The sequence below is a fragment of the Jaculus jaculus genome, chromosome 3, assembly GCF_020740685.1.
Source record: "Jaculus jaculus isolate mJacJac1 chromosome 3, mJacJac1.mat.Y.cur, whole genome shotgun sequence".
In the NCBI taxonomy this organism is placed as follows: domain Eukaryota; kingdom Metazoa; phylum Chordata; class Mammalia; order Rodentia; family Dipodidae; genus Jaculus; species Jaculus jaculus.
The window spans coordinates 82,647,238-82,897,652 of record NC_059104.1 but is presented as its reverse complement, the minus strand read 5'-3'; the positions used below and the strand labels follow the sequence as shown (position 1 = coordinate 82,897,652).

Sequence of the window (250,415 nt, the reverse complement as noted above, 5' to 3'; positions counted from 1 at the left end):
TAATGCTGTTATTGTTAAAATTAACCTACAAGAAAGGGATAAAAAGTTAGCTCAAAAAGCTTTCCCAGTTGGATCTGCTATACATATATTGTTAAAGAGTCCTTTCAAGCAGACGGTATTTTAAGATAAAGGGCTGGTGAGTTGATGTGGGAGAAGAGAGGCTAGAAGCTGGCTTCTATGGGGCAAGAGGACCTTGGAACATGCCTCCCAGAGAGAGGTCACATTTAGAGGGAATTTTCTCTTGGAAAGAGGTTCTGAGCACCTCTCAGAATAGTACTTAATCAGCTCCAACTGCCTTTTCAGGAAAGGCCCTCTACTCCTAGCCATTAGGGTCTCATGGCCTCCCCAGGCTATAGCCTAGAGAAATGAATTCTGTTCTGCACTGCAGAGTCCCCTGCTGGCCACATAGTGGTAGTGAAACTCAACCAACTACAGAAAAATCAAAAGATGCTGGGGGGAAAACCTGAGAAGGAAACACACCCTGGCCTGTCAGCCTTTTCTAGTCTTTCCTACTCACTAGTGGAAACCTGCGACCACTATGTTCTGAGGGCTCTTTCAGAGCACCTGCTGAGTGCCGGAGACAGATGGGAAGACTCCTGTGTTTTCCCCAAGACATTCAGAGTTTGGCACCGAGAACCTTCCCAGAAAAGGTGCTGTATGAGGCTAGTCTGAGTTCCAGCCTAAATGAAGTCTTACTACAGGGGACTCTGGCATATCCCTAGTCCTGTAGGTATAGTTGGGGACTGCTTTTGGCTGCCCAAGGTCCAGAACCAGCCTCCTGTCACCTGGACGACCTGAGTACAGAGGAGAGTGAAAAGTCCTATCAGCGTCAAGGCCCCAATAGAGCTAATGCTCCACCAGGCTCAGAAACAGCTGCATTCCACCGTACACCTCTACAGTTGCTGAACTGACCCAGAGCCCAGAGAATTTCCCAAAGCCAGGAGCCATCGAAGGTCACCCCTCTACACCTGATGCTCCCTCACACAAGCTCAGGAGGAAAGCAGATGGCCTATAGGCCTCACTAGCTCTCGTTATTGGCAGGAGCTCCAAGTCAAGAAACATGACCCACCCTGGTCCCCCAGGCCCTGTATCACTATAACCCTAGCTGCCCAGGAGTAGACAGAGGACAGCCCTCTGTCTGTGGTCTTGGAGAGGTCCAGCCTCAATGACTGATTGGCTAGGGAGAGTGGGAGTCTGTCACCCTGGTAGGATACAAATGGGGAGGAGGCAAGAGTAGAGGAGGAAAGGTGTACAGACATATATAGCAGTCAGGTGATGCATGTTAAAGATAATTCCAAGAGCCTCACTTCCCCATGAATAAGAAGAGATGTGGGCAAAAGCCAAAAGAGAAAAGGGAAGCTGGAACTGAGAGGTAATGTTTGAATGAGGCACTAAGGGTCATAAAAAGGACCAGGAGCAAGCCAAAAGAAAAGCCCTGGGTTCTAGCTGAGGAAACTAGTAATTTAAGCTATAAAATTATAGTTTTAGGAAAGTCATAGTTTTAAAAACAGTCAACATGGTTACTTGATTCCTTTTGTCACTACTCTATTTTCAGGGTAGGACCAAAGGCAATGACTTGTCACACAGAGCCAGGATTTAGGGTTTGGTTCATCAGGCATGTGTGAAATTCATTCGTTAAGCATACACTTCCTGCACTGTGCTACACTAAATATACAGGATGAAAAATTTCAGTTCCAGGTATGCTCTCTTTTTGGCCAGTGCATGTTTGCACGGTATACATATACATGTGCATGAAAGTTTGTATGGGCAGTCATTTACACTCACATGTTTGTACATGCATGCATGTGTGCATGTAGAGACCAGAGATCAAAGTTGTGTGTCTTCCTCAATTGTTCTTCACCATATATATATTAGTGTTTCAAGGTAGGGCCTCACTCTAGCCCAGGCTGACCTGGAATTCACTATGTAGTCTCAGGGTGGCCTTGAATTCACAGTGATCCTCCTACCTCTGCCTCCTGAGTGCTGAAATTAAAGGCATGCACCACCATGCCTGGCTTACCTTATATTTTTTGAGGCAGGGTCTTCTTGCACTGAACCTAGTGCTCCTGGATTTGGCTAACCTAACAAACTAACCTGCCAAAAGCCCCAGGCATCTTCCTGTCTCTGCCTCCCCAATGCTGGGATTACGGCATGCGCTACCATGCCCAACATGTACATGAGTACTGGGGATACAAACTCAGGTCCTCATGCTTGTGTGGCAAGCCCTTTATTCACTCATCCATCTTCCATACCCCCAGCTCCACCCTCTTAATGCATGTGATGCAGTGAGAAAGAAAGGTGGCCCGCAAGAGAAGCAAAGGTTGGTGGAAGTGTAATTCAAACAGCTTCCCACAGGATACAGCACGGAGGTAGGGAAGACTAGGATCAAGAATGGTAGCCACAGGAGTGGGAGGACCAAGAGTCCACAGATGTCTGCGAGATGGAAGAGTGACTGGAGCGGAAGGCTAAAAGTACTTTGAAGGCACTGAAAACCAGGCATGAGGTAGGCCACTGACTGCTGGGGAGGAGCTCCACATGACACCACTGCCCAGGGTGCACCTGTGGGCTGGAAAGGCAAAGGGATGAAGGTCATTGCAGCAGGAGGTCAAGGCCAGGGAGCAGGCCTGTCAGAATGCTCCATGTGACTAGAGGAAAAGCTCAGTAGGCCACAAGGTAGAAAAGAAGATTCAGAGACAGGTCCAAGTTCTCAGGAAGTGAGAAAACTGCCTGTGGTATGGTAAAGAACAGCCGAGGCATGTTTAGATTCGTGTGGCCACAGTGGAAGGTGAAATTTGTTAAAAGGCAAAACGTCAGGTAACAGAATGAGCTGGGCCTTCCATGGCTTTAATGATCCTCCTGACCCACATATCACAGAGTGTGATCTTGCTTGCATATAAAAGAAATATTTTCACAGCAACGGGTAGGTATCAGTTTAACCCTTCAACCACACACCACAGCCTAACCAACAAGAGACAGAAAATTAACCATCATATGTAGCTAGCTTGCATCATAGTGAGAAGTGAGACTGAGGAGTCTGTGTTAACCAACTGTCATTGTGACAAAATGCCCAATACACTCATTTAAAGGACAAAATGGATTGTGTGTCACGGTTTGGAGGTTTCCGTGATGGTTTCTTGGCCTGTTCCTTTGCAGCGCTGTGACATGTTGTACATCATAGTGAGAATGGGTGGTGAAGCAAAGCTGCTCACTCTGTCTTGGGGCCCAACATCCCCTTCGCTAGGCCCACCTTCCTAAGGCTCCTCCACTTCCCATTAGTACCAAGGCTTGAAAAGCAAGTCTTTAAAAGAAATGGATTCTTCAAGGATATTCAAGGTCTCTGCCACAGCAGGAACCAGCGGCAAGGGTTGGGCTGGGGAAAAGGCAGTGAGAAGAGCCAAAAGAGAGGCAATAGGTTAAAAAGGATATGAGGGCAAAAGAGCTAGGGACAGAGGAAAGGTATGGCATCACAGCCACTGACCAAGTGTCATAGTGTAAGCAATTTAGCTCAGCATAGCTGACATCAAGCACACGAGGTTATTTCGATGCCAAAAATAACCTAGGATTTAAGACAGAATGTGGAGTTCTGAAAACAAGAGGGGTTTCTGAGCTGCCTAGGTTCTTCAGGTTAAGCTCTCTGGCTGCTACAGCCTTGATTCTTGGAACACCAGTGGCCTTTCCTCTTTGTTGGGAGTACTGGTGAGGGGCCTGGACTTAAGCTCAGCAAGTGAGGTGTGGGGCTTGAAGCTACTTGTGAGTTGCAAGCCTGCTGCTGCCCCTTTCAATGCCCTGCTGCGGTAGTCTGTGCTGGTCAACGAATTCAGCAAACATGCTGTGGATCTTGTAATTCACAAGCGCATAGTGGAGATACTGTAGAAAGGGCACAGACAGCGGAACACATTCCAGTACAGCAAGTGCAGGCACAGTGCAAACACAGACTGCCTGGAGACGAGGTGGGAGTTCAGTCAGTCCTGTTCAGTTTCCTCGTGGGTAAATGATCTTCTCTGGGACAACCTGGACCACCGTCAGTTGAGTCTTGAGAATTTCCCACCAGCATGTAGGAACTGTCTAGCACGGCTGGCATTGTGATCCAGCTAGGGCCTTTTCTTGCTGCCTGAGCCCTCCGGAGTCTGCCGCCTAGTGGCCATAGGTTCCAACTACAGCTCGGATTCCACCAGAGGGAGGAAAGCAGGCCTTCTTGATACCTTGAAACCACACCTAAGCACTATCCTTTCCTTCGCTGTGTGTCCACCTGTGCCTGTGAATTAGAAACCACGAAAATGTCAAAGTCAACAAACAACAACGCTTAACAAGAACGTCTGAAGAACCAGTCTCTGGGCGGCGGGCAGGCTGGGAGTGTCACTCTCACAGCCAAAGGCAATAGGAGCTGCTGACCATAAATACATTTGCCTTTTCCCTTCCCTTCCCTCTGGTTTATTTTCCGTTACCTCCAGCCTGGACAGCAGTATTCGAAGGACCTAGTTGAGCAGGACCAGCTTGCTGACTTGAGAAAATAGCCCAGTAGGGCTATGAAAGACCACCCCAGGCTCTCCAACAAGCCATACATGCTATTCTTTCATTTTCTTTCTTCCTTTCTTTATCTGTCTCTCTCTCTTTCTATCTTTTATTTTTCTTTCTTTTAAGACAAGGTCTCAATACCTCATGCTGGCCTTGAATTCTTTTCTGTGTAGCCAAGGATGACTTTGAATTCCTGATCCTCCTGCCCAGGCTCAGGACTGCTGGGATTAGAGGCATTTGCACCATGCCCCAGCAATCTGTGATGTTCTATGGGGCGAGGGCTCCTAAGAAAAGCCACAGGCAGCTGATGTCTGTGCTCCTCCAGCAGAGACCAGGGGCCCAGAGACTCTAAAAGCTTCCTTTCCTCACCTCTTTCTTATAAAGGGATGAATCCCGAAGAGGCATAGATTAGCGTAGTCAGTAAGAAAAGAGAGGAGGTTTGAGCAAGTCATACTTTAGTTGCTGTCAAAAGCCAAACAGGAAATCCAAGGAAAACAAAACCTGTATCACTAGATTTTGGCTTCACTTGCCACATTGAATAGGTGTTCCCTAATTGCTGTTTTCCCTGTTTGGTTACGTGTGGACACCACCAAGCAGCTGGAATTAGAAGTTCCCAACAGGCTTTCTGACCTTGACATTACATAGCTTGAAGGAAAAGCCAGAAAACTCCTTGAAGACTTGCTTCTTTCCTCATAGCAATACCTTGACGGTAACATCTCCCCTTTCATTTCTCTGTTCTTAGAATTTTAAATTTGCATTTATCAAAATTTCATGAGTAGGCTGGAGACATTGCTCAGTGGTTAAGGCATTTTCCTGCAAAGCCTAATGCCTGAAAAGTGTCCCATGTGTCTGCAGCTCATTTGTAAAAGCCAGAGGTCCTGGTATACCCTACCTATCTCTCTCCTATCTGTCTCTCTCTGCTTGCAAATAAATTTACAAAACATTGTTTTTTAAAATGTCATGAGCTCTACACTAGTGATCTGGTTTCAGCATAACTGAGCTGTGCCCTGGGAGTTCCCTCCTGTGCTTTCAGTCTCATTCTTCTTCAGTGGCTCCATCATCCCCAGACAGGGATGAATCCTGAGCTTCCTTATGAACACACAATGAGCTGCTTTTTCTTCTCAGGTCATTCATGCCAGTTTCTTCTACAGTTTAGGCTCCAATCCCTTCCTTGTCATGTACACTTGGAAAACCTAAATTCATCCTTCAAGTTTCTGCTTAGCATAAGTGTCCTAGGAAAATATCACTAAAAAGGATTTCGCATGTCTCTACTCTCCTGGCATGTTTTCCTATACTTTGGGATTTTGCAGGAAACTCAGTCATTCCTGCTACCTTGAGATCCAAATACGTAACAGATGCAGGCTCCTCTCTGAATGCCCAGAATGTACAAGTAGCATCATCTGAACTTACAGGTCCCCCCATGTTGGGTAACAGGTGAATGAATGAGTGTAGGATACATAGATAGATGGGTGAGGTTAGGTTTAAAGGTCTCCAGATGAACCTATAAAAGGTGGGGCAGATGGACAGAGTTTTGGTACACAACTTTAAGAAAGATTTCCCAAGGTCGTCTTTTCTCATTCTTCAAATCCATTTGCTCCTATAAAAATTACATATCCTTGGTTTCGTGCCTTCAAGACCCTTGGTGTGTGGGGTGGAGCAGGATAGCAAAGATGTGAGTTTATACTGCAGTATCAAGAACTAATACTTATCCTACTTCATTTAACACTTAAAATTCCAAGGTCTAGGGCTGGAGAGATGGCTTAGTGGTTAAGCGCTTGCCTGTGAAGCCTAGGGACCCCGGTTCGAGGCTCGGTTCCCCAGGTCCCACGTTAGCCAGATGCACAAGGGGGCGTACGCATCTGGAGTTCGTTTGCAGAGGCTGGAAGCCCTGGCGTGCCCATGCTCTCTCTCTCCCTCTACCTGTCTTTCTCTCTGTGTCTGTCGCTCTCAAATAAATAAATAAATAAATAAATAAATAAATAAATAAATAAATAAATAAAAAATTACAAGGTCTAGAGATGTGGCTCAATAATAATAGGACATTTGCCTAGCATGTGCCAGACCCTGAATTTGATCCTTAACACTACAAAATAAATACAAATATATAAAATTTGGAAAAAAAAACTCGTATTGCCTTATCCCTGGTGAATTAGACTTGTAAAATGTCGTCTTCTCTACCAGGGAGGATATTTGTAAGGCAACTGGCAAACTCTGGTGCTCCTTGAATACTGGAGGTTTATTTTGTACTGTGCTAAAACAATGCTATATTCAAAGCTAAAGACAACCCTTGGTGGCCCCTGTCACTATTAGAGATCCCAGATGCCTCAGAAATCTCTGAAAACCTTCTTTGGAATCTGCAGAGGAAGTCTAAAGATTTTGGGCAAGTGATAAATGTAGCAGAGAGATAAGAAAAAAAGGAGGAAGGAAGCAAGAAAAGAAAGGGAGGAAGAAAGATGCTTTGAGGACTGTTCCTTGCAACCTGACTCTTCTCAGGCTTGTGCCCAGTCCATGAGCAGAAAATCTTTACAGGATATGCAGGTTCCGAGGGAAACAAGAAGCCAGTGGGGAAGTCTAGGAGAGGAAGCGCTGTTTCCGAAGATAAGCCATGGCCTATAAACCCAGAGACAGTGCTTGTTTGAGCACAAGCTAAGACAAAGAATGCCAAAGGATGCTCAGATCATAAAAAAAATATTGTGGACAAGCATAAATGGGGACCCAGACACTGGGGTCTTTCCTGTTGTCACTGCTGATGCCACAAAGAGGGACCCTTGAGTTTTATAGATGTGTAAGTCTCCTCCTCCCCATTTTTCCTTAAATATCTAACATTTCATTGGATTATATCTAATGTCATTGGAACCTAAATTAATCTCAATTCCTCACATAGTTGTATAAGCATAAAGGATTCATATAATAGTTTCCATTCCAGCTCTCCTAGAAATATTTTCCGCTGTCCAAGGTTGGTGTAAGTCTCTATGCACCCACAGCCCCAGGCCCGTGTTGTAAAATGAAATGCTCTGTGATTGGCTAATTACTTATGCAAAGTCCTTCATCCATGCAAGGCAGAAAGTAGCTGGTACAGTGTCTAACACATGATACCTTTAACAACCTAGACAGACATCCAGTAAATGTTGAATTGAATCAAATAGCTAGTCCTGTTGAATTAGAATAAATATGTATATTGTGCCTGCTGTGTATCAAGTGCTTCTCTAAGCCTTTCACTGTTTCAACTTGGTCTATTTTCACAATGACCCTGTGAGGTATGCACCAGCATTTTATAGATAAGAGAACCAAGACAGAGAGATGGAGTTCTTGGCCAAGAGCACCTTGGAAATACAAGACAAAGGCAGACTTTGAGCTTAGGCAGACTGGCCATAGAGGCCACATTCTCAAAAAGAGAAAAAGAAGAAATCTACTTTCTCAGCTTGTAAAAATTTTCAGTTCCACAAACACTCCTCCCACCAAATGTACCATACAGCACGACAAGTAAGCCATAAGGAATACACAGAGATACACTGTGTTACCCCAGGTTAGGCCACTCTGAAACCATGGCCCACTAAGGTATTATACTATAGCAGCCTCAAACATGAGAAAGCACATGCCTTACAGCAAAAAGAAAAAGTCCCTTTGGGAAAGTGCAATGAAGATCTCTCATGTATTCAGACTTCCTCCATGGTTTACAAACTTCTGTTCTTTCCAAGGTTAGGCTTAAATTTCCTTTGTTCATAACAGATGAAGAAAAAAATACAATGAAAAGAATACAGTTTAAGCATCTCTAATTTTCTAAAATCAAAGCTCAAATCTAAAAAATTTTTTAAAAAATAACCTTAACAATCTCTCAAATCCAAAATTTTTTGAGAGATGAGCAATATCCCAAATCCACAGCTCAAGCATAAAACTAGGCTTCCTGCACAAAATTATTTCAACTAGTATGTAAAATCCTTTTAAGTTATGTGTGTAAGATATAGATAAAACATAAAAATGACTCTTTTAAAAAAATTTTAGAGGTAAGGTCTCACTCTAATCCAGGCTGACCTGGAACTCACTCTGTAGTTCCAGACTGGCCTCAAATTAAAGGCATGAGACACCATGCCCAGCACATAAGACAATTCTGTGTGTGTTACCTTATTTTGTTTTGATTTGCATGCACATGAGATATCTCCAAAGTGATAATACCATGTTAGAAATGCAAACGTACATTGTAATTGATATGGAGATCCTGAATAGGTTTTACATGTTTAAATTTTATTTATTTATTTGAGAGAGCAAGAGAGAAAAAGGCAGAGAGAGAGAGAGAGAATGGGCACACCAGGGCCTCCAGCCATTGCAAATGAACTGCAGACATATGTGCCAGCTTGTGCATCTGGCTTACATGCGTCCTGGGGAATTGAACCAAGGTCCTTTGGCTTTGCAGGCAAATGCCTTAACTGTTAAGCCATCTCTCCAGCCCAGGTTTTGCATTTTTATACCATCTTCTGTGCAGGTTCCCTCAGGAGCTACATCAAAAGCACTGTGGTGTCCAGTTTTGGAGAGACAGATCTGCCCACAACAATTGCAGGATCCAAGTCATGAACACAAGTGAAAAGCTACAGTGTACATCTAAATAGCTATAAATAAAGTAGCAAATAACATGTCCTATCTTGAAAAATCTTTATAATATGATTTGAAAACCAGTGAAAATCTATGGTTCTTATAGTACTGAAAATGAGGAATTTAACAAAAATAAATTAATTCTTAATATTGAAGATTTGATTTATCTCCACTACCCCAACCCAGTGCTGAGGATCCAACCCATGCTAAGCAAATATCATAGCTTCAGCCCCTTAATATTTCTTTTAATGTACGAATAGCACTAATAAGGGTTATGGAAGAATAAAGTAAAACAAAAATAAATTATTACAAGAATATTTAATCTTCATGAGCACATTTTAACCAAATAATCAATCATATTATTATAATCAGTAGTCTTCACAATTTTATTTTTATTGACAGTACTTAAGAGAAAATGGGGCTAGAGAGATGGATCAGCCATTAAGGCACTGGCATGTGAAACCTGAGAACCCAAGTCTGATTCCCCAGCACCCACATAAGTCAGATGCATAAGGTGACAAATGCATTTGGAATTCGTTTGCACTAGCTAGAGGCCCTGGCTCACCCATCCTGTCTCTCTAGCTGCTTCCCTCTCTCTCCCTCCCCCTCCCTCCTTTTAATCACTCAAATAAATAAAGAAAAAGAAAAAGAAAATATTAGTATATTCAAAATATGCACATTATCAATATATTTTATTAATATTTAAATTAAAGTACATATTAAAAGAGGGAAATCATTACTGATGGAATTTCAGGATTATTTTTCTTCTAAAATATTCAAACTTATTTATGAAGATTAAAAGATAAAGTACAAATTATATAGATCACATTTTAACTCACAAACTCAATTTAATTTTAAAAATTGAAATCATTTAATTTTTTGAAAATTTAAATTTTTCTTTTTTGCAACAGAAAAGGTTTTTCTGAATTCTAATATCTAACTTTAAATATAAAGAAATGCAATTATCACACTTGATCCATGCGATGACTCTGCCTCCATGAGTACAAACGTAAGAACAATATAAATTGATCAGCATTGGTAAACCTTCCTCAGGCACCACGTGCAATGGCGCACCCGTTGCTGTTGCAAGGACAGTGATAACACGTAAGTCCCCAGCATGCATTGGGCACTGAGGGAGTAGGCACACCTGGAAAGTTTGACTTTCTCTCGCAAGTTTCTTGCTTTCCTGCCATCGGCAATGAAAGAGTTGAAAAACTAGTGAATTCATTTCTCCTCCTGTTTGAGATAAATGCTTCCTCCACTTCCATCTTCTCTCTCCTTTGCTTGTAGTTGTGGGGTCGCTAAAGCCCAAACAAGATGTCAACTCAGGCTGGGAAGTGGCTTCCCTGGGACTCACAAGAACACATAGGGATGGGTAAGGAAAATTGGAAATTTTTCCTTTTCTTTTCTTTCTTGATACTTTCAGTCTTACTCTTGCTTTCCTCTTTTAATTCAGGGGAAATTTTCTAATTTTCTAATAAGGAAGACTCTCAGGCTTATTTATTTTGATTTACAATAAATTATAATCAGGGTGTGTAAGTTACAGCAGTCAGATTCCCTTTAGAAATCCTCTCCACTTCACCATGCATGGAACACAGGACACAACATCTTATTTTCTTAACTTTTTACTGACAACCTCCATACATAGCCACACAAAATGTGCCCTGATCATAACACCTTCCCACAACCCTGCTTTGCTCCAGCTACTCAACACCTCCACTGAATCCATTCTTCTTTCCAACTAGTCTCTTTTCTATTTTGATGTCATTCTTTTTTTTTTCTTCCTCTCATATTTTCAGGTCTTGTGTAGGTAGAGACAGTCACTGTAGGGTCATAAACATCAACAGGGAGGAGGCTTCCAGTTCAGTTTTTGAAGTTTTCAATATAGTACAGCCAATGCCTGTGCTGTCTTCATCAATAGAACACTACAATGTGCTATAACTTAAGTCTGGTGGGCAACCACGAACCTTAGCAATAGTCTCTACTATTTTGTGAGCATCAGGGGTTTCCCTGACCAATAACTCACTGGGAAGTAACAGACCATGGACACTGAATGTTTTCTGAAACAATCCATGGTTTCTAGGTGTAGTGTTGTCTATGCCTACAGGGTGCTTCTGAACAAATTCTCTTTCTTTTGGCATATTTTTGTAAAATTTATTTATTTAAATGTGTGTGTGCATATGCCATGGCCTGTCGCACCAAACAAACCTCAGATGTTTGCACCCTTTATTGCACCTGGCTTTATGCAGGTAGTTTTGGAATTGAACCTGAGCAGATAGGCTTTGCATGCAAGTGCCTTTTTCCATTGAGCAATCTTCCCAGCCCTTCGTCATTCATTTGTTCATACATTCATACATTCATACATACATACATACATACATACATACATACATACATACATACACACACTAGCAAAGAAGTAGGTTTCCATATGGTTAATTCATAATATGCTTAATTTTTACCAACCCTCCTCCTTCCTTCTCTCCTTTATTTCCTACATGACCCCATTTATAACATCCTGGAATCAGCATTCTGCCACTCTACTTACACATCTACTGTACCCTCCCCTCTCCTCCCTTCATCATGGACTATTTCTAGCTTTCTGGCCTCTATTACTGACTGCTCCAATTCACATATAAATGTAAAAATTTGAAGCTAGGATTCACATATGAGTCAGAACATGTGGCATTTGACTTTTTGAGCCTGGGTTACCTCACTAAGTATAATCTTTTCCAGATCCATTCATTTTTCTGCAAATTTCATAATTTCATTTTTCTTTACAACTGAATAAAATGCCATTGTGTATTTATGCCACATTTTCATTATCCATTCATAAGTTGATGGGCATGTAGTCTGGTTCCATTTCCTACCTATTGAGAATAGAGCAGTAATAAGTATTGATGAGAATGTATCTCAGTAGTAAACTGTAGAGTCTTTAGACCATATGGTAGATCTATTTTTTGCTGTCTCGGGAACCTCCATACTGATTTCCATAATAGCTGTGCAAGTTTACATTCCCAACAATGGAGAAGGGTTCCATTTTCCCCACACTCTTGCCAGCATTAGTTATCATTGGACTTCTTGAGGAAAGCCATTCTGAACAGTTTAAGATGAAATCTCAAAAGTATTTTTTAACTTGCATTTTCCTGATGACTAAGGAAGTTGAACATTAAAAAAAAAATATTCATTGGCCATTTGTATTTCTTTCTTTTGAGAACAATATTCAGTTCTATAGCTCATTTAAAAGATATTTTATTTGTTTATTTGAGAAAAAGAGAGTAAGAGGCAGATATAGAGAAAGAGAATGGGCATGCCAGGGCCTCTAGCCCCTGTAAACACCAGATGCATGTGCCCTCTTGTGCATCTGGCTTATGTGGGTCCTGGGGAATTGAACTAGGGTCCTTGGGCTTCACAGGCAAGCTCCTTAACCATTAAGCCATTTCCCCATCCCTGTAGCTCATTTTTGATTGGGTGTTTAATAGCTTATTATTTCGTTTTCTGAGTTCTTTGTATATCCAATATATTAATCCTCTACCAGATTTATAGTGGGTAAAGATTTTCTCCCGTTCTGTACACTTTTTCTGCTCTATTCACAGTGTCCTTTCCTATACAATAGCTTTTTAATTTTATGAAGTCCTAGGAACATGGGATGTCTTTACATTTCCTAGTGTATCTTCAATTTCTCTCAGGTGTTTATTGTTTCACTGTAGAGGTCTTTCACTTCCTTGGTTAAGTTTATTCCAAGATGTTTTGTTATCTTTTTTGAGGCAATTATGAATGGAATTTTCCCCAGTATCATACTCAGCATGATATATATAGAAAGGTAACTGATTTTTCTATGTCATTTTGTATCCTGCTATTTTGCTGAAAATGTTTATCAGCTAGAAAATCTTTCTGGTAGGACTGGGAATGTGCTAGCTTGCAAAGCCTACTGGCCTAGGCTTACTTCCTTAATACCCAAGAAAAACCAGATACACAAAGTGGCACATACATCTGGAGTTCATTTACAGGGGCAAGAGGCCCTGATATGCCCATGTTTTCTCTTTCTTTCTCCCTGTCTTGCTTTTATTCTTTTATCACAAATAAATAAATAGTTTAAAGAACTAAAAATGTGTTTTCTAGTAGTCTTTATGATCTCTTTTGTATAATATGTCATATGCAAATAAAGATCATATGACTTGTTTCCCTATTTGTGTGCTTTTCTTGTATCCCTCCTCCCCATCTTATTGCTACAGCTAAGATTTCCAGTACTATACTACATAAGAGAGAAGAAAGTGGACACTCTTGTCTTGTTCCTGATTTTAGTGAAAATGTTTCATTTCCCCCATTTAATATAATGTTGGCTATAGGCTTGTCATCTATAGCCTTTATTGTGTTGAGATAAGTTCTTGCTATTCTCAGTTTCTTCGGGACTTTTCTCATGGAGATTTTGAAAAATACCTTTTCTGCATCTATTGACATGGTCATGTGACTTTTTGCTCTTGAGTCAATTTATATGATGTGTTACATTTATTGATTTGCATATTTTGAGCTATCCCTGCAGGTCTGGAATAAAACCCACTGATCTGGGTGAAGGATCTTTTTGAAGTGTTCCTATATTCTGTTTGCAAGTATTTTGTTGAGAATTTTTGCATCTATGTTCATGAGGGAGATTTGTCTGTATTTGTCTTTTTTGTTTTGTCTTTATCTAGTTTTATTGGGGTAAAGATGGCTTCATAAAAGTAATATGAAAATGTTCCTTTCTTTTCTGTGTTAATGAATAGTTTGAGAAGCTTTGGTGTTAGTTCCTCTTTGAAGGTCTGGCAAACTTCACCAATGAATCCATCTGGTCCTGGACTGTTTTCAGTTGGAAGATTTTTTTTTAATGACTTCTTTGATCTCATTGCTTGTTATAGGTCTGTTTGAATGATGTATTTCATCTGGGTTTAATTTTGGTAGGTCATATGTATTTAGAAACTCATCCATTTCACATAAGATTTTCCAATTTAGTAGAGTATATGGTTTTAAAACTATTTTATTTTTTTATTTACATGAGAGAGAAAGAATGGGTGTGCAAAGGACTCCAGCTATTGCAAACCAACCCCAGATACATGTGCCACCATGTGGATTTGGTTTACATGGGTACTGGAGAACAGCAACTGGGTTCTTGGGCTTCATAGGCAAGCACCTTAACTACTAAGTAATCTCTCCATCCTGACCATCGTGGTTTGATTCAGGTATCCCCCATAAATTTATGTATTCTCAATGCTAGATTCCCAGCTGATAGAGGTTTGGGAATTAACGCCTCCTGGAGGCAGTGTTATTGTTGTGGTCAGGCTCATGGGTGTCATAGCCAGTGTCCTCTTGCCAGTGTTGTCCACCTGATGTTGGCCAGAAGGTGATATCCACCCTCTACTCATGCCATCATTTCCCCCACCATCATGGAGCTTCCCCTGGAGACTGTAAGCCAAAACAAACTTTTTTCCCCCCACAAGCTGCTTTTGGTCATGTAATTTCTGCCAGCAATGTGAACCTGACTGCAACACTGAGTATGTTTTAAAGTAGGCCCTTATGATATTTTATTTCATTGGTATTTGTTGTAATAGTTTCCTTATCATCTCTAATTTTATTAATTTGGGATTCTTTTTCTTCTAGTGAGTTTTGATAGGGGTTACCGGTTCTTTTTTAACTTTTTATGGGTAGCTTCCATAAGTATAGACAATAAACCATGATAATTCTGACCTCCACCCCCATTATCTCCTTCTCAAATCCATCTTCCATTGAATTCCTTCTTTTCTGGAAGGGGGGGGTTTGACCTTTTTTTTTATTTGACAGAGAGAGAGAATGGGCACACCAGGGCCTCCAGCCACTGCAAATGAACTCCAGACGCACGTGCCCCCTTGTGCATCTGGCGTATGTGGCTCCTGGGCCCTTTGGCTTTGCAGGACAGCACATTACCCACTAAGCCATCCATTCAGCCCCTAAACTTTTATTTTATCAACAACTCCCATAATTATAAACAGTAAACAATGATAATTCCTTCCCCTCCCCCCACCCCCCTCACAAATCCAATCTCCATCATATCCCTTCCCCATCTCAGTTAGTCTATCTTTATTTTGCTGTCATCATCTTTTCATCTTATGATGGTCTTGTGTAGGTAGTACCAGGCATTGTGAGGTCATGGATATCCAGGCCATTTTGTGCCTGGAAGACTACATTGTAAGCAGACCTACCCTTCCTCTAGCTCTTACATTCTTTCCATTCCCTTTTCCACAACAGACCCTGAGCCTTGGAGAGTGTTTCAGTGATGAACACTCCTCTGTCACTTCTTCTTAGCACTATGGTGCCTTGCGAGTCATCCCAAAGTCACTATCAGCTGAAAAGAGAATCTTCTTTAACTCAGAAGTGAAAATAACATTAATATATGAGTAGAACATCAAGAGAAGTGCTTACTGTGCAGTTTGGTGAGCATAATACATGCATTTAGCCAGACACCAACAGGTGTTACAGCCCTGGGACTCATGACCTTCCATATCATAGGTTTTCAGTGCCCTCCCATGGACCAGGCCTCCAGTCCAGTTTGCGAGCAGTTAGTTTCCTCCCAACAGATATGTCACTATTGCACCAATTAGCTCATTTGGCCTGGCTAGCCAAACTTAAGACTTGCAGTGTCCACTGTTGTTTATCTCTACTGATGACGTCTTTCTCCCATATGGCTGCATGCAGTATAGCTTTTGTTAGCTTTCTGTCAGCTGGTCTACAGGGAGGAGGTTTTCAGCTCAGCTCCAGCTTGATTTCTCAGTGATCTTGCAGCACAAGCATGTGGAGTCTTCAGCAATCAGGTCTTACCATCTAATCCTAGTGGGAAACCAAGAGCCTTGGCAATGGCCTTTAAAGTTTTGGGGCTATCAGGGACCTCCCTGGTCATAATTCACTGGAAGGTATCCCATTTCTGGCACTGAAAATTTTCTAGTAACAATCTATGGGTATGGTATTATCCAAAAATGTAGGTTTTTCATATGGTTTAATTCATACCCTCTTGAACTTTAATTAACCCTCTCCCAGCCTTCTTTTGCTTAGTCTCTTCTCCTGAACTTACTTAGGTCATTCCAGCCCCAGTAATCTGTCCATATATTTACATATATTCATTGTCATCCCCTTAAGTCCTCCCTTCTACTCCTTGCCTTATAGCCCTTTTCTAGTTTACTGGCCTCTGCTACTGATTTTTACCCCAATTCACATAAAAGTCTAAACATTTGTAGCTAGGATCCAATATGAGAGAGAACAAGTAGCATTTGGCTTTCTGGGCCTGGGTTACCTCACTAAGTATAATACTTTCCAGATCCATCTATTCCCCTGCAAGTTTAATAATTTCACTGTTCTTTACTGCTGAATAGAACTTCACTGTATAAATATACTGTATCTTCATTATCCACTCATCATTTGAGGGACACCTAGGCTGGTTCCATTTCCTAGCTATTGTACATAGAGCAGCAATAACCATGGTGGTGCAAGTATCCCTAAGGTAGTGATGAGTCCCTAGGATATATGCCTAGGAGTGGTGTAGCTGAATCATATGGTAAGTCTATTTTGGCTGTATCAGGAACCTCCTCACTGATTTCCAAAAAGGCTGTATTACATTGTGTTCCCACCAACAGTGTAGAAGTGTTCCTCTTTTGCTGCAACCTGTCCAGTATTTATTGTCATTTGTTTGGGATTTGAGATGAAATCTCAAAGTAGTTTTAATTTGCATTTCCCTTATGGCTGAAGATGTATAACATTTTTAAGTTGTTTATAAGCAATCTGTATTTGTTATTTTGAGAATTCCCTATTTAATTCCATAGTTTGTTTGTTTGTTTGTTTATTTTAGAGAGAGAGAGAATGGGCATGCCAGGGATTCCAGCCACTGCAAACGAACTCCAGATGTATGTGCCACCTTGTGCATCTGGCTTACGTGGGTCCTGGGGAATTGAACCAAGGTCCTTTTGCTTTGCAAGCAAGTGCCTAACTGCAAGCCATCTCTCCAGCCTGATAACCCATTTTTAATTGGGTTGTTTGATTTCTTATCATTTATTTTTTTGAGTTATTTGTATATCCTGGATATTAATCCTCTATCAGATATATAATTGGCAAAGATTTTCTCGCATTCTGTGGGTTGCCTCTTTGCTCTATTCACAGTGTCCTTTGCTATACAAAAGTTTTTAATTTCATGCAGTCCTAGTGGTTCATTAGTGGTTTTATTTCCTGAGCCACTAGGGTTATAGTCAGAAAGTCATCGCCTATGCCAATACATTGAAGGGTTTCCCCTACTTTTTCTTCTAGCAGTTTCAGAGTTTCAGATCTGATATTAAACGTCTTTAACTTGATTCTTGTGCATGGAGGGAGATAAGGATCTACTTTCATCCTTCTTCATAGAGATACCCAGTTTTCCCAGCACCATTTGTTAGAGGCTGTCTTTTCTCCAATGAATATTTTTGGCATGTTTGTCAAAAATCAGATGGCAAAATCAAACGGCAATGGTACCATAAAATTCTACTTCCTAAAAGGCAGACCAAATGGCTGAACCTTCACCAGTCCCTTACAGGGAACACCTGAACCACAAGACACCGGAGAGGGTATGATGAAGACTAAACTTAATCTTCTACATCTTCTCTCCCTCCCTCTCCTTCTCCTTCTCCCTCTCCCTCTCCCCCCACCCCCATCTTCTCTCTAATTCTTGTATATTAGTTATATTTTTCCTCCTTCTCTCAGTGGGCACTGACCTGTAACTCCCAGTACCAGCATGTGGCCATCAGCCACAATGAGCTTTTGATCAGAGAGACCTACAAGGTTTCATAAAAGACAGACAGATTTCTGTCAGAGTACTTGATGACCCACCAAAGGTTAGTGGTAAGACCCTACTGCTGAAGACACCTTATGTGGTTGACATGTGAAATGGAATGGCATGGCTGGAAGTTGGAAGAGATTCAGGCCCCAGACAGTCAGAGTGTCTAATGCCAGAAGGTGCTACATGGGCGACTGGGGGAAAATGGCCAATATCTGTCCAAGCAACTCATGATCTAACCTACTTAGCAACAAATAATCTGTTGTGATGCCCACACAAGTGCAATAGTGGCACGCAGCCATGGTGGGGAACCAACTGCTCTTGATTTGGCTAACTGATCTCCTCAGTGGTACTGGACCCATAGCTGGAGCTGGGAAACAAGTCAAAACCATATCCAAACATAAACCCACTCTCCATTATCAAGCTACCATCAATCATGAGCTCAAGAGGGCCTACACCTATTAAATTCTCTAAAAATTAGTAACGATTATCTCATTGGTCCTGGTGCTAACTTATTCTCCATTGGAGAATCTGCTTCTCTTTTTCAGATAGATGTAGAACCTAAGGAGAGAGCCACCCCATCATACCTCAAAAGGGCCCCGACTGAAACTAAGAAAAATTGGCAAAACAAGCAAGGGTGCTGTTTTCCTGGTGAACTGGATACCAGCACAAGGGGGAAGGAGATCAACACAGAGAAAAATCAACTCCTACCAAATCAGAGAGCCAGAGACCCAGAGAACCCCAACACCTCATCACTGAAGCAACCAAAAATGAAACCAACATGGCTCAGGGAAATTTTGTGGAAGAGGGGGTGGAAATAATGTCAGAGCCACATGTTGGGTCATGATATGCAGAGACATTTATGTTCCCCATAACTGTGGGCTAACTCCACAATGCATGACCCATATACCTCAACAAGGAAGGGCCATGGGGAGGGGTAGGTCATGGATGAGCCTAATAATGGTACCAAATTGATTGTATTTGTTGAATACAAAACTAATTTCCCAAAAAGATACACAAAAAAATAAAGAAGTAAAAAAAAAACATCAGATGGCTATAGCTTCCCAGACTTAAAGTTTGGTCCTCTATTCTGTTGCATTGGTCAATGAGTTACTTGTGTGCCAGTACCATGCTGCTTTTGTTACTATGGCTCTCTAATATAGCTTAAAATCAGGTATGGCAATACCACCAGACTTAATTCTCTCACTAAGATTGTTTTGGAGCTAGGCGTGGTAGTGCACACCTTGAATCCCAGCCCTTAGGAGGCTGAGGTAAGAGAATCACTGTGAGTTCCAGGCCATCCTGAGACCATATAGTGAATTCCATGTCAGTCTGGGCTAGAGTGAGAACCTACCTTGAAAAACCAAAAATAATTGTTTTGGCAATTCAAGGTTTTTTGTGTTTCCAAATGAATTTTGGATTTTTTTCTATTTCCATGAAGTATAATGTTGGAATCTTGATGGGGAATCAATTAAATGTGTACATTACTTTTGGTAAAATTGACCTTTTCACAATGTTGATTTTTCCAATCTAAGAACATAGGATGTCTTTCCATTTCTTAGCATCTTCTGCTATTTCTCACTTGAGTGTTTTAAAGTTCTCATTGTAAAGATCCTTCACTTCCTTGGTTAGGTTTATTCCATGGCACTTTATTTTTTAAAGGCAATTGTGAGTGGGAGAGATTCCCTGATTTCATCATCTGTATGTTTTTGGGAAGACTCCGGATTTCTCTGTTTATTTTGTATCCTGCTACGTTACTGAAAGTGTTTTTTAGCTGTAACAGTTTTCTAATATTATCTTTAGGCTCCCTTGTGTATAGAATCATATCATCTGCAAATAATGATAATTCTATCTGTTCCGTTCCAATTTGTATCCCTTTTATGTATATCTCTTGCCTTATTGCTATAGATAAGACTTCCAGTATTATATTAAATAAAACTGGGGACAGTAGACACCATTGTATTTTTCCTGAATTTAGTGGAAAAGCTTCAAATTTTTCCTTATTTAGTATTATGTTCACTGTAGGTTTGTCATAAATAGCTTTTATTGTGTTAGATATGGTCCTTATAGTCCCAGTTTCCTTAGGACTTTTACCATGAAGGGATGTTAGATTTTGTCAAATGCCTTTTCTGCATCTGTTGCAATGATCATGTGATTTTTGCCTTTCAATCCATTTATATGGTGTATTGCATTTATTGATTTGCATATGTTGAACCATCCCTGCATCTCTGGGATAAAACCTACTTGGTTGGAATAAATCAACTTTTCGATATATTCTTGTATTCTGCTTGCCAGTATTTTGTTGAGAATTTTTCCAGCTGTGTTCATGAAGAAGATTGGCCTGTAATTTTCTTTTTTATAAAAAAATATTACTTATATCAGAGAAAGAGAGAGAGAACTAGAGAGTGATAAAGAGAGATAGAGAGAGAAAGAATTGGTACACCAGGGCCTCCAGCCATTGCAATCAAACTATTCAAGTGCACCATTTTATTATTATATTATGTAGAACAAGGAAAAAAATTTCAATCATATGTTTACATGTGCCTTTACATGTTTGTGTCACCTTGTGCATCTGGCTTACATCAGACCTTGTCAAACACGAGTCCTTAGGCATTGCAGGCAAGCACCTTAACCGCTAAAGCCATCTCTCCAGGACTAATTTTCTTTTTATCATTCTGTCTTTATTTGATTTTGGTATCAGGGTAATGCTGGCTTCATAGGAGGATTTTGGTAGTAGTCCTTCTTTTTCTATTTTACAGGAAAGGTTGAGAAGCATTGGTATTAGTTCTTTTGTGAAGGTCTGGTAAAATCCACCTGTGAATCCATCTGGGCCTGAACATTTTTTAGCTGGGAGATTTTTTTTATAACAGTTTTGATCTTCATGATTGTTATAGGTCTGTTTAAGTGGTTTATCTCATTTTGTTTTAGTTTTGGTAGGCCATATAAATCCAGGAAATCATCTATTTCTTTCAGATTCTCAAACTAAGTGGAGTATATGTTCTATTTTTTAAAGAATTTTTTGTTTATTTTTACTTATTTATTTGAGAGTGACAGACACTGAGAAAGAGGCAGAGAGAGGGAGAGAGAGAAAGAATGGGCACACCAGGGCCTCCAGCCATGGCAAACAAACTCCAGATGCATGTGCCCCTTGTGCATCTGGCTAACGTGGGTCCTGGGGAATCGAGCCTCGAACCGGGTCCTTAGACTTCACAGGCAAGCGTTTAACCACTAAGCCATATCTCCAGCCCAAGTATATGTTCTTAAACCATGTCCTCATTATTTTCGGAATTTAGTTTCTGTTGTAATGGTTCCTTTTTAATCTCTAATTTTATTTATTTTTTACCTTCTCTCTTTCTTTCAGTCAGATTTGCTATCAATATTGTCTATCCTTTCATTGATTCTTTATATGATCCATTATACTTTCAAAGATCAAGCTCTTTTTCAGTTTTCTTTATATTATTTTTTGTTTGCTCTTTAATTAATTTCTGCCTTGATCATAAGTATTTCTTTCCAGTATCAATTTTAAGAATGTGCATTCTGCATCATTTGGATGGAATATTCTGGAAATACCTGTTAGGTCCATTTGTTCTATGATATTATTTAACCCAGATGCTTCTTCATTTTTTTGTCAGGATGGTCTATCAATTGGTATGAGTAACAAGTTACCCAACACTATTGTGCTTTGGTTAATCTGTGACTTTACATATCGTAATGTTAGTTTAATGAAATTTGCTGCACCTATATGTTTGTTGCATATGTATCTCAGAAAGTAATTATAGAATAAGCATAAAGTTTTCAATGAAATAACATATTAAATATTTTCAACAAAATCTTAGAATAAAATTTCCCAATATTAAGGAAGTAGAAGACAATACAGATAAATGTAAATTTAGAACACAAAACAGACAGGACCAGAAAAGGAACTCTCTTCATCATATTATCAGTAAACTTATAAATATACCAATTAAACAAAAAATATTGAAAGCAATAAAAGAGAAATATCTAGTTACCTATAATTGTAAGCCTACCATAATAACAACAGATTTCTCAACAGAAATTTTAAAAGGTAAAAGAGCTTGGAATGATGTATTTTAAGCTCTGGAAGACAATAATTTCCAATTCAGGTTACTAGATTCAGCAAAGCTCTGTAATAATTGAAGGAGGAACAAAAACTTTACATGATAAAAACAGAGTACATGAATGACCAGTTACCTAGCTCTACAGAAAATTTGTGAATAAATAGTTTGAAATGAAGAGAAGTACAGACATGAGACCACTAGAAAGAATATACCATGTATGAATAATAGTTAATGCAAAAGAGGACTAGAAAGACATGACACACTACAAAATCAACAAAAATGACAGGAATTGATAAACAACTCTCAATAATAATTCTGAATATCAATGGTCTCAATTCACCAATCAAAAGACAAAGACTAGCAGAAGGAAGTTAAAGGAAGGATCCTTCTGTTTGTTGCCTCCAAGAAACTTAACTCTCCAGAAAAGACAGATGCTACTTTTGGGTAAATAGATAGAAAATGGTATTTCATAGAAGTAGGCCCAGAACACAAGCTGGTCTTGCTGTTCTAATATCTAGTCAGATAGAATTTAAACCAACATTAGTTAGAAGAGATAAAGATCATTTTATACTGATTAAAAGAACAATTCAATATAAACAGTTGCAATGTTCCTTCTACTTCCTTGGCCCTTCCTCCTCCTACTCCTCCTCCTCTTCTTCTTTTTCTTTTTCTTATTTGATCAAGTAGCTAGCCATTGCATTTTACCTTCAACTTAACTTAGAGTTCTACTGGAATTTCCTCTTCCTTAAGGGTTACCTCTCTTTTCCAAGGTGCATAATTATGACACATAATTTTATGCTAGGTTTTGGAAAAATAGATCAACTATTTTCCTGTCAACATGTTCCTTCCCCACCTCTCTCCTTAGCCCAATGACAAGATATTTAGAACATTGTGCTTCTCTCTGCTCCTCTTTACTCAAAAGTGACCTTGACAAAACTTTTCCTTCTGCACTGTGTTCTAATTGCTCAATTCTGAAACGGTGTTAGAGTTTCCTTTACAGACTCTACAGTCTATACATCTACTTTTAGGGATCATTATTTTGTGCCTGCTGTGTCTTTCCAGGCAACCTACCGTTAAAGTATAAGATTTCTGGGTAGAGTCATTGGTTGTTAGGTTACATGATTGTTCCTGCTTTCCACTGTTGAAAATTATAAAGTCCATCTTATTGCTTCTCATTTATATATAACTTGTTCTTTCCATCTAGAAATTCAAAGAATTATTTTCACTTTAACTTTGAAAACCTAATTTTACAAAAAAGTGTCTTAAAATAGATTGGCCAATAGAATAGAATAAAGGGTTCAAAAATAAACTCATACAACTATGGTCACCTAATTTTTACAAGGGCATCTAAAGTATAAATTTGAACAAAGAGCCTATTCAACAAGCAGTGTTGACAAAACTGGGCATCTCCCCAGAATGAGAGTAGATTCACATTTCTCACCCTTCACAGAGATCAATTCAAAATGGATCAATGACCCTAATGTAAAAACAGAAACACTGAAACTACTGGAGAATACAGGGAATGCTATAAGTTATAAGTATAGGTAGGAACTTTCTGAATAGGACTCTAATAGCACAGGAAATAGACCCAATAATCAAAATGGGACTATATGAGATTGAAAAAGCAAAAGAAACTATAGGAGAGTGAACAGAAAGCCTACAAAAATGGGAGAAATATTTTTTGCCAGTTCTTCCTTAGAGGAGGAGTTGATATCTATAATATATAAAGAACTGCAAAAAATAAGCATTTATATATGGAAACAAGGGGGTCATAAAGCTGACAGGATATGAAACGAGATAGCAGATCAAGAGCAGAGAACAAAAGGTAATAAGAAGAGATAGGGTAAAGGAAAAATGTAGCATGAAAGCAGAAAAAAGGCTATGGTGAGAGAAGGAGGGTGCGGAGAAGTAAAGTTTTTTATTTAAAGCAAAATTTGGGCTGGGCATGGTGGCACACACCTTTAATTCCAGCACTCAGGAGGCAGAGGTAGGAAGGAAGATTGCTGTGAGTTCAAGCAACCCTGAGACTACACAGTGAATTCCAGATCAGCCTGGGTTACAGTGAGACATTACCCTAAAAAATTGTTTGAAAAGTGTCATAATGAAAACAAAAAAATGTACCAACTATCATCTAGTATTTAAAAATCATGGGCAATACTCTAAACAATTTTTATTAGGTATTGACATATTAACATGTAAACAACATATGTTGGTACCATCTTTCCCTCCTCCCTGCCCCTTTTCTGAAGAGATCTTCCTCACTGGGGATACAGCTCAACCCCATGAGGATTGTGGGTCATGCATTATGGGGGCAGCAGTCAGTTATGGGGAAGAAGTAATGTCTGTGCAAAATATCCTGACTTGTGGCTCTAACAATATCTTCTCCTCTTCTGCAAAATTCCCTGAGCCATGTTGGGTGCATTTTAAGTCTATTTCAGTGATGGGCACTTAGGAGCCTCTGGATCTCTGGTTTGGTAGGTATTGAATGTCCTCAGTGTCTACCTCCTTCACCTTTGTGCTTATATGAGATTCACTAAGAAAGCAACACTCTTGCTCATTTTCCCAACTCCATGGTTTCAGCTGGGGCCCAGCTGGAGTGAGCTGGGTGGTTTATTTCCTTAGGTCCAGCTCCCATCTAAAAAACAGAAGCAGATTCTCCAATGGAGAATGAAGTCAGCAAAGTTAAATGGAATAGCCATTAGTAATTTAGAGAGAATTTAAAGGGTGTAGACCCTCTTATAGCTCAAGATTACTGGGAGCATGACAATGGAAAGCTGAATCATCTGGATAGGATTCTGACTTGTTTCCCAGTCCCAGAAATGGCCTCCTTTCCGCTGAGTGGATTTGTTAGCCAGTCCAAGAGCAGTTGGTTACCCACCATGACTGTGTGCCACTATTGCACTTGTGTGAGCATCGTGTCAGGTTGTTTGCTTCTGAGTCACTTAGACTTTGAGTTGCTTGGACAGATGTTGGCCACTTTCCCCCTGTAGCTTATGTAGCACCTTCTAGCACTAGGTGGGCTAATTATCTGGGGACTTGCTCTCTTCTGGATTCCAACCAGGTCTCTCCATGGTCTGTGCCAACAGCCTATGGTGTCTTCACCAGTAGGGTCTTACTGTTAACCTCTGGTGGGTAATCAAGTGCTTTGGCAGACGTCTGTCTTGTTTGTTTTGGGAGATCTAGTAGGTCTCTCTGATCAACAGCTCATTGTGGATGTAAACCACATCCTGGTATAGGTAATTATAGGCCAGTGCCATGGGAAAAGAAAAAGAGAAGAAAGAGAAACAGGAGAAATTTAAATTTAGACCTCATCTCACCCTCTCCAGGGATCTTCTATTCAGGTGCTCCCCCTAAGGCCTTCTTGAAGGTTCCACTTTTTAGTCTAACTTCTAGGATATTGGATTTTATGGCACCAGTTCAATTGGATTCAGTTTTGTGTTCTCCTCCCAATCCTTCCCCTTCACCCAAACCCTATTCTTCCCCCCATTGTCAAACCCTTTAGATGCCATTCAGGTATGTCAGCAGATCAGGCTGGTCCTGGTTAGGAACCACAGATGCATGGGATCATGCGATGGTTTTCTTTCTTTGATTTTGTGAGTTCACTTAGAATGCTCTGTTCCAAGTTCAACCATTTTTCTACACATTTAATTGTGTTATTTTTTTTTCTTACTGCTGAGTAGAATTCCACTGTGTAAATATACCATGTCTTGGTTATCCATTCATCCAGTGATGCACACCTGGGTTGATTCTACTTCTTAGTGATTACGAAATGAGCAGCTATAAACATGGTTGAGCAAATCTCTCTGAACTGAGATGTAGAGTTTTGATGGTAAATGCCCAGTAAGGGAATAACAAACCCTGTTATTCCTAACCAACTTTTAAATGTATTTTTATTTATATATTTACAAGGAAAGAGAGAGAGAGAGAGAATGAGAATGAGAATGAGAATGAGAATGGGTGTGCCAGGGCCTCTAGCCACTGCAAACAAACTCCAGGCAAATGTGCCACTTTGTGCATCCATCTTTACATGGGTCCTGAGGAATAAATCCTAGATCATCAGTCTTTGCAGGCATGTGCCTTAACCTCCATGCCATCTCTCCAGCCCCAAATAATTTTTATGTATTAATACATTTTTCCTTACACAACAACATTTGCAGGTAAACACTGCTATTATTTCCATTTTGCAGATGAGAAAACTGAGATTTAGACATTAAGTACATGATTCAGTTTCAAACATCTCATAAATAATGGAGTTCATGTTCATAATAGTCTGGAATAGTCCATGTCCAGGATTAAGCAGTTAGCCACTTGCCACACACACTTATTTAGTAATTGAATATGACTGGATCAAATTGACTGGTATTTTTCAATATCTATACTAATGACCTGTAAGCTGTGTGAGGGCAGAGAATGAGTTTGGGGGGATTTTTGTTTTGTTTTGTTTTTTTGAGGTAGGGTTTCATTCTAGCCCAGGCTAACCTGGAATTCACTCTGTATTCTCAGAGTGGCCTCAAACTCATGGCAATCTTCCTACCTCTGCCTCCAAAGTGCTGGGATTAAAGGGCATACCACCACACCTGGAAGGATTGTTTATTAAGCTCACAAAGTAATTGATTTGGGGCTGGAGAGATTGATTAGTAGTCAAGGCACTTGTCTGTGAACCCTAAGGATCCAGGTTTGATTCACCACTACCTATGTAAGCCAAATGTACAAGGTGGCACATGCATCTGAGGTTTATTTGCAGTGGCTGGAGGGCCTGGAGTTCTCTCTCTCTCTCTCTCTCTGTCCTTCCCTCCCTCTTTCTCTCTCTCCCTAAAATAAATAAGCAAAATGTTTTTAAAAGTAATGGATTTTGTTATGGCAGAAAATATCTCATTTGCTATGGTGACTCCATTACCTATTTTAGTACCAGGCACATGGTAGATGAGCATTATGTACTAGTTTTTATGAAATGAATTGCATAAGTTCTGACTTTCAAATGCATTCTGAAATAATAGCAAGCAATCTAGGGAGTTCTCCATGACCTTTCCTTCTACTGGCCCATGAGTATTTCAATTAGAAAATAGCTCAAGGCCTATACAATTTCCTCAACACCCACCTGCCTTTACAGGGTCACACCCAAACAATTCAGTATGCCAGTACACTTTTTTAAAGATTTTTATTTTTATTTACTTGACAGAGAAAGAGGGAAAGAGAGAGAATGGGTACGCCAGGGCCTCTGGCCACTGCAAACAAACTCCAGATGCTTGCGCCCCCTGGTGCATCTGGCTAACGTGGGTCCTGGGGAATCAAACCTGTGTCCTTTGGCTTTGCAGGCAAATGCCTTAACAGCTAAGCCATCCCTCCAGCCCAAATACACCTTTCTTTAATGTTTCACAATCAGACAAAACCAAACCAAAGTAAACAAAATTCTATTTTCACAACAGTTTTGGCATCACATGTTTGATTCTCTTCCACATAAAGTTGTCCAACTCTGTAAATACTAAGTAGGATTTCCACAATTTAGTTGTTCATTCTCTCTGTCTACCATGTATAACATCAGATCCCTCTTGCTGTACCTAAGTCTCAGAAGATGGCATTCCAGATTGTAGGCTGACCACACACTATTGACCAACAAATTAGAAATCAGGGATTCCCAGGTACCCCTTTCTTCAATTTCACAATTTGGAAGAATGGTTCGTAGAACTGAGGGCAAGTCTGTTTAGTATTACCTATTTTTACCCAGAGATCTTAAAAGATAAAAATGAATATCCAAAAGGAATGAGACCATGTTAGGAGATGTGGAGAATCCCAGATTCTTTGTGGAATGCCACAAGAGGGAACATTCAATGCTATCTAAGGGTAGGAGGGTTTGGGCTTGTGAGGCCCTTCCAGGTACAGGAAAAAGAAATGTTCATTCCATTGTGAGAGTCAAGCATCTTTCAAACCACCTGCTGTGTAGTTTCTCATTCACTGTTTATTCATCTTTGCTTAAAACATTTCACTTTAATTAGTAAAGATTTACTTTTATGACAACACCACACAAATTTTAGAATGTAAGCAAAATAGCATCTGGCCTCAGTTTAGCTCTTCACATAAGTCTTTGCCTGCTGCTTGTAACATTCTTGTTAAGATAGCAAAAGACAGAAATTCACAAGACCCAAAGTTTAAGAGTCAGGGGTACAAAGCTAATACCCGTCAACTCTCCCTCTGTGGCTCTGGCATCTCCATCCACAAGTGGTCATCTGGAAATTTGAATGACCCTTGACAGAGGGGCACATTGGCTCCAGAGGGGGAAAGCATCAAGGCAACGCATAAAGATATTCAGCTGGTGGACCAAACTAGGTGAAGAACCACTGGACACTGTGACTTGAGCTCAGTATATAATTGTTAGGAACCTATTATGCACCTGGTGTAATCAGAAGAGGATTCATCCCATCCAAGAATACAGACAGTGCGTTCAGGTAATCAACACAGTGGGGATACTGAGCATTGTTTGGTTATCCATGGATGTTCTGGGGGTGGAGGTGGGAGGACAGATTACAGAAATAAAACAAAGAGTATGTCACCTGAAAGGTTCTGGGGAACAGCAGAGCACTAACCTGGCAATGATGCAAATAGAATGCCAGGAGAGAGGTGAGGAGGGAGGGAGGGAAAGGGAGAGACTGGAAAAGAAAAAAAAGGGTAGGAAGGAGGGAGAGAGAGAAAATATGCAAAAAGATGGGAGCCGGGGAAATTGCTCAGTGGTTAAAGTCACTTGCTTGTAAAGTCCACCAGCCTGGATTCAATTTCCCAGCCACCAACCAAAAGCTGAACACAAAAACTGATAGAAGTGTCGAGTATTCTGTTTGCAGTGGCAAGAGACCCTAGAATGCCCATATTCACACAAACACACATATGTGCAAACAAGTAAATAAATAAATGGAACAAATATGACAAAAGATGTCTGTAAGAAAATGAAAGATAATACAATGAGGGCAGGAAAAAAAACAAAAATTACAGAAAAAAAAGCAAAGCAAGTAAACTTGAAGAATAAGCATGGAAAGGTTTTTTGTTGTTGTTGTTGTTTGTTTGTTTTTTCAGAGCAATGAGGAAAAGATGCTAGGGTCAGAAGATTGAGAATATGAGTGTTCTGTCAGCACAAGGGTGTTCATGAGGGGCAACCAAAACTCCTGACAGTAGAGTGGCACTCCAAATGGCACCTGAGGTACAAATATCACTATAGAGAGGAAGAAAACATGACCACAAGGCAAGCACCCTACCCACTGAGCAATCTCCTCAGTCCCCCTTCTAATTTTTCTCAAGAGAAAATCCAAAGTTTTTGGTGCTGCCTCGAAGGCCCCTTCTGTGATAATTTTGCTTCCTCTCCATCTCGCCCATCTGTCACTCTCTGCAGTCCAATTACAGCCCTTTTCAGGTCCTCCTGAGCCACAGCCTAACCTGGCCTCCCTCTCTCTTCAGAGATAAGCCTCTCCTACACCACACTTCTTGCCTTGACCCAGCTGAACACTCATTGCCTAACCCCCTCCTGCATCATTGTTCTGGGAGCCTTCTCCTTCCCTCATGCCCCACCCATCCTGTTTCCTCACAGTACATATGTAGTTCTATAGCATCCTAACCTCCTGTGCCTTTCCTTTTCTTTAAGATTATTTCTTTACACCACTTCTGTAATGATGCCTTCCACTCTCTTGATTTTTGATGGCCTGCCTTCACCAGGAAAGATTCTATCAGCTCTACCAGGAAAGATTCTATCCCTTGGCATTATCATTTGCATGTAGCAATAGCTTAACATACGTTTAATTAAAAAAAAAATCTAAAGACAACTTTCTATCACACAAGTGATAACACTGAAATTGTAAGAAATTATAAAGGAATACACAAGACATAAACCTAATTGCAAGGTAAGTACATTGAAAATCACTATATTAAGTGATTAAAATATAATGGCTTTTAAGCCTGGTGTGTTGGTGCACACCTTTAATCCCAACACTCAGGAGGCAAAAGTAAGAGGATTGCTGTGAGTTCGAGGCCACACTGAGACCTCATAGTGAATTCCAGATCAGCCTGAGCTAGAGTGAGACCCTGCCTCAAAAAACAACAACAACAAAAAGTTACCAAAAAAATGTGACTTTTAGAAGGCAATTTCAATGATTATACAGGAACATGTAAAATTTTCAGATAATCAAAACATCAGGGCTGGAGAGATGGCTTAGCGGTTAAGTGCTTGCCTGTGAAGCCCAGGTTCAAGGCTCAGTTCCCCAGGATCTACGTTAGCCAGATGCACAAGGGGGCACACGCATCTGGGGTTCGTTTGCAGGGGCTGGAGGCCCTGGCGTGCCCATTTTCTGTAGCTATCTACCTCTTTCTCTGTCTGTCACTTTCAAATAAAGAAATAAATAAAGGTAAACAAAAAAAATTTTAAAAAATCAGTACTTCAAATTTTGCTTTCTACCTTTTCCTCAATAAAAGCATGAAAGGAACCCTAACTTGCTAGCAGCAGTTATTCTCAATGATAGAACTGTGAGTCATATTTCTTTCTTTCTTTATATTTTCCAAATCTCATATGCATATATATTCAATATATATTCAAATTATATATATACATATATATAAGTAGTTTTAACTCAAAATGTTGTGAAGAATAGATGTATTAATACATAAAATATGTCCTGAGTATTGCACAACATACAGTAAGTGATTAATAAATACTAGCTGATTGATAATTTCTTTGTTATCTATTATAGAAAACAAAATACAGTTAATATCACTATTACCACCATGATTTAACCTGCCTTCTTTATGGCTAATCCCTTATTTCTGGTCCATTTTGTTTTCTTCATCCTCAGATTACCTTCCCTCATAAAGGCCAAATTGCCATAGTGGTTTCAGGCTTGCCATCCCTACAGGGTACTGCACAGGTGAGAAGTCCTCAGTATCACTTTGATTGGACCAGCTTAGGACACATGACACTTCTGAGTCAATCATGGGTGCTGGAGGAGGCTGTGCTCTCCCCCACTCCCAACATTTGCAGTTAGATCTGCAGGAGCAATTAGCTAATCAGCTTCTGGAAAAACAAGCAGAGATCCAAAACTGGTGGAAATGAACTCAGGAAGCAGGGTATTTGATTGATACTTTCACTACAAACATTTCAAATAAAATACTGCTTAAATAACTTGAGTAGGTGGATTGCCTTGAGTTCAAGGTCACCCTGAGACTACATAGTGAATTCCAGATCAGCCTAGGCTGGGAGACTCTACCTTGGGGGGGGGGGAAGAAAAATAAAAGATACTATGAAGCAGTGAAAATTGTATTAGGGCAAAAAATTCAGAAGGCCTGAGTTCAAATTCCCCCTGTCTTAGGCCATCTATAAGATGCTGAGTCAAATCATTATAGATGTCCCCTGAATGTGACATTGTTTTTAAGCAGTAGAAGGCATAATTTATTTTATTTTTTATTGACAGCTTTCATAATTATAGACAATAATCTATGGTAATTCCCTCCCCTCCACTTTGCCTTTGCAAATCCACTCTCCATCATATCCCCTCCCCCTCTCAATCAGTCTCCCTTCTATTTTTATGTCATCTTTTCCTCCTATTATGATGGTCTTGTGCAGGTAGTTTCAGGCACCATGAGGTCATGGATATCCAGGCCATTTTGTGTCTGGAAGAGTGCATTAAATGGAATCCTACACTTCCTTTGACTCTAACATTATTTCCACCACCTCTTCCGCAATGGACCCTGAGCCTTGGAAGTTGTGATAGAGATATTTCAGTGTTGAGCACTCCTCTGTCACTAATCACTAGAGTTTATGACTTCCCCCATCATAGGTTTTTAATAATAGGCATGTATCTCCTTCCATGGATCAGGCCTTCAATTCAATTAGAGAATGGATGATTTCCCCCATAACAGGCAAGCCACTATTGCATTGGCTTATTTGGTCTGGCTGGCCAAATTTAAGGCTTTCAGTGTCCACTGTTGTTTATCTCCACTAGTGATTTCTCACTCTCCCATGGAACTTCATGCAGCATATATTTTCCAGCTTTCTGTCAGCTGTTTTACATAGAGGAGCTTTTCAGCTCAGCAACAGCAACATTTCTCATAGGGTCTTACTATGTATTCCTGGTAGGAAACCAAGAGCCTTGGCAATGGCCTGTAATATTTTGGGGACATCAGTACCTCCCTGGCCAACAACTCACTGGAAGATATCCCATCTCTGGCACTGAACATTTTCTAGTAACAATCTATGGCTTCTGGGCCTGACATTGTCCAAAAAAGTAATTTCCGTATGACTTATTCATACCTTCTTAGATATTGATTAGCTCTCGCCCACCTTTCCTTAACTCAATCTCTTCTCCTCACTTCACTTAGGCCTTTCCACCCCCACTAATCTGTTCTACTTACATATATACAATCCATCTTCTTAAGTCCCTCCTTCCTCCCTTTCTATTCCCTATATGGCAGGATTTTTATCAGCTCAGGTTTCCTGAAGTGTGCTGGTTGTGTCCCCATCCTGAGGGTGCCTGGGTGCATTTGCTCTGTCAAATCCCTGGAATGGGATGGGGAGGGAAAGGCAAGAGCATGTGCAAGAATGGAAGAACATTTGACATTTGACCTTAGCTAATGTTTGTTTGGGATGGGCTACTTGTGGAGGGGAAGAAGGACCAGGCTCTTGGACACAAGTAAACCTGTCACTCAGCCTGCACAGACAGTCCTTCATTTAAGTAAATGGGTCAAGACCTACTTTGAGTCAAGTCTACAGAAAGGGAACATGGGGAAATCATTCCATTAACTTAGGTAGCTAGACAACCAGAATACATTTGGTTTCAAAATGCTACTGAACTTCTGAATAGTCCATGTGATAATTATGCTCAGCTGTCAGTAACTTCTAACCCATTGCCTTGGGTTTTGTATTCTACCCACATCTTTTATCTTCCTTTCACCAGTAGCCCAGATCCCTAACACTTACCACACTGTGTTTTAGTTGAGCTTTCCTAGTCTGTTTAAGTTCCTTCAAAGCAAGGACTGTCCTGGACCAGACTCTAATACCTGGAGAGTTCTTTACATATACAGTAGTTAGTTGAGGCTGAGGGTGTGGCTCAGTGGTTAAGCTGTTCTTAGCATGTAAGAGGCCCTGGGTCTTTATCCCTCATCACACACAAGAATAAATAAACAAAAAGAACCAATCACACCATATGGGAAAAGTCCTTAATTCAGGGGAGAACTTTTTATCTTAAAAGGTAGACACATAGTAATTGAATAAACCAATTAATTATGAAATAGAATATGGTCATTTGAGAAAAAGCAAAAGATCTGCCTTAAGGAAAATACTTTGTGGTCTCCAGGAATTCCTGCAGAAACAAATTACAACTCCAAATAAGGGTATTTCTTTCAGATCAACTCAATTTTCCCACCTGCTTCAAGGAAACCTACCCAGGAAGATTTCTTAGTGTCAGGCTGGGGAGAGCTGCCACCCTCATACTGAGTTCTGTGCTTTCTCATCTGCACTTGATTTTAAACAAGGATAACTGACTACTAGAAATACTGTCAAAGGAGTAAAAAGATACAAGTATAACTAGTCATGCCAAAGTTTGAGCAAGTTATTCTGTCTGATATTTTTTCAGTGGTTCACTTTATTTTATAGATTGTACAGTATTATATTTTATGGTACAGTATGGCACCATATGGCATAAATAGTCTTTTATCATATTGAAATATATTTTCCACGTGTTGCCTCCTCCACTTGATGGTGAGCTAGTTGAAGGCTGGGTAGGGCTTGGAGTATGCAACACAATAGTTGCTAATACTCATAGAGAAACTAAAGAGAAAAAGTGACTTAGGAATTAGCCCACAGGCTCTAGGTACATGCACCAGTGGCATTTCACTGTGTCTTCCTTTGACATGGATAACATTGCTCTTTATTATTCTTAGTAATGTGGAACCTCATAATTTAGATGTACAGAAAAACCACGAACCTCAATGGCCTTGTGCAAATTTTTGTGTATTTGACTTTGTATTTGTTTGGAGGGATTACTTTTTTAAAGCATGAATAGGTAAATTGAATACCAAGTAGTCCAAGTTGCACAAAATGCCTTCCTTTGCAGTAGCTTGCCCAAGACCCAAGAAAAGCAGACCTTACAAATATAAGGAAATTCTCCAGTGCAGAATGTGGTGAAGAGGACAACCAAAGAATGAAACCGGATAGGCGAGAGGCAGTGACCTGAACAAAGGGGGTATATATCATCATTTCCCTGCAGATTGTCTCCAGAATGGTCAAACCCAAATAAAGCTGGACGTTTTCGGAAAATTGAGATGTCCTTTTAAAAATGATCTCTCTAGTTATCATTGGGGCAGCTTGCTCCTCTAGGGTCGTTAACCTTCTGCCCTCCTTCCCTAACCCTGGGGTCCCAGGGGTATCTGTCTAAGAGTCTAGCTTCCAGAGGGGGTCAGTGTTCCTCTCTTAAGAGCCCCCAGAGCAAATGACTGAACAGATTAGGACGGATTAGACAGATAACAACTCAGACCTTTTTACAAGCACATTTTTCACTCGACACTCAAATTCCCTTCTGTTCCCCACAGTCTCACACAACCCAACGACTGGATAGTATTACTGAAATATCTCTGCGCCAGCCGAATGCGTGGAACTGTGCAAAGCCAGATGTTCTTGTAACCCTGTTTTACTGAGTTATTTATATCCATATAATATTTGACATTTCCTGTGTTGTTAAAGAGTTGGGGGCCCTTGACGTATTTTTAAGAGAACAGTGCCGACTTTTCATTTTTTTTCTTTGATGCCCAGCACCAGGAATAAGTGTTATGGAAAGGGTTGTATTAAACAGATGCTCTGATACCTAAAGTGTACCTTATTTTAATGCCTTTCATCTTATGTGATCTTCAAGAATAGAAGGACGTTGGAGTCATCTAGACAGAGCATGTGAATAAAGCCCATCAGGCAATAATGACACATGCCCATTGCCTCAAATAAGCCAGCCAGTACACAAAGAAAATATTTTTAATAAATACTGGAAATATAACCCACATTTCTAGGGCTAAACTTTATGGAGGTTTGATATGTGAAGTATACCATCCCTTTGAACTTGATAGATATGGAAAGGGCTAGTTAAAATTTTTTCAGGCTTAGTAAAATATTAGCTGGCAGATTTTTCTGGTTAAATGAAATAATGGAAACTTTATAGAGTTGAAAGTATTTGGTGGATCCCAAGGGGTAAAAATATTTAAACAGTACGTGAAAGTCGATCTCTGAGACAGCAATCATTCTGTTTTCTTTGTTGTAAAGATCCATTCATGAAATATTCATTTTTAATTTTTGAGATTTTCAATTGCTTAAAAAAAATCCCCTCCCCCCCTTTATTGGATGTAGCAAAAAGGAGAGGTCCTGATTCAGAGCCAATTCCTGGTATACCTGGCCATCCTATGCTGACCATTCTTCACTGAAAAACAGAAGAAAGAACATATTGATTCACATCTCTTTGGTCTTCAGAGTTGCCTTATAAAAACTCCCTGTTAGAGGTCTGGGTTTTTGTTGCTATTGTTTGTTTGGTTTTGGTTTTGGTCTTGGTTTTTGGAGGTAGGGTTTCATGCTAGCCCAGACTGACCTAGAATTTACTAGGTAGTCTCAGGCTGGCCTTGAACTTACAGCAATATTCCTACCTCAGCCCCCTTAAGTGCTGGGATTAATGTTATATGCCGCCGCATCTGGCTGTTTTGTTTTTACAATGATCTTCCTTGGCTAACAGGAGAGGATGTGTGACAAGGATGTCTACATGTCATTGTGCAGAAAAGTTTCCAGAATATTGTCTTCTACTCTGTGTCTTACTCGGCCCCTCCCCTCTCTGAAGCTGAGGGCTACCTGAAAAGTCAATCCTGCTTACCAATGTAAGACATTAAGAAACCATAGCCTGTTGGGGCCCATCTGAGCTAAGTAGCCCATTTCAAAGTGGTCCAATCTCTTGTAAATCTTCTAAGCATTGACAAATCTTAAATAATGTTCAAATAATGAATCTTCTTGAAGCAGATGGGAGAAAACAGCCCTCCAGGCACCAACTTTCTCATTAGTGTTCTACATCTCTCAGTCTTCTCTAGACTGCTCACCTATAGGTACAAAGGATCTTTTACTACATCCTAAAACTTTGATGTTTTAATATTCTCACTGATTTTTATTCAACTCTACTGTTTCTTAGATTTTCCCAGTCAACATATCTTCCATTTTTTTCTCCTTCCAAATTTGTTTCCGAACTTTCAACATGATGCCATGGACAAACTCTAGAAATTTCTAGAAAATCTGCCTAAATAAAGTACTACATGCATGCCAGTTGATTAACAGTCCAAAATACCAGGAGTTTATTCATAATAAATGGATGTTCAATTCTAATCAGAGCATACTGGAAGGGATGGGATTCCCCTTACAGCCTCCTTGTTGTGGTCATACCATATTGAAAGGGTAGAATTCTACTGACCATCTCCTTGTGCTATTTGACTTAAAACTCACACTTCCAATACAGTCTCATGGCTCCATTTCCTTTCACTTCTTCTCTGTCTTGTGGGTGGGGTAGAGAATTGGTTATCCTGAGATAGAGTCTCATTCTGCAGTTCAGACTAGCCTCCAACTCAATATCTTCCTGCTTCCACTTCCCAAATACTAGGATTTCAAGTGTTCAACACCATACCTGGCTTGGCATTTCCTTTTCAGAAATTCTGAAGCCTGAATTTAAGTACTTACTGCAATTTTCTCTTTTACCATGCTGCCTTTGCTAGAACAGGATTATGTTCAAGAGCTACCTCCTCCAGAAAGTCACTTTCATTCTTCAATGATTTCAGTTGATTCATGTGCCTATTGCCTAAAACCTATGAAACAAACATCCCAGGAAAGTGATTTGGGGTTGGGAATGATCATTTTACATGAAGGTCCTCATCATCATAAATACCATTAACCTAGAAACTTATGTAAGAAAATTTGGTTCACGGATATGTATAAAGCAAGACAAACCATCAGTACCCTGTGGGAATCAAACTAGCAACAAAACCTCACTTCTGCGTTAGTAACAGTAAAAACATAATGTCCAGTCAGACAATGGAAAAAGGAATGGCATTCATTCCAAAGGTGTTGGGAAATCTCTCTTCAGAACATTACAGAGCCTATCACAAGACAAAAGGTGAACAAGACTAGCTGGGCAAAGAGACTAGCACTGTGCCTGTCATTTAATAAGCATTCTATAAATTACAGCTAGAATCACCACCAGAGACAGATAGAGTTTCACCTTCAAATAAAGAAATGAAGGTGCAGAGAAGGGAACATTCATTGCCTTCTGCTAAGCCCAAACCTATCTCTTAGCTTTTGCCTCTAATCCTTACCCTCAAAGGAATGCCATCTCAGCGCAGTTAGAGAGGCCACTTTTCAACTCCCATCATAAGAGCACAACAGTCAGAAACACTTAAAAAACCAACATCCAGTTGCCAGATGTTCCATACATCTGGCGCAACCTATAAAACTATTCTCTACCACCACTACCTCCTTTCTAACTCCAAAGAGATGGGGGAGGAGGCATATGAAGTCTCTGATGTAATGAAAGGAGATATTGACATATTCATCTTTGTGACTTTTTCTTTTTTTGCTGACTCCCATCCTCAGCTTTCAGAGGCATCATGTGGTCCTAAGAAAACTTATGCCTACACTAAAGGGTTAAAAGAAAAAAAAAGGTTTTAACTTTTTTTTTTTTTTTTAAGCATTAGCCCAAGTTCCTGGGAATGAGATAGGGAATTTACAAGTGTGCCACAGTGCTTAATGTGTATACCAGAGGACAAATGAGGAGAATTAAAAGAAAGGACTATGATAATAGGCCCTGACCTAGACTGTCATAATAATTGTAACCCAGGATAGGGGAGGGAACAATACTATAGGTGCCCTTGCTGGATCCTGATGGCTCTTGGGGACTTAGATGATAGAAGTAAACCTGAGGGGATAAAGAAGAGAGGCAAGGGTCTACACAGATAGTCATGCACCAACTACAGCTAAGAACATTAAGGACTGGAGACCACATACTCTAATCAAGGGGTGCATTACCAGCTGGCTCCTCTTTTAGGTAAGAATTATCTGTCCTGCAAAAATTTTCTATCTTCTCCATTAGAAGACACCTGACTAGTCTGCAGGATTTTGCTTAGTTCCACTGGGGGCCCTATTTCATGAGCATTCTAGGATATGACACAGCACCCTAGAATGGATTGGCTACTCTTCCCCTGACCAAACAGTGATGGGCTACAAAGCAATGTTCAGGCACTGGTCTTCAGTTGTTTACAATGGGATTTCTCAGCCCAAGCACTAGTGACATCAGGGTCTACTTAATTCTCAGTTGTTCGGGGCTGTCCTTTGCATTTGAAGATGATAGCAGAATTCCTGGGCTCTCCCAGGCATACCACCTCCTAGTGTGACAGTCAAACCATGGAGAACAGACCTTAGTTGAGACTTCTTGGCCTTCTACACCATTAGGAAAGCTTCCTTTCTTACACTGAAGTTGTACCTACCTTAGTACCCTAGCAGATATGTACACACATGAGCAAGCACACACGCACACACACACAGCACTTTTATACATGTGGTACAAACCAACAGGAGCAAAACCATTTCTTTTCTTGAAGGTAAAATAAATTAAGTATTTAACTGAGAAGGCAAAATGGAAGGCAGAAGAAAGGAAGCCAGATCACCATTGCATGAGTGGTGAAACACTGCGAAGAGGAATGAGGCTGATTCAGAATTGAAAACCAATGACATTTTCTGTGGAAGTGAAAATTTCTTGAACATATACTTAGTCATCAGTGTCATCTGTGAATGAGTTATGTAATAATTATTAAATATATCTTAGTAAGCTCAACCATTTATCAGCTATATAATGCTAAAAAATATTAGTTTTCAAAAATGTTTTTCTTCATATGGAAAATGAGGCTATAATGACTTTTTTTTTTTTAATTTTAAAGAGAGAGGGAGAGAGAGAATTGGCACTCCAGAGCCTCAGCCAATGGAATGGAACTCCAGATGCTTGTTCCACCTAATGGGCACATGCAACCTTGAGCCTGCCTCACCTTTGTGCATTTGGCTTATGTGGGATCTGTAGAGTCAAGCATGGGTCCCTAAACCTCTAGAGCAAGCATCTTAATAGCTAAGCCCTCTCTCCAGCTCAATAATAACATATTTCATAAGACTGCATGCGGATTGAAGGGCCTGGGCCATCCCAGAGCTTAGTATAGGGCTTGACACATGACTGTCTCCTAGTACAGTTGACCAATATTGCCATCTTCAGTAGGTTAGAGTAGTGAACAAACAAACGACAGTAACAGCAACACATTGCACAGTGTGTTTTGAAGCTTTGGCTTGATTGTCACACAGTTAGGTGGTGCACACAGTGGTTGTCACAGCCCTTTAACTCAGTAATCAAGAGCTGAGGCTCACACTTAGTACCTGTCAGCCCAGGTAGCCAGGTCCACCTCTCCCTTCCCCAATCCCCCTTGCTTTCTCTTCAGGCTGACTCTAGGCAGGATCTCAGCTTACTGTGAGAGTTGTCTTTCACCAAACCCACTTCATAGCATGCTTAATCAAATATGCTCTGTCAGCTAAGATAATTCCAATGGACTCAAATGGCTTGAATGAGGAGGAATTTTATTTACTCCTACAACTGGACATGGAGAAGTTGAATAGGCTCAAAGAACATACAGCCAGGACATTAGCTATGTTTCACTAAGACCTTTCCATCTACCTCCCTCTAGGAACTAGTCTGGCTGTCAGGGTAGATCCTTTGTGATCATAGCAAAGCCATCAGAGTCCACTGAGGGGGAAGGCAGGAGAGAAGGACTACTTCCTCTTCCTCTTCCAAGTGATGAGGAAGCTGTGTCTTCTTTGTCTAAGCCAAGTCAGAGCAGTGATTAAACCTATAAAGTTAATAAAAAAAAATGTAGCAAACACCTATGGGGTCTTTACTTTCAACAAAATAAGATCACATAGTAACTCCTGAATCAAATATTTGCAGGAATAATGGACTTGGTCTTTTTCATGGCCAAATCTTATTCATGCCTGGAGCTGAGACTGGCTCTAATGTCCTGGAGAAGCAAATGACATAGGGAGGGGGCATACACCAGGCCAAGTTTGAACAGAGATGGTGAACCCTGTCAGTGGGCAACCATAAAACCCTGTAGATGTGCTGGACTTGGAAGCTTCTTATTAGGTCTAGAGATGTAGCTCTGTGGTAGAGCACTCATGAGCATGTGTAAGGCTCTGGGTTCTATGAGTTCTCCTCATTAAGGTCATCATCCAGCTTTTGGATGATTCAATTAATCATTGGAAGATAAGAGTTGTAGGTGGTTGGACAGAATGCTCAATAAGGAAATAATGTCCATGATGAGTGCTGAGAGGGCTGCAGGAATTGTACATACTAGAAGAAGTCCTCGAGGAACTGATCAAAACCAGGAGACACACTTCTGAATGATGAAAGGCAAGAAGAACAAAATGCAGATGAAAATTCCATGCTGTTGCATTCCAAGCCTGCAAGCATCCCACCACCCACATCAACATCGCTCCTGTCATTTCATTTGCTCTGTGTAATGAAAGCAACTCAACACCATCAGCTCATTATTTGACATGTTTCAGGTAAGTTGGCTGGTCCTCATTTCATGAGGTTTCTCTTGTGAAACATCATAAATCTGTTGTATTCAAATGTTGGTTTTGCTTTTTGTTTCCAGAGCTTAGCCTCAGCAGATCCACAGATCATTCCTCAGAGTGGCCTCAAGATGTCCCCTGAGAGCAGATCTGAAGAGGCAAGGAAGCCTTGCTCATAGCCTTGAAGTGGCTTCTAGGAAGTGCTTTCTTCCTGTGCTTGGAGCTTCTGTGCAGTCCCGTGATTAAAGCTTCTTCCCTGCGATCCTGGTAGATGGGGAGAGGGAATTCAGTGGGACCCAGCAGTGGAATGAGTTCTTCCTGATCAGGAAGGAATTGGGGCTGGAGAGATGGCTTAGAGGTTAAGTGCTTGCCTGTGAAGCCTAAGGACCCCAGTTCGAGGCTCAACTCCCCAGGACCCATGTTAGCCAGATGTATAAGGGGGCGCACCCATCTGGAGTTCATCTGCAGTGGCTGGAGGCCCTGGCATGCCCATTCTCTCTCTCTCTCTCTCTCTCTCTCTCTCTCTCTCTCTCTCTCTCCCTCTCTCTCTCTACCTGCCTCTTTCTCTGTCTGTCACTTGCAAATAAATAAATAAATAAAAATAATAAACAAAAAAGTTTTTTTTTAAAAAAAAAAAAAAGAAGGAATTGGGCTGGAGAGAGGGCTTAGCACTTAAGGCACTTGCCTGCAAGGCTTAAGGACCCAACTTCAATTCCCCGGTACCCATATAAACTAGATGCACATAGGGGCTCTAGCATCTGGAGTTAGTTTGCACTGACTAGAGGCCTTGGCATGCCCATTCTCTCTTTCTCTGTCTCAAATAAAATAAAGTAATTTTTTTTAAGTGAATGAAACAGAAGGTAGAGAAATATAGAATGAATGAGTGCACTTTACTTCCTTATTGGGTTCAACTCCCTTCCCAGATCCCACAGCCATGGGCAACTACAAGACCCCCACAGATCTTCCCAAATTCTTGCAAGGCACCAGCACTACAACACTACATGAAGCCAGTTGCTCTGCACCAGATTCTAGCAAGTGCCACCAAGCAATCGCCTGATTCACAAGATAGTCCTGAGACCTAAGATCACTAAGAGGAAAAGAACAGAAGCCTGAGAAGATTGACCCTATCATGGAACTAGGTGATAATCCAACCCAAGTGACAAGCGAGTGCCCATTTAGTCACAGCCACCTTCTCCTGCCCGAGTCAGCAATGTCACTAGCACTTCTGCAGGCACAGGCACTAGAAGATCAGGCACAAGTTGAGATCTCCATGAGATCTCTAGAGTTGGAGGTCAGGGCAAAACCACAACAAGAAGAAGCAACAAAGAGGCCCTGCACTTGTGAAATTCTCCCAGTCGCACTATGGCAGCAGTGTGTGTACCTGCGGGCAGGTCCTGGGCCCTGGGCCCAGAAGTACATCTCAGGAAGGGTGGCCAACAGGACATGTCCTCTGCCTGTCTGAGCAGAGGCTCCTCCATGCTCCTTCACATGTGCACACTAAGTTATGTGAACCAAAGCCTTCTGTTTCTGTTTATTTGTCTTGCCTTGTGTTGTTTTATTAACCAGAAACTTGAAAAGGAGGCTGTCTTTGTTGTGTTGCCATTTGGCAGGGGACTAGAGGTTACAGTAGCAAGCAAAGCCTAAACATTTTTTTTAATCTTGATGAAAGTTCCTTCCAGAGAGAAAAACTATATCCAATTCCCTGTCTCCCATTGAATCTCTGAAGGACTTCCCACACCTTACCTTCAAATAACAGAATTCTAGCCAATGAAAATGGGAAAGCATAAATTTTTGCACGTAAAATGGAAACTCAGAGGGTGCAGACAGGCTTGTATCAACAGAGTATTTTTAGCCATGGGGGATATTTAAATCAAGTTTTAAGGAATGGTTCTCTTCACATGGACCCAGGATGTGCCTTTTAGAACCTTGCCATTCATGGCTAGCTCACCCTAACTTCAGCAAGAGATCATATCCCCAGTTTTAGTATTATAATTGAACTTATTTATTTAAGAAAGAAAGAAGGAGAGAGACTTGCATGGGCATACAAGGGCCTCTTGCTGTTACAAATAAATTCCAAAAAAAAATAAATAAATAATAAATAAATAAATAAATTCCAGATGCATGCACCACTTTGTGCATCTGGCTTTACATGGGTACTGGGGAACCAAAATCAGGTTGGCAGGCTTTGCCAAACAAGCACCTTGAATGGCAAAGCCATCTCACCAGCCCATATCCTTATTTAAAAGTCTAGAGAGGAGCTGGAGAGATGACTCAGCAGTAAGGTGCTTTCCTGCAAAGCCTTACAATCATTTATCTACTATCCATGTAGAGCCAGATGCACAAAGTGATGCAAGTGATGCACACAACTGAAGTCAAAATGCACAGGCTGGAGGCTCTGCTGTCTCTTTTTCTCTGCCTGTCTCCTTTCTCTTTCTACTTGCAAATAAATTTTTAAAAAATGTAAAAACTGGAGAAACTGAGGCCAGAAGGAGATCAAATGACTTGCATGCATTGAGAGGCAGAGGTGAATGTTCAGACAGGAACAACCTCTTGGTCAGCATGGAACTTAGGGCAAAGGCATGGACCTTCATCCTTCCTGTTTTCATTTTCCCATATTTGCTCATTGGCTCCCTCAAACTTAAACATTGCCTTTTCATTGTGTATTGTTTCTGTCTTTCTCCATCCCTAAGTGTAAAGGAAAAACATTAAGTGCAGAAAGGGTTCACTTCAAGGAATTACACCCTCCTTCCCAGGTCCTCACTGAAGGGTTTTCAAACAGTGGTGACTAATGGGCCCTGGTCAGGGCTCAGTCATCTCCTGCCCTGCCCTGAGCTAGCAGAGGAGATGAACACCACAGCTCAATTTTCTCCCTATTTCCCTCGGCTGTCATGGGTGGCTAAGTCTCAACGATCAAGCTGTGGCAGTTAGCAGCAGGAAATGGAATTGGAGAAGACAGGTTCAAACCTACCCACCATGGAGAGCCCAGGGTGCTTTGAGCTCTTCCAGGTCCCAAGGCTCTCAGCTGTGTTTGTTTGTGAGCAAGTCTGCTCAGGGCTTAACTGCTAGTGAGCCTGTCAGTACTGCCAACCTGTGTTGTCCTAGCATTTTCAAGGAGCAAAGAGCAGCCCAAGCTTTCTGCAAAACTAGCAGGGTAAAGTAATACACAAACTCTGGCCTGAATCAGAACATGGAGTCTCAGCCGTGCTTCTAAACATCTAGAAAGCTCTGAATACAAATAGCTTTGTATACTCCACAGTTTTCACCAGTTCTGCCTCACCCTAGGTCCCATACACCTGGTGGTGGGAACACCGTTCTCCAGACCCTGGTACACCAGCCCTGACATGCTGCCTTGGATCAGACACTGCACATGTATGGAAGCTGTAGAAATGGCATCATAGCACCAAAAAGAAGAACATTTGGAATCAATAGAGGCAAACTTTTCCTACTATCATGCAAGAGTAATGACAATGCAAAGGTTTTATTTGTATTATTTAAGTTTAAATAAGTAAAGAAGATGGCTTATTGGCTGAACAAGATGAATTCTTAAGGCCCAGCACAACTCACCTCTCTCCTTACCATGTGGGTACAGACGTGGGCATGTGTGCCTGTGAACCAAAAGCTTTCTTTTATTAATAGTTCCAGAGCACTGCTCACTTATCATGCTGCCTAGCTCTGTGTAAAAGTGAGTCAGCAATCAATCACACATAACTCGGTTTTTCTGGTAAGTGGCTATTTCTTCAGTTTTCCCTCATATGTAGGCAGATTTTGACATACACAATTCAGACTTTTCAGTGGAAGTTTTTCTGGTGGTGCTCACTCTGGCAGATGTAGCCGCTGAATACTGGAGAGTTTGTTGTGACCATGTTTCACTAAGTGAACTATATGGAACATTCAAACTTAAAATCTATTTACATAGTCAATATTAATAATAAAGTTCTAGGCACTAGACTGAATGCTTCTAACTATAATGTAATTTGATCTTTGATAGGTCCCTTGAGATAGTGATTATTACCTATTCTCACCTTAGTGAGAATAGAGGCCTGGAAATTTTGGTAACTGGCTGGGGCCCTGCAGTCAGTGTATAGTGGGGACATACTAGAAATCAGAGTGTTTGCTCAAAGTGGGAACCTCAGCCTCATAGTACATTGCTTCACTGGACTTTCTTCTGGGGTTCGTTTAATGGAGTTGCTACTCTATTAACAGCACTGTTTGTGAATCCCATTTTGAACACTTACTATGCACTCAAATTTCTATATTTTATAATTTTTATCTTATTTATTTATTTATTTGAGAGAGAGTGAAAGAAAGAAAGAAAGAAAGAAAGAAAGAAAGAAAGAAAGAAAGAAAGATCATGCCAGGGCCTCTAGTCACCACAAATGAACTCTAGATGCATGTACTTCCTTGTGCATTTGGCTTATGTGGGTACTGGGAAATCAAGCCTGGGTCCTTAGGCTTCTTAGGCAAGTACTTTAACTGCTGAGCCATATCTGCAGCTCCATTTTTTATTTATTAATGAACTTCATTATATGACTATATTGCAAATTTTTCATGTTCCCATTAGGTTATACTCTCATGTTCCTCTTCCTCCACCCATTCCATTGAGGGAGCTCTTCAGTGGGGTTATTGGGGTTCAACGTGGGGTCATGAATTTACCAGTCAATTTCTGTGGAGGGGAATGTCTCAGAATAAACCTTCCCACCCTGTGAATCTTACATGCTTTTTGCTCCCTCTTCAACAATGCTCCTGAGCCTATGAGGGTATGAAATCTTTCTTTTTCAAGAAGTTTTCTAGTGAAAAGCAATAGTACAGGACTGGAGATTCAGCTCACTGGTAGAATGCTTGCCTAGTATGCATGAAGCCCTGGTTTTGATCCCCAGCACTGCATAAAACGAGGCATAGTGATGCAGGCCTATAATCCCAGCAATTAGGAGGAGGATTCAGGAGTACCAAAAGAAAAGTTCAGAGTCATTCTCAGCAACCTAGCGCAAACCTAGCACAATTGAGACCATTTGGACTACATGCAATCCTGCCTCAAAAAAAAAAAAAAAAAAAAAAAAAACAGTGTACAGTGTAATCAAAATATAGGCACAAATAAATGTCTATGCAGGTTCACCATTGCATAATTGTTCATGTCTCACTATAGACACATAGTACCCTTAATCTCTTAATAATCCAGAAAAAAATTCTGTGTGTGCAAGTGTGTAATGTGAGCTCATGTGTGCCACAGTGCATGTGGAAGTCAGAGGACAACCTCAGGTGTTGATCTTTGTATTCTGCCTAGTTTGAGGCAGGCACTCTTGCTGTTCATGATTGTATTCACCAGGCTAGCTGACTCATGAGTTTCTGGGATTCTTTTGTCTCTGCCTTCCACCTCACCATAAGAATACTAGAAATACATGGGTTCAAAGTATCCAAATTCAAGTTCTCACATTTGTGTGGCAAACACTTTACCCACTGTACCATCTCCCCATCCAGAAAAATTATTATGCTCATAGTTTGCATGCCAGTGCTGAAATATTTGTGCTATGCTAAATTTTGATAACTAAAGCTCAGCTTTACTACTACTGACAAAATTAAGCAATACAAAAGTAAGCAAAATATCATGATACAACAGCATTGTACTTACTTTAAAAATTACTCCAATTTTTGTTTCTACATATGTCCAAGGTATTTATTCTTTTCTATTTTATCCACAGATTCAACACAATCTAATCACAAATTCATTAGTCTTTTAAACATATCAACAAGATCGTTTAATATTTATAGGAAGTGGAGCTGGAGGCATGGCTCATTGGTAGAGTATTTCCTAACATGTATAATTTCCAGAACTACAGAAAATTAAATAAATATATAAATGAAGGAATAAATAAATACATAAATAAAAAGTTGACATGGAAAAGCAAAGACTGCAATATAATTGTAACAATTTTGTCAACAAACACCATTAGAGAACGCACATTGTCAATCACACAATGATTCTTTTGAATCCTTTGGCTTTGCAGGCAAGTGCCTTAACCACTAAGCAATTTCTCCAATAATTTTGAGATTACTAGTTACTAAAGTCAAGACCCAGGTTCCTGGCCTGGTGTTGCATGCCTATAATATGATCTACTCAGGAGGATGAGGCAGAAAGATCACAATATCCAGTCCAGTCTGGCTATGGAGTGAGTTCAAGGCCACCCTGGGCAATTTATTGAGGAGCAGTCTCAAAATTAAAAGTAACAGTGGGAATATAGCTCAGTGATAAGTACTTGGTAGTATACATGAAGCCCTGGGTGGAATTCCCAGTATCCCCCCCCCAAAAAAAAATCAATTTTGGGCTGTAGAGATGGCTTAGCAGTTAAGGTGCTTGCCTGTGAAGCCTAAAGTCCCATGTTCAATTCTCCAGGGCCCACATAAGCCAGACACACAAAATGAAGAAATCATGAAAGCATGCAAAGTTGCATATGCGCACGAAGTGGTGCACGCATCTGGAGTTCATTGGCAGCGGCTGGAGGCCCTGGCATGCCCATCCCCCCTCTCTCTTTCTCTCTCATAAAAACAAAATTACAAAAAAGTCAATTTTCATGGTGGTATTGGCAAAAGATAAACATATAGGTCAGTGTAACTGAGAAGGAAACCCACAAGTAGATCCCACACACAAATGAGTTAACAATGTGCAAATGTGATTCAATGGAAAAAATGGTCTTTTCAATAATGGTGTTAGACCTCACCAGAGCCCAAGCTGAAACCATAGAGTAATTGGGGAAATGAGCAGAGTGCTTCTTTCTTGGTGAGCCTGGTACCAGCACAAGGGTGAAAGAGATAGACACAGAGAACACTCAACTCCTACCACACCAGACATCCAGAGATACAGACCCAAGACCTCATAACTGATGTAGACCTAAAACAAACCCAACATGGCTCAGGGAAATTTGTAGAAGAGGGGGCTGAAAGATTGTTAGAGCCATGAGTTGGGACATTATACAGAGAAACATTGCCTCATTCCCATAGTGATGTTAACCCCCACAATGTATGACCCACAATCCCTAGGGAGGCAGGTCCCTTAAGGGGAGGATAGGGAGGAGGCTAACAATGGTACCAACATGGCTGTTTACACACTGGGTATGTACATAACTAATAAATAAAAATATATATTGTCAAAAAATGTACAAAGAAAATAAACTGGTTCATCAGGAAATATATATTTAAAACAAGATAGAGCAGTAACAGTATGATTAAAGAATTAAAAGTCTTAGGACAGTTGGAAATGCAATAGCAAGGGCCACAGGAAAAATTCTACTTTTATGATATTTGTATAAATTATCATTGGATTATATAATACATTGTATAATACAAAAAATTTCCTTTTAACTAAAAGCTAGACATATTTTTTTATAATCTTTTTCACTAAACATTTAAAATTATTACCAATCCTTTAGAAATTTTACCAAAACAGTTAAGTGATAAGAACATTTTCCAAATGATTAAATGAACTACTTACCATGGTACATAAATGAGAAATTAAAATAATATGCTAATATTACTCATAATTAAGGCAAAAATCATAAATAAACTACTAGCTAATTGAATCTCAGAATATCTGAAAAAGTGTTATATGTCATATTCAAGTGAGTATCTTTTAGCCGTCCACTCAATTTAGTCCTACTTGTACAAAATTCTAGTGTTTAAGAGTATCTTTTTTTATTTTTTAAGGGCATTTACACCAGAAAAATAAATAACTGCTCATAATTTTTTGCTTTCTTCAACTTTTATACTATCTTGTCATGTCCTTTTGTCTGTGCTATTTATAGATAATAATTGCCTATTATTCAAATTGTGCTTCCTGTCTAGCCAATGTATCTTTGCATTTTGGTTCTGTGCAAGCATGTATTTATCCTTTATTTACATCCCTTATGACATAACATGATTTATGTGAGTTGATCCTGTTCTTTGCTTGCCAAATGTCTTGAATCTGACAGCTTATGTACATTTGCCAAATTGAAGGAAGATTTTTCTTATTGTTTCTTAATTTTTGTCATTAAACCAATTTTTTCCTCTACTCTTGGATTGTTGAGGTATAAATGTACAACCTTTGTTAATGTTTCATAGGTCCTTGAAGTTCTGTTTCTAATCCTATATAACTTTCTAATATTACAGTTGAATAAATTCTATTGCTTTGTTTCTAAATTCACTAGTATTATTCTCTGTTTTTCAGCTCTACCTTTGACCACATCAATACAATGGTACACTTATTTTGGTACAAAATTTCTCAGTTTTCTACTTCATTACAGTACATTTTTAAAATATATTCCATAATTTGATTTGATTTAATAAATTATTTGACTGCTCTTAAAATATAGTGGTGTGAGAACACTTAGATGCCTATATCAAACAATTAACTAGTAAACCATCATACAACTTAACACTTGATATAAGACTAATTTTAAAGAATGATCAAAGAATTAACTTTAAAACTTAGCACTATTGAACTTTTAGAAGAAAGCATAGAAAAATGTCTACATGATTCTGGCCATAATAAAGCCTTGGATATGACAACAATAGAAGGATCCTAATTTTTTAACAATATACATCACCCCTTATTGAAATTTAAGTTTTGCTCTGAAAGATGCTATTAAGAAAATCAAAAGTTAAGCCACAAAATGGTAGAGAATAATTGTAAGCCTAAATCTGGTAAGGGGACTCTTTCTCATGCATAGTTCTTAAAACCCTTAAAGCTCAAAACTAAAATACTGTACAGAAGATTTGAACCAACATCAGAGGAGCTACATGGGTAGTAAAAACACAAGTGGAGAGATGGTCCATGTTCTTATTCAATTAGGGAAATACTAACTAAAACCAAGGGCTGGTGAGTTTAGGAGTAAATGGAACTGTCAATCTACAGATTGGAATACAAAATGACATAGAAAATTCCTATAAATTTAAATATTCACTTGACATAAAGCCTAGACATTCTGCTTCATAAGTGTTTCCTCCTAGCAAATTGAAAAGTAGCATACTACCAAAAATTGTATGCAAACATTTGCCATTTTATTAATGATCACCCCAAACTACCAATAGTCTAGATGTCCTTCAGTAGGTGAATGGAAAAATAATACTTGCATATCATATAAGTAGTGGCCTAGTATTCAGCAATGAAAGTGAATAAGTTATTTATTCACTTTACAATATTGTATATCTCAATATATCTCATACAGATGTAATGAAGTAAAAGAAGGCAGACCCCAAAGGCTACATAGTGTATGATTCCATTTATATGACATTGTAAAATGGGCAAAACTATCAATATGAAAAATAAACCAATGGCTTCCAGAGATTGAAGGTCGAATAAAGAGCAGTATGAAAGAATATGGGATTGGATATGAAAGAACTATTTTACAGTACTACAGTGGCTATGCAAAATTGTGAAAACCTGTAGAACCATATACCACAGAAAGCAAATTTTTCTGTGTATATAAACCAAGATTTTAGGTAAACCCAGGACTGGATGGATACTATGAAAATGTGGTATAACTGTGTTATAAATGAATGAAATAAACTGAAAGATGCAGGAACAAGGAGACAAGATGGTTGAAGTAATTTTGGAAAACAGATAACTGTCCCACTCCTGTAAAACTAACAGCTACAGAGCTGTGTACAAACATGGTGCTCCCAGGGGTTGCATTTGTCCCTCCCAAAGGTATAAATTAGTAATTTTGAAACTAATTTACAGGTGGGCTAAGGATGAACACAAAACCAAACCAAATACATTATAGATAATATGTGCTCGGTAGTGGGCTGCAAATAAACAAAGGAAAAATTTCAGAATTATCTTATAAGAGAAGGCTGGCATGGAACATCTCTGGACTCATTTTCAACATAGGAATATGCAGGTTGAAATGTGCTGAGTTATGCATCCTCCCCAGATTCTAACACACAGTGAGCCAATATTTGGAGCCAGACTCTTTTAGGAGATAACTAAGGATGCAAGAAATCTTTAGGCAGACCACAGAGTCCTTAGATGAACAGGAAGAAGCATTTGGAATGCAAATGCCCAAAGCAAGGCCATGTGAGAAGCTGGTAAAATGAAACCTGAGGAGAAGCTAATCCCATCAGCACCTGATTCCTGAATTTCTGACTATAAGCAACAAATTTCTGCTACTTAAGCCACAGGGTGTGACATTTTGCTGTGACTTGCCTCATCAATACAAATATACACGAACATTTATGTTAGCATATGTATGCATCATTCCTCAGAAGCAGTGACACAGTGGTTTGCCTAATTCCCAAAGCTAAATGCTATTCTCTGATAAAAAGAGTCCAGGATTCATGAGGAAACAGCTGAGTCCAGGAATGGAGGAGTGAGAACATGAGATGCTCACTGGGCTCTTCAAAGTGCTAGGGAGTAAAGAGGAGCTGAAAGAAAGGCATTCAGAAAGGATGAGGGTAAGTCTAAAAGATGCAGAGCCAGGTATGGTGGTGCACTCAGGAGAGAGGCTGGGGCAGAAGGACCTCAAGTTCCAAGCCAGCCTGAGTTATACAGTGAAACCCTGTGGGATGACTGAGGAACCTTATAGACAAAGTTGGCCAACGACATCCATTCATTAAATGTGATGTAGGGTTCTAATTGGGCCCAGGAACACAATGCTGACATTCTAGACTTGCCAGTGAAGTCTCTGTTGAGTGCAGTTTCATTGACAGCACCAAACTAATTCGGAGTCCGGGCACCATGTTCAAGCTATCAACACTGGAATAGGGGAAGCTGGGCAGAGGGTGCATGTGTATCCTCTGTCCTACCTGCAAAACTCTTGCTCCTGGGGTGAAAGAAAGGAAACAGTTGGCAACATTATTTTCTTTTTATTTGTTAACAGTAGAAGTCATATTTATTTATTAAAAGTTTTAAAATATTTTGTTTATTTCCAAACAAAGAGAGAGAATGGGGATTGCAGGCCCTCTTGCCACTGCATGTACTACTTTATGCATCTAGCTTTATTGGGAACTGGAGAATAAAACTTATAATGGCAGACTTTGCAAGCAAGGGCCTTTAACAGCTGAGCCTTCTCTCCAGTCCAACACTAGAGCATGTGACATGTGACAGGAATGATGATAAGCAAAGAGTCAGCATAGTTATTGAAATCTCCCTCCTTACCATCATTTAAGGGAGTGAGAAAGTTCACTGATGGCACAGGATACAGTGACAGCAACTGGACCAGGATATAGAAGAGCAAAACTCCAACAAGCAGAGAGAGTTCTTGCAGGGCCCTACTGCTTTCCATACACGTTTCCCATATTATAATTGTTCCAATATGGATTTCCCTCACAATGCTCAGTTGTTTTAAGAATGGCTACAACAATTATCATGTCTCTTAATGAAATAACACAGGTAAATTTTGCATGGAAAAAATAATTGATATTTCTTATTCTGTTCATATGGAAATTGGGCACAGAAGACATTAAACACTACAAAAAAGTCATTACCCATAAGATAATAAAGTCATACTTTCTACCTGCATCCATCTCTTTCTCTGAAGCTATGCTGTGTTTTTATACTACCATGGGGGTCAATAGCACTGGAATCAAATTTCCCCTAAAGATAAATGTGAAAAGCAGAAAAGGTTCATTTTCTTTTTCAAAAGCATCGCTTATTTATAAAATGTTAAACATGATTAACCATGGGATTTATATAATTGTTTCCCTGTCCATCAAAATGTCCTTTAACTTAAAGGCAGGCAATTTAATGGTAGGTTTTCACCAGCATATCAGTTTCATCAATTAGTGTCAGCCACTTGCCCAAGAAATGCACACACATTTATGCTAAATGTGTGTGTGCATGTGTGTTAAAACAAGTACCTGTGTTGTATTTCTCTTGTTTCATGCTGTGTGAAAATGCCTTCTCTCCTCCCCAGCTTCAAGCTACACCATGGGTGAGTCTTGTTGGCCTTAACTCTTCCTAGAAAAGTTAGAGGGAGCTGAGACAAGAGGGCCTGAGAGTCAGCCCTGTGTTCCCTCCATCCCAGTCCCCAGTGCACTAGGGCAGGAAATGCCAGCCTCCACAGGAAAGCCTGCTGTGGTGAGATTTCCCGATTTACTTTATAAATGCATGAGCACCAGATACAGAGATAAGCCAAAGATTGCTAAGTGCTTATCGTCTGCAGGCTGCTGGGCCCCACAACCAGGCCCTTTCTATTCTAGAAATGCAAGCCAAACTTAAGTTTGGTTTCAAATCAAAAGGACTGCCCAACTGATCATCACCCAACCTTGCCAGTCCTTGGGTGCTAGTCCTTGCACATCCAACCAATGTGCAGGGTTTTCACCAGGAGCTATATCTATCCCTTCCTGAGCAAAATGAGAGCTCCTCACCTCCTCCACCATTGCCCATTGGAATTAACTAGTATGGGGTATATAAAAAAGGCTGGCTTCCCAAGCATGGAGTCAAAGCCATGGTATACACGTGACCCTTGCCTCTGCTGGCCTATGAGGTTTTCTCTGCCCCCTGGCTGGAGCCACTTAGATAAAACACTTGACAGAATAAAAAGAATCAATACCGCAAAAGGACAGGACAGCTGGCAGAGGTAGTGGGCTGAGTTAACAACTGCCAAGCTGCAGGTGCTCCACTTAAGCCAGGCCTGAACAGGAGGAGGAGTGAGAGCCTGAGCTTTTACGTACTTGCAAAGAGTATGAGGGCTGGAGAGATGGCTTTAGTTGTTAAGGCACTTGCCTGCAAAGCCAAAGGATCCAGGTTTGATTCCCAAGGGCCCACATAAGCCAGATGTACAAGGTAACACATGTAATTGGAGTTAGTTTGCAATGGCTGGAGACCCTGGGGCACCCATTCTCTCTATCTCTATCTTCCTCTTGTCTTTAAAATAAATCAATAAAAATATTTTCTTTAGAAGAGTATGAGAACTTCAATGTCTAGTCTAGCCTTGTCCTTTCCTTCCAGTCACTTTTTTGTGCAGAAGAACCACTGCAAGCCATCTCCCCAAGAAACAGCATATAGGCTGGGTAGAGTGAAATCTTGCAGCCCTCTTTTTATCTCCACATTCCCCGTTGCTTTGAAGCAATTGTACTTTCAGAGTCAAATCATTCTTCTTTGTGTTACAAGTTAAACTTTTAAAAAGAAAAATCAGAATTTGGATTAAAAAAATCTATGTCCCCCTTTCCCTCAACCAATAATCTAGGAGACACCTTAGTTCACAAAAATTTGATTTAAAAACATACACCAAGAAAATGAAAGCATGCTCCCCAAGCTTGATCTCTTATCTAGGGAAAGCAGGTTCCCCCAGAGCGATTCTCAAGGCTGAGAGTCCCCAGTGTTTATTGTGTTAAGTGAGGCACATTGCTTTGTGTTCAGCTGTGACATGGACTAAAGTAATTCTGAAAGACCATGCTTTCTTTGGGACCCACTGTCCCCTGTCTCTCAAAGTTGAAAGTCCCTGAAATGACAACAATGGCACATCAGATCAGTGTTGGATCAGACACAGCATCTTTCCATCTGGAAGCGGAAAGCATTTGGCCTAGTGGATCTCAGTTGTGAAAAGACTCTCCTCAGGCATTAGTGTCAGAGGTACCATACATATTCTCTCATGTGCTACCCACTCCTACCAACCCGATTAACATAGCCTCCATGTTAAATTCAACTGGCATTGGTTCAGCTTGATCCATGCATTTCATTTAAATTAGAGTCAGGAAGGAAGGATGGTGTAGAGAATATGGCACCTATGCTTTGGAGTGCTATGCTGTCATCATTAGTGACCAAGGTCAGTATACTTTGCAGTGCTGTGGCAAGGGCCCCAAAGGCTTTGATAGCTGTTGTATTTTCAATATATATAATCATTTTTCTCCCTCAGAGTTGCAATGGATGAGCCACTTGTCTCACTCTATGCAATTACGTTTTGAATCCTTTAAAGTTGCTAACAACTCCTCGACAGTGGTGAATGTACCCTATAAGAGGTCCCGAACCTACTGCTTTGTTGAAAATTTTTTTCTTTTGCTTCCTTTTCAGAGTTGATAGGGTCACACTGATGGAACAAAGATAACAGAGTCTTTGCAATCTTTTGCCTTCTCAGAGATCGCAAAGCTATATTGCTGTGGTCCTTTCCAGTGACTGCCCCCTCATTGTGTACATGAATGAAAGGATCAACAGCTCAATCAGAAAAAGCCTTTTTATCTCCAATTACCTTGGAGTTACTGCAGAAGATGAACTCCACACGCTTAAATAGAGCCAGGCATCAAGAATGCCTCCCACCAACCTGATATATATATACCAACCTGATATATATATATATATCCAAAGATGAAACTAGAAGAATGCTCCATGGAATTGTGAAAATTTAAACCAGAACAGGTTTCATGGATTATTTAATAAGACAAAATTAAGTAGTTGAAATCCACAAAGAAAGAAACTTGAGGAAAAAAAAAAAAACTTGCTAAGGAAGTTAAAGGAACGAGAATGAAATTGATAAAATCTTTGGGCTGAGTTTCTCCTTGCCTGAGTGCACAGCCTCCAGTAATCCTAACTGTTCATCCTCAACCCTGGGAAACTACACATGTTCGATTTCTATGTGGGGGGAAGAAGGGAAGTATGCTACCTTTCATGCTGCATCTTTTGGAAGTAGATCAATTGTCCTGGCAGCTCCCAATGCTGCCAGTCCTCTTAAGAGGACTTCTTCTTTTCTACTGAGAATATTATCAAGGTATGTCTGTGTGTGTGTGTATGCATGTGTTAGTACATGCCAACCAAAGTTCCACAAGGTCACATATATCCTAGAATGCAAAGTGACCTTGGTCCCATCACTCTTTCCATGGACTTGCTCTAGTCGTTACCTCTATTTCCTGGATTTATCTTCCTCTCCAGATTTCCCATTCCTTCTCAGCCCCTGAAATATCCAGGAGTTCAATCTACATTTGCAGCTGGCTAAGGCCACAAAGGCCATAAACAGAAAGAGATAAGGAGGGTGTCTTTTTGTTGGCTAGATATTTAAATCTGAAATTGTTTGTTTGAAGAGCAGATAGTGACTTCCCTTCTTCCCCATCATTAAAAGAGAAGAAGGATAGAAAATCCACATAGGAGGTGAAAATTAATGCGGCTTTGAATTTTATTTGAGGTGGAAAGAACCCCAAAGATGGAACACATATGGCAAATAAAAACCATGTGGGCATATAATATATATAAATATTGATTGTGACAGCAGGTCCTAAAAGAGACCCAGAGAATTATATCCTGAGCTTGGAGTGGGCAGGTAGGGCTCCCAGAGAGCATCTCACAATGCTCCCCATCCGTTGCCCCAGAGAGGGGGCGTCTTCCAGATGTACATCCATCTCTGAAGTCTTATCTGAAAAGGACACCATATACAACTCATTCTCAGTGCACTGTTTGTTCATCTGACTTTATATACCACTGAGGTTTGATGGTTTGCTCATCCTTTGAGATATGTCTCCACTCTAACTCATGGCAAAAAGATATGTGGCCAGGTCATATGTACAAAGGTTTTCATACAAGGCTTAGGACAGAGCTACCTTCATGAGCTTGGAAATGGGACCTTCTGAGGCCCCCTGGTTAAACTGTCTGTGTACAAAGGAAATGAATGGCCCTAATTCCAAGTAAATCTACCTATACAGTGGAAAATGAATCAGAAACACTTAGATAGAACATTCTTGTTATTTTTTGTTTATTTGTTTTGTTTTTTGAGGTAGGTTTCATTCTAACCCAGGCTGACTGGGAATTCCCTGTGTAGTCTCAGGGCGGCCTCAAACTCACAACAATCTACCTCCCTCTGCCTCCCAAATGCTGTAATTAAAGGTGTGTGCCACCATGCCTGGCTTCCTGTTACTTTTTCCTTAGCACCAATGTAGTTTGATATTTTTCTTCATTCTTCTCTTTTGTTATTGATGAGAAAGGAGTAGGTAGATTGCTGCAGACTTCTGTGCCCAGTGATATCAACATGGATCCTGTGCACTCATCCATGAACAGAATGAGTTCAACAATTACCTTCAGAGAGATCACAAGATAATGCGGAAACAGATATCAACAAGTTAGTTCTACAAATAAGGATAACCTCACAAGTGTGAAAACATAAAGAAGGGGTTTCTTAGAGTCTAGTAGGAAGTCACAAAGGAATCCCTTAGTAATGCCTTCCAAAAGAGAGACAGAGAGCAAGAGAGCTTGTGGTTGGGGCATGGTGGCATAGGTCTGTAATCTCAGTTACTTAAAAGGGTGAGGCAGAAGGCTGTCAAGTATAAGGCCAGCATGGGCTACAGAATGAGTTCAAGGCCTCTCCGGCACCTTAGTGAGACTCTATATCAAAATTAAAAGAAAAAGCATGGGGATGTACTTGCCTATTACTAGGTCCATCCCCAGCATGAACATAGCCAATAGTAGGTAACAAATAGGAGGGTGAGACAGACCAAGGATGACCAGTCATTTGACAATTTGCTTGGTTCTAACTTCCTCTAATATGGCTGAAGTCCTCCATTTCAAATCTTCTTCTTCTTCTTCTTAAAGACAGCCTGTCTTCTAAACGTGACACATAGAGCTAGGGCTAAGTGCTTGCTACCATGACATGAGGACCTGAGTTCAAATTTATAGGTGGGTTCTGTTGAATGCTTGTATGTAATCCCTGGGAATGGGGACAATGGAAGGCTTGAGACAGAAATAGGATTTCTGGGGCTTGCAGGCTACCTAGTCTAGCCCAATCAGTGAACTCTATGTTCAATGAAAGATACTGTCACAAAAGATAAAGTGAAAACAACCTGATGCAGACTTCTGGCCTCCACACACACAAACACACGCACACAAGGGCACACATAAACATGTACAACACACATAAACACACACAGGCAAAATGAAAGTGTGACATAAGTGGAAACAGTAACTTTATATGATACATATGATACCATTTGAAATAGCATATTTATCCCTTTAGAAGGGACAGCATCTCCCCAAGAATCCCAAGAGTAGAATACCAGGGGCACTGGCTCTGTCCTTTGCTCTCTCACCTCCTCTTCTCCTCAGCAGGGCCTTGTTTTCCTAAGCCATGGTCAGGAATGTGCAGGGAGGGGCAGCCTGGTCGCCAGCAAGGAGCCCCCACAGCAGCCTCAGCCAGCCCCAGTCATGGTCCCCAAGCTGGCCTTTCACCTCCAAGCTCTCTGGGCTGCTCTTATTAAGTCGCAAAATGTTTCAATATGTGGAACTCTGGGGGAGGGGCAGGAGAGGGAAAATCGGGACATTGTTGAGAAGGAAATAATGAATAACCCTGCCGAATGTACCCCCCACGTGGGCAGATCTGGGTGATAAGTGTGCCGGCCCCAACCCCTTGAAACTGAGTCCTGGCAATTGCCTTTTGGTCAGAAATTTCCAGAGCCAGTTAGGGAAGGAAGAAGGGATGGGGGGGGGGTTGAGGGAGGAGCAGATACTCAAGCAATTTTGTAAAAGGGACTATAGCCAATGCAGTCAGGATTCTGGGTACTCTAAAACAGAGGGTGATTAAGCACAGAGTGGCAGGATGTGAAGTTATGGCATTGTTTTCCCCAGGTGTCACACTCCCACCTCTGCCCTCCTGTCACCCCTGCCCACCTCCCAAATTAAAATCCTTCCAGGACCCTCTAGTCTGGTCCCTCACAGTGATCCAACAGGCCTGATGGACAAGTCCCCATGGAGAGGAGAGTGCTAGGGTGTGACAGCTGGCTGCCCAACAGAGAACACACAGGTAACTGGGCAGCAGTACCAGGCTGTTGAAGGGAGCAGGGGCAAAGGGTTAGTCAAAGGCAGCGTGTGCCCATGGCCTTGAAATCTGAGCCCTGCTCAAGATCAGTCACCAAGGGTAAGTGAAGAAATGAGCAACATTTTAAATCCATTCTTGATATTTGTTTACTTAACACAAATATGAGGACCCCAAAGCTACTTCTTAGCAAGAGTCTTTTGGAATGCTTCAGTTTTAAAATTAAAACTAACTTTAATAGAGGCACCTCTATGACAGCTGTACTTCACCTGGCTTTAAAAAAAACTGACCAGAATGTGTATTCCTGAGAATATCCAAAAGGGGGGAAGAGTAACCTGTAAGTGAAAAATCAAGAACTTGCAAAGTGAAGTAATGAGGGCTTTTCTAATATCAAGTCCAGAGCGTGATTATTTGCATAGCAATAATTTGAAACTTTCCCAGAATAAGTGCTCAGCTTAAATTCAGATGTCCTGTCTCCTCTTGTCTTCACACAGCTTTGTGGTTTTCAGTATTCCTTGAGGTTTCTTGGTTATATAGGGAAGTCTGTGGAAAAGCAGATGAGGGCACATGGGTGACTGTCCTCTTAGAACAATTCATCAGACAGCAGTTGAGGTATTGATAAGAAAACGGAAATCAAATTACCAGAGGGGAAAAGCAAGAGGAAGAGGGAGTGGGACCCACAGAGCCGGAGGAGGCGGCAGAGGAGAGCTGGCGGTCGCCTCGCACACACTCCAGGGGCTCCCGGGCGCTCAGGATGCGCAGGGGCTGAGGCCGCCAGTCTGTCCGCGCAGCAAAGTAAAGCTAAACTGTAAGCAGGCTTAATTCTTCACTGCCAAGGTCCCAAGAGGTGGGACACCGTACCACAGCAACAGCTGGGGCATCCTGGAGCTGCCTGAGTTCCGATCCCCGGGGGCTTGGCTGGGAAGGCGGTTTAGGTGAGTGTCCTTTAGCTTCTGCGTTGCAGGCTGTGCAGGGTCCGCCGCCCCCTCGGGGCTCCGCTGCAGGCCCTGACGGTGCGTGGAAGACGCGAGGACTGACAGAACCTCTTCTTGCGCTACTTCATTTTCCTCTCTCTGTCTTTGGATTCTCTCTTTTCTCACAAATAGCATCCCGGCTTTCAGAGAGAGAGAAATAGCTAGCTCCCGGATTGAGAGCAGCGGAGGAAATTTATGAACCCGGGAAGCATACTTTGTCCTCAAATTCGTATGTATGCATGAGGGGTGGTGTGTGTGTGTGTGTGTGTGTGTGTGTGTGTGTGTGTGTGTGTGTGTGTTTGGTTTCAGGAGGCAAAAAAGCTGGAATTTGTTAGTGGGGAGAAAAGTGCTTTATGAGAAACACATTGGCTGCTGGAGAAGCGGTTTTGCTGCCACGTTAAAGACAACCGGTTTAAGAGAAGGAAGGAAAGGGAAAGAGAGCCGCCAGACTTGGCCATAGCAGAGGAAGTAACCGATCACAGAGGCACCTGACAGCCTAAACTAAAGTGGCCCAGATCTTCCCCACTAAGAAACCATCTCCTTTGCCACTGGAAATGAATACTGTCCACAAACCTGTTTTCTTTCAAGAGCGAGGGGAGGAAAGGGTGTGATGGCTCACACCTTTAATCCCTGTGTTTGGAAGGCTGATGTAGGAGAATCACTGTGACTTCCAGCTCAGCCTGGCTAGAGTGAGAGCCTTACTCAAAAATGAAAACAAGAACAAACAAACTGAAGCAGGAGGGGTTGGTTCCTGGGAAAGGGGCCTTCACCGACCTCAGACCCTTGAATTAACCTTCCTGGTTAAAATAGCCCTCCATAATATGGAAAGATGCAGCTGGCCTGGAGTAGTGGTGGCTTGTGGGTGGTGGCAGAGGCAAAGGGAAGGTCTCTGCCCTGACTGAGGGAGGTGGTGATCCACTGTCCTGTCCTGGCACTTCTCTCTCCTCTGGTCTGGACGTGCTCCTCATAGTCACAGGGATAAAACTAGCCAGAGGGTAAGAGGGTTGTAGGGAAGATACCTAAAGGTGTGACCTGGTTCTGTCACCAGCCCTCATTGTGAAACCTCATGGGCAGAGCCACAAGATGGCCAACAGTGCAAATCTGACTCTCCAACTCAGGCAGTCTTCCCCACTTGCATCACCTCGTCCTCACCCTTCCTCCACTTTGAGTGACTGAGTTTCTCCCTCCTAGGTTGGTTCTTGAGCCTTCAGGATCCTTTCTCACTGACACAGGATGTTTCAGACAGTCCCTGACACATCATCTTATGTCAAGGTAAGACAAGATAGCATCTCTCAACAGGTATTGACCCTCCGTCTCTGGCCAGGCCTTGCTTCTGTTCCTCCTTTCCCCTGGAAAAGGCTGGATGGAAGGAAGGAAGACCTCTGAGTATCCTAGAATCAGGAATACACTCTTCCCAGACTGAGAGTGGGTGACCCTAGTAAAGGCTGTGAAGGAAGACTGACCCAGCTTCCAAGGCACAGCACACTCTGCGCATTTGGCATAGAGTGGTTGCCCTGTCTCAAGAGTATGTGCATGTAAGTGAATGTATATGATGTATGTGTGTGTGCACACTTGTGTGCCTGTACGTGCAGGTATGGTATATGTGGCTGGGTGCAAATGTGTGGGCACTGTATGTTTCTCCAATGGGTTGGACACCGGCTTAGCCCTCAAGCCCTCCTTTCTCAGCCCCTCCTGTCTTTCCATTGTGCAGATTGCTAGCTATATTTGACAGCATGTTGAAGGGGTTGTTTTTCCCTTTCCACAACAGTTCCTAAGAATGTAAACAAACTGGGGCTAGGACATCTGGGTTACACGTTTTGTGAAAATTCTCTGGTGGGGTGGGGCCAAATGTATCAGGGGCTCTGGGTAGATCCCCAGAAAAGACACCTCACTAGGGCTGATACAAGGCAAAATGATTCATTCCTGGGTGGCACAAGAGTCAGTTTTAGGGTCAGGTTGCATCTGCATCCTGAAACTCCGCCCCTAAAGGAGGCACTCAACTGAGAACCCTTCCTTCAGTTTCCCAAAAGAGAAGGCAGGGCATGGGGCCGTCTGCCCACAGTTCAATGAAGCCCGCTTCTCTAAAGAGTGCTACACATAAGGCCAACACCTCCCCTCATAAATTTCTGGACAGTGGGAGCATCCTCTCTGGCAACCTGCAGTCAGAAGCAGAGTCTGGTCTTAAGGGAGGCCCAGTCCTGGAGTCTTAGCCCAGGAAGGGTGATTACAATGATGTCTGAGAAAGAATGAATAGTAAAGCCATGTGTTGATAACCAGCCATTCCAGGGATAGATGGTTGGCTGTCAGGAGGTGCTTTGGACCATACTGTAAGATCAAACTAAAGAAGGTACCCATCAGTGACCTCCAGTTTTCTTGAGATGTAGCCTCTTCTATCCCCACCATGCAACACAGGAGCCAATCCCTAGGTCACACTCCAGCTTTGGAGTGATTGTAAATGGGCCAGAATGGCTGAAGCCTCTTTCCCACTCACACACCAGGACTTAGAATTTCAGTGTGATGACCCTCAAAGGGCAAGTGGAAGCCCAGAGGCTTGACCCAGGCTAAAGGTCAGGAAGAAAGCAAGCTGTACTAGGACAGGAGCAAACCTGCCTTGGGTGGGGAAGGTGGCTATCTTAGAGCTGTGGGCTGCCATAGGAGCTGCTCAACACAGGAACTCTTTTTGAGGGGAAAAATGGATTTTTCAGCAGCCACAAAGTTTGTATTGTTGCACAAAGGGGTGCATTGATGGTGGCAAGAGGTCTGTGGGGCAGAGACAATCTTAGGTCTGTTCAGCAGGCTCCCTTTGCCTGCCATTCGCCAGAGGGGTACAAACTGCCAAGCCCCTGCAGTTCCCAGTCAGGCACCAAGTTGGGATTGTTGACAAACACCACACCATAGACTCAGGTGCTTGTGCCCCAGGAGCCTGGAACTGAGCCTGGTCCTAAGGGATTAGAATGTTCTCTGCACCCAGTCTCTCTCGATGCAATTTGAGTTCTAAGCATACACAGAGTGCTCAAGTAGTTTCCCATAGGGGAGAGCTTTAGACCTGGATAGGGCTAAGAGCCAGGGGAAAGGAGAGAGGAATGAAGGTGGTTCTTCCAGAACCTGGTGTATATAACTGTGGTGATATTGACAGCTACCTTTCAGAAAGCCCCTGCCCTTGCCAGGCCCTGTTCTGAGCCCAGGAGCTGTATTTCTGCTACATTGTTAATAAGGATCCTATAAGGTAGTCTTTCTTTTCTTTCTTTTTTTCTTTTTTTTGTAATTGAAAAGCTGAAGTACTGGGAGATTAATGTGATAGAGCATGTGAGAGGGAAAGTCAAGATGCAGATAATAGGGACAGCTCGTGATGACCACCAACACTCACCAACAGCTCTTTGAAATGAGTACTATTCTAAAACTCTTACACAGATAGGGACACTGAAGCTCAGAGAAGTTGAGAAACTTGCTCAAGGCCACAGAGCTATTAGGTGCAAAGTGACTTAAACCAAGGGAGCCAGAACGATAAAGTACAGCATTCAGGTTATGGAAGTGGATGGTGGAAGGACCAGGAGACCCACTGGAAAAACCCTTCCCAAGAGCAATGCCTATAGAAGTTTCTTCCTGGGCTGGGAGCACATCCCAGAAAGTTATTTCTAAATCCATGTAGAGTCCTTCTTTTTCCTTTACCATTCTCCTTGATTCTGCTCTCCCATTTACCATGCAGATTTCAGATATGTCCCTTGCTGCTTGCTGGGGAAGAAGCCACTCCGCACCCCACCTCCAGATCAAGGAAGGATGCTAGGTCCAGACCCCAATCACAGCCCATAAGTGCCCAGCACACTGCAGGCACTGATGGTCCTTACTTGAAGATTGTTTGAGACTACGGAGAGGGAGAGGAGGGGTTGGCTGAGAATACCAAGGCTGAATCCCCTCCCGACCTCCAATCTCGGCGCCGCCACTGGGTGAGGGTCGCGACACCTGGCTGGTCTCCACCTCTTGTTAGCCTGAGCTCCCTGGTCAACCTCGGACTCCCTCGGGGTTTCTTTGTCGACGCCGCGTGGTCTGGGGGTCCTGGCCTCGGATCGCTGGGACGCAGCGCTCACAGACCCTCCTGGGCAGTCTCTCCCCTCACCCCCTCTCCTCTGCAGCCACCGCGGCCTCCCACGTAGCGTTTGGAACCCGCTTGGCGCTAAGGCAAAAAAACGATCGTGGGGAGCGGGCAAGGCCAGCAGAGGCTTTAAATCTTCCTTCAATCTGTGAGTGGATGAAGTCTGAGAAACAAATTCAAAGCAGGCGCGCCTGCAGAGCCTTCCTGCAGCATATTCCCCGGCATTCAAGCGCATCCAGGGGCGGCTCGGGCTGCCTTGTTTGGCTAAGGTCAGACGAGACTCGAGTTCTCCAATAAAAATAAATCTCAAATTAATTATGGCCTCGAGCGAGAGGCCAGACACTTGAAGCTGCAGTTGTGCAGTCTGGAGTTCTGGCGCTTGCCCATCCACTCCTCCCCCTCCTCTCTCTCCTGCCCCACCCCCAAAGGGCCAGCTCGGTACCAGTACAGCTGGACCAGCCTGTGAGGGAGGAGAGAGAGGAGGCAGGGGAAAGAGGCTTTGCCAGGCCTGGCATCTTTAGAAGTGTCAAGTGACCGACTGAGCTTTCCCTGGTCCAGAGGCACCCAATCTGGGATTAAGCCCCTTTGGCGGGTCCTCCCATCCAGATTCAGGCTGGAACCAGAGAAGCCCCAGGAAGCCCGCCTCTGGAAAGTTTTGACCGGGTCAAAGGGTCTGACACTGAGCCTAGCCTAGACGTGTTTTGCCCGCCATAACCCTCCTGGGGGAAAGAAGACTTCCTCATCTTTGTGAATGTTGTCAAGGGCAGATGGTGCTGAGCAAGTCGGCTCATCAACATTTCAATGAAAATGCATCAGATACCAATCTTAATGTTCGCCCACGTGTGCATTCCTATATACCTCAGAAAGCGGTTTGGTTGTTGGAGTACATTTTTTTTTCCCATTTGGTAGATTTGTTTATTTGTTTGTTTGTTTGGCCTGGTTTCTTTGGCTGTGAACTTCCCTTAACTTAAAAGCCATTTGGCTGGCAGAATGGGCGCTGACAGTACCCATACCAAACCCTGGTCCCCAGCCCTGCCCAGTCTGGGAAATGGTGAAGCTGGTCCCTGACGAGCCAAGAAAGAGAGGGAGCCAATGTGTGGGTAGGGGCTGCCATTCCTAAGCTAGGCTGGTAGAGAGAGGAGAGGGGGGAAGAAGGAAGGGGAAGAGAGCAGGAGAGAGAAGCCAGTGAGGAGACAGAGAGAGGGGAGGAGAACTAGGGAGGGAGACCCCCTCCCAACACAAGACAGTTTTCATTTGTAGCAGGCCTCACCGCAGGCTCTCTATCAATTTGTCTCAATGCAAACATTCAAAATATTCTCTTTGGCTGCTCGTGAAAACAATGTGAGCTGCCAGGATCAAACCATCTTTCCAGATGTCTGGTGGTAACCACATTAAACAGGGCAGACTTGTTTACTGTTGTGTTTGGTTAGGGCTGCCCCCCCCCCTTCGGGATTTAAAAAAGAACCAGCAGCAATAGAGTAGAACACCAAACCCAAAGTTATGTAAGTGGGCAAAACGGCCGGCCAGAGGCATCAGCGCACCCACAGGTCATTCCCTGGGAGATCTGCTCAGAATTGGGGAGTCTTGGTCTGAGTGGAGACCCCCTCCCCCGTGAATGGACAGTAGCTCCTGATGGAGGCGCTGGTCATAAATAGCAAAAGACTGTGGCACTGGTGCCAATCCATGAGTCACAGCAGGGCAATGATGTCTTATGTGTGTGTGCACAGGGTGGTGCCTATGCCAGCCACCCCCCCATCTCCAAAATTAAGAAATTGCCATAGTCTTGGTTTTGCAGGCAGAAACAGAAAGTGCTATTCAGTTCCCCGGTTCAGGCTTGAAGAAAAGCTTTCATTTTGATCTGGTTTCATGTAGAACCCTTCCAGTGGGAGCCAGAGTTGGACTCGGTGGAGATGGGGTGTGTACTTGGGCTGTTCTAGTGACTACTGGTCACTGCACTGAAGAGGAATGTCATTTGACAGGCCAACAGAAGTTGGAGGGTGGAGGGCGCCATGTGTGGGGTGGCTAGTAACAGTCTCTGTGACAGCGCAGCTCTGGAAAGGGGGTCTCTTCATGGCCAAGTTGAGTCTTTTCTGGCTGAAAGAGAAGCAGTGTTGCTGGGGTGCACCCTCCTGAACGTCCTGTTGTCGTTTGAAGGTCGGTAGAGTCTGGGTTGAAAAGGAAACAATTTGGGGTTTGAAAGGATGTAATTCATTCTTCCTTTCCCTTTAACCTCTTTCCTCTCTGGAAAGCATGTGGAAATGCTGAAGGGAAGAGCGAAAGGGTGCAGCCCGGCTGCGGACAGGAAAGGGTTAAACCTGATTTCTTTTAATTGAACTCCAGAACTGGTGGCCTCAGGCAAGGGAGGGGGGGGGACTGACCCCGCTAGCGGTAACCAGATGTGGCGGTCCCAGGGGAGCCCCGGAGCAGACCCCTGGATTGAGAAGCAGACAGGAGGGGGGGAGTCGGCCCGGCCCCCATCCCAACCCCCACAAGCCCACAGAGTCTCTGTTGCTGGCAAGCTGCACCGCCACTCCAGGTCTGGTCATGTTCAGACCCGTGTCTGTATTCGAACCCAAAATTGGAACTGAATTGATGAGACTAATTTACAGAGAGGGAGGGAGGGGTTGGGAGGGAGGCGAGCGAGCTCTTGAGCTCAATTGCTCCTGAATAAAGAATTAATAAGTCGTCTTTTTCGTCGCTGTGGACACCTTTTTGAATTTTTGTCCTTTCCAATTTATTCGGATCTGCTCCAACTTTTTCCCCTTCTTCCACGGGAGGACTCTTAAATAAAAGTGAGAAAGTCCCAAGCGTGTTTGGAGAGCGTGAACAAGGTAACCTGTTTTGGAGTTGCGGGGGTGGGAGGCAAGCCGAGAGCGCCGCGCGGGGACCCCAGAGACTTCCCCAACTAAGATCCACGGCCCAGCAGGGGGCCAGCGCCCGGCGGGCGAAGCGGGTCTGGATGCTTGCTGGGTGAGCGCTACTGACAGTCGGGAGCGCAGACCCTAGGGTCTCACTCGGTAAAAGTGAAGCTCTGTGCTGCGACCCGGGAACCCACTGAACATTGTGTCGCAGTGTCATATCCTTGGGGGCCAGGGTGGAATTGGAATGACCATTCGCTTTGGAGCTAAGGCTAGGGCCGTCAGGTTCGGATAAGCGCCAAGAGTTTTTAACCCTAGAAGATTGGAAGAGGTAGCCTAAGGTGCCACGGGTCGCAGCGTTTCCAGGGTGCCCAGAACGAGAAACTAAGGGGCGCCAACGCGAGGGCGCCCCTCGCCTAACAATGCGCCAGAGGTCCCGCTCCAGACGGCACAGGTCTGTCTAAGCCAAAATCCGCGTGGAGCCTGTGGGCAGCTCAGCCCATCTCCGCAGCAAGGGCCCGAGTGGGAAAATGATTCTCGGATGCATTTGTTTTTTCGGATGCATTTTTAATAGTAGCTTTGCAGTGGTCTGCGTCCTCGGCAGTCAGCGCCAGGTTATCCCCAGTCCTAGCAACCCCTCCTGCGATCCTCCCATCCCCTCAAAGTTTGACTCCGGCTGGAAAAAGCATTAATGAACATATCTGTGGGAAGAAACGGAAAGTGAATGAGTCAGGAGGGCCACCTTCGGCCAGCGGCCCCGGGAAAAAGGAAAGAGGCCAAAGGCTTTTGGCTTTGGATTTGGGGGGAAGGTGATAGGGGGAGCGTTGCAGACTGCGGGAATCAGGGTGAGGACGCTGGGCGTGGACCCCGTCATTGTTCCCAACAAGCTCTTATCTCCCAGGAGCAAGTATCCTGTGAGCGCAGCTCATGAATGCATCTGGGCACCTCCGCTTATATTTATATAGCGTGTGATGCGAAAAGCAGGACTAGGAGAGGAAGAGGGGGTGTGGGGGAGGGAAGACAAGAGAGCCTAGGAGAGAGAAGAGTGAGGAGCGCGCGAGACGAGAGAGAGAGAGAGAGAGAGAGAGAGAGAGAGAGAGAGAGAGAGAGAGAGAGAGATAGGACTTCCTCCCCGATCGCAAAGTGAAGTCACTTCCCAAAATTAGCTGAAAAAAGTTTCATCCGGTTAACTGTCTCTTTTTCGATCCGCTACAACAACAAACGTGCATCGGGGAGCGCGGGCAGGGCGCTCGCAGGGGGCACTCGGGGAGGGCCCAGGGCTCCCGGGAGGCCGCGCCGGGCTCATCTGAAGGGGTTGCGAAGTCAGGCTGTAACCGGGTCAATGTGTGGAATATTGGGGGGCTCGCCCGCAGACTTGGCCAAATGGACGGGACTATTAAGGTAAGCTGCTGGGCAGTGGACGCGGGCGGTGGGGCCGGGCCGTGCGGGCGTGAGGGCGGGCAGGGCGCGGGCGGCGGGGTCCCGGAAGACGTGGCCGCCCGATCTCCCTTCCTTCCGCGCCCCGGCTTCGCGCAGCCTCCTCCGGCTGTCTCTCGGGTGGCGAGTCCTCCTTTCCGGGGAGGCCAGGCAGCCTCCCCGCCGAGGGCTCTTTCCCGGGGGCCCTCTCGCCAGTGCGCCGGGGCCAGGGAAACCTGGGGACTGCGGGCGCCGAGCAGAGTCAAGGGCAGAAGGCCACGGAGTCTGCGCCTCCCACCCGGCACCCCGGGCGCCCGGCCCGGGCGCAGGGCACTGGTCTGGCGGCCGCCCGCCCTCCGCTGGCGCCTGAGGCCGAAAGCTGCTGAGGCAGGGGCAGCATCCGCCGCCGGCTGGGGTTCCTGCCCCGTGGGGCCCGGGACGAGTGAGGGGATTAGCTGCGGGTGGGTAGCGGTGCCAGGGAGTGTGTCTGCCCTTTCCAGATGGAAGCCCCTGTTTACATGCCAGAGGCGATGGCTCCGGAGCTAACGGGCCTGAGTGGCTGCTTCCACCGCTGGGCATCTCCTTTCCCGACCCCAGTCCGGGCCGCCCTCCCGCAGCACCCTAGCTCCTGCGCGCTCTGGCCTGGGCCAGGCATAGCAATGGGCCCCAGGAGCTGTCTCTCCGCGAGGGTCCCGGGAACTTCCGAGCCATTCCCATGCTGTGGTGTGTTCTGAGCTATGGCTGGGGCTGGTCTTGCCAATCCCACCCCAGGCCACACTGCCCCACTGAAGGTTAGGTTGCAGTGCAGTCCAGGGGCCAGTCAGGTTCCGGCGGCATGCTTTGGAAGGGCTGACTATCTGGGACCTCTGAGAGGGGGAAGTGGAGACAAGAGAAGAGGAGAGGGGCACCCCCAACGTGATTGGCCTTAGAGGACCTAGAAGAATGAATGGGACCAGACATTAGATTGGAGACTGCCTTACACCAAGCAGGATTTGGTCTGGAAAAACTATCAGGCTGGTGAGGTGGGGACTGGCAAAGCAAACGTTCCCCATAACCCGAAGAAATCTACTCCCTGCACAAGGTTGAGTGAGAGGAGGCTATGATGCTGGATTTAAAGAATTCAAGAGATTTTTATCATCTGGGTGGGGTCATCCCCCCTGAAAGCATGAAATATGCTGACTTAGGAAAAAAGCACCAACTGAAGGAACTTGATAATGCAGAGATGAGATAACTGATTGCAGTGGGTTAAAAGGAGTCTTTAAGAGTCACGGGTTCCTCAAACTTGACATGAGTGGGCGAGAGAAGACGACTGTAGAGACCTGGGAGTGGGGGTCACTGGGCCTTTTCACGCCTGTTTCTCTGCTTCCTGTTGGTTGTTCATTCAAGTGTCGACATCCATAGGTTCAGTAACCAGATGCCCCCTTCTGGAAACTTCTCCCCTAATCTGTAAAAATTCTCCTTGTCCCAAGACCCCTTTCTGACTCAGAAGGGTGGTAAGATGGCTTCAGGGGTTTGATGTGGACACCCAACTAAGAAGTGAAGTAATGTGTGCAGTGCTCAGACCTCTAAGCACAGGCCCTGAGCTGGGAGGAAGCTGCGGTCTGTGTACCCAGGATGTGCTAACCTCCCTGATGAGTACACCGGGATGGGCACGTCAAGCAGTGAGAGCAGCCTTAGATCAGGGACCCGGCGTTTCATGCTAATGATGAGAGTAAGGGATCTTTTAGGATGGGTGGTGAAAGCCCATGAGTCCCTTTAAAGCATTCCAGTGAGCATCTTGTCTTGCACCTGGGTGACCTGGCTCCACAGTCACTCACAGGGTAGTGGCTTTTCAAGATATCTTCAGCTCACCCAAAATCTGAAGCATTGAATCTTTAGTGTTTACTTTGATATTTTTACCTATGTAGAAGTAGCAGGTTACCATTCACATGGGATCTGTAGATTTTGGAGTTTCCAGACTCAACTTCCACAATGGTTCAACATGTGTTTGGAGTAGACACTGAATTGGAAGAGAGGTCAACTAACTTCTGGTCTTGCTGTATGAATGTTACAATCTGTTAAACCTATTTGAGCTTCATAATCTTTAGACAAATAAAAAAGTGGGACTGCGTTACCTCTACAGTAGTGTTTCCAGCTTTCTATGCCTGGATTATGTTCACATACTAGAACACATACCTGCATATTCATTATATCCTGTCCCATACTGGGAGATGTCTGAAGACACTATAGACCAGATCTAATTTGTGTTCACAGACCAGCAATGTGCATTCCCAGTTTGAAGGCCTAGAAAAATCAGCTTTGAGTGATTCTGGATTGTGATTTTATCTTCTTGCTTATTTCTTCCTCCATCAGAAAATGTGTCTATATTTGAAAATGCTTATGGGTCTCAATGATCAGAATGTGTTTGGTCTAGTATGCCAGAGACGTCTGGATTTCTTTACAAGAATCCCTTATTTTGTACATAATTCATGAAACTATTTGAGATTATAAATTCCTAGTCACATTGCCCTTTAGTTGGTTCTTTTCTCTTTTCCAAGACTGTCTCCTGGAGGCGTGATGTGGGGAGGAGCAATATTGCTGCTCTTCTTTTGCTACACACAAGTTAACCTGCTATATTAAATAACACTGCGCCCCACCCCTGCTCCCCACAGTGATAGTATCAGTGTAGAAGAACACGTGACACTGCTTGCTGCTTGAAGATATGACCTGGTTTCAAACTCTGCATCTTAGTTCTAGGTAGGCTTCAGTTGAATCCAATTCATTTTATTTGTGAAAGCTTCGGTGCAAAGTGTACCCTCAAAGATGGAGATTTAAAGAAGATGTAAACATGACCCTTGAAACTAGGGAGTAAGAGAAGGCACAGAGAACTTGGAGTAATAAAATCTAGTTCATTCTCAGTTTTATATTTCTTTGCCATGTGCCTCAGAGCAAGGCTCGCACCACCTTAGATCCGTTTCCTCATCTATAGAGGAGAGTCAATGCACATCTTTGCTGTAAGTCACACTAAGCATGAAATTTAATCTGATTCATAAGCTGAATACACAGTAGTTGAACTTTTCCCTTGGGTCAGAGATGGTGGATATCTTTTTTGGTCAGTATGTTAGGATGCAAGCCTAGATTCACCATCACACATATCTCATTAAGTCAATAAATATTTGTGATGGGTTTCTTGTGTTCAAAGACTCTTGGTTATGTATAGAAGATTAAATATCCATTAAAACTCTCTAGGGAAGGTGGTGTGTAGTGCAGAGTGTAAATAGAGATTATTTTCAGTATCAGTGCATCTTTTGAGAAACCTTAGAGCATGTTTAGGTGCAGAAAAAGATGAGCTATACCAGGCAGGTTAGGGAGAACACTGGTCAAAATTGAACAGATCAGAGGTCATCTGTTTTCATGTTGTGCCTTGGAAAAGTATAGTACCATACAAGTAAATGAGAGAAGAGAGAAAGAGAAAAGAAAGGTTGGAGTTATAGCTGGGCTTGGGAAACCAGAGGCAAGTTCTATGCTAAACCTTCAAGTAGTTGAAAACACTACTGCCATGACAGGGACCTTTGCAGAGGTCTGGGGGAGAACCAGTCAAGAGAGAAATGCATTCTAGCAGACTTTCATCCTTCAGGGGATGCCAGTCCCCACAGCCCCTTCTCTGTATTACCAAGAGTCACAAGAACTCCAGGCCGGCTAGACGGCCACCTTATCTGTCCTCGGTGACTATACAGATTGCCCTCTGAAGAGAACTTCCCAATGGTGAATGCTGTTTTGTGTGTGAGTTTTTTTTTTTTCCACGTCTGTTTCTATTACTACTATAAGTTAGCAACTTTAGAGACTTAGAAAGTATATAGCCTGATATTGTCATGTTATACTGGGAAAACTGAAGTCCTGGGATTAAACGAAATGTCCAAGGTCACACAGTTAACTTCTTACAGAGAAAGACTTCAGGGGTCCTAATGGAGGAGGCCATGTTATTTTTATTATACCATAAAGACATCATTTTCTTTTGTAAGAGTATTGTAAATTATAGAATCCTGAAGGCTGTGTGTGTGTGTGTGTGTGTGTGTGTGTGTGTCTTGCTTTAAAATAGAAATCATGGAGAATATGGTACCTTGAATTAAAGAAATTTCTGTCATTTTGTGAAAAATACACTATTGTTATCTTGAATTATTTTTATACTTACAAAACACAAATTCCAAGATTTTAGATAGGATTTTTACACAACTGTTTTCCAAAATAAATCCTCTTTTAATGTAGGTAATTAGTGTCCATTGCCAGAAAACCATTCAAAATATAATATTTTACTTAAATAACAAATAACCATCTTAATCTTTGATGCATAAAGTTTACTATACTGAATTCTTTTTTAACTCATAATAATTGCATGTTTGGACTTGTAAATAAAACACTTACAGATGTCACAAGACTCATCTTATAGATCCATTGCTGATAATATGAATCAAAGAGGACTTTAACAACAATCCCATTAAATAAGATTTAGATTTTCAATGTCTCCTTCTGTTTGGGGTTAAAAAGCTAAGCAGGCATTGTTTTCAACAAGGGATAGCTTTAAACCAAGCCTCTTTTTTCCATAAATGTTACCATTAGTCAATATGCTTCCCAGAAGAAAGAGAGAGAGAGAGAGGGCAGGGGGAGGTGGGGAGAGAGAAGGAGGAAAAAGAGGAGGAGGAGGGGGGAGAGGAGGGGAAGGAAGGAAAGAAGGAAAGGAAACTACCTTAGGAAAATGCTTACATAGGTGAACTACTAGGTAAAAATTCCTCTCCTACCTCAAACTACATAAAATATCCCCAAACAGAAGTCTCATTCAATCTAAACCCTGATATATGAGCTTTCATGTAATGGGCCAACTATCTTGACTTAGAATGAAAAGCCTATTATTTTCTTTCATTTTAGAAAAGAAACTGCATAATATCAGAGTTTTGTTTTTGTTTTTTTTTTTAATTTTTTTGAGATAGGGTCTTACTCTAGCCCAGGCTGACCTGGATGGAATTCACTATGTAGTCTCAGGGTGGCCTTGAACTCACAGTGATCCTCTTACCTCTGCGTCCTGAGTGCTGGGATTAAAGGCATGTGCCATCATGCCCGGCTCAGAGTTTCTTTTAATAGCATGTTTTTTGGGAAGATTTCAAGTAAAACAATCTTTTTAAGTCATCTTTTGCTTTTTGTATATATTTATTAATTTTTTTATAGTCCCATGTATCCTATGCTGGCTTTGAACCTATCATGTGCCCATGAATGGCCTGGAACTTGTAACCCACCTGCCTTCACCTCTAGAGTGCTGGCATTATAGGCCTGCTCTGATAGCTTTATTTATTTATTTGTAATTTCAAAGATATGCAGATTTTTTTCCTCTGGAAAAGACTACACACTATCTCATTTTTTTGTTGTTTTCATGTCTATAGTGTTAATGCCATTCATGTTTCATTGCATCAGTATGATGGTATTACTAAGTGATGTCACTTTTCACATAGCATAACCCGTGTAGTGACTTGATAGACTCATCATTAGTACCCATACACTTTGAGCAACTTTTCCAGACGTAATTGATGGTGTCACTTTCTACCCCCACAGTCATGCTAGGACCAATATCTTTGAAATATGGTAGAATAAAACAATCTAAGGAATAACCCTTTACTGTGTAAAGTGAGATGGCCTCATGGGCACTGCCAATCCCAGCCTTGTGGGCATCATAAACTGACCAACTGTATTAATGCAAGTACTCATTGTTACTCAAAGCCAGAACCAGGTTCTGTGAAGACAGAACATTGGTGGTAATAGGGCTTTCTGGGCCCCCAATCAGAGAATAAGCTAGCCATGTATGCCCCACAGAGAAGGGGTGTTATGATAGCTCTGAGAAAAGAAAGAGTAATCTGTTTTGAACATAGAAAGACCTTATGATAATAATCACCTTTAACTTACTGTTTGCAAAGCACTTTCACATGCTGTCTTGTCTCTTACCCTTGAACAGCCCTATGGAAGGTCATACCATCATATCTCCATTTTATAGGGAAGAAATGAAAGTTCAAGGAGGTGAGACAATTTGCCCAAGCTTATAAGGTGGCAAAGCTGGGTTTCAAGACCATTCATTGTGATGAAAGAATTCCTGCCTCTTCTATACACACCAGCCACGTTGCCTCTTAGCATACATGAGTATGGAAGTTGGCCTTGAGGTATGGACAGGACTTGCATAAATAGATGCAGCCAAGGGCTTGTGGTGGGGAGTGCCTATGATGGAGAGGGTGAGACTGGAAAGATTCAATGGAAGTAGATTATAGAGGATGTTAAGTAGAACAAGGATTTTTGTTCTTACAAAATACACAGAAAAGGGAGAAAAAAAAAGTTAATAGAATGATGTTCTGCATAGCTGTATAAATCTTGCAGGAACTGCTTGCTTCCTACTATCATCCTTCTTAGTCAATTGAGGTGGGAGTAACTCCATCAACTTACTAGAAGCGATGCCAGAAGCCAGTAGCCATCAGAACCAGACAACCAGTGATAGAAGAACCAAGAAGACAGAAAGGGCTGAAAGAAGCTATCTTAATGCACTGAGAGATGGAAGAGAAGTTCCATTTCTCTGGGTCTCACAAAAATGTGATCATCTATGGAGAATGGAGCACATGCCTGCATTCTAAGTACTAGGGTGGAGAAAGGTGGATCCCATGTTCATGGACAGACTGGGATACACAGTGATTTCAAGCCCAACCTAAGAGTATAGAAAGACCTTGATTCAAAATCCAAAGGCCAGGGATTTGGCTCAGTGATAGAACACTTACCTACCGTGATGTCCCAGGTCCTGTATTTGATTCCCAGCACTGCAAGCAAGCACATTTTAAAAAGCTGATTATCCTTTTTGTTTCTTTTCCAGTGTTCTGGGGACCCTTGAAGTGAGCTGTCTTTTGAATTGGGAGTTCTAGCCTGGGTGAAAACTTTAGCTTCTTTTGAGAATGAGTCAGCAAACAGTAACAGAGAAGGGTAAGAAGGAAGGTTGTTTCCCTGAAACTAAGATCAATCTTCTATGGAAATTCAGAGAGGTGTGAAATTCTCTCATGAGGTGCTTGGGCCCATCACCTCAGTTAGTAATGCTGACATTCCTTTGAACAAACCAAAGGCTTCCCTCCCTCATGCCCATAAGGTTGGAGACTAAGGAATAATGCATTTTCAGATAATTCCAGTCAAGTTTACAACAGCTTTGAAATTGCTCAGATTATCAGTCTTTAAGATATTTCTCATCTTTAGAGAGCAATGTATTTGCTCTTTCACTTATAATGAAAATCTCAGAGTACAAAAATTTTAAAACCATCTCAAGAGGATGCAGACTTGAACATTGAAATGCTTTCCCAAAAGCATACCCAGAGCTTTCTGTCCAAGATCATGAAAGACCTTATGTCACATCTCAGTGCACACACTCAAGAGGCCTGAATTGCAGGTGCCAGGGAATTTTAACCCTCAATTTCTAGACATGTGTGGGTTTCACATGTTTAGTGTTTGTAAAATATCAGTTTTGTTCATTCTGAGTATGTGAGTGTTCATGGAGCTTAGTCTGAGTTGATCAACTTTGCAATAGTATTTATGCACCAAAAACATAAGAACAAATGGATTAATACTAGAAAGTTATTCAGCTTGTAAATGGTCTTTATGTGAATGCTATTCTAGTCTATAAACAGCATCCATTTAAATTGAAATTTATGTGTCTGCAGAATCATTTTGTTTTTGTCATTTACCACATCATTCATACTCAGCTATTTATTCATTCATCCAAGTTGAATAGCACTACCAGGCATGGTGTTCCATAAAGTGTCCACATCGATGAATGAGAAAAAGATGACTATTCTCTCTTTCAGACTTCTAGAGAGTAGAAGTTTCTCTGCTTAGGCACATTTGCCAAAAGGTGACAGAATTGTTGAGCTTTGATTGTTCCTTCATATTAGGTGGTAATTTAAGTCCTTTATGTGGACAGTTTTGGAAAGCCAGAGTTTAAGCCAAAGAGATTTCTTTTCTCCTTTTCACAACTCATTTTATTTTATTTATCAGCTAATATGGAGAAAAATATAAGTAAAGTGGAAAGATAGCGCTGAGGATATAGCTCAGTGGTAGAGCCCATGCCTAGCATGCTCAAAGACCTTTGTTTGTTCCCCAGCACAGCAAACAAGAAAAATGAAGAGGTAAATGTATCTTATACAGCGACCACTCACAGATTAGTAAGAAAAAAAAAGACTACTTGATAGAAAATAGACAAAAATGCTATGAATAGGCCATGCTAGGAAAAAATAAAAATAAACAGTAAATGTATGAAAAGAATCTACAAAATTCCTACATTTGTGACCAAGGAGGGCTGCAAAGATAGCAACAACTTAATAATATGCCCTGTTGAAAGGGCAAGGAGAACCTCACAGCATTGCCCTCCTGATAGGAATATAACTGAATTCCACCTTTCCAGAGCACATCAGTTTGAACAGTTAGATATTTATTTTAAATCTTATAATAATTTTAATTATAAGTGCACAGATATATCCATTCAGAAACAAAAGGTACATTTACAAGATGTTTAGGATAGTATTTTTGTTATGGCAAAATTGGAAAATTTCTAAATTCTCAATCAATAGAAGGTTATATAAATAATTGAGGAAGAGTCATATAAGAGAATACCATGCCAATATTAAGTGCAATGAAATAATTCTCATATACGCTGATTTAGAAAGCCCTCAAAAATGTTTTATAACATGAAAAAAGAGAATTCCAAAATATACAAAAAAATTAAACACATGTATGATTATTTTGTATAGGCAATTTCTAAATAAAGGAGTTAAAAGCAGTTGCCTCTGGACATGGAAAAGTAGAATTTTCCCTTTCATAGGATAAATTTATAGAATGTTTTTTTCTCTATTCATTGTTATATTATAATTTTATTTATTCAAAATTGTGTAAAAAGGTGAAAGTTTTATTAGAAGCAGACTTGTAGAAATTATTTTTAATCTAAATTATGAGTCCTAGTGACTTTGGATCCCCTTTTGTACAGTAGCCCAACTGAGAATTTGCACACTTCATTTCTAGCTTGAGCTCTACCTCAATCTGTAGGACTTGGGGCAACTTCTTCACTGCTCATGTACTTCTCCTGTTAAATGTTCCCATATAAAGTGAAGGTATTATAGCAAATTTTTCTCCCATATTCCATGTTCATTCTGGGCAGTTTTGCATTCTTGTGTCTTATTCTGGGGTGTTGATGACTGAACTCCCCAACATTCTGTCTTGTGTGGTTTGGCTTTTTTACAGTCTCAGAGCTAACTGTTGTGCTATGAGGTCACTAGGCCAGCTCTTGGCCAAGGCTCTTAGGAGGTGCTTAGTGAGTTTCTGGGATCGATTGTCCTAATTAGCAAGTGGCACTGCAGCTGTGTCCATTCCTGCACAATGATGCAAAGTAAACACAGGCCCTGACAACGCTAGGGTCTTAGACTCCTTTCCAAAATTTGGTCTTGTTTAAACCACAAATTGCATTCAGCTCTAAGTGCTTTCTCCAGGACTTTAAAAATAAATATTTTATTTATTTATTTATTTGAGAGACATACAGAGGAAGAGGTAGAGAGAAAGAGAGAATGGGCCCACCAGGGCCTCTAGCCACTGCAAACAACCTCCAGTTACATGCTCCCCTTGTGCATCGGGCTTACGTGGGTCCTAGGGAGTTGAACCCAGGTCCTTAGGTTTCTCAGGTAAACGCCTTAACGGCTAAGCCATTTCCCCAGCCCTCTCCCGGACTTTTTAAAAAGTCCTGTTTAATTGAAGGGAAATTAAATTTGTCTGGTTTTGATTCATTTATACTAAACTCTTAAGAAAACAGTATTTTGAGGACTTATTTGATGTCTAAGAAGAAGGTTGAGCCTCTTAATGGATTTTCTGAAAGGCTTTTTTTCTGCTTCTTATAACAGGAAGTGGTGCTGTGCTATGGACAAACATAGTCAGACCCAGAAGGCCCCAATTCAGTGTGAAATTGTATCACCTGCCATGTGCATGGGGTCCAGTAGCCCAAGCTAAGGCCTATGTTCCCTTAGCCCTCACCTTAGAGTAAGAGCATCACTCACCTTCTATCTAAAGGGAAATAAGAGTCAGGGAGAGCAACCACAGTGTCAAAAGAAAGGAGCAAGTTATTAACTGACTTTGGTATCTACTACCTGGCCTCTAAGACATACTCACATTTGAGCCTTGGACCAGATCTGTGGTATATGTACAGTTCCCATTGTGGAGCAGTTGTGTAATTTTTAAGAGGTTATTCATTCAAGCAGAAAGTGAAAAAGCAGTCATCTGAACCCAATCCTGTTAACGTCCAAAGCTCATGGGGCCTGGCCACAGTGAAAAATCACCCAGATGACATACACATTTTAGGTCCCAAACCTACCAACCTCTCCTCATCCTTTGGGCAGTACTAAGAATTGATCTAGGGCATTGACCATGCTAGTCAAAAACTGTACCACTGAGTTATGGTCCCAGCACTTAGAACTTATTGTTTGAGCTAGAATCTTGTTAAGCTATCCAGGGTGGCCTTGAACTCACTGTGTAGCTTTGGCAGGAAAATCTTGAACTTAACAATCCTCTACCAATTGGCCTCTACCCATCTTTTAAGAACAACGTGGACTATGTTGCTTGTAGTAACCATGGCCCTAAGGGCTCAGTCTGTACTGGTCAGATTCATTAAATTGCTTAGTAGTCTTACCACCCTTACTGAGGAGGTCTAAGCCCCGTGTGTCCAGGAAAAAGCCTGCCTGGCTTTGTTAGCAGGTGTACTGGCAGACCAGCAAGAAGCTGAAACTGACAGCTCCATTTCACCACAGAGAGCCACAGAGGTGATTAAAAATAAGTTCTATAAATCAACAGAGGAAGGCAGATTCTTTGATAATGCATTCTTTTCTACTTCCCTCCTTTTTGCTTTTCTCACTCTAACTCTTGCTCTCCTTTTCATTTTTTTCACTCATATGGTCACAAAACTACACACAAACTATAAAAAAATACCAGTCTTGGGAGGTTATGAGAAGCACAAAGAAGGGAGTGTTCTGCAGGTTACAGGGAAACCATAGAGCAAGGCTGACCTCAGGCTCCTGTTTCTCTTGAGCAGCATTTCTTGTTATTTCAAGGCAGAGTGACTTATAACTGCATCCAAAGCCACCTCACATCAGTTCCTTTTATCAGCCCAAGTGAGACTTCCTGTGGACTGGCCCAGCTTCCTGATGTATTTCCTTTTTCCTTAGGCAGAACAAAGAAAACCGTAGCTCCAAGGATCCTCGGGAGCAAACATAATTTAGCACTAAAGAGCCTATTATTTTAAACTTTTCATTCTCCCTGTAGAAAACTAAGTGCCTGCCTTCACATTTTTTCCACAGCATTCTGTCAGCATGTGATAAACCCCATGTGTGACTATCAGAGATCACTGAGTTACTTGAACTCATCCCAATCGTAGTTTTATTTCATTCAAAAAGAGAAAATTAACCTGTTCACATTGACACCTGGTCCTATACACATGAGTGCTGTCACAAACACCATAGAACACCTTTCTATCTAGGTGCTCTATCTGTTTTTAATCTGTTAATCTGTTTTACCATAACTCAGAATCAGAATCAAGATCACAAGCAAAACAAAAAAATCCTCTTCAACCTATCTGTGTTTGGCATTCTAGTGCTAGAACGCAGAGCTATGGATATAGAAGTTTCAAAATGTACCCAAAAGGTCACCAAAACTAGTGAAGAAATTCTGGAAATTAGGATGAGGTTGTTTCTTCTTTTGCCTGTAGCATTCCTGGTCACTCCTTCCAACTTGGTCTCCCTATTCTACACATTGCCACTGAAAGGCCTTTAGGTCTGACCTGGAAAACAAGGGCACACTATTAACACAGCTGCTTGTATGTCTTTCATGTCTCCCAAAGCAGCTATCACATCTCCTTAACTTAATGCTCAGCCTCAGGTAACCAGGTTTGGTGATGTCAGAGGAAGATAGAATGACTGCATGGATATGCATGGAATGAAATCTTTCTTTTCCTGTCACTATTTTCTGTCACTGGCCATAGACCTACCTTCTAGAACTATTAAGAAGTAAATGGCTAATGGGCAGAAATGGTAGCTAGGCTTCAAAATGTGACACCTGAAAAGATGAGAATTGGGTAAGAGCCCTTCCAGCAGAACTTCAGGATTCATTCATATTCCCAAAGGTCATAGTCCACAATGGGGATGTTTCCCAATGCAAAGATACCCATGCTTATAGAACCCACAAGTACTTTGGTTCTTGCTCCTTTTTCCTGACAATTGTCACAATTCACTTGAAGAGTTGAAGAGGTTTGACATGTTACATAGGTGCCACTTGGGCAGCTAAGCAATTGTGTTACTAAAGTAGGTTTTCTGTTTTCTAATGGCCACTAGTTGGAACAGGAAAAAATAAAACTGAATTCTATCCCAGTTGCAAAGAGCATCTCTAAGAGGATAATTCATCATGATTAATTTCTACTGCATTCTCCTAGCCCAGTCCTCAGAATTCCCAGTTCTAGAGGAAATAGGTTCCCAGGCTATTCTCAAAGAGGAAAACAATTCAGAAATTCCCTGGCACGAGAAACATGTGTGCCAATGGGCATGGGCATCTGGTGTGCTCAACCCCGGGTGTCTGGCTTTGATGATGCTTTGGGGAAAGAGTAGAATAACTACACAGATATGTACTGGCACTGTATTCTGCCACTAGCCCTGGATCCAGGTCTGTGACTATTGGGAATACTAGAAAAAAAGGGTGTCTGAATTGTGTTATGAAACTCCCTTCAACCCTGACACCATTATCTGTGGAGAATTAGACAGACCTGATCTTGGGTTTCACCATAATAAGGCACAATGGGTCAAAGGGTACAAGTAACCTCACTCAAAGCAGGTCTCTGATACAATATAAGATGTCCCTCAAAGGTTAGGAACTAGAGGGGCAACTATGTTTTCTATTAAAAGAAGAAGCTGAGCATGGTGGCGCACACCTTTAATTCCAGCACTTGAGAGGCAGAGGTAGGAGGATCGCCATGAGTTCGAGGCCACCCTGGGACTTCGTAGTGAATTCCAGGTCAGCCTGGGCTGGAGTGAGACTCTACCTCAAAAAAAAACTAAGAAAAATAAGGGGGGAGGAGAACAACCAGCTGACACTTCAAGAAATGGACATGCAGTTTTCCCAAGGTGCTTTGAAGACATACCTACAGTGTAGATTTGTTGCTCTGAATGTCTGTGCTACTGCTAGTGGAGATTGGTGGATCACTATAGGCTTCTTGCATCTGCAGTGTGGTAATTAATTACCCTGGACATCTTTCCCTGCCTTTCTTGATTTGCCCATAGAAAGTTCTGTAGATCAGCTCTGAACATGCAGCAGGTCCTGGCTTTAGTTCACTGGAATTAGTCATTTTCTTCCCATCAGTGTAGACTGGGTATGACCCAGACTCTTCTCTTCCCATAGCACCCTTTAAATTTTTTTTTTAAACTTTATGTATGTGTATTTCATGGGAAATTTCACACGCCTGTTTCTGATTCATTTCCAATTAAAGGCTTAGAAGACTGGTTTTGTAACAACTCTTTGATGATTCCAGTTCTTGTTGGTTCATCTTTTCATTCCTTCTAAATGTCCATAGAAGTTTAATAAGTGCTGTACAGACATTTGCATGTCTAATTGTTAAAAATAATTGGAAACAGGAGCAGATGCTTTATTATGTGCACAATACAAGCACACTTACTAGGGAAAAGCAGAGAGAAGTGCCTCAAAGAAGGTTAACTGTGGACAAGTAAGGGCTATCACTAAAGGAGGATGCCCATCATTAGGTTTTCTAGGTTCTGAGCTCCGATTTTCTAGCTGGGGGAAGTGCTGAAAGAAACACAAGTTCTTCCTACTGTAGTCCGCTAGAAGCCACAGTCAGTGACCAGCTTCATTTGAGAGGGAACAGGTTGATTGTCCTTTTCACGACACTTAGAGTTCTTTCAGTTTCCTTCTGGGTGGAGGGGGTAAATTGTCTGTAATCACCTCACCACAAGTGTTATTCTTCAGCTCTTCCTCATGATTGATAGAATTTATGGTGATCCTGTCTGGTTACACTATTTAGGTACACTGCTTGCCTAGCCTTCCTGAACATTTTCATATGCTGCATATCATCCATCCAAAGTACTAATGTGGGCCTCGGGTTTGGGTCATCCAAGTTCTGTGACTGGTCTTGCCTTAGGCATATTCTTTCTTAACCTCAGGTTCTCCACCCATACAAAGGATTAAGACTACAGTTCACTCCTCTTCTCCTCTGGATCTGTAACCAATCTCTAATACTGAGTTGCTTTGAGTTTCTTGAAGAAAAGCATGAATTAATAACCACAACTTGACTAACTAGTTTGTGGGTCTTTGTTGTCAATGCATGCATGCAGCACTCAGATTTTGAACCTTAGTAGGACTTTTAAACCAATGATTTTATACATGCATCTGTCTTTACTGTGAGGGGCAAGCTAGTGATATTCTGCCAAATGATTCAATATGAGGAATATTGTGTGCTGTAAGGTGTTTTATGCGTAAGGAAGATGAAATGAAAATGTTCGTTTTGATTTTGAACCTTAGTAGGACTTTTAAACCAATGATTTTATACATGCATCTGTCTTTACTGTGAGGGGCAAGCTAGTGATATTCTGCCAAATGATTCAATATGAGGAATATTGTGTGCTGTAAGGTGTTTTATGCGTAAGGAAGATGAAATGAAAATGTTCGTGAAGCTAGAATTGCTGGGGCTTTTTGAAAGATACTGAATTTGTGGCAGAGTGATTCCATGAAATCAAACACCTTAAAGTTTGAAAATCTAGATTTGATTTCACCTTTTTTTAAAAATTTTTTATTTATTTATTTATTTAAGAGCGACAGACACAGAGAGAAAGACAGGTAGAGGGAGAGAGAGAGAATGGGCGCGCCAGGGCTTCCAGCCTCTGCAAACGAACTCCAGACGCATGCGCCCCCTTGTGCATCTGGCTAATGTGGGACCTGGGGAACCGAGCCTCGAACCGGGGTCCTTAGGCTTCACAGGCAAGCGCTTAACTGCTAAGCCATCTCTCCAGCCCTGATTTCACTTTTTTTAACTGTGTGATCCTAGGGCCAGATAGTAGCTTCTCTAATTTCGGTAAAATAAGAATAATGATGGCAATAACAAAAAGTAATATTAAGTTATCTACCTGTCTTACTAATTGTCAGATGCAAAGGAAGTGAGGAAAAAAGTGGTATTTCATGATTGTAAGCTGGATGTGGTGGTACACACCCGTAACCAGTCCCAGCACTGAGGAAGCACAGGCAAGAGGACTGGGGATTCTAGGACAGGTTGAGCTACCTAGAGAGTCCCTGTCTCAAAACAAAACAAAACAAACAAACAAACAAAGAACAAAACAAATAAGCAATAACAGCAAAAACAGAATAAGGGAAAAGTGTTTCATTATTGAAAGGAGCTGTGCAAATGCTATTGCTGTCTTAGTTGTCCTTATCCTGGGCAGTGTTGAATAGAATAGATAATAAATGTTGTTTAAATTAAATTTGACAAGTTGATTTTTTTTGGCAATAAGACTTTCAAAGCTGCTTGCATTTGGTTAAACTCGTCAATCAGGTACTTGTTCATATCTCTTTGGCCATACAGACTCCATCTCTACAGATCAACATCCTTTATTCCTCCTTTCCTCCCTTGTATCCGGCCATTGTTCTGGTTGTGAAACTCCCATCCCAATCAATGGGATTTTTACGTAAAAAGCAAAAAAATGATGGCAGGATATGACTGCAGAGTCAGGAATTCCAGGCTTGTGTTGCTGATAAAGAAACTTATGTCAAACAAACAACAAAAAAAAAAAATTCAGAGAAGCAGTCTCCTGTCCACCCTTATGCCCTTCTGCATTATGGAGGTTTACATTTGACTTTAAAGAGCCAAGAAAGAGAATTTTAGATCACGAAACACACCACCTTTCTGAACATTCTCTTGTGAACAGTCTGGAAACCCCATTTTCTGACAGCCTCACTCACTCACCTAGGGTACCTCTTCTGCTGTTTTTTTTTTTTTTTTTTTTTTTTCTTCCTATGTCCTTCTGTCTTTTCTCCATAGCTTGAAATACAGGCCTGTGCCAGAAGCCGATAAGTTTGTAGGGAACCTTATAGGCTAACATTTCAGTCTGTCTACTCTCTGCTTTACCATCCCCTTCTGGAAAGAAAACTGACTACGCTGGTCAGTGGATGTGAATTGGTTGAGTTATGATGGTCTGTCTTTAGCACTGGTGCTAACTAGCTTAACTGTCCAGCATGAAGAAGGGCAATTCAATAGAAAAATAGAGATGGTCATCTGTCAGTGCTGATGTTAGGATCAACGGTGGCCCAATGAACCCAAACAAGGTAAACTCTGGTTTTGTCCTCACTATGGATTATCAGTATTTGTCCTTTGGGTAACATAAGCCAACAATTATGATGTGACCCAAAGTGATGCCAAGAAGAAGAATATAGCCCTTATTCTTCCTGCACTGAAGTAACCTAGGTATGGAGAGATTTATTTCAAGCCAGCAGAACTGAGATTTCAAAGAGCATGGAACTGGACATTGAGCTGCTGTGATATCTGTCATTATTAGAGACCACAGTCTAGCAAGACCGGGCCCATTGCATCAAGCTCCATGATACCAAATGCAGTTTTTAATTAAAAATAATCCCCAAGACACAGCTGCTATGTTGAAATCAAACCCTATATTTTCCCCAAACAAAATATGAGTCAAGGTAAAGAGATCACAGAGCATATCAAATATATGTTTCAAATTATGAAGGCCATCACACACCATAGAACCAAAGGCATACACACATGAGATTCATTTGTCAACAGCAGCTGGTTTTGTAAATTTGATTGTAGGAAGGGTCTGGACAACTGCATTGTGCTTCATCTTTACTGTGCCCTGTGCTTTGCTCAGATATTTACAAATATAAAAATAGCTAACTTGACACCTTCTGATCTTTACAAATAACTAATTTTGGGGGTTTTAGTTTGATTTGGGTAAAGGGAATACATTTGTTACTCTTGTGTTGCTATGATAAAATACTTAACAGAAGCATTTTATCGGAGGAAAGATTTAGGCTCATGGTTTCAAAGGCTCTCCGTCCATCATGGCAGAGAAGGAATGGTGAAATTCCTGTCACTGGCACTTGAGGTGGAGACTACTTGCCTCAGAGTAGCCTGGGAAGTAGAAAGAACATGCCAAAACAGGAACAGGGATTTTGCCTTCAAAGGTCCATGCCTCAAGTGACCTGCTTCCTCCAGCCAGGCCACACTCCCTAAGGGTGTGCAAGCCTCTCACAACACCACCATCAGCTAGGGAACAAGCAATCAAAACATAAGCCTGTGGGTGACATGTCATAGTCAACAAATAACAGGGAACAATAGTATTTTCTTGGACTATGAAGCATGCTTCTTCTGAGGTATTCAATGGAAAAGACGCTTCCTTGGAGATATGGCTGCATTTAAAAAGAACAGATCAGAGAGATTTCATCAGTTGTCTCAACTTTTTTGACCCTGTCTTATAGGCCAAAGAAAGTGGAAAGATAAAAAATTGTCTATCAGAGTTTCCCCATGGAAAGAAAATTTCCTGTTCTGCACTGTCAACATGGAATCATAGTCAAGCTATGCAAATGGCTATTGAACAGGTGAAATGTTGCTAGGAAAAAGAGAAAGAAAAAAAAATTGGACAGCGTTTTCCTATGTAGCCCAGCCTTGATCAGTGACAATCTCCTGCCTCAGCCGCCAGAGTGTTGAGATTACAAGTGTGTGCTATTACATCCAGTTTGAGGAAGCAATTTTAAATCAATTTAATTTCATTTTAATTAGTCTAAATTTAAAGACTTTTAAAAACTAGTGGCTACCATCTTAGATAGTATAAATCTATATAACTATGGTCATGCACATTATTTTAAATCTGAAGTAAGTCAGAAGGATATACAGATATGTATTATTTTTATCAAAACCAGCAAAACATTTGCTGTTGATACTAATGCTTCCAATATTTTTTTTCTTCCCTTTTTTTGTTTTTCTAAGATAGACTCATGTAACCCAGGTGGGCCTTAAACACTATGTAGTAAGGATGATTATGGGTTCCTAATCCTCTTGCCTCTACCTCCCAAGTGTTGGGGCCATAGAGTTGAGCCCCTATGCCCAGGTATTTCTGTTGCTGCCATGATTGTCATTAAAGCAAAGTAAAGTGAGAAGTCAGTGCTCACTGTCATCATTTATTACCCATGCTAGGCGCTAGAGGTTAAGGTGATTCTCTAGTCTTCCTTTATCCCAAAATCTATGCTGACTATTAAGAAATTAATACTTGTTTAAAAGCCCTTCTTTAAAATGGAGTCATTAGAAGAACTTCATCCAAGGGATATTTATAAATCTTGACTGAATGTATATAGGACTTGTCAAAGAAAGATATGGGATTCTGATGCATAGCCTCTTGTTGAAAAATACCCGTGGCCAAAGAGAAGCCCTATACAACATGGGGGCTTCAGTTTCCCCATTTGTTAAATACCAGCACCATGCTAAAAATTTTAAGGTCATTTTCAGCTCTGTTGCTTTATGATTTATTTCACCATGAAAATATAATTTCCTACCACATAGGGTTCTGTACTGTTAACAGATGGTTTGCTTTTTTAGGTCCCAGATCTCTATAACTCCTTGTAAGAAAATTTCTCCTTAAAGTCTAAATTATGAACAAAGAAACTTAATTAAGCAAATAACTAGCTGAATGGTTTAGAAAACTGTTTTTCTCCAGTGTATGTTCCCTCAATTTGCATTATTTTGTGGCACTTCAGTTCTGAAGATCTATATTCTTGATATCCTAAGAAATAAAACCATTTATCTCTTGGTTTCATGTCTCACACATGAACTATGGGATTGTATAATACACTGTACCTATTATGCCTTTGGAATTACCATGGGAATAAAATACTCCATCCTTATTCAGGGATGTGACATATAATAAGTAGACCTCCAATGGCTTTTTCATTGGAAGTTTTCAGGTACACATCACTGTGAAGGTCAGTCTTATGTTTGCCACTGAATCTATGGCATGAATTTGTGCGTTGAATTGTTTAAAACTGAAGTGGTAGACTCATCCAGGAAGATGAAGCGTAACTCTACTTCACAGTTTCTAGCGTAGTAGGCTGCAGTGGACTCTCCAACCAGGCAGAGTAAAATGCATGCCTGCTCACAGGCCCCAGACATAGTCTTTAATAGTCTCATCCTGGTAAGACCATTTATGATGTGCTCTACAGTTCTGCAACCTGTACATTCTCAGCAAAACTTCCCTTCATATTGAGCATTCCACCGTGCTTCTTTTTGGACTGCATGCTACATACCATGAAGATTACGTACAGAATGTTACTCTGTGGATAAAGCAATTCAGTTACTCCTGTCATCTTACTTTTAGGACCTAGATGTTGGTTTGTAATGCATGCCCTGAGTGCTTTTGAGGCCAGACAATGAATTATAAGTCCTTAGTACCTGACACATATTCGTGTATTAACTGGGTGGTTTTCATGTGCCAAAGGCTGGGGTATAGTACTAAAAGTAGACAGATATAGTTCCTACTTGAGTAGAAGTTGGTCAAGCTACACAAATGGGTATTTAGTCCAAAGAGTTCTGGGTGAAAAGGGAACTATGGAGTGCCACAGAGAGTCTAACAGAGGGACCTAATAGTCTCAGAGGTCAAAGGCTTCCCTAAGGAAGTGACATTCAGATTGAACCCTGAAGGATAAGCAGGAGTAAATATGTGTGAGACATAAGTCTTTGCTAGTGCATGGATGAATGAAACTGTTGCTTCACTCCATGGCCACTCCATGGTCTTGCTAAATTAGGTATCAGAAGCTTAGTCATTGCAACCATGGTCCTTCCAGCATTATCTGTGCTACCATAAGCCATTTTCTTAGCCATTTTCTTCTTTGATAAAGGAAAGTGGAGTGTAATGAAGACTACCATGACAAGATAATTACCTGTGATGGTATTTTCAGACTGTTTCACTGAGAACACACAGTGAATGTCCCTTTAGCATGCAATGCCTCTAGAAACTTCAAAGTGACTTGGGAAGGCTTACTTCTACCCAGCTTCAGCTTTCTGTTACCCCCTCAGCCCAGCCAGAGCTCTGGAACATGCACTCACTGCCTTTGACACAAACCACTGACTCTCCCGGAGCTCTTCAGCCTTTGGTTTCCTCAACTGCAGATCAGGGAGATCCTGCCAATGATAACCTTACCTCGAAGTGATGTTGTAATGAGGATGGCAATAAAAGCATTCTGCAAGATCAAAAAACAAAAGCCTTCTGAACAAGTATGCAGTCTCTATCTTGTGTTTGCTAAAATTTCAGAGGAAACTCTGCTCTCAGACTAGAGAGGTGAGGAGTGGATTGACGTTCCAAGTCTTTTCTGGAATTGCTGAGCTCTTTCCCTCCTTATTACTCAAAAACAATTTTGGCAGAGGGATCAGTAGTGCCACTAATGATTATTATGATGACAAGGAGGTCTGTAGAATATGGTGCCGAATATGTCAAAGCATTTAGCACTTCACTTCCATCACAGCCCCATGGAATTCATCTATTACTACACATTTCCATTTTCCCAGTAAGAGCAACAGAAGCAGATAAAACTCAAGTGACTTCCCAAAAGGGTTGCAGCAGTAGCATCTGATTAATACCAAAGTCTTTGCTCACAACATAATGTGAAATAGTTTGAGCTTTTCAGAATAAGAGCTCAAGGTTGGTATGTGACTAAACATATACAATTAATTATTTCTGCTTTGGAATACATGAGTGTTAACATTAGCAAGTGTAGTTTTGCAATTTCTTTGACCTTCTGATGTAAAACGTGGCTCTACCCCTTTTCCTAACTATGGTTCTACTTACTTTTAAGGGAGTGGGGGGGATATATTTTCATATTTGTCCAAATATAAAATATCTTGCTTAAAAAGTACTCAAGAGGCTGAGGGAAGACAATTGCTGTGAGTCCAAGCCCAGCGTGAGAGTTCCAAGTCAGCCTGAAATAACGCACGACCCTACCTCAAAGAAACCAAAACAAATTTTAAAAAACTTTTTAAGTAGTTAAATCCACAGAAGACTGAAGTTGAGATGTGACATCATAAGAGGTCATTCTGAAGGGTTACTTTACCTCTCTTGTCTCCTGTCCCACCATATTCTGTTGCATGATCTAGAGAGAAAATAGCATTCCTACCTTCTTGCTGCGAGACAATAAGCTTTGACTACGTCACTTTTATCTCCCCCTGGGGAATCTGAGCGATGACCTGATTGAATTCCACCCATAAAGGTCATGCTTTGAATTCAAGGCAGAGGAAAAAAATGAAGAAAACATTTTGCACTGATACTGCTTGTGTCCTGTGCACAGGAGAGTCCCTCCTCACTGTACTGTGTTCTACTGATAAGGATAATGTGCAAGGCAAGTGGCACATTTCCAGGACAAAGGAAATTTTCTGGCTCACTGTTTAGTGGAAGCCACTCTCCACTCTGGACAGCAGAACAGGTTGGAGCAAAGAATACTCATGGGTGAAGAGTCGGGTTCGGCTAGGGGCACAGTGGCACTGAAAGACCCCTGTAGCTACATGAGAGCATGTCATCTGGGGAGTGTTTGCTTGGTGGGCAGGCAGAAAGGGGACACTGCAGCTGATAGCATACACAGGGTTTGGGGAACTGGGCTGTTAGGAATGGAGGCACTTAGCAGGAGAGTCAAATCAGATTCCTACAATGCAGCCCATTTAGGAATCATGACCAAGGCACTAGGAGATTTAGCGAAGTTGATCTGGTTTTGAGTTTAAATTCAAGACCTCTTCTCTCCCCACCCCCTCAAAGTCAAAATGTCAGAAAGTGCCTGGTTTCCCTTTATGGAGTGCAAAATAAACAGATCCTCAACAGCAGGAGAGAGGCCCACTTCCCCAGCCCATGGTGCGAGAGCTGGGGTGGGGGTTGTGGGGAGCAGCAGTTATTCTTCTGTCTGGGTAGTACTTGGCATAGACTTTCATTTTCTCCAACCTCTTTTCTAGAAGCCCGTGGGAGAAATACAGAAATAAGAGAAAAGCCGTTCTTGGGGGAGGGGGGCGGTGGCAGGGTTCTTGCCAGACTTCAAAGGAGATGCATTTTTGAGTCTGGATAGCTTGGGAGTGCAATTCCAAAACTAAAAAGCCTAGGGTGTGGTGTTGAACCCACCATCCTGCCAAGGAGGATGCCTGGTCTGGGCTCCAGGTTCTGCTCTCCCAGCCCAAGAGAATGCCCAGCCCTGGGCATCTATGGGTCAGCTGCGGTTAGCCTAGCCACAGGGCCCTGCATTCCTTCTGGTCTTTGCTGGGTTTGGGTGGGTGTGACCACGAGTTTACTCTGGAGAAAATGGAGACAAAGAGTCTAAATTGGGCAGGATCTTGAATCTAATGACTTGTTTACCATCGCGTGCTTTTTCCAGGGCAGGGAGGAGAAAGAGGACAGGGAGAGCACTCACTGTGGGCATGGGCACACTTGTTTTTCATCCTAACGAGGTAGGACAGCACTCTCCTAGAAGCCAGCAGGCAGAGCAAAGTGGCCCACTGTGTAATTTTCCAAGGTGGGGAAGAAGCAGCCACAGCAATTCCTGCCTCTGCCAATGGTTTGACTTCCGGGAAACAAACCTCACATGAAAGACTGTTTCCTCCCACTTTAGCTTACAGCCACCAGAAGACTACCCTCTTTACCCCTGCTCTAAGGGTAACCCAACCCAGAGGACCCACTGAGGTCCTATACACCTATGATGTGGCTAAGGAACAGGTCCCTAGACCAGAGAAAGGAGAGTGGAAAGGCCCAGACGGACTTTCTGATGGAAGAACAGATGAACAGTGGTCCAAAAATGTAAACTCTCTGGCTGGAGAGATGGCTTAGCAATTAAGACGCTTGCCTTCAAAGCCAAAGGACCCAGGTTCGATTCCCCAGGACCCACGTAAGCCAGAGGCACAAAGGGGCACATGTGTCTGGAATTCATTTGTAGCAGCTGGAGGCCCTGGCATGCCCATTCTGTCCCTCTCCCTCCTTCACACACTCTCTCTCTCAAATGAATAAAATAATAATAATAAAGAAAACACTCATTTAATGTTTGCTAAGTGTAAGGTAGTCATGAAAAGGGAGGCAGAGAAGTACTGCAAAACGTGAGGGCAGTTCTGGAGTCTGAATGTCCAGTAGCTAAGATCTGTGGCTCTTCCAGGGCACTTACATTTAAGACTACAGGCTTTACTCTGAGTGGGGTGGACTGCAAGGAAGTCAGTGTGCAAGTGCTGGGCGGAGTGGACTGCATGGAAGGGAATGTGTACATGCTGGGCAGAGTGGACTTCATGGAAGGGAATGTGCATATGTTGGGCAGTACAAGGAAGGCAGTATGCATGTGCTGGGCAAAGTGGACTGCAGAGAAGGCAGTGTGTAAGTGCTGCGCAACTAATGAACATTTCTTTCAGTTTATTCCAACTAATATTATGATGGGTATATTACAATGCCCATCTTCTGAAAAAGAAACTGAGTCTTAAAGAGGTCAAATGGATTGTTCATGGCCATTCAGCTATTAAGGGTGTCATTTTCCATCTCCTTTGCACTCAATCTCAACAGGTTAACAAAGTGGGGCAGCAGTACCCATGTGTGCCTGTTGCTTCTGGAACTCATGAGGGGCTGTCCTAGAATGCATTCTGTTATCTCTCCCAAGTAGTTTTAGTTGGGTGTGGATGATTAGAAGTTGAACTACAAAAGAATCAGGTCTAGTTCATGAGAGGAGGAGCCCAACTGCATCTGCTTATTGTCCAAAAGTCCTCCAGATGTTTCCACAGGAACCTCTGAGCTGGTGCTAGGGATGGTGATGGCATGCTCCCAGGAGCCCCAGAACCCTCCTGGCAGGGAAGTTCCCAGACGATGGGATCCTCAGAAACTTGCATTTGCAATGCAGGGGATCCCAAATTAAAGTTAGCACTGGGCACAATATGCACCTTGTACATTGTACAATACATGTGCCAAGACAGAAGATTGCATTTGCTTTGTACTTTGAAGGTTTATCGTGTCTGTGCATTCATTCAGAGTCAGAGAGCAGGCAGGGCAGCTAGTAGGACTAGGCAGAATGGCTGACTGACGCGGTAGAGTTTTGCTTTCAATCTAGTTCCTGCCATCCATTGGTATGTCTGTTCTGAGCAAATCCTTCAAATTGCTTTCAAAAGCTCCTCAAGCTGTGAGACTCAGGGAACAGGAATAATTCTCTGGAATGTTTTGAGGTGCCCATAAGAGTTTAGCAATACAACCCTACTTGAGCACCATGTCCTATCCCTCTCTTCTGATGACCAGTGGGAAGACCAGGTCTGTGCAGGAGGAGGAAGTGGCAAGATTCCCACTCATTTCCTGCACCTGGGGGCAAGAACCAAGGCCATTATTCTGAAGACTTTTGTTTAGGGTTTTTGTTTGCTTTGTTTTAACCTTCTGGAGGTTAAAAAAAAAAAAAAAAAACTTTCCATATTTTTTTCAAATTTCAATTGTTCCTCTCTATTGCCTGTCCAGCTCACTGCCTTACATCTGGTGACTCACCAAATAAATCTCAGTAAATGGCAACAGGTTGAATTTATATATTTATTTATTTATCCATACCCAGCACCCCAGAGCTGGAGACTCAGTGAGACCAGCTCAACAGCTAAGGGTCGACTCAGTGGAAAATCCAGAAGTGCAGATGTAGATCCAAATTGGGCTGAAAAACCTCCTGAGATCAGGCTTTCTGGGACTTCCTGCTTTTAGCCTAAGCAGTATATTCAACATAAACGAACTTTCGGTATTTTGAAACTTCCGTTTCTGATCTCAGAACCTGGAAGTAGAGAGCTGTTGTGAACATTTCCACAAATTTTGTCATGGTTATTCTGGAGGCCAAGTTGAACCTGGTAATTATGGAGCCTTGGAACTCACTACAACCACAGCAGCCTGCCTGGGTTGCTGACTGGAGGGAGAGAAACACTTTGGAAAAGAGGCCTGGCCTTGGACATGGGAGGGACAGTGCTCAGTTCAAGTCCTCAGAATCTTAGTTCCCTCATCAGTTGGATAAAGAATAGACTGGCTGATGCATGATGCTGTGAGAGCCAAGTGTTCTCTGTCTATGTGTGTGCATATCTATATTGTGTAATTATACATACATATGTGTGCAGAGCTATACTAAATATAAATGAAAGCATATATGTATATTTTTAAATTATCAACAGCTTGAATACATTCTGTTAGAAGTTTCTGGCAGCCAGCTTCTGATAGATGTGGCATTTGGAAACTGCTGTAATCTATCTAATTGACTGCCAAATGGTGTTGCACACAAAGACAGTGAGGCCTTCCTCCATGTTCAGAGCTCTCAGGTGGGAGAGACAGAGGAGCATCGTTTGTGACAAGTGAAAAGATAACTTTTGGGAAGTTGACTTACATTCATCATGCCTGTATTTGCCCTCGTCTCCAGGGAGTAAAGCTGGGTGAGCAGGTGTGTTGGAAAGGCAGGGACTCTAACAGGACACCAGCCACAAGCTAAAACCAGCAAGAGCTGTACAGAGTAAGAAAGAAAGGAAGAGACAGAGTCAGATATGAGGAAGTGAAGTTCCCTGAAATCCTAACCCAACCTGCTGAGACCACTCTCTTACCTACTCTAGGCATGTAAAACTTCTTTGCTTTGCTGATATTGGCCATGTTTTTTTAGTTCATTAAATGTGTTGTTTATTTTTTTAAGATATGTTTTAATAATGATTTCCAAAATACTCTCCCATGCTTCTGCAAAATTTGTTTACAAAAAATTTGTTTACAATTTGAAAAATTAACAAAACCACAAAAGGAAAATGCAATAACAACTAGAGTCCTGCAACCCAGATAATAACCTATTAATATTTTGGTGTATTTCCTTCCAATCTCTTTAATGCAAATATATAGATTTAAATATCTCATTTTAACATAGTCAGAATCATACTGTTTTGAAGTCTATCCTTATTCTCTTTATATTAAATTATGGGCATTTTCCTATATCACTACATATTTTACATCAATACTTCTAGTGGATTAGCAGTAAACTGTTAAGTAAATAGGTCAAGTTTTTTTGTTTGTTTTTTGGCTTTGTTTTTCTTTTGTACTGGTAGAGGTGGAACCTTTTGCATGCAAACTACACACCCATGTGGCCCTTAGGGCAATATGTGTTGTCTTCGTTACTCCCAGCTTCTAGACCTGAGGTGAGATGTTGCAGCAGAGCTAAACTTTGTTATTTCTCATTTTAATACTCAGTATATGCCTTAGAAACAGCCACATGAAATTCTAAAAAGGTAATGCTATAGAAGTCACAAAGACCCCTTGAGTCATAAAATCAGAAAACTTGGGGGAGGCAGGCCAGGTCTTTGCTCACCTCCTTGGGCCTCCTAATGCAGCCCAGATGGAAGCGAGGCTAAGCACAGTGCAGGCCAGGGAGACCTGATTTGATAGCACAAAGACACTGCAGCTCAGAACTGCCTGCTACCAGGAGGCCTCTTTGCATAGCCTACTTGATTTCCACATGCTGTTTGGAAAGCAACTCTTAATAACAGAAAACTTGCCTCTTTGCCTTTCCTTGTCAGACCCTGCTCAGTGACTCCTGCACAACTCACATCTCAGGGCAGCTGTCTGCCACTCTCCTGCCCCTCCCAGCAACAGGGTCAGCAGGCTCCTTGTCAGAAGCAGGCCAGACCTCTCCGCCTTCTCTGTGTGTGGCAGAGGTTGGAAGGTAGTTTTCTGAGAGTTCTTTGTCTGGTAAGTCATCCGGCAGGACCTCGGTGCAGCAGAAGCCCCCTCGGGTCTCCTTGCCCACCCCCCACACCACCAGGAAAGTTGGGTAGAAGCAACCATGCTTCTCCTCCAGCTCCCATATAACTTGTAGCATTCAACTACCCGAGAGGCTGGAAGTTCCTGGTAGTGTCTGCAGAATCTGGGTCACTGTGAGCCAGGGCTAACGTTGTGAGGGAATTTCTCAACACTGGCAATGCTCTGGGCTCACCCTAACGGATGCCTCACAGAGCCTGTCAGTAGTCAAACCTTTGTTCATGCCTTCTTCCTCAGTACATTCATCCAAGCATCCATCCATTCATTCAGCTGATTTGTACCTAGAACCTTTTATTTTTGGGCCATGCTACAACACAGGGCCAACCAAGGTCTCTGCCCTCATGGAAGATAAAAAGAACAAAAAGAGCAGCAACTGGAAAGAAAGACTCTATGGCAGGGACCACAAGGGAAATGCCTGTCAAGTTATCAGAGACCCTCAACATCCTTTACTTTATGTTTGAAACTGCCACCAGCTTCCAGCAAGGTCCAGGAGCACAGTTCAGCCTCTGAGCTGCAGGGAAACCATCTCTTTATACCAAGATCAGTTCAGGGCAGCAAAGCATGCCAGGATCCAGGACTCAGAAACCCCTCCCCATAGACCCTTGTGGTCAAGGGGTTCTTAAATGAGCTCAAACACTTAGGGGCTGGGATCTGTTTACTCTAAGCACACTGGGATTTCCTGTTTCTAAGAAAATGTGTTTAGATGCTCAGCTGTATCAGCCAAACAACATGTTGATGCAAGTGAAGCTGAAACTTGCCAGCTCCAGGTTTTGTGGAGAAAGGCATTTAGGTGACTTTCCAAATGCTGACTTCTAGGCTAGATGACTCAGGCCAGGAGGTCTCACTATCCTTTTACTCCTGCCTAAGGAACAGAATCCCTCCCCCAATTGACTTTCTAAAGCCCCTCTGAGTGGTTTTGGAGTCAGAGCTTCCTTCATTCTGTATTAGGTATAGGCATGTCAGGCTGAGTTATGGTAGGATGCGCTGAGAGATCCGTTTCCTATAATCTCCATCACTAGCACCTATGTGCCTAAAACCTCACCAAGAGCTTTCTCCTTTGAACATCTAGGAGGCTTGTATTGAAACACAAGAAGGTTAGTCACTTTCCCTGTTGATGTGACAAAACCCCTAATAGAAATATGAAGGAGAAAGGGTTTATTTTGGTTTAGAACTCTCAGGATACAGTCCTGGAGGCAGCAGTCTGAAGCAGCTAATCACACTCAGTCCACAGTCAGGAAGCAGAGAGTGGTGAATGCTGGTGCTCATCTCACTTTCTCTATTTTATTCAGTCTGGAGTCATGTAATGGTGCTAACCAGAGCTAGGGTGGGTCTTCCCACTCTAATTCACCTAATCTAGAAACTCCCTCAGAGACATGCCCAGAGGTTTACTTCCATGGTGATTCTAAATGACAAGCAAGTTGATCATCAAAATTAGCTATCACACACAAGGGGGCCCTGACATAACTATGCATACAACCATGGTGTTTAATATCTGAGCTAAGCCTAGCAAGGTCCTAGGAATATGATAAAGCTGGTAAATTGGAATGGTGTGGAGGAGGGGAAGGAGAGAAGGAAGACAAGGTGCTGACCTGGGCCAAGGAGTATTCTTCTAAGAGGCCTGGCCCATAGGAGGGGGAAGTGAAGAGGAAGATGCTAAGATGGAGAGCAAAGTGGCCTGGTGTCTGTTCACACCAGTAATACACCTGATTACTCTGCAGGGGTCTGTCCCTACTTAGCTGTTTCTGTCTTACCTGCTGCCTGGGCAGTAGTGCTCTATACACAGATAAGTATGCTTAGGCTCCAGGAAAGGTAGCCCTTTCGTCCATGGAGTATTCTGCCATTAAAAAAAAAACAAACTTCAGGTCTGGGGAATGGCTCAGAGGTTAAGGCACCTGCCTACAAAACCTAACAACTGGGGTTCAATTCCCCACTACCCATATATTGCCAGATGCACAAAATAACACATGTGTCTGGAGTTCATTTGTAGTGGCTGGAGGCCCTTGCATGCCCATTCTGTCTGTCTCAGTCTCTTCTCTCTATGTATGTTTGCTTGCAAATGAATAAATATATAAAATTATTTTAAAAAGATTTCCAGAAATTTGTAGGGATTCCACAAGAATGTACAATTCTAAATTATCTGAGATTTACTTCATAGTGAAAGTGATAAACTTTGAAATACTGCCTCTTAATATTGCTAGCATTGGAGCTCATCTGCTGCAGTGCACAGCCCTTGAGAAGTCCCATAGCTGGGGCTGAGGGATGGATGTCAGCATGCAAATGAGCAATGCTGAAGAAACATTGATCACTCTCCAATTTGTGTGCTCACTCCATATCAAGCACTGGGATCCATGGAGAGGTCTGGGTGGCTCATAAACAGTGAATATATGTGTTTCATAATTCTTGAGGTTGAGAGTCCAAGATTAGGGTGCCAGCATAATCTGGTTCTGGTGAGGTTCCTGCCCTCTGCCAGCTATGAACTTCTGACGTCTCCCTTTATCTTCACATGCTGTCTCTCTGAGATCCATTGTGGTAGTAACCCATTTATGACCAAAGAACTCATCCTAAAAGAAACCACCCCCAAGAACTGAAGGTTAGGATTTAACATGAATTTTAGTCTTAGAGGGACACAAATATCTTGTCCAAACCAGCAAGGCACATACAACAACAGTGGGATGATGACAAAGAACAGAGCAAGTGGGGCTCGGGCAGCAAAAGGAGACCCAGACAAAAGTAACTCAGAGGAAAAGAAAGACCCCTGTGGGCTTGGACTCATGTGGGTAGGCTTCATGGAGGAGGCAGTGGGTGTCTACATCTGCAGGTCATGAATCAAGGCTTTTGCCAACTTGGCAACCCAGGAGGCTGGGAAGCAGGAACATATGGACTATGGAGAGAGAGAGACAGAAAGAGATCAGAAATTGGAACAAAAGTCTGCTTTTTGGGTGGGATATGTATGCTGAGCTCCAGGAGGTGGTCATGTGGGCATGAGCAGGTAAAAAGGAGAGGCTCAAGAATTCCTTCTTTGAGATTCCAGAACAGACCAGTAGATCCCATTGGTTCTTCATTACCACCATCATCAAACATTGACTGAGCACCTGTTGTTTCCAGGCAGTGGGCAGCGTTGGCCATGGCTTTTGTGCATGAGGCTCGCTCCCTATCTATGCTGAGTTTATTCTCTGAAGAAAATGAGCACACATGTTAAAATAGTGAGCATTTTCATAATAGTGTTGCAAAACATCGCATGAGCCAATGGAAGGAATGAAAGACTATCCTGGGCTGGAGGGGGTGTGGGCAAGAAGTGAGGATGGCCTCCCAGAGGAGGCGTCCACACCATGGGTATGGCAAATTATGTGGAATTTACCAAACAGGTGCCCTAGCAAGTGGAATCAGAAACCATAGGAGCAAGAACCTGGAAAAGGTGTGACAGTTGGGGAGAGTGACCTAAGCTTGGAGCACCTGGTGGGGACACAGGAAGACATGTGGCAGCTTGACCCCAAAGAACCTCTTATACCATACTCTAGAGAATTTGTACTTTCTGTTATCTGTGCAGGAAAATTGGTATATGGTTTTGTAAGAGTATGAAAACCAGCATTCTATTCAATTAAGTTAACGAAGCACTTATAGGGCACCTATTGCATTCACTGGTTAAGTAGTTGTATGGCGCATGCAAAGAAAAACCTATCCCAAGCCTTCATGAGCTTTTCAATAACCTTGGGAGATAGGAGTGCTGAGAAAGGGTGAGAAGGGATTAAGTCTATGGCTCCATGGATGGGTGAAATGCTTGCCACATTGTGTTAAGCATGAGGACATGAGATCAGATCCCTAGCATCCACCTAAAAACTGAACATGCTGGGCTTAGCGGATAAAGCGTTTGCCTTAAAAGCCAGAGAATCCTGTTTCGACTCTCAACTCTCCCAGACCCACATAAACCACATGTACAAGGGGACACATTCTTCTGGTGTTCGTTTACACTGCTGGAGGCCCAGGCGAGCCCATTCTCAATCTCTCTCTCTCTCCTTGCCTCTCTCTCTCTCCTTCTTTCTCCCTCTCAAATAAATAAATAAAATCATTTTTTAGTAAACAGCATGCTAGCACATGCCTGTCATCCCATGGCTGAGGGGGTGGAGATAAGAGAATTCCTAAGTCTCATTGGGTAGCTAATGTAGCGAAATGTCTGAGCTCTATGTTCAGTCTGAGAGCCTGTTTCAAAAAATAAGGTGGAGGGGCTAGAGAAATGGCATAGTGGTTAAAACACTTGCCTGTGAAGCCTGAGGACCCAAATTCGATTCCCCAGTACCCACATAAGTCAGATGCACAAGGTGGTTCATGCATCTGGAGTTCCTTTGCAGTGGCTAGAAGCCCTGGCACATCCATTTTCGCTCTCTTTCTCTCTCTCCCTCTGCCTCTTTTTCTCTCACTCTCAAATAAATAAATTAATTAAATATTAAAAAAAATAAGGTAGAGAATGATAGTATCAACCTCTGGGCTCTACATACATATGTGCACATATGTGTATGTACAGCCATCTAACAAGTATACACATACACATATTCAAAAACTAAAGAAAGAGTGAGGTTGGCTGGAAAGATGGCTCAGCAGTTAAGAGTACTTTCCACACTAGCATGAGAGTTCAACTCATTCTCCAGCACCCTTTCAAACAGTAGGTGTGGCCCTGCATGCCTATAACCCTGGTCTTGTGGGGAGTTGCTACTAGAGAACTGCTGGCATTTGTGAACTGCAAGCACATACAGACACACACACACACACACACACACACACACACACACACATAGTGAGGATAAATATGAGGACAGACAGTCAACATAACATTGGAACCTGTGCGTGGCTCTAAAAGAGGCACAAATAATGGTTTCTGGAAGTAGGACTGGTTTGTTTAGCCCTCTGAGGTTAAAGCAGGCCTGATTAGAGATTCCCCTGCCCTTTCTGCTCTCTTTTCTTTCCTTGAAAACATTACCACTACTCTTCCCAATGGTAAGAGCTACCGAGGCGAGAACAGCTATGGGGCTTGAGTCAGAAAGCTAGTGAATGAAAGGTACCACACACAGGCTTGCCAGCCCCGCCTACTGACAGTCCTCCATCCCCTGCCTGGGGAATTACACTAGGCCAGCTCTAGGTGTTCTCCTGCTCAGATAAAAACTATAATTAACTACCACAGATGCCAAGCCATGTGGGAGCAGGAGGAAAGACCTACCTGAACGTGAATAATATTTTTCTGGGTTCAGTTTATTTCTGGTTTCTGTTCTTACTCAAGTCTGTGTTCAGCTTAATACTCTTGGTTGCATATGCAAAATGACTCAGTAGATGGGCTTAAACAGGATCATTTTGTCATATAAAAAAAATCAATCATGGTCTTCCTGTGTCTCCTGCCCCTTCCTCATCCCCAGCACACATGTGTCAGCTATACCCTCTCATGAACATACATCCAATGGCATGGGGCTGAGAGTCAGCTCAGAGCACAAAGGGCCCAGCCCTTTCCCACTCACCTGTCACCCTCAGGCAGCCACCACAGGCAGATGAAGCTCATTTCATCAATGCCACATTGACCAACAGACTTTAAGTGTATCCTGAGAACTTTTACCAACTGAAGCCTAGCAGGGGAGACAGACCAAGAACAGGGAGGTCATGCAGACCTTTGGGAATAGAATAAATGATGGACTGGAAGACATCTTGTCATCCCTCTTTTATTCTCTTCCCTCCCCCACCTTCTCTCTGACTGAGTTGCCTCAGGGCCAGTGGTTTCAAAACTAGCAGCTGCAAACTTACCAAGGAAAAAAACTGAAACCACAAACGCGGTCTTGTGAAAACTGTGCGCCAGGCTAAAAGTGGCAGTCCATGCTGAGGGGTGCCTGTTCACGTTCAGGACATGGAAGCATGAGATCACAGCTGGGTCTTTAGGGTGAAGAGGAATTATTCTGCATTACAGGCTTCAGAGAGCAAGGGATAGAGGGGGATGAGGAGGTCAGGCTGGCCAGGATAGGACTCTGTGACAGCTCTAGCACAAACTGAGCCCTCTGAAACAGCCAGGTTCCCAAATGCAAAGCAGACCAGCTGCGACTGTCACATTACTGCTGTCTTCATCCAGAAGACCCGACTCCCACCCTCCCCTCTGTGTCCACCTTTTGAACTTTTGAAACATGTCTGACCCTCCTCCTGGGTCAGGCCCATTCTTTCCCTTCTTCCCAGCCAACACCCATAGTATTCACCTGTGTCTGCTCCTTCCAGAATACTTCCAATTAGAAAGATGCCTCTTCAAGTCCCACCCCAAACTGACACTCCATAACTGATTTCAGGCAATGACCCACTCCAAGAAAGTAGAAAGTGGAGGACACAATGAGGAAGAGAAGAAGCCATGGTCTTTTCTATTCTCACACCAGACCCAACAAGTCCTCCAAGGTTTCATCGAGAGGAGAGTTCTTTGGCAGGCCCTAGCTGACCTGGACAATTGTTCCTATCCTACACACCAATAGCACTCTTAGCTGGAACAAAGTGGGCACCTGAATCATTTGCTAACATACAGACAGCTTTAGCCTTGGCTAGCTCATTTTGGACACACAGCTTGCAGTACTTTGCAAGTAGATATCACTTAATGAAGAAGATGCAAGTGAACTCCACTTGTGAAAACAAAGCCAAGGCAGTCTGGAATGAATGTGTGCTGGAGTACTAGAGAAGAAGAAATGCGGGAGAATGGGTCAACATTGGGTGGGGTTAATGAGCGAAAGCTTCAAGGAGGAAGTGAGTTTTCAGTAGAGGTTGAAAGAGGGGAGGGACCATGGCTGGGGCAGAGGGAAGAGGAAGTGTGTACTGTGGGGGAGGTGGAGTGTCTTTGGGAAGGGTAATGCTTGCTACATGGTGGCCTTGAGAGCTGTGCCAGACTTGATTATCATGCCTGCAGTTAATATCAGTGGCATGGAGTAGATTTTCAAGCAAAAGAGTTATGGTTCATTTTAGCAGTCGGCATGATGAGCAGTGGTAAGACCACAGATTTTGGAAAGAGCACACTTCTAAGTGAGTCAGATCTGCATTCAGCTCCGAGCTGTGCCTCTTAAAAGCTGGACAACCTCCCAGACCTCACCTTTCTGAACTATAAAATGAGGAAATTATTTCACACGGCCATGGTGAGAATGAAATTAAAGGAGATAACTTAGACAAAGGACTTAGTTCCACACCTGGCAAAAAGAGTAACTCTCTCTATCCATGCTAACCAGTACTATGCATTTCACAGTTACTGGATTAAAAAAGCAGCCAGGACAAATGGCTACCAATCATCAGGACTCTGTGATGCTGCGATGCCTACAGGCTGAGCTCCTCAGATCAAGCCTTGTCTCAGTCTGTCCCTATGATGAAGTCAGCCAAGATCTGCACATAGCTGCAGTGCTGGGTCTCAGCGATGCTTGTCAGTAGGGCTGCTGAAGCCTGAGGCCTCACTACCTGCAATTAGGGGATTTGTCAGCACAGGGCAGGATAAGTCAGACACAGACACAGGCTGCATGTGATGATAAATATCCACCCACTTCCATGGTGTCATTCATTCCTCTGTGGCTGTCAGGAGCATTCGAGGAGCTCTGATAGAAGTAATATGATGTTGCTAGACACAGCTGGGAAGAAATAATCTAGGTTTTCAGGCACTCCACAAGCCAGCTCTTGCACACCCCTGCTTCCAGCGGGTCCATTCTTGTGGCTGGCCTCAGCGCATCTCAGAGCCTCCATAGCTGGCCTTAGTTGCTTTGCTTTGTTATAAACGCAAGGCAAGGAGCTTATGAGGAGGGAGGAGTAGGTATTCCTGTTTTCTCTTCTGTCTCCTACACTGGCAGAGGTAGAGTTTCCCTCCCAGGACCCACTTCCTTTCAGGCCTCTTCCAGTTTTCGTTAGGAGCTGAAACAAAATATGACGACAGAAAGATGGCACTCTGGTGTGGCCCCAGCAGTGCAACCCTGCTCTAAGAGGAATCAGAAGTCGCGTTCCCATGAAATCTCATGGTTTACCAGCCAGTTCACTTGCTGTAGGGTACTAACGTTGCTTCCCATCTCTGTGAGTGACAGAAGTGTGACTTAGCCGTACCTGGGCACAGGTGAGACAAAAAGGCACTGCTCTTCCAGTCGTCCTCTACTGCGGCAGCAGAGAGGCTCTGGCTTCACCCTGGATGCCTGGAATGCTACAGCCAAAGGTCTTATCAGTTGGCTGTGCGCCCCCTTGCTGCACCAGTGATGGTGCCCGCCAGAAAGTCAGGTGTGTCACCTCCAGAGAAACAGCTCCCTCTCCTGCTAGCTGCTAGGTGGTGCTCCTGTGTACTGAAGTGTTGGCATTTTTCTCACACCATTTCTTTTTTAAAAATATATTTTACTTATTTATTTGCAGTGACAAAGGGACAGAGAGGCAAAATGTGAGTGAGGGTGGGAAATGGGCACACCAGGGCCTCACCACTAAAAACAAATTCCAGATACATGCACCATTTTGTTCATCTGGCTCTACGTGGGCACGGGGGAATCAAACTGGGGATAGCAGTCTTTGGTGGCAGCAAGTGCCTCTAACTGCTGCGTCATGTCCCCAGACCACCATTTCTTCTGTAATTGCTGTGACCCCTATGCAACAAGTACTTTCCTATGAGTTTTGTGTCTTCTCTTTCTTGGTTATTCCCCATGGGAACCCAGCAGAGCCCTGGACATATTTATGGACTAGCTAGTAAACTAGATTTGCTCTGCTTTAGTAGAGTAGGAAAGGAGATGATAGAAAAGGGCAGAGTTCTGTATTGGAATTTCTTCCTTCACATTTGGGAAAGATCATGTTTCCACCCCTAACTTACCTCCCTCCTAAAGGCATCACAAACTATACCTTTACACCAGGTGAATCTGCATTGCCTATATGGTGCCAAGGATATGATGAGCCATCTAAACTAGGTACATACTTTCAGTCCCTTAGCTAGAGGTGGGGTGAAGGAAGTATGAGGAACCTGCCACTTCTCACAGCTGTATTCTAACCACCAGGGAACACACCCTTCAGCCTTGTGCTTTTTCACTCAACTATTGAGAGCCATGTTGCGGCCCCACAGAGAAGACAGGAGGCCTACCGGTACCCACCTTGGCTAGTAGAGAACAGGTGCATTGTGGGGCAACCCTACTGGACAGCAGTGTGCACGTCCTCTGCAGGAAGCCGCTTCTGCTACGATACTAGGACCCTCACCTGGCTCTACCAAAAAGCTCAGTTCTGCGCCACAGTTTCAAAGACAAAGGGCGGCGGGGGGGGGGGGGGGGGGGGGGGGGGGATTGATTAGGACGGGAAATGAATCTATTATATGTATAAACAATGAGCCCATGTTCCTAGCAGGCCAGGTATCCTGATCTATCTCACAGGTGAGAGGGAAGAGCTGCTGGCCACTCTGGTGAGGGGGGGCTGGGTTCAGGAGCAGGATTTCCTCTGCACATTGTCAGAGAACAGATAAAATCTTAATCTCAGGCACACATAGCCACAGGCCTTGAGCTCTGCCACTGTGTGCTCAGCTTTCAAAAGTGAGACTGAACAATGGCCTGGGGCTCAATACTTGTACGAGAAGGAGGAGGGGAGGATCAGGGTGGAGACCAGTGAGGTATGAGGACTTCTCATGAAAAATGCAAGCCCAGCCAGCAGGTTCCGGAATGCACTCAGGGCTCTGGCCAGCATGGGTCCTCTTTTACTACCTTTAGCCTCCTTGTATCAAGCATGGAGTGCATCCGGTAGAGGTCCTCACCCATTTCTTAAAAGATGGAAACAAGAAGCATTCACTCACCTCTACTTCTCATACTTGGCTATTGGGAAAAACCTCCCATGCATTGGCTGGCACTACCTGGAAGATGGGAAGACTTTTGATATTGTTCTCCAGGACATTTGTGCTAAAAGCTTGTGTATTTTTTTTTTCAAAATGCATCCTTTTTTTTTTTTTTTCAGTGTAGGAAGGGCCAAGAATTTTAGGGCTTCATTTATTAAGTGTTCCTGTTAGAAGGGGACTGTGTTGACACAACACGTAACCATGAAACATTTCTAATATAAGAATACCACCTATCACTATTGAAGATACCCTCCAACAAGATGACACAAGGCATTTTAGGATAAAGATAAGTTGAAAAACTTTAATCTAAATCTGCACCTAGCAGGACTGTTTTTGTTCTAAAGTCCCCCTCAGGTTTTTCATATCATTAATAGTTCCACTCTATGGGCAGTGCAGGCAATGTGCCACTAACTCTGCTTACAGGCTACCATTCATTCCTCACAACCCCACAACCCTGGTTTGCAGATAGAAACTCAAATCTCAAAGGGGTTCCTAAGTTGTCTAGGTTACTCACCATGGATGAGTAGACCAAAGCATGGATACTCTCCTTTGACTGATCTTCCCAGTATTTTGGTAGTGCTTATTGAATAAGGACAGAGGCAAATCAACACTGCCAAAGCCACATGTCCACATTAACAGTATGCATCCAATCCTAAAATGTTGATCCTTGGCCAGCATGTAAGAAAACTGCATGGAAAGCTGAGACGAAGGGCTCTGCATGCAGGATGGACCTGAATCAGAGGTGTTAGGCTTTCCTTTCCTCTGGAAAATGTCTTTGATAACAAAAGGAGTGTGGGGTTCTGGACCTTTGAGTTCCCAATACCCATGTCTTTTCTATTGCCTCTGCCTGCGGTAAGGTTTGGGGGAGCCAAGCCAAGGGCTGTGTGGCAGATACACCATGAAAGGATGTATTACTGGGCAGGGAATGCAATGGGGTAGCAAAACCCAATTAATTAATTTTGAGGAGGAAATCAATGTGGAATGAATGATTTCCCCAGATGGGTTGTATTCAAAGGCCATGGAAATCCTTTATATTTCTATTGCTGTTTTCTATCCCTGCTGCTTTTGCTGATATATTGAGCACAATGTATCTAGAAACCCTGTGCAGAGAGAGTATACTAACATGAAGATGGGGAACCCAAAATTTTCTTCTTGAGGGATTCATTTTGCAAGTGCCTCTGAAGCACTGGGGAGAAAAGCACATGTCCTATCACTTTCATGTGAAAAGTTCATTGCAATCTGTGTAAAACGCAAAAACACAGTGTGTGTGTGTGTGTGTGTGTGTGTGTGTGTGTGTGTGTGTGTGTATCTCCCTGACCATTTCCTGTTGCTCTTGCAACTTGTGCAGGTCTGAAGGTAGAGTGAGACTGTGACCATAAGCCACATGGTGACATGTACATTAGCTTGTGCCCTCTATTTCTTGTAGTGCTCACAAATGGGGTTGGGAGATCCTTGGAGACCTAAATGTGTATGTGGGGTAAAAAGTGTGCCATCCCCTTCCCCACATACAAGTTACCTGCATATAGATGGACACATCAATAAAAAAAAAGGAGGAGGAACAGGCCAGCATGCATATCTAACGGTCTGCTTGTGTAACTTTTGTACCACAAAACAAGAGGTCAAGTAGGAAAGTGTGGTTAACAAATCAAATAGGGCTTTTTGTCTGTTAAAAGGGTAGTGGTCTCAAGAGAAAACTTGTGTAGTGAAGTTATATGAAAACTCACTCAACAAAACCGAAGTTCACAGCCATGTTCTGGAAATTCATCATGCTAGAAATAGTAACTGTGATTTGACCTTCATCTCTCATCTTAGGATTTCAAGATGCTCAAGTAGACACCCCACAGTGTCATTGTGTACTAGAAAGGGTAGGTGGCAAATGGGGCTGCCACTTTACCAAACAGTAACAGGAACGTACCAGCACAAGCAGAAGCTTACCCCCAAACCTGCAGCAAACCAGGAAGGAAAACCAGGACATAATCCTTCAGGCCCTCTTTATTCCATCTTCTCATTCAGTGACCAGCTCTGCTCTTTCTTCTGACTTAGGAGATCTTAGGTAAAACCAGGTGAGGGTTTTTGTTTTTTTTTTTCACTATGGGGTATAGAGCTTTGAACATGGAGTGTGCTAGGTAAACATGCTACCACTGAACTATACCTCCAGTCCAAAACTATGCATTTTAAATGAGCTTTTCAGAAAATTCTGATATACAAGTAGAACCAATGTCTAAATCATATAGCCTCTCATTTTTATATGAATTGTAAAGTAAAAACTGTGAAAATCATTTATAAAGCAAATGACTTTGGAGTGCTGACTGCTTGCTAGGCTTGGTCCCAGATAAACAAAGACAAGTTCAGTCTAAGAATAGAGAGACACTGATCACATATCACACAGGTGAATCTACAATTCTAAATGTGGTATGTGTTACACAGAGGAGACAAAGAGCACTCTTTTTCTGGATCAAATTCCGGTTGGAGGCTCCCCTCTGAAGACAGGACAGTCACACACAAACACTCAAGAGGGAGAAAGGGATATGCTCCATTGCTCCCAACACATAACAACAGCAACTTATGGTTCTAAGAATCAACTCACTGCCCCAAAGAAAAATCGAGTGATCTTGCATTTGTGATGTGTGCTTTACCCAGTGAACCACACTTCCAACTCCAAATAGTTTATGACAGGAATGGAGGGAAAAAATGACACCTAGGTATGTGGAGTCCATCATTGTCTGGTAATGATGATTCTGTGAATGCATTTCATTGCTTCCAGACATGACTGAGGGGATTTGAAGAAGCTTTAAAAGCAGGAGTCTGTGTTTATATGAGTGTGGGAGATGGAAAGAAGCATGAAGGGCTCCTTTTGCTTACAATCCACTGGAGCTCTGAACATGCTTGTGTATGTGCCGTAGCACCAAGGGAAGGGAAGTAGGCATTCAGTCCAATCTGATTGGGAAACAGTTTTCCACTGAACAGCTGTCACTGTAGCCCTGGAATTTACATCTGCACAAGAGTCATTTGGGAGCAAAGAGATCTTTCATTCCTCTCCAGCTCCTAGGACTCTAGCTCATTCACTTTGGAATCATCTGGGAATCTGCATTTTCCCTCAGCATTTCAGGTGACTCTGATGCAGCAAGCCCGGGAAACATGCTTGAGAAACGTAGCGATGTTCCACATAGTGCCTCAGTAGCTCTATGCAACTCAGTCATTTGAGGAGTAGTTGTTGTTTGGCTTTCTCTAGTTCAGTAAACATCAGTATTCTGGTGAACGTAGCCAAGTTATTGAACTGGACTAGATTAAAAATAATGCTATGCAACTGGGTATGGTGGCACATGCCTTTAATCTCAGCACTTGGGAGTCAGAGGTAGGAGGATTGCCATGAGTTCAAGGCCACCCTGAGACTACATAGTGAATTTCAGGTTAGCCTGAGATAGAGTGAGACCCTACCTCAAAACAACAACAACAACAGAAACAATAATAATAATAATAATAATATGCAAAACGAATTAGACAAGAGATTCAACCACAGGCTAGAATCTGTTGGGAGTCACCTGTCAAGCTATAAGTTAACTTTTTGGACCTAGTTAGCAGAAATATCATAATGGTACATACAAAATGCTATATATTGAAAACTCCCAAAGCTGTGCAAACTCAGTTCCAGTAGACTTTTGGTTTGATGCATTCATCTGTCTTTGTCTAACTAACCAAGTCTCTTTGGCTTTCTCCTTTCCTTTCAAAAGTATCCAGAAGGAGACATCATGATCAATTCAAAGTCTCTGTCTTTCTGTCTCTCTCTCCCTCACTCTAACACACACACACACACACACACACACACACACACACACACACACACACATTATGACCTACCAGAATGAAAAAGGCTCAAAAAAGAAACTGGTTCTTCTTAGAGATGAGTCAACTCCCACATTCTTCTCCTATCTAGCTGGCCATCAGAACAGTTAGAAGGATGACAGAGCACATGATGGTGACCAGGGTTTGTTGCTGAGATGCAAGAGTTCAGATTGTTGCTACCTGTGCTACCTCTAGAACTCCAGAGAGGTTATTACAACACACAGAAAAATACCTCAGAAGCCATATGGTGGGAGGGAATCCCTCTTAAAATTATTGCCAGAAATCTGGGCTTGAGAAATGGCTTAGCAGTTGAGCGCTTGCCTGTGAAGCCTAAGGACCCCGGTTCGAGGATCGATCCCCCAGGACCTACGTTAGCCAGATTCACAAGGGGGCGCACATGTCTGGAGTTCATTTGCAGTGGCTGGAGGCCCTGGCGCGCCCATTCTACCCCGCCCCCCCGGGCCTCTTTCTATCTGTCACTCTCAAATAAATAAATAAAAATAAAAAAACTTTAAAAAATTATTGCTAGAAATCTGAGTTGGTTCAGACTTAGGGCCAGGTGGGGTGGGGTGGCAGAGATGAGAGGGATACAACAATGCTAGAAAAAAGAAAAAAAAAAAAAACATTTTGGCTGGGCATGGTGGCACATGCCTTTGATCTCAAGTAGGAATACAGAGGTAGGAGGATCATTGTGATTTCAAGGCCACCCTGAGACTATATAAAATTCCGGGTTAGTCTGGGCTACAGTGAGACCCCACCTCAGAGAAAACAAAACAAAATGTTCTGCTGGAATTAAACAGCCTTTCCTTGTCCTCAGAACATTCAGATCATATGCTTAGAGGTGGCTGGACTTGGGCATATGCAGTAACCCAAAGTAGAGTGAAAGGCAGGTGAAGCTTGAATTTTGAGCATCACTTAGCCTGCTAAAAAGTGGAGGGAAGTTTTGGTGGAAACTAGGGATAAGAAGGTGAGTCATTTATGCAATGGAAGCTGCCATGGAGTGTGCTCCTCCTTGTGACCCAGGCTGGCTGCACCATGCTGTGTTTTGCTTGGTTTGCACCAATGCCCCAGCTTGAGGTCACTTGCTCTCGGTGGCCAGTTTCACTTCCTGGTTTTGAGAAAATGGCAGTGAGGCCTGTTGTTTGGGCACACTGTCACTGAAGGAAGTGTGCAGTTTGAAAAGGTCAAAGCCAGCAGACTCACGTCCAGTGCATGCCATCAATCAGCAAGTCTCTGGTCTCCTAATGAGCCTGCTGCAAGTTCAAACGATAAGTAATGGGCAGATAACGATCTCTCCTTAAAACCACCTACAACCAAACCAAAGGGGCAAGATCAAAAGAGAAAGAAAAGTAACATCAATATGGAAAAATAGATGCACTCTTAGCCACTGTGTTTGTGTGCTAAGAACGTTTCAGAGAACATGCAGCCCCAAGGAGAATCCAATACCTGGAGTCCAGACTGCTGAGAGCACACTCTTCCATTACCAGCTCTTGACCTTGAATTATGAGGTCCTTGGACTATCAGGACCTTTGTTCCTTCATCAATAAAGAGGGGGAAGGGAATAACCATGTCCACATTTCCAGTTTATTAGGGTGATTAAATAAGGCTATAGAGGTAAGGAGGCTTCTACAAGGTTCATTTGTTATTACAGCAACAGAGAAAAGCATCTTCTGCCATTGCCATTAAAAAGAGAGAGTCATGGAGACAGAGCTACATGCAGGAGTCTAACAGACCAGGCTTCCGTTCTGGCCCCTCCTTATGAGCTTAACTTCCTCTATAATAACCTACAGGTAATAGTAACAGTCTTGTTATGCATGGAAATATTTAAGGTAAATAGATCATTTTTAAGACTTGGAAACGTCTAAGAGGACATTGACTTCCTAAGATACTATTTAAGGGTTTAGTGAGCCAATCCCCAATTCAGGTGAACATTGCAACTGTGTAGTTGGTATCGTTTTTTTGAAAGATCAATTTGATGATAGAGAAATAACCATCATAATTCCCCATGTTATCAGGGATCTTAAAAAAAGAAAGAATTAAATATGAAAGAAAAAGAACTTCCCAGATCTTTCTGGGTCTTCTCTAACTTAGATGCCAAGTCACCTAGGAAAGTCACATGATTGGACAAACAAAACACTATTAAGAATGGAATATTTTTCAAAAATTCCTTTAAGGGCTTCATGACTATTTTGAGAAGCTGTTTGGTGCAATTGTGAAGGGGACTTTGGGAGAATAGGATAAGAGACACTTGAAGCATGCAGCTGGAATTTGGATGTGGTTGGTCCTGAGGTTGCTCGATGTTCAACCCTTCCTGTGGCTTCCAGAGACAAAATTGCACATCCTTGGGCAGTGGTTCTCTGGTCATGCTCGCTGAGGCTGGCTGCTGAGCATACCTTTGAGCCCTATTTAAACCCTTTACCTAAGCCCATCAAACAGGAAGGTAAACTACTAGAACTGAAAATGCAACCACTCCCTAGGTGCCCAGCCTCCTCTCCCACACAGCATATCTGATAAGTTCTATTCATTTAAGATATGCAAGGCAGTCAGAATCTGTTAGAAACAGTAGAGTTGGTAGTAGTTCCTATGCTCTGTAATCTTATACTTAGGAGACTGCCACTAGAGGGGAGATGTATACTGATGAGCTTTGGCTGGTGCTATGAGCTCTCTGACTTCCAAATCCTAGAAGTCAAGATTGAGAGACACATTGGTAGCACACTTCTCACTCTTGAAATCCTAATGGGTGGCCTGATATCCTGAGTTTGTCACTTGAGGAATTTTGGTTGAGAATGCAAGAACCTGGAGAGAATTCTGGAGGCAGACTTAATTCAGCAGACACCATAAACACATACTAGGTAGAGATGAAAATGTTCTCTGTTGCTAAAACATCTCAAAACAGAAAGTTATAGCCATAGGATGCCAAGAAACTGGACTGGTTTCCCAAAGAAGGCAGATGCTCAGTAAATTATGTTTATATGATCTAGTGGAAAACTATTCTTTACATGCTCAAGGAGATAGATAGCTTCTGCATTGTCTATGTGCATACTTTCATACTCATACTATATAAGTATTTGCATAAGTTAAATATTTACAGTAGCTTCCAAAATGCATTTGTGATTTGTAAGTATCATGTGTATATGAGTGTGTGTGCAGGGGGAACATGAACAAGAGGACTTCAACTTCTATATCCCCAGTTTGTGCCCCAAAGGAGACATCCCTACCAACCCAGCAACAAGTCTCTTTTCCCAGCCAGACATTCTCAAAAAGTACAGGTTTGTGTAAATAAAGGAGCCTGGTCATTTTGTGTAGCTTGAGACATTGCCACATTAGTTTTAACTCTTCTGAGGATAGGAATTTTGAAAGGCACTTTTCAAGCTGAGTTTGTCAAATCCATGTAACTGTATGGAGATTATGATGTGTGGTCTGGTATTGAACAGACCAAGACAGATGAATCCTGGGTTGGAAACTCGGCGCATCCAGTCTTCAGTGAATTGGGCATATTCTGGATTCCTCTGGAAGCATTATTGTCTAATGGTATTCACTGGAAGCTGAACACACATGCTATGATGTACAAGGAAAGTGTCCTGGATGGAGGCATGTAGGATGCACACAAAGGGCCTTGCTTCATCCCTCTCTCAATAGACCATCTCTCCTAAGCCAGAGCACACACTGAAACATGATGTTCCTTTGTTCTGTTACAGAGTTTTAGAACCTGAATGAGCCACCTGCTGATGTAGGAAGATGGACCACTTAAGCTTATGAGTTGGAGATAGACCTAAGCAACAAGAGACCCCCATCTCAATAAAGTAGAAACAAAACAAAAAGAAAACAAAACTAAACAAAGAGCTAAGGGCTAGGGTGTGGTGTGGCTGGGTGTGGTGTGGCTCAGTGACAGTGTTCATTTGATTTGCATAAAGCTTCAACTTTGATCCCCAGAAGCCCTAGAAAAACAAAGGGAACTTGGCTATGCTACAGTGACACACTATTGGAGGAATTATTGGTGAGAATTTGGTATTTTCCTGTTTATTATCTTTAAAAATTAATTTTAATGAAAAAATTCACTTATACATGAATATAGTCTCGTAAAAGTGGCCATACCTCACAATCTCACCTCTCATGCTAGAATTTCCCATCAAGGGTGTATTGAGGAGCCTCAGATAGCTCATTCGTATGATAAATTACTTTCTTGCTCTGAAAACTTTCTTTCCACTCACTTTGTATATAATATAATATGTATTAAGTTTCCTTTTTATGCAAATGTAGATGGATCCCAGGAGAATATTTACTATCAAAAATTGAGGGCTTACCCATGAGAAGGATTGCTAAACTAAAACAAAATTTTTCTTGGAAATCACTTTCTTTCTTTTTCTTTTCCAATTTCTATTTTATTTATTACAGAGAAAAAGAGGCAGAAGGAGACACACAGATGTGTGTATGTATGTGTATATATATATATATATATATATATGTATGTATACAAAGCTCATATATATATATGTATGTATATATGGAGAGAGAGAGAGAATGGACTCACCTGGGCCTCTAGCCACTGCAAATGAACTCCAAACACATGCACACATGCACACCTTATGCATTTGACTTATGTAGGTACTGGGGAATTGAACCTGGGTCCTTAGGCTTTACAAGAAAGAACCTAAGCTGCTAAGCCATCTCTCCAGCCCACTTGCTTCCTTTATGGATGTAAATGACCATCAGTGATTCCTTGAGTCAGACTCCTGAATCAGCACCATGGAACTTTGGAGCTGGGAGGTATGGACGAATGTATCTGAAGTCTACCATTGTTTTTTTTTTTTAACTTATTTTAGTCTTATATAGAAGCACCATTTACCTTAAGCATGTTGCTATTGCAGCGTAATTTTTGGAGAAAGCATTAGGACGTGTGTCCATAGGGGACATGTGACACTGTGCATGTTCCCCTCATCTTCCATCTATCCTCCTAACCAAGTGACCAGTGTCTCATTGCATAAGGAAAACTGGAAACTCAGAGAGGTTATCATTGCTCAAAACTCCAAAGTTGGTCAGAAATCAGAGATCTGTCTAGTATCCTTTCTACTGTACACTGTCTTTTTAGCATCTGCTTATTGCTAGTATCTTATACCAAGAAATAACACAGAACTGCCAGATGTGGTGGTGAACACCTTTAGTCCCAATACTTTGGAGGCAGAGGTAGGAGAATCTTCATGAGTTCAAGGCCACCCTGAGACTACATAGTGAATATCAGGTAGAGCTAGAGTGAGACCCTATCTGGAAAAAAAAAAAAAAAACAGAACCAATACAACTGAAATAGATAGACAGCCAAAGCTCATCTATTACCCAAATAATGCAGAGCTGAGAGCCCCTTCCACTCAGCTCCATCCACTGCTGTCTAGGCTTCCAGGAGGGACATTCAAGTCCAAGACCATTCTCATTTCTGGTAAGCCAGTTGCTGAGCATATGCATAGGACTGAATGAACAAAACCCAGAAATCCAGAGGGACCTGATTTTCATTTCTGGTGCCCCCCTTCAAGCTGTGTGGCATTGGATATGTTGTACACCACAGCCCAGAAAGTTTTTTTACTTGTAAGCCATCCTTCCTACATTAGAGAGTTGTCATGAGGTCCAGATCATGCCAAGCCTATAAAAGACTTTGGACAAAACAAAAGCTACATGCAGACCATGATCCTTATCAATGTTTGGCTCATCCTTTTTATGTCCAGGATTGAAAAGATCTTCCCAATGAAGAAAGCAAAGCCTTGGGCTACAGTGTGCTCTGGGGTCTGGTATTACAGTATCTGTGTTAGGCTCTCCAGTATGTATGCTGAAACAAAACAAAAAAAAAAAAGAAGAAGAAACAGCAGCAGCAAATACTGCTTGGTTTTGCATTTTCCCTTCTGTTTTCTCATTAAAGTCTTCCCAGGCTGTGAGTACAGACTTAACCTCAGAAGATTGTATGCTGTGGATAAGCACCAAACCCACTGTTTGTCAGCACTTATCTCCTGCAGACCCACTCTGAAGGCTTCAAAGACCAGGGTGGGCTCACATCCTTGCTACAGGGAGTCAAGCACTCCTGTCTGGTTTCAGCTACAAGTGTGGCCTAAGTGCCCCTTACCCCCTCTTTTTGAACTTCATTTTTGCTCCTTTCCATGTGAAAGAAAAAAACAAGAGACTGGCTGAATATTTGTGAATGAGCATGGAATAGAGGAAGGAGAAGAAAAGTGTTTTGAGACAAACGCAGAAAGGCTGAGAAAATTGGTGAAGTAGGATAGGGTAAGGCAGACTGCCTGCCCATTCAATGTCCCACCCCCATTGCCTACCCCACCCCGGTCTCTACCCACCCCAATCCTTAATCCATAGCTCCCTTCATCTGCTCCCAACTCACTTGCCCCCTACTTCCTTGAGTTCACCCACTCCTCTCTTTCCCCAAGATTGCAGGCAGAGTGAGACAGTGGAAGGGAGTACAGAGGAAGGGGCGGGGGGAAGGGGAGCCAACATTTTATTAGGCTGTTGAATTTGATTTATTAGGGGGGAAAAATCCTTCACTTTCTTGCCACACAGGTTATTCTCAAAGTGAAAACTCTATTTTACTTTGAAAAAAACTGGTGAAAGTGCCTCCAGTTATGAATAGAGTTCTTTGTTACCTTCCAGATCGACAAGACAGACTGTTTGGTTCATGTCTGTTCACTAGCAGAGGAGTGTAGGGGCCTGGGAGACAGATGTGGCCTTAATTGCATGGGAATATTAGAAGATCGTTAAGCCATTTTGACAGGATTTTCCTCTTGCCACAGGAGCAAAGGGCCATGTCTGAGCCACAGCCAGCCTAGTCAGACCCTTCAGTCAGGGCCTCTCAATCCCATGTGTGCTTGCCCTGACACTATAAAGGGGGAATAGATTCCTTCTTGTCACCATTTTTTACTCCATGTTTGTGCTTTATAAGTGCAAAAAGCTACCTTCTAAGAAATCCTAGGATCCATTGTGGGGGGTTAGAAAAGAAGTTGTCTATGGAAAACAGTGATACAGAGACTCCTTGACTTATGGTGGGATTACATCCAGGGAATGCTGTCTGTCATACGTCTACAGTGCATTACAGACCATAACCTACATTACATTACAGCTTAACAGCATCATGCCTAGTAGAGGATCCAGTGTAGTTCTCTGATCAAATTCATGGGTGACTGGCAGCTATGGCTTCCTAATACTGCATGGCACTAGCCCTGATAAACAGTCAAACTTCTAGATTGAATGGGCTAATAAGACAGTTCAATGGATAAAGTGCTTGCCACCTAAGTGTGCATACCCAAGTCAGGATACCTAGAACCCATCAACTATAATTCTATCATGCCTACAGAAAGAAGGGAAGTAAAGACAGAGTCCCCCAAGATCCTGCAGGCCAGTTAGTCTGGCAAAAAGAACAGTGAACAAAAAAGACTACTTCTAACCAGGTAGAAATGAGGACCGACTCCTAAACATTCATCTCTGTCCTACACAGACCAGTTGTGGCACACAACTCGCTCACACACATGAACAAGTACAAATGCATACACACACCCCAAAGACAGGCATGGTGGCTAGGAATCATGGCACAAGCCATTAGCCCCAGCACTGGGGAGGCAGAGGTAGGAGGATCACTGTGAGTCTGAGGCCAGTCTGGAACTACAGAGTGAGATCCAAGTCAGCCTGTGCTAAAGACCCTACCTCAAAAAAAATTTAAATTGAAAGTATACTTTTATCAAGGGCCATACAACTCTAAACACACATGATCTCTATGTAAAGTACAGTTTCTATCAAATAAGGTTTTTTTTTTTTTTTTAGAGTATTGCAAAGTATCAGAATCTCAAGTCAGGGACTGTTTTTATTGGGGATGTGTACACGTGTGTTCATGACTAGAGAGTGATGAGATGGTCTGTAGAATGTAAGGGGCACACACTATAAAGTACACAAGGGACCTAAGTAGGTCTGAAAGAGGGAATCCACACACAAACAAATAGTGATGTCCACACAACACCTCTTCTAACTACACATTTATTCCCTTGGCTTTCTCATTTCTTTGGATTTTATGGAAGTCAGAACCCACAGAGTCCACAAATTTAATCAGAGAAATCATTGAACCTTGTTGAGTCATCAGAGAACATAATTTACCCACTCCCTTCTTTTCTCACTTAACCCTTGCAGCTTTCCATGTAAATAGAAAAGGAAAATATTTTAACATTTTATTAAATTTAAAGTAATATGAAGGCTAATCTGAGAAGGAAATGGAAGCTCCTTTAAAATGGCTACTGGACTATGATTTTTGAGTTGCAAGCAAAAAGAAAATGTTTTAGATTAAATCCCAGATCGATGTTGATGGGTGGGAAGCATTCTGCAATTTGGGAATCACTCCTTGGAGCTGGGGTAAAGAGTGGTTGCTTGAGTGATGTGTGAGCCACATCCTAGGAACAATGTAGACTGGGTGATCAGAAAGGAAGGTAGGTGAAGACAGAAGAGGGAGGGAGCATATACCAGCAAAGATCCAGTTTTCTTGCAAATGTTGTTGTTAACCCAAAGGGAAAAGGGAAAGAGTTACTGGGCATAGTTGGCCTGCCAGAGTCTATAGGCTGAAGAGGCAAAGCTGCTGCTTTCCTAAGGATGTCACCTGTGAGAAGCACCAATGACATTCTGAGCTTCAAGAGGCTCCAGACTCCACCTCTGGGACCTGTGTCACCAGCCCATCAGGATGCAAAGGCATACTATAAGATCGGACTTTTGAGTGCATCTTGGGTCGGTGTAACCATGGTGGCTTGTGTCCTTTCCGTCTGTGTCCGTCACTTGCCCACAGCCTTGGCACAATTGCCAAGGGTTCCCATGCTGGCCCTGGCCTGGCTGCTTAGCACTGCTTTGTGCCTCACCAGAACCCGGACGAATCCTGGGGTTGCATCTGGCCTCAGTGCTCACACAGGTACCAGGGAGGGTCACACATTTGTACCGCCAGTATAGTAATGCACCTCCTCTGATGTTAGAGGGGATCAAGGACCGTGTTCTTTATGTCTTGAAATTCTATGACAAGATTGATTCTGAAAAGCTCTTGGTCAATTCCCATTTCATGAAAGACCTGGGCTTAGAGAGTTTGGACCAAGTGGAGATTGTTATGGCCATGGAAGACGAGTTTGGATTTGAAATTCCTGATATAGATGCAGAAAAGTTAATGTGTCCACAATAAATTGTAGATTACATTGCAGATAAGAAGGATGTATATGAATAAGGTTATCAGAGCCCCTTCCTTGTTGAGAGAACTCAGGTAACACTGGCGAGTATCTGGAAGTGAGAACACGTTGATGTCAACACTGTTGGACTTTATTTAAATTGTCTAAATGTTTTGCCCTTTAAAAATAAATCTATCATAAAACCAAAAACAAAATCTTACTTTTAATCACTCTAGCCCTAAGAACTATCTTGAGCCCTCCATGAGAGCTACAACACTTTATTCAATGGAGGCAGTGCTTAGAAATACACCTTTGATGGTAGCAAGTCTCTGTACTTGTCTGGGTCCTTTTGGGTTGCTATTACTGAGTGTCACAGCTCTGGGAGTGGGAAATCTAAGAGGCCAGTAACTGGCCTCCAGTAAGGGCCACCTTAGTGCATCATGACATGGTGGAAAAGCCTCACATGGAAAGACCTCAGGTGTGCAAAGTTGAGTTTCTCTTTCTTTCCTCATAAATCCACTAATGCCTTCATGGAAGTCTATCCTCCTGACCTTATCTAATTACCTCCAAAGTCCCCACCTCTAGATACAATTACACTATGAATTTTGATATTGAGTTGCCAACACCTGAACTTTGAGGAACACATTCAAACCATAGCAATCCGGTTCTTCCTACCATGGGCTCTGCAGAGGGTGGAATGACATGTTCATCTGAGATCTTTGCTGGCCATTGGTGATGAGGGAAGACCCTAGATCAATGATGTGTTCACATTCTTGCTCAGTTCACTGCTCTCTTGTCCTCTAAAATCTCCCTCCTTGGCAGTTGATTGTGTTGTTTCACAGTTGATTGTGCCATTTCGCATCATGCCACCTTCTCTGGAGACCAGGAGTCAGCTCTTGATTGTGTTCTCAGGTGCCATGCTTGTTGGTGTGGCTGGAGAAACCATTGAATCTGATTATTTCAAGAGCTCATAGTGGCATTAGCAATGCACTACTTTGATTTGTAAATGACTCCATCCTTACTATCCATATTTGCACAGTTACCCATGTGCCTATGACATATTTAGCTCACCACAGAGGCATATTCACAAGAGTGGAGTAGAAGTTCTTATAACTCTCCTAATTTCCTACTCCACTCATCCCTCTATTTCCATGGACAGTTGGTTCCAAGACCCCTAATAGGCACCCAAATGTAAGGATGTTCAAATCCCTTTCCTAAAATGACAATTTTATTTATATATAACCTATGCAATCCTCCTATATATGTCCTATATCAGCTCTAGATTGCCAATAGTACCTAACAAAACCAATGCTATATGTTATGATTTATTTATTATTTGAGAGAGAGAGAGAGTATGTCAGAGCCTCTATCCACTGAAAACCAACTTGAGATGCATGCGCTAGCATATGCATCTGGTTTACGTGGATACTAGGGAATCAAACTTGGGTCCTTATGCTTAGCAGGCAAGCACCTTAACCACTAATCTATCTCTCCAGCTCGAAGTTGTTATTATACTTTTAGGAACTACTGACCAGAAAGAAGTCTGTCCATGCTCAAAACAAATGGAATATTTGTTCAAATATTTGAGATATTTTTGACCCAACAGACACAGAACTACCAGGTTCTAAGAACCACTGGTTATCAAACAAACACTGTGGTACCAGTTTTACATTGTTACCCTCCTGGCTTATCACATGTGCAATAAATATTTATTAAATGAGTGACAGTATCAGTGAATAGATACCTTACTGTGTGACAAATATGTTTCATGCTCCCATCCCAAGACTGGCCATGTTGAAGAACTATCCAAAATGGCCTTTGTGAGTTTTCAGTAGCACATAATCTGGTCACTAGTACAAGTGCCCAGATCTTGTATTGTCCAGTAGTGGTAACCATTTGTAATGAAAAGCTATTTAAATTCAACAAAAATGAAATGAGATTTAAATGTCAGTTCCTCAGTCAAAGTTATCACATTTCAGATGCATGATAGCCACACGTGCCAGTGGCTCCTGTGTGTTACATTTAAAGTGTTTAGAAGAGTTCTAGTACTGCAGAACTTTCTACTGGATGGCATGGTCAAGGAGTAAATTAAAAAGTTCAACTTCCTTATAGAAAATAACAAGAGTTTTGAATAGATTCTGTTTTGTTTTTTTTTTTAATCCTGTTTTTATTGTGAGATTGATGTTGGAGATTATGTGGTTGTTGGTATTTCCAGAATCTTTAACATGCTTTAGAAGCCTTGATGGCTGATGTTAGACCTGAAATTTTTCTTTGGCCTGGTATTAAGAGTAAGCAGATCACAAGGTTCTCATGGGAAGTTTGCTCCTGTTTCTTAAGAGGGACAGGGTTGGAAAAGTTTCTACCTTTTCATGAAAATCAGCAGTTCTCTACGAACATGGAGGGAGGTCTCAAGTATGCAGTAGCAGCACAAGAAGTAGAAGTCAGCAGGAAAAGAGCTAAGAAGCTCTTTAGTGAGGATTCTCCATGTGGTAGGTTAGTTGCCCATTCCTCATAATTTTTGGAATGAAAAGGGTTGAACCTCACTACCATATTGCACACGTCCTTGAGACAAACAGTTATGATTCCTGCTGGAAGGTTGGTATTTCCAGAAGCTTCCAAGAGTAGAACAATAAGTGCCCTTGATGGAGTAACTAAGCCTGTCCCAAGTCCCTAGGACCTGTCAATGGGTTTCAGCTGAAGTATCTGCTCTAATAGCTTTATTGAGGTTGACAAAGAAAATATGTCCTTGTAATCCCACTGAGATGTTTTCATTGGCGGGCCATGGAAGGATTTTTTCACAAAATATCTGCTTTTCCTATAGATGGATGCTGAGAGACAGGAGGACCCAGTGCCAGACTGAATAGGTTTGGCACTTTAGTCAAACAAGGATGAAGGCCAGCTCAGTGGGTGACAGCTTTGAGGGTGGCTGCTTGCTGAGAGACCAACTGTGTACCGGAGATGGCGTCTGAGCTCAATGGTGAAAGTACACTTGGTTATTTGTATGTGGACCAGGCTGTCCTCAGCTACCCTCACCTTCTTCCTGGAAGAGAGCAGAGAGGATGGCCACTGAGACCCAGCAGTAATGCACATGGAGAGATCCATGTCTGCAAGTGGGCACGGTAGCCATGTTTCATGTCCTCCAAACCAGGATAGTTCTGAGAGTCGAAGGGCTGTAGCAACAGCTATAAATGCAATGTACAGGCAAATGGGAATGAAGGATCATCCCACTAATATGCTTCGGGCTTGAAACCCTGGGAAGGATCTTGCAAATCATTTCCATCAGTCCTTTCGTGTTATAGATAGAGACAAGCCCAATGAAATAATGTATTTTTTCTCATAATGTGATCTGCAGATAGCAAAAGTATGTTTAGAATATGCTTGTGATGTGATACTGTTATTACTTCTATTTTACAAAAAAAAAGAAAAGAAACTGAGACATAGAGAGACTAAGAACTTGCTTAAGCTCACAGAACTTGTGGAATTTAGATCCTCATGGTCTAACTCCATTGGCAACATCTGAGAGCATGGTGGAGCACTCTTTCTTTTAATTTTATTTTTGTTTATTTATTTGAGAGCGACAGACACAGAGAGAAAGATGGGGGGTGGGGAGAGAGAGAGAATGGGTGCACCAGGGCTTCCAGCTACTGCAAACGAACTCCAGACACGTGTGCCCCCTTGTGCATCTGGCTAACGTGGGTCCTGGGGAATCAAGCCTCGAACCCGGGTCTTTAGGCTTCACAGGCAAGCACTTAAAGGCTAAGCCATCTCTCCAGCCCACGGTGGAGCACTTTTACTCTCACAAATCAGCACTCCAGAGGTCCCTTCACACATGTAAAATCAATTGGATAGAGGTGCTTCTGTTACTGTGCCCATATTGTGAATGAGGGAGCAAAGCTCTCTGGTAGTAAGTTGTAATGTCTCTAAGAAAGCACAAAGAAAATCTGTCTGAGGCATTTTCAGTCTAGTTGGAGAGGTAGAGTGTAAGCCTGTGAAGAACTGCAAAGTAGGACAAAAGCATTGTGGCATGACAACTGAGGATAAAGTGCCAAGTTATGGGTGTAGGAAGAGCATATGACAGACTTCAGATGCACGAGTGGCCTGGGGTCCATGGGGAGGCTTTGCAAGGGAGGCAGAAGAACTTGGAGTGACCAGCAGCTTGGTGAAGGAATGGGATATTATGAGGCACAGGGGGCAGGGGAGGCAATTCTGTGAGGGGAAAGTTGAATTGAGCATAGGGGACAAAAGCTGCTTTTAGAACAGCTTTGAACTTACTGATTGGAACTTGCAGATACCCAATGAGTAAGCAAACAGTGCATGGATATATGCATCTAAAGGTGAGGAGTGATGGCCAGAAAGGGGTGGGAGGCCAGATGTAAGAGAAGAGGTCTTTACAATAGGACAAGAGAAAGAGAAAGAGAGAGAAAAGGAATGGGAACATGTAGAGGAAGGAAAGCCATTGGGGACAGGAAGTGGAGGAACAGAGGGTACTAAAGGAAGGACAGAATATGCAGAGCACAGGGCTGGGTAGAGACAGGACTGTGCTGCAGTCTAGAAAATGAACCTCTCTATGCCTCCATTACTCCCATCCTCATGGTCTTTGCCACATGCTGGCTGCAAAAAATATGGTAACCATATGCCCAGAGCCACAAAAGAACTAAACACCTTAGATAGAATGGTCCATCCAGATGTGCAAGTTAGAAATATGACACCCTCAGGACTGTAGGCAGAGCTGACTCCTGACCTGATGGGCCTGAGGTCATTGAGTGTGCCTCCTCAGCCATGCACCATGGAAAAGAAGCAGTCATGGAGAGCTGGAGCATGAATTCAGGGGCTCCTCAAAACCATACCCTAGAAATAAATGAAATAACATGGACTCTCGTGTGCTGTGCATGGTCTGTCCATCAAGTTGAAGAGGTAGTTACCCAAAATGGATCAAGTGTTCCCCATCATGTGCATGTAAGCAGGACACCTTGCTTTATGAGGCTGGTCTACTTTGGTCCTGCAGCCAAGTGGCTCCTGGAGGGTTGCCAGAGATGGGTTCAGAGGGTCCCCTTTTGTTCATACATCCCCATGGCTTCCTGTGATTCTGAGGACTCTGGTTGCCATGGTAACTGTCCCATGAGGAAATTGTATGATACGCTGTAGCTTCTAAGAACAGGAACTCAAGGGTTGGTTTTAGGAGCTGTCAGTGGCTTTGGGTTAGAAATGGTCACTAGGTATGACTGGCTTTGAAAACAGGACCAAGCTGGGATGGGAAGTGAGGATCAAAGCTTCATCAAAAATGCTTAACGCTCAGAGAACAGCAAGTTGGCAGGTGGTAGAGGTGTGCTGGGTGAGAGGAAGGGTTTCTGACTTTCCTATAATGCCAAGACATTTTATTCATCAGAACAATTGATTGTATAACTATTAGATGCCAGAAAATGGACAAGCAATGGGCTGAAAATATTGAGCAAGGTCAACATTGCTTCTCAGTTCAGGGAGCAGACAGCCATACTGAACTGATGAGAAGAAGGATGGGAAAGTTCCCATGATCTCACCCCAGGGAACCAATCACCTACATTCTCTTCTCTCCCCAGTGCTTAGAAAACAGGCAGAAAGCACATCTTCTTTACTGGTGGACAAGAATCTGTTTAGCCCCATGGGAGTCCAGGCTTTCAGATTTGAATGGATTCCCTCCCCTATTCTTTGTCACTCAAGGTCCTTTAGCTTATCCCTGCAGGCTCAAATTGAGGTCCTGATCCAAGTGCTAGACCAGACCCATATAGACTAAGCTGCAGGTGACTTACTTTTATTTTTAACTCTTTAGTTAGTTAATTAACTTTGTAGTTATGACATTTTTAAGTACAATTTTTTATTTGTTCCTATACCTCCTCTGACTCCTCACCTCCTCCTTCCCCCTGTATGTTCTCTCCTTATGTTTACATGTCACATATATCTTGCTGCTCATCCCTCCCTCCTCTTCCAGCTCATCTCTTCACATTCACTTTTGATGTGGATAAAACTTATAAACATCAAGGGGACTTCTTAGAGGCCTTTCCCTTAAGGGAAGGAATAAGAAGGTTCAGGACCTTTGTCCTTTTAACCTTGACTATAACAAACACTAGCAGAGCTGCTGAGGCAGGAGGGAGACTACTCTTGGCCTATGTTCCTACTCCTCAGCCCCATCACATTATGGTATTGGAAAGCCATTGTCTAGGTCAGGAACACATTCCAATATATAATACCCATGTGACACAGTCATCAGATCATCACCCTCTGTCCTGGAGCAGAGTTCTGGAGGACCCACAGTGACAACTGTTTATCCTTTAGTTGTTCTAGTATAGAACCAAGAGATGAGGAGCTCAGCTGTGAGATATTGTCTTAGTCTGTTTCCTATTGCTGTAATTGAAGACCATGACTAGGTGACTTATAAATCATAGAGGTTTATTTTACTCATGGTGCTGGAGTCTGGTGGGCCAGAGCATGTTAGCAGCATCTGCTAGGACCTTCTTGCTAGTGGGGACTCTGAAGAGTTCTAAGGTGGTGCAGGGTACAAGCCTGTTCAATTGTGTCTCTTTTCCTGTTCTGATGAAGTCACTAACTCAACCATAGGGTCCTAACTTTCATGACCTGATCTATTCCAGATTACTTCCAAAAGGACTCACTTCCAAGTACTATTCACATAAGACTCTTTAAGTTAAGTTCCAGCATGAGGTTTGGAGGAGACAAACACCAGGCCACAGAAGGCAGTATTATTCTAATTTTTGTTTATTTTTATTTATTGATTTGAGAGTGACAGACAGACAGAAAGAGACAGATAGGAAGAGAGAGAATGGGTGTGCCAGAGCCTCCAGCCACTGCAAATGAACTCCAGATGCGTGCGCTCCCTTGTGAATCTGGCTAACGTGGGTTCTGGGGAATTGAGCCTCGAACCAGGATCCTTAGACTTCACAGGCAAGTGTATAACCACTAAGCAATCTCTCCAGCCCAGAAGGCAGTATTATTCTAATATCTTTGTAAATCTCTCTCCCTTTCTTTCTGCATATGTGTGTGAATATGATGTGCATATATGTATGTATATATGTATTTTTGTGAGTGTTCATGTGTGTGTGTGAATTCAGGTGTGCCCATGGCTCAGCATGCATTGAAGGTTAGAGGACAACCTCAGATATCAGTCTTATCTTCCATCATTTGAGGCAGGGTCTCTAGTTCACTGCTGCAAATGCCAGGCTAGCTGGCCCACAAACTTCCAGGGATTCTCCTCTATCTACATCCCATCTCCCTATAAGAATTCTGGAATGAACAATATGTACCACTGAGTCTGGTTTTTACATGGTCCTGGGGGTCTGAATTCAGGTCATCATGTTGTACAACAGCACTTTATCCACTGAGCCATCTGGCCAGCCCAATATTCCAATATCTTACACAACTGGCACAGTCACCTGGCAGGAATCAGACAGAACAGAGTCCTACAGCAAAAGATTCTACTTCTGCTGATGTATCTTAGTGGCCGCCCTGAACTGCAGCCCACGTGAGCAGGACTTACCTGGGACATCTGAGATGTTCTGCAATGACTAGATGTTTCCTTTTCAACATGACCCTGTGCACCATCAATGTTTTGTTTAATCCTTCCTTCTATAGGCTTGACAGAACCATACACGAGAGCACAAGGAGGCCTCTCACCTAATCAGTCATCATACCACCCTCACCATGCCCCGTGCATGTGGCAGTGTGGGGTCCACTTAGCTCACTCTGTAATATGAAAGGATCACCTCCAAGATGGGCAAAGGGAAGGAATGATGCATAACAGGGCATTTCTGATCCTTCTGCTGTTTTCCATGTCATCAAAAAGAAGAAGACTTCAAAACAGTCATTCCCATTGCAAGGAAACAGGAAGTAAAACTGTACTGTAAAATTTTCTCTTCTTAAGGCTTAGATGAGTCTTGTATCCCCCTGCCTGTGAGTTTCCATATTCAGCACATTTTTTTTAGCAGTATAATAATTTTCTGTGGGAGGAGAATTTAACTTTGATCTTTAGAAGTTCCCTTTAAATGTGGTTACAATCAAAAAAGTGACTGTGGAAACTCAAAGTCAACAGACAAAGGTGCACACCCACCTCTGGGAGACCTGGACAAGCATCTTCTGGGAGGCCTGCACTTAGCCGAAGGCCACAACTCTGGATTGTGTTGGGTGACAAGTCACGAGAGAACTGAGAGATCTTGTTCTCTGAACTCATTTAAGCTCATTCCCTTAATTTATTAAACCTCATTAAATAAAGTACTTTCATCTGCAAGACTTCGCATTATTGCTGGGATCTTGGCTGGCCACCTTTCCCTGGGTCATCCACTGCAGAAGCCTGCTCCCCAGTAAATGAAGATTTGAGAAAGGGAGGATGTCTTAGTGTGTTTTTGCTGCTATAACACAGTGCCACAGACTATTTTAATAAGCAGACATTTGTTTAGCTATGGGTTCTGGAGATTGGAAAGTGCAAAGAAGTCAAGGGACCACATTTGATGAGGTATTTTCTTTCCTTCTGTAATACTGTCAGAAGGTTGAAGGAAAAGGGGAACAGGAGAGATAAGGGCAGGGGGGGAGAAGATAAAGGAAGGAGGGAGAGGAGAGGGAATAGACAAGAGCCTGAAGGAACATCAGAAGGGAACATTTCAATTCTGAGGAACCTAGTACAACAGACCTTTATGCCAATCTTGATTCCCCACCCCCCTTTTTTTAACTGTGTGAATCTAGAATGCATTTCAGTTTCTCTATCTTGTCAGTCATGGTGCCAATTCCTGCCACCCACTGTCAAAAAGACACAGAAAAGGATATCTCCCCTTACATTCTTTGAATATGGGTCCTCTTGGTTACAAAAGAATTGACTAACCCATCTAGTTAGATAAACCAAGTAGGGTGCTCAGGAGTCCTGTCTACTCCATGTTAAGGCTCCTCACTCAATCTGGAGACTGATGCTCACTGGCAGCCAGCAGCCACATCTTCTTAATGGCTAGGTATGTGGACTCTCCAGATAATTCCTCTTGGGCTGGTTTGGGCTTTCTTACCACATGGTGCTGATTCCCAAGGATCAGAGAGGCTCAGAAGATAATGAAAAGTAGGTAGAAGAATTTGTGCCTTTGATCAGCTAGCCTTTGAGATCATGGTTCAAGCACCCATAAAGTCTCTTCTGAGCTCAAGGGTGTGATGGATCAGTTTAGTTGTCAACTTGTTTGAAGTTCAAATCTCCATGGCAACATATCTCTGAGTCTTGTCTGTGAGGGTTTTTCCAGAAAAATTTTCTGAAGGTAGAAGACCTAACCTGAATGTGGGTGGTACTATCCCATGGGCTGTGGGTCTCAAGCTAAACAACTAAACAAAAAGGGGAAAGTGAACTGAGTATCAGCATTCACCTTTCTCTGCCTCCTGATTATGGAAATGATGTGACCAGAAGCCTCATACTCCTATTGCCCTGCCTTCCCACCATGATACCTGTATCACCCTGACTATAAGCCAAAATGGACTTTTACCTCCATAAATTGCCTCATGTCAAATATTTTGGTGACAACAAAGAGGAAAAATAACCAATACAAAGGAAAATAAACTCTGCCTCCTGACCGGGAGACAAAGACTAGAAATAATGAAGTGGTCCTTTGGGGAAAATACAACCATGTTTTGCTAATACTTGGTAACTGACAGATGTTTCCCACTTTCTTCTTTATTCCACTTTCCATTAAATTATCTCATCTTCTCCTTTCCCCTCTGGTCTCCAGGGAATGGAAATAATGGGCAAGGAATGGACACATGGTTAGTAACTAGTCCAAGAAGGAAGCAAAAGGCTTGACCTAGCTCATAGTGGCCACCCCTTCTTGGAATTTCAATGTGTCTTAAAATGACTCCTATTGCAGGCTGATGTTTCTCCATCTGCAAGCTTGCTGGGTTCTCAACGCAAAGAAGGCAGAGAGCTGTGTTCCTAAGAAAGTTGTCTGTACTTTGCATGCTCCAGGGTTAGCAAAAGAAGGGACTTCAGTTCATTATGCAAAGAATGTAATAAAAAGCCAAGCTCCTGTACTCCCCATGGTGACCTAGGGTAACGGATATGCCAGAGATTAGCTTTCCAGAGCACTGGTCTGGGAGCAGCTACATGGACCCCATGACCAAGAGCAGCAGCAGGGAACTTGGTGGAGATGGTTTTGACATTCCTTTTCCCCACTGCCTCGGGCAAAGCTCCTCCTGTTGTGACAAAACTCAAGGCAGGACAAAGGGAAAGAAGAGGGTTAATCTCATGGGAAATTAATGCTTCTTGGCCAGTCTTGGGTCATTCCCTGTGTTGGAAATGAAAATTCAGTGTGAGAATCAATGGAGTGAAGGGATGCTGTCATTTGGGACTTCTCTAGCACAGAGAACTATGAATCCTACTCATAAAACAACAGGTCAAAAGAATTTCTTTTGCATGTTCCTGGGTAGAATGGGAAGATCCTTCAAGAATTTTCTATGCCTTTCTTTGTCACTCTGGAGGCTTTTCCATGTCTGCTTTAGCTAAGATATTTGAGAATGCATTTGCTAAACCATCATTAATATTGGCGAGACCATTGTAAGGCAGTGCTCTGACTACACCCTCCATCACTCACCTGGCATGAAAAGCAACTGTGACTGAAACTAAGGAAAACAAGTTAGGGGCAAGATCTATAAATATAAAAAGAATGCATGTGTATACAAACACAATTATACATGTGTACGTGATGAAGTCTAGTATAACTGAAATCTTTATTAGTGAAACCACAGATACACATGTGGTACTCCTTACTTCTACTGAGTCTGTGTTGTGCACATAACAATATAAGCAGGTGCTAGCATTTACTCTTTCTGTTAATTTGGCCATGGTGCTATAGCCCTTGTTTGTAGGGCTAGTTAACAGAGCCCTCTCTCTACCACCTAGAGGCCCAAATTAGGAGCCAGACAGCAGAGCCTGCATGAAAAGAATGTTCCTGGAGTAAAAAGAATGCAAATGCAGAAGAGTGAAATAGATGGTGTTGAGAAAAAACAACATAATCTTGCATCAGATTCTAACTATTGTCACAAAACCTGATGATTCGAAACCTTGAAAAATGACTTTTTGTTTTGCTTTGCTTTTGTTTGGCTTGTTTTTTTTTTTCACCCAGAACCCAAGTCTTTATTACTAGTGCCTCCTGGACAGGTAAGATTTAGTGAACATCCAGCAAATATTTATAGCAGGGATTAATAGGATCATATTTCCTTCTGTTTCAGCCAAAGCCAAGACAAAAACTTTGCCATTGGTTTTAGGTCGGCATTGTAGGAAAGAATCCAGGGGAGGGGAACAGTGAGAGAAAGATAGAGGGTGCGGGAGAGAGAGGGAGAGAACTTATTCGGCAGGACAGGCAAGGTGCTCTAAGAACAAGCTGTCTCCACCATGACGAAAGCAAGAGGAAGAGAAACAGCAGACCTCAGACAACCATTGGCCTTGCTCAAGAGATAAGTAATGGGGCAGGAGGAAGACAAGCCAGATGTCCTTGAGCCTTTATGAATGGCAGCTTGATTTCCTTTTTTAGGGCTGTTTTTAAGGTTTGAAAATAATAGGGTAAGAATTAAGTACACTGTTTGGAAAATTACCATCCATAGGCAAGGAGTTAAATAAGGTTCAGATTTAGCTTTTTGCTCAGCAGTATTTTTTTGCTCAAAAGTGTTGGCCAAACACTTCTACTGAACTTACTCAAATACCTACTAAATAGTCCATGTGTTGAATGTCTTACATTCTGGGCCCTGGGATGGTTGTTGGGGCAAGCCCCAGTGAGAAGACAAGATATACCTGCTGTCATGGCTCTCACATACTAATTTCTACATGGATAAAAAATAATTTCAAAAAAAATACTTTCAAACATGCAAAATTGAACAAAAGTTGGTAATTAAGAGTGAAGGGGTTTTCCCATTAATTAATTCACTATCTGATTAATGAGTCTGTCAGAAATAGTTAACTTATTACCAACTAGATACCAGGTACTACTCTTAAGCATTATAAGGGATGGCTTGAAAACACTGATATTGTAATGTAACCTGAGGGTTGAAGTATAATAATCAAAAAATAAATATGCTTCTGGGACCACAGGCAATGACAAAGACTGTGGTGATCTGGTTTGAGATGCCTAAGATGATCCAGGGTGATTGTGGCTATATATGATGACTGCAGTCCTGGAGAGAACATGGTTTAGTCCACTAGAAAGTGTCAGAAGGGCTCTCCAAGTAGAGGGCGTTGTGCCTAGTATTGAAGGTGTATTTAATGTCCATGAAGGGTAATGCTATTATAGGTACAACAGTAGTTTAAGAGAAAGGTAGGGGTTTTTGAGAGTATACAGGGATTTTTTTTCTTGGAATGGCTAACTGGTCTCCAATACTTGACTTATTTCACATTCTTATGGGGTGGGGGCACTGTCTGATCCTCTTGAGCCTGGTATCTGCCAGAATTAGTCAGGGTTTCACAGAGAACTAGGACCAATATAAGTGTGATGGCTAGTGGATAAATAGATTATGGATAGACTTATTAGGGAATTTGGTGCACATGATTATGAATATGAAGCCTTCTTCATATTCATAGATATTCTCTCTGTAAACTAGAGATCCAGGGGCCAATGCAGTAGCTTAGTCCAAACTCAAAGGCCTGATAACCCAGGGTACTGCTGGTGAAATCCTTGGAGTATCCAGAGAACCCAGGTCTTTATGACATCGTGAAGCAAAAGAAGAGAATTGTTCCAGCCCCAGGAGAGCAAGTATATTTTTCTGTCCTCAGGCAACAAGTCTTTTGAGTAACCAACATGGGGTTAGAGAAGGCATATTCTGGCTCTATCTGGTCCCCTTCTACCACAGCCTTCCCAATCATTCTCAAGTCACCTTCTGGCATAGGCTTGTATTTAGTTCTTTTAAAGAAGGGATTCAATGGAGGGTGGATTTGGGAGGGGGAAAATAGGGATAGCAGGAGGGTATTATCATGGTTTATTGTCTATACTGGTACAAGTTGTCAATAAAAAGTTTTAAATAACACAGAAAAACTTCTAAGTATTCACTGTGCTCCAAGAACTTTGAGTACATGGTTAGTTTACTCAGATCTCTTCATTTTATCCTCACTCACAATCTTCCAGGTTAGGGACTATTACCATCCCCAAGCTACAGAGGAGAAAATACAGTTCTACAGCATAAGGAACTTGAATTGGGGGCTGGAGGAATGGCTTAGAAGTTAATGTGTTTGCATGCAAAGCCAAAGGACCCATGTTCGATTACTCAGGACCCACGTTAGCTAGATGCACAAGGGGGCACACACATCTGGAGTTCATTTGCAGTGGCTAGAGGCCCTTGTGCACCCATTCTCTCTCTCTCTCTCTCTCTCTCTCTCTCTCTCTCTCTCTCTCTCTCTCTGTGTGTGTGTGTGTGTGTGTGTGTGTGTGTGTGTGTGTGTGTGTGTCTCCCTCTTTCTCTGTCAAATAAATAAATAAAATATTTTTTAAAAAGAAATTGAATTGGAAAACTAAGTATCCCAGCTGGGCATTTAAAAGCCCAAGGGAGCTGGGTGTGGTGGTGCACGCCTTTAATCCCAGCACTCGGGAGGCAGAGGTAGGAGGATCGCCGTGAGTTCAAGGCCACCCTGAGACTACAGAGTGAATTCCAAGTCAGCCTGAGCTAAAGTGAGACCCTACCTCGAAAAATAAAAATATAAAAAGCCCAAGGGACTTGGATGGTATTTTCCTAGAAGTTTGTTTAGAATAAGGAATACCCCATGCTCTTTACAAATAACAAAAACTGACTGTCCAGGTAGATGGACAAGAAGGGGAGCTGTCAGTCAAAGGACTCTCAAACTCCAAATATGGAAGTATACATGAGTAGGGTATGTTGAGTACAGCCAAGGTAACAGAACTATAGAGAGGTTGTAGAAATTGAAGGATAGGAACTCATGAATTGTTAGGTGGACAAATAGGGAGAATCTGAGTTCTTGGAAAAAAGTTGCTTGGAATATGTCTGCCTTGGTAGATAATCAGTGAGCTCTTGGAGCAAGGCGTATGGCTGGGTGGCAGCAGTATTCTCATCCTTTTGGGGAATATGCATGGGGATTGCATGAGGTAAGCAGGTGGAAGAGTGCCACCTGGGTGGACAGATCTATACACATGTGTGGTCAGAGACTCAGAAGTGTGGAGTTGTGGGGTTGAATGAAGGTATTCTCCTCCTGTGACATTGCCACTTGACTGAAGTTTCCTTTGTGAATTATACTCTAAAGGACACTTCTGTTCCAAAATGAGTTCCAACCCATTCTGTGCCCTTGCAGCATTTCTGTGTTGTTCCATAATAAAGTTTTTTTCTCACTGTACACTGCTCATGTCCTTAAGAAGCCTCTTCAAGGTCTTGCCTCCAGAGCCCTTGATTCCCCACTTGTTCTCTGCTGCAGCCTATTTGCTATGAATCTTGGTTGTGCCACTTGTGTGCTCCTTATGCCTGCCAATCACGCCTTCTCTTGCTTTGTGGACTATCTGCTTTCATGATAATGATACAGGGACTCTGTCTTCCACAGCATTCCTATGTCTGGTTCTTCTTCACAGAGTCCTTTCTTTGCCTCTGCTGTTCCATTGCATTTTCCCCTAAACACGAGAAGTGAGGTGAAAGAAATTATTTCATTGGAATCTCCAAGATTCACTCATGATTAGCCAGGAATGTAAGCTACTGTTCACAGCAGAACACTTACTTAAAGGTTATCTCTTCTTACAATAGAACTAAGTGAGCTGTTTTACCTTTATTATTCAAAGGGCTCTGGTGGGCCTTGGGTGGTATCCAAGAAATATCAAAACTTCCTGTTCAGCCCCTCAAAAGTCTATAATGTCACACTTTTCAACTTGGAGCCATAATAGTTTGTGCTCAAGTAACAGTTCAAATTTGTTTGGGATATGGAGCCAGGGTGAGTCCTAGCTGAAATGGAGAATGCATTTAATAGCTGAAAGACAAAGTTTTCCTCTGAGCTGCAAGCATTTCAGCAGGCTTTAGTGTGGAGTACACACAGGCATATGGAGAGGGTGTCATGTGGGACACATTCATGGCAGCAATATGAATTATGTGGGAAGGTAGGCAAACATCAGACTTAAGAGGAGCTGTTCATTTACTCTCTGCTTAACTAAAAGCAATGTCTACATTTTATAGAGCAGCCATAATAATATTCTGTAGACAGAGTGGCTTAAACATCAGAAATGTATTTGTTCACAGTTCTGGGTGCTAGAAACCCAAAGTTAGGGTGCCAGCAGGACTGACTTCTGAGACTTCTTCCCTGGCTGTTCAGACAAGTATATTTCCCTATATCCCCTCAAGGTCATGTGTCTTCTGTGCATGTGCAACCCTGGCTGGTGTGTGTGTTTATGTGTGTATGAAATCTTTTTGTATTATAATGATTAACCCAAATTGGATTAGGATGCACCCTCATTTCTGTTCAGTCACAGCTTTAAAGGTCATATCCCCAAATATAGTCCAAGCCTAAGGTGATTAGGACTTTGACATGAATTTGAGAGAGAGTATAACTCAGCATACAATGGATTCCCAAAGGAATCATTGTTGAGGCACTAGTCATTATTATTGCTAGTATTTATTATCTCTCTGGGCTAAAGTTAAATGAATTTTCTTGTATTAGTGCATTTTTTTCTGAAAAATCATATAGAATCTTATAGACTATAAATCAATTATAAATCAAAAAATAAATCATTGCTAGCATTTCTTCTGAAGTGATCAACTAAACAATAAATATTAAAGTGACCAACTTAATGTTGTGTACTACATGGATACAATGAATGCTGTACCTCAGTTCATGACCTTGAATGCTAAGTGATGAAGATTAAATGTGATTGGGAATAATGAGAGGATCTTTTTCTCTGCTATGATTGGCATAGTCTCTGGAAAGAGCAAAGCTCCCTTTCTCAATCCATGACCTTAAAGGTCACACCTGAGACACATGAGACAGTGTGATGAGGAGGACCACAGCCTCTCACAGAGCTCTTACACTGACTGCCATCTCCCACCTTCTTTGTCTGGACCACCAAGACACATCCATGTATGCTGGACCACACTCAGGACACTGCTGAGAATTCTTGCTGGACACCTGGACCAGTACAGCCCACCAAGCAACTTGGTGAAAGAGCTGTCGGTACTCCTGTTTACAGATTACAACCCCTCTTGAGATAGACAACCTCTCTTGTGGGTCTTCATGGCCTCACTTGTATGTAAACACTCCTTCTCATCTTTACCCCCACAGCTTGACTATCCCACACAGCTAGTAAATTGTGTTGCTGTTTATAAGCTGAACCACACTCCAAAACCGTGTGCCATGATGTGTACCATGATTTCTGTCCTCCCTCCTCCCGCTCTCCTGGCCTACCCAGTCAACAAACGAAGACACTTCTATGGCTCTTCTGCTCTTTTTCCACTTCCTAGATCCCTATCCTCTGCCAGGGTCACCTACAGGGAACTCCCTAAGTTTGCAAATGGGCAGCTTGTATGTGTGTGGGGGGTGGTCTGTGTTTCAGTCACAGAGGCCATGGCATAGTTTGGATTTCTGAGCACCCCTAGGCCACCTTGTCAGCATAAAGGGAGAGTGTTCCTGGCCTGAGTGAGGAATGACACTGGGTTTTCTTTCTTCTCTGGCCTTGCAGGAGGCTCTGTCGGTGGTGAGTGACGACCAGTCCCTCTTTGATTCAGCATACGGAGCAACAGCCCATCTCCCCAAGGCAGATATGACTGCTTCGGGGAGTCCAGACTACGGGCAGCCCCACAAAATCAACCCCCTGCCACCACAGCAGGAATGGATCAACCAGCCTGTGAGGGTCAATGTCAAGCGGGAGTATGACCACATGAATGGATCCAGGTAAGCCTGCCTGATCAGACCTAAATGGGCTGGGGAAACACCAGGCACACATTGTCCCAGGCCACCCTATCATGGAGAAATAAACCAACTGGCTTCTAGCTTTGAGGCTTGCAGAAAATGGGGCTCTGGTAGCAGGCCACAGAGCATATGTCAGTCTCTAAGGATGTGAGGCAAAAGGGATCCACAGAACCAAAGGCTGAGAGTAAAGTAGTGCCAGCTTCCAGATGAAGCTCACAGAGACCAAGAGAGGACCAGACCCCGATAGACCATGCAGACATTCATGAACACTTGTTTAGCGTAAGGCCAAAGACCAGGACCACCCACTCTGTGGTATTACCTAGCAGAAGGATGCTCCTCCCTGACCTGTTGAAGATTGGAATCTTTCATGGTGGAATTCACCAGAGCAAAAATGACACAACCATCCATCTAGTAAAAGTGTAGGAGCATGTGAAAGTGGACAAGTAGATGGGCTCACTGTGCCCAGAAGCAAGTATCACACCTGAGAAGTATACATGAAGGAGATCAGTAGAAGTGCTCAAGACAGGTTAGACTCTGCTTGTAAGACTGGAGAGACGAAAACCACCAAAGCAAGAAGCCTTATCTAGAGGACTGGTAGCCTAACTTTCAGGTCCTGCCTCCACATTTTAGTCAAATTATCTAAATCTTACCAGCTTCCTCCTGTTTAATCCAGGGCTGGAATATATACTCCTTCACAGGCTTAGCAAACTCTGCTAGTGCAGGAATAGTGTCTAGGATTTAAAAGTAACAATGGCCACTATGTGCAGAGACTTGAAAGAGCAAACACCAGTCTTATTCATTATCTGATAATTCCCAGTGGATTGCCAGATATCCACTGAGCTTGAAGTACAAGGAGACAAAGATAAAGAGAAAAATGGAGCACTGATTGAGAGGTTAAAAAACTAAGCCACTTTTTCTAAGGTGGAAACAAACTTTAAGGACAGGCATGACATAGAACATCATCAGAACTTTGATTTAGGGTTGATAAGGTAGCAGCATTGTCTGCAGGATAGAAAAGTCAGACATATAAGTTACTGAAGTATCCTAAATTATAAAAAGAAAACATAAAGTTGTGGACTAAATGACAATAATGATTGAGGAAATAAAAAGGAACAATGTATAAGGGACATATCAAAAAATAATTACCAGGGCTTAGGCTGAATAAACACTGAAGCAGGGAAGGTGAGAGGAAAGAATCAGGCTGAGTCGGAATGTTCAGAAGGATATATCTGTGAGCAGCTATAGGTAGGTGGGGAAGAGAGATGTCAATGTTTCTTTTGGGTCTGGTTATGAGCAAGTGGTCCATCCTCCAGATAAAAATGCCTACTAGTTTTTGGAAACCAAAGCTTGGTAGGATTTAGGGCTGGAATTGAGACTTGGACATCATCTCTACAGAGTTTTAAGTAGGCAAGTGAGTCACGGAGGAAACAAGTTCAGGGAGACAAGAGAGGAGGGAGGAAGAAGGCAGCCAGAGGAGGCTGAGAGTAAGAGATCCTCCACACAGCCACTGCAGACCTGCCTTTGGGAACCCCTGCCCTTCAGTTCCACTAACTAAAACCAGGGACTGGGGCCTCAGCCATTTTCCCAGAGCCAGACATTATGAAAACTCACGGTTTCTGAGGTAAGAACCCCTCAATGGCATTTTTTCTGCAGAATGTCAACAGTGTAGTGATTTCTACAAGTCTAGTTTCAGGGCAGTTTGTGGAACACATTTTTCTTAGTCACTTATCACTTGTTCCCAAACACTGTCATAGGAGGTTGACATTATAACCCCACTACTACATAGAAAGAAGGCCAAGCTGGTATTTCCTCAGGTTTTCTAATTCCATGGGCATCTTCCTGTCCTACCCCTGCAGCCTGTCACTCACAGTTTTTTCACCATAGTTTCATTTCTGCCATCACCTGCCAGTGCGGAAGCTATTCAGAAATGCTTCCCAAATTACCCTGGCCACAGGAATTCAGATTCTTGTTGAAAGGCCAGAACCCAGCACATCTGGAAAGTCTATGGTCCACTTCAGCGTCAATCCAGCCACTTCTCATCCCCACAACCTCCAGATCCTGTTCTCTCATAGTCTTCTTGCCTTTCTGAGGTCTGTTCTCCAGACAACCTGTAGCTAGAAACATTCTCTCAAGACCCTCCTCTTAAGAACCCTTTAGACTACAACAAAGCTTGAAGTTGTTAGCCTGGCCCCGCCAATTCTTCACATCCTCCCTTGCTCATTCCTCCCTCCACTGCCACCAAACAAAGCTGTTCCTGGGTCTCTTGCACACCATCTCCTCAGCACCTCTTTCCCAACTTACTTTTTTCTAGGACATTCCTCCTTCCTCTACTTGCATCACTCTCTTCTTCCTGAGTTCCAGGTCTTAGCCGTTACTCATCTCTTCAGAGGCCTGAACCCCCCAATTTAAAGCAGCATCTCATCCATAGTCTACCTTGGTTGGATTGCCCTTTGTTCTTGCCACTCCACTGTGGAACAGGGATTTTGTTCACTGTAATGCTTGGCACATATTGGTCAATCAATACATAGTTGTTAATGAATGCACATATAAGCATACTCACAGGTGAAGTTATTTGTTTAAGGTCATGCAATTAAAAGTTGAGTTTCTCTTACCTGAAACGTTTGGGATGCATTTCAGATTTTAGATATATTTTTCAAATGTTTATGCCAGCACCTGCTAGTGTGGAGATCCCAGAGTCACATAATGAGGTATCCTGGGGACTTGGGCCAAAGTCTAACCATGCACTTCACTTGTTTCATGTGCACATGACACACACACAGTCTGATGATAACATGTGATATTTTAGTGAGATCAGGTATGGAATTTTCCACCTATGGAAATCTTGGCACTCATAATGGTTCAAATTTGGGGCCATTTCAGACACAGATTTTCAGGATAGGTATGCTTGACCTATACCTGATGATCAAGTCAGAACAGAGCCCCAGTTCCTTGGAGTTTGTTCCCCATGCCTGGGAGCCTGAGCTGGTGCTCAGTAAGCCTCCTTCCTTGAGGACTCTTGGACCCTCTAGGATACAAATCTGAGCTAAATGGGTCCTCCAAGGAAACTGATTTTCATGACCCATTTTCCTACTTGTACTTGGGTTCAGTCACACATGCCTGCTGGAGGAGGTCTGTGTGAATACTGCCATGAGCTGGCTAGATGTTTACCTGGCTTTGGTTCACAAAGAATTTTCAGCTTCTGGTTCACCTGGCTTGACTCAGAGCTGTGGCAGGTGACAAAGTAGGTTCAGAAAGACTGAAGATTCCTCACCCACCCTGCCAAACAAAGACAGCCTAGTAAGCTCTCAGAACCACGTAGGTTAGGCACAGCCATGGCCTGCACCTAATAGTTGCTTGTACATAAGGGACACTGCGGAGCCAGCCCTGAGCAAGGATCTTCAGAAAGATGTTTTACTTCAGGTGGAATTATGTCCAATCCCCTTGTTTAATGCAAAGGAAATGATAAGAAGGCATAAATACCAGCCCATTAAAATTCCTCATCTGTTAAAAATATTTTTATTTATTTATTTCAAGCAGAGAGACATAGAGAAAAGAGAGACAAAGTGAATGGGCATGACATGGCCTCCAGCCACTGCAAACAATGCCACTTTGTACATCTGGCTTCATGTGGATACTGGGGAACTGAACCTAGGTAGTTAAGCTTTTCAGGCAACTGCCTTAACCGCTAAGCCATCTCTCCAGCCTTAGGTGATATCTTTAAATAACTGGTAACTTTTGGGGGAGATGGAAAACAAATCAGGATATACAACTTGGGTGCTTATGGCTCATGGGCCACCCACCCAGTGCTCTGATACAATAGCCACTATCTCTGTGTTGCTACTGAGCCATGGAAATTTGGCAAGTCTACAACTGAAATGTGCTCTATATGTAACATACTGGATGGAGAAGATAGTAACAAGAAAATAAGACATTTCATTGACTGTTGATTATGTTGAAATGATTAACTTTTGAATACATTATCATATTAATATATGTTACTATATTATTCAAATTTGCTTCACAGTTACTTATTTTTGAAGCAGGATTGAATTCAAACCCAGGCTGACCTGGAACTCAGTCTATAGCCCAGCCTGCTCTCCCACTCATGGCAATCATTTTGTCTTAGCCTACCAAGAGCTTGGATCAAAGGCATGAGCCACCTTACCCAGCTCTGTTTTTTTTTTTTTTAATATAGCTACTAGAAAGTCTTCTTTAATATTTATTTATTAATTCATTTGAGAGAAAGAGAAAGAGAAAGAGAAAAAGAAAGAGGCACACAAAGAGAGAAAATGGGCACACCAGGGCCTCTAGCCACTGCAAACAAACTCCAAACACATGTTCCACCTTGTGCATCTGGCTCACGTGGGTCCTAGGGAATTGAACCTGGGTACTTAGGCTTTGCAGGCAAGCACCTTAACCACTAAGCAATCTTTCCAGCCTCCACCTTTTCAAATTGTTTTTATTTTATTTTGATTTATTTATTTGAGAGAGAAAGGGAGAATGGGTGCACCAGGGCCTCCAGCCACTGCAACCAAACTTCAGATGCATGTGTCATCTTGTGCATCTGGCTTACATGGGTCCTGGGGAATCAAACCAAGGTCCTTTGGGTTTGCAGACGAGCATCTTAACCGCTAATCCATCTCTCCAGCCACAGCCTCCTTTTTTAAAAAAAATTATTTATTTGTTTGCGAGAGGCAGAGAGAAAGAGACAAATAGAGAGAGAGAGATTGGGCATGCCAGGGCCTCTAGCCACTGCAAACAAACTCCAGACACATTTGCCACCTTGTGCACCTGGCTCTCGTGAGTCCTGAGGAACAGGAAGTTTTAAGAGCTGTGCGTGGTTCACATATGTGACTCACAATCTGTTTGGATTGAGTAGTGCCAGGTCCGAATGTTTCAGACTGCCCTGGGGTTCACAGTGCATTCCCATCACATTCTTTGGTAAGCATGCATTTTTGAGTTACTTCTTCATGCTTATTGGAGGCCCCATAGATGTTTGTGTCTCTAGCATGAAGGAGGTACTCCATGTGCCTGAAGCTGCAATGCTCTCTTGCTTTTATCCCAGCAGCAAGGCATCTGGACCAGGGGCAAAGGGTCAAGTGAAGGGACTAAGGTCTGAGGAGTCGGAGCTGGTCTGGGTTGCCCATTTTGTGGGAGGCTTGCACTGTCTCCCTTCCCATCTTCCTGTTGTGGTTGAATCTGGTAGTCTGGACGCCCTCGAATCAGCATGGTCCATAGGTTCTGTGTCAGATATAAGCTGTGGTCTGCAAATTACTCTCAGTTATATCCTGTCTCAGCCATGGAGATTGGAAAAAATATCCCTTGAAAGAAAGACAGGGTTTGAGGAGATAGAAACACAAAGCTTGCCTTTGGTACCTGGCTGAGCTCACTGTCCTAAGACTTACTGGATTGGCCTGCAGCATCAGGAGGAGTTAGGTAGCCTGAGACTCACGTACATCACTCAGAAAGATCAACCTTCTAGACCCTATAACTTGTGCCTCTCTAGTGCCCTCAGAAATTCCTACACCCTGAACCTTGCTGGGGAAAACAGGCCACACACCACCTGTGTGGGAAGTAGCACTCGGGATTCTGGAAGTATGCTCAGCATCTACTGTATACAGAGATGAAGTAGATAGTGGGTGAGGGTGATGGCTTCTTTATGCTTTTTTCTTTCCTTGAAATTTGCTTTTAGTTTATTGCATTCCCTTTTCAAAACCAACAAATCACATCAATACATGGAACTTACAGACATCCCAAGGGCAAGACAGACTACTTCATTGTGCAGGGTTCATGCTATGTGGAAGGTGATGGATCTTAAAGCAACCACATGGCTTGGGAAGCCCTCGTGCCTTTTCGATTTCTGTGTGGGTGCTCTATGGATCTGATGTTCAGTTGAAAGGGAAGGTACTTTGGAAGGGGTGAAGTCTTTGAAATTCCCTTTTATCACAACTCCCAGGATTTCACACCTTAAGATGCTTAAAAGCTTGAAAGTTCTTTTGGGAACCATTAGCAGTCTTTTTAAAGCAACGTTCTCTAAACATAAACAGAAGCAGAGAAGTGAGGATCTTATGTATATTACTGTGACCTGCTATTCCATGGTCTTCCCCAGCCCTAAGATAGAGATGCTTTGAGTTATACTCTTGAGCCCTGCTTTATTGTGGCAGCCCCTGGCTGTCTTGTCACCTGTCCCAGTACAGTCAGCTGCCTTTGGGCCCCAAGCCCTTGCTAGCTGCAAATGCAGGTCTCAATACAAATTAGCAGTAGTGTGGGCAAGCTGAATGAATGGGCAAACCTCTTCCCCAGCCTGGGCTCCCCGCCTCCCCTCCCTCTTGTTTTCCTCGAGCCCTCTTCACAGGCGCCAGCTGCCTCATTAAAGAGCAGCCTTTATGCTGGGCTTCACCTGGACCCACCCTGAGCAGTGGCCACAGAGCCCTGGCTGCACTGCTTGATGGAGGCACAAAGGACGGAGGCAAGTCAGCAGGCAAGCAGGCAAACCACTGAGGTATGGCTTTATTTTTTTATGCCATGAACTATAGTGAAGGCAAGCTGGACAAAGGTTCTCCGTGAGTATTAGGGCTTCTCTCTGTCTAAGAACTTCTCTTTGCAGGTCCTAAAGCAATGGTCTAGAGACCAAGGACATAGCCTTATTCCAAAGAAGAACACATTTAAGAGAAGGCCAGGCATTGTGCAGCCAGGCTTGTCACATGACCCTAGAGCACAGATAGAGGCTGGGGGGGAGAACTGTGGGATAGGCGCTGCCCACTAGCTGCCAGTAGGACTGCCGTCAATGGAACTCAGAGAGGCCCCCATTCCTCTGCACCCACCTCCCTGCCATGCTCACGGCTCCCTCCTTATGGGGTCACCATCACCAAGGCTTTTTTCCTGGTGTCCCATATTTTTAGGTTTTTTTTTTTTTCCCCCTACTCCTGGCAGCAGGGGCCAACCATGAGTACAATACATGGCCACAATCTATAAAGACCCTCTGCTTTTGGTGGTTCTGAGGTTCTGACCTCTCTGCATAACAAGAAGCCAGTTTTTAACCAGAAATCTTGAGGCCTGGCTTGTGTAAAAAAAAAAAAAAATGAAAGAGAGAAAGGAAGGAAGGAAAGAAGGAAGGAAGGAAGGAAGGAAGGAAGGAAGGAAGGAAGGAAGGAAGGGGAAGAGGAAGAGGAAGAAAAGGAAAGGAAAGGAAAGGAAAGGAAAGGAAAGGAAAGGAAAGGAAAGGAAAGGAAAGGAAAGGAAAGGAAAGGAAAGGAAAGGAAAAGTTCTTCAAAATTCATCTCAATACTCTTAAAGGGACTGAGCCCTTGGAAAAGATGTCTCCTCTTCTGCAGTACCCTGTCCCAGCTGTCTGGTTCTGGGCACCCTCAGGGGAAGTGTGTGTTCAGTCAACCCCACCCTCCCCAACAGTGGACCCCCAGCCAATGAAAACCTTGCTGTTTTGGTTGCAGTCCAACCTAGTCCTCCAAGCTTTCCTGGCACTTGAGCTCTTTCTTGTCTGATGAGGATCTGGGGAAGCAACCAGACTAGTGAAGTGTGTATATGTCTAAATGCACATGTATGGCCATGTGTAATGGGGTGTGTGCACTTCTGTAAGTCAGTATACACACGTGTGTGTGTGCCAGCCTGTGAACATCTACATGCATGCCTGTAGGTATTGCATGTATGTTGGTGGTACAGTGTGTATTATTGTGCAATATTATTATATGATGGAGTGTGTATACTAGTATGGGTTGTATGTGTTTTGTGGACATGCACACTTGTGCATACTTATATTGTGTGTGTAGATGTATGGTGGGCCATGGATGTATGTGTGTATATGTGCACATGTATTGTGTAGTGGGATGTAGTGAATGTGTGCATTGTGGAGTGCATAGGCACATATGTACACATTAACATTGTGTATGTTGTATTTCTGGTAATGTCTGGGAGTGTAGTGAAGTGTTTGTGTGTATGTGTATGCACGCAGTCATCTGTGAATGTCTGCATTGCGTGTGTGTTGTTTGTGGTGAGTGCACATGCTCGTGTGTGAGTGTGCATGTGTACACTCGCCATGGAGTGGGTGGGAAGCCGGGTGCTCCCGCCAGCTCAGCTCAGACGCAGGCACCAGCGTCTGACTGGGGCTGCTTCATCTCAGGCCAAGTCCTTCAACAGCAGAAGCCAAAGGGCCAAGCACTGGTGAAAAGCCTGATGTGCTACTGCCTCCCTTCCGACTGCCATGGGGACATTAAACCTTCAACAATCTGGAACTCTGACGGCTAGTTCTTGGTTCTCTGCCTGGAAAAACAGTAGGCGAATAGTAAAACCTTAAATTCTAACATGTGTAAGTTATACATCTTATTTTCATTTTCAGCCCATGTTCTCCTCTGTAAGACATCAGGAAAAAATTACTGTCTGACTTCTAATATCTCAGTGGAGCATTTATCTCCCAGCTATGATAAGTGATCTTCAATATTTTTTCCTTTCATATTAAGAAACAAATTCATTTAATTTTCTTTATTGAATGTGCTCTGGCCTCCCAGCCCTCCCTGAGTCTGGGGAACCCTAGACCATTCTCCCTCCTTCAGGGCTGGCGACTCTCTCCCGCTGTGGGGATGGGTGGGTTCCTGTCAACAAGACCCTGTTCTTTAAGGTCCCTCAGTGGTCTTGTCCATTCCTGCCCACAACAGAGTAACAAAGGGCAGGGGCAAGGCCTGAAGAATGTCTGGAGAGGTTAGTGGTGCAGAGCTGGCAGACTGTAACCTGAACCTTGTCTGACCTCCTTGGTCTGAAGGCCTGGTTTAGAGAGCTCAAGAGAACTGGCTGTTTCCCAGGCTGCCAGAAAGATACTTACTGCTCGGCATAACCACACTGTAGCCCCTCCTGGGCCTTCCAGGGATCTCCAAGGGTCTTGTTGCTGGACAGTCTGAGCAGAAATTATGCAGAGAAGAATGCCATCAGCCCCAGGCACACTGGGAGCTCCCTAATGCTGGACTGTGGAAAGTGAGGGATGTAAGAAGTATGCTGCTCTGAGATACCAGGTGGCTGCAGAGTATGACAGTTCAGCTCGCCAGCCTATTAATCACTCATTACCAATGTTATAGAATACCAGATACAAAAATACTATAGAATACCAGATACAAACTGTGTTGTTGGAGCCCCAGTTGGGTGTATGCTTTTTTGTTTGTGCATTTCCATGTTGTTTCCTTTGTGAACTTGGTGCTCAACACAGCACATTGCTTTGAAAGTCCTAACCTATCAAGTTATGATTGATGTTCCTGAGTTCCTTTCCTCTTCCATGAAGCACCCAACTCTCCTGCATGAGGACTTTAACGTGGAAAATGCTAGCAATGGCGATCTGAGTCCTATGTCTACTTTTACTCACTGTGGAACATTTGGCCAGTTGTTATGCACCTGTTTTCATAACCACAAAATGGAAGTATTTAGGCCTAGGGAGATGGCTAAGTCACCTGAGTCTGATCCCCATCACTCAGGTAAAAATATCAGGTGTGATAGTACATACCTGTAATCCCAGCTCTAGGGGGACAGAGACAGGGAGATCTCTGGGGCTCTTTGTTCCCTCAGTCTAGCCTAATTGGAGAACTCCAGCCCAATGAGAGATTGTGTTCCCCCAAAAGATGGATAATGTTCCCGAGGATGACACCCAAGTTTACTCTCCAGTCTTGGCACACAGTGTATGTATACCCACACTCCCCCATGTGCACACACATACACACATGCATTAAAAGAGACGAGGCAGTAACCCTTGCTCTGTGTATCTGTAAGGGTTATTGGTAAATTCAAGTAAAGCAGTCATATAAATATGTTAAAATGCTATATTGCAATAGAAACAGCTGGATGAGGTCCAGAGGAAAGTAATAACTCCATCTCAAGAAGTAGTATGGAGGGCTGGAGAGATGGCTTAGCGGTTAAGCACATGCCTGTGAAGCCTAAAGACCCTGGTTCGAGGCTTGATTCCCCAGGACCTACATAAGCCAGATGCACAAGATGATGCATGCATCTGGAGTTCATTTGCAGTGGCTGGAGACCCTGGTGCACCCATTCTCTCTCTGTCTTTCTCCCTCTTTCTCTCTTTGTCTATAACTCTCAAATAAAAAATAAAAATAAATAACTTAAAAAAAAAGAAATAGTATGGATGGCAGAGGCAGGGTCCAAGCCAAGCTAACTGCTTTATGGTGTGACAAGTCCTATAACCAAGGCAGACCCAAAGTGCTGTGGGATTGTGGACGAGGTGTGTCTGGGAACACCAGTGAGTATGAAGGAGTGTAAGGAGAGTAGGTTGCGGAGAGTGTGGCTAAGGCTGCAACCTTCCATTAGGCAGGGAGGCCATAGGTCATCCAGAGAAGTTCAGGAAGGGCTTACCATATGTTCTTAAGTCTTGTGATTATAGTACTAGGCCGAAATGTACAGAGAGCTCTGGTGCCATTGCGGAGGATGGAAACAGGACTTCTTCATTGTCATCATCTTTATGCCAAGTGGGCTCAGTGGTGTCTCTATGGGTGCCTGAGTAATTAGCTCATCTTCAGAGCCTCAGGCAAACTGTCGCCATCAGTGATGACTCCTTTTCTCTTTGTTTTCTCTCACTCCAGGGAGTCTCCAGTGGACTGCAGTGTCAGCAAATGCAGCAAGCTCGTGGGTGGAGGCGAGTCCAATCCCATGAACTACAACAGTTATATGGATGAGAAGAATGGTCCTCCTCCCCCCAACATGACCACCAATGAGCGGAGAGTCATTGTGCCTGCAGGTACCTTGGGAAACAGCTGCCTGACTGACACGTGTTCTGTTGTGAGGGGGCTCTAGAGGGAGAGTAGGCCTGCCTCAGGGACATGGACACTCGGACCCTTATCCTTCATGGAAATGCAAACCTGAGAAAGCTGTTCATCCTATCAGTCTCCTTAGCAGCAGTCTAAAGTCCTATCTCCACTGTCACTAGAACTCAGATTCCAGAAGCCCCACTCCCCGGCAGAACTCACAGCAAGCTCTAATGAGTGGCCTATTACTCTAGGATGAGGCCTGTCCAGGGAACCAAGGCAAGGCGGCCTCATCCCAAGAGGTGTCCCTTAAGTCCCCAGACCTGGCATCCCTGCCTCCAAGGAGGAGGCTGCTCCCATCATCCACCCTTCCCTCAGGCATGCACTTCCTGGCCTCTGCTAGGTTCCACCTTTCCAAAATTACAGCCAGCTCTTTCAGTTTTAAAATAGAAATAACTATATTTAACAAATGGAACGCCCCCACAAGTGTGCCACAAGTTATGTCATTATGTAGAAATAACCTCTTTTTCCTAGGTATTGGTACAGTTGGTTACAGAAAATAAAACCATTGTTCAATACCCTAGCCCATTGGCTGGGTCCTGCCTGGGCCAGCTCCAGCTCAGCTGTCTGCACATGGAGGGAGTTTGGAAGCTGCCACGTGGAGAGTGGGTACCAGGTGGAAGGAGCAGGGTATCCAGATCTTACACAAAGTGAATTACAGGGCAAGGACTCAAACTCATCTCACCAAAATAACTTCACCCTAGAGGCTAACTCCTTCCATTATCAGCCATGTAAATGCAGTTGTATTTTAAGACAAACAGTGAGATGTCTCCAAGGGTGTCCAAGGGGATTTGTCTGACTCAAAAGTGTGAGTTTATGATGGCCCTCTCCTCCTTCTTCTGGACTTGGTGTGTGTTTCCATGGAAAGCTGTGTCTCATCTCCTAGAATGACAGGCCACAAGTGTTTTGGGTAGATTCAATATGGTGGGGAGTGGAAGACTCCAGGAAGAGAGGCTGCAGAACAAGGGCTAATAGGAATAGGGCTAATAAGACTGGCTCAGCCTCCTTCCTCTGCAAGGGTAGGGCTAACAGCACACAAGAAAGGAGAGCTTCATGTATTTTATTTATTTGCTTGTTTTATTTATTTTGGATTTCAAGACAGTATCTCACTACATAGTTCAGGCTACCCAAGAACTCATTATGTACATAGGCTAGTCTCAAGCATGTGGAAGATCTCCTACCTCTGCCTCCTGAGTGCTGTGATTACAGAAGTGTGCCACCCATGCCTGGCCAGAACAGCTGCATCTATGGGCCTTTGCAGGTGCCAGACAGCATGTAAACTTATTTCTCTACATACATTTATGTATCACTTAATATTTGGCCTGCCATATCCCTCATGAGACCAGCTGGTGATGGGTAGCCTGGGTACATGTCCATACATGGTGGGAAACACTCTGCACATCCCAGGGCCAGGCCAGACCATTGCCATCAAACTGTTGCTTCAGCCTCACAGCCATCAGTACAGGAAGGAAATCATAAGTGGCTAAACTCTTTAAGACATCTGAGATTGACTCTAAACCAGGGTTGTGGGCACCATCACATGTTAGTAGTCATTGGGAGGGCATGTGGAAAGAGGGGGAAAAGGGACCAGACTTCTTTGTTGATCCTGTACCTCACAAATGGTGTTGAAATAAATTTAAAGTGGATGGTGAAATGTCAGGGTTTGGTTGGCTTAGTTAACCATAGCAATCAAGATGGAAACACATAAATTCTTATCAAGCTGTTTCAAAGCTCTTGCATAGTGGATTCATGAGCTAGACGTCTTCTTGGTTATTCTCACACGGGCTACATCTGTAAGTGCAATTCTCAGACAGTTTGGCTTCCTCCAGGTCAGCCTCCTGGACATGAAGGAAAGCCTCATTTGGGCAGGTCTTCAAATCAAGGCAGTAAAACATTAGTGGAACAACTGATTGGATTTATGATAGGATTTTAAGACAAGTATAAATGAGGGTCCTAGTTAATCATCAGCTCCATGCTCAGATGGGGAAGAAATGGGGACTAAATCATCCAGGAAATACATTTGGTAGAGTTTAGCATGATGGAGAGTGGAAGAGTTATAATTCATTGTGCTTGAGAGGGAGAGAAATAACATTATGATAGAGCCCAAATCAAGGGAGGAAATAATAAAATAAATAAAATGTAGGGCATGAAATTTAGTATGAGGCTTTGGATACTAAAAGTGAGGAATTAGGAGAAACAAAGGATAAAAATATATACTATATAATTCAACTCCCTCCAGGACAATTTGCTTTAGAATTCTGAGATTTCCATTTACCAATGGTTTGTGCTTAATTGTTTCTAGAAAGCAAAGGACAAACTAAAGCAGACACAAATACACTCATAACACAGGGAAGCTTTAAGGTGCTCTGCCTTCTAGCACCAGGCTGTGTAATTCCAGGTGAGTTAGGGCAGCATCCCAAGAAGGCAGACAGGAGCCTGCTTCAACTACATGACATTCTGTGAAGACTTCCATAGTAATTCCATCAGTGCGCCCTAAGGCATAATTTCCATGAGTACAGGGCTCAGTTAGAAGGCTTTTGCAGATTTCCTTGTTGAGTAAAAAATGGGACATTTGGACTAGCTGACACATTGGTGGAATCTCTCAGTGGGGCCATCACTAGGAACAGGGTCCTGAGCTGTTGGTATAACATCCAGGAACTGTGATCTGTGACTCCAAGTTCTCCTCTGTGCTCCCCCTCAAACTCTCAAAGGTCTTTCTTATATCTGCTTGAGACTATAGCATATGGCGTCCTCCTCATAGCCACTGCTAATTATTCAAACCTGCTTCCTTTATGCCAAGAGCCTTCACAGACTCTAAAATGAGAAGGTGAATTGGTTGAAAGGAGGCACACATTTCCCTACCAAACAAGCATACTAAGTGAAGCGGCCATAAATAAACCACCATCTCTCCTCCAGGAGACCGTCTAAGGATTCTCCAAATTCAATGAGTCCCTTCCACATAGGGTTCTTGAACTACAACCATAAGCTCATTGCTTAGTTATTATTTTAGTGTCTACATTTTCATGGGTCTGTCTGTCTTTGTGTGTATGATGGAGGTCTCACTATGCAGGCCAGGTTAGCCTCAAACTTGTGATCCTGTTGCATCTCTTTAATGAATACTGGAATCACAGGCATGCACCACCCAGCCTGAGTAGGACATAGGCAATAGTCACATAGTTGTCTTCTAGGATGAGCATGATTCAGGTATTGACTGGGACCACTAACAATTAGCTTCTGAGTAAAGAGATGGGTTACACAGATGCACAAGGTGGTGCATGTGTCTAGAATTCATTTGCAGTGGCTGGAGGCCCTGGTGCGTCCATTCTTTCTTTCTTTCTCTCTCTCTCTTTCTCTTTCTGTCAAATAAATAAATAAATAAATTTTTAAATCCAAAAAAAGAGAGATGGGTTACAGATTGCAGCAAGTGATAAGACATAAGGGCTGGTTACTTGTGCCCCCACCCCCATGGCTAAGAAGGAAGCAAAGTCATGAGGACGAGAGTGTGAAGGAGGGAGAGGAGGAGGAGATGGCCTTAATCCTATGTTGTTCACATCCACTCCCAGCTCAAAGGGTTTCTGTTTCTAGCACCATTTGTCATCTTTAAGTATTTAAATATCCTTAAAAAAAAGTCTGGGTTGATCTGGTAGAAATTTCAACACAGCTGTCCCCCAAAAGGAGGAAACCCAGATTGGATTTATGTCAAAAACTAACACCACTGGGTTCTCCCAACTTCCCAGATGGAATTGCAGGAAAAGAATACATGTATATATTTCTTTCCTATAGCCATCTTAGGAATTGGTGTTATTTCTTGAATTCATTAATATTTTGAAAATACAGATGGTTCCCCTTCCAGAGACATTAGTCTCTGGGTCTGTGGGACTGTGTTTATTTTCATTTTGATGCCACTAGTTCTCAGGCCAAGGTTTCAATTGCCATCCTGAAACTTTAAAGAGTGTCCTGTCAGGATACGTGTTGAGGCAACTAAGAACCTTCCCCAGTGCTAAGTGGTTCAGGCAGTGCCAGATGCCATAGAGCCAGATGGGGTGCTCTGAGAGAGACCATCTGGAAGGGAACTGGGGGAGGGGAGAGTGAGAGAATGAACAGAGTAAGAGAGAAAGAAAGTCAAAGAAGAAGTGATGAGGAAAGAGACAAGTAAAGAGAGGTAGGGACAAAAGTAAACAGAGAAAAGGGGAAGAAAAAGAAAGAAAAGTACAGAGGAGACAGGGACCAGGGACAGGGAGAAAGCAAAGAGGAAGAGAGGAAGAGAGGAAACAAAGAGAGGGGTCAAAGAGGAGGTAGAAGAGAGAAAGAGAGGACGGGGAGAGGCTTATAGGAGGAGAGGGAGCAGGCTGGGAAGGCACTCATGGAGAGAAGGGCGGCCTCGCTGTGGCTGGCCAGCATGAGGGCTCACGGCTTTCTCCTCTCCTCTATGCAGACCCCACACTGTGGACACAGGAGCATGTTCGCCAGTGGCTGGAATGGGCCATAAAGGAGTATGGCTTGATGGAGATTGATACTTCCTTCTTCCAGAACATGGATGGCAAGGAATTGTGCAAAATGAACAAGGAAGACTTCCTGCGAGCCACCTCCCTCTACAACACAGAAGTGCTATTGTCTCACCTCAGTTACCTCAGGGAAAGTAAGTATAGCCCATGCTTCAGGGGCTGGGAGGAGGGTCCTAGGCTTAAAGTTCCCTAGGAGTCTGCCCAGGGGAAGGAGGTGGAACCCCTTGTGTTAGTCACCAGCAACAGCAACCTGAGGGATGGAAGGAACCTTGTCAGGGTCATGTAGTCTCCTACAGATGCTAAAAGAGGCAAACCTACATCAAGGGTATCAAGGGAAACTAAACATGAAATGAAGAAACCATAGATAGTTGAGACTTGGGGAGCCACTGGAGACTACAAAATGTTTGCAAGAGAATACCTTTCTAGAAGCTTCTTCTACCTATAATAGCAAAGAGAGGACTCCTTTAATTAACATTTTCCTTAAAACTAATTTAAAGTTGGTACAGGAACCTGGATTCATAGATTTGAGATTTTAAAAATTGTGAATGTTGACATATTAGCTTGCTCTTATCCTGGGTCACTGATACCTCACAGGGCTGTTCCCTCCATTGTAGCCAGTGGCACAAGGGTGCTGAGTTCTTTTCCTTGCCTAGCCTAGAGAACAGAAGGAGCCTTGAGGAAGAAAAAAAAGGGGGGTATCCAACAGAAGGCTCCCTAACACTGAGAACCCATAAGTTTGATATGAATTTCATTGGATATGGAATGGAATTTATTTGGAACCTGCCCGTACCTTAGCCGTTAACTAGCAGTCAGAAATCCAGGCCAAGTGACATAGCCATGCTAGCCCCAAGTGTTGCTTGGTTGCTTGGTGATTTGCGAAACTGAGCAGAAGCCACAGGCAGCCAGATGTGGGACAGGTTCAGCAAGTGCAGGATACAGTCTTCATTGTGAACAGCCAAGGTTGCCAAGGGTGCTGCCAGCATGAAGCTTTGGGAAGGTTTGATGATTTTAAGACCCCTTCACAATCTGAGATCTGATCTCATAGGCCATACACTGGTTCTCTCCTCACTTGCTTTCCATTGCTCAATGGACTTCTATCCTGCCATCTTTATCTTTGCAATCTGTGGTCTCAGTGTAATGAAGCACTGCACAGGGCAGAGACAATACACACTGGCTGGAAAAATAAAAAATAAATGCCTATGGAAGTTTCCACCCATGTCTCCTGGCTAACTGGCCACCTCACTGAGGCGTCTGGTAACCAGTGTGAGAGAGCAGGTTAGCACCAGAGCAATGACCTCATGTCTGAGTCTTGCTGCAATATGAGGTCAGTCCAAGAAATAACAATTCCAAAGGAGGCCATTTTCCATCCAGTTTTCCCTGAACTTTGGATAATTGGCATGTTCTAATGATCTATAGTTCTTAGCCCTTAAATGTTTGTCAGAAGAAGAAGAAAAAACCCACAAGTATGTATGAGCAGATTCTTATAATGATCCATGTAGGGTCAGAGGTGGGCACACAGAAAGAAAATGGACATGAAGTCAGAGACCAGCAGAAAAGAACACAGGCAAGCCTGCTTTACGGCTTCTCCTGCATAACCTGTGGTGGGAAGTTGAGGGGCTCCTGCCTCTGTTCTTCCATCATGAGAGTAGAGGTGACAGGAGTCTGGGTGAGCTCTGCATCCTCAGTAATGTGGAGCTTCAGGGTGAACACCCTATGAGGGACATGTTCCAGTGCGTTGGGACTTGATTGCTCTGTAAATATCCCAAGTCCACCACTAGTTCTTGTCACTGGAGAAGCTGGGCCACAAATACTGACATGAGACAGGCACATGTTGCTCAGAAGGCCCAGAAATATAAGGAGATGGCTGGGAAGAACCCTTGGGAAACTTCCTGTTAGATGAAGGCAGTAAGTAACCAGTGAAGCAGTGAGCAGGTAGAGAGGAAGGAGAGGATGGAGTTTAGTCAGAACATAGCAAGAAAAAAAAGTATGGAAATGGACGACTTTCTAAGAATATGTGCAAACATTAAGGACGCTCCAAAAATAATCAAAATATGAAGTTTGCAGAAAGAAGATTATTGGCAGAGTCAATTTTCAGAGTTGAGAAGAGTATGTACATGGAAGTATGTGTATGGAAAACCTTGGAAGATATAGGGCAGATTTCCTGAGCTAGGAGAATGAGTGATAATAATAGTATGTCTACACATTGTCCTGGCATTAAAATGGCTTTTGTGGGTATATTAGTCATTGTTCTCTAGAGGAACAGAAATGATAGGATGAATATATATTTTAAAGGGAGTTTATCGGGTTAACTTATAGGATATAGGCTGGGCAGTCCAACAAGAGCTGTCTGTGGACATAAGAGTCAAAGAACCAGGCAGCTGCTCAGTCCATGAGGCTGGAGATCTCAGCAGCATCTTCAGCGTGGCACTGAAGGCCTGGAGGGATCCTGGAGAAGCACTGGTCTCCAGTCCACACTGAAAGGCTGAGACAACTACATTCCTGCGTGCATGAAGGACAGCAGCAGCAACAGGGGAGGCACGGGCAGCAAGGAGTAGCACAGGCAGAAGGCTCTCTTGGAGCTTCTTCATAAATAGTCTACCACCAGAAGGAAGGTCTTCCTCTCTCCCTTAACCTTCCTGAAACCATCACAGACCTACTCAAGAGGCATGTCTCTTACTTGATTCCTAATCTGATCAAGTTAACAATAGATGCAATTTAACTGTCACAATGGAAAAACACAACAGGTAATTATGATATAAGGTGGAGTGAAAGGCTCACTGTAAAGTGGTCCATGCACTGACATAAAAACAATTGTCAGCCTAAGTGAAAATTACAGTAGTTGTGTTAACATTGTACCACAATAGCCTTATGAGAAATCTAGACATAAAAAGATTAACAGGGAAAACTTTCTGATCCATACTTCTTTTGAAGTGGCATTTCCCCGAGATCCTGTGGTGTTGGGTGAGAGCTGTGGATTGGCTGCTGAGATGGTACAGGAGGTTTAGGCAGTGATGTCAGCTCTGGACACTAAGGATATCCTTCTGGTGACCAACATGCCTCGAAACCCTTTATGTTTCTGGCTTTTCTATGCTTCCTTGCTGTGGATGTTTCATGCTTAGGAAGGATGTCACTGCTTGTCTGAAGGTGGAGGAAGGACAAGAAGTATTAACTCTCTGCTTTCTCGCCTTTGTTGGGGGTGGGAAAGGACACAGCATTTCCATTTTGGCAAGAGGAAGAAAGTAAATAGCTGAGACTCTCAATGCAAGTAGAGGAAGTACAGTACAAGTACAGTAAAAGAAATTTCAAACAGGACAACTGGAGACTGGAGCCTGTGCATAGATTGTTGTAAGTCAAAAAAGTCAAAGTTGGTGGCATGTCTCCATCTCATATTTCTAGACTTCATATTTTTAAAAATAGAATACCTTGCAATGTAAGAGGTTCTGGCATCAAATTTATACTTTCAGTAAAAGCAGTTGACTATTCTGGTTGTCTGGTAGGAAAGCTATACTTTAGTGTGTGTGTGTGTGTGTGTGTGTGTGTGTGGTATATTCATGTGTGCTGTGGTGTGTATGATGTACTCATGTGTGTGTTCATGTGTATGGTGTATTCTTGTGTGTGTGCGCGTGTGTTTGGCAGTGTGTATTGTGTGCATGCATCTCTGTGTGTATGCATCTCTTGTGTTCATGTGCAGAGGCCAGGAGAGGGTGACGGGTGGGCTTTATTGCTCTTTCTCTTACTTCCAGGTGGCAAGGACTGTCCTTGTCCCTGGAGCCCTCAGTTTTTCAACTAGTTCCACTTACCAGTGAGCCCCAACAGTCCTCCTATCTGTTCTACCCTGAGCTGTGGAATTGCAAGTGTGTACAACTCTGCCTGGCTTTTTGTATGTGGGTGCTAGGGATCAAACTCAGGTCTTGCTGCTTGCATAGCAAGCACTTTTACTCACTGAGCCATCTCCCCAGCCCTGCTTTAAATTTTTAAATGTTTAATTTTAAATTAAATACTAATTGTTCCAAGTATGGAAGAAATAACAATGCCCTGAGCCCTTGTACGCTATCTATCAGAAACTTGCCTGGATGTACCATTTCATACCTGGACTTCCCAGCTGTCTCTGGTAGGGTGACTCTGTACCATCAGGACAACGGAGAAACAGGTTGGCAAGGATGCCCACAGTTCTTGAGCTTACACTGCCCAGGTGTCATTTACTTCACATAGACAGGTCGCCCCCTTGTGGACACCATGGACTCTATGATTCCCACTTCAAAGCCAAATCAACCGAGTCCAGGACTGCCTCAGAAATCCATCCAGTCATGTAGCCTATGAACAACACCCTTTCTGCTTTCTCAATGTCAGACCTCTGAAGGCCGAGTTTACAGTTTGAACACAGACTCGCTGCTGCACAGACTCTATCCACACTGCTGTGTGATACCTGACCCTGTACCCCACTTGTCTCCCTTCACTTCAGTTCCCCAGAGTCCACCGTGAGAGCCAGGCCAACTTGCCCACAAGATTTTCCACTTTTATTTGTACCAGGAGATAAATGTTTTCCAACAATTGTCTAGGGCTTCCTGGAATGAGGTAAATTGAGCCAAGTCTATTCTCTCACTCACCCTGACCTTCTCTTTTCCCCATGATGTCCCCCAACTCTGGGCCCACTGGGCCAAGGCAATGTTTACAGATGAGACTGCAGGAAGTGAGATTGGTCCCTTTGGACTGAGGACCTCAGGGAGGCAGGGCGCAGGGCCCCTACTGGCAGTTCAGCCTCAGGGCCGCTGGGGGGAGTTTGGGGATGTTCAGGCACCCAAAGGCTCCTGGGCTAGGGGTAACTAGAGGCCGAGGGAAAAGGATTTCTGTTGCTGTGTGTTTCTGTTGTTGTGTTTTACTTTCAAAGGAGTTGGGCTGTCTGGCTGGCTGGATGTGACCAGGGAAACACTAAGAAAGTGAATTTTCAAATAGTGGTGGCACCCAAGAATGAAATAGTGTGTGACAGGGACACCTTAGAAAACATATCAATCTTGATTCCCATTTTCAATCTAAATTTAATGGAAAACACATTTTGCATTTTGTGGTATTTCCACCTGCATCCTCAGTTGGCTGGGCAAAAGCAATAGGCCTAGCTATTAAGCTGGGAAAGTTTTATCTGTTCCAGGTAGATGTGGCAGAGGAAGAAGGGCCGGACTCTGTAGGACAAAGGGTAGCCCTCAATAGTCAGCAGGTCTGTTGTTTACTGCCCGGAGCCCAACCTCCCTCCTCCACCTTCCTGCACCCTTCCAGGGATCTAGGAGCTATAGCCAGAGAGGGAGGGGCTGGGCTCGGTGGGGAGGAGGCTGGTGACAGAGACCCCGGATTCTATGGTAAAGTGCAGCAAGGAGACAAAGGCTGTCACCATCACCAGGAGCCTTGTATGTCCCCCTGCTCCAGATGTCCCAGATGAAAAGCAGATTAGATAGAGGGACAACAGAGATGAAGCAAGCCCAGGGCTCTTCCCAACACCTGCGAAACCCATTCCCATCGCCTTTCAGACCCCAGATACTGCATCTAGTGAAGATGGACACAGAATAGAAAATGACCTTGTCTTTATGCTCTTACTTGGGGAAGGCCCTTACACTTCCAAAAGCTATAAATTTGTGCTTCTTAAAGCAAAACATGTCTCAAGCCAATAGAAACTGATATATGTGTGCATGTCTCAACACAGACATACAATAATGGAGTGGGTAAATGTTTAAATGGAAATATAGAGAGATTTATGAAAATCACAATGCATAACTGAGGAATTTTAATAAAATGTAGCCAACCAGCCATGAAAGGACCCCAAAAGCATCCACCCCTGCCTTCCAACACTAATGATGTTTTAAATGTTAGATTTCTTATTTTTGTGGGGTGTGTGTGTTTGTGTGTGTGTTTTTGTTGTTGGTGGTGGTGATGGTGTGTGCATGTGTGCTGTTGTTGTTGTTGGTGGTGGTGGTGGTGTGTGTGTGTGCATTTTTAAATATGTATACAGGTGCATGGGGAAGTCAGAGACATCAGGTGTCTTCCTCAATCCCTCTTCACCTGTTTGAGACAGGATCTTTCACTGGACCCAGAGCTCACTGGTTCGGCTAGTCTAGTTAGTCACATTGCCTCAGGGTCCCACCTGTCCCTGCCTCATGAGCAATATAATGGCAGGTGTCCCCAGACCAGCATTTCTCATGCAGGCACTGGGAATCCAACTCAGGCCTTTGCTTGTGAGGCAAGTGATTTACCAACCAGCCATGACCTCAGCTCGTCCGTTCCTTTTCTGTTCTATTCTCCTTCATAGGCTGACCTAAACTCATGGTCCTTTTGCTTCAGCCTCTAGATTACAGGCATGGGGTTACAGGCACGTACCACCAAGCCCACCTTGCCTGTTGTTTTGGTTTAGCCAGGAGGCTGGGAGACAGGGGACTTCTGGACTGAGGACAGGTTTTGTAGGAAAAATAAATAGTGATCCTGCCTCATGCTCCTCCTTGGCTGTGTGATCTTCGACCAAGGGCTTCACTTTTCTGAATGCTCATTCGCATGCTGGCTTTGCATCGCTCCTGCAAAAACACAGCATAGACTGTTGACCTCACAGAAGTGATCAAGAGTGCTGACTCCCCTCCCCCACTTTCTAACCTGCTGACTGCAGCATGGCTATCAGAAAGCAGTAGGGACACTTCAGGTCAGATCCTCAGAGCATGAGAAAGAAATCCAAGGCCGTGGAGTAGGAGGCCAGATCCCATGAAGACCAGCATCAAAACAAGTTCCTGTAAGAAAAGAGTTTGGGTACCACCTTCTGTATCCTGGAGAGCTGGTGAAATCAGAATCTCAGATAGAAGGAAATGTGCATCCCTGGGGGAGAGGCCAGACAACCCCCTACCCCAGGAGGCCGCCTCTTCTTCCCCAGTGAAACTTGAACCAAGAGCAGTTTTGGGGCAAAATCATTCTCCTAGGTTACCATGAAATATGTATTTCATGCAGACTTTGGGGAGGTCAAGTGACCCTGTCTTTTGGCTTTCTTGGAGTTTCCTGCAGCTTCACATGTGCCCAGAGAGGAACTTTCAGCATGGGGTGGGAGCAGGGGTGAACTTAATAAATGCGGTTTATCTGAGCTTCGTGCTCTCAGCTAACTTTGCACTAATGACTCAGGCGGTTGGCTGCTCAGAGGCCATCATTTTTCTTTATTTGCTCCAGCAGTGAGTTTCAGCCTGAGGGAGAAAATGCCTGGGATAGAGAGGCAGACATTCTTGGTCTGACCCTGAGAGGTTTTGGTATTCCCTTGGAACATTTGCTTCCATTTCTGAACCTGCTTCCGGTCATGGAGGATTATTTCTTATTGCAGCAGAACCCATCGTAACTCGAATTCCAGAGGACCAGGCCAGTGCCCACAACTCTTGCATAAAGTTTCATTCTCAGTAACTAAAAATATTCATGATAACCACTAGATTTTACTGAATGCTTGTAAGAGCCAGGGTTTGTGCCTAGCACTTTCCACATGTGATTTTACAGATTGCTTACAATTGCTCTAATCAGTAGGTATTGCTCTTGCCCAGGGTACCGATGTGGAGTGTGGGGCTCAGATGAGCTATCTTGATGGAGGACCCAGAGCTGGTTAGTGGTGAGAAGCAGGCCTAACTCTCAACTCTCATTGCATGATAACCTGCACTCAAAGGAATTTATCACTTTGAAGTGTAACAACTTATACTAAAATGAAATTGTTACTTTGTCATTGATATTCATGAGAATACATATGCAAATACAGCTGAGTTTGGGTTCCTGTCGCTGTGTCACTCATAAAGTGGAATCTGCATAGCTGAACTGTGGTGGATAATAGTTGCTAAACGGCCCCTGTACCCTCCTGCTTTAAACCTGGGAATTGGTTCAGCACTAGAAGGACAGTCACCTGAGCCAGAAGTCCTATGCAATGGACAGTTGGAAGATTCATCCTCGGCTTGATAGGACATACCTTTTCTCTGGATGCACAACCAAACCCCACAGCGGTGTGAGACTAAGAAGAAGCGTGTCTGACAGGCCATTCCCAGCCTGGCACTTAGTTAGTGCCCTTGGCCACACACTCTAGGGTAAGGATTGTTTAGGAAGGCTTTCTTAGTCTCAAACACATGTGTCAAGCTCATGATGTTCTTGGTCAAAGCAAATCCCAGCCTTACTTTTGATGACTCTTTAAATTCCCCCCAGGAGAATACTGAGAAGAATCTCAGAAATGCTTCCATTTAATAAAATAAAGCTCTTGATTTTACTTTAAGCCAAGGAACAAATCTAGTTTTAGGAAGAAGGGAGTACATATGGAACAATGAAAAAACGGACCATTCTTTTCGAAAGGCTCCACTGGAACCTGGTCCAGAGGAGGTTTATCCAGAAGCACCAGCTCTCCGAGATGAGAAGAGTCAGGAAGTAACTCTATATGGAATTCTGCCCACTTAGTCACTGGGAAAGGGACAAAGTTCCTGTCACCATCACAGCCTTTCTCAGTTCCAACACCTCCATCAATAAGAATGATGCATATACCTGCCCCCCACTTGGGAAAACATATCTATGTTCATGAGCACAAGGATGTGAACATTTCAGCAGGAAAGTACTAGTTTCTCCTCCAGTGAATGACAAACTATAAGCCTCAGTCCAAATCTGGGCAATCTAGCTCATGAACAAAGTTTAAAAAAAAAAAAACTAAGAATAGTATATAGCAGAGATCATATTTAGCTTTTAAAGTCTAAAAGGGGTACGAATTGGTCTTTATAGAAAAGTTTTCCAACTCCTTCTCTAGCTTAACCCCTTCATTTTCTGATGAAGAACTGAGTGCCTAGACAAGTGAAGTACCTTACCCACAGTTAGCCTAGACTAAATATCCAGTTGACTCACCCTCAGACCGGTATTCTTTCTATGACATGGTATAAGCATGTCTGCTCAGGAAGGTATGTGTTCTAACTTCCCCTGATCCTAACTCCAAGAAGCTACCAGAGTCCTACATGAGTGTCTTCATGCAATGGGTCCCATTAGTGCATTCTTTCCACCGTTGATGTGCTCTTTCCCTTCAGGGGTCCCTCTCCGCTTGCCATTTCTGCCTACCCAAACCTCTCTCATGTTGTCTCTGTTACCGTTACATATGGCAGATAATCAGTTTATCAAGAGAACAGGTTTATTTTGAGTGAGCTGTGGAGGCTTTAGCTCAGAGTGGACTGGCCTGTTCCCTTTGAGCTGATGATAGCACAGGAATACATGGTGGAGTCACCATTCTTCAGTGTGGTAAATAGGAACCAAAACGGAGCCCTCTGAAAGAGCGCCCTCCATAACCATGGACCTCCCGCTAAACCTATCTCTTAAAGGTTCTACCACCTCTCATAGTGACATACTGGGGACCCAGCCTTTAGCATAAGGCCTATGAGGGACATTCTAGATCTAAGCATAACCTTTTCTTCTTTTCCCCTTGCCTTTCAGGTTCACTGCTGGCCTATAACACGACCTCCCACACAGACCAGTCCTCACGATTGAGTGTCAAAGAAGGTGAGTCTGTTCCCTCATGTTCTGGGAATGTTTTCACTGGCTGACATGACACAGTTTCATACTAAGACTGTGCTTCACACCAATTCCTTGCTCCAGTCCATTTTTCCTAGTAAACAAGAAACCACTTCTGCCACCAGTTGCAAAGATGCAACAGGGGAGGCTTTGGATTATCTCATCAAGTTATGGTAATGAAATGGCTTATAACCATTATTACCCCATGCAATGAAAGGTGTTTGCCCTTAAGATGGAGTGGGTTCTGCTTTCTCACCAAGATGAAACTTGGGAACTTTTCTCTGTTGAAAATAATGAAGTACAGAATAAGGTTATTTTACACTCCCCACACACCTGCCGCCACCACCTGCCCCAAACAAATTTTAGCACTTAACCCATGTTTAAAGTGGTGGTTTGAGGATTTGGTCTGGTCTACTTTGATTTGGTTTCACTCAGTTTCATTTGGTTTGGGTCAGAGAGAAGGAAAGCTATCAGAAAATGATTTTAGCAAAATCACAATAGTATTTCTTAGCACTCTCATCAGATTGGGTCTATAGAATATTGGTTGAGTGCTTGCCCACCTTGCATGAAACCCTTGTTTGACCCAGCAATTTCCCCACACAAAATTACTGTTCATTATGATACAATTTCATCAATATTTCATCAATAGATAGTCCCTTTAGACATCTAAACAAGTTACTAACTCACAGTGCCTGGTTAATATAGAAAAATATAAGCAAATAATCACTAGAAATCAAAGGAATGAAAAAGAAAACTTCCCATGCAAAGAAAGACCCCGCAGAAGAGAGTCTTTTGAAGGATGCAGATGGGATGATGGAAGAGTGACAGTTTGCTCTCCTCCCTGGCTCTCTCGTGCTGCAGCTCCTCTTTACCTCACACTTGCTACAGTACAGGATCTTCATTCCTTCGAGCTACACGTGGCTGCACATCCTGCATGCAGCATAACATTTAGACATGTGCAAGTCCCGCTCCTGGAAGATCCTCATGGGGTGTGGAGGACACAGAAGCCCAAAGGGCCTGCGTGTATTGTCCAAGCTTACACCTTAGGTCACATGGGACTTTGTTTTTCCTGTTAGAAGTTCATAACTTTGCAATGACTAGAACATTTAATGGAAAATGATACAATGTAACAATTCTGCTTCTAGATTCTTTTGTTTTTCTTGCTTTCTTTTGTCTTACGCCACTCAGGGACAATCTTGTTACTGCTACTGATTTTCCATTTCAAACCATATGCAGTGATGAAATTGGATTCATTCTATGTTCTGCCATATTTTACTTGATTTTTTTGGTGAACCAATGAGTTTATTGGGGTTATTTACAGAGCAGGGTGAGGTGTTCAAAGTCAGCCATACCAGAAGTCCCATCTCATCCTGGCTGACGACCTCCCCATAGCTGCTTCAGCTCAAAGGCAACTGCATCAGCAGTGAGCCCGCCCAGAACAGGCGAGCACTCACCGAAGCTGCACCTCGGGAATGCACTGCACACTTGCAGGCAGCTCCATCCACAGAGTCTCCCCTTACTTGATATTTCTGTAACATAGTGTCTGTGATAAAGAATATTTATTTCCCTGGCAAATCCACTGAAGTCAGGACATCTTTGACTTGCTTTGGGAAAGGGGCTTCATCCCCTGGACCTCAGATTCCTGTCAAATGCAGGGGCTCTTGGTTCAGGAGAGCCAAGTCCTGACTCAAGACTTTGGGCTTCTGAGCTGACAGATGCCAGAGCCACAGCTGCTGGGCTCCTTCTATCCAAGCCACTCCCCTTTGGTTTGTTTCATTTCAAATTGTAGCTTTGAAAGGAAGCAAGAAAGGACTACCTAAAGAAAGGACAGAGAAAGGGAAGGAGAGCAAGAAGGAGGAAAGGAAAGGGAAAGGTAGAAAGAAAGGAAGGAAGGAAGAAAATAAAGCAAGAAAGGGAGGGGGGAAGGAGGGAAAGGTGGAGAGAAAAGGAGAGTTAAGCCTTCTGAATTAGTATTCAGTGCCTTAGCCTACAGCTTTCTGCCACTACCAGAATGAACCAGGAATGCTTTGGGGTAGACAGAGCTAATGGGATATTCCCTCATATTGGCCTTAGACTACAGGGTTTCAGCTGAGAAACTGGTTGAAATGCGTTGCTAACCAAGTCCTTCCTGTCAGAGAGTCTCAACCCTTAGCCCTGAGTTCTACCTGCCAAGCTGCAGGCCCTGTTCCCTCCTCCCCTGCCTCTTTGTGTTGCATCTGCATTTGTCTTCCCTGCAGCCTAATTCAGGCTGGAGCCTCTGGCTCGCGCTGGGTAGCAACCCTCTTTTGAAATGAATTGACTGTGGTATCCAGGCGAGCGCACATGGCGGTCCCATTCAGGTGGTGCCTGGCATTTATCTCCCAGTGTCGGCCCTGGCCTCTGGAGACCATTAAGTCTGAGCTTTGCAGGTGCATCTTTTGTCCCCAGAATGTTCTCCACTTGAGCTGCCTCCCCCACTAGCAAAGTTGTCTGAGACTGAACAACCCAGCAAGCCACAAAACAAAGTACATTAGCAAGACAAAGCTAAGCAGGCCTCCTCTCGGCCTCCCTCTTATCCTCCTCCCTTCTCTCTGTCTCTCTTCTCTCTAATAGCTATCTTTCTGTTTAAAATATGAAATGGAAAAAGAGAAGACATCATGCCCCCTTGACTTCTCTTCTTTGAAAATAAGAGGTGCATAGCCCCGGAATCAGAGCTGAGTGTGTGCCCATGGGTGCCTAAGCTCAGCTCAGGGCAGGTGCGGGCTGGCATCGGGCACAAAGGGAAGAAGTTAAGGACTATGTCTCTCAGTGTGTTCAGAGCACAGCACTTACCAAGTATGACACCTTTGTACTTTAGAATGCTGCAATCATCCTTCTAGCTTGTCTCTTAAAGATGTGGCTACAAATATCTGAGAATATTGTGTACCCAGAATGTAAGAATAGATTTTGAAAGTTAATTCATAATGATATGCATGAAGGCTTGACTTTCTCTACCATTGGCTGCCAAAGTTAATAATCAAGAAAATGAAGATAGAAGTTATTGTCACTCACTTTTGTGTGGCCACACCATCATATACATGAGGCTTGGAATACATCAGCCATGTGCACATGCTTTGCTTTTAAGCATTACACCCTTACTGCCAATCATCCATTATCATTTCATTGTGGAAAGAAAGGGAGACACAGCGACATTAATTGGCTTCCTGATGGGTTCAAAGCTGATGGTAGTACAGTATGAAAAGTCCTTCACTAAACTAAACATTGCCATCCCAGAGGAGAGAAGAACAATGGTTACCAGAGACTGGGGAGGGAGGTGCTGAGCAGTTGGAGTGGAGGGTTGTCCGTGTTACATAACACAGTAGAGTAGTTGTAGTTGACCACAGTGCAATACTTTCAGATAACTAGTAGAGATGGTTTTTAATATTCCCAATACAAGTAATGATAAATGTTTGAAAAATATATCAATTACTTTGACCTAATCATTACACATTCTATACATGCTTTGAAATATCAAAGTTTAGCCTAAAAGTATAGACCATCACCATGTGTAAGTTAATTTTAAAAATAATAATAATAATGATCTTTATTGCCAATGGTCTTCCTCAAGAGTGCAGTTTTTCCTTTCTTGACACCTTTTCATGAAAACCATAACTAGGCTACATATAATTTAGGGCAATGATTAGAGAAGAAATTGCATTCTTTTTCTCTGTCCCTACAATCTTTCACTACTACCTACAGCTCTATCCCACATCTATTCTTGTGCCAGAAGATGAGTTTCTTCATAGCCTCTGCTTGGCAACACCCCTACTCCTTACTGCACAGAGAACTCTTTATAGGTAGTCATAAAATAGTCCTATATGATTCTCACTTAAGGAAGAAACCTAGAGCCATGGAGCTCATAGATGTGCAAAGGAGGGGAGATTCCCAGAGGCTGCAGGTAGAGAGAAGGGCTCAGTGTTGCCTAGGAAAACGTAATTTTTAATTATTCATTTATTTGCAAGCAGATAGAGGCAGAAAGAAGAGAGAGAGAGAGAATAGGCAGACTAAGGCCTCTAGTCACTGCAAATGAACTCCAAATGCATGCACCACTTTTTGCATTTGGCTTTATGTGGGTACTGGAAAATCAAACCTGGGTCATTAGGCTTTGTAGGCAAGTGCCTTAAACATGGAGCCATCTCGCCAGCCCTGGGACAGGTTTTTATTTGTTTGTTTGCATTTATTTATTTATTTGTTTATTTATTTATTTAAGAGTGACAAAGAGAAAGAGGTAGAGAGGGGGGAGAGAGAGAGAGAGAATGGGCGCACCAGGGCCTCCAGCCACTGCAAATGAACTCGATGCATGTGCCACCTTGTGCATATGGCTTACGTGGGTCCTGGGGAATCAAGCCTCCAACCAGGGTCCTAAGGCTTTTAACCACTAAGCCATCTCTCCAGCCTCCCACCCCTCACCCCCCGGCCGGGACAGTTTTAGTTGCCAAAAATAAGAAGAATCTGGAAATAGAAGGTGGTGACAATTTCACTGCCATATGAATGTGCTTAATGACACTGGGGCACACTTAAAAGTAGTTAAAATGGCAAGTTTTAGGACAGTATATTTTATCAAAAAATTTAAAAGTTAAAGTTAAAAAAAAAACTTGATGATCAGGTCTAATGATCAAGTTCTTTCAAATCTCTGGAGGGTACTTTCTGGGCCATGGCACTTTTATTAAAGTGCTCTGGATTTCTGATAACCTGCCACTCAGGTTGCCATGCTGTGCCTCATAGTCTAGAGTGACACATGAGAAACAGGGTGATGAGCCCTCCCAGAACACCCCAGGTCTACTTAGAGAAATGCTGGTTACTCCTGATCTTGCCGGTCTTGGTACACAGAAATTGGCTAGGCAAGTTAGGGTAAGAGGACCCCAAAATGAGCAGTTTTTCCTTGACACCAGAGAAATGTCATTAAGCGTATATGGAGAACTGCTGGAGTTTTTCTTTATCTCTTTCTTCTCTGGAAAGTTACCCACCAAGAAAAAATTCTACATTAAGCTTACACTCTTCCTAGATGACAAGAACACTGATCCCACCTAAGATTTCTTGGAATATTGCCTCTTTTCCAGGAAACCTGGCCTTTCTCCCCTAAAGAAATTCCATTTGGCATGAAAACCCTAACCAAAGGCACCTGAGGAGTTCTCCTCCTCCCTGGAGACTCCATCCTGTCCTTTCAGGACTCCTTCCTTTCTAGCAAGCTCTAGTAAAGTTTTCTAAAATCTATATTTCACCCCCCTGTGTTCTGTGAATTTTATTCATTAAATTCATAAGACAAAAACCCCAAAAGGCCACTGACCAGTTGAAACTGTGTGACCACTGAGTGTCCTACTCCATGGCTCCTGGATCACTGCCCAGATGAGATAAGACCCCTGTCACTGTCAAGGACACTTCAAAAGTCCCATATCAGTTCTAAACAAAGGCTTGTGTGTAATATTAATTAGAAGTGTAGGTGAGTGAAAGGTCCTGGGAGAACCATTCTTTCCACTACTGTCATTGAAGATGAAGTCATTATTATTACTTTTGGCAATTATGTCAGTGTAGCCTTTGACAACTCAGAAACTTCCAGTTTCTGTGTCCTAATACAGCCCTCTAATATGTATATAAGGTGTGCTAACTTGATTTTATGGGAAGACACTGAGGATCTAGGAGCTAAGTGGCCTTTCCTGAGATGTAAGCATCCTGGAGGTGGAATTGGATCCAAGCCCTTCTTCTCTGACATCCTTCATGCAGGTCCTCCATGTGGCAGACCTGCATGTGTCTGCTGGGTCCTAAAACATGAGTCCAGTCTTTGTGTGTGTGTGTGTCTTTTTTTGTTCTAGGGTGGGGCAAACCCTGTCCCCTGGGCCTCTCCAGTGTGCTCCCTGGACCAGCAATGGGCAAGAGTCAGCAAATATATTCTGAGCTGCTTTGCAAGCCTAAAGCTCTCATTTCCTTAGTTCCTTATGCCACATCTGTTTAAATACCCAGCTCTCCAAAAGACAGATGATATTGAGCTTTTTGCTTATTAACTCCTGGAACGCATAAACCCTCCAAGGATAGATGGACCACTGAGCTTCTAGCCACTCCCTGGAGCCTTTCAGCCCTGCTGCTGAATGTAAAACCATAAACTACAGGCCCACCAGCTAAGAGTGGGCAGATCAGACCATGTGCACCTTAACTGGTGGGTAAAAAGGCTGTTTCCCCCTTTTTTCTTCACTAAAGACTTAGAAAGAAAATCACCTCTGGGTGTCCAGACCAAACTGGTTCACATGGATCATGTGGAAGACAAGAGTCTCTCATGGAGAATTCTCGGGACAGGAGTCACACACATAGCAGCATTCCCTTTTTGTAGCTTTTTGTTGTGTCCACATCCATTATCCATTGGTGCCATCACATCACCACTAAAAGACCACAGCTCTGTTATCATTGTCATGGGATGAGGTAGCAGCATGGTTAAGGCAATGGCCTGCTATTACCATTCTTATCCCCATTCTGCAGATAATGACTGTAAGGCACAGAGCTCGCAGGGCAGGACTTAACCCAAAGTAGGGTTTTCTTTCTTCTATCCAGTCTGCTTCCCATATTTTAATCTCATCGTGTCTAATTTAAGCATGTGACAACATCTTAAACATTCTTTAAGTAATGCTTTCTGTTGATCACAGGTGGGTATTTATCTCCTGTTAATGAAGAGCTCAGGGTCTAGACTCACATTATGACCTTGGACAAGGACTTGATTTTTTTTTCTGCCTTATTATATTGGTTATTTTTGTGTTATTGTAGTCACAATACATGACAGAAACAACTTAAGGAAGGAAAAATTTATTTTGGTTCCTGGCTTCAGAGAGATTTCAGTACCTCATGACCAGGGAAGGCACAGTGGTGAGAGAAGTGGTTGGTGTTTACATGTGGACCAGGGAGCAGAGAGCTAGACAGGAACTAGGGGCCAGACTATAACCTCCAAAGATCCACACTGGTGACTCACTTACTCCAATGACGCCCCCCCCCCCTTATAGATCCTACACCCTCCCAATATTGTGCCACTCACTGGAGAACAAGCAAGCAAAACATGAGATGTTAGGGCACATTTCAGATTCAAACCATAGCACTCAATTTCCTCATGTATAAAATGAGGATAATTATAGTGCCCCTCCAGAGATAATATACGACTCAAGTCAGCATGAGGTCTTACATGCCAAAAATGCTTTATAAGTTAATAATATGACTCATAAGTCAGCATGAATGTCTGACGTGCCAAAACGGCTTTATAAAAGTTATACTAATAACAGTACATTATTATGATTTATGGAAAAATTATAATAGTAATTAACGTTATTATTGGGAAAATATTCCAGAATATTTGAGGGTTACCAGCTGCTACCACGGGTGAATTTGTGCTGCAAATGGGTTCTACAGGGCTATGCAAGCTATGCTATCCCAGCTTAGATAGCTAGCTTGTTCAGAACCTTATTAGGGAGAGGCACCTACAAAAGGTGAAGGAGCCTTCTAAAACTGCATAAAACTAATGCAAAGGTGCGTGTGGCATTCAGGATCTTTGAGGGTAACCCAGGTTGAGAAGTCAGTACATGCTGAAGCTGAGCATCTACTTGAAACCTTTGGTATGGCAGGAGAAATCTGAAAGCAAAAATGGTGTGGACCCAGCCAAGGCCATACAAAAATGATCTCTAATCTGAAAAACTCCAAAAGCTGAAACTCTTGATCACAAGCATTGACGGCTACTGTGGATGGTCATCACCTCAGTCAGGAAAGGACTTAAATTCTGGTAGTCATTCACTGACCCTTCATTGATTAATAATGTACTCTGTACAGAACATCAGACTGAACCCTGGAAATACGGTGAGCCAAGGAATTCCAGTCAAATAGATGAGTAAGAAAATTGTGTGTTGAAGCTTGGGCCCCACTTTACCACGTCTCCCTGTTGTCCCCTGTACTCATTCCCTCTGTTACTGTACTCACTGCCTTCATATGAAATGTCCCAGTGAGAGATGGTGGCCTCTGGATACAGGCCACGTGGAAGACTTGGATATACATGACATGAAAGGGGTAGAACCCAAAGAAGCTGGCATGTTTGTCTCTGGGGCATGTGTGTGTGAGGGGGTTCACATGGGGTTGTTTGCATGCAAAGAAGGTGTCAGTAGAGGAATTACATGAGAAAGAAAGTGGGTCTCCAGTGGAGGCTTCCACAGAAGTGGGAAATGGAGTGTGAGGCAGGAGGCTTAGAGTCACTGAGCTGGAGCCAGGAGCCAGGAATTTGCCCCCAGATACTCATGTGGGAGGGAGGTGAGCAGAAATGAAATGAGATTGGCTACATGCTCATAATTGTTCAGAAAGGGTAATCAGCCCTCATAAACCATTAGTCTTTTCTCTCTTATGCATTTTAGAAATTTTCCATGACTTTAAGATGTCTCGGGCTGGAGGGATGACTTAGTGATTAAGGTCTCGGGCTGGAGGGATGACTTAGTGATTAAGGCATTTGCCTGCAAAGCCAAAGGACCCAGGTTCGATTCCCCAGGACCCGCGTTAGCCAGATGCACAAGGGGGCGCACACATCTGGAGTTTGTTTGTAGTGGCGGGAGGCCATTCTCTTTCTCTCTCCACCCTTCTCTGTCAAATAAATAAAAAGAAAATATTATAAAAAAAATGGGGGTGCTGGAGAGATGGCTTAGCAGGTAAGGCGCTTGCCTGTGGGGCTAAAGGACCCAGGTTCAATTTCCCAGGACCCACATAAGCCAGAAGCGCAAGGTGGCACGTGCTTCTGGAGTTCCTTTGCAGTGGCTGGAGGCGCTGACGTGCCCATTCTCTCTGTCTCAAATAAAAATAAATAAATAAATAAAAATAAAATAAGGCCAGGCATGGTGGTGCATGCCAAAAAAAAAAAGATGTCTCTAGGAATTTTGATGGGAGAAAATCTAAGTGAATAAAGAATATTTATTCCTCCTGCCATGTAATGTATATACCACACAGTGAATGAGGGTGGTATGTTTTTAGGATCAGTATTTTATAGGACCAACTCTCAGGGAAGAATGTAGGGGAAGGCAGATGAGCATAGAGCCCAGGATAGACCTGGCTTATGTGTGAATCCTTATGAAGACTAGACTGGAACACGTGTACCTAAAGTAGCTAACTGACCTCGTTAGAGGAAAACAGCATCTCTTGTACAATAGGATGTGTGTGGCTGTTGTGTGAGTCCACAGATCCATCCATGTCTCCAACAAGCACTTAAAATCTGAGGCTATTGAGGGCTCAGAAGACAGCCAGCTAAAAACTTAGTCATCCTATGATTTTGCCCTTATAATGAACATCATTTTTAGCCAAAGTTGAGAGGGGTGTGTGTGTGTGTGTGTGTGTGTGTGTGTTTCTTGGCTGTTTCTGTGGACCAGATTTATGATTATGGAATAGACAGTAGCTTGCTCTCTCCACTTTTATTTTTTTTTTTGAAACTGTTTTGCTTTGGAATTTTGAAGTTAATGTTTTGTCTGCTTTTTATCTGTCCTTTCAGAGTGGTATGGTTTTTGTTTTTGTTTGTATTTATTTATTTATTTATTTATTTATTTATTTAAGAGAGGAGGAGAGTGAGAGTGGGTGGAGAGAGAGAGAGAGAGACCAACTGGAAACAAAGAGTCGTTGTCTAAGCCATAGTCGGCAGGAAACCCAATCTCAGGGGAATTCAGCCAGCCAGCCAGGTCCTGGAGTCAGACTCCAGCTCTCTGAATTCAATTTGACAGCTTGTCTGGGACACTTTCTAAGTAACTATTATCCTTCCTTTCTCCAAGTAAAAGAACTGCTATTCCTTTCCGTGGGTGTGCTACATGCTCTGTTATTGCACACGTGTGGCCATACAGTGATGAGGACACAGTCTTTTCTAAATTATTGGAAATAGTTAGTGTGTTTCCTAAGACAAGTATAAATTTGCTCCAAGCTAATGAGCAAAAGACTTAAGTATTAATCCCCTACCATGTGAGAGATGGGCCCATCTAGGCCAGGAGGGCTTTTGTTGGGATGGTCTGTGTATGCACCGAAGGATTCTTTTGAATCATACACAATTTCTTCAACGATCACGTTGCTCAGCCTTTGACTAACTAGGAGATAACTAGGTTGACTAACTAGGAGATAAATTTAAGTGCCTCAGCACACCTCACATCCTGGAAGGAGAAGCCTCATGTGTGCATTCCTGTCTGTTGCCAGCTACAGGTTGAGGGGGAGTTGTGAGAGGGGATTGCTTACAGTTCAAAGGGGTCTCTGCTCTTCCTGGGGGCAAGGGCAATATTGGACTCTTTGGACTTTACCACCATGTTGTGCGGGACTGTGAAGTAACTACCCACCCTTCTAGTCTGTTCATATTTCAAATCCAGATTCTCGTGTGCAGGATCCATATGGTGTAAGGTCTGAAGTTATCTGAATAACAGGTGGGACAATTTTGCCCCATAGGACATGTTTACCCACTTAGTCTGTACTCATGTGTGACTGGATCCTTGCCTTGTCTTGCCTCAAGCGTGCTTTGGACTGTCTCCCCACCCCCACCAATACTCTAGGAGGCACTGGCACCTTCGGAGACCCAAGCCTCATGGCATCAGTGGGCAATTTCTTCTGCCCTTTCCTAAAGGTACACAGATTTTCCCACTTAGTATTCAATAGATTCCAGATGATAGACATGCTGTTGGGTTGGGGGTAGAAACCATTGCACTGACAGATGAAAATTTAAGGCAAACTGTCCTTAAGCACTTCCTGAGAGGGTAGTCCTTCTAAGTGTTTCTACCTGAGAGGTTGGTCTTTTTTTCATCTACTACCGATACCAGCTGGGGGTTGCACTCCTATCCATTGAGCCCTGAATTTCAACTTCATGTGACCCACTCTAAATTGACTTTTCTGAAACTATAGTAAGTTCTACCCCAAGTAATGAGGGAGGAGTTCCAAGAGAGAATTTCCATCCTAAGGTGATAGTTGTGCCTCATGGCTCAAAGGTTACACACTATTTTATTATCTTAAACTCCCCTCCAGTTCTGTGTGCCCTGCTGGCAGATCAGGGAAAAGTGGTCATCTTACAGCAAAAATGCTTTTCCTATTCATTTCACCCTTCCTATCCTTACTTTTCTCATCAGCTCTATCCATAAACATTAAAGCATCCATTTATTAAGCACCTACTGTGCTCCTGAAATTGTTCTATTCACTGCATGAAAGCCTTGTTCACTTGGTTATATTTTTACCCTATATTACATATGAGAACTTTGAGTCACAAAGTCAGTCTGAAGCAGTTAGACCCTGTTTCCACAGTGCCCCCCCCTCCCCCCGCGCCAGCTCATGCATAGTCCAGGCTCTGAGATGACTTTTCCCATCCTCCGCATGAACATCAAGAGGCCCATCATCTCAGGTACCTGATGTTGTCAAACTGTCACTACCATGTCAGTGATTGATTTCTGCAGTGGTCCCGACTCAGCATTCCCAGTTTCATCTGCATTTCCAGAAGCATATCTGTTTGTTTTGTAGACTTTATGTTCATGCCTTATAATTTATATAATACATGTATCCTTTTTGAGTTTACTAATACATTTTAGAGAGAGGAGAAAAGATGAGCTTTAGTAAATGAAGTCTTATACTGAGTAATACTCTATCATTAATATTGCAATGGATTTAATTTGAAAACTGAGCAGGAGGTGTATAGGAGTCCAGGAAATTGACTTTTAATATTCCTTTTGGAAGATAGGCGCTGGCAATAGACACCTGCTAGGATGTTCCAACTCACCATTTACCCATAATCCCTTCATAAACTCTAGGAGGGAGGAATCAGACCTGAACACTCATGCTCTTAGTATCAACACTATCCATTGTTTCTGAAACTACTCTTTCCTACCCCTCCATTAAGCACTCACACTGTTTTTCTTTTTTAATGAAGGAAGGATTTATTGAAGATAGAAGGGAAGTTCCATAATGGCAGAAGAAGCTGGCCTGCTATCACAGGTCCAAGCAGACAGAGAGAAAACCCGTAAGCCAAAACCCCAAAGCCATACCACAAACAAACACACTTCAGGAAAACTCCAGGCAGAACTCAGGTACTTTGCATATCTTTAGACTGGAATTCCAAATCCACACACCCCCCACCTTAGGGCTAGACTCTAACATCCACCCACAGTAACAGGTCCTCCAGCCAGGTGACTGCAGATATAAATTACAAACTTTAATAAAATCCTGAATATATTGGAGGCCATCCATTTAAACTACTACATACTTTATTTGGGATTGTTTTTTCTCATTTTTCTAGTATATGTTAAATTTTTTCCATTATCAGGCTTTTCACATACCACATTTCCATGTGTTTCTATAAATCTCTCTTTGGAACCATCATTTATTTTTATTTATTTATTTTTATTAATTATGTACACAGTGTGTATGCAGCCATGTTGATACAATCCTTAGCCTCCTCCCTGTCCTTCCACCTCTGCAGGGATCCTCCTTGTTGGGGAATATGAGTTGTGCATTGTGGAGTTAGCCGTCAGTTATGGGTAAGAAGCAATGTCTTTGTGCATAATGACCCAACGTGTGGCTCTGACATTTTTCTGACCCCTCTTCCACAAATTTCCCTGAGCCATGTTGGGTTCATTTTAGGTCTGCTTCAGTGATGAGGTCTTGGGAGCCTCTGTGTCTCTGGATATCTGGTTTGGTAGGAGTTGAGTGTTCTCTGTGTCTATTTCCTTCACCCTTGTACTGGTACCAGAAGAACTCACACGTTATCCTAATGCTTAATGGAGAAGACCTGCCATTCTTAGCATGCATCAGCACTCTTTCTGTCAGTATAGGGCTTGCCTTCTGTCCCTGTGTCTGAAGATACTAGGACCCTCATAGCATATCTGACCACTTAGAAGTTCTCATTTAGACATCCCCATCCCTCCTTGTGCCTGTCTTTGGCCTTATGCACAACAAAGCTGTTCTCACATGTTTCCTGGAGAAGTAAAGAACACATAGGCATGATTTGCTCTGCAATGGCAATGTTGGTGAAAATGAATGTATTTGTTCTGGTGCATCTTAATATAGGATTGATTCACTGGGGTTGTGGGGGATGGACAAAGGCACCAGGCTGAGAGAGGTGGTTGTGAATGACGGCATCCCGGGCAGCCTTCCAATCTGACTCAGCCCCTCACTATTCTTCCTACACAGGGGCCCCTGACTAAGATGTTCCTGGGATGCAACTCCACCCTCATACAGTTTCTCAGTGGCAGGTCACACTTGCTAAGTGGACCTTCTAGATGTTGCCTTCCTCACTTATCTCCAGACAGGCTGTTAAAGTTTTAGTCCTGCCCCACCTACCTCATTTCTCTTTAACATGGACCTTCATCTACTCCAGAGGACAAAAGCTAAAAACAAAAAAACAAAAAACACCTCAGAATGAAATTGGTCTTGGTTGGTGTAGTGTCCTCACTCTCACTGTGCTGTCACCCTGCGGTTTTGTTTGTGATGGAAACTAACAACGGCCCTGTTGACTGTTTTGAGGAGCAGGCCCCCAAATACAAGTGTTCCTGATGACCCTCTAGTTACCACCTTAACACACACTAATCCAGAGGTCCTTGTGTTGCCTAACACAGTTGTTCAGAAATCCCAGCCAGGACAGAGATGGTGTTGAGGAAACAGTGGCTGCTAGGTAATTCAACTGGCCCTTCCCATCCATGGCTCCACTAACTACTGAACATGTGTAGGTGTTTCCTTGTCAGTATTCTGTAAACAAGACAGAACATCCACTTTTACATTGCATAGGTATTATAAGCCATCTAGAGATGACTAAAATTCTATAGCAAAATAAACATGGGTTCTGTTAAAATACTGCACCAGTTTATAGAAGGGATCTGAGCACCTATAAGGTTTGAGGTCTGAAAGGAGCCCCTGAAACCAGACACTTCATGTGCAAAGGGATGACTGTGTTCCTACAAAGTTTATTTAGTCCCATACTCATAAATCAAATCCTACTTATCTATCTATCTATCTATCTATCTATCTATCTATCTATCCATCTATCTATCTATCTACCTATCTATATCTATTTATCTGTGTGTATACGTGTGTGTGTGTATGTGTTTCCATCTGGAGAGAACGAGAGATAGAGAAACTTTTATTGGGCCACATGGAGAGAGAGGTGCATCTTCTAGTTGAAGCCATGGTATGAGTAGCATCATTTGTGATTTTTTCACAAAAACTTTCCTAAGTTCTTTTTTTAAAAATTTTGTTTTATTTTTATTTATTTATTTGAGAGAAACAGACAGAGAAAGAAAAGCAGACAGATAGAAAGAGAGAATGGGCCTCCAGCCATTGCAAACGAACTCCAGGCACATGTGCCCCCTTGTGCATCTGGCTTACTGGGTCCTGGGGAATCAATCCTCAAACAGAGGTCCTTAGGCTTCACAGGCAAGTGCTTAACCATTAAGCCATCTCTCCAGCCCTCCTAAGTTCTTTTTACAGATGCAGTAAGTTTTCTCTAGAGACGCTCTGCTTTTAGATAATTTAAGATAATAAAGAGCTTATTTCTCCTGAAAGTTCCCTACGAGAGAAGTTAAAGTCTTTGAAGAAGTAATGTTGAGGCTAGAGCTTTGTGAAGGGCTTTCCTCCTCTGGTCCCAGGATTTGTGGGTCCCATGTGAGATAATCAAGAAATTTCATTGTTTTAGGTGGCTCATGGTACATAATGGCTCATACCTATAGTCCCAGTATTTAGGAGGCTGAGAATCACCATGAGTTGGAAGACAGTCTGGGCTACAGAGTGAGTTCCACACCAGCCTGGGCTAGAGTGAGATCCTGCCTCAAACACATACATGCACTCAAGGAAATTTCACCTGTCTCCTTGGTGAAGTTTGAATTTTTTCCTGATGTAATCTACAGAGAAAATTATAACACTAAGTAGGATAATTACTTCATCTGTCAGAATCCAACATACCTTCAGGACTGAATCAATCACATGCTTCAAGAAATATTCCCCTTACTACTAAGTCTACAGTTTCATTTCTGAGACCCTGACATCCACAAGCTATTTCTGGACCTAATTATAGATTACCTTGTAGTCTTTAATTGTGAGTTTTGTCCTGTATTCTTTTAGCTCTGTAGATTTTCAGCAAGTAACATTGGTGGTTGGTGAATTCACTCAGAAGGAAAATCTAGTATTTGTCAATTGAGTTGAATATTACTCAGTCCTGCTCCACTAAAGAAAGAAGGAGAAGAAATGAGTTTTAGTTGGCAAAAGAAATAATATTTTTTTCTCCCATGGTTAAAACTCTAGAAAAGATGAATACCTTAAATTATTTAGGATACTTTGGATAACATAAAGTATTTTCATATGTTATGTCTTATTTACTCTCCAAAGATCCTGTGAGAATTAAATGTACTGCTTATTTATATAAAGTCTGAAATTTAAAATAATCACTTATTCCTCCTCCAAAGAATCTACCTTTCTCAGATAAGCTAACTGAGGGTCAGAGAGGTAAAATCACTTACCAAGATTCACATAGCACATAACTGATGAGATGAGAGTCAACCTGGGCAGTTATGACCTCCAGTTCAACATTTTTTTTCCTCTAAAATGAGGTGTTTTGCTATTTGGAAATGATGGAATTGCTTCCCAGGATGATCTTGAGGACCCTATGTTTGATAAGATTCAGATATCATTCTTCCAAATGGTGAAAAATGCTTTGGGTATAATTAAAAAGCTTTGGTCTCATTGCAAAGTAAGTAAATTCTGCTCAATTACTTAGATCAGCTTAGAAAAAGATGTTCTGATGTTATGAGTCACATTTTCAATTTCGATTAAAATTTTTACATGGCTACATGTGCTCTCTCCCAGGCCTTGGGCCTTGGACTTCATTTGCCAGTCTGCTTTAGATTGTGTCTCATGTTCCTTGCAGCCTGAAACAAAGCCTCTGGTTCTGTGATGTGGTGGGACCACATTTCACCTAGAATGACTCCATGGGTCATTTCTCCTACCTCGTGCACTTCCACCTGACATGCAAATGCAGGACTCTGCATCCCATGTTCCTGTTCATGCTCAGCATGAGCGGACCTGTCTGCTTCCCTCACACTGACCCCAGAGATAGGTCTTTCCTTGGAAACCACTTCATCCAGATGTCAATAGGCTAGTCCTAGTATGTGCTGGGACTTCAAGTTTCTTGATTAGATAACATGAGTCTAAGGCCACAGGAAAATTACCTAAATTCTTTTTTTTAATTTTTTTGTTGTTTTTATTTATTTATTTGAGAGTGACAGAGAGACAGAGAAAGTGGTAGATAGAGAGAGGGAGAGAGAATGGGCGCTAGGGTCTCCAGCCACTGCAAATGAACTCCAGACACGTGCGCCCCCTTGTGCATATGGCTAACATGGGTGCTCGAACCAGGGTCCTTAGGCTTTATAGGCAAGCGCTTAACCACTAAGCCATCTCTCCAGCCCAAAATCACCTAAATTTGTAATAAGCAGAAGTTGACTGACTACTTAATGACTGGACCACCTCACCTTTCTCTATCCCTCATCCAAACACTAAAAAGATTTTGAAGAGCTTTTAATTTTAATTTTAAACATCAAGCAACAATCAGTAGATATGAGCTAACCTTCCTGAAATACTCTGAAATCAACATGGGGCAATCCAGCCACTATTCAAAAGAAGATTCAGGAGACCCAGAAAGCTCAATTTGATCATGTTAGATTGACCAAGGCTTTGCTCAAATTGTATGTTTTCCACAACACCTTCACACCCAGCCTTACACACTCCCTGTCTGTTCTCTCCACTGGCAGGCTTTTCTCCATCACATTGAACACTTCTAGTCCACCATATAGTTTACGATTTGTTCTGAATCAAGTTCCACAGAGAAAGGATACTTGACAGAAAATGCTGTATTCTAGATACTTAAGTGTGTTTTTCATCAGAGCAGCCATCAATAAAACCTTCTTGAGTGAATGAATGAGTGGAATGAGTGAATAAGCAAATGAACATGTGGTGGGATTGGTCAGTTAAATCCAGTAAGCTGTCATGGGGGTGGGCTAGAACTAATCTGGGGAGGCAGCAAAGGTGACTAAAATACAGTCAGCCCCTAGACTCCAAAGTTGATCCCCTAGCCAGGAATATAATAGGAATGAAGCTAGCAATCTATGCACACAAGCATAGATGAGTCAACTGTCAGGGAATCATGACCTGCAGGACAGTGAAGAAAGGGAAGTGGATACTTAATTGTAAGGCACAGGATGAGATACCACGCAGCCAAAGAGAGGAATGATACCCTCAACGTGAGCATTTCAGCTCAGGAAGGGCAGAGCAGGTCCTCTGCTGGGCAAGGGGCCAAGGATAAAAGGTTTTTCCTTTATCACCCAACTTGGTTACCTAATGACCTATTTTGTTTTCTTTTTCCTACCTGCAAACCTTTTTTGTTTGTTTGTTTTCAATGCATATTATTATTAACAAGATGTTTTGTATGGATACATCATGTGTTGGTACCCTCTTCTCCCTCGTTCCTGCCCCCATTCCATTAGAGATGCTCCTTTTAAATCTGAAGCCCATTTGACTAAAAAAGTATCCTGTTGTGTCATATCTACATGGTCCATCATGGAGGGAAGTTTGGGAAGACATTCAATTAATTGGGTCAATATGAATTGCTTTTACACAGAAGACTGGCCCAAAAATCCTACTCTGAGGTCTTAGCAAAATAAATAGGCCATTGAGACATCTATGTCACTTAAAGAACCAACATGGCAGAAAGAGTGAAAGAAGGACCTAGGTTCTGCAGGATGCCCCACATGACAGATGCAAGGTTGTGCCCAGCACTCTGCCACTTACCATGCTAACTTTTTAAATTCCAAAGCTACCCATTTCCCTCAGGCATTTTTCTCATACATCTTCTTTTTCCCTCTTCACATAGACTATCTTAAACACTACCTCCATTGTGCCTCAAGCAGCAGGCCTGGTTTTGAGGTCCGGGGGCTGTTTGTATTCCAGGACAAGATTTTAGAGCAAAGGAAATGTGAGCCAGGATGTTTTTCCTCACGTCTGTGAGTTCTGAGCTTGGGCAAAAGCTTCACTGTATAGCTCTCTTGTCCTGTGGCCTTCAGGCAAGCCAAACACCTCTGTAGCTCTGTGGAACAAAGATGACCCAAGAGTGGGGGGTAGAAAGCTGGGTGGCCCTTAGAGAATAGATTAAGATGAGGTAGGGACTCACTCTAAGCCTCAGGGCCATGTTTCTCAAACAAGGGTCCATGATAACTACTGCTTTCTTTGGAAGTCAGCCGCACCAGGATGAAGCTAGCCTTTGGGACTCTTGGATTTCTTTTCCTTCTCAAGGTCTTCCTAGATGACCTATGTAAGCTCCTTTCACTCTAGAGGTAAAGGCAGAATGGAGGGGACTATATGTATGTTGGATTCATTTTAAAATTCCTGTTTATGAAAAGTATATTTAGCCCTCATAGCAATCCCACAAAGCATTTGCTATTCGTGTTTTTTAGTGAAACAGAAGTTAAAGTTAAAAACTACAAAGCAGTACATCCAGGACCATTCGGCTGAATAGGAACAGAGCTGAAATTGGAGCCCAGCTGACCCCAGGGCTAGGTAGAGCCACTTGAAGTCATCTTCAGGCCCCCACAAGAATAAGCACCTCCAAAATGGAGAGGTGATCTCTCTTCAGTGGGTTGCCTTTGCCCTGGTTTTGAAGTAGGAGCCAGGCCAATAGGCCAGACAAGAGCATGTCAGGACTGGCATGGGCAAGAGTTTAGCAGAGAACATCCCAGGTGGGTTCTGAGTGGAAGAGGTTCATAGAAAGAAGATCTTCAGGCTTTCCCAGAGGAGTAGCACAAAGATGAGCCCAGATCAGAGTGCCCAGGTCCGGTGGGTGACCGGGAAACCTGCTTGTCCTCCTTACAAATGTGGTCTGATGGAAACACAGGATTTCACATGGAGAATCATCCTAGAGGCACCTAGGCACATATTCTAATATACCTGATGACCCCACAACACAATCTGTGGCTCACCTACTTAGTTTACTCAGTGCCCTGAAAGGTCTGTATCCAGAGCCAGGCTTTCCAAGCATAAGCAGGGCAGGGGCTGCCAGCCTGCTCAGCAGTAACCAGAAATCCAATGAGAAGTTTCAGGGAAATGCTTTTTTTTTTTTCCATCAAGTCATTGAGAACAGGGCCTTATGGTGTAAGAGATGATGAGTGGCTTTCTGTGTGCTGCTAGGATGGCTGCCTTGAGGGCTGTGGGGTGATCTCATGACAAAGTAGAGGCCTACATGTTGGCTGATACATCTGGGCCTTTAGACAGCTGACTGTAGACATCAGGATAAAAAATGTTTTTCCTGAGACATTTTGCATATTTCCAAGACCAGCTTAACACTAACATGTCTATGCCCAGGTCATGGCCAGCAGAAGCCTTCTCCTTCCAACAGGGACTCGAGCTCATATTACTCTACCCTGCGAGGCTCTCCTGGAATCCAAGAGGCCATTTAGTATCACATTCAGCCACACCGAGTATCACATAATGGAGAAACTGTTTAAGCCACTGTAGAATTATCCACAATGGCTGGCAAAGCTCTGAATCCTCGGCTTGAGGCACAGATCTCTTTGCTTTGGCAAAAACTGACTTCAGGACTGCTTGAAATCAGAAACCCCAGACAAAGACCACTAGTGGATCCTTGGGAAAGGAATCACAAAAGGATTTGTCATCTTAGTTCCATCTCAGTACTCCCCAAAACTAGGTATTGGCCTTCCATGAAACAGAAAATAGATTTGTCAGAATCAGGATGTGATTTTTCTATTGATAAAGCCATCTACCACCACAGAGAAGTTCTGAAATCATTACCTCAAGAACCAGCCCAAAGGGGCACATTTTAGTCTTTGGTCACCTTGACTTTTTTTTCTCCAAGGTGTGAGTGCCTTCAGGTGGCTGGAGCCATTCGGAGCTGGCACAGCCCATGACAGAACTCTGTACTGATAGGCACCAATTTGCAGCAGGACCAGTAGCCGCCACAGCCAGCCAGCACCAGGCTCTGGGGCAAGAGTATTTGTAGAAATACCACTGCCGGTGTGTTCCCTGGTCTAGCTTTTCCATGTTTGTTACACACATATTTCTGTCAATATGTCTAGTACCAGCCCTGATCACACTACTATGTTTTTACTTGTATGGTGTAGGAAAAATCATGACCCCTCATTTCAGCAATGATAGTGCTTTGATTAACAATGGGGTTGGCGCTGTTAAATTCATTGTTGGGTGATTTTGCCCCTGAGCAGACATCAGCATGTACTTACTTAGACAAACTAACAAGTTGATATGATCTTATGGGACCACCTTCATATGTACTGCACCCTGTTTGTGGGTCATGTCCCGACCTTGACACATCAGAGGGGATGCCTTTTCAGCCTATGCTTCAAAATAGGTGGACTGCTGTTGAGCACACTTCAAGGCTGACAGAGTCTATACTGATCATCAGTAGAGATTATCACGGGAGACCTAGTTCAGAAGAGAGAAGTCAGGACAAAAGCCCTGGATTCTCTTCTGGCAGAGAACAACAGGAAATGTATGCATTTTGCAAAAAGGAGAAACTAAAGGCCGAGTTAATTTATTCACCCAGCACACATTTCTCGTGTGATAGCTGTGTGATGAGCTGTGTTCTCATGATCATTCATTCATTCATTAACCCAGCACACATGTCTTGTGTGGTAGCTGAGTGATGGGCTGTGTTCTCATGATCATTCATTCATTCACCCAGCACACATTTCTTGTGTGATCGCTGTGTGATGGGCTGTATTCTCATGATCATTCATTCATCCACCCAGCACACATTTCTCGTGTGATAGCTGTGTGATGGGCTGTATTCTCATGATCATTCATTCATCCACCCAGCACACATTTCTCGTGTGATAGCTGTGTGATGGGCTGTATTCTCATGATCATTCATTCATCCACCCAGCACACATTTCCTGTGTGATAGCTGTGTGATGGGCTGTGTTCTCATGTTCATTCACTCATTCATCCAGCACACATTTCTTGTGTGATAGCTTGTTATATGCTGTGTTCTCATGATCATTCATTCATTCATTCCCCCAGCACACATTTCTTGTGTGATGGGCTGTGTTCTCATGATCATTCATTCATTCATTCACCCAGCACACATTTCCTGTGTGATAACTGTGTAATGGGCTATATTCTAATGTTCATTCATTCATTCACCCTGCACAAATTTCTTGTGTGACAGCTCTGTGATGGGCTGTGTTTTCATGATCATTCATTCATTCACCCAGCACACATTTCCTGTGTGATGGGCTGTGTTCTCATGATCATTCATTTATTCACCCAGCACACATTTCTTCCTTGATAGCTGAGTGATGGACTGTGTTTCCATGATCATTCATTCATTCATCCACCCAGCACACATTTCTTGTGTGATAGCTGTGTGATGGGCTGTTCCCCTGATCATTCATTCCTTCATTCACTAAGCACATATTTCTTGTGTGATAGCTGTGTGTTGGGCTGTGTTCTCATGTTCATTTTTCATTCAGCACATACTTCTTATGCACTTGTACACCTCTAGAGCACAGTTAATATCCCCTATAGGCCTGATATTCATGGGAAGGGTGAAGATAGCAAGTACCAAATGTGAACTAGTTCATTCTTAAAGTAACCAATAAGTGTGGAGATGGGAAAACAGTAAATAGGGTGAAGGGAAGGAGAGAACTGAGGTGACTTTGGAAGGCTGGACAGAATATTTCTGCTCTCTGAATGCTTTTCAGATGTATGGCAGTGGTGTAAATTCTAATACTGACTGCTCACACCTCTGAAACCCATGCTATGCCAGGCCCTGTGCCTTGTGTACTTGGCCATCTCACTTCCCTTGCATGGAGATTCTGTTCTTCAGACCTTTGAGGAAGATGTTCATGGCTTCAGCCTTCAATATCTTCATACTTTGGATGAGGAATTGTACACTCAGCCCCTTCAGAGTGCCTTTTCTAGTCTATGCAGTTAATAGGCCCCACCTATGCTTTGTGGGTTCAAGTAACAGCAGCAGGATTTCCATACAAGTTGGGAGGAATGGGATGGAGGCCTGTGGTCTTTGTGTCTCTAACTCCACTGATGGGCCATATACTCACTGGCTGAAGATGTCTGTTGGCACCATAGCAACCTACTGCTCTGTGGACTTCTATGTGAGAACACTGCAGGCTGATGGTGGCACCTCAGTTTCGTCACCTCTATTTTCACCTTTAGTGAGTGCTTGGTTTGGACTTCTAGACCTTGGCATGAGATAGGCTTGTGGGAGTATCTACCCAAGAAGCTTGACCTTTCTCCTCAGGCCTGTAGCACTACTGAAAAGATGGGCTGCCAAGTACTTGCTCCAACAGGTTCCAACTTCCAACCATGATTGTTCAGTGAAGTTATAGGATAATCTGTGATTGCCCATGGAGTTCTGCATGCTGGAACTTTGTGCACCTTTGCTGTCCCTACAGCTAGGAGTTAAAAAAAGAACTGACAAGAATTCAATGGCAACTATAGTCATGGCTATAATTTGGGTTTAAAATGGTTATTCTGAATGATTATGACCTAGCCTTCAGGGAGGTGCCTGCAGAGACTAACACTGGAGCAGAAAAATTGACTGGAAAACTTTGAAATGATTTCATCAATGCAATAAGCTAGCAGTCAAGGCAGATATCAGAGGACATACACCAGTTCCTTACTCAGAGGTTTTCCTCCTTCTGCTTGATTCTTTTAATTCCACTTTCTGTTCCATCCTACAGAATTGTCTCCTTTCCCCATATTCCCTGTGCCTTCTGCCCAGTGCCTGCCATGCGTAGTTCGCCACACCCTGTTCCCAGGGGTCACTGCAAACAGAATCCTTCATTGCTTGAATCTTGAAGGCCACAATGATACTAGCTTAGTTCCCACCAACAAAGCTTTGAACATCCCTTACCCCTCTCTCGTTATCTTCTTCCACATACTTCTATGTCAGCCACACCCATAACACCATCTCGCCTACCTGTTTCTGCCTGTGAAGTTTACCCCTGTCCAACAAGGTCCCATTCAAGTCCCACAGAACTCCCCTACCACCACCAATGCCATTTACCTCTCCAGCCTTAATCTCCAGTAGCCAGTGATTTCTCCACCCCGTTTTTGGCACATGGCCACATATCCCAACAACCTTAGTGACTGTGCCATATCACTAAGGCAAAGGCAAGAGTCTTTCTTCATATTCTTTCAGCTGTATTCACATCATGCACACAACACAGTGCAGAAAGGTGGTCCAAATAAATAATTGGAGGCCAAAATAAACTAGATACCTTCTCCTGCCCAAAGGAAACCTTAGATGCTTCTCCCCTATCCCATGCATATCCAACACTGCACACACTCTATGGAATTCCCTTAGGAATTAGAGCAGCCTTAGGAAAGTGTCTATAGAGACTTCAGTCTCATTCCAAGCTCATGGCCAAACTTGCTTTTTTTGTTTGTTTGCTTTGTTTTATTTTTGGCTTTTTCAAGGTAAGGTTTCACTCTAGTCCAGGCCAACCTGGAATTCACTATGTAGTCTCAGGGTGGCCTTGAACTCACAGCAGTCTTCCTAACTCTGCCTCCCTAGTGCTGGGATTAAAGGTGTGCACCACCATGCCCAGAAAACTTGCTTTTCTTTAAAACAAGAAGAGTCTATTCTCAGAGGAATTGTGAAAGAAAAAAACCTAAGTTTTGAGTCCGGCCTCCCTGCCTTCCTCACCACCCCCTTATGTTCTGTTTTGCTTTTCGTGCCAGCCACGGAAGACTATAATTTTAAAAAGCGGAACTGGCTTTTCCAGAGTCATGAGGAATGTGCATCTGCACATGTATTTTTTTCATACACACATACACACACACGCACACACACACACACACACACACACACACACACAAATTATTTTCCCTGTCTTTTTAGCTAGTAACAGTGAGACAGATAAGTGGATGCAAGCATCCATTCATCTAGCCATCCATCCATCCATCCATAATACATACATCCATCTTATTCTAATTTGTTTGAGAGGCTCAGAAGGGGCCAAAGGGGGTGGTTGTTTTCACCCTGTCAGATTGCTGTTTGATGAGGTCTGTGCTCCATTTGTTCAGATGGTTTTTATGGTTTCTTTGTTGTTTGTAGAGAGACTTTGAAAGTCATAATTCTGTACCCTTAACCCTTCTGCTATCCCTGCTTATGTCTCAATGGTACTTGCACCACAAGAAAGGAAGTAAAGGATGTTTCCAGCCAGTTAGTTAAGCAATTTCTGAGCATCTATATAATGGTGGTATGTAGACTCTCTCTAAAAAAGTTGGGAACACAAAGTTCAAGCTCCATGGAATATGAGTGAGCCTCTTCGTGGTGAAGCATCTCTCCATCTGCTTCTTTCCCAATGTTCTGTCCACACCTTTGGCTTTTCCCCTGTATGTGTAGTCAATCAGGTCTAGCCCACTCCATTGCCTTACATGTCTGAGAGGCCTTGGACAGCCTAGAGTATGCTTATAGCACTGAGTGTTATCCCATTGTATGGATACATTGAAATAAGAGACCAAAGTTGGCCTCACAGAAGCATGAGAGGCCTAGGCTATAAGTCATGCTTACCATTGGACTCTTCCCAAACACCACCACCATCTTATCTAGAGCCACTTGAGGCCTGTTTAGGCAGCCATGGGCATTATTTATTCTTTCTAACTTTATTATAATTTATAGAAAGTCTTATAAGGTGATTAACATAGGTGTTCTCATTTGATATATAATTCATGTAAATTTTTACTTCTTATTAAAAATAGTGAAGAACCAGGGAAGTCTGATGATTCATCCTGAGTCTTACAACAAATTACAGCAGGGACAGGAGATGAGTAAATCTTCTATCTTCCTAGTACCTCAGTTCACAGATAAGACAAATCTCAAAATTCATATTAATGTTCCTCCCACCACGCTCCTCCAATCCTAGAAACCTTCTGCAGGAATTTAGTGATGATTAAAGGTTATTGTTGAATTAAATTTAATATTTTCTGATCACTGAGATCATTCACACAACCTTCCTGTAAAACAGGCAAAGCTTATATGTCCCTATTGGTTATTTCTCATTAGACCCTTCTTATGACTCAGTCAGGAGAGGAGGATGGAGCAATAACATGAATTCTGGCCTCAACAAAAGTAAGTAAATAGCAAACCATCCTTTGGGAAAGAAACATTTATCTGAAGACTAGGGTGGAGAAAAAAGAAACTAGGAGCAAGCATTTGGTTTCCATGCTTTTTACCTACATCAGTATCAAAGTTCAGGGTGGGGGTATTGCTCATTTTACCTACATCAGTATCAAAGTTTGGGGCAGGGGTATTGCTCATTGGTAAAGTATGTGTGCTTAGGATGCACGATGCCTTGCGCTTAATTCCTAAAACAAAAAGAAAACACATAACTCTTTCTATATGGATTGTGCCAAACCAGGCTTGGTGGACCTGCTACCATTTGAGTTAGTTCTTAAAAGTGAAACAGGGTTTTGATCTGCAAAGCAGGGAAGGACATGCACTCTGGTAGAGATAGGAATTAAGGGGGACTCTGTTGGTGAGGACCTCAGGTCCGTGGACTTAAGGACATATGGTGGACAAGAAGTCTGGGAAGGTAACAATGGTGGGGGTCAGTAAATGATACTGTGAAGGTAGTCCTTAACTCTTTAGCTATGAGAAGTCATTGAAGTTTCTGAACAGTAATGTATATGATGGGTCAGTGGAAAACAGAAGTAGTGAGGATGCCAGTCAGACAAAAAGCAGCACATATTCAAATAGAGAAGCCACATGGGTGTGGAGGAGGTATGGAGAGATGATGTGGAGGAGAACTCACAGAACATAGGCTTATGGGGAGCAGGTGATCTTTGCTCAGAAGTCACCTCTGTAAAGATTTTATTTTAAAAATTAACTGCAAAGCCCTAGTGCTAGCATGCATGCTATGCCATCAGACTGCTAAAAGGACAAAAGTACTGGTCAGTGTTGTCTTCTCAACTGAAGTAAGAAGTTCTACAGGAATCATTTGTTCATTGATGACTCTCCAGTCTGAAGAAGAGTGCCAAAACTTAGTAGATTGTAACAACATTTATAGTGTAAAATGAATACATGAGTCACTGGAGAGTGGTATTGATAGAAGCTCATCTGCCTTCCTCCCTTTGCCCCATGGGGACTGGTTCACTCACCACCCTTCCTTTCATCTACACAGGTCCTCCCCTTGGAGGAGCACAGACCATGGGCAAGAACACTGAGCAGCGGCCCCAGCCAGGTACCTGAGCCATCTGTGTAACTCTCCTTTGCTTCAAAAGAACTGTGGATTCCATAGTCAGTGGAAGCGGGAGACACTTTATGGTTGGCCTTCCATATCTTTTAGTTCTACACCCAGGGATTCACCCAACCACATATTGTAAATATTCAGAAAAATATTGCATCTGTGCTGAACATATACATGATTTTTTTCCTTTTTTTTATTCCTTAAGCAGTACAGTGTAACACCTATTCCAGAGTCTTTTCATTATATAAAGTTATAAATGATGTAGAAATGATTTAAAGCATATGAGTGGATATACATAGATTATATGCAAATACTATGCCATTTTACATAAGGGACTTGAGCTCCTCTGATTTTGGCAATTTTCAGGGGTTCCTGGAACCAATTCCCCATTTATTCTGAGGAACAACAACTCTACTACACATGTTATCTCTTCTTTGTAAGACAGTATGCCTGTTAATTAAGTAAAACTTCCAGAATAAGATAAAGAGTTGTTAATTATAAGAGGTAAAAGAAATTTAAAGATTAAATAGCCCAGGGTCTTGTTTTATAGAAGAAAGAAGCAGAGAACCACACAAGAAAATGATTTGCTAAATGCCAAATAAATGTGTACCTCCAGATTCCCAAGTTCTTGTCCAAGCTGTTCATGCTTCACTAAGCTGCATTTCTTAACATTTTAGGTAGAAGAACTTTAAAGCCATGGGCTTGGAGACTTGGAATGCAACTTAAAGACAGATCTATAACACCTTCTGTAACATGCAGACCACAAACCTTCTTGAAAGCAAAACAGGGAGTTGATGGCCCAGCTCTGCTTACTTTCACTCTCTGGACCACAGCTTTCCTTGTAGCTCCTGCCAGCTGTCTTGTTTTGCTTCTGGAGGAAGGTCCTTCATAGATCTGAAGACAGCCATGTGTTTGGTTCTACTGTCTTCCTGTGTGATCTGGCTAAATTAAGCTCTCAACAGACCCTTTGCTTTGGAATAGACAAGTATTGATCCCTACTCCATCCCAGAGAAAATTGCACAGGAAGATAAAATTCAAGTGCAAATCAAGTCAGGTATAGCAAATTTTAAAGAAGTTCAACCAAATTCAACATCCCTTGAAAAAGTTCTTTGAGTTATCACACAAGTGTCAAGAAAATATAGAGCAAATGGCTTTGAGGACTCTTCAGATAAACTTATGGTCCTCCATAGAAACTCCCCCAAATCATGAATATTTGTTTATAATTGCAATTATAATTTATAAATAGTCTAATTAAACAAAAGATTTGACAGTGAGGACAAGCTGAGATCTGGTTCCCTACAATGTTTTCCTCAAGTGGAAAAAAGATGAATCTCACTAAACCAATATTACAAGACAGTTTTAGTGACTTTAATCACATAAGTTCTAAGTAAAGCAAGATTTTAAGAGTAATGATTTTATATGGGAATATGGCTCAGTGACAGATTTCTTGCCTAGCATGCATAAGATTTCAGGCTTGATTCCCAGAATTGAAAAGAGGATGGAAAAGAAAGAAAGAAGGGAGGGAGGGAAAGAAGGAGGAAAAGATAAAAGTAGTTTCATAGCTAAAATATAAATTTAGATTAGTGTTGACATTTTCAAGCTTAAAATCACCAAGTGTTATCCTGGAAGGGAACTGAAGCCAGGAGCCCAATTCACTCATTTTGTCAATTAAAAAGTTGATACCCAGAGGTTGCTCCACAAATGAATTAGTTCATGGTATAGCTGGGGTGAGAATCAGGCTACCTGGCTATGTTCATGCTCAGTTAGAAAACATAGAAGTGTAAGGCCTGTGTCCGATGGGATTTTGTCAGCCAGTGATCACTGTGATGCGTCCTTTAAGCTTATTTAATAAGCAGTCCTTCAGTGAATACACTGTAAGGTTGAGCACGAGCTAGCTTTATTGCAAACATTTTCATGATTTTGTTTTGTATAATGACAGCAAATCTACACATTTGAGAAACTAAATATGAAAAAGGCACTACTGCTATTCAATGTTGCCTTGATCATAACTGTTGAAAATCTTTGAGGTCAGCAAATAAAAGCAGTCATATCTTCTAAAATCAGGCTTTCCTATTGTATTGAAATAGAAGTAAACCCATGAGGCTTTCTTCTATTGATGCCACTGTCTTATTTTTGTTAACAGTGAAGCAAACTTCTTGTATTATTATTGTTATTTCCTTAGATCCCTATCAGATCCTGGGTCCAACCAGCAGCCGCCTAGCCAACCCTGGTGAGTTAACCTTGGCCTGAACACCTTTCTTTCCAAAATGTTTCTTAGATTTCTGCCATCAAAAATACCTTTATACTAAGTCCTGACAACTGGCTGGGGAATTGTATCTGATTCTTTTAGTCAAATAACAGCCTGTTTTGTAGCAATCCAACAGGAGATCAGGGTTTTTTACCACATAGCAATGTCTGCTACCTAAGGATGTTTCTTGCAAACAAACATATTAACACTACATCTATGCACTGAGGTTTATATTAGTAATTAATGACACTGGTAGAAGTGCAAGTAGGTTGTCTCTTATGTGAACAAATAATCCCAAAGTCTTTTAGTTTTGATTTCAGAAAGTGTTGCAGTTAACTTGCCATCTAAAAGAAGTATATCACTAAAGAATTGCAGATAAAGTAAATTTGGAATTGTGTTAAGAATTGATTATGAAAATTAACTCTCAGATGAGTTATTCTAAACCCAAATCATGCTGATCGGTCACAAAGGACAACGGCCAACCCAGCAGGGAACTCCCTGCTTCCCTACCTGTTCTTCAGTGCTGAACCATTCCTGCCCAGAAGATAAAGACATTATCTAGCTTCTCCACTGACTATTTTTTCCTCTTCCCAAGTTCTGTATAGAACTAAGCACTCAGAGCCAAGTTCTAGAACTCTGCTGGCACCCAATCCAAACTCAATAAACCTAAAATCAGTGAGAAACCTTCACCCTATGACTTGCCCAGCTATTCTGGGAGCTTGATGCTCTTTTAGATCAATAGCAAACACCTTGGTACATATCAGCACTCAGATAACATCAGTGATTCAGGCCTATTTAGGAGAGAGTAAAAAATTTTGCCAAAAGGAATGTTGGGTAGTGACTTGCCTGAGATCACAATAGCTGGCTGGGGCTAAGCCAATACCTCATTAGCAGACTTTGGACCAAACTATCTTAAGAGCTAACTTAATTTGACATGCCCAACTCAGTGGCAAGAAGTACAGTTAATACTAATTTATTTTAGCTTCCTGAGTAGCTTGAAGAGAAGATATTGTATGTGGGATATGTGTGTGTGTGTGTGTGTAGTTTGTGTAATATGTGTGGTATATGCATGTGTACTTGTAGATGCAGTTGCACCATTAGCATGTATGCAGGCCACAGAGGAACATCAGATGTCCTCCTGCCATTGCTCCTCCATTGCTATTCCATTACTGTCTGAATTATTCATTGAGATAGAGTCTGTCACTAATTTCACAAAGCTTGCATTTTCACAAGTCCCAGTGATTCTGTGGCTTCTGCTCCCCACAGGACTGGGGCTGTAGACATGTACGGCTCTTTAAGTGAGTGCTGTGATATCCAACTCAGGCAGTTTCAGGCTCCCTCAGTTCCTCATGCTTGCACGGGTAGTATTCTCACCAACTGAGCCATCTCTCAAGCTCCAAGAAGAAAGGATTTTAGATGTTCTCACCATAAAGAAATGATTAAAGCTTAGGTGATGGGAACACCAATCACCCTGCGTTGATTATCACTCACAAGATAGCGTGATGGGGAGGTGGCTCAGTGGATTCAGTGCTCGCTGCACAAGCATGAGGACCTGAGTTTGGATCCCATGTAAAATGCTGGGTGTGGTGCACACACCTGTAATCCCAGCACTGGGGATATGGAGACAGAGACTCCCTGGGACTTACTTGCTAGGTAGTCTCACCAAACTGATGAGCCCTAGGTTCACAGAAAGATTTTGTTTCAAAGAAATAGAATGAAGAATGACCGAAGAAGGTACCCAAAGTCAACCTCTGGCCTCCACATGCACGCACAACTACACGCACATGTTCCCACACACATATAGCACATTCACACACATATACAACAGCAAAATATATCACCCATACATATGAATAATTATTACGTACCTATTTAGAAAAGAATCATAAGGAGGGGTCATTATGGTGATTCTGACTATGAGAGGAAATGAAAAGTTTCTGATAAAGAACAGTGACTGGTCCTGTTGAGGAAATGGGAGCTAACTGTCCTCTTTGCTTCACCACCTGCAGGAAGTGGGCAGATACAACTGTGGCAGTTCCTTCTGGAGCTACTGTCTGACAGTGCCAATGCCAGCTGTATCACCTGGGAGGGGACCAATGGGGAGTTCAAAATGACGGACCCCGATGAAGTGGCCAGGCGCTGGGGAGAGCGGAAGAGCAAGCCCAACATGAATTATGACAAGCTGAGCCGGGCCCTCCGATACTACTATGATAAAAACATAATGACTAAAGTGCATGGCAAAAGGTATGCCTACAAATTTGACTTCCATGGCATTGCCCAGGCTCTGCAGCCACATCCAACTGAGTCATCCATGTACAAGTACCCTTCTGATATCTCCTACATGCCTTCCTACCATACTCATCAACAGAAGGTGAACTTTGTCCCTCCCCACCCATCCTCCATGCCTGTCACTTCTTCCAGCTTCTTTGGAGCAGCGTCACAATACTGGACCTCCCCCACTGGTGGAATCTACCCCAACCCCAATGTGCCACGCCATCCTAACACGCACGTGCCTTCACACTTAGGCAGCTACTACTAGAACCTTGACCATCAATGGTCTTCTAGATGAAGTACCACTCCTCCCGGATTCCTTGGACTATAAGAACATGTGGCCTTGAAGTGAAAACAAAACTGGATGTTCTTTCTTTTGGATAGAACCTTAGCCTTTGTTCTTTACAAACAATTCTTTTCATGTCAATAAATTTCACTTTCTCTACCTGAACAATAACAACATATGGGCCAGTACACCGGTTTGGATTCTCAACCTCCTATCATCTTACAAGCTGAATATTTAGATGACTGGAATGGTTATGTCATGGTTCTGAGAAAGAAGCTGTAAATTTTCTTTATATTTTTATGACCAAAGCAGTTTCCTATCAACACACGGGTCTCATCATTACGTGGTTCAGTACCATGATGAATCATGGACTTAACCAGTCATGATCTGGTTTGAGACTTAGTGAAAATAGAGGTGGGACGTTTATAATCTTATTTTAGGAGGACCTAATTCAGTGGATGGCAACTGGAACATTGGCTGTAAGGCCAATGGTGTTTTCGCCCAACTGGAATTTCAAAGAAAGAACATGTATGTGTGTGTGTGTATTTAAGAAGCCATGGATATTGCAAAATCCCTCTCAGTAGGTAATATGCACCTGGCTGACCATTCTCTTTAGAAATAGTCAAAATATTAACTAAGAAATGTTAATGCAAATACAGACATTCTTGAAAGACAGGGGATTTTTTATGACAGTGGGTCCCAGAACTTTGAAAAGTGATAGGGATTTCTAAACTCAAGCAGATTCGCAAGCGCTGTGCGTTTGTCAGGCCATCAGACCAGGGTCAATCAATCAGAAGGCAACTTACTGTATAAATTATGCAGAGTTATTTTCCTATATCTCACAGTATTAAAAAGTAAATAATTAAAAATTAAAAATAAATAAACGAGTTGACCTCGGTCACAAAAGCAGTTTTACTATCAAATCAATCCTTGTTATTTTTTTAAGTGTAATTTGTACATCTTTTGTCAATCTGTACATTTGGGCTCTTTGTACGTTTTTATAGCTGTTTTTTTTTTTTTTTTAAAGCTTAATGTGACTATTGCTAAAAAGCAGGGCATTTAAGTCAGTGACTTACTAGGAAGGAAAGCCCTGGTACAGTTATTTAATAGACATGCCCAGACAAGAGAAGCAGTCTGCATAGATCTGCAATGCTGTAGAAATCTTTTCCAGTCACAGAACTACAATGATCACAGCGCTGAGAAGAACAACCAAATGTTCCCTTATGGAGATTAGGGATTTTTCTGCCCTATATATGCAATATATTTTTAGACATTAAAATATATATATAATTTTGCAAGTAATCATGACTTTTTTAAACTATACTAAGTGTTATGCTGACAACTGTCAAGGAAGACTATGTTGTAAAATAATTTGACTTAAATAAATTGTGCCTTCTTCTCTCAGAACTAAAGACATGGTTTTCTTATTTATTCCTCACTAGATCAAAGGCTTTTCCCGGGGGAAGTTTTAAATTTGTCTTCTGTACCACCGAGAATTTTTCAAATATCCATGCTGTAGTACTGAGGGAGGTCCAAAGTCAGTGTGGTTTGGCATTGCTGTTGATGTGTACAGCTTTTTCTATGCTATTTTGAATCTTCATTCAGTTTAGATGAGCTTTGTAAGATGACAGCCAGGGCCAAGGATAACCTGTGTACAAGGAACAGAATAAAGCAGGAGGTCCCCCCGTGACCCCGTCCATTATACTTGACTCTGTTGCAGCCACCAAGCACTACAGACCCAGAGGGCCTTCCTCCTGATATTCCAACTGAGAATAGCAGCCCCACTTCCCTTTGCTCCCATACCAGGGTTTCATGACATTGTGTCTTAGCTCTTTTCTCTTCCTAGTGAAGAAACTCAATTCAAATTATTTCACTGTTGATTTAATTTTCTGTTTTACAGTGGTAAAGAATGAAACTCAAAAAAGTTCTGACTGTAACAATGACACCAACAGAACCAGTAAACCTACAGCCTCCCTGGGGTTGCACAGAGCACCTTCTAGATTATATCTACATAAATAAAACGAGATGAGATTATCACTGATCTCTGTTTTTTAGTTGTACCCTACCAATATATAATATGCTGAGTGCATATGGTCAGTGACTGCACAATGATTAATATCACATACACAAGATGTTATTATGTGACAGCAATCTGCATTTGTAGATTCCACCAACAATAGACTGAAAGCATTCTTAAAAATTGCATTTGTATACAGTATTTTTCCCTTCTTTTCTGGTGTTGAGAACTGAACCTAGGGCTTTCAGCTTGTTAGGCAAAGGCTCTATCACTGAGCTAAATCCCCAGCCCTGAATACACATAGACTTTTTTATTTCCATTTCTACTTAAGTATTCACTATAACAAGTAATTACATAGCATTTTGATTACATTTGGCATTGTAAGTCACCTAGAGATAAAGTATATGGGAAGATATGCATAGATCCTATGTATATCCATGCCATTTTATATAACGGACTTGAACACCCATAGATTTGGTATCTTCAAGTAATCCTAGAAGCATTTCTCCACAGAAACCCAGGGTCAAATAATGCATATTATTTATTATAAACAAAAATACAAAATTTAAAGGAAAGGATGATATGTGAAAATAAGTTGAAGCTGAAATGGTTTTTTCTTCCTATTTTGTTAATGTGGCATATGCACTGCTATCAACGTTCAAAACAACAATAGTGACATTTAGTGAAATAAGTTTGCATGTCTGTATGGGTTTCTAAGGGAACAGAAAATAAAGATGGCTTTAATGGCCCACGCAAAGAAAGAGAAATGATGGAAGCCAGGTGTGTTTATGAATAGTCTAACTGGATTCTTATGCAAATATACATCTCAGGTAGGCAATTTTCATGTCAATTCTGAAGTCTGCAAAGAACTATTAGGGAAAATAAGACACATATTTTTGATTGCTACAAGAAGAATGAGATGCTTGTACCATTAGGAGTTACCCTTTAAAGGGGTTCATCACCTATATGGAATCTCAACATATTAGCCCAATCTTATACCCTGAATTTGTCCCATAGTGATTTATTCCATTTCAGAAACTGGTCCATTCATCGACAGGTGCAGGACCCTTTTGTCCTGATAGGCATCCGGAGAGGGAAAACTGGCTTTTAGCTCCATGCACTAGCCAGGTGTAAAGTTTTGTGTTGGCTCATGGCATCCAGTGGGCTTGTAGCCCCCCCCCCCCAAACATGCTTCTTGCCCTCGAGGCTGCTTGCTAGTCCAGTATTTTCACCACTCGACCCTTCTTTACCTGTGACATGAAGGTTATGCCAGCACACTGTGAGTGATTATAATGGAAGCTGATCTCCCCTATTTCCCAACCCCATTTAAGAACAGGTGGTCATTTTAGTCCACTTGGGTTGCCATAGCAAACAGTTGTAGGTTGGGCAGCTCATAAACCACAGAAGTGCAATACTCACAGTTCTGGGGACCAAAAGTTCATTGCCAAAGGCTCACTTCTCATTCCCAGTTCACAGATGGCACCTTCTCACTGTGTTCTCACATGGCTGCAGGGGCCAAGTAGCTCTCTGAAGTCTCTTTAAGGACAGTGGTCCAGTCACAAGAACTTCACCCTCATGATCTAATTACCTCCCAAAGCCTACCTCCAAATAACCTCTCATTGGAAATTAGATTTCAACATATGAATTTTTGTACAAGGGACATAAACATTTAATCCATAGCATAGGTCTCTGTGTTTTTCAGTACCAAAAATATTGTTGAATTCCAGACAAAGGAAGTTACATTTTTCCTATCTGTTTTTTTGAAACCTTTTCAGTGGCTAAGAAGCACTAGAATTTTAGTAGTAATTAAAATGATTGTTATCATACCCAGCCAATAATATCTGCATGCAATTGAGGAATGAGTGTTTTAGCCCATGAGTGACTCATGAAGTATGTCTCCACAGATAATGTAGTCCTGGTTCAGACCAAACAAGGACAGAAGGATCCAGCATATTGAAGGGGGAAGGAACATCTATCCACTGTAAACCAATTCTATGACAAACCAAGGCATTAGCTGTAGGAATACACAAAGCAACTGCAGTTCAAAAATATTTTTAAATAAGTGAATCTGTGCTGAGCATTTACAAACAGTTTTCATTCTCATTCTTCCCTAAACTATACACTAAAACAACTATTTTCATTGTTTACATTTTACTAGGTAGTATGGGTAATCTAGAGTTGACTGAAAGTATATAGGGAATATGCATATTTCATATACAAGTTCTATGCCATTGTATATATGGGACTTAAGCATCTAAGGATTTGGGTTTCCCTGAGGACACCTGGAACCCGACCCCCTTAGACTAGTGTATTCTGTGAGAAGTCTGTAGTTATGGTTTCACGTTCTCTCTCCCTCTTCCTCTCTCTCTCTCTCCATTACTATCATGCAAACATGCTGCTTTGAAAAACTTTCGAAAAGGCATCTTTTGGGAGAAAATGCTTGGGGAAGTCCAGCCAGCATCCTGTACCTTGCTGCAGTCTGTAGTGAGGTGGTGGCAGGATGGGGTGAGGAGCAGGAATAGAGGAGAAAGCAAAGAAGTAGAGACAGATTGGAAACTAGCTCTTGTGAAGATACAAAGAGATGCTTCACTTTTATCCAGGAAGGAATTTGTGATCTGAAAAAAGCACATTGGGCATTTCATCGCTTGAAAGCTACTGAAATTGACACTGCATGCGTTCAGTCTGAGAGTCCCTCTAAAGGATTTAGAAAGGTTAGATGATTTGCAGACTACAAATCCCAGGCTCCCTCGGGGGAAAGATACTTCTGAGAGGAAGTTGTTTAGCCAGGCAAGCCTCTAGGGTTTCAGCCAATTGGGAAAGGATATGGAGAAAAGCTTTTGAAAGGAATGTGGGCTCACATGCCTGGGGTCTGTCTCCTTCTTTCACTCTTGGCCTCCTGTCTAATTGTTTCAGTCTGTTTGAGCTGGTAAATTCCCAAGCACATAGTCAATTTGCACTTAGCTTAAAAGCTCTAGAGGGAAACAAAAAAGTTTCCAGTGAGACCACTCACCTACAATTGTTAGATCAACCTTTAGGATTTTAACTAAGTTTTCTCATGTTTTTTCTTAATAGGAAGAGAGAAAGAATTGGGGGAGATAAATGAACTTGGGCATAATACCAGAGACCCTGGGTTCAGATTCTGGTCCCTCCACCTAGTAAGTTAATTGTATAAATGTTAATTGATGACCTGAGTAATATCTCCTGCCAGAATTCCTGTTAGGTATTAGAAGACAAATGGAAGTCCATGGTAAATATTGCATAGGAAGTATGTATGTAATCATTATTGTCTACTAATCTTTGCTAGATTTTTCCAAGAACAGTTATTAAGTCAGTAGTAACTGGTGAGCACTCTGTAGAGCTCAATACTATGTAGAGTTTGTTTTGTGGTCAGACAGGCATTTTCTAAATGAATGAAAAGTGAGAGTAAATTGGATTTTCCAGAGAACATTTGCATTTTCCCCATCCATCCTCAGCCCCTCTGGTGTCCCACCTGGGTGTTTGCCCTTCTCTGACTCTGGGTGAACACCTAACATCAGCAGAGCATGGGGGAAGCTGCAGGAAGCTGGGAAGAAAGGAGATCCTTATAAAGGAAGCTAAGATGCACTTTGTCAGAAATGTTGAATGGTATTGCTAAATTGGCTAAGAAATACAGGTTGAGAGCTAAGATTTTCTGCCTAGTAAGCCTGGGTCCCAATTTTTCACAGACCTAAAACCATTCAGTGGCTTTATGAAAGGCAGTGGTCCACAGCAATTGGTCATTAAGCACATGGTGAGTGAAAACACAAAGCACAGGTCCACAGTCAGAAAGACCTGCCTGTAAATCCTAGTATGTCCACTGGCTAAAGGATGGCTTCCCGGCTCTGACGCTGACCTCTTCATCTGAAAAGTGAGGATGTTACTGCCATGCAAAGCCATCACGTAGTGAAATAAGATAATGTGATAAAAATGCTTATGTCAGCTGAACTACAAAATAGTACAGGATTGTCTAGGCTGATAAGCAACTCCTTTTATTACTCAGAGGTCTATTCATGGCTCTGGTCCCTTGAATACCTGATACAGTTAAGCTATATTGTACTATATTGCATTGCAGATTGTGACCATAAGTTTGTTTGTTTATAATTTAGAAAACTTGGTATCACAAACTTACAAAGAAGTTGAAAGAATTGAAAGTGTGTGTTCCACTCCATTTGAGAGAGTGTTGCTCATCAGATCAGCACACTTGAGTGTGTATTTCTGTCAAGTAGCAATCTCTTCCACAAAGCCAATAACAGTTGTGTGCAATTTCAGAAAATTAACATGGACAGCTTACTTTCATCTCACTCTCAAGCCCCATTCACCTTTCTGCTGCCCCACTATTTTTTTTTTCAGTACTAGAAATTAGACCTAGTTTTTTACCTGCTAAGCAATGGCTGTATTTACTTAGCTACATTTCCAGTCCTCTTTTTAATTTTTATTTTGAGGCAAGGTCTCAATAAATTTCTCAGACTTGCCTGGAATTCACTGTGTAGCCCAGGTTGGCCTTGAACTTGTGATCCTCATACTTCAGCCAGTATAGTCTCTGGTATTAGGTAAGGATCTAACTCAGAATCACAAAAGACATTTGGCTTTCAGGACCTTGACAACTTAGAACATCACAAGCCAGCTATTTTGAAGACTGTTCCTTAATTTGGGGTTGTCCGGTATCTCCTTATAATTAGATTTTGGCTACGCTTCCTTGTGAGGACTATCGCAAAAGTCACACAACATTCTTCTACTTGCAGCTTCTCCGGAGGCACACAATCTCAACTTATCTCACTATTGATGATGTTTATTTTCATGATTTGTTTAAGTTGCTATTTTCCAGGCTTCTCTGAAAAGTTACTTTTTTACCCTTTGCAGCTAGTGTTCTATATAGATAGTCTATGAAATTATGGAAATACCTCATGCGTCATCAAAATTTAATGTATGCATTCATTTATTTACTATTAAATAAGTTTTTCTAAAGATACATCTCTAAATGCTCACATCTTCTCATTTTACTGAGTGGACATGACATAGTCTTCATAATATTTTGGTAACTTTTGTCCCCATAGGAGGACACTCAAGCTGGTTTCAATTTTGATTAACATATTCCCACGAATCTATCTGTGCTTTCTTGTTTGTTCCCACAGCAGCACAGTTAGGTTCAGTCATGGTTCCAGGAATTATTCGTCCATGTCTTTATTGCTACCCTGGCTTTAGACCTTCCCAGTGGATAGAGCTAGAGAATATATAATATACATCTGTGTATAACATGCATGTACATTATAGGTGTGATGTGAGGTATGCATCAGCATATACATACATATTTATATACTTTGGTTTGTAGATTATATTTATCTCTATCTATATTGAAAACTCAGAGTTCTCATTTCTAATCTAATTCACAAGGTTCTCTCAAGTTTCTTCCCTTTCCATATTTGTAATGCTCGTATTTGACAGTGAGAAACAGGATTTTTGTTAAGCATAAGTGTACTTCCTTATCAGTCCACTTGCAACATAACCAGACTTTCCTCTCTGCGTCCTCTCCACACTTATTCAATGGGATCATCTCCCTGTTTGGACCTAAATTGCTGTCCTGGTGTCCCTACTAGCTAGATATCACCCCATCCCTCCCCACACTGTGTGGATGCTATTGTATGGATGGCATTTTCTGCAGTGTGCCTGGTGGAGCTCCCATGACACACCACACCACCCCAGGCTCTCTTTACTCAGCTCCGCCACACATGCATGCAGCTTCCAGACAGAGAGAGGGAGGAGAGGGGAAAAGGGAGATGGGCAGCAAGTTTCACTAACTTGTGACTTTTGCCAGCCTTGGTTTGCACACACATGCATGCACACATGCAGGCACATGCACTTTCTGAGCTGGAAAGCCCTGGGATATGGGAGGTAGAGAGGTGGAGAAAATTAAAATATCAAATCAGTTTCCTAATGATTTTTAATTTTTTTCTAAATAAAAAAAATCTTTATATTTCTCTCCCTCAGAGAGAAATTGCAAGAGGCAAAGGGAATGAGGCATGGCTGGAGAGGGCAGAAAAGCAATATTTTAGGTTATGACATGTGTTTAAGATAGAGGCTAGGATGAGGCCTGCATGACTTTCAAATCACTTTTGCTTGTTAGGCAGTGCAATGACTGAACAGTATGAGACCCCGGGATCTTTGTATTGAAAGGTCTATGTCGTCCCTTAGACAACAAGGAAAAAAAGGGCAGAGACAATGTCTGGCTCCATGCCTGGCTTGCAGAAGGATCCAATACATGTCTGTTCTTTGTCAAACTGCACCTGCTGGACAGAAAGGGTCCACAGCACAACGATGCCGACAGACCGAATGAGGTGTTGGCTCTGCTCAGTTCCTGATAACTCCAGAGATAGAGAAATAAAACTAGGGAAGTTGCAGTGCAAGCATTAGACCAGATCATGGTTCTAATTTGCAAACAGTTTTTACTGAATCCCTGTTTGGTGTTAATTGCTTTCCCCAGTAGATGCAGTATTTCTTCCCCACTGATTATTATATTGCCCAGAGCCCCTGGCTTCCAGAAATGTTTAATCAAGCATCACATATATCCTTGCAAGACTTCCCAGACACCTCTGCTTTCCTTGACAGTTTCACTTCCTCTGTTCTCTGTCTGGATTTGCAGTATAAACTTATCTCACAATTTTCTGCATAATGTAAAGATTTGTCATTTTAGAAAAAAAGCTTAATAGAGCATATGACTATCAGGAAACAAGTTGTGTCAAGCATCTCTCTGAGAACTCAGAACTATGGGAATGCAAACTGTCTTCAAGAACTTCATGTACAGGAAAGAAACATGGACATACCACTAGTTTCTAGACAGCCAAGCTCATTGGATTAGAGCTTCAAGTCACCTTCCAGACTATCTCTGGGGATTCTCCATCTGTTCTATTATCAGAACTTTATAAATCAATGATTCCCATCCACAGTCTAAGACCCTGACTTCCAGTATATCCAGTCTTTCAAGACTCAATTAAGAAAATGAAGTATTATCACCTGTGGTCAAAGCCAACCCTCAAAGGTAAGAGAAAATGAAGAGGGAGCAGAGAGAAATGGGTTTTCATCCCACAGTGAACTACATAGCCAAAGGCACTATGTTCCCCAGGCTATTCTGATCCCTGAGCAGACCTGCACTCCTTTAAGCCTCTTGATTCTGCTGAAATCTGACTAATTCCAGAAGGAACATTGTGAGCATTTGCGCAGATTTCCCCCAAACTCCCAGTGCCATAAAAATCATAGTTTCATACACATGTACTTAGGTTAAATCTTACTTTGGAAAAAAAATCTAGTTTTTAAGAGATCAGTTTTTCAGTTGGTTGGCAGCTAATTACAAGTGGCACCAGGCCAAAAGGCAGTGGAGACCACCTCATAATTCATGTGTAGCAGGTCTCTGGGGGTGCCTGTTCTACCTCCAGCATTTTGGGACTTAGAACAGATAAACAAATTTCTTTTATGCATGAGTGTCTACTGATTTCCTTGAGCGAAATAAGTCACAAAACCATCCCGGTCTCCGAGAAAAATGGAAAAATTGGCCTAACCATGGAATTTCCTGGTCTTGGTGGATTTATGATCAAGCATCCAGAGGATGACCCAAGTCATAACTACTGGCTGCACAGCAAATTCAATTACCCCAAATTCCAACATACCACCCGGTTGGCTTCCTATCCGTCTCCCCTTTCTTATCACAATCTCTCCTGGGCCATCAACCCCCTGGGTCATCTGCAGCCATGCCTAATCTTACTGCAAGCACAGAGCTGAGAAACAGCACAACCACTGAGGACTTCTCACCAGAGAGAGAAATCCACATTCCTGATGAAGAGCAGTGACATAAATTCAGCCCCAGCCTGGTCCAACCCACACACACAGTAAGTAAATCAGTCCCATCCCCTCTTGTATGCCACCTCTGAAGACAGGGAAAACATTAGGATATGAGAAGACTGTCACCACCAGTGTGTAAATGCCATGCTTATCATTGTCCTCCACCCAGCCAACCTGACCAAAGAATATCTCTGCATTGCTAGGCAGATGTCATGGGAGGTAGGTTCTGCTGATTTTAGGGGCCAGGTGCTCTCCTTGGCTTCCTGGAGTCATGAAAGTTCACTGTAAAATATCCCTGGCAATGAGGGAGATGAGAGCCTTGAGAGAGCAAGTGCTTCCACAAGGTTGGCTTCCTAGAGCCTGGGACAAGGAAGCTACCAGGATCCCATGGATACCAGAGAATATTCTTCTGTGTTCTCATGACTAAGACTACCTCTTCCCATCTTTTCATTTGTTGCCTGTCCCACTACCATCTGCCTCAATATTTCCATATTTTCCGGTTAACATGTTTGAGAGCAGCTTGGTGAAAGCATGCATACTTGGTAGACACAAGATCTCAGCAACTCTACATACGCTGAAGTTTGATACAAGGTCTGGTGTGATAAGCTGATATGTCACCTCATTCTGAGCACCCATTCAGGCATGCTCAACCTGCAACCTTATCTGGCTATAAATGAGGCTCAACACAAAATTACTTGAACGTACCTAAAGTATTATGAGATTAAAAAAAACTGTAACAATGCACAGTTCTCATGGGTGAACTTGGTAAATAACATCATTTTGCAGTAGTCTAAAGGGTTGACATACTTTGATATCTAGGGATTGGTTTCTCTTGAGTCAGGACCAAATACCTGAGCCAAGAGGGTCACGTGACACACAATAGCCAGGGCTTTTCCGCACATGGGCACCCTGGCCAATGGACGTGTGGGAAGGGAAGACTCCATTTGGCCAGCCTGTCAAAATCAGTACAACACCATGACTTAAATTTGATGACCATGCTTTACCACAAAATCTCAAATTAAGTTATGGAAATTCTACAGTGTCACATTATAAAACAATACTGCATCACCCTGGGCTTAGACTACATTAGACTACTTAGTCCCACTTGGAGGAAGGAATGCAATTTTAAAACAACCCATGAAAAGTGGTGTTATGGATTCCAATGTACAGCTGAGGCCTCTGAGGCTTTGAAAGGACATTAGTAGATGAACTTGACCCCTGGCTTGTGGATACCCCCTCTAAGATGTCTGTACCTAAGCCCCTTCTGTCTCTCAACCTGGTGAGCACATTTCTTGACATTTGCTACAGAAAATAAGCTATGGCAAACTCCCCGGCTGAAACCTACAACACTTTATAGTTTTCCACGCACAGTCACACACTTTCCTGTGACCTGCACCATCATCGAGTGTGTATCCACTACGCCTTTCCTTGCCTGTCACTCCCAAGCTCCACCATGGTGGAGTTTTGTCGGCTCTTTTCCCTGCTCCACCCAGAATCTGAGCAATGCTGGCCCAAGGTAGGACGGTCTTGCTCAGGAGTCCCTTCAGCCTCAACCTCAGCCTTGGGAGCACTGGTTCTATAAGCATATGCATTCCTTTACTTATTTTTTATTTATTACTTATTGGTGTGTGTGTGTGTGTGTGTGTGTGTGTGTGTGTGCTGGGGATAGACCCAGGGCCTTGCTGCAGACCAGGCACTAGCACTAAGCCTCATCCCCGCCCCCACCTTGGTTTCTATTAGGAATGGAAGGCCTGCCAGTTGGGCAAGGGTAGGTCCTCCTTTAGGAGGGAGGTAAGGAAGGTGTGTGGGAGGGAGGGAGGAGAAAGAGGAAATCAAGACCCTCAGCTTCAGCTTCGGGGAGGGACTCCAGTTCTGGGTGGCTCTGCTCTGCCTCAAGCCAGAATCCAATTTGACAACACATGCTGGTTTGGAGAGCAGTGTTTCTCAAGGAAGCCTACCTTCGAACAACGTTTGGCTAGCCAAAAGAAAGGCTTTCAGTTTGTTTTATTTGGTGAAAGATTCCTGGAAGCCCCCAGCCTCTCCGTCAAGCAGCACGCCTTTTAGATGGAAGCCGCCCACCTGGCAGGGCTAGGGCCCAGCTCGGGCCTGACCACCCAGGACCCGTCCCCCCACCGCCCCCACCCGGGGCCCTCCTCCTCTCCAGCCCTCCGTGAATCCAGCCCATTTAAAATGCCCTTTGAAAAGGTCTCTGTTCGGGTGAGCTCCTCCGGCTCTGCCTAGAGAGCGGCAGATTATCTGAAAATAGGTGTTATTGATTACAACCAGGTGGTCTTTGTGGAAAGGGGGCCACTTGAACCAAAATAAATATTTGCCGGCACAAAGAACAAGCCGGTCCCTGTTGCGGGCGGGGGCGGGGCGCGCGCAGCCAGCGGTCCTCCCCGGCCCCGCGGCCCCGGGGCGCGTCGCTGCGCCGCCGGCCCGCCCGGGATTGTGTTTCTCCAATTAGGACAGAAGCGCGCGGGGGGGCGGCCCGGAGCACAAAGGCCCGGAGCCCACGGCCCGGCTACAGGCAGGCTCGAAGCCTGCCCCGGGCTGAGGATTGTATTTTCTTTGGCTTTCTGGCGCACTCCTTATTATTTATTTCTTTCACCCCTCTGTTTTATTTTTATTTTCAAGTTGCCGGCTGGGCTGGACGCGGTCCACTCACCCCCGCTGCCTTGGAGCGCGGCGCGCAGACAGCCGGAGCCGGCGCGCTCGGTCCCGCCGCCGCTGCCCAGGGCGGGGGCGCTGCCCCGGGCTCCCGGGTGACGGCGCAGGGCGGGCTGCGGCGAGGCGAGGGCGCACAGGGGTGAGGCGAGTGGCGAGGTGGGGCTGCCAAGGTGCAGGTCTCTTGAAACGGTTCTGATTCCGACGAGATCGGGGAGTCGGTTCAGGCGACAGCTGAAACACCTCTGGGATACTTTCCCTTGGTTTTCCCCTATCCAGGTCAGCAGACTTCTCCCTCAAGGACGCTCCTGTTCTCCCCAAACTCTGAGAAGTCTCCTTTTCCTGGCTAGATTCTAACTCAATTCTTTCTTTCTCAATCAGCTGGTGACCAATGAGTGGGTTGAGGGAACCCTTTGGAGAGAGGATCTGCTAGTTTAGGAAGACAGAATATGGAGCCCTAACCAACGTATTAGAGAGACTTGGGGAGCCCCCACTTGGCCACCAAAGGGAGTTAATCCAATGCCAGGGGTGGGAGACTAGAGGCTGCAAAAAAAAAAAAGAAAAAAAAATCAAGAGAGGTCTAATTCTGAGGGCTCTGGGAGGCAGAGTGGATAGAGATGAGGAGATGAGGCAAGGACCCCAGAAGGTCAGAGAGCAGAGACCCTGAAGGTTGGCGAGGGGCCCGCCCGTTCTGTGATTTTGTCTTACAGACCCCAGGCCTCCTCGCTGCTGCTCAACTGCAAGCTCCGAACATCTTCCCACCCCAAAGAGTTACTGTATTCCCAAGGTCTACTATTGAGCTGATGGCCATTGCCAGCAGCACTTGGAAAGGTTATAAAGGAGAATGTCAGGACAATGGTGTCTACTAAAAACCATCTCACCCTGGCTTTCTTTGGCAGTTATTTCCTCTCCTCCCTAAATCATATCGTTACATCTGACGTGACACTTAAGCAGCGTGTCCTAGGCCAGCCCTGTAGAACTGCGACGATCTTCCAGTAATCAGTATGGAACTCGGAACATGGAAGGAAACCAGTAGGATCACCATCAGAATTTGTACTCTTTCACAGAATCACTAGTGGGGTCTGGCCACGGGGCTCAGGGCTCAAGGAAGCAGGAAGTGCCCTGGCAAAATGGAGATATTGGCAGTCTTCTCCAAGAACAAAATAGAGCCCACATCTGTAGTGGGATGGCTAAGGAGATGTTTGGGAACATGTCTTTAAACTAGAAATGAACCTTAAGGACGTTTGGCCCATTGATTTTATCACTTAGTGAACCAGTGCTTTTGGAATCTTCTAGGGCACCTGAAAATTTTGATTTCTGACATCTGCACAGGGTCCCAAGGGTGCTGTATTCATTGCAACGGCTCCAAGTGATTGTGAATGGCAAGACCTGACAGATACTGCTAGGGGTGGTGCTGGTAAACTTTAACAGCCAGCCCTTGAAGGAACAAGTGTGAACGCATGATTGTTGACATTTGCTGATTTCTAGGGTGTATTCTGCTCCCCACTGCTCAGTTTCAGTGTCAGGGCCTTGGTCTAAGGCAGAGGCTCCCATTGAGTTATTATCTATCCCATCACCCTTTCCAGTTTTCTGTATGGCCCATGTCACTAATGGAAATTATCTTAATAGTAATGATAATAATAATAATAAAGATGCACACTTACTTATCTTCTGTGTCTCTCCATTAAGGAGTCCATCCATGAAGCGGGGGGGCTCCCACAGGCCCCAGCAAACCCCAGAACTACAGGCATTCAAAACACACTGGATGAATAAATAAGTCAATCAATTGAGTTTATGATTTTTTTCTGAGCCTTACACCATGTACATATACATATATGTAGATATATATACATAAACAAGAAATTTGTTATATTCCAAAAGCATTCCAGGGCTGAATAAAGCACTCACCACTTAAGCCGAAGTACCCAAGTTTGAGACCCAGATACACCCAGATACGTGAACATGTATGTATGTATACATACACACATATATACATACATATAAACATATTCATATATATATATATAAAATGTGTGTTGTCCAAAGAAATATAATTTTTATTAAAAAGTTTATAATTTTCAGCTCACATTTCTTCACCTGACCCTTTGAAGCTATTGTCTAAAATCATTCCTTTTTTTACTCTTTGTTAAATGGTGTCTTGCTATATTCCTATATTGGTCTTGATCTAAACTCAAGCAGTATTATTGCTTCAGCCTCCTGAGTAGCTGGATCTGCAAGCATGTTTTCATTCCATATTCGTAAAATACGGCTTGGGATGTGGTATGTGTTTTCCTCCTGGAATTTGGATGTGTCTGCTTTCCTGGGAAACCCACGTCTTGATCCTTGCCTTTGCCCCATGCTTACCCACCATATACCTGTGTCCCAGGCTTCACCTGAATGTCTCCTCTGAGGGGCTCTATCCTTGAGGTCACAGGCCAGGCTGGGGTCCTTGCATTGACCCCTTCTGAAAAACACGTTTCCTGTCAGCTGTCCTGGCCCATGAACTCCCAGGGAGTTTTACTTTCGAATTTGTGCTCAGAATTTTGCTCAGTGTTAAATATTTCTTGAAGATGACATAATGTTTCACCCCATTATGATACACAACACGTTAACTCACTTCCTTATTGTGGTAAATTGGGTTTTTTCATCACTACAGTAATTCTGAAACAAACATCTTTCTGTGAACTAAGTGGTAAAAATAATCCCTTATCATAGAATCTTGCTTTATGATCAACATTGTTTGTAATGTTCTTCTGAGTGTTCCTTCCAACAACAATGCATGGCTCATTTCAGCAGCAGCATCTTATAAATGAGAAAAATCCACTTCAGAGGGATTTAAGTGTCTTGCCAAGCTCACATGAAAGCCTCTGCCAGTGTCCATATTTGCTCTTGTACTCCAGGCAGCAGGAATTGGCCTACTGCTGAGGAAAGCTCATAAGCCTTGACATCAGCTGGTCTAGGGTTGTGTTCATGGGTTGTTCTGTCTTCTATGGTTAATATGAGGATTAAAGCAGAAAATACTTGTAAGGCACTTAAAACAGTATCAGCCTGTAATGGACTCTGTATAAAAGTTTCATTCAGGGGCTGGAGAGATACCTAGTGGTTAAGGCATTTACCTGAGAAGCCAAAGGACCCTGGTTTGATTCCACAGGACCCATGTAAGCCAGATGCACATGGTAGCACATACATATGGAGTTCGTTTGCAGTGACTGGAGGCTCTGGCATGCCCATTCTCTCCCTCTCTCTCTCTCTCTCTCTCTCTCTCTCTCTCTCTCTCTCAATCTCTCATCAAATAAATAAAAAAAATAAAAAGTTTCTTTCTTAGATACATACCTGCCCCGCTCTGACTAGACATGTGTGGATTGTGGACTAGTATTTTAGTCCCCCTGAGCCTCAGTGTCCTCACCTACACATGGGAAGTAATAATATTTCAGTCTTATTACACCTAACATGTAAAGCATTTGGAATCTCATAAACCCTTATATGATAACAACTTCTCTAAACCACTTTAATCTCTCTAGAATTATTATAAACGTCTACATTTATATCACAATGTAATTTCGTTGTCCAACGTCTCTTGCATTTTATTAGCCCAACAATGAAGAGAGCACTCAGTTTCCGTGTGTTTCCTGTTTAATATTTTAGATGCTATAATGGCCACTGAAGAGTTTGCTCTTTTCCCTCCTCTCATTCCTTGCAGGCACTTCTCATCCAGGCCTGTCTTACATTTGGGATCTGGTAGTCTATCGCGCCACCTGCTGGCATGAAGCATACCTTGCCAACACAGTGCTAACTTGCTTATGCTTGATTCTTGGTAGGCTCCACTTCCTTCCCCTTCCCTTAGATTCACTTCAATAGCCTGCCCTGTCCCTACTCTCCAGGCATGGGAAGAATGGCTAAATCAAAGGTCTGGTCAGCAAGAAATGCTTTCCCATACTGCTGGAGTCCTTGGTTTCTCCACTTGTAATATAACAGGGCAGGATTCAGCATTACCCATTTGTGCTGAGCTTCAAGGATTCTAGGGCCAAGGACAGAAACTGAGGCAGTGATGGGAGCAGGAAAAGCTATTTGATCAACTTAGGGGAGGCAAGTAGTTTGGAGGGAGAGAATTAGTGAGACTCGAGGTAGGAGGTCAGGGACAGGATGTGGGGCATACACTATGTGGCAGTGCCTTATGAATTCATCAAGGTGTCCTCTTCTCAGCTTCATCATTAGCCCTCAAGCTCCCTCCCATTGGGAGCCTATCACAGACACAGTGGCAGGTGCCTCATATGTTATTACATCCCACCATCCTTACACGGATCCTTTAACGTAGGTATTATTGCTATTCACAGCTGGGGCAAAAAGAAAGGCCCAAGCTGTGCAAAATAGCATGGACATGAAAGGTAGGCAGTTTTGAACCAGGTCCACGCATCCTCAGAACCTCTTAAGTTCACAGTCTGTTCCCTGCCATCCTCTCTCCTCTTTCTTGCCATTGCTTCACCCTTTTTTCAGAATGTGCCCTTCAGAGCCATCACAGCTTCAGATGGTGCCTGGCCGTGGCCAGTAATATGGGAAATTCAGCCATGGTGAGGTTATATTCTCCAACTTTTAGTTCATCTATAGCACCCAGTTCTGCTCAAGGCTCCCATGGCCCAGTTATTAACAAGTCACCTCCTTTTACTCCAACTGTATACAGAAGAAACCCCTGAGACCTCCCAGACCAGCCTCTCACTTGTGGCAAGCTTTCTAGGCTCCTTGAGCACCAACTGCAAGGAAGGATGTGTGTGGCCTCTGGCTCCCTGAGGAAACCGTTCAAGGGTGTGCTTCCCCATCCCCCAGACACACCTGCCCTCTCTGCTTGCTGCTGCTGTCCAGACGAGTTCCTCTGCAGCACTGGTGACACCCAGGCATGACATTTGTGGTTGACCCAAAGAACAGACATACAAGAAAAAGTGTTGAGCAGATTAGAAAGCAGAAGGCCTGGGCTGCTCCCCCACTTCCCTACTCCATAGCTATGAGAACGCTAGGTAAGTCATAATGGTCTCTAATTCTCAGTTTCTCCTCCTAAAAATTGGAATGGCATCAGCTTCTCTACCTCCCGAAAAGACTACATTTTTACATCTGGTTTCTCAGTCTGTTCCACATGCTGATGCCAAAGATGCATCCTGTAGATTACATGTAACTGCATAACCATGTCATTGCCTCCCACACTGCTCTCGGGTTTAATTGACCAGTAGTCAAACTGAAGTGTGCCTGACTCCAAACTTACTCTTCTGATGCCATGCTCTACTTCTCTCTACTTGATGATGTGATGTCCATGTGGACCTGCATGTCATTTCCAAGAACCCAATGCCAATTCACATTCTTGGGGTTCTATTAGCACTCCCTGGTGGCCCAGCTCTCTCTACCCTTCACCTTTCTTTATGTCATGTCTTCTCTCCTCTATTAAGTCCAGATCAGCTGCTAGCTCCGAGAAGCCTCCGTTTCTCCAGTCTCACTTAGCACTTTCTTATATTTCACTTTTAGCACTTACTTTATTATTTCATTATTTTGCTTGTGTGTGTTTGTATATGCATGAGCACACATGTGTGCAGGCGCACATGCATGTAAAAACCAGACATTGATGTCAGGTGTCTTCCTAAATCAATCTCTGCCTTACGTTTTATGCCCCTCACCCCTGCTCCCGCTACTCTGGGGGCTTTCCTCAGTAGGGTTATGTAACTCACTATGGAGTATGAGGCCTCCGTCAGTCCCTTCCTCCTTATTATTTATTTATTTATTTATTTGAGAGCAACAGACAGAGAGAGAGAAATAGGCAGATAGAGAGAGACAGAGAATGGGCACGCTAGGGCTTCCAGCTACTGCAAAGGAACTCCAGACGTGTGCACCCCTTGTGCATCTGGCTAACGTGGGTCCTGGGGAATTCGAGCCTTGAACTAGGGTCCTTAGGCTTCATAGGCAAGCATTTAACCACTAAGCCATCTCTCCAGCCCTCCTTATTTTTTTAAGGGAGGATTTCTCACTGAACCTGGAGCTCATGGATTCAGCTAGGTTAGCTAGCCAGCAAGCCCCAGGAATCCTCTTGTCTCTTCCTCCACAGTGTCGGGATACAGGACAATGTTGTCGCCCCTGACTTTTAAATAGATTCTTTGAGTCAAAAATCATTTCTTCATGTTTTCACAGCAAGCATTCTGCAGAATGAGCCATCTTCCCATACCCTAATCTCATTGATTTTAACTGTAATGTACCTACATATGAAGTTTAGCCATGATAGCAAAAGTCCCACAGGGTGTACAAAAGCTGATCAGAGACAGTCATCCACAGGCCCTAGACATGAAAATCTCCAAGCCCTCCTAGACCATATGCTAGAATAGGCACATCTCTCTGTACCCTGGTTCTGACTCTTGGCAGATTTTCAGTCAGGTTAATTTCATTCCTGAAAAGCTTCTGGTAGAAGTCATATGACCTATTACCAGTTGCTGTGGTTCTGAGAGTCTGGTTTATTTCCACTCTAAGTGGACAGAGTAAGCCTTGTGGGCAGCCTGAAAAGGGAACAGGTTTGAAAGAATGTATGACATTCAAATTCATATTCTCTTACTTAGGCTCATCACAGTAGAGAAGATACTCTGGAGCAAACCCAACAGCTACTGCAAAGTATTATTTAGGAAAGGATGGTATACTCAGTGAGTGTCCCTGTGTAGTGACCTTTAAATATAGTGTGATGTAGAAAAGAAAACTATAAGACAGTGTTTTCAGAACTGGGAATATAAATACATATGTACTGCTTACATGTTCCAGGAAGAAGCCATCTGCTGAAACATTGTGCAACATAGTCACTATGTTGACAATGATAAGCTATATGTTGCTAAATAGTTGAAACAGAATTTTAAATTTTCTCACCACAAAAAAGACAAAATTTAAGCCAGGCATGGTGGTGCATGCCTTTAATCCCAGCACTCGAGAGGCAGAGGTAGGAGGATCGCTGTGAATTCAAGGCCACCTTGAGAATACAGAATGAATTCCAGGTCAGCCTGAGCTAAAGTGAGACCTTACCTTGAAAAAAAAAAATGAAATGCAAAAGCAAAAACATACCAACAGCAAGTGTTGAATTAAACAATAAAAATCACAAACAATCTAATGATTAAAGGAAACTGAAGCAAATGGCCCTCACTTGAGGGCAAGGTGATACATTGAAAAAAAACAATTAGTTGACTAACTGTAAATCACAGGCAGGACAGACTATAAAAACATAAAACAATCTCCATTAGGGCTGGAGAAATGTCTCAATGGAAAAAGGTACTTGCTTGCAAAGCTCGGTGGCCCATGCATGTGGCACATGCATCTGGAATTCATTTGCAGTGGCAAGAGGCCCTGGTGCACCCATTCTCTCTCCCTCTCTCCCTCTCTCTCTCTCTCTCTCTCTTTCTCTCTCTCTCTCACTCACTTGTTTTTCTCTGTCATTCTCCCTCTTTCTTTGCTTGCAAATAAATAAAAATATTTTATAAAAACAATCTTCAGGCTGGAAGAATGGCTCAGCAGCTAAGGCATTATCCTGCAAAGCCAAAGGACCGAGGTTCAATTCCCCAGGACCCATGTAAGCCAGATCCACAAGGTGACACAGGGGTCTGGAGTTTGTTTGCAGTGGCTAGAGGCCCTGGGGCGCCCATTCTCTCTCTCTCTCTCTCTCTCTCTCTCTCTCTCTCTCTCTGTCTCTCTCTCTGTCTGTCCAATAAATGAATAAAAATAAATAAAATTTAAAAAACAATCTTCAACAGACTCACTATTAACATAGGATAAATGTCATTTTCAAAAACCTATTATAAGCATATATACTGCATAAGGTTAAAAATAAAAAGGTTTTGCTCATATTCAGTAAGTCATATTCAGCACTGGCCCTGCAGGCTGGCTAAGCCCCTGGAATTTTTATCTCAGTGGGTAGGACTCCTGCTTGACCCATTTTGGCATCCTATTGCCAGGCTCACAGTGAGCCCCAAATGACCATCTGCTGGCTTAAAATGGAATCCAGGGACCAGGATGGTCCTCAGAGCCATCTTCACCTGTAAAGTATCTGGGTGAGCTCCGCTCCGTGGACAAGTCCCTCCCCCACAGTCTCTTGGATTCAACCTGCTTGCTCTTGGAAGGATAAACAACATTTACTTTCTACAAAGGGAATTTCACATCTATTATTTCCATGAATCTTCCCTTAACTCTATTTCAAAAGCTTATTTTAAAATAAGGAAACTGGGCTGGAGAGATGGCTTAGTGATTAAGGTACTTGCCTACACAGCCAAAGGACCTAGGTTCAATTCCCCAGAACCCACATAAGCCAGATGCACCTTGTGGCACATGCATCTGGGGTTTGTTTGCAGTGGCTAGAGGCCCTGGCATACTCATTCTCCCCCTGCCTCCAGCCCCACCTCTTTCTTTCCCAATTAAATAAACAAAAGTAAAATAAAACAAGGAAACTGGGCAGGTTATGGCTCAGAGGTTAAAGGCACTTGCTTTCAAAGTCTGATGACCCTGGTTCAATTCCCCAGTACCCACAAAGTGGTGCATTTATCTGGACTTCATTTGCAGTGGCTGGATGCCCTGGAGTACCCATACTCATTCTTTATGTCTGCCTCTTTCTCTCTGACTTTCTCTGTCTCTCAAATAAATAGAAAATATTTTTACAAAACTAAAATAAGGAGATCCAGGCATGGTGTCACACACCTTTAATACCAGCACTCAGAAGGCAGAGATAGGAGAATTGCCGTGAGTTTGAGGCCACCCCAAGACTACCTAGTGAATTCCAGGTCAGGCTGAGCTAGAGTGAGACCCTACCTCGAAAAACCAAAAAAATGGTTGAACCTGGAACAGATCATTCTCAGTGAACTTACACAATCACAGAAAAAAAGTCGACACATAGTCTCACTCATCTACAACACCTAACCTGAATCTACCCAAGATACTTTACATACCCAGCAAGCACCTTATGGACTAGACAATAGGATGGATGGGGAGGGCAGGGAGGGAATCAAAGGGTGGAAAACAGTACTCTGGAACCAAACGGCAATGGGACCATAAAATTCTACTTCTTAAAAGACAGACCAAGGGCGGGAGAGATGGCTGAGCGGTTAAGCGCTTGCCTGTGAAGCCTAAGGACCCCGGTTCCAGGCTCGGTTCCCCAGGTCCCACGTTAGCCAGATGCACAAGGGGGCGCACGCATCTGGAGTTCGTTTGCAGAGGCTGGAAGCCCTGGCGCGCCCATTCTCTCTCTCTCTCCCTCTATCTGTCTTTCTCTCTGTGTCTGTCACTCTCAAATAAATAAATTAATTAATAAAATTTAAAAAAAAAAGACAGACCAAATGGTTGAACCTTCACTAGACCCTTACAGGAAACACCTGAACCACAAGACACTGGAGAGGGGGTAGGATCAAGACTAACCTAAATCTTCTACATCTTCCCTCCCTTCCTCTCCCCCTCTCCCCCCCCCGACTCTTGTATATTAATTATGTTTTTCCTCAATTTCTTAGTGGGCACCGACCTGTAACCCCCACTACCAGCTTGGTGATACCATCCACAATGAGCTTTTGATCAGAGAAACCTACAAAGTTTCCCAAAACAATGACAGACTTTTGTCAGAGTACTTGATGACCCACCAAAGGCCAGTGGTAAGACTCTATTGCTGAAGACTCCATATGCAGCTGACGCGTAAAATGGAATGGCATGGCTGGAAGCCAGGAGAGAGTCAGTCCCCAGAGAGTCAGCATGTCTAGTGCCAGAAGGTGCTACATGGGCGACTGGGGGAAATGACCAATATCTGTCCAAGCAACTCATGGTCTAACCTAATTAGCAACAAAAAACCTGATGTAATGCCCACACAAGTGCAATAGTGGCACACAGCCATGGTGGGGAACCAACTGCTCTTGATTTGGCTAACTGATCCCCTCAGTGGTACGAGACCCATAGCTGGAGCTGGGAAACAAGTCAGAACCATACCCAAACATAAGCCCACTCTCCAATATCAAGCTACTATCAATCATGGGGTACAAGAGGGCCTACACCTATCAAACTCTCTATCAAAAAAGTAATTGTTATCGCAGTTTTCCAGGTGCTAACTTACTCTCTGTTGGAGAATCTGCTTCTCTTTTTCAGATAGATGCAGATCCTAAGGAGAGAGCTGCCCCAACATACCTCAAAAGGGGCCCGACTGAAACTAAGGACAATTGGCAAAACAAGCAAGGGTGATGTTTTCATGATGAACCAGATAACAGCACAAAGGGGAAGGAGACCAACACAGAGAAAAATCAACTCCTACCAAATCAGAGAGCCAAAGCCTCAGAGGCCCCCAACACCTCAGCACTGAAGCAGACCAAAAATGAACACAACATGGCTCAGGGAAATTTTGCGGAAGAGGGGGCGGAAAGAATTTCAGAGTCACATGTTGGGTCATGATATGCAGAGACATTTATCGTACCAATAACTGTGGGCTAACTCCACAATGCACGACCCATTTACATCAACAAGGAGGGCCCAATGGGAGGGGGTAGATCATGGATGAGCCTAAACAATGGTACCAAACTGCCTGTATTTGTTGAAAAGAAAACTAATAACTTAAATTTAAAAAAAAATTAAAATTAAAATAATGAAACTGAAGCTTAATGAAGTCAATTTGCTTGTCAAAGGACTCAGCTAGTAAATGTTGTAGCTTGGGCAAAATTAATTGATAGATAAGGGATTAAATCCACTATTAATAGTCACACCTTCCTTCCTTCATTCATTCAGAAACTATTTGTTGACAATGTAATGCAGAGTACCAGTGCTAGGAAACAGAGGGGACTAGAGAACTCAGGCTTTGTTCTCTGAGGATAACTGAGGTTCTTTTCTCTGTGTGTTGGAATGGGAATACTATCTGCCTCTGCTTTAGGGACCATAATAAACTGTCATACGGTTTTAATTACATGTGCTTATATTATAAACACAAGGCCTAATATAAACAAATGGCACATATACATATATAGTGCATATGAAAGTAATGAGTATATACATCTATATGTATGTATATAGTAACACATGCACACATAGACTGCATAGTTTTCACTGATAAGTAAGCAAATCCACAAGGTGCCCATAGTGCTTCCAGACACCCACTGACCATATCACCTAGACCCTAGAAGGGGATGGCAGCTATAATTACCATATTACACTAGTCAGGAGATGGCAGCTATAATTCTATGAAATCACAGTTAAAGTGAGTCAGAAGCTATAGCATATGCAAAACCAGAACTGGCCTTCTCCCCAACATGTCTGTGGGTTCCAGATCAATGTCTGATGGCCCTGTGGGTCTTCTCAGGGGGCATTTCATTTTAGGATGGAGACCGACTCGAGGGATTAAGTTCATGGGCTGCCCAGACAGACTAGCCTGGGTCTGATTCTCAGTCCTGCTGCTTGCTAGCTGGTGACTCTGGATGAGTTCCTTATTTCAGCTGCCTCCTGTGAAAAGCAGGCATAATAATAGCACTGACTCATAGAGTTGTGGAAATTGAAAGAGGTAATAGACATGAAATGCTTTAAAGCGGCTCCTAAGGCATAGGAAAAACTTAGCAAAACATAGGAAATACTCCTCTTTTGAGTTTTTCCACTACTTGTCTTAGGGTTTCTCCTGGCCTCAAAGATACCTGTGCCTTCTAGAATGCCCAGATCGGTCAAAGGTGCACTGGCTGGACATGCATCCCAGTTCCTAGTCCAGCCCATGGCAATCCCCCTATGCAGGGCTCCTCTCCAAGAGTCCAGCTGGGTGCATCTGGTTGGGGAGATTAAATTATTTTTGAATTCCTAACTGAATGTTCTTTTAATGGAAACTTAATGACAGGCATTGAAATAGATTTCCTCCATAACCCCTCCTCCCGTCGTGCCCCCCCCCCCCCCATGGCTCTGTGTTGCACAGCTCTCTGATAACCTCTATTCCCTACCCCTGGACTTTTATCTCCCCAGTGACAAACAGCCCTTGCTGGACAGAAAGAGGAAATTCCAGTCATTGTTCTCAAACTTCTGGCTTCCAAAATAAAATGCTGTATCTCCCCTGTCAAGCTTTGATTGACACACACTTCCTGTAATGGCTGACAGCAACGGCCTGGAGGCGGGACCCAGGGGTTCATTTGCATTCTTGCCATTAGAAGTTTTTCTATTGTTTGTCCTACAAAAGAGACTTGAGTCCACATGCTATTCACAGAAGCATCCTGTTGAAGACTCCTTTCTGGGCTTAAGAAAAATCCTCAAAAAGATTGCCTCCTCAGCTTTCCTTCCATGAACCCAGGAAGTTTATCCCTGATGTCCATTCAAGTCTTGGCAATGGAAACAGATACTACCCCTCTCACTACTGACTAAGGCACTTGGATAAGAACCTTTCCTTCTATCCCTTATTAGACACAATTTCCAAGATCTTCACTCTCTAAATATTGGCCCTTGAGCTAACCTAAGGCCTGGAGAATTAACAAGAAATCAGACTCCATGTCAAAAGTCCTCATAAGCAACGGAGATAAAGTGGACCAGTCAAGAAGGATAAGCAGCAAGGAAAACTTTTAGTAGTATGCAGTCTTCCTTAAAAGAAATAAAGTGTATATATTACCTTTGGAAACGGATAAGCAGTAAACTTAATGTGATAGCATACTGAGAAACAATAGTAGTTCTGATGTGACCAGATCCTACTGAGACCATGGTGCACCTTTAAAATAAAGACCTGACCTTCTATACTGGTTTCTCCTGCAGGCAAGTTGTCCTGATGCTTTCTGGCTTCCATTTACCCACTGAACTTCCATGTCCTTATTAACATCCTGTCTCCAAATACACAAAGTTTTCTAATGCTGTTTTGGGGCTCCAACGACCCCTGAGAACTGTCAGAAGTTGCCTGCCCTGGACCCCATTTCCTAAGGGCTTTACTGGATGTGTGCTAATTGTTGCTACAGGTTCAATCAAGGATTGGTATTAAAAGGGAGACCTCAGGCTGGAGAGATGGCTTAGTGGTTATGGCCCTTGCCTGCAAAGCCTAAGAATGCATGTTTGAATCTCTAGGCCCCATCTAGCTAGATGCAGTAATGCAAGTATGCAATTTCGCACATGATCACAAGGGGGCACAGTGTTTGAAGTTCTTTTGCAGCCATCTGAAAGGCCCTGGAGCCCATTCTCTTCCCCCTCACACCCCCCCCCCGCCCTCTCTCTCTCTCTCTCTCTTAAAAAAGTGGGGGGGGGACTTCAAATTCTGAGTTCTTTGATCCTGATAAAGGAATATTTGGAAGCCACAAGCTTTCCTTGGAACATCCCAAAAACATACCATCTGGAAGATCCCCACTCTTCAACACTCAGTACTCAAAGGAATGGAATGTTCCCGAGCACTTTGCTTCTGGGGGTTCTGCAAGCATTCTTCCACAGAACAGAAGAGTCCCTAAAAACCTGTCCTGATGCACGTGACACAGTGAATACCATTCCTTACCAGTGTATTAAGAGGTAGTGTTATAAAGTCTCATGACCATTGTCCAGCAGAGAATTCCAGCTCCCTCCAGCTTACTATACTTGATTTCTGTGAGCTTTGTCAGCAAGTTATGTTGCAATGCCATAGCACTTACAGATGCAGAGCAACCTCCAGTGTGGTCTAGTTGCACCCACCTCAGTGGCCACTGACAAGGTGTACACCCCTGCACCCATCAAAGTCCCTAGTGGTCTGGACCTGGACTGGAGTACACAGATCAATAAGATTCAACCCTGGTCCTGCAAAAGCAAAGCCATCTCTACAGACAAGAACTAGCAACTGCCACTCTCTCTGCCAACATTCAAGCTGGAGAGATTTGATAGAGCTAGACCAAAAGAGGTCTCGCTCATCTTCTCCCAGAAAGTCAGGAGAACAAACATGCTGTTTGGTCCTGCCCACCCGCCCCACTCCTTCCAGGAGGAAGTCTGTTGTGGCAAGACCACTTTCCACATTCACCCAGTCACAGCTAATACTCAATAAATTACACTTTTGGAAAGTATATACAATTACAGAAATTTATTAATCAACCATACCAAAATGCATTTTTTCTAGTTGTGTTTTAGAGGTAGGGTCTCACTTTGGTTCAGGCTGACCTGGAATTAACTATGTAGTCCCAAGGTGGCCTTGAACTCACAGCAATCCTCCCACGTCTGCCTCCCGAGTGCTGGGATTAAAGGCATGCGCCACCACGCCCGGCTACAAAAAAGCATTTTGATTCCTTAACAGGTTTGCATTCTGTTTTATTTTTGCATTCTTTTTTTTTTTTAAGGATACATTCAAAATAATGCAGGTGAGGAAATGAATAAGACATTCACATTGAAACCTTCCTTCAAGGTCAATCCTTCCACTAAGTTTATCTCTTTTAGGAAGACATGATACTGGATCTCAGAGAGAGGAAAACAGCAATGTCTTGTCTTAGGCCATGGCCCAACCTTTCCCTTTCCCACAGCTCCTTCATAAGTAGCATTGGAGTTCAAGCAGAGAAACAAAACAACATTTTAGCATTAGACTCATATTCCTTCTGGGCTCATAGTCCTCATGTCCATACTGGAAGGTCAGAAAATAAATACTCTTTTAACAGACTTTTAGCCCCATAAGCCATCATTTGCAAATAGAAAGAATTATGACTACCACTTTTAAGTCTATCCTTCTGCCCTGCAGGGAGATATTCACAGAAATTTTAGGGAAATAGACTTAGCTTCTGTTTAATGTACCACATATGATCAGTTGTGCCAAAGTCCACAGGGACCTCAGCATCTGGATAGGGCATAAAGACAATTTGGATCTCCCTGTTTCTCTCCACCTCAGGTTTTGAGAGGTATAGAGTCTCTGGACTGCACCTTCCCTCACCACCAAAACACAAGTGACACACTTGTGTCAGATGAAGGCTCCAGCACCAGATCTCTGGAGGGTCGAGCCACAAATCATTCAGTGTGACAGTCTCTTCTTGTTGTCATTAATTGGTTAGTTTGTCTTCCCCAACTCTGGAGATAATTTTTCCATTGATCTAAGTCTATTTTAAAATGAAAGTTGAAGGTTTCTCATCATTAGAAAACATAGCTTTCTGCTCCTATCTAAAGCTGCTAACTTCTTTAAGGAGCACTTAAAAATATTTCCTATATCCTGTCCCTAAGATTTTTGATTACTTTATTCCCATCGACATTGTGTGAGCTCAGTGATCACGGTGAAGATTCCAAGTGAGCTCCTGTGGCCTCCATTTGCCAGTCTCATATAAAAGCATCATGTTCTAGTAGAATAGCTTTTAGAGTAATGTGACTGATTGGATTATAGCCATGGGGCAGGGATGACTGTTCTAGTAGACCTGATTTTTCACCCTGGTTTATCCCAAACTGGCTTTGGCTATTATGTACTTGGAAGACTTTGTGCACAGTGAAAACCCACTGCTACATTTTGGTGTCATCTGTCTCATCAACTTCTGATAAGGTAAAATTAGGGTTGTCATAGCCTCTCTTCATTCTAACTCTGGCATCCTTCTCATTATAAAGGCACATGGCACAGTGAGGGGTCTCCACTTCCACTGTCTTGCTAAAGTTATGAAAATCCACTCGGTATTTCCCTTCCTTGGTCTTTGATACTATGGGAACAAAACGGTATCCCCAAAGTACCTCCTCTGGGACATAGGATGTGCGCACTTGGCAGGTGGCACTGGTAGATTCCACTGTGCCATCCAAAAACACCACTAATTCAAAGTCCTGCTGAGGGAGTGTTTCTGCCGCCATGTGGAAGAAGGGGCTGTTGTGGTCAATGATGTGGTAGATGGTCAGTGGGGAGATGAAGAACAGATTCTCATTTCCAGCATCAACTACAAAGTTGATATTGGTCTGGTCCAAAATAATGGTCTCTCCTTCGGGGGTGATTGTAGTCTTGAGAAGCTTGCCATAGATGTGACTGCCAATCAGGAGGCTCTTCCTCAGATTAGCCACTCGGATTAGGAGGCAGAGCTTCCCACCGCGCTTGCTAATCACTGCATTCTTGCTGAATGTAATGGTTTTGGCACGTTTTTTGGGTCTGGAGATCTTGGCTAATATGGCGCCACACATGAAGGAGTTGATGATGACTCCAAGAATAGACTGAAAGATTAGCAAGAAAATGGCAGTAGCACATTGCTCTGTCACACACCTGAATCCATATCCTATGGTTACTTGAGTTTCCAGAGAAAATAGAAAAGCTGAGGTCATGCCATTAATGTTCTCCACACACGGGGTGTGATTTTCTGCTGGATAGAACTCTGGGAGGTCTTTGTGAACATAGGCTACCACATACCACAGGAGACCAAAGAGGAACCAACTCCCCAAGAAGGCTGTGATGAAAATGGTCATTTTGTATCTCCATTTGAGGTCAAGTATAGTTGTCCAGATGTCCACAAAGAATATAAACCTTGACTGTGTGTCCACATTGCCAAATTCTATGTTGCACCTTCCATCTTTGGAGACTAGCCTTGATCGTTGCCGAGAACGTCCAAGAAAATGAGTGACAAACCATTTACGAAGATGTTTGAACATCCTTTCTGTCAACACCCTGATCTGAAAACACATCAGAGGAAAAGAGGAAAAAATATGATTATGCATATAGCAGTAGTGAGCCAGATGACTCACATATGAGCTACCACTTTTGTAAAGATTGTTCAAAACTATCAGGTTTATTGATGCTCACTTGGATAAGCCAACTAATTTATACTGGATGGCAGAATACACCATGTAGGATTTCTATAGCCAGTGGAAACTTTCCACTGAAAGACCTACAGCCTAAATACCAACTTAATGAGAGAGAAATAGAAGGGGAAAGGTATAAAGAGAGCATATATTCAAGTATCTCCTGATCTCAGTCACGTGACCCATTATAACCTGGGATTTTATTTATTGGATATTATTATTCAAATCACATCACTTTTAAGGAAAACCTTCTGCACTGTTGATATTTTTGTGATATATAAAAAGAAATAACAGACAAAAGGAAGCATTCATCAACTGTTACCTAGCCTTGTACATGCTACTGGTGGCACTCCCATCAGGATTCCTGGTCCAGTTTAATTTCCTCATTTATCAGATAAAAGAACCATGGCTCATAAAATTGAAATGACTTCTCCACAGTCCCATGCCAAGCCTGTGTCAAGATAGAACTAGAACACAAGGCCCCTGCCTCCAGTTCGAAGAAACTAGCCACACTGCATTTCAGTTGTAAAATTTTCTATCCTAAAGCTATACTTCCAAAAAAAAAAAAAAAAAAACCTTTAAGGAAAGCACAGTATTGTTGAAATTCCCTTTTATACAGAGCTCAGAACCCATCAGATGATCTTGGCAACTTCTTCTGTAGTTCTACAAAGCTATAGCTGGTCAAATTTTTCAAAAGAGAAATGGGTGTGGTGGCTCACGCCTTTAGTCCCAGCACTCAGGAGGCAGAGGTAGGAGGATCACTATGAGTTCAAGGCCGCCCTGAGACTACAGAATGAATTCCAGGTTAGCCTGGGCTACAGGGAGACCCTGTCTCAAAAAAAAAAAAAATTCCAAAAGAAACAGAATGAGGACTATCATCAATGATCAATGTTGCAAACTCTACCCCTTGCTCCAAGCTGAAGGTCTGTTGAGCACAGACTTAACCTCCACAAAGGTAGATCATGTTTCATTCACCTAGACCCCAGCTGCTGGTATAGTCTCAGAGCTTCCTGTTTATTTGATCAGCACAAGTGGAATAATTCAGTGGATAAGCTAGGCCCTTCAAAATACCATCTGCACACTGCTTTCTCATTTATGAGGCACATTGTGTGTGTGAGAGAGAGACAGAGGGAAAGAGAGAGGGCTGGAGGGGAGGGGGAGGAGGGAGATTTCCAGCAAAATATAAAGGGACTTTCCCCTAAATAACCAATAATGGTAAAACTCAGGGTTCATAAATACTACACTACCTCTTCCCCTACACCAAAGAAAATCAAGGTGTGCCCACAATGGTTAGCAATGCTTTCATGGTAGTTTTCATTAAATGCAAATATGTTTTTAAAAATAGGTTGCAAAATCTCCCTATAAGAATGTGTTTATTCATATAAACTAGGAAATGAAACCAGCTTAGTGTCGTTATTTTAAATAGCAATGATGTTCCTCAATGTTTTGTTCATGGCTTTAGCTCAGGTAAAATACAAGAGGACAACAGTAAGTAGAAGTGACAAGAAGAAAACCACAGCCACACTGGTGATGGAAATATAAAAGCAAGGACCCCCCCAAATTTTTTTTAAAGTTCCACCAAGAAAGCCACAAATGCCATGACAACTCAGTGAGCCCTGCCCAACCCTCACTGACCTCAAATCCCCAGGATAAGATGAGGGAATGGCTCCAGGTGAGGCTCACAGAGGCTTAATGGTCTCCTTCCCCAACCCATCCTGCCAGGACCATTACACATAGCAGCTTGGCCTACAGCTACTGGGGACTGGTGCTCTTGCTCAGGTGCACGGAAGCTCAAGCTGTGTACAAATCTCCTTATAGACTGGTTCTCACCTTAAAGTATCAATTCTAAAATCAACATTGTTCTGTGGAATCCATGCCCTTGTTCATACATTATAATTCTAGAGATGAGGCCCAAAATCCCAATTTCTGACCTTTTCTTCCAGCCTCTCTGAAATTGGCTAGCATAATGGAGAATTCTGATAAGTGAAGATAAGTTTGGGCTAACATGGCTGCATTAAGAAATGCAAATATAGTCTGCCCGGCTTTTGAAGAGGTGACATAGAAGGAGCCAGCAGCCTGGAGAACCTTTCCCAGTTTTCCGCACTTACCAGCACTCCAAACATACTCTGACCCGAAGCATCCATGGCTGGCAGAGTATGGAAGTGGTGGTGCTGGGAGCTGTCTGGTGTAGGCTGATTTCTTCTAGGTCCAGCCTAGTTTATCTTGGGTTTCAGCCAGTGGACAGATGCTAGTTTGGATTAGCTTGAAAATACTGAATTCAATAGTGGAGTTGTGTGGTTTAAGCCGACACAAGTGGTTCTCAGACCAAGTCCCAAGGTGGGTATATATATTTTTCAAACCTCACATGGCTTGAATACCGTCATGCTAAGACATGACACACCACCAGCTGAGGTCCCAGGCAGCAGACGTGGACTGGATCCAGCATGGCCCCCCTCTCCTTTGCCACGCTCTGTAGCTCACTTGCTACTCTCCTAAGTTGTGCCAAATAACTTTTGGACATAATTAGTTATCCTCAATCTCTCAGCCAATTCTCCAAAACATACTGAGACAATAACCTTTCCAAGGGCTCACAAAAACACAGGTGGATCTAGAAACATAGACAGACAGGGGCATACTTGTATGATAAGAGTAAAATCATACCAGGAAGAAACATGATACCACATTAATCACTCCATACAATAGTCACTGTTATGTAAGAAACTGGGATGTAAAATAAGCCTTTTTGCTTGGGTATATGCTAGAAAAACTGGCCTTTATTGAAGGTATACTTTACATGTACTGGATTAGCCATGTTGTTGATTTGTTTGATGAAAGAGAAAGAAGAAATATGCTTAGAGAGTACAAGGATACAGGGTAAATTCCTCTCTTAACCAAATCCATCATTCACAAGGCAGATCTATTATCACGCAGATCCTACTTTACTTGGACCATAGCATTTAATCTAACCACAGACAGAGCTAATGTATATTCATGAATGACTGGGTGATTAGAGATTATCACTGGTGTCTAGGTTATATAACACATCTAGCTTTTAGTTTCCTTTTTATTGAAATCAGTAAATCTTAATAGCAAGCAAAGGACTGCACATTAGCTAATATTTACCAAGGTACTCTTAGTGGCCTGGCAAAACAAGTAGATTACATGATGACTCCTTGTTCTTTAGTGCTCAGCATTCCTATTCTATAAGTAGGTCATTTTCGGAAAAGAGACTTTTAATATACTTCTCAATCCTTGACAATATTCTTGTTCTGTGGGATTTCAAAGGCAAACAGAACTGTCCTTATTCTCAGGGGCTCACGGTTGAATGGGAGGGTGAGGCAAGTACATTGGCAATTATAACATGTGTGGTTTGGGCAATGCCACAAGGGAAAACCTTTTCTGGACAATCCCCATGAGCTGGGGGCCCAGCCTGGTAGAAAGCATTTCCATGAGCTCCAAACTCATTGTATTTATGGATGTGGTCACTTAGTATTTATCATTACTCCATAGTAATATGTTTATATTACTGTGCAAGCCACTGTGCTACACATCACAGTGGCAATGGCTGACCAGAGACCCCATCCTTGTCACCATAAGCAAACAGAATGAGAATGCTGGCACTGACTGTGATATAAAATGGCAGGAGCCCTCAGGGGAGCATCTATTTGGAGGGTCAGAATAGTGGTCAAAGCCTAAAGATGTGTCATAGTCACACAGTAAGAACTCTATAAACATTTTCTGAGTGGTGAAATTGGGTCAATGTGTGTGTAAAAGATGGGAGTTTACTATCACTCATATTGCTCAGCAGCTGGAAACTCTCTCTCCAGCAAAGATAGTTTAGGAGAGATACTCGTGTGTGCGGTGTGTGGTAGTGACTACCCAGCATTTAACTGTTCATGTGGTCAAGGCTGAGGTGAGAGAAAGGAGACAAGTGAGCTGAAAGAAAATCCAGTCAACACATCCTGGAGTGCTCGGAAGGCTAGGTGTGTATCTTTGTATCTGGGCTGGAAAGGCAGGTGAGAGCCAAGCCGCTCAGCCTTCCGCAGCCACTGACCATCTTTGTTGTAGATCTGCAGGAGGAGCTGGGTCTAGAAAGAACACCTGGCCTTATGGTGCTGAAATCGGGGATCCTTTGGCACTTGTCACACTGTCTCCTTCCTGTCCCTAGCTGCATGGAGGTTACTATGGCAGGGAGGGGAAGATAATGCTTGTATTACATCTGAGTTCAAATTATCTTACTGTAGTCTGCCCGTAAACTAAATCTCTCATAGTTTCTACACAAGATTAGCTAACTTCAGGACATTTTTGAGAGTCAAATTTTTATATTGGAGATAGGAAATATGGACCATGTGGCCAGAAAACAGACATGAGATCATTTTTCTCTAGTCCCTTGGCAACTGTTGTGCAGAAGAAATTCAAGTTTTTGTGAAAATTTGCTACTTTGTTTCAGACTAAGAATCAATTGAGCCAACAAATATTTCCTCAGGCTTCCAGAGCAGAGCATTTAAGGCACTCTGAAGCATGCTGTCTGCTATCTTAATCAATATAGCCTCTAGCACACTTATATAATAAGCTCTTCTTATTGAACATCTGTCTGCTAAGTACCACGTGCTGTGATTGGAACATGCAAGAAACAGTTCATGCTCTCAACTTGTTCCCAGATAAATAATCCACTAATTAACACTCACCAAAGGGCCTCATAAGGCTAGGTGTCAGCATTGGCTTCTTCAATCCACTTTTGCTAAGGAGCTAAACAAAAGCATCTAACCGGTTCTGCAGAGGACTTCCTGTTTTCTACAAAACTCATCACACACTGATCACAACCACCCAGCTGAATTTATTTGCAAACATGCTGAGCCCCAAGGACCATTGAGCATTTAGCTCCCTGGACTTCCCTCTGTATGTGCACAGTCTAGAGAGAGAGACTAGCATGCCTTTTGGTTAGAAATGTCAAAAAAAAAAAAAAAAGTATCAGTGATGTCTTTGGTGTACTCAAGCAGTTTACATAGGGTAGAATTTGGTGAACCTGTGGGAACCAATTCTTCCTGGCCTTACATCCTTGTATGCAAAAGGGCATCTGAGCCCTGGGACTCTGCCAGGCTAGAATAGGGCATACATGGTAAATAAGCCACCCTTGGGAATTAAGTGTGCTCCGCGGCCTCTCTGCCAGGAAGCCAGATTAGTGTGGGTGTGGGTGTTCTGTGCATGAGTGCAACATATAGGCCTTCCCTGGTCCTTCACTTCTTCCAGAAAGGAGCTTGGGAACAAGCTTCAAGGGCCCTTGTGGTCTGATGCTATTGGCATCCTCATAGACACAGTGTACTCTGCAAGTGTCTCTGGGGCCAGCCAATGACAATGGCATTATCTGAATGGCTTGGTGTGTTTTGCATGAGAAAATAGGAGATGTAGGCAAACAATATTCCCAGAACAGGTAATGTTTAGAGGCAGCTTGGTCTAGTGGAAGGAAGGGTTCCAGCTTGGTTTACTTTGGTCCTGAACTTGAACTCCAGCTCTGTTGTTTAGTGGCCAGGTGACTAAGTAAGTCATTTTGCCTTTCTGAAGAATCTCACTTTCCTTACCTATAAAATGGCTCTAATAATATCACTCCCAAAGGCCATAGTATATTTTAAATACGGTGGTATATATAATATACCTAGAGAATAGTAGCAAGTGACAAAAGGTAGAAATTGATACATTGGTTCCCAGTACAGCACTTTAAGCAGGTGCCACTGACTCTAGCCACCATGGGCACAGTTAAAAATAGAAAGGATTCTGAGAGAGAGAGAGAGACAAAGGTTCTGTCCACACTTCATGTCTACAAACTATACCAGCTTAAAGCCCACCTCCCAATGGAAAACAGAAGGCCTGGGTCATGAAAATATATTTTAGTGAAGGATTTATTTATTGTCAAGGCAGAAGCTTTGTCTTAGAGTGGTAAGAATGGGGCTTCTGTTATCAGAGCCATCTTATCCTATGCTGATGTTCTGTGACAATCAATCTTCAATAGAAGAACAAGACCTGGCTGTGGGCATCAGCATAGGATAAGTCTGCTCTGAAAACTGAGGTTCTGGATAAAAGCAAAGCCTCTCTACAATCACGAATGAACACAGACAAAACCACAACCATGATCCAAACTGTGCAGCAGCCACGCATGTCCCCAACCTGGCTGGGGCGAGTGCTTGAGGATTCTTGGCCAAGCTAGCATCAGCCTTGTCCCAGTCTCTCTCTTCTACAGATGAGATTTATTAATGTAATATCTAATTGCATGCCCTCCTTCTTTCCTGAGCAAAGGACGGCTTTATATCTCCCTGTGTCACCTGAAAAAAGTCCAGGGCCTCCTCAGACCCTGCCCAATCTGCAAGCGATACCTCATAGGTCATTGCATATTCTCCTTAGCTGCCAAATGTCTTTGTGGCTCTGATGCAGGTGTTCCACTGGCTGGAGGACTTTCACCCACTGATAGGTCATAATAAACACATATATGAGAGAAGTGTGCCAAAGAGACAATATAAACTCACTTATAAGTCAATTTGTGAGGGATAATTCTATTACTACAGGAAACATTCATACTCATGTGCTTATTTTTGTATAAAGATATGAAAAGTCAAGCAAATTACCAAATGAAAAACAAAAGGCCATTGAAATGACTTGAAATCTTCAAGTTAAGGTTTTAGATTCTGTCTACATTAACTTGTTTAATAGGGTCACTGGGCATCCTGAGACAACCATACTCTAACCCAAAGATCTTTCTTCATGTGGCCAGTGAGAAGTGGTGGAAGCTATGATATGATGCTCCTGATAAACCAGCAAGGGGAGCTGTCAGAACTACCCCCAAGGAAGAGGGCCATGAGGTATCACCAGTCTTTGGCAGCTGTATACATTTGCTATAGAACTAGAAGAAAGTACTTTGTCTAGAGCAGAAAAAAAAGAAAAGAGTTGGATTAAAGACCTCTAATGATCAATCAACAAGAAGGAAGGGAAGAAGAGAGAGAAGGAGAAGAGAGAGAAGGAGAGTGGAAAAGAGAAATGGGGGTGGAGAGAGTTCACACACAAGCGCTTTGGAAGCTGATAGCTTATCCTGTGTGCATTTCCAATAACATTGCCCAGTATTCTTCATAATTATTGTTTCTTACACTCTTTTGGAAATGCCAATATGTCATAGCCCTGCATAGAAAGAAGCTTAGTTCAGTTTTTGACTACTATGGGAGAAAAGTCATCAGTGATATTACCCAGCTGTGGATGCTCTGCTATGATCCCAACCTGCCAAACAAGATGTGCCTGCTGGTGCAACAGTGGTATGTCTGTTTGAGCAGGGGGAAATCAACTGCTTAATCTGATTGGATTTGAGGTCCATTCCACAAGAGAGAATTCATGCTTGGTACAGTAAACCTAGTCAAAACTCTATGGCTAGGGAGATCACAAGGCCCGAGGAGGGGAATTTACTACTGTTGTTTTGCTAACTGGACAAATTATCCAACTGCCTTCTAAATATTTGTTTATACTCATTACCTAGTACTGCTCTCAACCCTCAACCTTGGCCAGAAAAGCTTCTTGTTTTTAAACTTTCTTATTATTTACTTGCAAAGAGAGAGAGAGAGAGAGAGAGAGAATGAGAATGAATGGGAGTCCCAGGGCATCTTGCCACTGCAAATGAATTCCAGACACATGCCACTTTGTGCATCTGGCTTTATGTACGTACTGGGAAATTGAACCCAGGCTATCAGGCTTTACCAGCAAGCTCTTGTAATTTCTAAGCAATCTCTTCAGCCTGCTTTAAATTTTTTATTGACAATTTTCATAATGTATATGATGTATTTTAATCATATTGCCCACTTATTACATTCTTTTGCACCCTATCTCCTTTCTGCTTTCTGCTGAACAACTTTGTTTTCCAGTTAAGTCCTATGTTGGTTATTTTGCTTTGTTTTTCGCGTTCCTTCCCTATCCATGATAGAATATTGATGTCCCACTATTGTACATGTTTTGTGCAGGTAACAACAGTCACTATAAGGTTATGAATGCAACACCCTTTCACCTCTAAAAGACAGTGTTCCTCAGCACCCCTCCCCATCTATGGATCTTACATTCTTCCCCCTCCCTCTTCTCAATGTTCTCTGAGCCTTGGAGGTTGGGATGAGGAAGTATCATTTAGGGCTGAGCCCTCCCCAATCACTGATTCTTAGTACTTTGACACAAGAAACTCACAAGAAATAGTAGGTGCTCCTGGGACCCACTTCCTCCAGAGATTTTCTAATAATTCTTCTCTTTTAATCCAAGAGCACAATGCTTTACCAACGGAAAGCTTTGCTTTAACTGACTCAAAGTTGACAATGGAAGCAGAGTAAAAGTGGAGACATGTGGCCCAAAGCCTCTGGAGAGAAAGATTCAGAAAAGGAGTGCATAGAGAAGAAGCAGCAAAAGCTCCCAGAAGCTTCCCTGCCCTGAGCGGACACTTTGCTACATGAAATGTACACAGCGCCCCCTTGAGCATGATGAAAACAGTGTCCTTCTAAAGTATACACGCTGAAGCAGACAGCTTGCATTGTTTCTCAAGCACAGATGCAAAATCTCTTGCCTGTATCATTGCATTGATATCTCATGTGACATGCAGACAGAATCCTGAGGGAGGGAATTAGTAGGGAAGGACACTGGGAATAGGAAGGGGGCAGGAATTAACAAAGATAAATTGAAACTGCGGGAATGAATGATACTTAAATCTCAATTGCCAAATAAAGGAATAAGTAAACAAAAGCGATCTCATAATAATTCTAAGAGCCTGGAAACTGAGGCACATAGAAGCTAAGAAATTTTTCCAAGGCTCAAAAGCAGAAAGACAAAAGTTGGAAGACTAGAGGAATCTAGACTTGTCTGACTGAGAAGTCTTTGCTTTTAAGCCCTGTGGCAGGCACACTCAAAGTAGTGTCAACAGTAGTGAGGGCAGGAAGGCAAACAAGTACTCAGCACCTCTCGCTGTGTGCCAGGAGTGATGGCTTGGCACACATTTCCCTGCTTGGTGAGAGAGATCACACAGACAGTGAGAGCTAGCCAGAGACCAACCCTCTGTCAGACTTTGAGCTTAGAGTCAGGGATCAGCAAAGAGGGGACAAGTTTCCAGGGATAAGGAAGGGCCTGTTCAAAGGCACCAAGAAGAGGAGAGAAGGGTATGAGCATGGGAGTCTCAATCATCTACAGCACCTAACCTGAATCTACCCAAGATACCTTACATACCCAGCAAGCATCTCGTGGACTAGACACTAGGATGGATGGGAAGGGAGGAGAGGGCATCGAAGGGGTGGGAAATACAAATCTAGACCCAAACAGCAATGGTACGATAAAATTCTACTTCCTAAAAGGCAGACCAAATGGCTGAACCTTCACCAGGCCTGTACATGGAACACCTGAACCACAAGACACTGGAGAGGGTATGATGACAATGGCATTTAATGGCAGCACTTGTTCTCCATGGAATCTAGAAAGGACAGGTGACTGGAGCACAGAAGCTTTGCTTGAAAGACTCCCCCATAACCAAATGTTTGCCCAGCTCTTTGGTATCTTGGAGTGCCCAATAACAAATCAAGCCACTTGCCCTTGTGTGAAGAAGCAAGTCAACTCTCAGAACTTCACAAATGCATGAACCTTATGTGGCCAATCAGAGCTGCCTTTGGGTTTGGAAGTGGCCATGCTGCTTTTGTCAATATGCAAGACTGGGGCAAAGGCCTTGCAGGGAAGATACCTATAAATCACAACAAATACACAGTTAATCTCTGGTGAGAGGACAGGCCCCCACAATATTGGGTACCATTTATAACAGATGGATCAAGACAGACAGGACCCTCTGCATAGGAAGGGCTTGAAAGGTCAGCTCTGCCTCTGGTGATCTTGATTTTGACTAAAGTTGTCAGACCACCATCTTGGTCTCAGTCCAGAGCTTCCAGAGGTCCCCTATCCTAACTGGCAAATTCCAATTTCTAATGATTTTAGAATTGAAAATTAAATTAACACAGTGATCCCAAAGGCTTTTCTTTCCTGGTGGTCTCTTTATTCTCATTACTATTTTTTAAAAAGCACTATTATACTGAAAATATCATTATACATGTCTGGATACATAATCTTATGTTGAAGTCAGTAAATGTTCTCAGAAGGAAATCTGTGAGCAGAAACTGCATATGTCTTATTATATACACATCAGGATATTAAATATTTAACAGAATCTTATAGTGGATTGTTTTATAAAGTGAAGAGTAATTTTTGCAAATCAAATACCATCCTCCCACTTGTTTATCTTGTAACAGTATGTGTGCTTGGGTGGAGGCTGTTGTTCTGGAAACTGGACACATCTATAATGACACTATTCTTAAATTTCACATGTCAAGCCACCCACCTCAAATGGCACTGCAATTTCATGAAAGAATTTAAATGTTTATGAAAACTTGTATTTATTATGTGTGTAGAGACCCTGTTATTAGTTTGACCCTTTTAGTTCTCTGTGGTTTGGGTTGGTATTACATCAACTCAGTCTTTCCAGCCCAGAAACAAATGAATTCCATGTGGACAGGAGCCCTGAACACACTGTCTGCAACAAGAAAATATGCTTTGCTTTAAAGAAAACATATAGAATTCCCAGCCTTGCCAATTCATAAGATGGGAGCAGTGAGCAATGCCAGGAGTGGAGGCTCTTGGAAATGAGTATCCATGTCAGTGTGGCCACGGGCCATGACTGCCTTAGCCAGCTTGATGCACAGGCAGAGTCAGAGCCCCTCCCTAACGGTTCCCAGACTTGGAGGGAAGCTTTGGATGCCTTCTAGCACCACACTCTAGCTGATATCTCATATGTCCCATTGTGGCCTTATGACAGAATGTGACAGTGGATTTAGGGTTTGAATTTGAAGGTAGTCACTAGCAGAACTAGGAGGAGCTATTTCACCTTTCAGTGGGTCATCTTTCTCATTTGTCACATGGATACATTCATATTTGTCTTACGCAGAAAGAGCTTCTATAGCTCTGTTAGGAAAGGATGGAGCTGCAACTACATGTAGCTTGAACTTCCCTTTCAAGGTCCAGACACACATGGGAAGAAAGGATTCAGACAGGACTAGAAATATAATTCAGTTGGTAGAGTGCTTGCTTCACTTACATGAGACCCTAGGTTTGATCCCCAGAAAATCTATAATCTCAGCATTCTGGAGGAGGTAAAAGAATCAGAATTTCAGAATCATCCCTGGATACATAGGAAGCTCAAGACCAGCCCTGACTGATAGATCCTATCTCCAAAAATCAAAAACAAAAATAAAGGACTCAATTCATTCACTGCTTGTGCTGTCTTTTTTTGCTGCCATCCCTTCACCAATGTCAAGGGGGCATGTCTTCCTGCTTCTCAAAGGTGATGAGAAATTTACAGATTGAGGGTAAACTGTGGCACTGGAAGAGCTGGGGACCAACCTTCCTGGCACCTCTACTCCCGTGCCCCAGGGAGCCTTCGAAGGTCAATGATTACCAGCTTTGCCTTAGCTCTGCCAAGCCATCAAAGTTACATTAATGGGGCGGCACGACTCCCACCCTCCCATATCCAGGCACTTTCTGGGAAAGTCCTCAGGCCAGAAGGAAACAGAGCCCATAGCGTCAGTGTCTTTACTGCTCTGTGCCACTAAGCTGTCCTCTACATATGCTGTTACTGTCCTCAGAGATGTACTTTCAGGTGGTGGGTGTGGCCCTCCTCCTTGTCACCAGGCAGAGTCCATCATGGAAGCCTTCTCAGGATGAGAACACCATGACAGGCATCCCACCTCATTCCTCCTGAGACTATGCTAGCAAAACACTTGATGAGGACGGGGTCTCCACCTCCTCCGGTGTCTGACCCTGAAGTGAAGAGGGCAAGCAGAAAGGGATATCCCTCCAGGCCTCAAGGCCAGACTAGGACGGGTAAGTAGCCCCCATCCCAGCCCCACCTCCTGCGAGACCAGTGGAGCCTACAACAGGTAGCAGCTGACGCACGTTCACCCATGCCTTTCCTCCATCTCCTTATCCAGGCAAGTACAATGACCTGGAAAAGGTGAAATGAAATTCCATTTTATTTCCTCTTAGTTGCCCTTTTGAAGCCTTTAGCCTCAAAACATCTTTTAGTTGCAGTTTTTCAAGATAAGCTGGTCATTGTAGTGCCTTTGACATTGTAGCAATAAATGTAACATATACTTATGTCCCAAACAAACCTTTCAAAAATGCTTATAAGAGATATAAGCTTTTGACTTTTGGAGGCTCCCTGCTGTAGAGGTGACAGGAAGGCTGGTCCCCAGCTCTTCCACTGCCACAGTTTACCTTCTAGCTGTGCCCTTCTCATCACCTTCAGGAAGCAGGAAGTGGTGCCCCCTTGACATTGGTGAAGAGGGCCCAGAGGCAAAGGCATCCCAAACCATGTATTATATGGGTCTTTTCTTTCCATTTTTGATTTTTGGAGACATCATAGCTCAAAAGGAGGTGACGCATTCATACAATGAAATGTTATTTATCCCTGGAAAGGAACAATGATTTGCTAAAAAAAGAATCAAACTAGAGGCCAGCTGTTCTATGATTCCTTTGAGATGTGTAGAATAGTCAAACGGTACAGAAAGAGAGCTAGCCCAGCAGCTGCCCTGGTGCTGGGAGGACAGTCACATGAGGAATGCCTATGAATGAGCATCAGATTCTTGGGTGTTGGGTGTGAAACAATTCCAATATTGATTGTGAAAGTGGTTGGGTAGCTTTATGCTTGTACTAAAAATACCTACTGATGTCCATAGTCTGATGGTGGCATTATGTCATAGGAATCATATCCCAATAAAGCAGGAGTACTGAGAATGCACAACTAAAGTGCCTGTCTCATAGTAGCAGCTCAATGAACTGCCATGCCAATCTCACTCAGCTTCCCATTCCCTCAGATCATTGAAGGTCCTCAGATGACCCAGGAACCATCCTTCCCCACCAAGTGTCTACCATATCCTGGAGCACAGAGAGTTCTTTCTGCTGGCCTTACCCTGCTTATTCAGGAGATGCCTCTTCTCCCAGGGTCTGAGCTAGTTCTCCCTGCCTTGTGGGGAGCAGTAGGAGCCCTGGGGCCCCACCAGGTCAGATAGGACAGGTTAAAAATTCTCACTGGGAATGGTGGCACACACCTTTAATCCCAGCACTCAGGAAGCAGAGGTAGGAGGATCACCATAAGTTCAAGGCCACCCTGAGACTACATAATGAATTCCAGGTCAGCCTGGGCTAGAGCGAGACCCTACCTCAAAAAACAAAGACAAACAAACAAAAAGTTAGAATTCTCAGTTCCAGAGTGCACCCCAGGAGACCCCAGGAATGCTAACTGAGGCTTTGACTCCCACCAACACATTAGGCCTCTTAGGGTCCTGACCAGCCAGCAGTGAGTGGGAGGGAAGTCTCTTGGCCTGGCCACAACTCCATATAACAGCCTACCACATAGCTCACCTCACACCACCACCCCCCACTTCATCCTTCCTAGTTCTTCCTCTTTGTCTCTCTACTTTTCTTCTTTCTTTTTTTCTAGCCTTCTGTGCCTTGTCCAGAGCTCTTGTGTTCTGGTGTCAGCAGCATCAATACTCAAATTCCCATGGAAACTGTCCTCTTTGGAGTCACCACAATCCTGAAGGTAAGTCAGGACTCCACAGGACCACCTAAAAGCTATCCTAGTTCCACATTTCCCTCATCCCATTCCCACCCTCCCTCTACCACACACCCCCAGGAGACAGGACAGAGGCAGAAAGTATGACTAGCCTGCCAGGTCCTTACTACTTTTGTGAGTGACAGTTATATAGGAAGCTGGTGGTGCGCAGTGCAAACAAAGAAACTTGTGGGAGCATGACAGAAATTTGCAGCCCCAGAAGATGGCTCCTTGGGCAAAAGTAGGGCAGACATCCTTGCATGCTTCCTAAACAAAGGCCAATTGTCAACAGCCAGCAAGAAGACGCTAGACTACCACCTCTCCATCTTCAGTTGTCCACCTTTAAAAAAGAATTCTTGGGGGTTGGACAGATGGCTCAGTGGCTAAAGGTACTTTCTTGCAAAGCCGGACATCCCAGGTTCAATTTCCCAGTACACACATAATGCCAGATGCCCAAAGTGGCACATGCATCTGGAGTTCATTTGTTATAGCAGGAGGCCTGGCGTGCCTATACTCACGTCTCTCTCTCTCTCTCTCTCTCTCTCTCTCTCTCTCTCTCTCTCTCTCTCTCTCTCTTCTCTTCTCTTCTCTTCTCTTCTCTTCTCTTCTCTTTCTATCTTTCTGCCTTATTCTGTCTCTCTTTTAAATAAATACATAAAAATATTTTAAAAGAGAATCCTCACCTGGCTTAGTGAAAACCATTTTAAAAAAAAGTCCTGGCTCATGTCAATTACCTATTTGTGTGATGGGTTTTAAGGAGAAAGTCAAGGACGGGCTGTAACATTCTAAACCCTAATTCCCATGCAAAGAATTGAGGCCAGTCTAGCTGCTAAACACGTGCAGGCTCCCCACAGGCTCTGTCCCTGAAACACGAGGCTGTGTCCAAGTCAGACGTGAATTCCAGCTTTGTGACTCTCTGGTGCATGACCAAGTGGCATGCCTAAGGGGGTTATAGAACTAATTTTCTGATGTAATCAAATAAAGCTGGAAGAAAGGGGGAAAAAAATAAGAAAAGGAAAAGTGGAGTGTGGTGGCGCACACAGCTTTAATCTAGGCAGAAGTAGGAGGATTGCTGACTTTAAGGCTAGCCTAGAACTACAGAACAAGTTCCAGGTTAGCCTGGGCTACAGTGATACCCTACCTCAAACAAAAACAAACAAAACACAAAAAATACAGGAAGAAGGGAAGAAAGAGGAAATGGAGAGTATGTCCCTTGCTCTTCTCTTTTCTTCTCTGACCTCCTTTCTTCTTTTCCTCTGTTTCCTTTCTCTACTTTTGAGATGTCTGTCCAGCTGCTTGCTACTCTCCCCAGACACAAACTTTCTCCTCTAGTTCACACCACTATTTCTTGATTCACCTTCCTCCACTTTCCATACTCCCAAAACTGTATCTGTGTTCAGCAATGAACTTTTTTTGACATTATCTGAGCCCTGACACCCCCTACCTTGTTTAGATCCCCTAAGAAGACAGAATGGCAGGAAGACATGTAGGAATGCTGAAGAGGTTGACAACTGACTTCAGCAGGGACCAAACTGCTGGCTTCCTGGCACCTGGACACTGTGTGGTCTTAGAAAAAAGCCAGCAAGTGAGGTTGACCAAGCAAAGATAGGTATCCATAGGTTCCTGAAGGTGACGAAGGAATAGGTTTACTAATCTCCATGACTTCCTCTTATTAACAGGATAACTTATTTTCTCAAATCTGGTATTCTCTTTCATGAAAAACGGAGATAGAATACCTCTCTCACAATAGAACACTCCTCTCACAAAGATGGGACTGAACGTGGGAGTCCTCAGCCAGGGTCTGGTAGTGGGAAAACCACAGTGAATGCCAGGTTTCTCCCCTGTCAGCAAGGAAACCGAGCCCTACTAAAGAGCCCATCAGGGCAGTCAAAGGCGGAGCTCACATTTGCGGAACAATCTTAACTCCCAGGTCTGGATTTGAGTGGACAGTTGAATCTCCTGCCAGACTCATGGAGAGTGCTTATATGGGCTGCCAACAAGTATTAGAGGACAGTGCATCTCCTCCTTGTCAGATCTGCCTGCCTTAGAAAGCCTTCTCCCTCGCATCATCACATCCTCCCTGGCTCCTGAAAAAGGAGCATCTGTGAGGGAGGAGACACCAGGTTCTGGGATGCTTTAAAGTAATCTGTAGCAAGCATCCTTACATACATAAAGCCCAGAGGGAAGAGACTTTGTCTCTGGTAGGCACAAATTAACCAAGGAGAATAAAAGGCTGAGAATTAGAGGGAACATGATTACCCCTAAAATAAGGAGAGTAGAATTGACCGGGGAGATATAATTGTTCCAGATCAATGCAATTTCCTCTGAGGTTAGCCAGTCCTGCCTTCCAGACCCAGAGGAGTCCAGAGCCCAGACTTGGTGATTAATACCAGGCACAACTGTTTTCCCAAAGACTCTTGTCACAGTGTGGATACAAGGCTACAGAGCTATGGATGAGAGGTAGATCACCCTATGTGAGGGGCAGGGAGGGTGATGGAAGAGTGAATGGGAAGGAACTTCCATGTGATGCACTTAGGCTGAAAATCCTACTCCTGAGAAATTTTCCTAGTACCTTCTTTTTCTTCTTAGCACCTAATACAATGGATCTTATACCCATCTTATTGTATTTGGATGTTCCTCAGCTCTGCTAATGGCATGAGAACCCACTAGATCAAAAGAAACCTTGATTCAATCCTGATTCTTCTTTCCTATGACCCTCATATCCAACCCATAGTTGAATCTGTCTGCTTTTTCTACAAAATACATTCAGGATGCATCTGTCCTTTTGTCCATCAGCTTTGCTGCTACGTTGGTGGGACTTTAACACTGTTCAAGAATCTTTCTGCTGCCTCTCCCCTCAATGTGCCTTTCCAGATGTTGGCCAACAGAGGCCATGTGGCTACTTTTCTTAAGCCACTCTCAGATGCCCCTTGCTCTGCTCCCAGGATCTTTCAAAGCCCCTCTGAACCTGGACTACCACACTCTCTGCCCCTGCCATGTTCATTGTGTCTCCATGAACCTCACTTTGTGCCTGTGTCCAGCTGTTCCTGCCCTGGTCTTTGCCTGGCTCCCTGGGATGGATGACACTGTGGTATCACTCAGGACTCACTTGCATCACCACCTCTTCTGAGAGCACTTTAGCAACCAGTTTGAGTTAGCACCCACTGAGTCCATGGTTTCTCTCATATTTTCTCACTTTTGGGTGTGAGAGTGTGTGTACACTTGTTGAATACATGTTCAGTTATTATCTACCTCCTCTATACTAGGCACCAGCTCCAAGAAAGCATTCTATCTTGCTTTCCTATTCATCCTTAGTGCCTGGAAACACCAGAACCTCAACCTCTACAAATACACCTTAAATGAGTGACAGTCAGTGGAAAGAGGGTGTTCAGGGCTTGTTTGATGTCATGGCTTTATATCCTACACCACTCATGGGATCTCTATACTGAAAAGAACACTTCTGGAGAGAGAGAGAAGCTAGTCTTCCCCAAATTGCAAATGGACTCATGTTGTACTTTCTCACCCAACAAGCATCCAAGATAGTGTGAAAACCATACATGAAAGATTCAATAAATGCTGATGTTGACACATGCCAGGGAAAGAGCAGAGCACCTGTGCACATTCCCTTCATCTTCTTTTTGAAAACATTTTATTTATTTATTTATTTATTTATTTATTTATTTATTTATTTATGAGAGGAAGAGAATAAAAGGCAAATAGAGAGAATGGGCACACCAGGGCCTCCAGCCATTGAAAACAAACTACAATACATGTGTCAACTTGTGCATCTGGCTTATATGGACACTGGGGAATTGAACTTATGTCCTTAGGCTTCACAGGCAAGCATCTTAACCCCTAAGCCATCTCTCTAGACCACCCCTTGTCTTCTTAAGCTAAGCTCGCATTATTATAACATACGGCTGCACAGATATCTCATATGTGTTAAATTCATTGTGGTGTCTAAAACCATATACAAGAAGTATCTTTTTCAGACTTCTACATATATTACTAAAAAGCTACCCACTTTTAACATTTATTAACTTATCATGTTTAAAAGTTTTTTAAAGGGCAAAAATGGCAGTGTCTTATTCAAAGGCTTGGAGAAACTAGGAGCATTGGATAGAATGAGGTCAAGTAGAATTCAAGCAGCTTCAGGACCCTGAGGCAGGCAGGGAGCATGACAAGCCTGAGCAGTGGGAAATGAAGACACAACAGAATACATGCCACAGGCTGAGCAAAATGAATGAGAGAAAAATCTCTACTGAGGGGAAATACAATGCAAAAGAGAGCTTCACAGTAAAAAGATGGAGAGACTGTCTATTAAACAAGCCAGTACCATAACACAGTGGATGCTTATTGTCAATTAACCTCTGTTAGAATGGCTACAGCTAGAGTATGTTGAATGAGTGAATTGTTGGATAAATGGGAAAGAGGTATTTAGAGAGGTTTGAAGATGAAAGGAAAGAGGATGTCATAACTGATTGGAAAATCTTGAAAGTTTCAGAAGTTCTCTTGACTTTTGTTTAGTCTCAGATGAGTTTTATTCAGAGTAGTTTGTGGATGGATCAACAAGAACAACAGTTACAGAAGACTAGAGTCATGCCTCAGTGGTTAAGGCACTTGTCTTTGAAACCTAACAACTCAGGTTCAGTTCCCCAGTACCCACATAAAGCCAAGATGCAAAAAGTGGCACATTCATCTGGAGTTCATTTACAATGGCTGGAAGCCCTGGTGCACCCATTCATTCCCTCTCTCTCTCTCTCTCTCTCTCAATCTCTCTCTCTCTCCTTACCTCCATCTCTTTTTTTGCTCTCTGTCTCTCTCCTTGAATATAAATAAAATACTTTTAAAATAATTTTTATGGACCCCACTACATCCCACCCACTCTTCATGATAAGCTCAATAGTTATGTTATTCCATGACATCGTCAATCATTATTACTACTACTGTCCCCAGAGCAGAGAGGACAAGAGAAGCCAAGTGAATGAGTCAAACTCACAGAAGCAGGAAATTAGAGTCTGGCCTACACTAGGACTCAACTGGTATGAACTGGGTCTACCTTGGGCTTAATGATTAGGTGAAACATTAAAATGCATCCTTCCCCATGTGACTTTCTGGGACACAGACCTGAAGGCTGGCAGTGCATTCTCTGCAAGACTTGCATAGCAGTTGGTGGGCCATCCTGCACACGTGACTGAAGGTACACTGTGGGGTTGGGGCTGACGAGTGGACCCCTCCTTGGCATAGCATGACTGCAGAAGAAAGGAACAGACCCCTGCTGAAGGTCTACCAAGTACCAGAAACTAGGTTTACAGGAACTATTTCCTTCAGGCCTCATTCACAGCGGCCCCCACTAAATAGGTTTACTTTGCTTTATTTTACAAATAGGAAACTGAGAGTTAGAGATGTGAATGGTGTTGTTTGGTGATACTGTGGATTGCAACCAGGATCTTGCACCATACTGAGCACATGCTCTACCACTGAGTTCTAACTCCGGATATCATGGGTTCTAGAGAGGTTAAATAACACACATGAGGCAGAGCTGGAATTGGAACCTGGATCCCAATCCAGTGTTTGCACATACAAGTTCCCTAAAGATGGATCCCATAAAACAAATGAGCTCTGACATCCACAGTGTGTGGGGGTGGTGATAGAGTTGGGGCAGGGAAGCCTGGAGAAAAGATTGGCACAGAAGCAGGGTGACCCAAAGGGAAGGATGCAACAAAGGCAGAAATAAGAAAACTTTGTGCAAAGTTGCTTAAAAGTGAGGGCCAGGAATGGAGAGATTGCTCCGTGGTTAAAGGTACTTGCCTGCAAAGCCTGACGGCCCCATTTCAATTCCCCAGTACCCACAAAAAGCCAGATGTACAAAGTGGCATATGTGTCTGGTATGCTTGTTTGCAGTGGCAAGAGACACTGCTATGCCCATTGTCTCTCTCCTTACAAATAAATACATAAAATGTTTTTTATAAAGAGAAAAGTGAGGGCCACAGTGGCTTTGAAACCCAGAGAGGACATTGAAGAAAATCTCATAGCAACCAAGAGACCCTCTCTTTGCTGATCAGCTCAGCCAGTGGGTCTCACTGAAGTACACCTTCCTTTCTGAAGGATAGGCACCATGTTGCCAGGGTTCTTGTAGACTACTGTGGAAAGAGTATAGTACTTACACCAGGCAGGAAATGTCAGCAGCCTACAGACAGCCTAGCATCTCTGTCCCTGACATCCTCCTTTCCATCCAGTATGCCTGCAGGGCATAGAAATGGCTCAGTCTTTGGTCATTACTCACAAGGAACATGTACATCATATTTGCTGCATCTGCATGTGGAAACTGGCTACAGTAGTCTCTCTGTGGGTATCCCTGCTCCCACCCATCCACATGACTAAGCAGCCAAAGGCAGAAATGATTGCATCCCAAGTGTTGGTGTGTTGGTCACAATTCATCCTTGGGGTTAAGTGCTGGCAAGAGAGCTGGGGCAGAACTATTTCCCCCATCTTGCTGGTCCCCAAGATGAAGAATTAGGCCCCTGGTGGAGGGGAGGAGGTCTCACATACCACACAGATGCAGACTGGAACAGAAACAGCAACTGATCAGAAGAGGGAAGCAAAGATAGACTCTGGACAATGTGACCAGAGGGAGGGCTAGGGGCTGAGAGGAGGAGGCTTCAAGGGAATTTCGGGTTGTTTAGATTTTTTGTTGCTGTCTTAGTAGTGGTTGTATTAGGTTTGTGTGCATGTGTGTGGTGTTAGGGTAGAGTCGAGGGCTTCACACACGCTCCACAAGTGGAGAATTTGTACCCAATGACAGCAGACTGATTTATGGGACAGACTAAGCCACCCAAAAAGCATGCTCAAAGAGAGCCCCAGGGACTGTCCTTGACCCAAACTTAAGCCATAAGTCAATGAAAACATTTTACTCTTGGGAGCAACTTGAGAAAGAAAGAAATGGGGCCTCGCCTCTGAGGCAAAAGACTAAGGCCCCGAGACAGGTCTCAGGAAATGATTTCCAAAAGCACCAACTCCTGTCCTGAGAGTCAGTGGCCACTGACAGCTTTCCTGAAAGGAGTCTGACTCCATATGCCTATGGGCAGTGTGACCCCAGCTTCTTCTGCTGTCCCTCTGAGGTGCACTTCTGCCCAGCAACACCCACTCTGCCCCAGCTTTCTCATGATAGTGAACCTTGAATCTCTGGGCCCAGAGTTAAATCCTATGCCATCTTTTCTTCAGTCCCTTCATATGTTAGAAAACATTTCAGTCTCAGCCTTTCCCAGGGATGGCCATTTCCAGGTTCACTGTTCTGTTCTACATCAGCCTTGTGGGGAGGGATTTGTCCCCTCTGTTCTGAGTGCCAGTATCTCCAATCACACTTCTCTGATATCAGTCTGGATTGGTCCCCTCCCTCTTTCTACCCTCCTTCTTCCTCACTACCACAAGACACAAACTGTGCTGACTTATGAAGGGGTTCCACTTAGGCTATTTCAACTTTAAAGTGGTGCCAAAGCAATACCCAGTCCGAAGAAACCATTCTTCAAATTTGGGTTGTGATGTTTGCTCAAGCTAGCGATAGTGCAGTAAGGTCTTATTTCCTGATGCTGGACAGTGACAGCTTGAAGCCCAAGGGGAAGGACCTAGCCCATACTCTTCAGTGTGCTTGCCATCGAGTGTTGAGTAGCTGGGGAAATTCAGTGCAGTTTCAGCTTACAGCACTTTCACATTATAGGGGTTTTATCAGGTCATAACCCCATCATAGGTGGGGAAGCACCTGTACTTTAAATAGAATTTGTCAAAATTCATATCTACAATACAACAGGCTATGAAATGTCCAGCCAAATGAGCACAGGTATTGATAACAAAGTCAGTGTAATCCAAACTCTGGGCATGTCTCTCTTCACCTCTGAGTAACCTCATTCCCCAGAGGACCTCACTCTGTCCATCTCTCCACAGTGGTGAGCACCTGCATCATTTTAGAACACCCCTGAGTTTCATGCCCTAATGGTTTGTGTAAGGAGTGAAGACAGTTCCTGCTCTGCAGGACTTTCCATGTTGTTGGCAGGACATATATTGTGGCAGATATAAGGGTTGCCATGTACCAGACCAAAAAAGAAAAATGACCAAACACATTCTCCTTGACTTTCCAGGGTGATCTATTTTCCAGGCAGCCCTAGTGGGATTGGTTGAGGAGGAGAAAGAAAGTTATGAGATATTATAGCATCAACACTGACCTGGACCAGGCCCCAAATTCCTTGTCAGAGTTTAGGCCTGTAAGCATTCCCTGCCTTGCCCAGTTCTACTGTGTCAGAGGAACAAGGTTTACTGCTCCTCCTCCCCTGCACTGGTCAACCAATGCAGGTGCTCACCACTGTGGAGAGATGGACAGAGTGAGGTCCTCTGGGGAATGAGGTTACTCAGAGGTGAAGAGAGACATGCCCAGAGTTTGGATTACACTGACTTTGTTATCAATACCTGTGCTCATTTGGCTGGACATTTCATAGCCTGTTGTATCATAGATATAAATTTTGACAAATTCTATTTAAAGTACAGGTGCTTCCCCACCTATGATGGGGTTATGACCTGATAAAACCCCTATAATGTGAAAGTGCTGTAAGCTGAAACTGCACTGAATTTCCCCAGCTACTCAATACTCGATGGCAAGCACACTGAAGAGTATGGGCTAGGTCCTTCCCCTTGGGCTTCAAGCTGTCACCGTCCAGCATCATGAAATACAACCTTACTGCACTATCTTTATAAGGCCTGTGCCTTACCAACTCAAGCTCTCTATTCTCCATGCATAATTTACCAGTGATTCAATCCCCAACTGCATGAGAATGTGACAGTCCCTGCAAAGCTTGACTGTGAAGCTTAGCATGTGGCCGGGATCCTTTAATCTCTCTGAACATCTCATCACTAGATTAGGACTTTGTGGACCTAAATTTCATGCAGATTTTTCCCATTAGATGTTAATAGCAGTTATTCATTTTTTCCAAGTTCATTTCTCAAGGACTACTGACTGATCTGGACAGAGCGAGAAAGTTCCCAAGAATTTAATCAAGGGCAACGAACCATGAGACTTCCCTTAGGGGCAGTCACCTGAGAGACCTTTGCTTTCTCTGATCCTTCAAAGACCATATTAACCTGTTGCTTTCAATAGTGCTTGTTATATATTTAAAGCATCTCCCGGGAATAAGGTGGTACATTGAGAGAAAATGGTAAACACAATTCCTGAATCCAAGCCAAGAAGCATACAGCATGGGTGTTTGTGAAACTGGAGGAAAGGGAGATTCATTTGGAAACTTCAAGTGGAAAACACCGGTCTGTATCTCTGCGTATTTAACAAGAATCCTCTCTCTGTAGCATACATGGGTACCACATATTTAACTAGCATACAAAGTTTGTAAACGTCCAACCTGCAGAATACTGCATGGGCCGATACACATATGACCAGATGGTAGATGCTGTTCCTTCCTGGGGCATTGATTCAGAAGAAAAAAAAAAAAAGTTTTTTTGAGTGAAGAGCTTACTGATCTAAGTGTTGAGAGAATTCAGGCTAACATTTTTCCTGGGATCTATGAGCTAGCCACTGCCCTCCTGTGAGTTCCTTCCTTCATACAATGGGTGAGTCAAAGAATCAAGTTGGTGGTTCTGTGTCACTGGGTAGGCTAGGCCGTACTGGGCACCAGGAACTCCATATAGGGCAGAGCATCTTTGGAGTCCCAGTAATTCTATAGGATGTCTGTTACCTGCAGTATCCTTGGTTTCTTTCTGTTATTTCTTTATAAAGCTTCAGGAGTTCCATGTGCCAGCATTGCTTCTTGTCTTGTTTGTGGGAAGATCCTGACGAGGCAATGGAAGGATGTCTACATTGTCTCTGAACAGCCTTTACATGACTTTGATTCATCCCAGCTAGTGTGGGGAATATGCTCCCATGATGCCCGTACTTCAGGCTATCGTTTGTTTACTGTTGACTTTTCTATTGGACTTCCCTAAGGGTTTACCTCTCCTATGCCTTCATGCTAATTTCTCTTCTGTCATTTTTGTCTTTGATGTTTTGTATTTGTTCATATTCTATTTTATATTTCCTATTTCCACAATCCCTGTATTTTCACTTCTGAAGCACATAACCCAACCAGCCATTCCCTATCCTTTCCAAGCAGGCCTAGCATTCTCACTGATCATACGTGTTGCTGGAGGCAGAATGGATGGAAGATCTTCCTTTGTTTTAGCTTGTGTCATCATAGCCTTGTGCTTGCTTTTCCCAGCCTGTCAAGTGGGACGATCTTACTTGTGAAGACAGGCCTGGGCCTTGAAATGCACAGAGACAATCCTCTTCTACTTGCCCTCAATTGTTAGCAAGCTGACCATTCATTCCACCTCTGAAACTGCCAGGCTGATGTGGAGGAAAGAGAGCAGGAAGTATCTAGAGCAGAAGCTTTGAAACTAAGCACCTGTGCAATTGTCCTCAGGAAGCACTGGACAAACTCTGCCTTTTACATCAAAATCAGTCAGTGTTGTTTTGAGTTGGCAATACAATGCACACAGTGGCACATTCTTCTTTCAGGGCATTGTAAGAGCTAAGCTGGAATTAGTCTTGTCCCCCAACAGGACCTCAGGAATCAGTTCTAGGGACCAAGGGTCTGAAGTGGCAGCACAGTGGCTAGCCTAAAGTAAGTCAGGAGTTAGGCCCAGATGCATTGATTCTCCAGACATTCTGCACCACCTTGCAACACTTCAAAGTCTGTTGCTCCACGTGCAAAGTGAGTGTAGAAGAAATGATGACATTGGTTATGGATAGGTTTGTCATATATAGCTGTTTTATGCTGAGATATGATCCTTATATCCCTAGTCTCTTTGGGACTTTTATCATAAAAGGATGTTAGACTTTATCAAAGGCCTTTTTGCATTGATTGAGATGAGCATATGATTTCTGGTCTTGAGCTCATTCATGTGATTAATACATTTATTGATTTATATCCCTGCATCTCCAAAATGAAGCCCACTTTATATGATGAATGATCTTGAATCCAGCTTGCAAGTATTTCATTGCAAATTTTTACATCTATGTTCAATCAGGGAGTTTTTAGACCCAGGTATGAATCCCAAATCTTTCCCATACTATTTATATGAATTGGCCCAAAGTTTCCCAAACAGCTCATTCAGAAGAATATTACATATCCCAAGGTGATCTCTTTGGCTTCTGAGGTTTGTGTGGACCTGAGACAGAAGACTGCTGGAGCAGGCCACACAAACCAACTGGCTCCAAGCAGCCAGGTGTGAAAACTTAGGATTCATGGGCTCAAATTCCCTTTACCTCCCTCGTGATGTGGACTGAGGAGTGTAACTCCTGGGAGAACAATCCCCCAAAAATATTTGTACTTGATTAAGCAGGATGTCATCTGGAAAATAAGTGGTGGGAGTAGTCACAGAGGAGTGTAAATTTTTGCAGTTTTGCTGGAACTCCTGGAGTCATCTCAACCTTGGACTCTGCCACACTAATTTGGCCCTGGGTCCTATGAGCCACAGCAGGAATTCATAGGTAACTACCCAAGGCAATGCCTCATTTAAGGGCAAGCTTGCAGGGGAAAGAGATACAGGCTGTATCCTCTTCCTGAGCTGAAGTGGCACCTTCTCCCCATATGAGCATATGCATTACAGTGGAGCTGAAAAGACACATGGTACCTGAGAAGCAGCTCCCTGGCCAGCACGCCATATCCTCGCCAGGCTCCTAGGGCCCACTAGCTCATCTTTATGAGGCTGATGCTCAGTGGGTATATGAAGGTTAAGTGTGAAGAATACATTCCTTGCCATTCAAAGTGCACTTCCCATGTGAACTTTGAGGATATTGTCAAGTCCCAGGCTCTACATCATCCTCACTTGGCCCCTTCCAGAGCCAATTAGTCAGTAACCTCAAGGCTTCTGCTCCCAGTGACCTCCTTTCTACCACTTTCCCTATCCTCCTTGCACTTGGCAGATAATGCCACCTTTCTGCAATGTGACTAGGCTCTTCCCATGGCCCTGTAGATATGCCATGCCCCTCAGCACTATATATGTGGTCCTTCATCATCTGCACCCTGTGGATTCTCATGTCTCATACTACCATCCACTCTTGCCTTGAGACCTGCCACATCACTTCCATATTCCCTGAAATGCCATGCCATCTCTGTGTTTTTGTAAATTTCATTTCCTTGTTCTGGAATGTTCTTTTGCCTGTCCCAACCAGGCACCATCCTATCTGCCCAGAGCTTTTAGGATATGCTTCTGTGGAGTCTTCTATGAGCATAACACAATGTCCTGTGATGAGCATTCAACAGTGACTTCATGTCTGCATTGCCATTTGGGGGTCCCAAACCACCATGTTGTTTCTCCTATGTGCATATACCTTGGACTATAAGGGCCAGCTCCCCACAGCACAGCAAATGCCAATTACAGGCACTTGAACAGACCAGCTATGCTTTCCCAGGACCTAGCCTGCAACCCAGAACATTGTAACTTTGCTACTATATGATTATGGAAAAAGCAAATGAGAGAAATATTGTAGGTATAACATTAATATTAATGAGAAAGACTAGAATGAAAAGAAGACAAGAGTCATCAAAGCATAGAGCAAAAAAGGAGTCAAATGTGGGTTACATGAGGATCAAAGAGCTCGGTGAGAAGGAGGTCTTCAGTCCATGGGAACCACAGGACAAGAAGGCAAAACATGTGAGTCACAGCTACAGTTTTGGAAAATCACTCAACTATGAGAAGGTCTAGGGTAGGCTTGTAACGTAATGTGTAGAAAGTATCTTGCAGAAAGAAGAGAAAACATATGCATAAAAGGTTTTGATCTCAGATATGCAGAGCAAAGCATGCTTGGCCATTATGCAAGCATCCCTACATCCTACATTGCTACAAAAAAATTAAGTCACCAACAATATCAAAGCTCTGAGACCCATCTACAAGCAGTCCACTCCTTCTGCTTCTTTGCAAGCTCAGTCTTGCATCTAAATGGACTTGGGTACTTCTTTATGCAGAATGGAAGTCCATCTTCATGGACTGAATTATCAAAGAAAAGAAAAATCTCGGGATGGCCATATTTTCCCAGATAACCCTATCCCATGGTGCCTTTCAGAGCTGAAGATGTGGGTACGGGAACACATCCACACAAACCCAGCGGAAAAAGATAATGCAAACCATGACAAGGGCTTCAGAGAATCCTCATGGGCTCCATTACACAAGTGTCCTCAAGCCACTGTCTATCATAGCCTCCTTACACATTCATCATGCTGTGAGCAGAATCAGCAAGGCAGAGCTATTTGGAGAAGGATTGCCACACTCATCAGAACATAGAGAATCGGGTAGTAACATCGCTGTCACAGAGTATTTGTCATGGCAATACTTAGGGAGATGAACAAATATTGAGAGATCCAAACACATGCAGTCAAAGATCCACAAAGGACAATGAGGGAACATGAAGCAACAGCAGATGCTTGAAGCAAAATGTCTTAGTGTGTGCCTGGTCTAGATAAGCCATTTCCATGCTAGCTCTCCCTAATACCTGTATCGTTCACTGTAAGGACAGCGAAAGCCTAGAGAGTCCTTCTATTAAGCAAAGGCCTGTAGCAATTGAATGGTGACTACAGACATAGAAGCCCTACATACATCTCTGCTGACAGGAGACTTTGGGCTCAAAACTGATGCAACCACATTAAACTGCCTTCCAGACCTAGGGCTGTGAAGTGGCCCAAGGCATACAGGATGTGGAATCCTGCTATTAATCCACCTGAAACCAGGAGATCAATGGCAAGGAGTGATTTAAAACCATACTCTTATCCCCTGGGTGTGGAGAGACAAGTCTGTCTAGATTTGAGGAGGGAAAAAGAAGCCAAGTTTCTAAGAGAATTAACTCCTTTTTTCTGCAAAGAGACAATGAGACATTTCTCCCCTTACCTCATGGATTGCCAATATAAATGTGGAGACAAACATTCATTTTCTCATTCCACAAGAAAACAGGCAGGGTGCTGATGTGTGCAAGTCCCTTGTACCTTAGAGTTGAGAGGTTGGGTGTCCCAGGTGAAGGTGCTCAGAGCCTTGTTGGATTTTATGAGTCTGTGGGTCAGCTTAGACTGGCTGCCGATTCATCTGTATGCAATAACTCTCAAAGAACATAGTTTACTTTATAACCGGATCCAACAGGAGTAGGCGTGGCACTAAATGAGCAAGATACACCAAAGGTGTTGAGCTGCCAAACTAATTAACAGAAATCTGTTTATGGAACCAGAGCTTGGAGGCTTGGAACCAGAAGGCCAGTGGAGTTGTATGTTAGTGTCTGCATCAGATGAATGAGTACACAAGGGCCATGATGCTCCAAGGTGGGGAGCTGGGGTGCTCAAGGAACCCCTCCATAGTATCATCTGATTAGTGATTCACCCAGTGGTCTTAGGAGGTCAAGCCAAAATGTCCTTCTGATGGCTCTTCACTGTCACTGTGTTATTGGACATTATAACACAGATTCTACACAACTCAAGCAGGGATGAGAAGCAGTGGTAGAGCAAATTTCACTTTACTGTCTGACTATATGAGACACTGCCTTAACTCTACAGTGGAAGTGATGAAATGAGCAGACTTTCCAAGAAGCACCTTAGCCTATGTCAATGCTCTGGGACCACTGCTGCTGAGTAACTGTATCCTTCACATGGGAACACTCCCTCAGGGAGGGAAACGTGAGGCTTCCATACTCACAGGGAAGTTCCAAGAGTCACAAGTCCCCAGAAAGCAACACTGGGGAAAAGGAGACTTTCTTTTTTTTTTTTTTTTTTTTTTTTTTTTTTTTTTTTTCTCAAGGTAGGGTTTCATTCTAGCTCTGGCTGACCTGAAATTCACTATGTAGTCTCAGGGTGGCTTTGAACTCACACGATCCTCCTACTTCTGCCTGCCGAATGCTGGGATTAAAGGTGTGTGCCACCACGCCCAGCTTGAAAAGGAGACTTTTCCATTGTATCAGAAGACACATCCATGAGAGACTATCTCTGCCTACAAATTGTGCAGAAAAATTCAGTGATACAGTTTTCATGATTGTTACCCAGGCCAGGGGGCAGGGAGGCTCTTCAGTTACCCATGCTTACATGAGTAACCCCAGTAAACTCATTGTTTGAACAAGCTATACTTGAGTGGAGTCATTTCTTTGGTCTGTTAGCAGTGTTGTAGTCGGGGATGAGCAAACCTTTTCTTAGGTCTTCCCAGGAAGAGCATGTAACAACTGCCTTCCACAGGAGAACTGACACATAATAATATTCCCAGAAAGGGTGAGATGAAAATCAACGTAAAATTGCATATAGGAGAACCAAATCTAGTTTCAAATGCTTGCAAGAAAAGCCAGTTGCCATAGAGAAAAGAAAGAATAGAAAGCAGTTGTGGTCTTATATGTTGAAACCTAATTAACTATGTGATAGTTAATAAAAGTTGGAGCCTGGGCCTAGAGAGATGGCTAGGCAGTCAAAGGCACTTGCTTGCAAAGCCTAACAGTCCAGGTTCAATTCCCCAGTACCCACATAAAGCCAGATACACAAAATGGTACATGTATCTGGACTTCATTGGAAGCAGCAAGAGGCCCTGGTGTGTTTATTCCCTACCCCATTCAGGACCCTGTAGAAGATGACTAAGTCATGAGGGCAGGTCCCTCAGGCATGGCATTACTATGCTTATAGAAGGGTTTGATGCAGTGTATTCATTCTCTTCTGCTATGAGGACACAGTGCTCAGCCTTTTTCTGCCTTTGCCATGTGAAGACACTGTTGAAGGTGTTGTCTTAGATGCAGAGGTCAGTTACCATCAGCTATAGAATCTGCTGTTGCTCTGACACTGGACTTCCCAGCCTCTAGAACTCTGAGAAATAAATGTCTATTATTTGGGAATTACACAGCTTCATGTGTTTTGTTGTAGTACCACAAGCAGACTGAGACATAGGTGTATGTAAACTACTGCTGGAAGCTTTCCTCATGTGAAGTTTGATCAGAGAGCTTACCAGGGAACAGCCATATGGTAGAGGGAAAACAACAGGAAGAAAAATACAAACCTCTTACTAAAAGTAACCTTTCTCTCCATAGAAGCTCTCCTCGTGGACACACTAGTTCCCAGCTATACACCCCTGCCCTTAGATTTATTCCTTTCTCTAAAAAGTACCTCTTTGTTCAGACCTACTACATGGCTCTCTACTTACCTCCCAGATCTCTCAAACCAACCCAGAGAAATATTGCTATACCCTAGACTGAAACCAACTTAACTTCAAGCAATCTATTTCCTCACATGTAGGGGTGGAGCACCTGAGGACCTATGCTGCAGGCCTCCAAATTCAAGGAGAGCATGCTCAGGACCCACACTGTTGACTGAGCCCATCAGGATATGAAGGAGAACCCCTGCATGGCCATATGGAACCTTCCTCAGTCTACAGTCTAGGATACTTCCTCCAACCTTCCTCCCTCTGTGCTTCATTCAGAGCAGCTTTGAACCACCGTCTGTGGTAACTTCTGGCTTCCTCCCAATTTTCCCTCACCCAAGCATTTATTAAACTCTCTGCTCCTTTAAGCCTATCTTATGGTCTGCTTCTTAGAGGACACAGGAACAGGCACATTGAGCTATTCAGACAAGATGGGAATCGTCACAGTTTGGCAGGAGAGACATTGGGCTCCCACAGAATATCTCAGGAAAGGGGCTTTCCTGAGGAGCTGATGCACCACCTGCCTGGAGGTGTGAACCATGAATCTGCCTCTGTCTGTTGAGCCACCTAGCAGCAATGCACAGAGTTTACAAACATGGATCTCTTGAAGGAAAACAGTACTTCTCAGAGATAGTATATAATAACCGCCCCCCCCCCAAATCAGGAAAACAAATGTTTGCCGGATATTTGTTAAGCAACATTGTTTTCTTTGCGATCCTGTCTTTTATGAGGTAGGTACTTCTTGCACAATGGCAAGAGTGTCTCATTATTATGCCAAGCAGGCAGTGACCTTAGCTTTAACCACCACCCCTTTTTCCCTCACCTTCAAACCTGGGCCTCTAAGCACCTGCAGAGAATGAGAAAGAAGCCCGTTGCTAAGCAATGGGACAGGGCAGAGTTCCCCGTTCCTTCTGTTCCACAAATTTTCAGTGCTAACAAGCTAGTAAAGAGTTGACCTGATGGAATGCAGCACCTTCTGTGAAACTCACATGACGTTTTCCATCCTTCCTTCCACCCACTGACTTCATGGAGAAAGAACTACTCCAGCTTCAGCCCACACCTGCTGCTTCACCACCTCCATGGTCAGAGAGAAAGCCTGGGGTCCCCTGCAGCAGAAGGGGGAAGCCCTCTTCCGTCGACTCAAGCAGTGCTGGTGTTGCTGACAGGGAGGAGAGGCACATGCCTCACCCTGGAGCCACCCACCCCACTCTATATCCAAATGAGAATCAAAGTCGGGAAATTTAGAA

At 43.0% G+C, this 250,415-nt stretch overlaps 2 protein-coding genes and 1 pseudogene across 7 annotated transcripts; 2 read left to right on the top strand and 1 right to left on the bottom strand.

The window, feature by feature from the left end:
• The first annotated feature begins 59,053 nt into the window (after positions 1–59,053).
• On the top strand, positions 59,054–191,550 carry Fli1 (Fli-1 proto-oncogene, ETS transcription factor). Of its 5 annotated transcripts, XM_045145385.1 has the most exons (10): positions 59,054–59,255; positions 60,486–60,566; positions 134,014–134,225; positions 144,833–144,987; positions 149,490–149,693; positions 159,007–159,072; positions 184,151–184,216; positions 185,268–185,327; positions 187,516–187,563; positions 189,591–191,550. In XM_045145385.1, exons 2-10 carry the CDS (start codon positions 60,528–60,530, stop codon positions 190,118–190,120), a joined length of 1,380 nt encoding a protein of 459 aa, XP_045001320.1. In that variant the 5' UTR covers positions 59,054–59,255; positions 60,486–60,527; the 3' UTR covers positions 190,121–191,550. The 5 variants fall into 5 exon arrangements, with proteins under 5 accessions (XP_045001320.1, XP_045001322.1, XP_045001321.1 ...); XM_045145387.1 differs by lacking the exons at positions 59,054–59,255; positions 60,486–60,566 and adding an exon at positions 65,386–65,538; XM_045145386.1 differs by lacking the exons at positions 59,054–59,255; positions 60,486–60,566 and adding an exon at positions 66,067–66,215.
• On the top strand, positions 116,952–117,420 carry LOC101604782 (annotated as a pseudogene).
• Positions 191,551–216,660: 25,110 nt separating the features above from the next.
• Kcnj1 (potassium inwardly rectifying channel subfamily J member 1) lies at positions 216,661–247,087 on the bottom strand. 2 transcript variants are annotated; one of them, XM_045145390.1, is made up of 2 exons: positions 246,999–247,087; positions 216,661–219,203 (listed from the first exon to the last, which is right to left on the bottom strand). In XM_045145390.1, the coding sequence occupies exon 2, from the start codon at positions 219,180–219,182 to the stop codon at positions 218,064–218,066; it is 1,119 nt and encodes a 372-aa protein (XP_045001325.1). In that variant the 5' UTR covers positions 219,183–219,203; positions 246,999–247,087; the 3' UTR covers positions 216,661–218,063. The 2 variants fall into 2 exon arrangements, with proteins under 2 accessions (XP_045001325.1, XP_045001324.1); XM_045145389.1 differs by having other exon boundaries at positions 246,904–247,083.
• Positions 247,088–250,415: the final 3,328 nt, after the last annotated feature.

Bases quoted from the DNA above. Each gene is read 5' to 3' on its own strand.
- Kcnj1 (XM_045145389.1), bottom strand. From the start codon at position 246,939: ATGTTTGTCTCCACATTTATATTGGCAATCCATGAG. The intron at 219,204-246,903 runs GTAAGGGGAGAA...ATGTGTTTTCAG, and splicing joins TTATATTGGCAATCCATGAG to ATCAGGGTGTTGACAGAAAG.
- Fli1 (XM_045145385.1), top strand. From the start codon at position 60,528: ATGTTTCAGACAGTCCCTGACACATCATCTTATGTCAAG. The intron at 144,988-149,489 runs GTACCTTGGGAA...TCCTCTATGCAG, and splicing joins GAGAGTCATTGTGCCTGCAG to ACCCCACACTGTGGACACAG. The intron at 159,073-184,150 runs GTGAGTCTGTTC...ATTTCTCATTAG, and splicing joins ACGATTGAGTGTCAAAGAAG to ACCCTTCTTATGACTCAGTC.